Source organism: Podarcis liolepis (assembly GCF_965112155.1).
Source record: "Podarcis liolepis genome assembly, chromosome: 4".
Lineage (NCBI taxonomy): Eukaryota > Metazoa > Chordata > Lepidosauria > Squamata > Lacertidae > Podarcis > Podarcis liolepis.
The window spans coordinates 89,041,487-89,325,966 of NC_139558.1; the positions used below are offsets into that span (position 1 = coordinate 89,041,487).

Below are 284,480 nucleotides of genomic sequence, written 5' to 3' on the forward strand. Positions count from 1 at the left end.
GAAATCAGCTGCCTGGGGCGGAGGCGGGAAAGGATTCTACTAAGGAAGCTGCCTTAAACCGAGTTAGCTGTCTAAGTCCATCAAGCTTTGTATTGTCTGCACCAGGGGTAGGCAACCTACGGCCCGTGGGCCGGATGCGGCCCAATCGCCTTCTCAATCCGGCTCACGGACGGTCTGGGAATCAGTGTGTTTTTACATGAGTAGAACTTTACTTACAAAGCAAAACCACAGTATATTAGTTTAACCAGAATATATTTTGAATTCCCAAGCCATATTACAACTTTTCAGCACCCGGCCTTTTCGGAATTCAAAAGTTGATAAATTTAACACGCCCCAAATTTAATTCATTGCTTGTAAGCCTCACCGTGAGGCTTTTGGGCTGAAAAGTGGGGTCAAGTGCTCGAAATCAGCATTTCCCAAAGTGGTCAGGCTTGACCCCCTGTGGTCAGTGGAGCTGCTGAGGGGTGAAGAAAGACCTAGAGGTTGAAGGGGGGCCAAAAAGGGGAAGATGTTTATGGTGTATAGTGTGAATAATTTAATTAGGAACTAAGTATCTCAGGAACAGTGCTGGCCCAACCATAAGGTCTGGTAAGTTGACTGCCTCAGGCAGCAGATCCTAATGTATATTTTTATCCCTCCCTCATTCCTGACGTAGATCTTTCCCCACCCCTTCTTCCCTGGTGAGAGGAAGGTGCAATTCTGTGGTTCACCACAGGTGCCAAAATGTTTTGTCAGGAATAAAGAGCATAGGCATGTACAGAATGCACTTCTATTGCCAATGAGAACTGCCTATATTTAATAGGATGGTTCCACAATACAACTGCTTTGTTTATTTGTTCTATACTATGATTCCTACTTATGTTGGTCGGTGATTAATCAATGTTGATTAGATAGTGATACTTCTTGGCTTTTCATTCCTAAGAATTTGGGTTGGGGTCAACAACAAATTTATCAGCTCATTAAGGGGTTAATAATAATAATAATAATAATAATAATAATAATAATAATAAATTTTATTTATATCCCGCCCTCCCCAGCCGAAGCCGGGCTCAGGGCGGCTAACAACACTAAAATAGTGCAACATTATAAAAACATCATAAGAATTAATTAAAATCAAAATTGATGGCAACCATAAACTAAAGTATTGTAAAGATTGCCAAAGGAGGGAGTCAGGCTGCGCCCTGACCAAAGGCCTGGTGGAACAGCTCTGTCTTGCAGGCCCTGCGGAAAGATGTCAAGTCCTGCAGGGCCCTTGTCTCTTGTGACAGAGCGTTCCACCAGGTTGGAGCCGCAGCTGAAAAAGCCCTGGCTCTAGTTGAGGCCAGCCTAACCTCTCTGTGGCCTGGGACCTTCAAGATGTTTTTATTTGAAGACCGTAAGTTCCTCTGTGGGGCATACCAGGAGAGGCGGTCCCGTAGATACGAGGGTCCTAGGCCGTATAGGGCTTTGAAGGTTAAAACCAGCACCTTAAACCTGATCCTGTACTCCACCGGGAGCCAGTGCAGCTGGTATAGCACCGGATGAATGTGATCCCGCAGCGAAGACCCCGTAAGGAGTCTCGCTGCGGCATACTGCACCCGCTGGAGTTTCTGGGTCAGTCTCAGGGGCAGCCCCACGTAGAGCGAGTTACAATAATCCAGTCTGGAGGTGACCGTCGTGTGGATCACAGTGGCTAGGTCAGGGCGAGAGAGGTAAGGAGCCAACTGCTTAGCTTGGCGGAGATGAAAAAATGCCGCCTTTGTTATAGCTGCAATCTGCGCCTCCATGGAGAGGGAGGTATCGAAGATTACACCCAAACTCTTAACGGACGGTGCTGGCACTAATTGCACCCCCGCAAGAGATGGGAGTTGCCCCCTCAATCCCATATCGTCCCGTCCCAGCCAGATGACCTCTGTCTTCGAAGGATTTAACTTCAACCAGCTCCCACGTAACCATCCAGCCACAGCTTCCAAGCATGATGAACTCAGAAGGTTGGGAAAGGTAAAGGGACCCCTGACCATTAGGTCCAGTCGTGACCGACTCTGGGGTTGCTGCGCTCATCTCGCTTTATTGGCCGAGGGAGCCGGCGTACAGCTTCCAGGTCATGTGGCCAGCATGACTAAGCCGCTTCTGGCAAACCAGAGCAGCGCACGGAAATGCCATTTACCTTCCCGCTGGAGGTATTTATCTACTTGCACTTTGACGTGCTTTCGAACTGCTAGGTTGGCAGGAGCAGGGACTGAGCAACGGGAGCTCACCCCGTCGCGGGGATTCGAACCGCCGACCTTCTGATTGGCAAGTCCTAGGCTCTGTGGTTTAACCCACAGCGCCACCCACGTCCCTCCTTGATGTAAATGAATTAAACAAAGTACTATATGCCAAGCATCTGCCGGGGCTTTTAAAAAATAATGATTCTTTTGTTCACAGAGAATCTTGCACTGTGGTAGGGCCCATGACAGCAGAGAAAGTGTGAATGGTTTATGTCTAGTTCTGGATTCGTTCTGGATCCAACCTCTAGACTAAGTACTTCCTTGCTCATTTCACTGGTTGCTGGGTCAATCTTGGCACTTTGGATGTTGGCACTAATTGCATTCCTCATCAAAGCAAGTGGGGAAGAAAGAATGAAGCATTAATTACGGTGCAATTAATGAGTAACCTGCGCTGAGTGACAGCACAACACAGCCGATTCAGGCATGCATGTGTGTTGCACAGCATCCCATAACTCAGTGACTTTTCCTCTGGTGACTTGGTCCCAGCTGTGTTGAGTAGCCTCCATCAAATGGTTGGAATTTTGAAGTGGATGTCAGATGATGTTTGGTTCATGATGACCGCTTCAGATATGGAAATCATCAACATCAAATGTGGCCCTCTCTGGCCCTCTCACCAGAACATACTCCTTGGACTCCAGAGTATTTTCAAAAAAAATGTGTGTGGTTCCGCTTCCAGCAAGTCTCTCCTCTAGCTTAAGTTCGAAATGTATTGAATGCAACATGGAGGAAAATCCTGCTATTATTTCTTGCTTGCTTTTTGTGATTTTTCAGTAAATTTCTAAAACGTAAAGTTTGGACTCTATGAAATGGGGTAGAGAGCCAATTGTGTCCTTCACCTAGGGCAGGAAAATGCCTTGGTCCTGCCCTGCATGCACCCAAACTATCAATTTAGCGGCAGCCTTCCATCCATTGCAAACTTAAAACAGCACCATATAATTAACTTTGATCTCTACCTGTGCATCTGTGCCTGACTTTTTAAGGAGGTCATATGCAGATATACATCATCAGCTCACCTGAATGAGATGTTACCTGATGAACATCTGTGAATGATCTCCTGAGAAAGGCAGGCAGTGATATAGAAGAGGAGGTCAAATTTATTTACACGGCGCTGTTTAAGAATTGTAATAGAAAGCCTATTTGACAAGAAGTGGTATGGGAACAATGGGGGGGGGGGCGCTATGGCCTTTCAGCTGTTGTTATAGAATCCAGCTCCCGTCAGTTCAAGCCAGCATGACCAATAGTCAGAGTCAGGGATGATGGGAGCAGAGCCATAGCTAGGTGATCTTGCGCCCCTGGCAGAACTGTCTGTTGTTGTTTAGTCGTGTCCAAGTCTTCGTGACCTCATGGACCAGAGCACGCCAGGCACTCATGTCTTCCACTGCCTCCTGCAGTTTAGTCAAACTCATGCTGGTAGCTTTGAGAACACTGTCCAACCATCTCGTCCTCTGTCGTCCCCTTCTCCTTGTGCCCTCCATCTTTCCCAACATCAGGGTCTTTTCCAGGAATCTTCTCTTCTCATGAGGTGGCCAAAGTATTGGAGCCTCAGCTTCAGGATCTGTCCTTCCAGTGAGCACTCAGGGCTGATTTCCTTCAGAATGTGTCCCCTAGCCACCGACAAATTAGCTCTTCTTTCCGCCTCTCCTCCACCCCAACCCCCACCCATTCAATTCACCCTCTATTTAAAACCATTTCTTATTAGGCAATAATCGATATTTATATTTATGGACATATTTTTAAGCCAATTTTGCACCTCCCCCATCGCCTGTGCCCCTGGCGGGGGCCCACCCCCTATCTACAGCCCTGGATGGGAGTCATAGTACAGGCAACCTCCAATTTGCATGGGGGTTGCTTTCCGGATCAATGTGCTTGATGGCAGAGGCTGCATAAGCCCCCTCCACCCCATTACTTCCCCTTTCCCAGTCACTTCCAGGTCCCTGCAATGCACACAGGCAGGATCACGCATCAGTTGGACCTGTTTGTTGCCTGTACAGCATACGGAGGGCTAAAGGTTAACCACAGCTCTGCTCTAAGCCATCTTTGTCTGCCAATCTCCAGCTGTTTAATCAGCTTCAAACAGATCTAGTGTTTTCTGGACTGCACCTCATATTATCATGCTATGCCTGCCTGCTGTGAGATTCCGAACACCTCCAGCACCATTTTGTACCATCAGGTCGTGAGCAGAGGGCTACAGCAGTTAATAACGCAAACCTGTTTCATATGATGTCCTCTGTACAGTACTAAGGAACCAAATGATTGAGCAAAAAGCACATTATGCCTTATTCGAAGCATACTCTTACCCTCAAATAATTCTGGACACTGTAGTTTACCCCCCACAGAGTTACAATTCCCAGCAACTCTTAACAAACTACAGTGCCCAAAATTATTTGGGGGGGGAATGTGCTTTGATTGTGTGTTGATGGCAGAGTGTGTACACAGCCAGAATAGGTTTAACATCAGCAGGTGCCTGGCAACTTATTACATAAAAGACTTCAGATGACTTACAAACCGATACTGGATAGGATACACTCTTGTGGTATGCAGTTTAAATGGAGCTGCTGTGTCATTTTGGCTTCTCATATACATGCCAGTCATACGTGTTCGCAGCCCATGAAATCGATTTAATGAGATCCCTCGTGGCATTGCTGTCATACAGAGCTCAGTGTAATTTTGAACTCCATTTAGGTACCATTGGCTGCCTATCTAGGAAGATCAGGCATGCCAGCCAATGTCTTGGCTTGACTACAGCTTGCTAATGTTCACCACTGACAGATTATTCAGTCACGAAGCAAACACGAAATTTGCAAAGCCCTTTGGGCTAGTGTGAGGTAAGGAGCTGTATTTTCCACCAGTTATGAGAATGAACAATGAGCTTGTGATCTTCACTGATGTGGTTGGTTGGAGAGCACCTGATACTTCAGCAATGGTGACGTTGAGGAGGAGTAGAGCTTGTCAGGTGGGAAGCCAGATGGAGCTCCATGTAAGATGAGACACCACCTGGAACACCATGTAACACCATAATTTCCAGGGTCCAGACCTGGAGCCTGTGGTTTCCTTGGAAGAAGAGCAGGCCTCCCCAGCTGACCATCACACAATCAGAATAGAAATGCCAAGTTCAGAAGCATGGTCCATGTGGTTCAGTATTATCAGCACCAACTGGAAGTGACTTTCCAGAATTTCAGACAGGGATCTCTCGCATACCTCTCTGGGTTTGAAACTGGGTTCTTCTGCCTGCAAAGCAGATGCTCTTATAATTGAGCTATAGCCCTTTCCTCTAACACTGAGGAGCAACCTTGAGGAGCTATTGGAGGTCTCCATAGGAGTTGCCTGGAACCCTTGCTGGTTCTCGGATTTTGTCAAAACACACATACACACACACCCATGGCCACAAGGGCAGAGAAGATGGCAAGCCCAAGATGAGCTGCAGGGTACTGGCAGTGTGACCAGCTGGCAACACGTGAGTCTACTCAGGAGGAAGAAGAAGCACGTGTAAGCACCTGCCCTGATCAGGATCCGCCTGAGAAGCAGAAGGGCTTGAGAGTCCATCTTCTGTATAAGCTCTCATTCTGAGCTCTGAATCACTGGGGAAATTGGCAAAGATAACGAAATAATATAATAAGCGGAAGTGCAAATTGCTCAGCTCAGAAATGAACCAATTGGTTTTATAGGTGCCATTATCACTCACCCCTCCATCACAATCTGTAATCGGGTCAATATTATAATACTGGCCTGACTTGCAGGGTCATACAGATTGCTTTAGCTCGTAGGCGTGATGGCCTGGGATTGAATACCAGTGCAAAGATCAAACTGAGCACAAGGCCAAACTTTGAAGCTAGAGCAGGCCCTACCGTTGGGCAGAGTGAGGCGGCAGATATTATGGGGTGGGAAGAAGCGGTGAGTTCTTGGAGTACAGAGCTGTGTATGCCCTGCAGCACCTAGACAAGCCTACTGCCCTCTAGTGCAATAGGACAGTGTTATTCAACCTTGGGTCCATGGATCCTGTTGTACGACAACGTCCATCATCTCCTGCCAGCTTAGCCAATAGTCAGGGATGATGGAAATCATAGTCCAACAACATCTGGTGAAGAGCACTGCAGTTGGGGGCACCACCCTGTTGCCTGTTTTTAACTGAGATTCAGCTCCTAATCCATTGGGCGCCTGCGGAATGGAGGGTGGCATCGCCTTGTCCTTGTCCAGCAAAATTTATTGAGCTGGCCTCGGTGTTTAACTTGCTGTTTTTGGCAGAGGGATACGCACCAGATGGGCAATCGCAATGTCAAATATTATTGCTGGGTAAAGAATCTGCTCGGAGGTTTGTTTTCTGACATTGCATTCCAGTTGGTTTAGCAGAACGGCGAACAGGAGAAGAGAAGAATGTGCAATTCAACACTCTTTGCAGCGGTGCCATCAGGGCAGGAATTTAGGGCACGCGTCCAGGGCCCCACTCAGCAGAATGAGCTGGAGGGGCCCCCAATTTAGCCAGGGTGGCATATCCTGAAGTTAGCCCACTGCAGCCCAAAGGAAATTTCCCTGTAAGACCATTAATTCCAGAGTCTAAAATAACTTAAAAGTGCAATAGTTACAAATGGGGTTTGTGGTCTGCTCAGCTTCTGATGGTCCTGGAATATTCAGCGCCTGCTATGTTTTGTTTCTGCCCTAAAGCTTTGCTGTGCTTCCTGATCAAAGAGAGCTTTATGCTGTTTCTCTGCACAAGAAAACAGTTTCCAGTCCAGCATCTGAGCACATTGCCTTCCCTTGTACGCCTGGGGACTGAAAAAAAGGGCCAACTGCAGCCCTCTTATCTGCAGAGGCCAGAGCTCTTGAAAAATTGTACTCAATGGTAAGGCATCTGTTCTGCATACGGAAGGCCCAACTAATATCCATGCAGAAAGGAACAGTGTGAGCAGGTGGTAAACAAGCAAGTTTTTTCTCTCCTGCATTAAAAAATAATGCCCACTGCATTCAGTGGGACTTGTTCTCAGGGAAGCATGTATATTAGACGTGCAGCCTCAGTATCATTATGGATTTTCTCAGCAGCCTGCTACAACAAAATCAGCCACTGGCGGACTGAATTTTTTGTTCCACATAGAAAAGGAGATATTTCAACTGTTGCAGGAGAAGTCAGTTGGCCCTTGCAGGGCTTGAACAGGCAAGAGGTGGGAAGGGTTTATAGCTTGCTTTCATTTGTTGCCAGCTGTAGGCTTGGTGGAACAAGAATGGGAGGAGGCGGGTGATGAAGCTCAACAGGGAACAACGAGAATGCATGGAGCCTTGCCAAGAGTCAGGCTAGTAAAGTTTGCAATAGTTTTTGAACCCTCTTTCATCTTGACCACTTGGAACCAGTTTGATAGGCTGGCTACAAATATTCACCCAACCCCACCCTCAAACAACTCCTTGCACTTATTCCTTAGGTGAAAGGAAACACAGAAGTGTAACCAGACCAGAAGAAACAGAATTGGCAATTGACTTTTAATCCTGCAAAGGGTACTGAACCCAACAATATTGCATTGCATTCCCCATGAACTGGAAGTGCTCTATGGCAGCTTCGGGATTACAAAATACCTAACGTTTCCATGATCAGTGGAGAACATGGAAACTTTATGGCATTTTGTGTAATATTTCGGTAGAAATGTACAGGATAATCAGGTGGCAACCAAGTAGGGTATATCTGTTTCTATTGGTCAGGGGGACAGAATGAGGGAATATATGGTGTGTGTGTGTGTGTGTGTGTGTGTGTGTGTTTTCTTATCTCAGGATCAGTGGCTCTTCAGCAAGCCCAGTATCTTATGCAATCCTATTTTGCCAGTAACTCAGAACACGCCATTTCCCAGAGGATACACACAACCAGACACCAGGCCCCAGCTGTAAAAAAACATGTTTCTCCTATATCGGTCCCTACAGCCACAGCAGGCACTGCAACCTTCCAAAAGTTTGACTTCCCCTCCTCCATTGTCTCCCGAGACAACACACACCAGCAGGTGGAATATCATCTGGACTCTCACACATCAACTGTTCAAATGGTTGCATCTTTGTATCTTATTCTTTAGAAAAAAACCAAAATCTACTGCATTAGAATCCAAGGGAGAGGGGCCTTGGGTGCAGACTTTCTCCAATTTGAATCTCAGTTGCGTGCTCCTTGCTGTTGACGCTAAACGCAGAGCACCATGTCTGTAGTGCTAGAATATCATTGCAACCATCCCTTGTGATCTTAAGCCTATTAAATAAATGGTTTTGTTATAGATCACACCCTCTGTGCAAGCCCTAACGTGGAATGAGGTGTTACTTTGATTCTCTTTGCCAGAAGTAAATACCTGGCAACAAATGGGAGATTTAGTATTTTGACATAGCTTTCATATTTACTGTTGCCGAAACAAGCGTCAAATCCCTTCCAAGTTTCCGCAGAAGGCAAGACTGGGCTTGCATCTTTTGTATCACACACACGTGTTCAATTCTGGGACAGGTCTGGAAGAGAGACATTGCTGAAAGGGTGGGACTCAAGTTGCAGGTTATGAACTGGACGGACAGCTTCTTTCCTTACCACTCCTCCTCAGAAACATTTCTGCCTGCTCCGTCTACAAGTGGCAAATCTGGAGGAAAAAAGGAAACCTTGATAAGGTCCCCACCTTCCACTTAGCTATTCACAGTTGCATATTTTTGCTGGGTGGAAGCATTTGAGAGATGTCAATGTAAAACATGAACTTCAGTAAGTTGGCTGCAGCAAAAACGATACCCACACCTTGATAGACTTGTGGCCCCTTAATTAACAGAGTAATGTGGCATAAACCTTGGTAGTGAATATTCTAGTCACTTTATCAGAAGCATAACATAAGCTGGTAAATATAGGTATACATGAGAACTAAACGGAGCCCAAAGAAATGGAAGAGCTGATAGTAGGAGCATCACGATTCTATGAAGACCCTCAATGCATTGAAATGAAAAACTTGGATTTTTAATCTAGGGAGCAACCGCAGACTTGCTCTACTAAAGAAAAGTCAAAATAAGTAGGAACATCTTGCAAACTATTGTCTACCCTGACTGGTAGCAGCTGTCTAGGGCCACATTCACACCATCTATTTAAAATACTATGACACTACTTTAAACACAAATGGCTTGTTGTTAGTAGACCCCTGTTCCCCTCACAGAGCTGCAAGTAACAGATTTCCCTTTAAAGAGGGATTTTTTGTTAAACCACTGTTTATTTTTTTTTTTGCATTTTCTTTTTTTTTTTTTAATAAATTTTTATTCATTTTCCATAAATAAAGAATAAAACAAAACAAAAACATAAATAAACACAAAAATGACTTCCCCATACCACCCCTTTTCTGCATTCTTGTTTCAAGATTTTCCAGCAACCCTTTTGTATTACACTTATTTCTATTTCGTGAATTTAACTTCCAAAATATATTTAAAACAACTGTAGTTCTTTATCTCTTATAACCCTGATCCTCTAATTTTCCAAATTACAACAATTTTTAAGGTAAACTTTAAACTTGTTCCAGTCTTCATCCACCGCCTCTTTCCCTCGGTCTCGTATTCTGCCAGTCATCTCTGCCAGTCCCATATAGTCAATCACCTTCGTCTGCCATTCTTCCAACGTGGGTAGATCTTGTGTCTTCCAATACTTTGCTAGAAGAATTCTTGCTGCTGTTGTGGCATACATAAAGAATGTCCTATCCTTCTTTGGCACCATTTGGCCCACCATACCCAGGAGAAAGGCTTCTGGCTTTTTATTAAAGGTTCTCTTCAGAACTTTTTTAATTTCATTATAGATCATTTCCCAGAAAGCCTTAATCCTCGGGCAGGTCCACCAAAGGTGGTAGAAGGTTCCCTCCGTTTCGTTACACTTCCAACATTTGTTATTGGGCAAATGATAAATCTTTGCTAACTTAGCCGGAGATCATTTTCATAATGTTTTCTCTTAAGGCATTACATGCCGTAAATTTAACACCAGTGGTCCATAACTGCTCCCAGTCAGCAAACTCAATGTCATGCCCTATATCCTGTGCCCATTTAATCATACTAGATTTCATCATTTCATCTTGGGTATTCCATTTCAACAGCAAATTGTACATTCTTGACAAATTTTTAGTATTGGGTTCTAACAGTTCTGTTTCTAGTTTCGACTTCTCCAATTGGAAGCCTTTCTTTCTGTCCTGTTTGAATAGCTCATTTATCTGACGATAATGTAACCAATCTCTCACTTTAAACTTCAATTTCTCGAAACTCTGCAATTTTACTTTTTCGCCATCTTGTTCTATCATTTCAAAATATTTAGGCCAATTAGAATCCATATTCAATTTTTTCACCTCTTTTGCCTCCATTGGTGACAGCCACCTGGGGGTTCTACTTTCAAGCAAGTCTTTATACCTTATCCAGACATTGTACAAAGCTTTCCTTACCATATGGTTCTTAAAGCCTTTATGCGCTTTTACCTTGTCATACCATATATATGCATGCCAACCATGTCTATTATCAAACCCTTCAAGATCCAAAATGTCTGTATTCTCGAGGAGCAGCCAGTCTTTCAGCCAGCAAAATGCTGCTGATTCATAGTAAAGTCTTAAGTCCGGCAGGGCAAACCCTCCTCTATCTTTTGCATCTGTTAATGTCTTAAATTTTATTCTTGGCTTTTTGCCCTGCCAAACAAATTTCGATATATCTTTCTGCCACCTCTTGAAACAGTCCATCTTGTCTATTATTTGCAGTGTCTGAAACAGGAATAACATTCTAGGCAATACATTCATTTTGATAACAGCAATTCTGCCTAACAAGGAAAGTTTCAGCCTTGACCATATGTCTAGATCTTTCTTAACTTCTGTCCAACATTTATCGTAATTGTCTTTAAATAAGTTCATATTTTTAGCTGTCAAGTTCACCCCCAAGTACTTCACTTTTTTTACTATCTCCAAACCTGTTTCCTTCTGAAATGTCTCTTTTTCCTCATTTGTTAAGTTTTTCTCCAGCACTTTAGTTTTTTGTTTATTCAATTTAAATCCTGCAACTTGACCAAATATCTCAATCAGTTCTAAAACTCTTTTTGTACTGGTGCTTGGCTGCTGTAAGGTCAAAACTAGGTCATCTGCAAATGCCCTCAGTTTATACTCTTTCACTCCGAGCTGGATTCCTTTAACCAACTGGTCCTTTCTAATCATATTTAACAAGACCTCCAGGACCAGTATAAAAAGTAGAGGGGAGATAGGGCATCCCTGTCGTGTTCCTTTCTCTATAGCTATCTCTTCCGTTACCACATTGTTCACAATTAGCTTTGCCTTCTGCTCAGAGTATATTGCCCCTATACCATTTTCAAAACCTTGGCCTACCCCCATCCCATGGAGATTCTTTTTCATAAAACTCCAGCAAATATTATCAAAGGCTTTCTCCGCGTCCACAAAAATTAAAACTGCCTTTCTGTTGATGTTTATTTCCAGCAATTCCACAATGTCTATTATGTTTCTCACGTTGTCAGACATGTGTCTTCCCGGGAGAAAGCCAGCTTGGTCCTTATGAATCTCACCTATCAGTACTTTCTTCAATCTTTTTGCTAAAATATCTGCAAATATTTTGTAATCCACATTTAGTAATGATATCGGGCGGTAGTTCTTAACCTGGTTCTTTTCAGTCTCAGTTTTTGGTATAAGCGAAATAAAAGCCTCTTTCCACGTTTCAGGTGCCTTTTTCCCCTCCAGTATTTCATTGCAAACTTCTTTCAATGGTTGCACTAAACATTCTTTCAAAGCTTTATAGTATCTGGCCGTCAGACCATCTGGTCCTGGAGACTTTCCCAATTGCGCTTTTTGAATGGCCTCCTCTATTTCTTGTTCTGTTATTTTCTCATTCAAAGTCAATTTGCTTTGTTCTGAAATTTTAGGTAGTCCATGATTTTTAAGAAATTCATCTATTTCTTGTTCATTCACTGGCCCTTGTGTATATAGCTTCCTAAAAAAGCTTTGGAAACAATTACTTATCTCATTTGGCTTATGGATATTCTTTCCCTCTACCTCCAAACAAGTAACTGTATTCAATTTTTGCCTCTTTTTCAATTGCCATGCAAGAAGCTTCCCACATTTGTCTGCTGACTCGAAAGTCCTTTGTCTCATTTGTTTAATTTTCCATTCTATCTCTTGGTTTGTCAATTCCATATATTGCGTCTGGTGGTACTTTATTTCTCTCAAAATTTCTTGAGACTTTGGATTAGATCTCAATTTCTTTTCTCCTTCCTTCATTTTCTCTAAAAATTTTTCTTTCCTTTCATTTTGCTTTTTCCTCTTAATTGAATTCTGTTGTATCAGGAAGCCTCGCATTACGGCTTTACTCGCGTCCCAAATTGTTCTTTTTTCCACTTCTGTTCTGAGGTTTATCTCAAAGTAATCTTTCAATGTTTTTAGGGCCTTTTTGCAGAATTGTTCGTCTCTAAATAGGGAGTCATTCATTCTCCATCTAAAGGATCCAGTTGTTGTCATTTTCATTTCCATCTTTACTGCATTGTGGTCGGAGCAGGTTTTTGGGCAGATTTCTACTTTCTTTATCTTCGTAGCCATCACGCTAGATACCCAGATTTGGTCGATTCTTGTCCATGTCATTTTAGATTCTGAAAAAAAGGTTCCCTCTCTCTCCAGAGGGTTCTTTGTCCTCCAGATGTCAATCAAGTCCATGTTTTCCGTCATTTCAAAGAAAGTTTTTGGTAATCTTCCTTCTTTAGAAATTATCTGTCTTTGTGCCTTGTCCATGTTTGTGGAGACCACTCCGTTCATGTCCCCCATCAATATTATTTTGCAGTCGAGGTAGTCCAGTAGGGTTTCATGCAACTTCTTAAAGAATTCGGCCTTCCCATCATTAGGTGCATATATTCCAATTATCAAATACTTTTCTCCCTGAATCTGTACTTCAATTGCCACATATCTTCCTTCTTCATCCTTAAATTTCATTTTTGGGTCCAATTTTTCTTTTGCATAAATCACTACTCCTCTCTTTTTTACTTTATCGGAAGATATAAATTCTTGTCCTAATCTTTTGTTCACCAACAGTTTCCTGTGTGCTCTGGTTATATGAGTTTCTTGTAGACATATCAGGTCCAATTGTTCCCTTTTCAAAATATGAAAAACTTGTCGTTTTTTCCTGGGATGGTTCAAACCATTGCAGTTCCAACTAAGAAGTTGCAGCGACATTTTGTTTATTAGATATTTGACCCTCCGACTGCTCCAAGCTTTTCTTCCTCTTCAGTTGGCGGTTGTGGTAATCCAAATGATAGATTTGCAATGTCTGTTAGCCCTCCTCCTTCTGGTGTTGATTCTTGTCCTCCTCTTACTAGGCCCACCGTACCTTTCTGTAGGTCCTCTAGATTCCTTTCCAAGAAGTTTTCTTTTTCCTGTACTGATCTTATTCTTCTTTTCTTCCCTTTGTAGTTGAAGGACAACCCCTGTGGAAATTCCCACCTGAAAGGAATAAAGTTCTTCCTCAACAAATTGGCTAAGTCTCTATAAAAAGTCCTCACTTCCAGGATATATTTGGGAATGTCCTTAAAGATTTGGACTTGAGTGTTTCCAATTACCAAAGCTTTTTGATAGTGAAGGTCCAATATCTTGTCTCTTTCCTCTTTGGTTCTAAAAGTAATCAGGCAATCCCTTGGCTTCACACTTTGCTTCCTACCAAGTCTGAAAGCAGTTGTTATCTCTAGTTCATCCTCCTCGAGATCTCCTTGCCAATTTTCTAAGATTGCCTCTGTGAGAAATTCCTTCAGGTTGTCCTTTTCATTCTCTGGAACCTGTCTTAATTTCAAATTCCGTTCTTTCCGTTGTAGCTCCAGTAAGGAGAGGGCCGCTTCATGCTCATTCACCTTTTTCTCTATCGGTGCAAATTTTCCCTGTGTCTCCTCGGCAATGGATCTTGCACTCTCTGCGATTTTCTTAGTTTCTGTAGATTCCTGAATCAACCTATTTATAGATTCTGTATTAGTTGCCACTGACGTGGTATTCAAGTCCAGTCTTGCTGTGAGTTCTGTCAATTTCTTTGAATTTTCTGTAGATTGCTTTGTTAAGGCCTCTAGGGATTGATTTATTTTAAGCAGTGCCTGTGTCATAGATTCCATTGATGCTGTTGTCACACTTTCCGGCGCAGGCACTGTACTGCCAGAGATTGAGCCTCTTTTCTTTTGTGTCACTTTAGCTTTAGATCTGGTTCTTATCTCCTCTGCCGTGCCACTCATATCCCAAGGCCGTTCTCACAGGAAAAGCTTCTAATGGAAAATTCCACTGTCAGCCAGTTACTTCACAGTTTTTCCCTCTTGGTCCTCCAGAGGGAGCAATTAATAGTGTCCAGATTAAGGGAGACAAAGAAACAGAAAGCCGGATGTAAAGAATCAAAAGTCCGCCATTAAAGTTCTTTAAAACTTTTTCTCCAGGTAGAATCAAAATATCAAGATATCTGTAACAAAGTCCCGTTAAGTCTTAAAATTCGTTCACCATTTAAGGTATAATCTATTTCCACTTCATACCTATTTTAAAGGACAATTTTCCGGTGTTAATTCCTGGCAGATCGTCACCAAGGGATCAGGGCAGTGGAAAGCTTTGTTTCCTTTAAGTTTAAAGTATCTTCACCAAATTGTCTTTTTCCCCCCCCTTCTCCTCCGATCAGGGGGAAGGAGATACTTTTGACAGCTCAGGGTTGACAGTTCGCAACTAAGTTTCTTGTAACTGCAGCGAGATCTTTCGTTGCTTTAAATTTCTGCAGTCCGGGGGGGGCAGACTTCCTTATTTTATTCCCTCCCGTTTTCAGCCAAATTTTCAAGTTTAAAGGGTCCCGATTCTTTTTCTGCTCTTACTCACGGGAATCCAGTCCAGATTTTCCTTTCAGGAAGAAATCGGCGCTCTCCGCTTATGGCGACGCGGCTTCACTCCGCAGGCTGGGTAACGACTCTCAGCACCGCGCTCACTCCCGATGCCGCTCCGGAGCCTTTAAAAAGGCTCTTTCACAGTACCGGGGGGCGCAAAGGTGCCCACCGAATCTCCTTGCTCTCAGGCTTCCGCGCCTGAGATTTTAGGGGTCCCCCGCTCGCCGTAGCGGGTAAGACCCGAACTTGCGGAGCAGTCCTTCTCCGGAGCTCGGAGAAAGGACCGCCATTAAGCGCTGGCACCGACCGGAAGTCTAAACCACTGTTTAAAATGGTATCATGGTGCTTTAGAAGTATATCGTGAATTTGGCCAAGGATTCCAGACCAAGTCTTGGAAATGGCAGGAGCTGAACTTGGGGGGTTTTGTATGCAAAGCACATGCTCTACTAGCCCCATCTAAGCCTTTTGCTCCTTCCCAGTTGGGTCATAGAAACAGAGAACTGTAGAGCTGGAAGGAACCCCAGGGTTGCCCAAACTTTTTCAAAGAGGGCCAGGTTTGATGAAGTGAACATGCATGAGGGCCGGCCAAAGGTGTTGAGCTTTTTTTAGGAGTGACGTTGTTGACCTTTCCAACCCCCTGTGATGTAGGAATCTCAACTAGAGCATCCCTGACAGATGGACACCCAACCTCTGCTTAAAAGCCTCCAATGAAATAAACCTGCCCTCCACCTTCTGAGGGAGTCCATTCCACTGCTGAACAGATCTTACCTTCAGAAAGTTATTCCTGATGTTTAGCCAGAATCTCCTTTCTTGTCATCAGTTGGTTTGGGAGCTGCCTGAAGGGACCCCAAATGAAGACTGAAGTTGCTTCCCAGAATATATACAAATTCAAATACATGCAGATGTGGACTACTCCAGTCTAATCTGAATGGGGGCTGTGAATTCAGCCATGAATTTAAAGTGTTGCAAAATGCTCTGTGATCTTTGGATGAGGGGTGGTATATAAATTTAATTTAATAGTAATAATAATAATAATAATAATAATAATAATAATAATAATAATAAATAGCTAAATAATACTCAAATGTGGACAAGCCCCTGGTCCCCAGACAGACCTCGTGGTTTGTCTTTACAGTGGTACCTCTGGTTACATACTTAATTGGTTCCGGAGGTCCGTTCCTAACCTGAAACTGTTCTTAATTCTGAAGCACCACTTTAGCTAATGGGGCCTCCCGTTGCTGCCGCGCCACCACCATGCGATTTCTGTTCTCATCCTGAAGCAAAGTTCTTAACCCAAGGTACTATTTCTGGGTTAGTGGAGTTTGTAAACTGAAGCGTCTGTAACCCGAGGTACCACTGTAACGCCTTACAGCACCTCAGTGATTCTGGCGAGTTCTGCAGCTCCCTGAGGACCTCTCGTGGCTTAACATGACTTTTAGCATTTCGGATATAGATTTTTAAAGCTTTCTTTGAACCACTGAACAGGGAAAAAGTGGGATAAAACTTGTTGATTTTTACTGTAAAAAGAAGCTGCTGAGTCACGAAGGTTTCTTGGAAGTGGAAGCCACTGTCCCCGTAGCTCAAGGAAAGCTGTCGAGCCCCTCGAGGAGCCCTGACTGGTGGGACCAGCACAGCTATCCTTCAATCCCGTAAAAAAGAGAAGAATAAAGTTAAGTGGTTTATGAAGCGATGGCCCGCAAGTCCAAGCACGTGACGGCAGATTATCTTTACGGAACGGGGTGGGGAAAGCACTCTGCATACACTCAGAAGCACTTTGCTCTGCTCCAGAAACTGTTCTCTTTCGAGCCTTTGCAGCCTCTCTCCATCACCATGGTAACAGAAACTCTTGGGGAGCAATCATCTCACTTCCGACCAGGCGCCGCCCCTTTGTGGGCGGGGCATCCTAAACCGCGTGACGTAACCGGACCGTTGCTTTCCCCGACTCCCGCCATTGCCTTGTCCTCGAGGGCGGAAGTCTACGAGAAGCGTAGCAAAGCGCGCCTCTCCGGAACTTCCGGTTTCCAACTGGCCGCCGCCATTTTGCGCAACGGAAAGGGGAAAAAAGGGGGGAGCGGAGACGTTCTATCTCCATCTCTATGGTATCCTCTATGGCGTTTGCTCATTACAGCCTCCCTGAGTCTTGTCTCCAGCCCCACCTCCCTCTTGGATTGCTCTCCATTTCTTCCCACGACAGATGAGGCGAAAGTTGAAGCCGCGCGCAGCCTAGCCATCGCACGACCATAGACGTGCTTATGCCCAGAGCGACGCGATTTAAACCGGAAACTAGAGCGGCGCGTCCTTCTAGCCTGTGGATTTTCTATGGCTTCGGGGTCTGCGCGCGCACCTGCGGCCTTGGGCGCGGTGGCTCCCGGGAGTGCGGAGGTTGCGACGGATCTGCCGGCCTAGTGGCCGCGCCGCCCTGGTGCCCGTGAGGAGGGAGCAGCCGGTGAGCCTTTCGGGCGGGGGAAGGGGCGCCTTCGGAGGCCGGAAGCTGCTCGTGGCTCCCCTGTCGCGGCTTCCCTGCCTCCGAGCGCCCTTTGGCGGGGGTCGCATGAGCGGGAGGCCTCAGGTCCTGACTCCTGGGCAGCCCACGGGTGAGAACAGGGGGACACAGGGGGCTCGGGCGGGCCTTTGACGTAGCAGGAGACGCCGGTGGTTTAGGTCGGTTGCCGCGCAGGGAGACCCTGGCTTCGTGTTTTTTTTAAGAATCAGAATTTGTTTTTCAGTAGCAAAGCCGCCTCAGGACAGCCATTACCGTTTCTTTGTACAAAGATAAGCGGGGGAAAGGCGGGTCGCACTAAACTAAAGGTTCAGGGGGTTAAAATGCCAAGCATGTCCTTTTGCAGTACATGACAACGAGGTGCATAGCTGTCAACGTTTCCCTTTTCTTGCGAGGAATCCTATTCGGAATAAGGGCATTCCCCTTAAAAAAGGGGGAAAGTTGACAGCTATGACGAGGGGATCGTAGCAAATCAATTTAATGGATTATTTGGTGAATCAATGCAGAATAGTAGGAGTGAATGGAAGAGTATTGCCTCTGTTCCTGTGCCATAATGTAAGGGTAAAGGTAAAGGACTCCTGCACGGTTAAGTCCAGTCAAAGGCGACTATGGCATTGCGGCGCTCATATCGTTTTTCAGGCCAGTGGAGCCGTTTGTCCACAGACAGCTTTCTGGCTCATGACTAAACCGCTTCTGGTGCAATGGGACACCGTGACGGAAACCAGAGTGCATGGAATGTAAGGGTAAGGAGGTGGTGCTTAATGCCCACCTAGCGTTTTCAAGCGCTCCAAGCAGTGCCCATGGATTATCCAGTTGAATGCCGTACAGCAGCCCTGTAAGGTAAGGGCAGCCAACATGGCGCCCTCCAACTGTAGTTCAGTTCTGTGGACTACAATTCCCATCACCTTTGGCTATGTTGGGTAGGGCTGATGGGAGTCCATCAATATCTGGAGGGCACCCAGTTTGCTAACTCAGGTATGTCAGTACTATCGCCATCATTACTACAAAAGTGTGGTGTTGAGGTTTATTACAGAATGGCTTGCTAAAGTCCAAGTAGTGAGGTTATGGTAGAGGTGAGAATTAAGGCAGGGCCTTCCTGATTTGCTGCCTAGGCTCGTAGGACCAAATTGTGCATGGTACTCAATGCGTCATAAGCAGCTACCTTGCTTTTTGAAAAAAATGTAATAGCTGCCACAGAGGAGTGATTTTATGTGGGACTGCAGTGTGTGGTAATAAGGCTTGCTATGCATGTTGATTTAGATTTTTTGCTTTTTTTTGCTCTGGCAGGCTCTAGCATCCATCCATGATGTGCATTTGATCTCACAGTATTAAAGATGACTACTGCAGCTAGACCAACATTTGAACCTGCAAGAGGAGGGAGAGGGAAAGGAGAAGGTGACTTAAGTCAGCTCTCCAAACAATATTCCAGCCGAGATCTTCCCTCTCATACTAAAATCAAATACAGGTAACAGTTTACGTTTCTTGTGGGGGCTGTTTTCTGCAGTGTTTATTTTGTCTTTAGCAGGGAATAGTTTTTTCTGTCCCTTTGGCAGGTAGAATTTGCTACAGGAAAACATTTACAAACTAAAAGTGATTTCATTATTTGTTTTATTTCTGGCTATCAGTATAGCACAAATGCTGTGCGGGTGGGCAGACAAACTCTTTGTAATTTGTGTGAGCGATTAACTTTTGTGGATGTCTTCGCAAAACTAACTCTGTTGGAAGGTTGGAGAATTGGATACAGATCCATGCCACCCCTACCCTTGCAGACCAGTTTTGACAGGAGGGTGTCAAATGGCTTGTCAATCACTTGACCGCCAGTGACCCATTTTTCTTTATCTGAGCAGTTTGAAGAACTGCACGGGTAGAGGAACAGCACTTTGCAAGACACAGCAATCAGCTGCTCGATGGTTCCTATAAATTCTGCTTTCAGCCAAACCATATCTTCACCTGCCCTGCACTTGATGTCATATATGGCACCAGGTATATGGGAGGTGGGTTTTGGCTGACCAAAATGGCCCCATGAGCCAAATGGGTCAGCATGGTGAGTCTAATTAGGCTTGCAGTCCAGAGGTTTTCCACCACTGTTTTACGGCCATCTCAGAATTCTTGTAGAACTTCACAAATGGGCAATAAGGGCAAAGCATCTTCCACAACCAGATGAGTACAAGCATGCAGTTTAAACTGGATCTAATAACAGGCTCATCATAAGGACCAGTAAAAGATCAGACTGATTTTGGCTGCTGTGCTTTTTGCGACCCTTTCCTCAGCTTCCCTATCCCTCATGTGTACTGTGGGGTTATAATAGCCCCTGTAATTTGAAGGGATCTGCTTCCAAATCAGTGCTGAAAGCTTGCAGTTACTGATAATGTTGGGCAGTATCATTATCTCCATATTGTAGAAGTGGGTTGAAGCTGCAAGAATAATAGCTTGCCTAGTACCACTTTGCTAGTTCTGGTACTGGTCCTTAACCTCAAAAGCCAGTGGTGGCTGTTGCCCATTGGAAGTGGTAGAGCATAAAGAATGGAGACCAGCAGTGAACAGGGTCGGAGCCGGAGGCAGCCAGAGCTAGCTAAATCTAGAGTTGTCCCCATCTTCCTCCCTGTTGAGCAACACTGGGACTGAGGAGGAGGAAGCTGACAGGCATTGCCCCTGGGCTGGTTATAAGCAATAAAGGGGGCAGGTGGGGATTGGCTAAGGGCACCCTGAAGGTGGTGGGGCAGTGACCCATTTGCCATAAAACAGCAGCTTTCAAAGCCCAATTCAGCTTGGCATATGGGGTACTTGAAATGCTATGCTTTCCTTCATTCTCTTAGGCTCTTCTCCAGGTCCCCTTGCCTCTTTGCTGTGGTGGCTCCTAGCCCTTAAATGCCTTTGCCAGGGAGACTCAACTGCCACCAGTTTTTATTTCTTTTTAAAAGCTTATTCTCTGTTGTTTTAAGCATCCGATTATTCCTTTTAAATGTGTTGAGGTGCTATAGAAGTCTTCAGAGTGGGTTAGTGATTTGTAATAAGTAAAATGATGAGCATTCGGCCGAGGTGATATTTGTTACGAATGTTTCACCTCTCATAGTCACAGCAACTGTAATGCGTCAGCTGTATGTGGCTAATTCCTTCCCTTCAGCTTCTGCGCTTGCTTCTTGTTTTCAGACAAACCACCCAGGATGCCCCTGAAGAGGTACGCAACCGTGACTTCAGGAGAGAACTGGAGGAGAGGGAGAGAGTTGTCGTGAGGGAGAAGAACAGAGACAGGCCTGCGCGAGGTCTGTGTTGTTTTGGCAGATTATTTTCCCTTTCAGAGGGGAGGTCAGGCTGTGACTTGCAGGCTGCTGGGGAATCACGTTGTGTCTCAAGGACAGTTCCAGGTCATTCAACAAAAGTTAATCCAAGTAATCCAAGTAGAATTAAGCATTTAAGCACTTGCTGGGTACCCATAGGCAACAAGGAATTGTATGTAGGCAATAAGAATATTTTCAAAGTATTTTTTTTTAAAAAAAAATTCTAAAATATTTAAAAAATTCAAATGAAAATTTTTTATAATTCTTATTATGAGGAAGGTCTGGAAGCAGTTCACATCATTAAAACCTGCATTAAACCCATTTTTAAAAGTGCAAGATCAGGAGAGTTCCCCTCATCACATAGATCCCTGCCTGGCAAATTTGCTCCTCAGGTGGGGTAATGTTAAAGTTAAAGGGACCCCTGACCATTAGGTCCAGTCGTGACCGACTCTGGGGTTGCGGCGCTCATCTCGCTTTATTGGCCGAGGGAGCCGGCGTACAACTTCCGGGTCATGTGGCCAGCATGACGAAGCCGCTTCTGGCGAACCAGAGCAGCGCACGGAAACGCTGTACCTTCCCGCTAAAGAAGGTACTTTGATCTACTATTTATCTTCTTGCACTTTGACGTGCTTTCAAACTGGTAGGTGGGCAGGAGCAGGGACCGAGCAACGGGAGCTCACCCCGTCATGGGGATTCAAACCGCCGACCTTCTGATCAGCAAGTCCTAGGCTCTGGTTTAACCCACAGCGCCACCCGCGTCCCTAATGTTAAGGGTACCATGAGCTTAATAGGAGAAACCAGCTGAGAGTGAATTGTAAAACAAAGCAGTAGAAGAGAGAAGTATTATACCCTCCTCGGATTTTGAGACCTTCTTCCAAAAAGCAAGGATCAAGCCAAGTCTGTCTCCTTAATGTGGGTTTCCCCAGACATCTGAAGGTGTTTGATCCGAGAGTGAGATGATGCCAGGAAGGGTTGTACATGCAACAAATGATTTAACACTGGTTTGTGTTGGCAAAAGATTCATATGGTTCTAGTAATTCTATTTTATTTTTGCATTTGGGTTCACAGTAAGCTTAGTGTTCTCTATGTTTCGGTCATGCTTTCCTTTTATTGCTGTTGGTCACCCAAGTTCTTACGGTTTTTTGTGCGTTTGCTCCCCAGAGCACACAACGTCCTCTTCTGTGTCTAAGAAACCCCGGCTAGATCAGATCCCTGCAGCTAACCTGGATGCAGATGATCCTTTGACTGACGTATGTATTCTTGGATGTTACTGGACAGAAAAACAGATGCCTTAAAAATCAATAGTGAGGTTCTTTTTGGGGCAGCAACAAAAACTTCATCAAAAGAAGTGAAAACAAGTTTTTGCCACTTTAATATTTCCACTCAGCTACATTGGGTGGCTGGTTGCATCCTTTTTTGCTTTGACAGAGGTTTCCATCAGCAGAACAGGCAGGAAGGTGATTTTTGTTGATTTTCCCCAAGCCCCAGGTGCAGATAGAGTGGGAAAGGGGAGTTGGTGAAAATCACATCCCTGATCTATTGATGGAAGCTGACAGTGGCTCAAGGTGCTTTCCATCTGCAGAGGAACCCTGATGAGTGCAACCCTGCTATCAGAATAGTAGTCCATTAGCGGAACTGTGACACACAATCTTTCTAATATCAGAGTCTGAAGTGTTGACAAAATTCATTCATTCATCCTTTATTGGCATAATCCTTCTCTCTGCTTAAACGTCAGAAACACGGGGTGCCTCTCTAGGGCAATAGAGGGGAACCTGTTGCCCAGCTGCAGCATGTGTCAGCCTCGTCCACTGGCCATGCTGGCCGGGGCTGATGGGAATTGGAGCCCAATGACATCTGAGGGCCACAGGTTCCCCACGCCTGCTGCAGGGCCTCTTTGGAGTAGGCATGTGCAACTTGCGATCAGCTACAGCAAACACAGCCCGGCAGCTGTGCATTGCAAGCCACCTGGGGCTGCATAAGTCTTCTGACCTGTCTGCCTGTCTAGGACTGTGGAATTCTATGATATAGGGGCTGTCAGGCACCTGTTTTGCCCACAGTACTTAACTGATGGGCCACACACTGTGCGGTGGGTTGTGCCTGGCGCAGGCCTGAATTTTAGAGGAACAGTCATTTCATTTTAAAATGGTAGAGTCATATGGATGTAGAGAAGAGAGGATGATTTTTATACTGTCAATTTTGAGGAAACTGACAAGATGCGCTGAACCCAAGTTGATTTGATGGAGCATTTTGTCATACTGAGATTGGCTAGTAAGCTTAGGCAACACGGGCCAGTCTTGAAGCACTGCGGTTGGTGTGCTTAAACTTAAAACCTTGCCTGCAGGACACATGGCAGTATATTGGCACATCACGTGGGCCTATGGAAATTGCAAAGTGCAAAAATGTCTGTGTAGGACATTCATGTGGAGGTTCACCTGATCCGTTGTGTTGGAAATAGGATGCCGTTGTCTGTAATGCTACGCATAAAGTTCTGCCTAAGTTTCTACGGTGGGTAGGAGATGGGACAGTGTTTGCTAAAACTTTGCTGCATCTGTAGGAGGAGGATGAAGATGAGGACTATGACGAAGAGAGTGACGATGACACAGCTGCTCTTTTAGCTGAGCTAGAAAAGATCAAGAAGGAGCGGGCTGAGGAGCAGGCCCGAAAGGTAAGCATCTTTTAATTCTTATTATAAAAGCTGCCATAGGCAGGCCATTGGCCCATTTAACCTGTAGAGGTCTCCTCTGCTAGCTCCAATGCCTGAATCCTTTGAAGCAGACACAATGTAGGGGCTTCATCTGGAGCTTTCTGCAAGCCAGGTGTTTCTGCAACCATTACGCTGCTAATGACTTGTATAGCTTTCAAAGTGTATGTGTGTGTTAAATCCCTGCCTGAAGACTTCAAAGCAATTAGCCTTTCAAGCAACAAACAACATTAATGGACACGCGCTGTACGTGATTTTGTTATGTCAGAAATAGTTCCGTCCCCTTTTTGGGTAATCCACTGATCTCCAAAGTGAAGTCTTAGCCCTGGTTACTTTACATCAGAGCAGAATGGTGCTGCTGTGTAGCTTCAGGTGAGAACCTCCAGCCCTCAGACCAAATGGATTGGAAGCCATAGAGTGAAGATTCTGTTGTTTCTTGCCAAGCCTGGCTTGTGGCAACTAGGGGCTCCATACTATAGCTGATTCTTCCGCAAAGCAGGTCTTGCTCTGTTCTTGCAGCAAGCCCTGCAGGGAAACACTTCCTTTCCCTGTGCAGTTTAAACCACATTGGCAAAGGGAACGTTCTGTTCCTTTGCAAACTGGTTTTAATTCAAGCCAAGGGATGAAAGGAAAACTCTTCACCTGATGTCATGGTGACACCAGGTGATTGACAGATGGGCAGCTCCCACCCACCTTCCCAAGTGCCCCGTGAGGGCTGGGGGATGTCAGGATCCAGTTTTCCACCCCCGCTGTATAAAAATGCTACAGAAAACAGTTTCCAGAAATGACTGTTTGATGCCACTAGAGGCCAGCAGAAGCTGTTTAAGATGGAGAACCTTATGCGGCTGCCTTTTGGTTTTCATTATGGTATTAATTGTTCTGTTTCCCTTGCCAGCTCTAGCTATCCCTTTCAATGTTTCAAGCTGCCTTAAACATTGCTCTCCAATATTCTTTTAAGTAGGAGTTGAACCTGGTACCCTTCTGCATGTGGCCCCTCTAGAATGTCCTGCTGGTCCTGAATCTGTTAATGCAGAAGATCTGCCATATATATTTAAGCCCTGGCTTGGCTGCCATGGGCAACAAGGAACTGCATGTAGGAAGATGCACAGGTTTCCATACAGACAGACAAACCAGGCTTGTGGGTGAGAGATTTCTAGCTTTCTGGACTCAGTGCCCTCTTTGATGTACAGAGTGATACCACCTCCATTACAGCCTTCCCTGCCCTTCCTAGAGAATTCATATCAAGAGATAACCATGCCCTGCTGTGGGGAAATCTGAAGATCAGCCCTCCATTGTTTTGACTTTATTGTTCCAAGCTCAGGGGGATACATAAAGCCAAAACCCCAGAGCAGTTTCGTGCTGCACACCAAGCCAATATTTGCCGTGTGTTTGTTTTCAGCACTGTAATGGTGACAGCTGCCTTTAATTTAAAACCTGGTACTGCAAGACGGAAAAACAGAAAAGACTGGGCAAAATAGACTGGGCAAAATGGTTGGGAGTTTTATGTGGCCAAGTCCCCAGCTTCCTCAAAATCAGCTGGAACAGAAAAAAGGGTCTATGTTATAGCTCATGGGCCATCTTTTTCTTACCTTGCCAGGAACTAGAGCAGAAAGCCGAAGAGGAGAGGATACGGATGGAGAACATCCTGAGTGGGAACCCTTTGTTGAACCTCACTGGTCCAGTTCAGCCTCAGGCAAACTTCAAAGTGAAGAGGAGGTAGGGAGGTGCTTGCTTTACATAGGGATGGCCACCTAAATTACCTGTTCCCAGCTTCTCCACAATTTCACAGTTCCAGAATATTTTAAATGAATCTTAATTGTATGCTTAAGTTTATTTTTTGGTTGCTGTTTTGTTAATGTTGTTAATATTGTCTTAGAGATTATGAATGCTGTAGTACTTTGTGAATCCTATAATGTGATATATATATATATTTTTTGCAATTGTGCGGTTTTCCTCATTTGTTTCAATAGTGTTTTATGAATTGTAATGGTTTTACTGATGATTTGTTAATTGAACTATATGATTTGTGATGTTCTATTACGTTGTTATTTATTGTTTGCAGGCCACTTAAAAATCAGCATAGATATATAATGAATCACATCAAGTCCAGTGCACAGCCCCACAAATCACTGCTGGCTGTGGCTGGTGGATATTGCACTATAGCATGGATTAATGCTCCTTACCTTTTGTCTTGTTATGATGTCACACATTTTCTCTTTAATTCTTACGGTTAACATATTTTGCTTCTTCCTGGATTTAGATGGGACGATGACGTGGTCTTCAAGAACTGTGCGAAGGGAGTCGATGAGATGAAGAAGGACAAAAGATTCGTCAATGACACGCTGCGGTCTGAATTTCACAAAAAGTTCATGGAGAAATACATCAAGTAGTACTTTTCCTTTTTTTTCATTTTGAATATGCTATGTCACTGATGGACTAAATGGAGCAAGCCTTTTCCTTCCTTCTGAAAAACGTGGTTAAAGTGAAAATCTGGCAACGAGTAGCAGTTCTCCAAGGTCGCCACTACCCTTTTAACATAAAATGACCCTGTCTCTGGAATACTTCCTTGTTTACTTTGTTTTAGCTCGGGCAGCTAATTCCCCAGAAATGTTTCATTTTGTTGCTATGAAATTACATGTAATGGCCTTTCTGTAAATGTTTTGAAAATGGTGTACAATAAACCCTTCGCTCTAAGTGCTGTGTCTTATATTCAACCTGCCATAGCAGCTTACCTGTTCTGGATGAGGCCGCACACCCGCCTTAGGCAAGGTGGCTGACCTCTGGCTCTCCAGGTGTTGTGCAGTGCCCGTCATCCCCAAATAATTGAACCCAATTCGAGGCCTTTTTTCATGCCTAATTGGATTGGGTCGGGGGGGGGCAGCAAAGACCTCTGGCTACATGTGCACCCATGGGTGCCGTGTCGCTGGCCCATGTTGTAAAGTATAGCATACCTGAAGTGCTTTAAGCATTCCAAACCTGCTAAGATGTGTGCTAGATGTGATCAGATTAGGTAACACGTCAATGTAAGTCCGCTTACTTTTAATGGTGGGTGGTGTTGATGGCTTGGCAACGGCCACGTCAGCGGAATTGCAGGCCTGGCTGCAGATTGGCCAATTGCAGACAGGCATAGGTGTGGGAGTTCCCCAGGGGGCAGTTCCAACTTGGGTCCGCTCTCAGGGGGGAAATATGTGGCCTACCCAGCTCTGCTCCTAAGTTTTTTAACGGATCGCTAGGTGTGATCAGATTAGTGTTGATAAAAATAATGGGTGTCAGTGGAGGCCCCCTCCTTTGCAGCCAGTGTTGAAACACCAGCTTGAAGCTGTTTTGGGATAGGTTTTTAATTTAATAATAGGCTAATGCCTTGATATGAAGAAGATATAATAAACAATTGGAGCTCAGTATTTTGGTATATTAAGCAGCAAAGAATCCGCCTTGCTCTATCCCCCAAGAAATCTGATGGGGATTCAGTGAATCTTCAGATGAAGGGTGATATATAAATAATAATAACAATAAACAATAATAATATGTATCTCATAAGTGTATCTTCATTCACATGGTCTTCCCTTACCTCTTTCAGCCTGTTATGTATTTTAGTGCATGAAACCTGTTCTGTAAACATTAATGTGAAGCTGAGAAAGTATTTTTTGCTCCAGATAGGAAAATTTGATTTTAAAAATCCCTATTGAGGAAAACTTGATGAAGAAAATAACTCAGCAATAGATGCGAACGCTGTTCTTACAATATGTATTCCAGTGGGACTTTGGACAGATACTCCAGCATCCTTTTCGTGCATTATCTAATAGTGTCTTCGGCAAGCCCAGCTCTAAGCTCCTATTGCAATTAATGTAATGCACTATAATCCTCTCTTTCCAATGTTTTCCATTCCTAATCCGTGTGCTCCCACTTTGTGCTTCACTGGGTTAGAAAAAAGTGGTGGTCTCAGTTTAGCAGCAGAGCCCATAATCTTCCTTCACTGCCTACAAACCACATTGCAAGTCCCCTGCTACTTCATGCACTGTGTAATTCTCTACCCCAGCTCTATGTGCAGGTGGAAGAGCCATCAGAACAGTCTGAAGCTACTCAGAAGAGAAGTAACATGCCAAGCACTAGCTTATGTATTTGTAGAGAAGAGAGTCATTGAGACATAGGAGCTGTGAGCCAGGCAACAGTCCCAGATTTAAATCCCATATTCTACAGTAATTCCAAAGTTTATGTAAGTAAGGAGGAGATATTAGCAGACTCAAAATAAGCCAAATGTTGCAGAAGTACAAAAGACTTTAGGGAGGCGGAATTAAGTGGGGGAGACGCCCCAAAAACAGCTAAACGAAGATGTCTGTTGCCCTTTGAATGTCAGCTGACTGCAGAGAGGAAGCAAATTCAAAACCAGGGTGGGGCAGGGAAAAGTAATGGAATGCGGGGTGGGAGGGGGATGTCCAGAGGAAGAGAGAGACCAAGGATTATAAAATCCATATCAAGGCAATGCCTGTATTAGGCCAGCACAACATCACAAAAAACCCCTGCAAGGTGTTGAGTTCTCCAGAACTCTTCCTCAGACTCAAGATGGTAAAAGAACTCAGCCATTCACTCGTTCTGTGAACAAGTCGCCAGCATCCTTTGCATGGCAAGGTATCAGATGCTAGCATGTCTCTCCTACTCCAGTGTGGTGTAGTGGTTAAGAGCAGTAGTCACGTAATCTGGGAAACCGGGTTCGCTTCCCCGCTCCTCCACATGCAGCTGCTGGGTGATCTTGGGCCAGTCACACTTCTGTGAAATCTCTCAGCCCCACTCACCTCACAGAGTGTTTGTTGGGGAGGAAGGGAAAGGGGATTGTTAGCCGCTTTGAGACTCCTGAAGGGGAGTGAAAGGCGGGATATCAAATCCAAACTCTTCTTAAAGTGGTCTTGGCTAGTGACCGGCTAGGACAAGGGTCAGCAAACTTTTTCAGCAGGGGGCCAGTCCACTGTCCCTCAGACCTTGGGGGGGGGGTGGAATATATTGGGGGGGGGGAAATGATACAAGAGCACCACATTCCCCTGGTGGCCGCTTACCTGTGTCTTGCGAGCAGCAGGGGCTGGCGGCAGCAGAGGGAGATGAGCGACGTGCGAAAGGGCTCCGGAGAGGGGCTGCTTAAAATGGTGGGCGCTCAATCAACAAAGCCCAGCCCCCTTCCTCCTCTAGGCAGGGCGGAGAGAAGCCAGGAGGAGGGAGGGAGGAGGCGGCGCCGCTGCCATGTGAGGGAGAGGGAGACGGAGACGACACGTGCGCTGGCCAGAAGGCAATTGGGCCTGATCCGGCCCGCGGGCCTTAGTTTTCCGACCAATGGGCACAACCAAAGTCCGTTTTGGGGGCCTAATTTGGCCCGCCAGTCGATTTAATCTGGCCCTGGGGCATAATCCTAAAAAAAGCTCAGCAACTTCAATCCTAAAAAAAGGTCAACAACACATGTTCGGCCCTCACACATGTTCACTTCATCAAATCTGGCCCTCTTTGAAAAAAGTTTGGGCACCCCTGGGCTAGAACCAGTGGGGCAGAGGACATGGGGCCAGCCAAAGGTGAAGCTTGAGCCAATGACAGGCAGAGCCAACAAACTATAGTTTTGTCCTCATCTTCCTCCCTGCAAGGGGAAACATTGAAATGGAGGAAGTTAGCCGACAGACCCTGCAGCTGCCCCCTTGGACTGGTTGCAAGGAAGGAAGTGGGAGGCAGGGCTGGCTGAGAGCAGGGCCCCATTCTGCCTCCACTCGCCTCTTAAAAATAAGTCCCACTGATTCCAATAGAATCTTCCATGGAAAGCTGCTTAGATTTAAGGCAAGGGAAAATGGCTCTCTGCGACTGCTCAACCATAAACTGTTTGGCCAAGAGAGAAGAAGGTTAATAACACACTTAAAACCTCAAGAAAAACAGCCTTCTGGATGCTTTTTCCATCTCTCTTCTTTCCTCCACCCCCACCCCTCTCTCTTTTGGCAACCCAACCCTCCCATTCATCACTTGGGCTGCTGGCGTGAGTCCTGTTTGGGAAATTCCAGAGGAATAGCACTTTCTCAAACTCGCTATAAGGCGAGAGGGATTGTGCATTTTCCCTCTGGAATGCCGGCTGCCTCTCTTTCTCATGGTCATTTGGCTCTGAATAGCAAATCCCGGAGAGCTTCCATCCTGACCCCTGTCATTATTTGCACAGGCCAGAGGAAGAGACACTGAAACAAAATCCCTATAGAAGAGCAGAAAACCGGGACTTCTGGCAGTTTCTCACACATTTTTATTAGCTCGGGGAAGGGGGAGGGAGAAGTGCTCTTTGCTATAACCTCAGCAAGCAGGAATAACACTCAGCAAGAACTCAACAATGTCCCAGGTCATAAGTTCCATTAGAGTTGCAATATATCAGAAACTTGCTAAGGTATTAGTACTTGCTAAGGTATTAATACCTTAGCAAGAAACTTGCTAAGGTATTTTGCTAAGGTATTAAACTAAACCAGTGCTACTCAAAAGTGGAGGACCGTGGACCAATTGATGCCAGTCTGCGAGGTGTTGGCTGCTGGTTCCCAGTAACTCCACCACAAGCCATGTTGGGTGGGACGCTTCAGGGGCCAAATCTGGTCCTGATCCCTGGCACAATGGGAGAAGAAACTGTCACTCCACCGCTTCAGATAGTTTGAGAAGCACTGGCCTCAGCCTGATGGACTACAACTCCCATCAGTCAGCGCGGTCAGGGACAGTGGGAGCTGTAATCCAACAACTTCTGGGTGGCCTCAGAGTTACCTACACTTACAAATGTCCCTCCCAGCCATCCCTGTTTCTGAGTGGATCCCGGAAAGCCCCGCTTTTCCTTAGGACGGTCCTATTTTCATTGGAGAAATGTTGGAGTTTATGGAGTTTTGCGACCCCCCTGAGCCAAGGAGATAAATAACTATGCAACCTTTAGACAAACTATCAACCTTTAGACAACTCTGCAAGAAATCTGAAGGCAGCCTGTTTAGGGAAGTTTTCTTTAAAATGTTTTGTTATGTTTTTATATATGTTGGAAGCTGACCAGAGTGGCTCGGGCAACCCAATCAGATGGGCAGGGTCTAAATAATAATAATAAAATTATTATTATTATTATTATTATTATTATTATTATTATTATTATTATTATTATTACTACTACTACTACTACTACTACTACTACTACTACTACTACTGAATAGGACATCCCTATTTTCATTGGAGAAATATTGGAGGGTATGCACCTCCTGCCTTAAGACTGGAAAAATAAGAAAATGAGAAAAACCAAAATTAACAGAGTGCCTCAGCTTTATCCTTCAATCAGGCTGATTTCTCTGAGTGGCTCCGGCCTTGTAGTGGATAAGGGGCCGGGGTTCTAATTCACACTTCAGCCACAAAGCCTATTAATGGATAAACTATAGATTACACTGGGACGCGGGTGGCGCTGTGGGTTAAACCACAGAGCCTAGGACTTGCCGATCAGAAGGTCGGCGGTTCGAATCCCCGCGATGGTGTGAGCTCCCGTTGCTCTGTCCCAGCTCCTGCCAACCTAGCAGTTTGAAAGCACGTCAAAGTGCAAGTAGATAAATAGGTACCGCTCCGGCGGGAAGGCAAACGGCGTTTCTGTGCGCTGCTCTGGTTCGCCAGAAGCGGCTTAGTCATGCTGGCCACATGACCCGGAAGCTGTACGCCAGCTCTCTCGGCCAATAAAGCGAGATGAGTGCTGCAACCCCAGATTCGTCCATGACTGGACCTAATGGTCAGGGGTCCCTTTACCTTTACCTATAGATTACACCAACCATTTCCGGTCCCATGGTTGCTGAATACCATTAATGTGTGGGTCGGTTGGGGGGCTGTTCCAGGGGCAGTAGTAGCAGGTGTGGGGTGCTTAACCATTTCTCTGCCTGCTGCCACTTTCCCCTTCTCACAACTCCTCCTTCACCTTGGCTGTCCCCTCACAACAGACCCTGAGAGCAGAAATCAGCTCAGCTGAGGAGAAAACAGCTGTGGGAAGCATTAGGGGGTGGAGAAGGGAGAGTTATGCAACCCCTTTGTGCTGATTTTGACATCTCCTGTGGAAGGGTCTCCACTCTTCTCGGAAGTAAGAATGAATGCATCTGTCCATTTCAATTCATGGGCGTTTCTCATTCATTACATTCAGTTCTCCAAATTCCTGCAACAATTTGTGGAATTTTCCAAGTACGCATTAAAATTTTAGTGCAAATTTCCCCTAGTATATACACATTTTTGTGTGGTACTTTGTCTAATTTGCATATTATTGAGGTTTTAAACACTGTATGCACACACACACACACACACACACACACACACACCACTGCATGCATAGATATATAGATATAGATATATATAGATATATATAGATATATAGATATAGATATAGATATAGATATAGATATAGATATAGATATAGATATATAGTGAAATAAATGTTTTTGCATTTGCATTAAAAAAATAAAATGCATTTTATATGTTATTTTCTATAATGTATTTTTCCTATGCATTTTTGTAAACATCTTTGCATCACAAGTTTTGGAGAAGCGCAATTTTCAAAGGACAGTTGGTTCTTTTGGTTCTCATGTGTGGGAAATGGCAAATTAGGTAGGTTTGCACTAAAATCCCTTGCTAAACTGAGTTTCTCCCCCACCCCCACCCTGAAGTAACACGTAGTTCTCCTTGAGTGGCTTAAATTTTCATCTTTTAAAACATCTATAAGTGACTACAACCCCACTCTAAATTGGGGCGGGGCTGTTGTGTGTGGGGCACAGCTGCTTTTACAAAAAAAGAGGAACTACAGTGGCAGCTCCTGACACAGAACTCCAAAACCGCATGAAATTTAGCCCAAAATTTCACCTCAAAGAGAGTTGCGAATATAAAGTGAGCTAATCTAGTTTCGCTCCTGGAGATCTTGGAGGAAAGCCATGAAATAAGCGAACAGGGTGGACAAAAATTGTTTTAGAGCAGGAGTGGCTAACCTGTGGCCCTCCAGATGTTGTCAAATAACAACTCGCACCAGCCCCTGCCAGAAGCGCCCGTGGTCAGGGATGATGGGATTTGTGGTTCAATAACATCTTGAGGGTCAGTGGGTCAGGCAACCACTGTCTTGGAGGGAACAGGGAGATGATACACTTCAATTCAGGCCGCTTGAGTTTGCCTTATTTTCTCACAGCTGAAGACTGGGGTGTGGGGTCAAAGATAAATTTCAGATGAGTGACATCTGGTGTGTTTCTCCTACTGAGGCAATTTCTTTGCTGAGTAGACAGTCGAGTTGATCTTTCTCAAGTTTGCTCCAAACACATGGTTCTCATAAAGCACAGTTGATCCAGGGCCCAAACAAACATTAGCTTCACTCAAGAGTCATTTATCGTGCTTTTTTAAAAAAGCCATTTTTCAAAAAAGATTTCATCTGAAGGCCAGAATAACGTTGTGTGAAGGGGTGAAGTACCGTGGGAAAGGGTTGGTGTGCAAGAATCAGTAGTATTTCTGGTTTCCTATCCGAGGCCCCTTGACACCTTGCATGTTTACTTAAAAATGAATGTTATTTCATACTCTCATTTTATACGCTTTTTGTTTTTCGCTAAAAAAACCACCCTTCTCTGAATCGCTCCTCCATTCACACCCCGGTAACTGTCTTTCGTCCGGCATCCCTCACAGCGATTCCAAATTCACACATGCAGTTTTTCACAAATGAGTTTTCCCTCCATTGTTGTCTCTCCCACAAAGGGCTTGGCATCATTCGGACACACGTTGCCTTGCAGGCTTGAGCCTTGACCGTTTTGGAAGCTAACTGCTAGTTATCCTATATCTTGTCATGCGTGGTGGGTGCCAGGGTTTGTGGGTGCCAGATTTCCCTCAGTTTCCGGATTTATATCCTGCCTTTCTTCCAACATGGAGCTCACGTTGGTGTCGATGGAAAACCCAGAACAAATCTAGGAAGGACAGGCGCGCACACACATGTTCATCTCTGGGGAGTCATAAATGGCCACCTGAAGTGCTCACCAGCATAGGGGACACGGAGTCCCTTCCACTTACTTGTTTTCTTCATCTCCTTGTTCTTCCATATTTCGTTTCTATGGCAACATAATACTGGGCTTTTATTTATAGCCTTGAATTCCATTTTGTGCTGCGTGTCTCTGTGAGTGTGCGCTGATTTACCTCAGCTTATTCTTCCCCTTTCGCCAACCTGCCAGTCTCGTTTTATTCTTTTGCCTTCAGCTGCCTAGCTTTTGTAACACGAACGTCCTCTTGCCGTCTACTGGAAGGGGACCAAGGGCCCCATATCCACTGGGACTGTCACCCACGTGCTCCTAGCTCAGCCTTTCTCAACCTGTGGGTCCCCAGATGTTGTTGAGCTACAACTCCCATCACCCCTAGCTAGCAAAGGCCAGAGCTCAGGGATGATGGGAGTTGTAGTCCAACAACATCTGGGGACCCACAGGTTGAGAACCGCAGTTAGCTGAAATGAAGTGAGGTCTTCATAAGACAGCGTAAGGTTTCTGCTCTTCTGTGAATGCCTGCATGGAGCCATCTCTTTTTTCTTTCACAGCTTGTCACAAAGATCACTCTTTTTGGGGGGACCCCTTGCTTATTTTCCCAAAAATTATAGCTCTACAGTTCCCAGGATTCTTGGTGGGGAGGAGGAGCCAAGTGCTTAAAAATTTCAACATGTGGAGAACCACAGATTCCCCATCCTTCCTGTCTGGAAACAGAACCAGCAGTGAACTACGGCAGGGTGTCCCAAATTTGGGTCTCCAGTTGTTTTTGGACTACAACTCCCATCATCCCTAGCTAGCAGGACCCGTGGTCAAGGATGATGGGAGTTGTAGTAAAAAAAAAAAACAGCTGAAGACTACAGTTTGGGAAAACGCTGTACTAAGCAGCCCAATAATCATACAAAATCCCTAAGGATACTCCTGGTTGAAGCTGAATTTAGTAATACCACTAAACAGCTGTGCATCAAGCTCAGCTCCTATAGCCTGAGGAAGGCTCATTAAGTGGTTGATTAAATATATATATTAGTATTTGGTGCTCTTTTAAATTCTTTCTCTGTGGGGACAGGGCAAAGAAGAAGGAGGTGAGGAGGGAATTTTGCTTATTGACTGGAAACCTCATACTGGACTTGAATATTGTGGTATGGTACATTTAAAAATAATATATGCAAGATTTGTTCACTCTGAAGCATCATTGCCGAACCTGTTTTATTTTTCAGCCAAGCACTTGAGGACTATAAGTTCCATGCAGTGGATGTACCTCAGAAAAAGCAGCTGGACTATGAAGCATGGAGCATCAGTCTGCTGTGCCCTCCTCGCGATTCATACAGCACTGCCAACATCCCTGCTGGTATTTGTGGCATCCTGCTGACAAATGTTCCCTCTGAAAAACAGTGGAAGAGGAAGGAAGGGAAAGGAGTTGGGACCCAACAGGTGCAGAACTGCCAGGCAAGAATGTTGCAGGGCTGTTGGAAAAATGTGCTCTGTGGGTTGCCATGCCTTACAAAGAAGATGTCCTCCTGGCTTAGCGCCAACATTTTTCTGATTCATATAGGAGCATGTAATAGCCAGTTGCTAAATCCATTTTATTTATCGTGTTTCTCACCTCCACCCAGCTTAATTACATTTTTAGTCACAGTAAGATGGCCACCTAGGCTCTGCTTAAAAAACTCTTAACAGACTCTGCCACAAAGTCTGCTCCGCTCATACCACCAGGGTGTATGGGGTGTTAGGCAAGAGGTAAGACCTCTGGTGGGGGATACGTTGTGCTCCTTCTGTAGTAAGTTGCCCACCTTTGGTCCTCACCTTGCACTCAGCTCTCACCTGTGACTCCTAGAAGATATCAGCATGTGACAGCGGCCACACCCTGGGAAACAGCTTCAAGTGGCTGGATAACCCGGTGAGGGTAGCTGATGGGTCTCAAATGCTCATTGAATCAATAACTTTCCGTGCATGCAAAGACTGGCTCTGGTAGATTGAGCAGATGAACAGTGGCGTAGCGTGGGGGGTGCAGGGGGGGCCGGCCACACCGGGCGCAACATCTGGGGGTTAGGGTTAGGGGGCGCAAATCCACGGATTAGGGGGCGCAAATCCACGGGTTAGGGGGTGCAAATCCACGGGTTAGGGGGTGCAAATCCACGGGTTAGGGGGTGCAAATCCACGGGTTAGGGGGCGCAAATCCACGGGTTAGGGGGTGCAAATTACTTGCCTTGCCCCGGGTGCTGACAACCCACGCTACGCCACTGCAGATGAAGACCAGTAATGGGTCCAGTGGTCAAGAAGGCAGTTTCTGCACATGCTGTAGAGCAGCGGTTCTCAACCTGTGGGTCCCCAGATGTTGTTGAACCACAACTCCCATCATCCCTGAGCTCTGGCCTTGATAGCTAGGGGTGATGGGAGTTGTAGTTCAACAACATCTGGGGACCCACAGGTTGAGAAAGGCTGCTGTAGAGGGACATGAGGGGCAGGTGGGTCTCGTCAACCTGGGAATGTACCCCAGGAAAATCCTAAACCTTGGCTGCCTTTCAGGACTTCTTTGGGAGAAGAAAAGGCTCAGCAATAAACAGTACACAAATCCAGAGAGGAGTTGGATGGCACCTTGTACATCTCCTTCTGGCGACTCCTGCAGCCAAGCTGGTGCCAAACGTATTGCTCTGCTTTCTTTTGGACCACATCAGCGAGGCCAAGAGTGGGGTCTTGTTGTCTGGGCAGCCCAGCACCTTCATACACACTGCTGAGGCTTGCGCCCTGGGGAGGTCACTTCGATGCTGTTAATGTAGGGGTTTGCCATGGAACCACTGGTAGGGTGGCCAACAGCAATGGAAGATGGATGTGTGGGCAGGAATACGATAATCAGGAAACAGCAACTTCCACCCAGAAGCTACCTGCTTAGGCCCACAAGTGAGTTCGCGGAAGTGGTGAGATAAGGTTTTGTACTTGAGGATTTCTCAGCTCACACGTCAAACTCTTGACTTGGAGAACAATGCGAAGAAAGCATCAAGATGGCACACGCACTGGCTGGATGCCAAGGAGTGGTGGGAGGCACCAACTGGGGAGCCCCCAAGGGAAGAAGGCTCAGAGCCAGGGGATTGGTGGTGGGACGATGATGAGTGGTCAGAGGAGGAAGAGGGAGCAGACTGGGAAGAGGAAGTGGAAGAAGCTGAAGGGGTAACAGGGTTTAGTGAGTAGGAAGAGACTGTGGCAGGGAGCTGTCCAGAAGTGGAGGCTAGAGAGGAGGAGGGCCAAGAGGCAGAGATGAGGCAGGCTGCTGAAGAGTCCAGAGGGTCTCCTCCTCCTGCTGTGACCAGATCTCCTTCCTCCTGTTCTCCCAGGACCAGAAGAGGCATGAAGAGGGAGAAGCAAAGACAGGCACAGCGATGGAGTCTCCCTTGGGAAGGACCCAAGAGAAGAGGAAACTTAGGGACCTTCAGTCTTCACAACTGACACATTAGGGCAGAGTTGCTGGGCTCGCTAGGCCTGGCTTCCTGTGCTGTTTTGTTTCTTTGAAGAGAGAGAGATGATTTCACCGACACAGTGTGTGTTCTTGCTGACCAGCTCCAGCCAACTGCCCTGAAACAAGACAATATGCTTCCCTCCAACCCATTTAAAACCAAGAAAGTCAAAGGGGGCGCACCACTGTATACGTTTATTATATACAATATTAAGGCACAAATTTAAGCAGCAGAGGAGAAAAATCTTTGGCAGGCCCAAGGCCATCAGTATTTCTCGTGAGAGGTGTATAAACGCCTCGATTCTTCCCTGCCCCATGTATGTACAAACACACTCCAGCTGAACGATGCTCTACACCAGCCATTCTGTACAACAGAAGGACAACTGGGGGAAGGGGGAGGGAAGCGATCTGACGTTATCTTACAACCCGTTTACCTGTAATATTAATACAACACAAATGTCGCACAGCACAATACTGTAACACACAAGCCAAGGTGTTCAAGGAGGGGCAGAAACGTTTTTGCTAAAGGTTAAGCCACCACTTTAGTCATAACAGCAGTATTCCACATACACTCTGCTCTAACATGGGGTGCTCTAGAGAAACCTCTCTTTTTTGCATTAAAACATCAAGCACAACTAGAGAAGCAAGCATAGACTTTCCTGATCCTTTGGGCTGTAAATTTTCAAATATATATATGGAGTTCGTCTGCAGAAAGTTGCCTGCCAAATGCAAGCATCATTTACACTGTAAATTTACCCTTGGGGTGTTGGTGCTTAACTGAATGCTACAAGTACAAAGGCACATCAATATAGATATACAGGAGGAGGAAACTGCAGGAGAATTCTCCTAAAACTGCACCTCGGGACCAGCACAACGGGCAAACTATGTCACATACAGCCCTGGTTCCTGCGTTTGCTCCATAATAATGAGAAGCTGAAGTAGCCTCCAAGTGACTGTAGTAGGTCTTAGTTAGCTGAACTTCGGGTCCCATTGAAATCCAACGTGGAAAGTTGTCCCACTGATTTCCAACAGGAACTAAGTGAAACTTACGTTTGGATCCCACTTGCTAAGTGTTGCTGAGCCAAGCATGTATGACATAGGAGGCTGAGCTTGTCCATGTCTTCTTGCTGCAAGTCTATCCGTGGTTACTAGGCATGATGGCTATTGCTGTGCCCTCCATTTGCCAGGAATCACACATGGGAAGAGTATGTGTATTATGCTCAGTTTCCACTTGGCCTTTCAACAAAGACAACAGGGCAACCTGGGTGGCTTCCTGCAGTCACCCTTGCTGGTTGGGATAAATGCACAAAGCAGATGGCATGCCACTGTTTGAATCTCTAAGAGTTAGGGTTAAGAGCTTGGTGGTTGGTTTAAAAGACAAAGCACTGCTAAACGGCTCAGCATTTTCACAGAACCTGCACGAGACGGAAGAGCAAAGCTTATAGCCCTTGCAAAACATGCACGGCCACACATCGAACAGTTTTGGAAAACTAGCAGAAAACCTAGGAAAAGGGACACTGAAACGAACCTGTTTATAGCAGCAGTGGGCAGACCTCAGGGCTGTGGGACTGACTTTGTTTTTATACAAGAATCCTGAGAACCGCCAACCGCAATTGGTGCAAAAGGCGTACATTTACACTTAAAGGTTTCCGAGTCTGGGAATTCTGTTCTGAGAACTGAACTCACACACCCCAAGCACATTCTGCTGGTTACCTTTTGCTCCCCCTTGCCCAGTTTTCTTAATTTCAGCAGTATAATGGGGGAGGGGGCATTTTCTGCTGCCGTTCTTAAACAAGCGGGAATGAAAAATCCTTGCTGATCTACTTGAAACCACCCAGACATCTAGGCAGCTTCCTATGCTGTTGTTACATAGGATTCCATGCCTGTATTTGACAAGGGAGAGCCATAGTTCAGCGATAAAGCAGAAAGTTCCCAAGGTCAATTCCTCAATATCTCCAGGCAGAGCTGGGAACATCCCCTGCTCAAAACTCTTAAGCCCATGAAAGTTAATGAGACCACAAATCAGGTTTTAAGGTGCACTTTAATGACTATTTTTGTTTGTTTGGTAGGTTTCTTGCCCCAGCAGAACCACCCAGCCGCCCAGAGTGGCTGGGGAAACCCAGTCATAGGGGCGGGGTATAAATAACAAAATTATTATTACTACTACTACTACTGGAAAGAGGTAACTAAGTCTCACCTGTAATGCGTGAGATAACATTAGATTTGAAGCCAGTGGCAGCCAACGTTGTGCTCTCCAGATGTTACAGGGCTACAGCTCACTCCTGGCTCTCAGCTGGGGCGAAAGAGAGCTCTAATCCAAGCACATCTGAAGAGCCCCCCCCCCCATCAGCTACCCATGTTCTAAGCCCTCTTAGCAAGGAAGGACCCTGCTGCTTCTGTGATGGCAACTGCATGCTGTTGTTGCTCAATAAATATTAAATAGAGGCGAAGAGTTGCGAAAATTTATCAAAAGGGCACATTGTTCTGCACCCTGTTTTTAACCATGTCTCCCTCTCTATATAAAGGTGGGTGGGAGGGAGATTAAAACAAAAGCAGCAGGAAGAAGGAGGTGGGATGATGTCTAAATATAGGGAAGTCCTGCTCCCTCGTCCCAGGGGTGCACGTTGCACAAAACATTTCACAGAGGGAATGTGGCTGCTCTGGTTAGCTAGCAGGTGATTAAAAAAGCAACCACCACTAACTTGGTGGTTGCAGAATTGTCCTTGGCATGCTGACTGTGCCTTCCAAAGTTCCTTCCCCCACCCCCCGACAGAAAATGCAGTTGCCCATGTCTTGCTTTTGCCGTTGCTCTTTCAAATCCACATCTCATTAGCCAATGTAATTTTTTTTATGATTGTACGTAGCAGGTATCCCAAATGTCCCATCTCCAACGTCTCACATGCTCTGTGCTTTGCGTTTGCCGTCTAGATTTAAACTTCTTTGGTCCGGTTTTGTACCATTCTCCAGAGCTCTTGAGTTTTGCACGGCAGCAGCAGCAACAGTGCCAACGACGGCAGCACCCTCCTTCAGGGGGCTATGTGCACCAGCAGGGGAAACGGCAGCACCTGAGACCTGTAGCTTCAGATAAGGACTTCCATCATGTCTGGATCTGGGAATTCAGGTTTGTGAAGCAGGCTGCTGACCCTGCCGCCTTTGCTGCTGTCCGGTAGCTTGCCATGGCTGGGAGAGTTCTCTGCGGAGAAAGAGGGCGAAAGCTGATCTTGGGGCCAAAGTGCACATTGCGATACCACAATTCCCAATTGTTTGGGTGTGGCTTGGCCACCAAATTTAAAGTACAGTGGTACCTTGGGTTACATACGCTTCAGGTTACAGACTCAGCTAACCCAGAAATAGTACCTTGGGTTAAGAACTTTGCTTCAGGATGAGAACAGAAATCGCGCGGCGGCAGCAGGAGGCCCCATTAGCTAAAGTGGTGCTTCAGGTTAAGAACAGTTTCAGGTTAAGAACAGACCTCCAGAACGAATTAAGTACTTAACCCGAGGTACCACTGTACTCTTATTCCACTTTAAGAATCGTGGCTTCCTCCAAAGAATCCTGGGAACTGTAGTTTGGCGAGGGAACTGTAGCCCTGTGGGGGGAGGGTCACCTGACAATTCTCAGCACCCTTAACAAACTACAGTTCCCAGGACTCTTTGGTCAAAGTGATATAAAAGCATTTTAATTGCACAGCTGTGAGTGGCGTTAAAGTGAAAACTGATAGCGGAAGAAGGGAAGTTGGGGGTGGTGAGAGTCTACTTAACCGTTTTCTTCCTACCAGCTGGCTGCTGATTGCTTAAAACTGTGCTGCTTTCCATGGGGGGGGGGGAATATGGGAAGCATGTGTCTCACCCCCGTCCCCCAGATATGGGAAAGCAGATCCTATTGGAGCAATTCTGAGCAAGCAAACCAGCTGGCAGTGAAAGGGTGCAGCAGATTCTCTTCCCCTGCCAGACACCCACTCAACCTTGCAGCCACCTACAGCTGCTCTGCATAAAAATAAATGGGGGGGGGAAAGAATAATGGAATTTATATAATGCAACATGCAGTTTGACCTTCAGGGGTAAGTGACGGTCTCCTGGAGTTAATCTGAGATATTTTGGGGGTTGGGTACAGCACTCTGTGATGCTATAAATCAGATTTAAGGCGCTGCCTGCGGAAGGAGCAATAACTTGCGCCTTTAGAACTGATGCGCAATCCTAAACAAAAAGACACATTCTCATGTTGACGCCCTACAGATCTCTGGAGGAGGAAGCACACCAGAGCCTCAGATAATTGGAAGGTCCTGGTCGGTTCGTATGGGGAAAGGTGGTCCTTGAGGTATTGTGGTCCTTGGCCATTTAAGGCTTTATAGGTCAAGAACCAGCACTTTGAATTGGGCCTGGGAACTGATAGGCAGCCAGTGGAGTCGAATCAGGATTGGTGTGGACGTGCTCAAACCACCTTGCCGCTGAATTCTGCACCAAGTGAAGTTTCTGAACAGTCTTCAGAGGCAGCCCTATGTATAACGTGTTGCAGTAACCTAACGTCGAGGTTACCAGAGCATGGACAACAGAAGTTAGGCTATCTCTGTCCAGATAGGGTCACCAGCTGAAGCTAAGAAAAGACACTCTGGGCCACCAAGGCCACCTGAGCCTCAAGCAACAGCAAAGGGTCCAGAAGTAGCCCCCAAGCTAGGTGCCTGCTCCTTCAGAGGGAATATAACCCCACCAAGAGCAGGCAAACTCCCAGCCATCCAGTCTAGGGAACCTCCTACCAACAGTGCCTCAGCCTTATCTGAATTGAGCATCAGTTCATCTCTCGTCCAGTCTATTACGGAGGCAAGGCAACGGTCTATTTAAAGCTTTCTTTTCTGGAGACAGAATTTCATAATTCTAGGTTCTGCACACTGCAGTTCAAAACACCCTTCCTGCCCTGCTCCTGTTCCCAGGCCCATGGCGTTCAAATTTACTCACCCGGTCTCTCTCCAACGCCTCTGCCTGCAGTGTGCCTGAGGGCTGGGCTGCCACCCGGGGTGTTAGTCAACTTCCCTCTGCCCGGAAAAGAGGCAGAGTTTGGCCAGAAAAGTTCAGAGGCTTTGTCCGTCTGAGTGCTGCTGTCTTTGCTCCCCGTCTTAGTGTGGCAGACAGTCACCGGCCACGAGGACATTCCAGAAGACAGTGTGGCAGGAGGTGGAGGTGGCAACAAAGGGATGGGCGACTGGTCCTGGGTCTCCTTCCCTAAGAGCAATCCTAGAGTAGGAGAAACAAGAGAGGGAAAGCACCTCTGTGGCGTTAACATATGAGAGAGTGCTGGAGGTGAAATAGTTAAACAGGTTGCCCAGTCAGGACCCAGGGGGGTGGAGTCAGTGGGACTATAAAAGCAGCTCTGGGAGGGGCAAAGGGGGGAGCTTGTTGAGGAGTTGGGTGGTTGGTTGGAGTGGGAGTGAATTAGGATAGAGTCTGTGGGTAGGTTGAGTTAGTGTAGCAAAATAGGCTGAGTCAGGAACAGTTAGGGACTAGGAAGACAAGTAAGTATCGGAGAGGTGGTTTAGTGAGTGAGAGCAGGTAGCGGACGTTATAGGACTGGATAGGCACCCCATGAATGTAATTGACTGATACTGTTTATGAAACCACACGCTTGTTAAACTGTAATAAATAAACAAAAGTTTATGTTTCATTTTAACCCTGACTGGACTCAGTATTGTCCCAGGTAGGGCCTGGGTGGTGTTAGCGGGAAAGAAAGTGGTGACACAGGGATCGCATAGGTGAAACGTCCGGGGACCCTGTGTGATCGCCACAACTCCATTGGTTTAATTAAAGTTCTGCTCTATTTCCCCCAAGGCTCAAATTGGTTTAAATTAACCACACAGCATGTTAAAACAAAGTGGGTGGGGTGGGAGATACAACACACAATGCAAAATACCAGATATGCCCCATCTCCGCTATTTTGTCTTTCCCATCCAAGCAATTTAGATTAAAAATGCCAATACCATGGAACCAACAAGAAGAAAGTGAACAACTGCAAGCAATGACTAGGAAATGGACTGGTCTGCGTGGCTGGCTGTACAATACCCTGCTTGCCACAGTGAAGCTTTTTGATAACATACTAGCTGAAGATGGCGTGGTGGCACAGAATGTCCACAAACATTCCAACTGCTTAGAGAACAAAGCAGGCAGGACGTTTGCAGTAAAAGTCCTGTGAGGGAAGGGTAAGTTGCCAATCTGGCCAAGAGTGTCCTGGGGAAAGAAAGGGAATAAGCAGCTTTACTGGGAAGGCTGCAAAGAACTTTCACAAAGCTGAGAAGTAAGGGATAAAGCGATAGGTAGCCTGAGACTGAAGGAGGAAGGCAGGAAAAAAAGGCCCCCAAAGTAGTGGAATGTGGGAGCTGAACATCAGATCTAGATTTCAACTAACTAATACTCTGTGTCAATTGCAAAGAATAATAATAATTTAAACGTGAATACACCACTGACATTTAAACTTTGCCACTTAATGGAAACAAATGTGATTATTTGACTCAACAAATACCCAAGACATATGCTTGCTCTTGTTGTGCTCTTGTATGAATTAAAAATTCATATTGCTTATTTTAAATTAATTGTATGTGTGCGCGCGTGCCACATATATTTCAGCATTGTTATTATTTTTGCACAAGTTCAAAGTGCTATAAAGTGTGAATCCCCAACTGCCAAGAGCTTTTGTTTGACCAAGTGCACAGATCAAGCATTTTTAATTGGCTGATCTCCTCCTTTCGTGCTATTTTATATATTGTCATTTTCACCCTGCATCTTTGGCCACAGGGTCCCCATAAAAATCCATAAAAACTGCAACACAATAAAACACCAATCAATATAGAGTAAGAAAAACCAGCAACGAATTTTACAATATATATACTGTAAGTATGAATTGGGTGATTCTGCCTTGTAATGGTGTATCTATGTAAATTTTATACACACACACACACACACACACACACACACACACACACACACTTCTTTTTTTAGTGATGGTTGAAATGAGCATGATGTTTGTAACAACAAATAAATTCATCCACTCACTCAGTAAGCAAAAGCAACAAAAATCCACTTTCATAAAACGCAACAGCCAGAAAAGCAACAAGAATCAGCGGAAGCAGACTTCCACAACCTGGGTGCCTTCCCTATGTTTTGGACTGCAATGGGTGGGGCCAACGCATAAGGTGGCAGGGGCTGATGGGAGTTGTAGTCCAAAGCTGTTTCACTAAGAGATGGGGAGAGCTGAATCTCTTTGCCAGGGCCCAACTAACACCGAAGCTCACCTATGCTCCCTTTCCAAGTCTTGTCTTCTTTCTTCTCCTCGGTCACCTGGTTGCTGGTGAGGGACGTCTGGCGGGAATGAGTTCCAGTGGCTGCAGCGATGGACGGGACCGACCGAGCAGGTCGCAAGCTTGAAGCATCAGTTTTGCCCAGGTCCTTCCTGGACCGCTGCTGAAGCACTTTGATCATGGCATCTTTCTCTATGATTTTTGCATGCAGGTTCTTTATCCTGTTAAAATATGCAGATAAACATGTTCCAGAGATGAGAAGAGGCTTGAAAGGAGGTGGTCTGGTCCCACAACGCTGGTATGACAAATTGAGTTTTAGTACTGGTATCTGTTAAAAGAAGTGCCCAGACTGCAACTGTAGGAGTTTGCAAAGTGTTGTTTATTAATGGATGTGGTGTATATTTAGTTTCCTGTGTCTGACAGTGAGTGTTTATCGCAGAGGGAGAATATCTGTGGAATCAACCTGACTGCAACATTATAAAATTTGCAGAAATCCGCTCAATTTTCACAGGTTGCAGAAAGCAGGCTTTCCAGTTTCAGAACCTTTAAATTCCTTAGCACAAAGAATGCACAATTAAAACTCTAATTTCAATTTGAAATGAATCAAAATGCAATTTCCCCCAAGTGCTTAATAAGGTAAGAGGAATGCTCTATGTACTGTTTTGAATAACCAAACAGTAGAATGTCTGAAACTCAAAACTGCTCCTTCATGCACATTGATGGCACCTGTCTGTCTCCAGAGACAATGGAGTGCACCTTCAAACTGCTACCTTAGCAGCACCAAAGTGACCTCCCCAGGGCGCAAGCCTGAGCAGCATGTATGAAAGTCCTGGGCTGCCCAGACAACAAGACCCCCCTCTTGGCCTCACTGATGTGGTCCAAAGGAAAGCAGAGCAGTATGTTTGGCATCAGGAGTTGCTAGAAGGAGGCATAGAAGGCACCATCCAACCGCCTTAGGGACTCCCCTCTGGATTGGTGTAGGGCAGGGGTCAGCAACCTTTATCAGCAGGGGGCCGGTCCACTGTCCCTCAGACCTTGTGGAGGGCCGGACTATATTTTGAAAAAAAAAAATATGAACGAATTCCTATGCCCCACAAATAACCCAGAGATGCATTTTAAATAATAGCACACATTCCACTCATGTGAAAACACCAGGCAGGCCCCACAAATAACCCAGAGATGCATTTTAAATAAAAGGACACATTCTACTCATGTGAAAACACAGATTCCCGGACCATCTGTGGGCCGGATTGAGAAGGCGATTGGGCCACATCCGGCTCCCAGGCCTTAGGTTGCCTACCCCTGGTGTAGGGTTTACTCCTTAGCCTTTTCTTCTCCTGAAGATATCCCAAAGGCAGTAGAGTTTTCCTTCTCCTAGATGGGCTACCTTCCCAGGTTGCTGAGTCCCACCTGCCCCTCACTTCCCTCTACACTATGGGAGTTGGAACTTAACAGGTTAAGTTGTTCCCATGATGCCTCAGCATTCTGACGTCAGCTTTGGAAGCTGGGAGGAGTTTTCCTGTCTGTTCCTCTCCGGTCGTTGAGAGAGAGAGACGCAGTTCGTAATGGCTGCGAGGAGTCCTGGAAATTTCTGAGAAAATGATGCAATAAAGAGCTGTAAATGGACATTACTGTGCTCTGTGTGTTTGTCTGAAACTAAGTGAAGCTACGTGACAGCTTTTACCGCTGTGAGTCACTCTGCTGAGGCTTGACTGGAAGAAGGAGCAGATCGCGCAGAGGAAGTGTGCCGGACCTGCCGAAGCTGCCATAAAGAGCTAATTGCGGATTATAAATCAATTAGCACGTCAAGGACTGACCGATATATCTACAGGTTATGGACCCTAAATCACCGATCGTAAAACTGTCACTGGAGGTTGCCGGAATGTTTGAAGTCTGCGTTCTGTGCTTGTGAAGCTGACCGGGAGCAGAGGCCTGTATTTGAGGCAAGCAGCTAGCTGAAAGACGCAAAGGTTTGCCTGTGCTGAATGCTGTGGAGCCAAGAGCTGAGAGCAGCAGGAAATCGTTTCTCCACGGAGCAGGAGCCAGAAGAGCTGGTGTTTTGTGAGTACAGCTTGGGGCACCTGGGGAGAAAGGGAGAAACATGGTAGATGGCCAGGAGGTGTTTCAAGCTCCGTTTGAACAGCTTGAAGAGCTCACCACCCAGTCGTGGGAAATCTGGGTCAGAAGGGTGAGAGCCTGGTTTTGGGCAACTGGCTTGTGGGACGTAAGCAAGAAAGAGCCGTCCACAAGCGAAGCGGCTGCTGCTGAAAGTGCAGGGCTGGTGGACAGAGATGCAGAGACACTGAAGTCTGTTTCTCTGGAGGAGAAGATGCAGAGAGAGAAAGCTGTGAGAGCTGAGATCTGCATGTTGCGGGCAGGTGTGCATGCTAATTTGCAACATCACCTGGGAAGCGTTAAATCTGCATGTGAGGCCTGGCGAGTGCTGAAACGTCTGTGTGAAGACTCAGCAGGAGGCCAAGGGCAGATGAAAGCCTAGAGATGGCTGGAGCCCCTGTTCCTGATGATTTAGCCTCAAGGAGTGCTAGTGAGCAAGTCGGGGGGGCGGAAAATTCCAAAGGCAAGTTTGAAAAGTTTTCCACTGTGCCTGCTGGAGTGGAATTCAGAGGGGGCGGATTTGGCAAGGAGTGCTTTTCCGGAAGAAGGAGGGCCAGGCCAGCTGGGAGGAGCCCCAGGCAGTATTTTTCCACTGAAGTTCGTCGTTGCTACATTTGCAAGTCAGCTGACCACGTACGTCGAGACTGCCCACAGAGAGCGAGGGCAGCTGCACAGGAAGGCTTCAAGGACAACTCCCATGGGAATCAGTCGGGTTTCCATGGCAACCAGCCTGGGAGAGCAGCCAGGCGTGGGGCTGAGTCAGGTGGACGTGACAGAAATCAGGAGGAAATTTACCAAATAACAGCCAGCATGGCGCTGTTTGAAAACAGTTGTGAGAAAGGCTCAGAGTTTCGTTTTGTTATTGACTCTGCAGCTAATCGCAACTTGATTCCAGAGACCCCTGCTGTCAAGATGTGGAACTGCAAGGCAATTCCTGCTTTGCAAATGGACAGAAAAGAAATGTGACTAACGTTGCAAATCTCTTTATGTCTATTTTACAGGAGACGTTGGAGTGTTGTACCGTTCCTGGGATGCACCACTGTCTTTTATCTGTGCCTTATTTGTTAAAAAAGGGATTTAAGGTTTCTTTTGAGGATGACGTCTGCACAATCTCCAAAGGAGGGAGGATGCTTGCCAAGGTTAAAAAGGGGCAGAATGATCTTTTCATTCTTAAAACGTCTCTGGAGGGTGAGGGGAAGGTTGAGAAAGCACAAGCACTGCGTGCTACAATTCCCAATCATGCAATAATGATGTGAGTCATTCTGCTGAGGCTTGACTGGAAGAAGGAGCAGATCGCGCAGAGGAAGTGTGCCGGACCTGCCGAAGCTGCCATAAAGAGCTAATTGTGGATTATAAATCAATTAGCACGTCAAGGACTGACCGATATATCTACATACACATCATCTGCAGTAACTGCCTTCTTGACTGTTGAACCCACTATTGGTTTTGTCCGGTCAATCTGCCGGAGCCTGTCTTTGCTTGCAGGGGAAGTAGATAACCCACCGAAGGTTTGAGAGCCATCGGCTACTCTCACCTGGTTTAACCGGCCACTCGAAGCTGGGTGTGGCTGCTGTCGCATGCTGACAGTTTCTAGGAGCCACAGGTGAGAGCTGAGTGCAGGAAGGGTGGGGACCAAAGGTGGACAAAGTACCCTGGAAGGAGCATGACGTGTCCCCCACCAGAGGTACTACCCCTTCCATAACACCCCATACAACCCATCACACACACACACACACACACACACACACACACACCCCTGGACTCCATAGTGTTTGATAAAGCATGCTTTTACTAGAGTCTTATTTGGGTGCTCAGGGGGTCAGAGGGAGAGTCGAGCTGCGCATTCACGCTGTGCCTGCCCCTATGTTCACACCGCCATGCCTTGGCATAGGGCTAACGCGCTGGGGTTGAATTGGTGTGCCTGCCAGAAAGTCAAGAGGCTTCAGCACTGCGGGTGCTCATGTAAATCCCACGGTAGCTACTTGACAGCTGCTCCTTACGTGTATTCCATGTCCTGACACCGTCGGTTGGCTTGCAAAATCTCTTCTTCCTCCTGCCACATGCGGACCTCCAGGGAGCTTTCACTGTAGCTCCCGTTCCGTGAGTGATTAATGGCTGAGGCATCCCTGGCAACGAGAGAGGGAAAGACAGGGGGGGGGGGAGACCTTCAGTTTTGATTTGGTCAAAAGATAAGGAGCATAAATAACCTTCCTTATACTAGGTCAGAATATTTGCATCTCCAGCCCAATGTTTTCTATTCTGACTGGCAGTTGCTCTCCAGGGGTCTCTGGCAAAGGGGGATCTGTCTCTTGGTCCTTTTAACTGTAGAGGCGTGGGATTGAACACGGAGCTAGGGATGGGCAGAGCTGTCAAAATACAGTTTTCATAGCTCCACATTTATGTTCTGCTCTCCATATTTCCACATCGGTTTGTGAGTCTTTTTTTTTCTTTTTAAGTCCCCATGAAAATTCATCCGCTTGGTGTGCATTTCTCCTATATTGTGAACAACCCTGAGATCTACAGGTGAAGGGTGGTATACTAATTAATTCGTTCATTCACATTTGTGTATGCAATTTTGCCTTACTTAGTTATCTACTTAATACCACCTACCATTCACCAGCAAGACCTAGGCAGAGGCGCCCAACCTGTGGAACACCCTCCCATCATATGTCAAGGAAATAAACAACTATCTGACTTTTAGAAGACATCTGAAAGTAGCCTTGTTTAGGGAAGTTTTGTATGTTTGATATTTTATCATGTTTTTAATATTCTGTTGTGAGCCACCCACAGTGGGCAGGGTATAAATAATAAAAATTATTATTATTATTATTATGGTCACAAAAAATTTAAAATTCAGTATTAAACATAAACAAGTTACATTCACAAGATACAGAAATACACATTTTTGCAAAGCAATTTCCCCTAATATAATGCATTGACTACTGTTAGCACTCCTGTGCACACTTTACCTTTGAACACAGTTTTGGAACACAAAATACTCGGCTGAAGAACTGTACTGCAAGAAATGGAGAAGGCTGGCTATGTTTCGGTTCGTGTCAACATTTCAGAAAGTGTGTGCTGGGTAAAGGTAAAGGTAAAGGGACCCCTGACCATTAGGTCCAGTCGTGGCCGACTCTGGGGTTTCGGCGCTCATCTCGCTTTATTGGCCGAGGGATCCGGCGTACAGCTTCCGGGTCATGTGGCCAGCATGACTAAGCTGCTTCTGGCGAACCAGAGCAGCGCACGGAAATGCCGTTTACCTTCCCGCCGGAGTGGTACCTATTTATCTACTTGCACTTTGACGTGCTTTCGAACTGCTAGGTTGGCAGGAGCAGGGACCAAGGCAACAGGAGCTCACCCCGTTGCGGGGATTCGAACCACCGACCTTCTGATCGGCAATCCCTAGGCTCAGTGGTTTAACCCACAGCGCCACCCGCATCCCTAGTGCTGGGTGGGTTTGCCTTTAAATGTAAACTAAATTTAATTACTCTCTCATTACTCTACCTGGAACTTTCTGTATGCTAAGCAGGTACTTGAACACTGAGCTATGTTCTTTCTCCCCACAGTGAGTCATCTGCAACATGAAGCCACAGCAGATTTTTTTGAAAACCAAAATCTGCACCCAACCCAAAATAAAAGCAGTAGAAAAGCAGTAAAGTTTTCCACTAGACAGGACGCGACAGACAGAGGCTATATGCCCACTATAGCTATTTACCACCTGCTTTGCCATGCAGGGCCACCCAAGACGGACAGGTCATAGCCAAGAGTTTAGACTAAATGTGATCCGCCTGGAGAAGGAACTTGCAATGCTCTCCAGTATTTTGCCAAGAAAACTCCACAGACATAAAAAAGGAGAAGTTTTGAGAAGAAAGTGATAGTTTCCAAGGCATGCTCTGGTTCATGGAGTCACGGAAAGTCAAACACGACTAAGATGACTAAACAACAACAAACAACAAATGGTCATCTATATTCGCCCAAAAAGTCACCCACTACTGGAGAACACCCACAGACAAGTCTTTATCCACAGCACCGACTCATCTTCCTGCAGAATTATGCAGAATTCAAAGACTATTTGAATAGTTTTTCACTATAAAACCTTTCCTTCTCTTTCTGAAGTTCAGGGGCAAATGTGGATCCGTTTGTGACTAAAATGCCACCACTCACACACAAAACAAGAGGTATCAGCAGGCATGGGAGAAGTTTGCAGGAGCACAAGGCATATTTCAAGGAGGGAAAGTCCCCAGGTGGGTGTGGGAGCCTTTGAAGTATCCCAGTCAGGGCCAAACTTGCTTAAGTGGCCACAAAATGCTGGCTGACTGTTGGAGGAGAAAATGGACATTGTGCGGGTGGCATGGGGTGAAGAGGCAGTGACTAGCTATAACACAGAAAAGAGCCTCCATATGACGGCCTTTTGCTGCATAAACATTATAATTTTAAGGCACATTCCTTCTCTCGAAGAACTCTGGGCATTGTACCCATCACAGAGTTACAATTCCCAGAAACCCTTCAGAATTCTTTCCAGTAGGGAAATATATTTCTGTTGTGCTTTATAGTGTGTACACAGTTTTTGTTGCAAGTTCCAGTTGCTTATTGTCTACATCAGGGTCCCCCAAACTGTTGTTGGACTACAACTCCCATCATCCCTGACCACTGGTCCTGCCAGCTGGGGATGATGGGAGTTGTAGTTCAAGAACAGCTGGCAGACCCAGGTTTGGGAAACCCTGATCTATATACTGATTTGAGTTTTGAGCCCAATGTACGTTTTCATTTTCTTCTTTTTAAGAAGGCAAACGCAACCAATGCTGACAGACTCTTTCTTCCATTAGCCGTTTCCCTACTTTTCTGTGGAAGTTGCCGCCGCGGCGTTCATGGTAAAATGCCGAATGGCGCTCTCTTCGAGGTACTTCTGCTCCCACTTGGTCATGTCGGCTTCCAGAGCCAGAATCCTCTCCTCTTTCTCGCGCACCAGCTCCATTAACGCAGGGACGTTGTACTCTGGCAGCGGGGCTGCCTGGTAGCTCCCTTGCCGCTAGAGAAAAGCAAACGAAAACACAGTTAGCAGCGCCCACCAGAAATAAAGCAAAAACAAGAGCCCTGCTGGAGCCAATCAGAGTTTCATCTTGCCCAACATCATAACTACTATAACACAGATGCCACATTCTTATACCATGTGTAACAATCACGGCTTCCTCCAAGGAATTCTGGGTACTGTAGTCTGTTATAAAGGTAAAGGGACCCCTGACCATTAGATGCAGTCGCAGATGACTCTGGGGTTGCGGCGCTCACCTTGCTTTATTGACCGAGGGAGCCGGTGTACAGCTTCCAGGTCATGTGGCCAGCATGACTAAGCCGCTTCTGGCAAACCAGAGCAGCGCCTGGCAAACCTTCCTGCCAGAGCGGTACCTATTTATCTACTTGCACTTTGACGTGCTTTCGAACTGCTAGGTTGGCAGGAGCAGGGAGCGAGCAACGGGAGCTCACCCTGTCGCGGGGATTCGAACCTCCGACCTTCTGATCAGCAAGTCCTAGGCTCTGTGGTTTAACCCACAGCACCACCCTCGTCCCATTGTCTGTTATAGGTGCTGGGAATTGTAGCTCTGTGAGGGGGGGGGTGTCTCCGAACAATTCTTAGCGCCCTTAACCATTTTTTGCCATCGCCATCCACCCCTGAACAGGAAACCTCAGAGGGGTGGTTACGACAATTTAAAATTGTGTATTAAACAAATCAGTGTCACAGGAATAGGGCGGGTGCTGAAAACACAAATCTCAGGTGTCAGAGGCCAGGGTACAGAGGTGCACCTTCAGCATTCACCAAAAGCTGTATAATGAAGATGCTAGATGCATTTGCGCTGCTGAAACAACTGCTAAAGCAGTTTAACAGGGCTTTAAATGTATAGTGTGAATGTGATCAGCAGCACCTTGAAGACTAACCTGTTTATTGCTTATTATACATTTCAATATTTCTCCTGCCTTTCTATATATAGCACCTAAAAGCTCAGTTTACAGGTTTTGTGTGTGTGTGTGTGTATAAGATGGACAAATCAGTCTGTCTATGGCATGTGCCATTTTCAAACGTGTTCATTGATAGACTGGTTCTGTCACTTTTTTTGCATTAATCTGTGATTACTTTTTTTAAAAAGAAAGTAATCTAAACAAAAACACGTAGTTAAATTTGCATTTTATCACAAAATACATCTCAAAATACCTATTTTATCTCAGTGTATTGTATGCACTTCTAGATCCATTTTATCCTAAAATTCATTTCTTTACACGTGGTGATATTTTATTTGAGGAGAGAACTGTTTTCCTAAATCTGGAGAAGTGTGAAAACCAAAAAAGATGGTTGTTTTTTCCAGTGTGCATTGCAGTGCTTCCAGAAAGGGCGCTTAATATTGCAAGCAAGTTGGTTCAGATGTTGGCTGATTCGCATGTGCCATTGGCATGCGAGTGCCCGCATGTTTCTCATAGGAATTCTGCCATTTCCCATCCACACCAGTGGGTGGTGCTTAGTGGAATATTTCCATGCTGTGTCGCTTCCCATCACCACTAAAAGAGTCCTTGATGGTTTAGGTTGTCGTTGTCCTCACTTATATATCGTTTAGGTTGTCGTTGTCCTCACATTATATATGCCCTTGTTTTGACAGTTCAGCCACTGATCAGGAAAAGGTGTGTGTGTGTGTGTCCCCCCCCCCCAAGGATTGAGGAAGAGATGAGGAAACCAGACTTGGGGACTGAAGAATCCCCACAAGTGAAACTGAACTGATACTATAAAGAAGAAAAGTAGCTGCTGGACTTCTGTGATGTGCACTTGCAAGCAATGTGTCATGATTTGGATCAGTGTAACACTGTTCTGTAAGGGTGGTGCTGTGGGTTAAACCACAGAGCCTAGGACTTGCCAATCAGAAAGTCGGCGGTTTGAATCCCCGCGATGGGGTGAGCTCCCGTTGCTCGGTCCCAGCTCCTGCCAACCTAGCAGTTCGAAAGCATGTCAAAGTGCAAGTAGATAAATAGGTACCACTCCGGCGGGAAGGTAATGTGCTGCGTTTCCAGCGTTTCCATGTGCTGTTCTGGTTCTCCAGAAGCGGCTTAGTCATGCTGGCCACATGACCCAGAAGCTGTACGCCGGCTCCCTCAGCCAATAAAGCGAGATGAGCGCCGCAACCCCAGAGTCGGCCACGACTGGACCTAATGGTCAGGGGTGCCTTTACCTTTAACCCTGTTCTGTGTCTTTTGTTTGCTGACACTCGGGTCCTACGTCTTATTTGTCCTGGTTTGTGGACATTCCAAAAGAATGCACCAAAACATCCTTATGTAAAATTTATGCATTCTGTACTCGCTTTCACTGTAAAATATGCATTTCTGTTGCTTTGTTGCTTTTATTCCCCGCCCCCATGCACGTTGAATGCATTTTTGTGCAAAATGTGGGTTTTTGTGCATACTTTGGGGGATCAAAACTAAACGGCAAAAGCTGAGAACTGTATAATCCGATAGCTGAATTCCAACCCGGGAAGCAAGTTTGGGAACATTGAATCAGGTCAGTTTGCTGCAAAAAGTGGACCAAAGGAATTCTGTTCCGTGATAACAAAAAGGATTTAAATGATTTCCAGACCTTCCTTCTGATATGGGTGGTCAGAATTGGGGTCAGAGAGAGCAAGCATTCAGTACAGTAGTACAGTAGTTTTCTTCCTCATTCCACCCCAGTTGCTGAACCACTGTGGTTACTTGAACGAAAGGACATTTCACAGGACTCATTCTCCTGTAAATGTACTTTCTTTGTGCTCCCCTGGCCCAGTAACCCCCCACCCTGTTCTAAGAGTAGTACATAGTAAAATGTTAAGTTAGTTCCCATTTCCTTCAATATTTGAAAGTGGCATCTATATGGAACTTGATTTTATTTATATAACACAACAGCGTGCATGCCACTTTACAAAAAACCACACAAAAAAACCACAAGAGGACAGACCCCTGCCCTGTGGAACTTACAATCTGAAATCTTACATAGCGGTAACAGCAGAGAAGGAAGAGAAGCAGAGACACAGCTAAGTGGAGAAATAAGATGCTGTTTCAGCTGCATGTACTTAGGGCTTGGCTGCAGGCTGAATTTTTGGTGATATGCACGTTAAGCCAACTAAAATTCTTTAAAATCGGCAGACAAACCAGATCAAAGAAATGCCTTTCTGTGCACCTGATTTGGCCATCACAATAAGGGCGATTCCAGACGGTGGCTATTTCTGGGTGGGATTCAATCACAAACTGGCAATTTCGGGTTGCGAATTATAGTTGACTGGGAGGGATTCTTGCACCACAGACCCACTTCCCTAAAAGATCAAACTGCTTGCGGGAAGGAAAGTGATGGGGAAATGGACTGGGCAGAATGGGGCAGTGCTTGCTTTTATGCAATGACATCCAATTGCCTGCAAACAAATCAGGGTGAATGCTCATTGAGCAGGCAAATCAGGATGGGCACTAGATAAACTGGTCGCCTGCTCCCTAAGCCAAAACATATCTAAGATACAGGATTCCAGCTGCTCACACAAGGCATATTTCAATTGGCAAGCATGGGTATCTTTCACTGCATGTAGGTCAGTGTCCCAGCTAAACTACACCAGGAAGAGAAAGTATGTTACGTATAATCTAAAAAGCCAGGAGCGGGGCGGGACACATGGGAAAGTATTTATGGCTTATGGGGCAAGGCTTGTCCAGGACCTGACAGTCCATAAATAGAAGAGTGTTTAAATAGCTGTTTCAGAATTTGTCTCTTTTGAGTTAATAGGTATCCCGTAATCAGAAGATCAGATGCAGTCTCTTTCCTGCACTCAGCACATTTAACGGCATTTTACAAAACAAGGCAAGCTCCTCCTCTAGTCTCCAGGGCAATTTGGGCCACAGGCTCTGATCCAGCTACCGTCAGTCATTCCAAAGTCCCACAGAAATTGATGGGAAAAGTTCCGCCACACCTCGCTCCACGTCCTATAACTCTCAGTGGGTTTTTAGTGATGACTAACTTGAGCTGGGTCAATGCCTTTATCAGAAAATGAATTTTTAAAGGGGGGATAAGTGTCCTGGAAATTATCCCCCACCCAATCTTGCAGAGGAAATGATATTCCCCTGTGGCTTCACACCATCCACCCAGAATAGTTGAGGGCATTTGTTGGGGGTTCTCAGTGAAGTTGAAAGCTCTCCTTAGAGCAAACGTCAACAAAACCCAACGTATTAATTTTCCAAACTGGCTTGAAATTTACCAGGGCGTGCCAGGGTGCTGTTTTTACACTAGTTCATCTGTGCATGAAAATATCCAGAAGGCATCCTCTAAATTCCAATTTGGCAGCTACAACGAGGTCCCCATCAAGTCATTCACAGAAAAGCCGTGTAATTGAATCAAAGGAGCCGTTTCCCGCAGCCAAGTCATTAAATTGGTAGAATTTAGTTGAATTTGCTCCCACTAAACGAGTCTTGTGAGCTTGTCCTCTGGCAAATGGATTAGTATAAGCCAATGATTGAATAAACACAGGTGGACTCTCATCTCAAGTGGGAGTTTTCCAGTTTCGGCTTTTAACTGAGAGAGTGCCCCTGGGGACTCTTAATGTGGACTTTTAAAAAAAATTGATCTCAGAAAACTGCAACTGCTCAATCCTGGAAAGCTTCATATTTGCAGGAATTTGTGAATAAAACATACCTTCTAAGATTTGCAAGACTGTGCAAACCACAAGAATCCACCAGATTTTTAATATACCAGAAAGCGACTTCCCACATTTCAAAAGGAACTTGAGCCAAACGACTTTTCCAGATGTCCCTGTGCAAGGACTGGCTCACAGTAGATTTTAACTTGCTGGATGTTTATGCAAGTTCAAGATGTCATGTTTGCTTCACAGGCCTATGGCTAACAACACGATGACATGGCTGGTTGTTGTTTTAAATTTGTAATTTACGTTCAAAAGTCTTTTCTGCTCAACCAATGAACGATGTGAAAATTGTAGATACACAGAAATTCTTTTGCCTGCATGGTACCAGAACTCAAGATCACATGCTACTGATCTGACTGTAGTAGCATTTTGAAGTCCACAGCACTCCCTGAGTTGGATTATTAATATTAAACATGAGCAAAGGACCAAAAAAAATATATTCTAGGCACTGCAGAGATTGTAAAAAGTAAGGCAGCCCTGCCTACTGGCTCACAACTTACTAGGCATGATACAAGAGGAAAAAGGAACAGGGAGGGAAGAGGAAAGCAAGTATTGGAGCAACAGGGTGGCTAGGGAAATCCAGCCTGATGGGCAGGGTATGTATGTATGTATGTATGTATGTATAAATAAATAAATAAATATTATTAGCCAAAATATTAGGTCAGACTGGTCTCTCCCTTGCTGTCATGTCATTCCTGGGAGGCAGGAGATGTATAGTGGTACCTCGGGTTACATATGCTTCAGGTTACACACACTTCAGGTTACAGACTCCACTAACCCTGAAACAGTACCTCGGGTTAAGAACTTTGCTTCAGGATGAGAACAGAAATCGCGCGGCGGCAGCAGGAGGCCCCATTAGCTAAAGTGGTCTTCAGGTTAAGAACAATTTCAGGTTAAGTACAGACCTCCGGAACGAATTAAGTACTTAACCCAAGGTACCACTGTAGTCTCCCAGTGGTCCTTGAGCTGCCTGCAAAGCACACATTTAAAACATATTTGAAGCATGCCCCCCAAAGAATCATGGGAACTATAGCTTACACCTCACATAACTACAATTTCCAGCATCCTTAGCAACCTATGGTTCCCAGGGTTCTCTGCGGCTAGTGATGAAAGCCAAATTGTGTCTTCCTTCAGATCCACACTCCCCAGGTAATGGGCTGCCAGCTGAACCTGGCTCCTACTAAACCAACGGGAACTACAGCCAACTGATTTTGGCTACAACCCCTATACCCATGAAGAGTAACACTCGCTGAATTCAACGGGATTTCCTTCTGAGTAGGTCAGCAGAGGACTGCGTGGCTGGTCTGGATCTAACTGTATGGGATCAAATCCAAAGTGTAACACCAGTAATGAAAGGTAAAGGTAAAGGGACCCCTGACCATTAGGTCCTGTTGTGGCAGACTCTGGGGTTGTGGCGCTCATCTCGCTTTATTGGCCGAGGGAGCCGGCGTACAGCTTCCGGGTCATGTGGCCAGCATGACTAAGCCGCTTCTGGCGAACCAGAGCAGCACACGGAAATGCCGTTTACCTTCCCGCCGGAGCGGTACCTATTTATCTACTTGCACTTTGAGGTGCTTTCGAACTGCTAGGTTGGCAGGAGCTGGGACCAAGCAACAGGAGCTCACCCTGTCGCGGGGATTTGAACCGCTGACCTTCTGATCGGCAAGTCCTAGGCTCTGTGGTTTAACCCACAGCGCCACCCGCGTCCCTACCTGTAATGATACTAACAAACCAGCAGCCCAGCAATGGTGTGGTACCTGCGCGCTACATTTATGGGAGGGACCCCAGCTTGAACTGTGGGCTTTGACACATAACAGGTGTGGTGCAGCAGAGCTTGGGAGAAGAGGAGGTTAAGGGGTGATATGATAGCCATGTTCAAATATATAAAAGGATGTCACATAGAGTAGGGAGAAAGGTTGTTTTCTGCTGCTCCGGAGAAGCGGACACGGAGCAATGGATCCAAACTACAAGAAAGAAGATTCCACCTAAACATTAGGAAGAACTTCCTGACAGTAAGAGCTGTTCGACAGTGGAATTTGCTGCCAAGGAGTGTGGTGGAGTCTCCTACTTTGGAGGTCTTTAAGCAGAGGCTTGACAACCATATGTCAGGAGTGCTCTGATGGTGTTTCCTGCTTGGCAGGGGGTTGGACTCGAAGGCCCTTGTGGTCTCTTCCAACTCTATGATTCTATGATTCTATGATTCTATGATTCTAGGTATATTTCTGCAGGCACCTTCAGCAATGCCAGACTGGCTCTGCCAGCGTGTCCACAGAGCCCCCAACCGACTGCTCCCGACCCCGTAAGGTGCAGCGACCGTCGTGTTGGAGGGGAACAGCACCAACACAACGGCCCCCGCAGCTGATCTTCATGGCAGGTTGCCATAGGTTTGAAACGAGAGGCGCTTTTGGGAGACTCAACACCCCAAGTTCTGTCTCACCTGCTGCATCCTCAGGGATTCCAGCTCTCTCTCCAGCCTGGTGCGCAGGCGGCGCTCCATCTGCTCCCGTTTCTCGTAGGCTGCCTGCAGCTGGGTCAAGGCCTGCTGAAGCTTCTCCACCTTCTCGACGTGAGCTTGCTTCTTGCACAGCTGGAGGGCAGCAGGGTTGCCACAGGGGGAACACAGAAACATTAGACGGAAGTGGAGGGTGACAGCACAGAGCTCGCGCATGGCGGAAAACAGTGTAAGCTTTATGGAGGTTAAGTCCCTGCACCTGGTCACCTCCAGATCTCAGACACCAACGTGATCCATCTGTCACGGATGCTTTAGCTGAGATTCCTGCATTGCAGGTAAAAGGTAAAGGTAAAGGGACCCCTGACCATTAGGTCCAGTCGTGGCTGACTCTGGGGTTGCGGCGCTCATCTCACTTTATTGGCCGAGGGAGCCGGCGTTCAGCTTCCGGGTCATGTGGCCAGCATGACTAAGCCGCTTCTGGCGAACCAGAGCAGCGCACAGAAACGCCGTTTACCTTCCCGCCAGAGCGGTACCTATTTATCTACTTGCACTTTGGCGTGCTTTCAAACTGCTATGTTGGCAGGAGCAGCGACCGAGCAACGGGAGCTCACCCCGTCATGGGGATTCGAACCACCGACCTTCTGATCGGCAAGTCCTAGGCTCTGTGGTTTAACCCACAGCGCCACCCACGTCCCTCCTGCATTGCAGGAGGTTGGACTAAATGATCCTTGGGACCCCTTCCAACTCTACAATTGTATGTTTTGAAGCAAATCCCAAGCGTTGACGTGCTGCTGCCAGTCAAAGCTTTCAGTCCCAAACTAAAGAGGCTGTTTGTTTGACTCTGTTGTTTACTGCTCTCTCAATATGATAGGAGGCAAGATCCTAAGACTCTAAGCTTTCGTTTTAAAAAAACCAAGTTGCCAGACCTCATGACCATGGTGGAAAGATTGACCACTATTCTGGGGGGGGGTAGGGGTTCAGTGGCCAGAGAAGGGGGCCTCAGTACTCTAGAGATCCCTACCTCTAATCTGACAAAGTTGTTTAACCTTAACAAATGCCACGAACCTTATTTCTAGTGAACCTCCCAACTTGATGCCCTTAGAATGGTAGTGGACCGCATAATATACCAAAAATTAAATGCAAAGTACCTTGTTATATAATCCATAAATTGACATAAACCTTTCAGACTAATATTTGGTCTATTTGTGTAGCTAATGGTCCCACCGTTCTCCTGCAAAAATGTCCGTTGAGTTTTGCTCCTCTAAGTAATTTCAGATTTTGTGCTGATTTGTCAATAACGGTGGCTTGTCACTCTCTCTTATATTAGGATGTTTAGGGAGGAGTTTCATATTTCCTTGGTTTCTAGCAACCAAGCATATCATGTGCTGGAAAATATCCAGCAGCTTCTGTAAGACAGCAACCCTAAATATACTTACTTGGAAGTAAGCCCCGCTGAGCTCTGCAGCATTGCTTAGAAAACACAGTTAGGATCAGGCTGCAGATGTGAATGCTAACAGTAAAATGTCTTTGGGCAAAACTGCACCATACATTTAAAGCACTCTTAAACCAGTTTAAACAGCCATGCCTTCTCCCAACAAATCATGGGGACTTTAGTGAGTTCGCCTTCATCAATCCCTCTTCACAGGAAACTCTGGAGATTATAGCTCTGTGAAGCTCTCCTAGCAACTCTCAGGACCCTTATCAAACTACAGCTCCCAGAATTCTTAGGGTGAAGCCATGAATGTTTAAAGTGGTGTCATAGAGATTTAAATGTAGAGTGCAGATAGTGCATGTCTGGGAGAGAGAGGGAGAGAGAAAGAAAAGTGTAGGTGGTGAATGAACTGAAGGACGGTCTGGTGTTACCTCCTCTTCTAGCTTGATGACTTTGGCTTGTGCGCCGTTGAGCGCCTGGTCCAGGATTTCGATGTGCCTTCGCTGCTCCTCGCTGGTCAAGCGCAGGGCTGCCAAGTCCATTTCCAGCTTCTCTTTCTCTTTCAAATGTTCTTTGTCTGGAAAGGGAGGCAACGGCCAGCTGCATCAGAAGCTCTCACAGACCCAGGAGGGACACTGAACAGAAATAAACTCAAAAAGAGGCAACATGGTGCATTGGTCATGGCAGGGCTGCAGGACCCTTTTCAGCTAGAGGGCCAGGTTCCAGCCAGATGTGCGGGGTATATAAATAATAATTATTATTAAAGATGTAACACAGTGTTTCCCAAACTTGGACCTCCAGTTGTTTTGGGACTACAATTCCCATAATCCCTGATGGTCTTGCTAGCTAGGGATGTTGGGAGTTGTAGTCCAAAAACAGCTGGAGACCCAAGTTTGGGAAACACTGACGTAACACATTCTACACACCAGCCACACAAAAGCCAACACAAAGCTCCCTACCAAGCTCTCAATCCAGGCAAGAGAGAGGCATTATCACAGTTCAAGGACACGTTTCAGCCAGAAGAAACCACGCAAGGAAGGCACGAAGCAGGGCATGGACTCAGGCCAGGGTGTCGTTTGCAGAGCCTTTAGGGCCAGGCAAGTAGGCCACATCCGGCCTCCAGGTCTAGGGATTCCCTGTCCCTGGGTTAGGGTGTCAGACTAGGAACAGAGAGACCCACATTCAAATCTCTGCTGGGTCACTGGGTCAAACCCACCTCACAGGGCTCTTGTGAGAGGGAGGGAAGAACCACTTCTGCTACTACCGTGAGCTCCTTAAAAGAAAGACGAGATATACCGTATTTTTCGCTCTATAAGACGCACCAGACCACAAGACGCACCTAGTTTTTGGAGGAGGAAAACAAGAAAAAAAAAATCTGAATTTTCAGAAGCCAGAACAGCAAGAGGGATCGCTGCGCAGTGAAAGCAGCAATCCCTCTTACTGTTCTGGCTTCTGGGATAGCTGCGCAGCCTCCAATCACTCCACAAGATGCACACACATTTCCCCTTACTTTTTAGTAGGGAAAAAGTGAGTCTTATAGAGCAAAAAATACGGTAAATACATAAAGACTTTCACAGTTTCATTGGGCAGGCTGCAGAGGTGTAGCAAGGCTTCCTTGCCCCCATGGCAAGGAGTGTATCAGTGCTCCGACCTCCAACCCTTGCCAAGGCTCCCCCAGAAGTGGAGGCGCAGGCCAGGCAAACTCCTAGCTATTCCGAGCCAGAGTGAAGACCCGCAATTTTGCATCTCCCTGGGTCTGTGTCCTAGGTAGGGGCCAACCTGGTCAACCCCTAGACATGCCCCTGGCAGGCTGTCTTACTCCCCGTCATTCATTATGGAACTTATTTGAACTAAGGACCACCACTGCTGTGCACTTGTTCTTTCAGACACCATTTCACACTTCTTACTTTAGAGCTAGCCGGGTGAGACTTAGATAAAAGCCCAGCTGCTACATTTGCCCATATCGCTGTGAAACTACATGTGCTTTTCAATCACCTTAACTGCAGCCTCTTCCACTGCTGGAAAGCAAGCTATTTCGCAGCTAGAACTTTAAAATGTATATTTGCTTGATTATTCAGCATGTAAAGCCCAGGTCTCTCCTTCCATTTTATTATCACAACTACCCAGCAAAATAGGTGAGCACTAAGGCAAGGGAGTGGGATGCGGGTGGCACTGTGGGTTAAACCACAGAGCCTAGGACTTGCCGATCAGAAGGTCAGCGGTTCGAATCCCTGCGACGGGGTGAGCTCCCGTTGCTCGGTCCCTGCTCCTGCCAACCTAGCAGTTCAAAAGCACGTCAAAGTGCAAGTAGATAAATAGGTACCGCTCCATCGGGAAGGTAAACGGCGTTTCCGTGCGCTGCTCTGGTTCGCCAGAAGCGGCTTAGTCATGCTGGCCACATGACACAGAAGCTGTACGCCGGCTCTCTCGGCCAATAAAGCAAGATGAGCGCCGCAACCCCAGAGTCAACCACGACTGGACCTAATGGTCAAGGGTCCCTTTACCTTTAATGCAAGGGAGCTGGCTAGCGGCTGCGGAGAGTCCAACAACAACTGGAGGGTCAAAGGTTCCTCATCCCTGGGCTAAGAGAGAACAACTGGGTCCAAAGTGATCCAATGAGATTCATGGAGAAGTTGCCAAACTGATGCTTCCCTGGTTCAGTCCTGACACACCATTCATTAGATCCCACTGACTCTTAAAAATGTAAGTATCGGTGGGGTATACTGCTACTCTTTTATGCCAGCTGTTGATTCTGAAGATGCTTCGCTAGTACCAACATCCTTTCCCAGTGGGTGTTGCTGTGCTTTATTTAGCCGTGCGCCATTCAAGTGAGCTTTGCTGCGAGTCACTTAAATGCACAGGAATCCACATCACTTCAGCTGCTGCCAAACATTCCAGAATAGCTGTCATGCCCTGGGACGGGCTGCGGGTTACCAGATAGCCTTTCGCCTGCTCATTCAGCAGTAGACATTTACCCAGAGGCCTCTCGACCTTGACGAAGGGAAAGAACCCTCAATAGGATCACGGCGACACAGCACAGATCCTTAAGATTTTAGAGGCCTGTTCCTTGACAGCCCAGGTTCTGTATGCAGACCACGCAGTCTCTTCCTCCATCACCACTGCCTTTAGAGCTTTGTTTTGGACTCTAAAGCGGATGAGCTAAATCCAATGGCACTGTTTCCTTAGGATACAAGACCTAAATGTTCACCCAAGTATGGGTGTTCCTTAGTTTTCATTCTCCCTTTCGAAGACACAACAAACCAAACATAATCTGTGGATCGTTTACCAGCCACTCTAGCAAACCAGGGTTCCCTTCCACCTCAGGGGCTACGGCTTACATGATACACCCTCAACTCTGGCTAGAGGGATGAGAGTATATAAATAAATTTGACCTGTTTGAGGAGGTCCTGTATACAACCTTTCTTTCTATTCTTGGAAATACTTCTCTCTCCTATTTGTAGCATCTAGCTGTCTGGCCCAGATGAACTAGGCATGCTAAACATCCCTGCCGTTTTATATGACCCTGTCTCAAGGAACTATCACTGCACACAGGTCGTGAACTGACAGGGCAGTGAAAGTGTCCGCACCAATATTTATAGCGATGCGTGAACAGAAGCGTTGTTCAGGGAATGCTGTGTTACAAGGAGAAATGGTGGGACTTTATGAGACCCAAGCTGGATGCCCAGGACTGTCACAGATACTGACTGACTGACTGACTGATAGATGGATAGAGGAATATATATTCCTTTATTTATTTAAAAGAATATATTTATATATCTGCCAACAAAGGCCCATATAGTTAAAGCTATGGTTTTCCCAGTAGTGATGTATGGAAGTGAGAGCTGGACCATAAAGAAGGTTGATCGCCGAAGAATCAATGCTTTTGAATTCTGGTGCTGGAGGAGACTCTTGAGAGTCCCATGGACTGCAAGAAGATCAAACCTATCCATTCTGAAGGAAATCAGCCCTGAGTGCTCACTGGAAGGACAGATCCTGAAGCTGAGGCTCCAATACTTTGGCCACCTCATGAGAAGAGAAGACTCCCTGGAAAAGACCCTGATGTTGGGAAAGATGGAGGGCACAAGGAGAACGGGACGACAGAGGACGAGATGGTTGGACAGTGTTCTCGAAGCTACCAGCATGAGTCTGACCAAACTGCAGGAGGCAGTGGAAGACAGGAGTGCCTGGCATGCTCTGCTCCATGGGGTTACGAAGAGTCGGACACGACTAAACAACAACAACAACATTTATATATTTAAAGGAATATATATATATGTTCTCTCTCTCTCTCTCTCTCTCTCTCTCTCTCTCTCTCTCTCTCTCTCTGTGTGTGTGTGTGTGTGTATATGAAAGAATTTAAAAGTTTTGGATCCTGTGTCCATTTCATTTCTAGCCACCAGCGGCACCCTTCTGCTGGCAAGGGAGGGCCCAATCAGTGCCCGTCTTCTCCTGGGGTGATTCCCTTTGCAGAGCTCTCTGTTGGGCCCCTGCCCACTTCCCTCACACCAGTCACCAGAGAGGTTGGGTCGCGCCGGGTTTGGTTTGGGCTGCGGGCTTCTATGCGGCCTCCCTAGTTCTCCCGGTCCCCTCCTACCTCTCTCTCTCGATGGCTGCAGCAGCAGCAGTGGCCATAGCGGTGGAGGCTGCTGAGTGTTTGGCTGGGGTGGGGGTGGGGGTGGCTCCGCTGTGTTCTGTTCAGCTCCAGAGGCCAGTGGACCTCCTGTTGGACTGCCACCAGGGCAATCCCAGTCCCGGTGAACCTGAGGTCATCAGGGAGGGGGTTGGGGGCTCTGCTCAGCCCTTTTAATTTTTGCATTGGGCGCCCCGGCTCCCCCTTGTTTACAGTAACAGCAGCGTTGGCAGTGCAGGGACCGGCCAAAGAACCCTGTTGGTGCTGGTGGTCCCTATGAGCTTAGTGCGGCCATGGCTAGTCATCTGTCATGGATGCTTTAGTTGAGATTCCTGAATTGCAGTGGGGTTGGACTAGATGACCCTTGGGGTCCCTTCCAACTCTATGATTTCATATAGGGTGCAGGGGGGGGACAATGGGGAAATGGGTAGCAGAATGAGGCAGAGAGACAGACAAAGGGAGCGCCCAGTCCACTTTTGGTTCTGGAACAGCCCCAACTACCTCCGGCTCTGGCCCTGCCCACCCTAAGAATATGGCCCTTGACAGACTGTCCTCAAGGTTAAGAAGAAGAAGAAGAAGAAGAGTTTGGATTTGATATCCCGCTTTATCACTACCTGAAGGAGTCTCGGAGCAGCTAACATTCTCCTTTCCCTTCCTCCCCCACAACAAACACTCTGTGAGGTGAGTGGGGCTGAGAGACTTCAGAGAAGTGTGACTGGCTCAAGGTCACCCAGCAGCTGCATGTGGAGGAGGGAGGAAGTGAACCCGGTTCACCAGAGACTACCGCTCTTAACCACTACACCACACTGGCCCTCAATGTAGCCCTTGGCAGAAAAGGGGGCTACATGGACCTGCTTTTTTACAGTCTGCCCTGGACAGCAAAAGGAGGCTTGTTATGCACTTGAAATGCCAGTTTAGGTGACTCTGAGCTGTGCTCCACAGGGTAGCTGATGGAGGGGTGTACTCTAGAGTTATGTGAGGGTGTTATCAAGGCTGCACACGTGGTGCCTGAACCCCTGGCACAGACCTACCAATAGAGGCATGGGCCCCTGTTGTAACTAGCCATCGGTCTTTCCTAGCCCTGAAACCTGAGCTCCTTTCACGGAAAAGAACCAGGATTAGTCATAGTCACATTCAGTTTATTTATAAACTGCATTTTCTGAAATGTATTTGTGCTCAAAGAGGCTCACGGATAACAAACAATCTAAACACAATGGTGCAATAACTATAATGCACAACAAGAATTGCTGCCAATACGACATTTATATTTTTAGGACCCACCTCATTTTTGTGATTGTGAGTTGCTTTCAATTGTTTTTAACACTGTGTTTTAATTGCCCCACCGCCTTCAGTGGTGCTGGAGGAGACTCTTGAGAGTCCCATGAAGATCAAACCTCTCCATTCTTAAGGAAATCAGCCCTGAGTGCTCATTGGAAGGACAGATCCTGAAGCTGGGGCTCCAATAATTTGGCCACCTCATGAGAAGAGAAGACTCCCTGGAAAAGACCCTGGTGTTGGGAAAGATGGAGGGCACAAGGAGAAGGGGATGACGGAGGACGATATGTTTGGACAGTGTTCTTGAAGCTACCAGCATGAGTTTGACCAAACTGCGGGAGGCAGTGGAAGACAGGAGTGCCTGGCATGCTCTGGTCCATGGGGTCACGAAGAGTCGGACACGACTAAACAACAACCGCCTTCAGGTGAAGGACAGGTAATTTATAACCACAGCAACCTAACAGGGGTGGGCAGACTTCGGGATGCTTAAATCTACTTGTTTGTTGACCAGAACACCAAGATCTAACAACCAGAGCTGGGCACAAGAGACATAGAGATATAATTACAGAACAAGAGTGCCTCTGGGCATATTCTTAGCCTGAAGGTTTGTTTTCAATATCAGAACTAACTGAACTGAACTCACAGTCATTTAAATTCCATTCCTAGTTAGGTCTCTCTCCCCCCCCCCCCCCAATTTCAGCAGCTTAATTTAGGTAGGCAAAGACATTTTGCTGTGACTGTTAAGCTATTTCTTCTAATATAATGCATTTTCAGGTGTTATTCTCACTAATATATGCATTTCCATGCACATTTTCTTCTAATAGTACGAAATGGTTGCAGAACAGCATTGCAAAATTCAAAAAAGTGTGAATTTCAAAGACTAGCCATGCTTCAGTTCATGTATTACTTCAAGATGCGCGAATTATGGAGTTTCTCAATTTAAATGCAAACAAAACTAAGTTTCTTCTCCATCCCCTAGACATGTGAACAAATCCCTGAGAAATGGTTCCCTCAGAAATATCCCTTTGAAGGCCTGTTCAAAACTCATGAAACAAAGGGCCTTCTTCTCCTTTTATTTGTACCTGTGTGAATTCAGAATTATCCCAAAAGGAGAGAAGAATTCCATTTCACTATGAAGCATATTTCTCTTGAGACTTTGCCCTGACATCAACATATTTATTTAAATTCCCCCCTTGCCTACCACCTACCACTAACTCCAACTAAGCAATACGGTAAAACAAGTCTGCTAGAAAGAAACCAGTCTCCAACTTTTAAAAAAACTGCTAAAAACATAGCACAAACAAACACCTCTTCCATTCTCTGACAAACCACACATAGTGAACATGCATATCTTCGCTATATATCAATGTGGTACTCACTCTGAGAGGCATAAAGACCCTCTGTTGCCTTATCTTCGTTCCCATCAAACTCTCTGCTGGCTAGCTGCCTGTTGGCAGCCTCCAATCGCTCTACACAGAGAAGGGGAAACAGCTTAAGAATAAACATATACATATGGCCAGCCTCAGAGAATAAAGAGACCTGCCACATGCACCGTGATATAAAAAGAATCTTGGGAAAGGGAAGCCAGCTATACAATATTGAAAGACATGTAGATCGTCCTGAAAAACAGGGAAGGCCAGCCTGCATTTCTAACCCCCCCCCCCAAAGGAGGGACTCTGTTCTGTAGGGTCTCTGTCTGAAGGCAGAAAGTATATTTCTCTACACAAACTTCCCTATGGATGCTCATGTTCCTTCACAGAGTTGGTGCTCTCCAGCAGTCCCGGTTATGAAACACCATGCAAAATCCAAACAATTTCAATATTAAAATATGGACTTCTCGCTCTTTCGCTTTTTTAAAACTTTGGTGTTTTTTATTCTTTTACTTGTAACTGAAGCTGTTAAAATTTGGTAGCAACACCTGAGGACAGATGAAATTGATCTGCAGGGGGAGTTGGACTTCTATCAAAAAGAACAGCCCTTGTATTCGAGCAGGGACATTGTTATAACATAATTCCAAAGTGAATTGTCTACAAAGCCAAGGAGGACCAACAGGAGGTCCAGAAACATCTGGCTTGATTCCCTAATCTGTATTTCCCCACTCTGTTGCCCACCAGATGTTCTTCGAGAATGACAGCCCATCACTGCTCAGCACCGGCATGCTAGCTGAGGCTGAGGTGCGTAAGAAGGGGGTGGGGCAGTTCTCAGTTTCAATAAAGCAGCAGACAACTGAAGTCAACTGAAAACGAGAGCAAAGATTTTCAATCTCATGGCTGTACAAAGAGTCCAAGGCTTGCTTAGCCTTGTTCCTGTAGTGTGGCAGTAAACTGTGGGTTAGGTATTGTGTCTGAAGCAAGGCTGCGGCAGCCACTGAGGGCACCCCATTCCACATAATTTAAGGTGGGCAGGGAGAGAGGGGGGGAGAGACTTAAGTACAATTTTTCAACCAGGTCCAGGAATATATATATATTTAATGGCTCTACCAACAATAACCCCTAAACGTTGTTACAGGAAAACAGTTTGCTCGGTCAGAATCTTTGACGTGGCCATCTGGAATATGATAGTTCAGGAACGAAACAGAAATGCAATGGGAGGGGAATGAAAATACCTTTCGTAAAAAGAACATACCACGTAAGGCCCGGTTGAAATCATGGAGACGCCTGATTTCGCTTTCCAGCTTGTTACGCATCGCCTTGTCCAGCGATTCCCTCTTGGTGGTGGTCTTCACCAAGTCCTCATAGGCTTCTGAAATCCTCTGGATTTCTATTTCAAACTGAAATGTTTGTGTGTATGAGGAAGAGGAGAGAGAGAGAGAGAGAGAGAATAAGGGAGAGCATACAACTTTCCATTAAAAGCTGGGCAGGGATGCATGTCAATCATTGACTTGAAACTTTTGAAAGAGAGGTTTGTGCAGTGGCCAGAAGCGTGTGCCAACTTTCACACTAGCACTGTGCGGCAGGAAGAATTCTCCTACAATGATGCCAAAAATACAACTCCTCCACAGGCATTAATAATCCTACTGCTGCTGAAGGAAACCAGCTCCCCAGCCATGACAGAAGAAAGCGACTCCAGCAATGGAAGAGGACGCAGCTCAGTGGTGCAGCTCATGCTATCCAGCAGGCAGACCCAGGTTTAATTCTCAGCAGCTCTATGGAGAGCCACTGCTGGTCATGGGAATTCTACCAAGTCAAGCAGTTCCCCCAACTTACATCACATCATATTATCCAGTATTTATATACCACTATTCACTTTTTAGGGACGCGGGTGGCGCTGTGGGTAAAAGCCTCAGCGCCTAGGGCTTGCCGATCGAAAGGTCGGCGGTTCGAATCCCCGCGGCGGGGTGCGCTCCCGCCTCTCGGTCCCAGCGCCTGCCAACCTAGCAGTTCGAAAGCACCCCCGGGTGCAAGTAGATAAATAGGTACCGCTTACCAGCGGGAAGGTAAACGGCGTTCCGTGTGCTGCGCTGGCTCGCCAGATGCAGCTTTGTCACGCTGGCCACGTGACCCGGAAGTGTCTCCGGACAGCGCTGGCCCCCGGCCTATAGATGTGAGATGGGCGCACAAACCCCAGAGTCTGGCAAGACTGGCCCGTTCGGGCAGGGGTACCCTTACCTTTACCTTTATTCACTTTTTGGGGAAGCGGGTGGCGCTGTGAGTTAAACCACAGAGCCTAGGACTTGCCAATCAGAATGTCGGCGGTTCGAATCCCCGTGACGGGGTGAGCTCCTGTTGCTCGGTCCCTGCTCCTGCCAACCTAGCAGTTCAAAAGCACGTCAAAGTGCAAGTGGATAAATAGGGGGGGGAAGGTAAACGGCATTTCTGTGCACTGCTCTGGTTCGCCAGAAGCGGTTTAGTCATGCTGGCCACATGACCCAGAAGCTGTACACTGGCTCCCTCAGGCAATAAAGCAAGATGAGCGCCACAACCCCATAGTCAGCCACGACTGGACCTAATGGTCAGGGGTCCCTCTACCTTTACCTATTCACTTTCTGTTGTTGCTAGGCATGCAAATACCTATTGGTGTTATGGGCTGCACCGAAATAACCTCTCTGGGCTGCAAGCCTGGGCAGTGTGTCTAGAGGTCCTGGGCTGCCCAGACAACAAGACCCCTTCCCGGCTTCGCTGTTGTGGTCTAAAGGAAATCAGAGCAATCCGTTTGGCACCAGCTTGGCTGCAGGAGCTGTACAAGACACCACCCAACCGCCTTAAGTGCTCCTTAGCCTTTTCTTCTCCCAAGGATGCCCTGCAAAGGACATCAAAGCAGTATATGCAGTGAAATATCCCACTTTCCTTCCATCATGGAATGCAAAGCAGCACTCACATGGTTCCCATGCAGTCTCCCATCCAAGCACTGACCAGACCTGGACCTGCTTAGGTAGCAGCCTCATGTGCCTTCAAACCAAGCTATTGAATTGGACCTTTACTGGGTCCCACATTGCTGCACTATATAAGTTCCAAATTAGCCGTGTCCCTAAATTGATCATATTCTGGGCCAAACCAGGCAGTGCTGTTCATCCCCATCAGCAAGTGGCGCAGGACACTTTTCTTCTGTCACCCTAGAGGATCAAGACGCAAAGCCCAGTCCCACTCAACCACACCACGCACCTTCTGGAGTTTATCTGCTTTCTCATAGTAGCCCTCCAGCTCCTTCTGCAGGGCCTCGTTGTCGTCGGAGAGCATCTCCACCATCTGCTGGGCTCGCTGGACTATAGTGAAGGCATCTGGTGGGAGCGGCTGCTCCTGCTGCTGGCTCGGCGGAGTTGCAGGCAGGGACTGAGACGCCATGGCCATCGAGAGGGGCGGCAAAGAGGCAGAGTGCAATGGGCCAGTGAGAGAGGAGGCCTGTGAGGACATCGGGCTGTGCTGCTGTTGCAGGGATGGAAAAGATGACTGGCACTGACGGCTGCATGGGAGGGGGAAACAGATGAGTGGTGGGAACAGATTAATCGGATCATCGGCAGTGTGAGCAGTCAGTCTGCCAGAAGTGACTGCTTATTGGTGCTTAGTATCCCATACATGAATGGGACACAGGTGGCGCTGTGGGTTAAACCAAAGAGCCTAGGGCTTGCAGATCAGAAGGTCGGCGGTTCAGATCCCCGCGACGGGATGAGCTCCCGTAGCTCGGTCCCTGCTCCTGCCAACCTAGCAGTTCGAAAGCACGTCAAAGTGCAAGTAGATAAATAGGCACCGCTCCAGTGGGAAGGTAAATGGCGTTTCCGTGCGCTGCTCTGGTTCGCCAGAAGCGGCTTAGTCATGCTGACCACACGACCCAGAAGCTGTACGCCGGCTCCCTCGGCCAGTAAAGCGAGATGAGCGCCGCAACCCCAGAGTCGGCCACAACTGGACCTAAAGGTCAGGGGTCCCTTTACCTTTACCTCTACCCCATACATGAACAGTGAAACACTTTCCCCAAGTGTGTATTTTTATGTAGCCAAAACAGTACCACCTGAACACAAGAGGGAGGTATCAGCAGACTTTTTAAGAAGTTCAAAAGGAATCCTGAGGGGCAGGGAGGAGAGAACAGCCGAATGAAAACTGAGCATGCTGTGTGGCCACAGGATTCTGTTGGGGGCAAGGGATGGGAAAGGATGGAAGTAGTGGATGGGAGCACGCCATGCGGCAACATTTTGTTGCAGGTCCCACCAGTTATAATAATATTAGTTACCGATATAACTCGACACCTATATAGCACTATGTATGTACAGAGTAACTTTGTTTTTTTAAGGAAAAGTCTCTGCCCCAAGGACTTTACAATCCAACTTCCAGTAGTTGGAGAGACAACAAAGCAGAGGGTAAGGAAAGGGAGAGGTCAGCATGGGACAAATATGGGGAAAGGTGTTAGTTGCAGACAAGGGAGGGAACGCAAAAGAGCAGGAGGCGACTTTCTCTCAAGTTCTCTATCCAGAAATACTGAATTCTGGGAAATCTTACTGACCACTAGGTAAGCTTATTCAGCAAAATTTGTCTGGCAGCTGAAATTTCAGTGGGAATTTGCCAAACTATTTTCAAGCTTGTCTCTGCAACAACAGGCAGCAATTGGTGGGGTTTTTTTGGGGTGGGTTTTTTTTAAGAACGCTGAGGGAACTAAATTCCACAACATGTGGTTGAGTACACAGTATACCTTTAAAACACATCTGAAGGACATTCTTTGCCTCAAAGGATTCTGGGCACTGTAGTTTACACCTCATAGAGTTACAATTCCCAGCAAGCCTTAACAAACCAAAGTGCCCATAATTCTCTGATGGGGATATGTGCTTTGAATATATTTTAAAAGTATAACTGCGCATACAGCCACTTTATCTGCAATCATGTGGAAACACAAGCAAGCACAGTCCTGCTCCTAGCTAGAAGAACAGAACCAGGCCTTGTGCTCTGCACTAAATAGGGGACTGTGTTCTGCATAGGTTGGGCTGGAATAGTCATGGCCTCATGCGAACATGCCAGCAAACCTTTCTTTGAGGTTTGTATTGCTCCTTTAGATGTGCAGCTGTTAAACATGTTACTCTTCGGGATGAATAGTGCCTCTTCCCCTGTTTACAAACCACATTTGTCCCAGATCTGCCTTTGAAGCCTTTCCCTCAGATTGTATATATAAACTGCTAAGTGCAGAGTCTCAGCCTGTCCGCACAAGGCGACTGACACACCTCACTGTAGCAAGCCAACCCGTTTTAGAAAGAACTAACTCTCCCCACCAGCAAATAGCCAGTCTCTCTCGACAGCTTATTTTTAAACAACTAACCCTGAACCAAATAAGAAGCAGCATTTCCATCGTAAAGGTTTTCTTTTTTTTATAAACCTCCACTGCCATTTGCTGCTTGCCTAGGGTGAGTTGCCAGTTCACCTAGGTGAGCAGATGAATGGAAATCAAGCAAGGTTCAGTGTCATACTGCTTTCCCCCACGTTGACTGGCACCCCTTGCAGGTCAAAACAGCTGTGGAGGTCCTTGAATCAGATTGCAGCTGCAGAGACAGGCTAGTGGTGATTTGATATAAATCACCTGATATAAATTTCCTGATATAAATCACCTCCGCATGCTACTAATAGACCTACCCCCCTCCCACCAAAAATATAGGAAGTTGTTTTATTCTAGGTCAGATAATTTTTCCCACTAGCCCAGTATTGACTTCTCTGACAAACAGAGACTCTCTAGGAAGTCAGGCAGAGAAGACTACACACAGTGCTATTTTTCTGGGGGGGAAAGAGGTGCCGGAACTGACCATGAACACCTCCCTCATTCTCTCAGAGGTGCCAGAACTGAGTTCCAGCTGAAGAAAAAAAGAGCCCTGGATCTACTACCATCTGGTGTGAGGAACCTTTGGCCCTCCAGATTTTGCTGAACTACAACTCCCATCATCCCTGTCCATGCTTGTTGAGGCTGATTGGACTTCCAAGCCAGCAATATTTTGTGGGCCAAAGCGTCCCACACCTGACCCAGCTACAGTGGTACCTCGGGTTACATACGCTTCAGGTTACATACGCTTCAGGTTACAGACTCTGCTAACCCAGAAATAGTACCTCGGGTTAAGAACTTTGCTTCAGGATGAGAACAGAAATCATGCTCCAGCGGCGCAGCAGCAGCAGGAGGCCCCATTAGCTAAAGTGGTGCTTCAGGCTAAGAACAGTTTCAGGTTAAGTACAGACCTCCAGAACGAATTAAGTACTTAACCCAAGGTACCAATGTACTTTATCCTTCTAACTGGGGGTGCCATGGAGATATGTGCATGAAGAGCATGTGCTTGACCACTGGGCTATGGCACTTTTATCTCAAAAGCACACACATTCAGGAAATCTGATTACAGATTTCCTGACGTCGTGTCTGGTTTGGTCTTTACACAACCGGAGGAGATGTCCCATTCAGCACACATGGCTTGAGACTGGAGCGTGAGGCGCACAGAATCCATGTGCCTGACACCTGGAAAATCCTCCGTCTGAAAGGAGACTTGCAGACGGAATCCTCTTACAACTTCCTGAGACTGTAACCCGAAGCTGACCCTGTTTTTCCTTTCCTTCTCCTCATTTCCTTGTTGCTACCTCGCTTACATAAAGAGGGCTTTTCGCATTTCTCTTGAAAGCCGTGCTTTTGTGGCTGGAAAAACACACACCCAACTCTCTGTATGTTGTTGCCTGAGACTCAAAACATGTGCTGATCAGATGGAATGCAAATGCTTCAGGAACACAACACCAGCAGCCAAGGAGCCATGAGGGGCTGTGTCCCAGGTTGCCATTTCAGGAAACGTATTGCTGCAAAGCACCATGGACCTGATCCAAAAACTCAGCGCACAGAGCTTACTGCCCATTGCCCCCACTTGAACCTGGGAGTGTGGCCTACAAATATACCCAACGCTTTTCCCATTAGAAAGACAGCAGGAGGAAGGCATCGTGTTGCAGAGGTAAAACAGCAGGGAGAAGCAATTCCCACACCTTTGCCCACTGCTTCTCTCCTGGGATTCTAACTCCTCTGGGTCCCAGCTGCATGTTCACCACATCAAGTAGAGGGAAGTTACTCAGCGATAGGATTGTGGTGGTGCGGAGGAGGAGGGAAGGAAATCATGCAAGAAGAGGAATAAGCACCACACTCCTGCTGCACGTCTACAAAGTACACAAGCAGTACACAAAAGGTTTGTTTTGCCCTTTGGGGCGGTATTATTCTAGAACCAATGGCTTTGAGCTGGACAATGTAACTTGCCCAAGCGCTCCTCTCCCTGCAACCTGCCTAAATCTGCTCCAAAAGGTGGAGGGAATGCCTGGAGCACATTTAGGGTTCATGTGGGGAGAGAAGTAGGTGAGGAGATTATGTTATGTACAGTAGTTAGGAGTTATTGCACTACTGCATAACTGAATACCAGGGCTGGGCAGCGGCGTAGCGTGGGTTGTCAGCACCCGGGGCAAGGCAAGTAATTTGCGCCCCCTAACCCGGGGCAAGGCAAGTAATTTGCGCCCCTAACCCCTAACCTGCCGCCGCTGCCAGCTTCTTGCTGCTGCCTGGGCCGGGTATTCACAGTTCTACAAATCTTTGGCGCTGGCTTGCTCCATTAGTTTAACTTGGGGGGGGGGGGAGAGAGAGATTGCAATCGTGCTATGTGCACCGAGAGGGGGGGCACGGTTGTAACGCAGTGGGGGGGGGGAAGAGAAGAAGAGAAACTAGCAGGAGAACCTTGATTTCCCTCTGCAGCTCTGTGGGGAAGGAGGGCGCAGACTGGGCTCCTTCCTCGCCACAAGATCCCTCGGCTGGCCGGGGCCGCGCTCCCCTCTCCCGGCCGGCAGCGCCTGCAAAGGCTGCGGGTTCCGCTGCTCCTCCGTCTCTCTTTCCACTGGTAGCGAGAGCGGGTGGGAGGGGGCCACCCGGGAGCCGGAAATGGGTGCCAAATAAGGAGAGCGGGGGCCTGGATCCTGGCCTTGTTTGGCGCTTCCCCTCAGCCGGTCGCCCAGCCAAGCCCGCGGCGGCGGCGAGGCGATGCCCGCGCAGGGGGGCGCCCACCCCTCGGCCCCCGCCCGGCACTGCCGCCCCAGCACCTGCCCGCTCCTCCCAAGGGGCCTCCTCTCCCTCCCGCCTCTTCGCAGCAGTCCTCGCGGGGCGGACAGGCTCGACTCTCCCCTCCCTCTTGCGCCCCATCCCGCGCCCGATCCTGGCCAGGCTCCGGCTCCGGACCTCCTTGCTAGCGCCTGCTACTCCCCCTGGTCACCCAGCCCGACCCCTCCTCCCAAAGGAGCTGAGCCCCGAGGCTCTTCGGCGACTCTGGAGGTGGCGAGTGCGCCCCCCCAGATGTTGCGCCCGGTGCGGCTGGCACCCCTGGCACCCCCCACGCTACGCCACTGGGGCTGGGCGACATTTGGTTTTCAACATCGCAGTATATCACCAGCTAAACATTGTGATATACAGTTGTACCTTGGAAGTTGAATGGAATCCATTCCGGAAGTCCGTTTGACTTCCAAAACATTTGGAAACCAAAGAGCGGCTTCTGATTGGCTGCAGGAACCTCCTGCAGCCAATCGAAAGCCGCAGAAGCCCCATCAGACGTTCGGCTTCCAAAAATAGTTCACAAACCGGAAGAGTCACTTCCAGGTTTGCGGCGTTCGGGAGCCAAAACGTTCGAGAACTAAGCTGTTCAAAAACTAAGGTACAATTGTACCGAAATATCACGACGTCTGAAATAAAGATGGAGCTATGTAAAAGCATTGGCTGGCTTCACAGGTTTTCCTGCATCACGATTTTTGCATTGCATGCACACACGCGCATGATTTGCAATATATTGCCAGGTCAAAAATTATGAAACTGCTATCATGGTTTGGATTTCAAACTAGTTTTGGATGATATGCCACCCAGCCCTAACACACATCATGATTTGCAACATATTGCCAGGTCCAAAATTATGAAACCACTGTCATGATATGGATGATATATCAATATATCTCCCAGCCCTACTGAAAACCACCCTGAGTCTGGAGTCTTACTTAACTTTAGAAAAAAAGCAAAACCTCTGCCAAAAGATTGAAAGGAAGGCAATAAGATGGCAAGGAGTTCAACATTACCTAGTCAGGCTATACTCTGGGGGAGGCTGATAACGGACAACAGCTACTTCGCTCCTCGCTGCCTGGGGCGCTGAATAGGAGGGCATCACCACTTCCTGGATGACTCCAGAATGCTGGTCGTTAAAAAACATCCCGTGCTCCTGAGCTTTGCTCACCGGAGAGACCACCTGCTTGCTTTTGTACGGGTAGTCCGGCGGCGGGCCCCTTGGATCCACACCTTTGCTGGTGGACTGAGGAGGGGACGGCCCTCCCGCTTTGAACCCTTTGCTTCTCCCCAAGGCAGGCGGATGCTGTTTCGTGCCGTTCCTCTCCAGCGACAACTGCATGATCCTCTCGCTAAGGTATCGCACGTGGCCTTGCTTCAGTTCTTTGAGCGCCTCGTCTTTGTGCGCCTGCCCGCTGTTGGCACGAGCCAACGTCGGCCTCCCTTCCGTTCTGGATTTCGGGCAGGAGGTTCCAGCCATGTAAAAACCTGCCCCAGCGGTGCTGCTGGGCTGCTGGCCCCTGAAAAACTGAGACTGGGCTTTGGCCTCTTCGTAAGTTGGCAGCTCTTCATTGTTCTGCTGAGGCTGGGCGCCCCTGGGCTGCTTCTCCATCGCAGTGCTGTCCCCTTGATGCTCCTGGCCCTGTGGTTCCTGCCGGGCCGACTGCTGGACCATTTGTGGGTCTTCGGGCACCAGGTTTTCCGTGGAAGAAGAAAGCAGCGTGCTGGCAGTGGGGTTGGATGGTCCCGCGCTCCCTGTGGCCTGGTGCTGGATGGCCAGCAGGTTCATGTTCTCGCTCGGGTTGCCATAGCGCAGCTCCTGGATCAACCGCTGTAACACAGTGCCAGGGGCAACGTCCTCCGAACCTCTCATTTCCACCTCTGAAACCTGGAGGAAGCTCGGGGGGTAGAAGTTGCAAGGGGGGTCTTCAGCTGAAGCAAGAGAAAAGATGGCCGACAGAGAAAGAAAGAGACACACACAAAAAAGGAAAGGTTGGATTATTTTGAATTAGGAAGATGGAGAAATCCTACATGGCCTTTTCCTCCATCAATTGTCCTACCGCCAACCTGAGTTCATAACTCAGCCAAATGTCAGGTGCAGCGTTAGAAATTCAGATATACAGTGGTACCTCGGGATGCGAACGGGATCCGTTCCAGAGCCCCGTTTGCATCCAGAAGCAAACGTAACTAGCGATGGCACGTCTGCGCACATGCATGTCGCTTTTCACTGCTTCTGCGCATGCGTGTGACGTAATTTTCAGCGTCTGCGTATGTGCAAGCGGCGAAACCCAGAAGTAACGCGCTCTATTACTTCCGGGTTGCCGCAGAGCGCAACTCAACCGCGCTCAACATGAAGCATATTCAACCCGAGGTATGACTGTATAAGCTACGGTAAGTGCCAAATGGCTCCTTAAACCAGGGTTACAGTTGCCAAAATAGAATGCCTCATTGTCATTTTGGGGCCAAACAGCTCTAAAGTCATATTTTTCAATACAACCTCTGGGCTCCTGAAATTCAGATGAAATCGAACGGATAGAATGCTACAGGATGTGTTGCAAGTGTGTGAAAACAGATCCAATGATCCCCAGTCATGCACCTCCAGATGGTGGAGACGTCAAGCGCCGTCCTGGCGCCTGGGCATCTTCACTTGCTCTCAAGTAGACGATAGCCAGCTGCAAAATGCGCCTGGTGAATTTCAATTGTTGATCAGGGGGTAAGGCCAGTACAAAATAGGGAGGTACAAGGGAAGAAGGATGCAAGAGCATCATTTGACGGCCGTGTGGACTGATGAGACCTCTGTCCAGATGCTGCGGCTTGGTGGTTTAAATTTGGACTGTGGTCTGGGGACTCCCCACCTCTGCTCTTCAGGGACCAAATTGCTTCTGATTAAACCTAAGTGCCCTCTCTGTCCTGCACCTGGGTCCCATTTCCCTTGTATAATGATCCACTTGCAAGGCTCAACGTCAACAAGGATCTGAAGAAAGTCATTTGTAAAAAACAAAACAAAAAACCAGTGTGAAACTCAATTGACGAAAGCAGCTAGAAAGCAGGGTTTTTTACAAGCACCAAGAACCTACCTTCAGTATCGCTGACAAAGTCTATCATTAACGGTGAACCATCCCGCCTGCTGCCAAACAGCTGAGGATCGGTGTAAAGGCAGCCAGTTTCTTCCAGTATCTGGGCAGGAGTACTGGAAGTGTAGCAAATGGATGGGAGGCCTTTGAGAAAAGCAAAAAGAAAAAGAAGAAAATGTTTATCCATGAACTAGTCACGTTTTTTTTAAAAAAATACCCCAACTCTTTTCCTAAAGTGATTCACACTTGTGGCTTCTGAATTATGTTTAAGCGCTGTTTCACAGCCCCCAACAAAGACATCCGTTGTATACATGCTTCTCAGTGAATCATTTCAGATGTCTGTCTACATAAAAGGCTGCATGCAGAAACACATTTTACTGCAAACAACACAACCTTGCCGTAGAACTGTAAGAGGGAAGTCACGGACAGGGTAAGCGCCCAGGCCATATTGGCAAGCGTTCAAAGACTTAATAGATGATAGAGAAATGGTCATTCATTTATTGGCAGCTCCCAGTATTTTCCAATTCTAAATTTTCAAGGAAAACTCACATCGCTGGTCAGTGGTTGAGCTGCTCTAGAATTACAATGGAGTTTTTGAAGCCAAGTGACTCACCGCTCTTCTGATTGCTAATGGCTTAGTTCCCAAGCTATCGCAGCCTTGGATTAGGACTTGGGTGGGCTTAGAATTTGAACTTTACGTCCACAAGCAACATATTAAAACTACATCATTATTACTGCAAGCAAGCAAAGTGCTTTTGGTTGGTTTCATAGTTTTTTGATCAAAACAGACATAGTGTCAATTCAGATGCAGTAGGAAAGCAGGGTTTCCCATTACATGAACAAGTCTCAGGCTTATCCACAGCCTCCAACCGTACCCTCTTTTGTGCCCACAAGGAGATCAGCAACTTCTGTTTTTAAACAATCCAGAGTATCTCAGTCTGGGGATCTGAGGAACCTGCGGCCCTTCAGTGTTGTTGGACTACAATTACCATAATCTCTTATCATTGGCCATGCTGGATGAGGCTGATGGGAGTTGGAGTTCAACATAACTCCAATCCCTTGTTTAAAATATGGTTCAGGACAAGCCAAGATGCAAAACCGTGATTAAATCTGGGTTTTGTCCACAAACCATAGCTCCCTGTTACATTTGACCTCAAGGAACTGTGGTTTGCTTCAATGGAGAAGTGGAAGCTCCTGATCTCCTCACAGTAAGGTAAGAAGAGAGGACGGAGGAGCATTCAAGTTTCCTATTATGTCCAAAATACCACACAGACATATATGATGCACATACACCTCTTACTGCAGTACAAGGTATGTTCTTGTCCATAAACTTTAAATCTGGACAAGAGCCTGTAAAATAACATGCTGGACATTTATACTATCCAGAGGCCACTGTCACAAGAATAACTAATTATATGGATATATTGCCTGCATCTGCACAAGGAAATTTAATTTCCAGAAACTATTGTTTTGAATTAATAGTGCCCATTCCCTGTTTTACATACTAATTTAACACTTTTAAAAAAGCATTAGTGGGAAAAGCCATTCACAGTGCCATTCATGAATGTGCTCTTTGCTTATTTTTTGGATATAAACTCTCTATTACAGCAAGTTGACAATTTATACAAGAGAAAACACGCCTGATTTGTCTTACGACACCTTAATATTTAAATTCAGACTGCTGAATTTATGGCAGTCCCAGTGGAATATGTCCCTCTCTTGATTTCATTATCTACTGCAGTAACCATATAAGTTTAGAACCGTAGAATGAAATTGCACAGACAACATTCCTTGGTTTGTATGAAAGAGATAACAATGGCTTTGAAAGAGAGTTTTTAGCTGGGTGTTCTGGGAAGAAGGAATAAGAAAGACTGGAATCCATCTTGAGCAGGCTGGCTGAAGGCTGGCTGCACTGCTGTGGGGGACAAACCCCCCCTGAAATGAACATGCTGTAAGATCTGGACTCCCTGCAGGCAGACTGAAGGTATAAATAGGTGAATAAACCATATTTTTTAAAGCTATGACATTATCCGCCATGTCTCAGTTCTCCAAAGGACCCTGTAGTGAGTGCCTGGAACCCCAAGGAATCTTGCAGAACATGGGGGCATCACATTACTTTTGTAACAATACGTTTCGCTGAGAGTCAAAAAGCAATCAAGCCATGTAATCCAGTAGTCAAGTGAGCGATCAACTGATCACGGATTAAGCGAGTACAGCAAGCAAATCAGCCTGGAAACCCCTCACAAATCTGATTCTACTGACCAAAAAAAAAAATTGCAGCAGGAAAGCAGCTTATCTCAGTGGAGTCTGGGTGCGCAAACTATTGAAGTGGCACATTACATCTCAAGAAAATGTATGTGTGCGTGATCATGCACAGAATTTGGGATTCTTGTATCAGACGCAGAGTAGGAAATGAATACAAATGAATTTCTTGCCTTCTAAAACTGCTTCCCTCTCCCTTCTCCCCAGTCTCTCAAATTGCAAAACCCCTCCCTTTTATTCTTTAATCATTTGATGAAAGGGGGCAAGAGTTTTATTATAGCATTGTTTTTTAAGCTGGGAATTATGGGGAAGGAGGCCAGCCTTAGCATCTGGAGAGACAGCCGTAAATCCAGCTCAAGCTGACTCACATCCTTTTAATCAGAATTGCACCCTGGATAGGAGAAGAAGGCTCTCCCATGGCCTCGGGGCAGCTAACGTTAACACGCCTTACTCTCCTAGACACAATGTAGGTCAGGGGTCAGCAACCCGTGGCTCCGGAGCCGCATGTGGCTCTTTTACACCTTTGCCGTGGCTCCGGGGCGGATACTAGCGAGGGGAGAAGGCGCATTGTGCGCCCCAACACTCCCCACTGTGGCGGGCGCTGTACTGGCTGTGACGTCACATGGGGGCGGTGCGTGCGTTAGTCACGCACCGTCCCGACGTCACCTTCCCGCCCGCCTACCTGCTACATTGTAAGGGGCATGTTCGCTGGTCACTGCATTGAAAGGGGGCATGTACGCTGGTCACTGTTTTGAAGGGGAGTGAAGAACACACACACACAAAAAAAGGTAACTTGTTAATTTAATGTTTATTTCTATGAGGAGGAGTAATTCTGAGGGGTCAAACAAAGAAATAATTTAAAAAAGTGACAAAAAAGTTATTTTTATAATGACGAGTTTTGCGGCTCCCAGTTTTTTTTTCTTCGGAAACGGGTCCAAGTGGCTCTTTTTGTCTTAAAGGTTGCAGACCCCTGATGTAGGTGTTAGCTGGTTTGGAAACACACCACAGCTGAACAAAGGGGCAAGTTGGTTTGATGCAGCTGATCTCAGTATCTCATCCCTATGTATTCAGCCAAATCAACCAACTTCATCAGATAAGCATGCTGGAAATATCTTACAAAAGCTATGTAGGCTTGTAATGTAGGAATCATGGGCGAAGCCAGGATTTAGGTTGGGGGTGGGACCAAGCTATCTGGAATAATACGATATGGAATTAATACAACAATTAAAACAGTTAAAACAATAAGGCCACAAGTTCACTTCAGGGGAATGCTTGCCTAAACAGGTGAGTCTTCAGGAGCCGGCAGAATGCCAACACAGATGGGCCTCTCCTGTTTCAAGAGAGAAAGCATTCCACAACACTGGTGTCACCAGTGAAAATCCTGCCTCTATGATACCGCAAGACAATAATCATCAAGTCATGGTAAAACTAGCTGGGTTACATTGGCTGATCATGGTGCCCTTAAGAAAAATTTCCCATCCCTTTGTAGCTGACTGCATCTTCCTAAGATCTCTCTGGAGCAGGGGTAGGCAACCTAAGGCCTGTGGGCCGGATGCGGCCCAATTGCCTTCTCAATCCTGCCAGCAGACGGTCCGGGAATCAGCGTGTTTTTACATGAGTAGGATGTGTACTTTTATTTCAAATGCATCTCTGGGTTATTTGTGGGGCATAGGAATTTGTTCATTCCCCCCCCCAAAAAAAATATAGTCCGGCCCACCACATGATCTGAGGGACAGTGGACCGGCCCACAGCTGAAAAAGGTTGCTGACTCCTGCTCTGGAGGGTTACTTGGCCCTGAACAAAGTCGAATGTAGTGATGGAGAGAGGAGGACATGGAAACTTTATTTCCATGAGCTTCCTTATGCTAGCTTACCTTAGACCCCAAGCCACAATAAGGCACACATACAGACAACTAATTGTCCAAGCCATTTAGTGAGCCACTGCACCTAAGTAACCTGCCATGTGTCCACCCCAGGTATGCCAAGTCTCCAGATGTGTCCCAGCCATAATCATAATCATAATTGTCAGGGGCTCAGGGACAGAGGCACAGGGGAGAGAGGAGATGGAGAGCGAAGGGGAAGGATCTGAGGGCAGCATAGGGGAGTATGACAGTGACCCGAGAGATTCCATGAGCTTCTCCAGCGAATCAGAAGATTCACAGAAGGAGGCGCCCATGGTCAGGGCAAGGGGGGCCAGCGGGGACTCCCAAAGCAGCAGCTGGAGATCAGGGCCAGCTTCCCCACCAGAGCGTAGTGGGGGGGGAGGAGTCCCAAGTGTCAGGACCAGCGGCTCCTCCAGCAGGGAGAGAAGATGAGTCGAGACTGACCACGCCTCTATCGGAGAGTGGGGGAACGGAGGGGAGGTCAAGTCCAGCTAGCCTTCCTGAAGGGGGAAGCAGTGACAGGAGCAGTGTAACGGTCAGGAGGAAGGTTACCGGCTGGGCGCGTGCGCCAAGTTCAAATGTACAGGCGCGCGGGACAGCAGAAAGCCCGGATCGGGAACCAGGTCCTAAAGCCCGCCGGAAGCAGGGAGAAGACTCAGGGGAATCAGCGTCAGAAGAGTCTAGGAAGGGCGAGACCCCAGCTGACAGGCGGACCCAGAGGAGGAAAGAGCAGAGGAAGAGGTGGAGCAAGGCTAGGGTCTTAAACTGGGGTCTGGGGGGAGGAGACTCAGACGGAGCTTCAGCGGTCTAGAGTTTCAGACGTAGAGCTGCACGCTGCTGATGTGAAAGACAAACTGAACTTCAATAAAGACTTTTGTATATAACAACGAACTGGCGTTGGTCCTTTGTGAGCTGGGACCTTGGGCAGCTCTGACAATAATAATTTATAATTTATACCCTGCCCATCTGGCTGGGCTTCCCCAGCCACTCTGAGCGGCTTCCAACCAAATATTAAAATACACTAATACATCAAACATTAAAAGCTTCCCTAAACAGGGATGCCTTCAGATGTCTTCTAAAAGTCTGGTAGTAGTTGTTCTCTTTGACATCTGGTGGGAGGGCGTTCCACAGGGCGGGCGCCACTAACAAGAAGGCCTTCTGTCTGGTTCCCTGTAACTTGGCTTCTCGCAGTGAGGGAACCACCAGAGGGCCCTCAGTTCTGGACCTCAGTGTCCAGGTAGAACGATGGGAGTGGAGACGCTCCTTCAGATATACTGGACCGAGGCCATTTAGGGCTTTAAAGGTCAGCACCAACACTTTGAATTGTGCTCGGAAATGTACTGGGAGCCAATGTAGGTCTTTCAAGACCGGTATTATGTGGTCTTGGTGGCCTCTCCCAGTCACCAGTCTAGCTGCCACATTCTGGATTAGTTGTAGTTTCCGGGTCACCTTCAAAGGTAGCCCCACGTAGAGCGCATTGCAGTAGTCCAAGCGGGAGATAACCAGAGCATGCACTACTCTGGCAAGGCAGTCCGTGGGCAGACAAGGTCTCAGCCTGCGTACCAGATGGAGCTAGTAGACAGCTGCCCTGGACACAGAATTGACCTATGCCTCCATGGACAGCTGTGAGTCCAAAATGACTCCCAGGCTGTGCACCAGGTCCTTAAGGTGCACAGTTACCCAATTCAGGACCAGGGAGTCCTCTACACCCGCCCTCCTCCTGTCCCCCAATAACAGAACTTCCGTCTTGCCAGTATTCAACCTCAATCTGTTAGCTGCCATCCATCCTCCAACCACCTCCAGACACTCACACAGGACCTTCACCACCTTCACTGGTTCTGATTTAAAAGAGAGGTAGAGCTGGGTATCATCTGCATATTGATGGACACCCAGTCCAAACCCCCTGATGATCTCTCCCAGCGGCTGCATGTAGATGTTGAAAAGCATGGGGGGGGGAGGACAGAGCCCTGAGGCACCCCACAAGTGAGAGCCCAGGGGTCTGAACACTCATCCCCCCCCACCACTTTCTAAACACGGCCCAGGAGGAAGGAGCGGAACCACTGCCCCCAGCTCCCAGCCCCTCTAGACGGTCCAGAAGGCTGTTATGGTCGATGGTATCAAACGCCGCTGAGAGATCCAGCAGAACTAGGAAACAGCTCTCACCTTTGTCCCTAGCCTGCCGGAGATCATCGACCAAGGCAGTTTCAGTCCCATGATGAGGCCTGAATCCCAACTGGGAAATATAGAAGGCTTGTCTCCCAAGGGCAGTAAGGCTGAAACGTTCCTGGACTTTGCAGTGCCAGAATTCAATATACAGTGGTACCTCGGGTTACATACACTTCAGGTTACAGACTCCGCTAACCCAGAAATAGTACCTTGGGTTAAGAACTTTGCTTCAGGATGAGAACAGAAATCGTGCAGTGGCAGCGGGAGGCCCCATTAGCTAAAGTGGTGTTTCAGGTTAAGAACAGTTTCTGGAACAAATTATGTACTTAACCCGAGGTACCACTGTATTTATGACTGTGTTTTCCAATAAAAGGGGGGGAAATGGGGTTGGGGAAAGACTTTGAAATTGCATGTTAGAATCCACATACATATCACTAGGGAACAAGTGCTCAGGGACATCTCACCAACATAATACAATATTTTATACACCCAACAGATATCAGCAAACATTATCTTACACAAGCAAGGTACTCATCATCCATATTAAGCAATTTGGTGACTGTATCTGAATGCTGACGATCCTGATTTGCTTTGTAGACATTCATAAGCGAATGCTGAATATAATATTTATGCAACTGTCAACATTTATGTTGCACTTTTTCACACAAAAAAATTTACACTGTCAACAATTTACATGTGAAATACTGATTGCTATAGATTTTCAGCTGAGGCAGGTCAGAAAGCCGATTTCTGGTCTCCTGGCTCTTTGTCATGCCAGAAAATGACCAAGAGATGAGAGAGGGTAATTTACCACATTGGAGCCGTTAAAAGGGCTGTGGAGAAGGATCCCCAGCACTCAGACAAAGCCTGCAAGAAGTTGGGCAGACTAGGCCTTAGGTTGGGATAAACCTCGGCCCTCCAGATGCGTTGGGACTACAACTCCCATCATCCCTAGCTAACAGGACCAGTGGTCAGGGATGATGGGAATTGTAGTCCCAAAATATCTGGAGGGCCGAGTTTGGGGATGCCTGGGATAAATGGATGCCGTCTAGGCTGCAATTCAAGCCTGAAGAGAGTCAGCTGACATTAAAAGGCATCAAGACACAACAAGCCGAACTTGAACAACTGGTCTTGAGTTCAAAGACTCTCCCCTATTTCTCCTGCTTCCTGACTGCTACCTCAGATGGTGGATCCTGGGCTGTCCACTTTGCCTTTGACCTGACAGCAGTATTGGCCTCTCCAACCCTCTGCTGATACCCCAGAGCCTTCTGCATGGCTCTCTGCGCCTGCCCCGTGACCTTCTGCTCCATAACTGCTTGATCTGGTGCCTGACTCCCAAGTCCCTCCCCATACCCATGTTCCTGGACTTTCCAGTCCTTGTCCACACCTAAACCAAACCTGCCTCACAGCTAGGCCAAGGCTGCAGAGCTAGGTCAGCTACAACCAACCCACTCTGAATTTTGGGCTCATTCTACACTTTTCTGTGTCAAAATCACACAGCTATGTGGTGAAATAAAAATAATTAAGGTCTTTTATATATATAATAAATGTTCATAACTGCATATATAGTCCACATGTCTGGAACCCCACAGAAAAAGTCCTGAAACCATTTTGTCCCTCCCAAATTGACCTCAAATATTTCTCTGCAAGGTCGATGGAAAATGGAAAAGCCTTCCCATTGTCTTTTTGTTCACAAATCCTGTCTTAAGGGTATGTCTGTGTATGAATAGGGTGAGCCTGTGACCTGGCTCAGGAACTAAGTATTTATCATTACAAAAGACTGGCCAGGCTCCCCAAGTAATCCAATCAAGGGTAATCTGCCAGACAGGAGATAAACAACGCACTCAGATTTCTGTTGTAGACCACCCTTTCTGTGATGTAGGTATGATGTATCTGGGGGGTGGTCTTGAGGTAAACCCTTTCTGTGATGTATGTATGATGTTTCTGGGGGTGGTCTTGGACTCCAGAGCGGGCAATTTAAAATGTCTATATAAGGGCGGGCACACCTTTGTTCTGGGTCCTCCTCCTTTCCTGTGTGTGAGGGGAGCACCCTGTTGCAACAGTTCAATAAAGATCAGGCTTACAAGCTGCTTTGCTTCTCAATATTCTCTGGTTGGCCTCTGTTATTTTCTCCAACCGGTGGAGAACCTACAAAGGACTCTATAAGGGCTCTTGTGTCCCCCATAAGAAAATAAGGGCTGATTTATGTTTATTACAGAGGAATAACCTAGTTATGAGTAGTTACAGATAGGTAGCTAGTTATGAGTAGCACGACACAAACAAGATTATAAATTACTATTCTGAATGTGTCCTTGTTCATTTCAGGAGCTAATTTTACTTTTTAAACAAACCCATTGTAGCATAAAACACAGAACGCTAACACGGAATCTACACTTTTTAAACCATACTCACAGCTGGCTCATGTTCCAAGAAACAAGTATAAAAGCAATCTTTTGTAGTATTTCATTTCATCCACCCACACATCGGCTCAGATGGGCTTTTTGAGCACGTTCCCCTGCATAGTCTGGTGCAACATCACAACTACCAAATTAATCTTCTGAAGAAAGAAGAAGTGGCCAGTGGCCACCAGCTTAGATGGATCTGAAAGGGGATTAGACAAATTAATGAAGGGAAAAGCTTCTGCGGCATGATTGAGATCCCCCCCCCTTAAAAATAAAAAAACCGTATAGAAATGCTAATACTAATACTAATACAGTGGTACCTCGGTTTACATACGCTTCAGGTTACATACGCTTCAGGTTACAGACTCCGCTAACCCAGAAACAGTGCTTCAGGTTAAGAACTTTGCTTCAGGATAAGAACAGAAATCGTGCGGCAGCAGCGGGAGGCCCCATTAGCTAAAGTGGTACCTCAGGTTAAGAACAGTTTCAGGTTAAGAACGGACCTACAGAACATATTAAGTCCTCAACCCGAGGTACCACTGTAATACTAACAATAATAATGTACTATTTTTAGGATCAGGGAGGGCATGCCTCTGAATATACCAACAACAGAGGAAATACAGCAAAAAAAATATATGAAGTATTCGTGTTAAAACAACATGAGGGCAATGGCTAACTGCCGCATGATCTTGACAGATGAAGAGCAGCCCAGAAATATACCAGTAGTAAATAAATATCCCACACTGAACTGAATAGAACTTAGATTGCACTGTTAGTCAGGACCCAGCCCACCCATTTAAATAAACCCACCCTGCTTATTAATAAGGACGAATACTATAATCACTGTAGTCACCACTGCCAATCATTTCCATATCACTTTAGTGTGCAAAGTGTGCTAAAATGCTCTCTGCCTCATTCATCTGCACCAAACTAGATTTCTCTGTACTGAGCTGCAGCCTGAATCCTTTTAACCTCAGTTGCAGTTTCCAACGAGAAAGAACCCTGGAAGTAAATAATGGAAGATAATCCCTCTTGTATGTTTGGCATTTAGAGCAGTCAACACAGAGTCTGCCTGCTCTTTTCTCTCTCTTTTTTCAGGCTGTTTGCCAAGGAAAGACCTTTTTAGGATCATTTACTTAGAATTGTTCCTGCAATTAGCCAGCCCATTGTTAACACCAGTGTGTGGTTTTTCTTATGCAAACCACACCGTTCCCGCTTGCAAGAGTTTGTTTTTTTTAGAAAAAGCAATCCTAGCCATTCATATCTAACTCTTTGAAAGGGATTTGGTACCCGCTATTACAAAGCACATAGAAGCAACCTAAAATGTAGTGTGTTTTACACAGAATGGTAATTACTGTAAGTATCGTTGTTATTTCTTCTTATTATTATCTTGAGCTGGGAGAGTGGTTAAAATTCTGCTCTAAGAATATCAAGATCAGCGATGGGAGAAAGATATAGAACAAATATTTCCCTTTTTACATGGCTCTGCTTGCTGAATAACAAAATTTTGCAGAATTTGGAGGTGGGTTGGCTAGATGCAGAAGAGATTTAGGGTACATACAGCAGTCTGAGTTGTAGGGATAATAACGGTGTAAAAGCAGAAATGCCCGTATGGTAGAAGCATAGAGCCGAAAAGTTACCAGAGGGTAATCTAGACCAACCCCAGCGATGCAGGAATCTCATGACAGATGGCCAGCACATACTATAAACTTCATTTTTAAACTGAGCACAGTGCTATATGTTTTTAGTTAATGGCCTGATTTGTGATATACAATTCCTGTACACTCCCCTGCCCCTCTTAATTTTATTTATTTGGAAATAACAAAACTGCCTAAGTAAATAAACTTAACTGAATTCACAGAAACCACATGGAGCCAGATGCCCTGTTGTTAGGATAAACATTACTATCTGATTGTATTATTATTTATTCAGAATAACCTGTTAGCCACCTTCACACAAACTCAGTGTACAAAAACATCCTAATTACTCCCCACGCCTAAAAACAAAAAAACAAAACCTGTAGACAGGGAACAACAGAAACAGCACCAACCAACCAAGCTAGCTAGCTAGCTGTACTGAAGGCCAAATGACCGGAAACTTTATTTTCAACCCTTGCTGGAAAGTCAATAGAGAGGGAGAGCTATAACCTACAGAGGGAAGTTTGTTCCACAGCCTTGGAGCTACTGATATAAAGACCCTGCTCTTTGCCGCTATTGTGTCTCAGTTTCTCTCTCGCCCAAGTTGACTCTAGAGGGGGAGGGATTCAATTCCACACCAGAAATTTAAGTTTACACAACTGAAGCGAATTAAGGGGCTCTATCACTTTGGTGCAACAAGGCGCGATATTCATTTATTTTCGGTGTTGATTGTGAAATGCACTGAAAAGCATGGAATCAATGATTAACAGAAAGGATGAAATCAGAATAAACTAGCATTGTTGTGTAACCTCACCACAAACAAATCAGAATAAGGACTCAGTAAAGACTAGGCACTGTGTACGTTTTGTGCAAGCAAACCAGGATGTATGCTCAGAAAACAGATCCCTGTCCCCAGCCTCTCTCTCATGAGCACACATACCTAACCAATCCTGGAGTCGTAGAATTGTCCAGGATTGGTGCAAATGAATAAGGCAGAGTCTTCTGCCCAACATGGGGCTTGAACCCATAACCCTGAGATTAAGAGTAAGGTAAAGGTAAAGGGACCCCTGACCATTAGGTCCAGTCGCGGACAACTCTGGGGTTGTGGTGCTCATCTTGCTTTATTGGCCGAGGGAGCCGGCGTACAGCTTCCGGGTCATGTGGCCAGCATGACTAAGCTGCTTCTGGCGAACCAGAGCAGTGCACGGAAACGCTGCTTACCTTCCCGCCAGAGCGGTACCTATTTATCTACTTGCACTCTGATGTGCTTTCGAACTGCTAGGTTGGCAGGAGCAGGAACCGAGCAACGGGAGCTCACCCCATTGTGGGGGTTTGAACCGCCAACCTTCTGATCGGCAAGTCCTAGGCTCTGTGGTTTAACCCACAGCGCCTCCCGGTATAAATAATAAATTATTATTACTATTATTATCTTTGCTATCCCAGCTTGGTCACAGCCATTGTATATCAGGCAAGATATTAAATAAAAGGCTGGATTATAGTCTCCACTTCCTCCAGGGAGCACAGGTCCTCTTCCTTACAGCAACCCTGTGATGTAGATTAAGCTGAGTGATAGTGACTGGCCAAGGAAGGCCACCCAGTAATCTTAGAATCATAGAGTTGGAAGAGACCACAAGGGCCATCGAGTCCAACCCCCTGCCAAGCAGGAAACACCATCAGAGCACTCCTGACATATGGTTGTCAAGCCTCCGCTTAAAGACCTCCAAAGAAGGAGACTCCACCACACTCCTTGGCAGCAAATTCCACTGTCGAACAGCTCTTACTGTCAGGAAGTCTTTGCTGCTAACTAGAGATTTGGACCCGGGCCAAAGTCCTATGCTCTAACGCAATCCCACCCCCACAACCTGTTGCCTTTCAGATGTTGCTGGACCATAACTCCCAGCATTCCTCACCATGAGCCATGCTGTCAGGGGCTGATGGGAGCAGGAGACTGACATAATCTGCGGGGCATGAGGTTGGAGGAGACTGATCTAGCCACTATACCAACTTGGTCTACCAACGGGCTCTTCTACAGAATCAGCGGTTTGAGGAGCACAGTGTCACGGATGGTACAATGTACAAACCTTGTCCAAGAGCTGTTTTTTTTTAATCTCAGCTGTCAATATGTTTTGGAAATTTACCAAATGACACACACATACACTTACATTACCGCAATATGGAGAAGATTATGATACCATTTTGGGACCAGTCCAGGGTCCACACAAAAGACATGTTTCGTTTTTGTAGCAATGTTTGTTGACTGAAAACTATGCGGTATTGGAAATATTTCCTGCTCTCTTCATACACTAAAAACAAACAAGTCAACGGAACTGGTAGAATCACATACCACCCTACAGGCAGAGTTGCTTCCTTGCCGGAATTGTACAGGCTCAGAAAGAAGTTTATCTTTTTAAACTTTTTGTCAGTATTGGGGCATCAGAATATTTATTTGGAGTATTTATATACTACCCTTGTTATGAGCCATAGGGCAGTTTACAACAAAACTAGACAAGATAAAAACTAAGGGTAACATCCACAAAATAACACAACCCTCAAATACATAACAAATCAACAACCATTTGCTAATAGCAGCAGCAACAAATCGATTAATTTATCCAGCTAGGTCTCTCCTCCTCCACCTGGCCGCCCAAAAAAGTGCACCTTAACCAATCGCCTAAAGTTATATTAGGGTTGAGGCCGGGTGCACCTCAATACAAAAGGCTTTCTCCTGAACCCTCAACACCACACACTTCATCCCATACAGGAATTACCAAGAGGGCATCATCTATTGATCTTAAGGCCAGGAGTAGGTCAGCATGTAAGATGGCATGCTTGCAGAGAATTTGGGTCACAGGTGTTTTAGGATTTTAAGTGCCAAACTTCCACCACAGCCAATTTTGTAGTCAAGGCTCCCTAGCTGTTGCACAGACAGCAGCAGGAGCAGCATTTGCAGTGTGATGTGAATGAATGTGTTACTAGCCTAGATCTATCTAGCCTAGATTACTAGCCTAGATCTATCTAGCCTAGATCTATCTAGGCTAGTAATTTTTTTCTACTCTGCCCAGCAGGACCTCTATATGGTTTCAGGTAGAGGGTCTTTCCCCGCCATCGACTTGTACCTGATTGTTTTATAAGTGGAGATGCCCAGGATCGAACCTGGGAATTTCTGCAAGCCAAGCAAGTGCTCTGCCACAGAGCTATGGATCCTGCAATACTCCCCCTCCCATCCCCAGGTATTTCCCAGATCTGCCAACTGAACTCCTTTTTAAACTAAAGGTAAACAGACCATTAGGTCCAGTTGTGAATGACTCTGGGGTTGTGGCGCTCATCTCCCTTTATTGGCCGAGGGAGCCGGCATACAGCTTCCGGGTCATGTGACAAAGCCGCTTCTGGCGAACCAGAGCAGTGCACAGAAACACCGTTTACCTTCCTGCCGGAGTGGTACCTATTTATCTACTTGCGCTTTGACGTGCTTTCGAACTGCTAGGTTGGCAGGACCTGGGACCGAGCAATGGGAACTCACCCCGCCGTGGGGATTCGAACTGCTGACCTTCTGATTGGCAAGTCTAGGAAGGTCTGCATGTGAGGGATAGATCTTTCCCACTGAATCAAAGGCGCCTCCAGATTTTTCTCATAACTGAGCAAGCACACCCAGCCTCCACAGTGGCAAAGAAGAGCATCTAGAAAACATGGTGCAAGACTCAGGTCCCGCTTTGAAGCTTCCCACAGACATCTGGTTGGACACTGCGAAGACAGGAAGTGGACTAGATGGGCCTTGGCCTCATTCAGTAGCATTCACAGGTTCTTTTCAGGCTTGTGGATCGCCGACATGGTTCGTTTCAGAAACCAGGCACGCCACACAGTCATACATTTATAACTGCGTCCCTTGGAAAGGGTTGCCAACTTTTTTTAACAGACAGACAACATGATAGGGTGCCCAAGAAAATCCCAACCGTGGAGGCACAAACATGGAAAACGCTTCTGCAGTGTGGATGGATGCCTGCTTGTTGGAAACCTCTTTGGGGGCCAAGAGCCTCTCCAGAGAAACAAAAGGTGGCAACCCCCTGACCTTGGATTCCCCCAACCCTCCAATCTGACAAGCCACCAGCTTTTCTTGAGCCTCAAAAGAGCGCTAAACCTGGCAATGATGGATCATCTCCCTAAAGGCAGAGCAAAACCCCACCATATGACAGACCTATTTTGGAAACCACACATTGATATGCGCTGTAACCGAGGGGGAAAGCTAAAGCAGCCTCCCAATGCTACAGCAGCCTCCTGTCAAGCAATGAAAAACAGCCTGGCACGCTATGCCCTGCTTTTTCAAGAACACTCTCAATGCACTATATGTCCTTCCTTCTTGCTATTTTCCTCCTGGCATGTACACGCACCCCTGCTCTGCTGTAGGAAAATATCACGCTTCTCGAAATCAGGTCTTTATTTTATGCAGGATATTTACAGGGCACTTGATCGAAAAGCTCCCCAAGCAGGATACAAATAATTACTATATACTTTTAAATTAGAGGCAGCTCCTCTGCTCTGCTCATGCTCTCTCTCTCTCCGTGCTCTACTTTTTTCAATGCAGTCAGCTGAACTATGGAGCAGCCCGGATTCAACTTTACAAAAATCAGGACTTTCCCCCGGCCCTCTTCGCGGGTCAACAACTTAAAAATAAGCTAAACGAAAAGCTTTCCTACCATATGTCCAAAAAGTTTCCCAGAGTACAACTAGCCCCTCTGGCTTTCCAGATCGCTATGAACATCCATGCCTAGGGAGTGGAGGGGGGGTGGGGAGTCCTAAAATTGGCAGGCAACTCCGCACTTTCCCCTCTCCATCATCCCTGCAGAGGATGACGCGGTGGCTGCCCCGGGCTTTTCCTCTCTCTCTCTCTCTCTCCCGCACCGCGCACAGTTCCGTCATTACCTCTTTGGCTCCGAAGTTTCCCCGCAAGAGACCCCGCGAAGCGAGCGCGGCTCAGCTTCCCACTTCCAGCCCAGCCCAGGAAAAAGAAAAGAGAAGGGAGGGGAGGAGAGGAGAGAAGCAATGGGGAGAGGAGGGGTGTCTCTCCCCCCCTCCCCAAGCGCGCAAATGACAGGCTGCGTCCTTGCAAAGCGCCGTTTGCAGGCGCTCCGAAAAAGCAGCAAACAAACACGCACGAAATACTCCAAACAGCCCCTATTTCCCCGCGCCGGAATGCCAGGAATGTCAGCGGAGCTTTTTTACCTACTGCCCAAATCATCGCCGGCTTCTCTGGGTCCTAATGTTGGCCCATGTATTCGCCCCGCCGAGCGCTCTCTCTTGTCTGCTTCTTGCTTTCTCCGTCTCTCTCTCTCTCTCTCTGGGCAGATCTTCCTTCTTTTCCTTCGCCAAGCAAGAGCGGTCCCTTGGAAAGGCGGCCAAGGGGCTGGGATTGCCAGCGTAATTCTACCCGCTCCGCCGCCGCCAACCCACACGCTCCAGCAGGGAAGTCGCACATCGCCGCCGCGCGGCGCTTGCCAGGTCCTAGCGCGCGGAAACTGCAACTTTCCGCCCGGGGAAAGTTCCTTTCTCGCCGGGTGGTGGGAAGGACATACCCGCCAGCATTTCTCTGATGCAAACAGGGGCGTCCAATCAATCAATCAATAATAATAATAATAATGATAATAATAATAATTATTATTATTATTATTATTATTATTTTACTCTTTATACCCCTGCCCATCTGACTGGGTTGCCCCCAGCCACTCTGGGAAGCTTCCAACATATATAAAAAACATAATAAAACATGGGTGCAGCTAGGGGGCAGGGGGGCAGCTGGCTCCGCTAATCAACCAACCAACCAACCAAATAAATAAATAAATAATTGTAGAAATTGTAGAAAGACGTTGATAGTTTTTTTCTGAGCACTTGGGAGTCAAAATGTAGCAATAACTTAAAACAACTGTTGAGACATTTCATTCCAAATCTGCTAGACAGAGCCAGGCAGCGGATGATGATAGGTGGGCGTCCTGCCCTCCCCACCCCCCCAAAATTCCTGCCTACACCCATGACCAGGGTCATCTAGTCCAACCCGCTGCAAGGCAGTAATCTTTTGCCCCAACACAGGGCTTGAATACACAACCCTGAGATTCAGGGTCTCATGCTCTATTCCAGCAATGAGCAGAGGAAAAATGACTGCTGGGAGGACCGCAGAAAGAAGAAATCCCATTGTACACCCCCAGCAGCATAACAGGATGCCTTCATCTGCCTCAGCTGCAACAAAACACGTCTCTCCTGTATGAGTCTCTGCAGCCACAGCAGGCGCTGAAACCTTCCAACAGTTGGACTTTTGCCCCAAAGGTGTACTTCTCCAGCGTCTCCAGAGACAGACAGATGTCCCAACCAACTCTACCACAGCCATATATTTAAAGCCAAAAAGAATCTTGGGAGCTGTAGTTGACCCCTTGCAGAACTACAATTCCCAGCACCCTTAACCATCTCTAGTTCCCAGAATTCTTGGTGGGCGGAGGGAAGCCAAATGTTTAAAATTTGCTTTAAATGTGTGATGTGAGTGTAAGGTTACCCCTCACAGAACTACAATTCCTAGCACCCTTAACAGACTACAGTTCCCAATATTACTTTTTCTTGTGGGGGTGGGATGTGCTTTAAACCCAGCAGTATGCTCAGGCTCAGTCCGTATTAGGCTGTTTTAGGTTTGGTCATTGGAGGTTTTCAAGCAGAGGTTGCAATGCAGAAATCAAACATTGCTTTGACTCTTTCCAGATTCCCAGTCTCTCCAGCTTCCCGGTCTGCAGCTTTTCTTCTAGTTTCTAGCTCACAACCCTTCACTCTCAGCTCTCAACTCTGCCTTCTAACTACCTGCAAGTTGAGGCAGGGGCCTCTGTTGTTGTTTAGTCGAGTCCGACTCCTCATGACCCCATGGACCAGAGCACGCCAGGCACTCCTGTCTTCCACTGCCTCCCGCAGTTGGGTCAAACTCATGCTGGTCGCTTCGAGAACACTGTCCAACCATCTTGTCCTCTGTCATCCCCTTCTCCTTGTGCCCCCCATCTTTCCCAGCATCAGGGTCTTTTCCAGGGAGTTTTCTCTTCTCATGAGGTGGCCAAAGTATTGGAGCCTCAGCTTCAGGATCTGTCCTTTCAGTGAGCACTCAGGGATGATTTCCTTCAGAATGGATAGGTTTGATCTTCTTGCAGTCCATGGGACTCTCAAGAGTCTCCTTCAGCACCATAATTCAAAAGCATCAATTCTTCGGCTATCGGCCTTCTTTATGGTCCAGCTCTCACTTCCATACATCACTACTAGGAAAACCATAGCTTTAACTATACGGACCTTTGTTGGCAAGGTGATGTCTCTACTTTTTAAGATGCTGTCTAGGTTTGTCATTGCTTTTCTCCCAAGAAGCGGGCATCTTTTAATTTTGTGACTGCTCTCACCATCTGCAGTGATCATGGAGCCCAAGAAAGTAAAATCTCTCACTGCCTCCATTTCTTCCCCTTCTATTTGCCAAGAGGTGCTCTTGCACAGAGCCCTTTCCTTCGTTCCCTTAATGGCCCATCACCCAGGCTATTACCTCAACAAAGAAGCTAGCCTGGCTATTACAAGAATTAGAAGAGGGCCCAAGCATTCAGGATAACCTCCCCCCACGCATGACAATACTTTCAAGAATATATTTGAAAAAAGAGTGGTGTTTTGTAACTTTATTTGTTACAGGATTTTTTTCATTCATTCATTCATTCATTCATTCATTCAAATGAATGGAAACAGCACTGCTGTTCCAAAAACTCAAAAACAGTTTGAAACACCATCTTCTGCCCAAGCACTACCTAATGATAGGACTGGCTTTGCACATTGCATCTTCAGAGGAGCCCTTGCAATATAAAATCTCTCCATCAGTACATTCCCTCCCTACCCTAATTAATGGTGAACATTTTGCTAGCTACATTTATAGTTAGAGGGTGGCATCAAGAGAGTCACTTACCATCCTTTTCACCCCATCACGGGTCTAGCGAAAGAGTGCTGCTTATTCCCAACTCATCACAAACCTCATTTCCCCGTCCCCCAGAAACACAGCTCGCCGCAGCACGTCTCGCGGCAAAAGTAATCTGCCGGCTGAAATTGCGTCAGGTTAAAGAGTCAAAGGAGCTCCTCACTGCATGCCTTGTCCCACAGTAGCTCCAAAGTTCCGTCTGCAAGAAGTGTTTAAAGCGAGCCTTGCTACCACATGGCCCATTGGCACCCGAATCCGGTAGGCACTGAAAGAGACCTTGTATTCCACCCCTAAAATTAATAGCCGCCACGAGATCTTTTGCCATGGTGATGAATGTACATATTTATGACATATCCGCCTAATACGCCTTCTCCTAACGTACAGGGCTGCTGCTGGAAAGAGCACCGAAAAAAGTCACCGCACATCTGTTTTCTCTATTTGGATGTGAAGAGCGCCCCTTTCTTACTTTCTTTTAATAATTTGACCTCTTTTGTTTCTGACAGAGGATGCTGTCAGCCACAGCACTGGCTCTTTGGATTCATTCCAAGATCAGATGAGGTCAGAATGTGAGAGGGGAGGGGGGGGGAAAGCCAATTCTCACAGCTGGGTGGCCACTAAATAATCTGAGCAAACAGCTTGAGGGAGATTTTTGTTTTTTGTTTTTTAAAGAACATCAAATGGAATTGGATTTCTAGTTGTGCTGCAATGAAAATCACAAAGGCTTTCGCTTCCGTCTCTTTTTTGTGCACGTCCACACTGGCATCTGGCTCTGTTCTGCATCTGCTGCAGAGGACCTCTACAGGCTACTGACTGGAGGGATCATTACTGCAACTGCTCTGCCTCTGTTGGGTTAGGAGAGAAGCTGAGAATTCAGACTCTCACCTGTAAGAATGGCTCAGTTTGCATTTCAATGCAAACCTACCTATTTTGTACTTTATGGACCAATAGGCAAACCAGGTGGCGCTGTGGTCTAAACCACAGAGCCTAGGACTTGCTGATCAGAAGGTCGGCAGTTCAAATCCCCGCGACGGGGTGAGCTCCCGTTGCTCGGTCCCTGCTCCTGCGAACCTAGCAGTTCGAAAGCACGTCAAAGTGCAAGTAGATAAACAGGTACCACTCTGGCAGGAAGGTAAACAGCGTTTCCGTGCACTGCTCTGGTTCGCCAGAAGCGGCTTAGTCATGCTGGCCACATGGCCCGGAAGCTGTACGCCGGCTCCCTGGGCCAATAAAGCGAGATGAGCGCCGCAACCCCAGAGTCGTCTACGACTGGACCTAATGGTCAGGGGTTTCTTTACCTTTAGGCAAACCAAAACACAGTTATTCTTCGAAATCCAGACTTCTCAAAATTCTGCTATGCAGTTATCCAAATAATGTGCCCCAAAATGCACATATTAGTGAAAAATGGCATACAAAAATGTGCTTTTGCTTGTGGAAATGGGCACTGCATTAAAAAATGTGCATATTCAGATAAATTTGCACTGAAAAGCTGAAGAATGTTCATGAGTCCTTAAAAAGAAATCACAGACTGCTGAAATGTGGAGAAACGAACTTAATATATGAAAAGCAGAATGCAAAATTGACAGATTCCTCCATATGTACTTGGCAGCCTCTATGCTTAAAGGGGGGGACACTAGGATTCCATAAGATGTGAGGAACCATGTGTGTAGATGGGCTAGTTCATACAACTGGTGCTGCCACAGGACCTGGCTAGATTGCAAACCCATCTGTAGACCCATGCAAGGATTTGAATGGGGCTGGCAAGCATGTGAACTTGAATAGGGTGCTAAACCTAGAAAGGGGGAGCTTCTAGCCCACCACATATTTACATACAATATATGCTGCATTTCCAAGCGAAGTCCATTCAAAGCAACTTGCAGCAATAAAAAACTACAAGTGTGAAAGAAGCCCAATATTACTAATACCAAGAATAATATACCTGTATAATCACGGTTCCAAACTGGCTTTAAAATTAGTCCAGGGCCATTTGGGAGCAATTGCGTCTATGACCCAAGACATTCCCTCATTCCAAATGGAGACCAGGAGTTCTGGCTGAATCTGTAAGAATCTCTCCACCACCACCAACCCACAGCAGGGAATTCAGAGATCCATCTGGATTCATTAGTTTATTGGAGCCGGTCATAACAATCACAAGTTTGTAATCCCCATAGACACTTTGTGCAGCTCTAAAATTAACTGGTCAGATAACGTCATGGCCAATGGTCAGGGATGATGGGAATTGTAGTCCAACAACATCTGGGGCCCACAGATCCCCCATCCCTGTGCTAGACAATACCTCAGTTGTAGATAATCAGCTCTAAGTTTCCTCCACCAAGGTGCCTAATCTTTGATCCAAAGAAGAATAACTCCTAGCCTTATCTCCAGTGATTGCAAGCACCCTTGCACCCAGAGTTGGGTGTGGCTGAGGAGAGCCAGCCACTCCCTTGACCACCCCCCTGCTAATGCAGGAAATCTGATGATATAGGACCCCTGACAGATAACAATCCAACCTATCAGGAACACTTGTAGCAATCGAAAAATATATATATATATAAATTAAATTGTCCAGTAGCACCTTAGAGATCAATTAAGTTTGTTCTTGGTATAAGCTTTTGTGTGCATGCATAATTCCTCAGATACACTGAAACAGAAGTCACCAGATCCTTATATATAGCGGGAGGGTGGGGTGGGGTTTTTCTCCGGAGGGTAGTAGGAGATGGATGATTGACTCAATGGGTATGGTAAACCCGTTAACGACTGCAATTAGTCCTACAGGAAAAAGCCAGGGATAGTATGCAGATGATTAGCATATGTAATGAGACAGGCATCCAATATCTCTATTCAGACCAGGTCTCTCCATAGTTTTCAGTTTAGTGATAAGTTGCAATTCAGCAACTTCTCTTTCAAGTCTATTTATTTTGTAATAGGAGAGCTGCTTTGAGATCCTGTATTGAATGTCCGGGGAGACTGAAGTGTTCTCCTACTGGCTTCTCTGTCTTGTGATTCCTGATGTCAGATTTATGTCCATTTATCCTTTGGCGTAGGGTTTGGCCTGTTCGTCCAGTATAGAGAGCTGAAGGGCACTGCTGGCATTTGATGGCATACACAATGTATGCCATCAAATCACTTGTAGCAATGTTTTTCTTGCACGGGCAGGGTTGGACTTGATCCCTTCTAACGTGATCATTCTATGTATCAAAGGCAGTGCCACATAGCATATTGACTATGTCAGTACGCTCTGACATTGTAAAATTTCAATCTAACTTGACCTCTCTTCCTAGGAATATTTTCCAGTCAGTGGGAGTGCAGTTGCAGAATAGGCAGAATCTGCCCCAAATGTAGGATTCATCTGCAGCTAATACCAAAAGGATCCATCACATACCGAGACTGATTTAGCAAATGATAATTGAGAAAATCATGTGGGTGCCATTGTCACAGGCTACCCACTCAACACCTGAAACAAACAATACAGATTTGCTTGCAAAGACAGCACTGACCCACACGGATAACATTACGTTGATATTATGGTACCGATTATAACTATTCACAGAAAGATGTACAACAGCTTGATTAAATTGTGCATCAAAGTTGTGCAGGAGGCTACGAAAGCAAACAAAAAAATAACAAGATATCCAAAACCTAGAAAAAGGAAAAGGAGCACCAAACATTCTCATTTTTTGCCTGGGGTGCCATTTGGTTAAGGGCTAGCATTGATTAGAGGTCAAGGGCTAGTATGGATTAGAGGTCAATTGCCACCACACTTGGAGCAAGGAACAGTTCTGCAAGTACAACCTCTTTGGTCAAGCTAGCTTCACAATAAACCTCCAACACAGGTGACTAAAGCTTCCAAGCAGCAGAAATCTCACATTGCAAGACAGAGCGGAGCCAAAATTTCTCAGGAAATAATTTTCTGACAATTTTTTTTTTGAGAAATGTTCTTTCTTCAAGCTGTTCTTGTTAGACGACTGCAGTCCTCCCCTGAGAACATTCAGCAAGATATCACCCCCTATGTTGCCCCCCATGAGTTTTGAGTGCATCTGTGGATCCAGTTTTTAATATTTCTCAATATTAGTGAAGGAAGCAATACGCTTTGGCTCCTGTCTTTTTCAGCCTGGCTCTCCTAGCTCATTCATCCACGAGTATGAAGTAACCATGGAGTTTCAACGTTAAGGGAGCTGGAATCCCTCAGAATTTTCTGTTGCGGAATTTTGCTTCCGCCTGCCAAGAATATTCAGCAAAATGTCACCCACAATTTCACCACACACAAACAGAGTGAATACTTCCGTGAAGCCATTTTTGCTCAGCCCTTAAAAACTCGCCAAAAAACCCCACAGGAAAATATAGCCATCCTATATTTTCAGTATTTAACAGTGAATCCTGTACACATCTACTCAGAAGTAAATCCCACAGAGTTCATGTACATGTATACAGGACTGCAGCCTAAAACATCTCAAAACTGTACTGCAAAAGATGCGAATAATTCCAGATATATTTACTTACCTATCTGATGGGCACCAAAGATCACTGGATCACTTTTGGAAGCCTCGGTGTCTGGTGGGGGAGAAAACAAACAAACCTTTTGAAGGCATTTGTCATAATTGATGCAGAGTGGCAGTTGCGAAGGTCTTCTCTCTAAGCTACTTAGTTAGGACCACCCCTCATACCGTGCCTAAATTCAGCACTGCCTGATTTGATTGATGACGACAATAAACTTTGGACACGGGAAAAAGCATCTCCATCGCAGAACGATGCTATTCGGTCTCATCAGCCCACAAACTTTGCACTGGCCAAATACTCTGATAGATGGTCGCGCAGCCCCTTTGTCGACTCTCACCTCCTTATTTTGGCAACGCCTCCCTGGTGCCATCTTCTTCCTTTGGGGGAACCCAAAGTTTGTTCTGAAAAAGCCATCTGTGGCTTTCAGATGTGAGGAGTGAATGGAGCATTCCTTTCTCTTACCCACCTGAATTGACACAGCTACCTCCTCTCAGTCAACGCAGCCCCCTTTCTGCCAACTGAGCCTGCCTCGCATTGGTTGCTAGGCAACCAAAGCAGGCATATTCTGCAAACGTAATAGGCATTAACTCTCCATCCTTTTTTTAGGTTGTGTTTTAGAAATTGTATCCCCCTCCCACAAAAATAAATAAAAATAAAAATAGTAATGACCAGATCCAAATTGAATAAATCGACAAAATGCCACAGTCTTCTGAATGTAGAGTAAGTACCGGTAATCACAGAAGCAGCCCACATAGTCCATAGGTATTTGTGGAGCCAGAGTACTTCTCATTTGGTAGGATAAAGTGGGGTGCAGGGGGAATGTTAATCTTCACTTCTTCCCTGCACCTGTTTGCAGCTTTTTCACCCCCTTTTTCATCAGGCCTGCAACATTTTTATCAGCCTATGGTGTCATGGAGAAAACAATGGTCTCCCTGCCTGCTTTCTTTCTTTATATTAGCCTCCCTCCCCCCCCCCCCGAAAAAAACCCCTCAGTGCCTTAGAAGTGGATTTAGCCTATATTTTTCTCTCAGCCACTCTGAGGCAAATTAGGCCGAGAAAGAGCAACGAAGCCTAGATCACCCACTGAGCCTCATGGCTGAATGAGGATTCGAAGCCAGTGGCCCCATGCAGACATTTGTCTACTGCATGGGTAGGCAACCTAAGGCCTAGGGGCCGGATCCAGCCCAATCACCTTCTAAATCCGGCCCGTGGACGGCCCGGGAATCAGCGTGTTTTTACATGAGTAGAATGTGCCCTTTAATTTAAAATGCATCTCTGGATTATTTGTGGGGCCTGTCTGTTTTTTTTTTACATGAGTAGAATGTGTCCTTTTATTTAAAATGCATCTCTGGGTTATTTGTGGGGCATAAGAATTCGTTCATTTATTTATTTTTCCAAAATATAGCCCAGCCCCCTAATAAGGTCTGAGGGACAGTGGACTGGCCCCCTGCTGAAAAAGTTTGCTGACCCCTGGTCTACTGCTTCATAAACCGTTATTATAAAGCCATGGATGAAAGAGTCAGAGGACCAGACTACTGGTTGCCTGTGTGTACACTTGGATAAGAGGCTGTATTCCCCTGTAGATATTTTTGGCAGCGCCAGCCAGCATAGCCAATGGTCAATGATGATGGCAGTCGTAGTCCCACAAATATCTGCCATAGGTTCACCACCCCTGGTTAACGAAAAGGTGCAATGTCTTCTGCTGCAGAGTATTGAAATGGGGTTAACAGTGGAGACAGGGATCCTAAGAAACAAATCCACTCTTAACATAGGACAACTCTTAACTCTTAATAATAAATAGGGCTACCAAAGGTTGCTACCATATTTTTCACCCTATAGGACACACTTTTTCCCCTCCAAAAATGAAGGGGAAATCTGGGTGCGTCCTATGGGGCGAATGCAGGCTTTCGCTGAAGCTTGGAGAGCGAGAGGGGTCGGAGAGCAGCCTGCCGCCCGGCGCGAGGAGCGCCCTGAAGCAGAGTGCCCCTCGCGCTGGGCAGACATCCGCAGCGTCGGGAACTCTGCAGGAGATCCCTGTAGGGCTCCCTACGCTGCGGATAGCAGCCTGCTGCACAGGGCACCCTGGAGCAGAGCGCCCCGCGCGCCGGGCAGATATCGGCCAGCCCTACAAGCTCGGGGGACAGCAGGGAAGTGCAGCGCCGCCAGCCCGCTGTTCCTCGACCTGGTTCGGTTTCCCCGACCTGGTTTTGGGGGGAAATAAAGGGAATTTTCCCCCTTTATTTCCCCCCCAAAAAACTAGGTGCGTCCTATGGGACGAAAAATATGGTAATTATCTCTGTGTGCCTTTAGAATCCTTCCTTCAAGGCAACACAGTGCAAACACTTTGGTTCCCATCCTAGATCACCCTCACTACAAAAAGCCCCTTACACATGTAGAAAGCAAACGGTTATTTGCTATTTTTATTATTATTGGGTATACAGTCAGCCTGAATGCCAACCTAAATGTAATGCAGCAAGAGATCTGTGATTAGGATCTCCAACTTATTTTAACAGACATGTAGGGAACACTAGGAAAGCAGGTATCTAGGAGAGAGTGTTTAACTGTTTCGTTATTTCTCCTTTCCTCTGATCTCCACTATTGGCCTGGGAGGAAAAAGTAAATTCAGTATAACCTAGGAAATGCAAAGAGCTATCCTTTCAAAGTTGCACTTGTCCAAAAAAATAAAGAAAATAAAAATCCAACTGAACAATGTTTGCAAAAATGCATATATTAGGGGGAAATATGCATAAAAATGAAAATATTAGTGAAAAGAACATGCCTTACATTAGGGAATATTGTTTGCAAAATGTGTAGATTAGTCAAAACCACATGTAAAAATGTAGTTATTGGGGGGAGGGATGGAATAAAATGCTGAAATTTTTTCATTAGGACTTTAAAAAAAAAACCCCACACATTGCTGCAAAATATGGTGAACTGCATTTAAGATTGGAAAAATGAGAAACCGAGAGAATCAAAACTGGCAAATCCTTCCATCCTTAGAAGTGGGTAAGATCTAACAGCCATCTGGAATACCATACCTCTTAAAGCATTGAGAAAATGAAGAATTCCACTGTGAGTCAGCCAGTTGGCATCATCCAAGTCCCAGTTTTCACTCAAGTCCATCTTTTGGTGCAAGGTCAAAGGAACCACTACTTTGAACGATCTGTGCAAAGTAAAGGCAAGCTTTGCAAGATGACAAGAGGTGGCAGCTCTTTCTGAAAGAAAAATGTGCAACATATAGTTAATTATGTTAATTGCCAGCGACTTCAGGATATGAAAGAATGGAAGGTTGCCAGTGAAGCAGAAATGCTGCAACGCATTTAAGATTTCCTCCCCACTTCATCTCTAAGCCCCATCACAGTATGGCTATGTACACACAACACACCCTTAAAACACAGCCGAAGCACATTTCTTCACTCAAAGAATTCTGGGCATTGTAGTTTGTTTAAGGTTGCTGCGCATTGCAACTCTGTGAGGGTACACTACAGAACCCAGAATTCTTTGAGGAGAAAAATGTGCTCTGAATATGCTTTAAAGGTATAATGTGCGCATAGCATAACATCCAACATTTATCCAATGAAAATAGGGACTGTTCAGTTGTGGGTGAACATATCAGATGACACAGCAATTCTTCAAACAGCTCTTGTTTATTCAGAGGCCAGAACTGAACTGAACTGAAGGGCTCAGTCAGCCTGCTTATATAGAGCTCCAGTACAACATTACTGTAGCAACTTTCTAAAACTATCCAATCACTGAACGTCACTTTCGATCCTTCATTTGCATAACTATCTACAGTATCCCCCTGCTGGCCCAGGATGAGAACTTCAGTACATAACAGGGACGTCCCATTCCATAATAATAATTTTACTATTTATACCCCACACATCTTACTGGGTTGCCCCAGTCACTCTAGGCAGCTTCCAACATATATAAGAACATAATAAAACATTAAACAGTTTGGGGGGAAAACCCTTCCCTGTACAGGATTGCCTTCAGACGGCTTTAGGGTCGGATAACTCCATATCCTCCAACATTTCTCTAATGAAAATAGGGACATCCTAAGGAAAAGTGGGACATTCCAGGATCAAATCAGAAACTGGGACAGCTTCTCTAAATCAGGGATGTCCCTGGAAAATAGGGACACTTGAAGGGTCTGTATCAGTGAAGGTGAATGAAATCTCTTGAGGGTGCAGTTAATATTGGTCTTGTAACTCTACCCATCCTCCATCAATCATACCCATTTAACTGCCTCTCCAATCTTTGGTTGTGTTGCTTTCTGTAGGAAACTCACTAAGGCCCCATTTGCACTATACATTTTAGACAGTATCAAACCAAGAATTCTGGGACATTTTGTCAAGGGTGCTGAGCGTTGTTCAGAGGACCCTGTTCCCAGGGCCGTCTTAAGCATATCCAGCATCGTGGTGCAAAGATCCCTACGGAGCCCCTTCCCTGGCAACTCCAAAACAAGGGAGGGGGCGGTGGAAAATGTCCTCTGCCTCCTCCACTGCCCTGAACCCTGGTGTGGTGGCGGCGATCAAGCAGGAAAACGCTGGTGGACGTGCTCTCCGGCGTCGGGGGCCCCGAGAAGGCTGCGCACAGAAGCAGGAGGAGGACAACGACCGGGAGCAGGAACGTCTTTAGCAGAGGCTTGGGAGGGGCTTCCAGCCTAAGCCTCTGCGGGGATCGCTCTCCTGCTGCGGAGGCTTGGGAAGGAAGCTGCATGCCCGCCAGCCATATAGTTGGCGGGGCGCAGCTGGCGGGCGTGCAAGGAAAGGGGAGGCTGCTGGCAAAGCCACGCAGCTCCCCCACTTGCTAGGGCGCCCCTGAGAGACCGGCGCCCTGGCGCAACGAACCACTAACACCAATGGGGAAGACGGCATTCCTTTCACAGAGCTCCAATTCCCAGAGTTCCCTGGGAAGAGGAACTGCCTAGTGTCCAGCAGCCCCGAAAATGTCAGGACCTTAAGCCATCACGGCTTCTCACTTTGTAGCACAGAGTCCCTGTTTCCCATCTTTGTTGAGGTACACTAATCGGAATGGCTTCACATTGGAGGAAGCAGAGGGAAGAGAGCTGCGGACTGTGGCCACCTATTCCTCCCCCTCCTCTGTCGCCGTTCCTGGGAGCCAGAGAAGGCCTGGTGCAGGGAAGAGTCTTGTGCCAGGTCCATCATCCCCCATAATTCTTTGGGGGAAGCCATTACCGTTTATAGTAGTATGATACTGCGTTTAAATGCATAGTGCAGATGGGGTCCAACTCCAGTTCAATGCAGTTTTATTATCTATATTTGTACAGGGCTGGCATCCGCACCTGACATCCTTGGGCAGCTGGCAGAGCCTCAGTGCCTTGGCAGGGCTTACTGCAGCTGCCTGCCTTAGAGCAGCCTTTAGTGTATATATTTATTTTTCCTGGCCTAGCACCCAGAGCAGCACAGGGAGCCTGAGCCTAGCTGACATTTTAATGGCGTTTGTGTCATTTCAATCAGCACCCAATGGGCTTCATTATAATTTTTATGCGCTCCCCACTTATTTTGAGTCATGAAAACGTTTCAGGTGCCGTGCAGCAGGGTTTCGTTCCCTTTGGAAGGTGGATGATGTGTTTGTGATTCTCAGCCATTGGTATTCAGAGGCATGCTGTCTCTGACTGGAAATTTACCACAGACATTATGGCTCGTGGCTACGGAGAGCCTCATCCTCCATGAAGTGTTCTAATCCATCAAAGCTGATGTCTCTCCAGGGTTTAAGAACATTACGTTATGAGTCAGAGGGGGTGTCAAGTGTATGGGCTTGGGGGGCAGTCCAGTCCAGATGATTTCCTTGGCTCCCCTCCAGGCCTATGATCCTGTATCTAATAAGGGATATAATCTAGTAGGAGAGGCTGTGGAACCTGTTAAACAAGGCACTGGGCTTTGGCTGACTAGTTAAGTACCACGATTTAGCATATACAAAGAAGTCGTGGGGTGCCATTCATTGAAGCAAATGGGTGGGCCTTTCCCTCATCCCACTCACCTAGCTGGTATGTAGGAGGAACAACAGCCAGAGTTATAAGGTTAAAAGCAGGTGAGAAACTGTGGAGAGACAGGTTTTTGCTCTGTTGGATCTAGAGTTGTAACTAATGGAAACGCTAGCTCTTTGGGAGTGTTGATGCTGCAAGAGCCTCTATCCTATGTTCAGGTTGTAAATAAAACCATACATTCTAAAAACACTACAGTTTCTGCTGACCTTCATTCCAAGGAAACAGAACACTGAGTAAGTGCTGAAACCCCTGGGGTCTCTCACGGCTTGAAGGGGGAAGTGTCTGGCCCTGTTGGATCAGACCAGTAGTAGGCCATGTCATCTAGCATCCTGCTCTCACAGTGGCTAACCTCATGCCAATGGGAAGCGCAAACGCAGGACGTAAACACAGCAGAGTCTCCTCACTTGTGATTCCCAGAAACTAGCATTCAGAGGCATACTGCCACGGATAGTTTCGGACTGGAACCACAGCATGAGCAAAATACTGATAGGCGATATCATGTTGTTGTTGTTTAGTCGTGTCCGACTCTTCGTGACCCCATGGACCAGAGCACGCCAGGCACTTCTGTCTTCCACTGCCTCCCGCAGTTGGGTCAAACTCATGCTGGTAGCTTCGAGAACACTATCCAACCATCTTGTCTTCTGTCGTCCCCTTCTCCTTGTGCCCTCCATCTTTCCCAACATCAGGGTCTTTTCCAGGGAGTCTTCTCTTCTCATGAGGTGGCCAAAGTATTGGAGCCTCAGCTTCAGGATCTGTCCTTCCAGTGAGCACTCAGGGCTGATTTCCTTCAGAATGGATAGGTTTGATCTTCTTGCAGTCCATGGGACTCTCAAGAGTCTCCTCCAACACCATAATTCAAAAGCATCACTTCTTCGGCGATCAGCCTTCTTTATGGTGCAGCTCTCACTTCCAGACATCACTACTGGGAAAACCATAGCTTTTACTATATGGACGTTTGTTGGAGATATCATAGCCATTGCTAAATATCTCAAGAGATGTTGCATGAAAGATGCAATAGGAAACAAGCTTGTTTTCTCCTGCTCTGGAGGATAGGACTCGAACCAAGAAAGGAGATTCCTACTAAACAGGAAAAGCTTTCTGACAGTAAGAGCTGTTCAACAGCGGAACAGACTTCCTCGGGAGGTTGTGAACTCAACTTACTTGGAGGTTTTTATGCAGTGACTGGATGGCCATCTGTCAAGGATGCTCTAGCTGTGATTCTGGCATTGCAGAGGGTTGGACTAGATGACCCTTGGGGTCCCTTGCAACACTATTACTCTATGATTTGGCTTCCCTCATGCCACCCCACACTTTAAATTTTAATTCTTAAATCAACTGTACAAGAACAAACTTCATGACATGCAGCACTGATTCGGCCTTGGTAGCAGAATTAAACAGTAGGCTGATATATAGACAACTCAGTAGAATTGAGTCTATTGAGTTATATATACAACTATACAGCTCAACAGGGTCAATTCTATGCTACCAACGATTCAGGACCTGCTCTTGGACAGGAATAATCAAATTACTTTAATAGTGGCTGCATTTTTGAGTGCTGTCCATGTAGATAGACTGGGCCATTATAAAGAGCTTTAGTGGTTCTTAATTGATCGGTGATGTGGTAGTGTTGTATTGTATTATTTATGCAAATTGATTCTCTCTGGAGTTAAAGATCTGACTGGAACAAACCTTGTTATGTTGAGCTCGTATTTTGCACAATTTGTATATGGTGTCTGATAATATGTGGTTTGCTATGCCTAATAAAGGATAGTTGTTGTTGTTTAGTCGTGTCCGACTCTTCGTGACCCCATGGACCAGAGCACGCCAGGCACTCCTGTCTTCCACTGCCTTCCGCAGTTTGGTCAAACTCATGCTGGTAGCTTCAAGAACACTGCCCAACCATCTTGTCCTCTGTCGTCCCCTTCTCCTTGTGCCCTCCATCTTTCCCAACATCAGGGTCTTTTCCAGGGAGTCTTCTCTTCTCATGAGGTGGCCAAAGTATTGGAGTCTCAGCTTCAGGATCTGTCCTTCCAGTGAGCACTCAGGGCTGATTTCCTTAAGAATGGATCGGTTTGATCTTCTTGCAGTGCATGGGACTCTCAAGAGTTGCCTTAATTCAAAATCATCAATTCATCAGCCTTCTTTATGGTCCAGCTCTCACTTCCATACATCACTACTGGGAAAACCAGTATGCATTCACCGGCCTAGAAGCATAGCTGTCAACTTACAGATTTGAAAATAAGGGACCAAGAGCCTTGAAAATAAGGGACCAGCAGCCAAAATAAGGGATCTGCAGCCTCACCTGTTCCAGGCACTCCAGTCTTCCTGTCCTCCTGCAGTCTGGTCAAACTCATGCTGGTAGCGTCGAGAACTGTCCAACCAACTTTGTAACCAGAGGTTCAACTGAATAGAATCTGAATCACATGCACAAGGCCTATGCAGCCTCAACTTAAGATGGCTCCCCGGCCTGGCTTTGCACTGCAAAGTTTGCAGCAGCACGTGCAACAAAATGGCGTCCAGCATTCAAAAAAACCCCTCAGCTTGCATTAACTAGCCACACACAAGGCATGCAAGCTCCACCCTCCAGTCGTTCTTAGACTTCTTATTGGGTGAGCAACACAGTCAAGCAACACAGTTGGAGCCTCCCTCCTCCCTGGCCGGCAGGGAGGGAGGGAGAGGAGCTGCTTCCTTTGAAATTTAAGGGACATAATTTAAGGGACATTTAAGGGACATCCATCAATAAGGGACAGCAGTGGGACATGGCGCTGGAATAAGGGACTGTCCCTTCAAATAAGGGACACTTGACAGCTATGCCTAGAAGCAGAAAACTCTGACAAACTGGAGCATGCAAACAATAGCTGGGTCAGGGAGAAAAGGTTAATGGAAGCCTCTTACACTTCACGCACAAACACCCACACAATGTAGGCATTCTGTGGCACGCGGATTTGAACAATGAAAGAAAAAACAAAGCCTTGTTTTATTTAAGGGCGGCACCCAATTGAGAAACCACAATTAATTTAATTAATTAATATCTGCACAAGGTTTCCTACGGCTAAAACAAACAGCTGTCCAATCACCACCGCATGTTCTGAAGAAAAATATTCTTCAGAGAGGGCTTGCACAATATCACAGCAAGCACATAGAATCATTGAATTGTAGAGTTGGAAGGGACCCAAGGGTCATCTAGTCCAACCCCCGGCAATGCAGGAATCTCAGTTAAAGCATCCATGAGAGATGGTCACCCAACCTCTGCTTAAAAACATCCAAAGAAAGATTCCACAACCTCCAGAGGGAGTCCATTCCACGATCGGAACAGCTCTCACTGTCAGAAAAATCTTCCTGATGTTTAGTCACCATTTCCTTTCTTTTAACTTGAAGCCATTGGCTCGAGTCCTAGCCTCCAGAGCAGGAGAAAATAAGCTTGTTCCCTCTTCCATGTAACAGCCCTTGAGATATCTGAAGATGGCTATCATATCTCCTCTTAGTCTCATCCTTTCCGGGCTAAACATACCCAGCTCCTTCAACTGTTCCTCATACAGGTTTGTTTCTATCTCAAAAGAGGATTTCCTTTCTGTGTTTTTGAGAAGAAAAGTCTCTTCTAAAATGGTATTGGTACTTGCTGTCACTGGTGGATCTTTAACTGTTTACATTTGAAATAATACTTTTAAAAACTGGTTTAAAAATTTAAAAATTTAAACCATTTAAAAACCATTTTAAAATGGTTTAAATTTTTTAAAATACTTTAAAATACTTTAAAAAACTGTCATTGGTGGATCTTTAACTGTTTACATTTGAAATAATACTTTAAAAAACCTAGCTGTCCAATTAATTGGAGACATTTTTTAAATTGATAAAAAATAGTTGCTTAACCTAATTTCTGTCAATTCAAAGTTTAGTTGACTAAACACCAAAATTCCTTCCTTCCTTTGTATCAAAGTTACAGTAGTCTGTGGATTATTTTTCTAGTTGCATTTTTCAAAAACCACTAATCTTTAAGAACTGGATGCTGGGGAACAAAGGTCAGCTAAGCTCTTAGCCTGGAATGTCTCCAGTTTAAAATAATCTTCTGCTGCATGTATTTCCCTGGACAGGAACAGCTGTGCCAGAATTGTTTTAGCCTTTATGCACCCCACTAGATTTGCACATTGTCCAGAGGAAAAATAAATAAAAGGAATAGGCAAAGACCAACTTACACAAGCAAGAAAATTTATGGGGCTGGAACACAACCTCACACACCTCTTATTTTGCGCAAAAGTTATGGACTCTCAGTTACTTATTGTGATCCACATTGGCATTTGATCCTTTTGGAAGAACCTGGCAGCTGTGCTCTTTAAATTCATCTCCAACATCCTATTCCTTGCAGTCTGCTTTGATCCTTAATTCTCATTGAAAATGTGCCACCATGGTGCTTTTTTAAGAGTTTTCCAAGGTCTGAAATACCCCAGATTTAGAGTTGGCACACACACACAAAAATACATTTTTCAAAACCTGTCTAAAATATGTACTCTAAAAATACCTCAGAACTTTTATTTGAGCATAAATATCAATTTTCCGGCCTATAAACTCCAGCAGTGGTTTGAAAATATACCAACCACCTATGTTTTGTGTGTAGTGCAAAGTGGTTTGTATTCTATCAGGGGACTAAACTGGATGCTTACTTCTTGGGCCAGTTTCCCACCTCCTGAGTTTCTTTCTTTGTCTGCTTGCTGAATTTTAACAAGGCTGGATATTTTTCTCATTTTAATTAAGGTACCATGGCTGGCTGGGTCTAGTTAAAGTAGTGTTGCCTGGGAGTTGTAGTCCGAAACATCTGGAGGGCACCAAGTTGGGGAAGGCTGACCGACAGCTACAGGACACATGTACACTAAAGGGACTGGATGGGGGTTTGATTTCTGCTCCATTCTTGGAAACCACCATGCAATACTTGGTACAAGGCAAGGCGCAAAGGCAACTGGCTCCATTTTGTTCCGTTCCATTGAACAAGTCTGTTTCTTGTTCCAGACAGAACATGAAATGTTGAACTGCTAGTCATTCAGTCAAATAGGGATTCTGAGATGGTGTCTTAATTTTTTGGTGTGGCCATGTGTTTTACTTTATAGAGGATAAATAAAAAAATTCCTTCCAGTAGCACCTTAAAGACCAACTAAGTTAGTTCTTGGTATGAGCTTTCGTGTGCATGCACACTTCTTCAGATACTTCTGAAGAAGTGTATCTGAAGAAGTGTGCATGTACACGAAAGCTCATACCAAGAACTAACTTAGTTGGTCTTTAAGGTGCTACTGGAAGGAATTTTTTTATTTTGACTATGGCAGACCAACACGGCTACCTATCTGTAACTGTGTTTATAGAGGTTAGTCTTCTGTTTAAAGGTGTTCTTTATTTGAACAGCTGTCCAAGTCCTGTTTACAGATAAAGAACCCTAAGAAGAAAAAGCAGATTATCCATCTTTGGTTAGCAAATAAATAAATAAATAAATAAATAAATAAATAAATACATACATACATACTTACTTACTTACTCCCAAGCCACTCTGGGCGGCTTCCAACAGGATATTAAAAACACAATAAAACATCAAACATTTAAAACTTCCCTAAACAGAGCTGCCTTCAGATGTCTAAAAGTCACATAGTTGTTGATTTCCTTGACATCTGGTGGGAGGGTGTTCCACAGGGCGGGTGCCGCTACCAAGAAGGCCCTCTGTCTGGTTCCATGTAACCTCACTTCTCGCAGCGAGGGAACTGCCAGAAGGCCCTTAGCGCTGGACCTCAGTGTCCAGGCTGAATGATGGGGGTGGAGACGCTCCTACAGGTATACTGGGCCGAGGCGTTTGGACAACAGACAGAGCAGATGTACAAGCCACCTAGTCACAGTGGGTAGTATTTAACTAAATGATTCCACTAGTGCAAGTAGTTTTTGCTGCACTGTGGAACATTCCCGCTTCCTCTCCCAGTGTGCCTCCTGCACACTCCACAGATCTGCTCCAGAGGGTTTAGGGGAAATGCCACAACAGAATTAGGGAGCGCTGGCTTCCGCCGCTAGGCCAATTGGCAGACCAACTCAGTGTTACAAAGATGTCTGCAAATGTGACATGAAGGCTGGCGACATCCACCCTGTCCTGTGGGAAAACCTTGCAGACAACTGCAGTGCCTGGAGACAGGCAGTCAAGAGGTGCATCCACAGGAAGGACCAGAGGAGGAATGACGGCTGGGAGGAGTGCAGACAGAAGAAACGCCATGGTGCATCTGCAGCGGCACATCCGGACACCTTCATCTGCCCCAGATGCAACAAAACATGTCTCTGCCATATCAGTCTCTACAGCCGCTGCAACCGTTCAACAGCTTGACCTCAACGCAAAAGGCACACTCCTCTATTGTCTCCCAAGACAGACTGATGCCAACACAACAGGAAGAAGAGAAGGCAGTTAAAACTCCTTGTGTTCGCAGTACTGTTTAGTTGGATACCACCCAATATTCCGCAGTATGGTGAAATGTCTTATAGCTGTGTTGTTAGAATAGTTGGGTGCCTCTCCCTCTCTCTGCCAAGCAGTAGTAAGTCCATGGGGTTCCAGGCACTCACCTAGGGTCTGTGTTCCTTTGGAGGATTGAGTCACAGCAGAGACTGTTGTAGCTTTAAGAAATATGGTTTATTCACCTATTTATAGCTTCAGTCTGCATGGAGGAATACAGCAGTCATTTCAAGAGGGGCTTGTCCCCCACAGCAGTGCAGTCAGCCTTCAGCCAGCCTGCCCAAGATGGATCTAAGTCTTCCTTCTTCTTCTTCTTCTTCTTCTTCTTCTTCTTCTTCTTCTTCTTCTTCTTCTTCTTCTTCTTCCTCTTCTTCTTCTTCCTCCTCCTCCTCCTCCTCCTCCCCCTTGCTAAAAGACTCCCTTTTCCTGTCACCTCTCACCCAGTTACCTCGGCACCATCTGTCTCCCCAGGTCAAAGGATTCCTCTCCAATGGCCCATCAACCCCTTTTGTCATGTTAACAGATTTGCTCTTCACTAAGCCAGCCAGACTGGTTTGTAAAACCAGCCCAGGGATTCTCTGCAGCTTGTAGTTCCATCCATATCCCAACTAATCAAAATCCTACCATTTATTAATTTCTAGGGTTTAGGTGGGTTCTCCCCAAAATCTATAACAGTATTTATATTACACTTTTTCTAAATTTGCATTTGGAAGTTTTTGTTTGCATGTGCACACTTTATGTCAATCTGTGGCCTCTTTTGTTCTTTTTGGAGAAGTGCATTTCTTCATTACTTTTCTCTCTCTCTGTGTCCCTGTGGCCTCTCTCTATGCAGACTGTCAGGAGCTCGTCCTATACTTGAGTAGGATCCTGGTAGAGTCACATGCCCGACTGGCATGTTCTCTGCCTCCTGGTCATTCTTCCGGGAGCTTCAATAGCTTTCTTCAGCCTGAACATCACAGCTACCGATGCCAACAGACATCGGCACACTTAGGGATCCGCAGAGTCTTCGCAGCTTGCATAACAGACCTCAGCAACTCAGCATTTTGGCTAATCTACTTTATTTACATATAAACACACACGGAGCACTGCAACATGGCTCCCTCTCTCTCTAGCATCAGACAGCAAAGAGAATGAACAAAGGACAATAGTCCAACTTCATGGAACACAGTAACACAAACAGAACACAGTAACACAAACATTCTATCTCCATCACTTCCCACTCTGTGGAGTCAAAACATACACTGTCAAGTGATAGACAAAAATCCCATGACTTCAGACATGGGGAATGAATCTTTAACATAGACATCCTCTGTGCTAAGCCATGCAAGTTTCAGTTAAGCACCAGTGATGTGCTCTTTTTGTTACTGTTTTTAAAAATGGCACTGTTGGAAACCATGGATGATTTCTGCTATGTAGAAATAAAGCCGATATGGGAAAGATGGTATGTATAATGCACAGGGTGGATTTGATTTAAATCATTAATTCAAATCATGATTTAAATCAATAGTCAGTAAGACTTGATTTAAATCAATTTTATTACAGAAACTCATTCTTGCTGGTATAATCTTAATATTTGCATCCAGATGTAGATTTCATTATTGGAATAATAAATTTTCAGAGTAGTTTTTACCGTTATTATCAAAATTTACTGATTTGGTTATACTATTAGAAATACATAGACAGATAATTATGAGATTATTGTGAGGTTTAATAAGTTAACTGTTTATATTTGGACAACTTTTCTGCTGTACTTTATTGGAAGGAGAAAAATAATCATTTCCTTAATAACCATTTAAACAATTTATTTAACTAAAACAATAACATTATAGCATATGTATCCATGTTTGTTAACATTTTTTAACAAACAAGTGCTACTGTGGCATGTGATTAATTTCATTGTAAGCGGCAGCTTGCGAGGATGATTGGGGGGGGGGATGACGTCGTGTGCATGATATCCTGATGTTATGCATGTGAGCATCATGCCTCCCTCCCTAAGCTAGGCAGAAGCTTCCTGGGCTTTGGGAAGGAGGCCCAAACTAATTTGCAGGAACATTTAAGGGATCAGTCTAGTTCCCCTAGTCCACTGATCGCATGCCACTGATGTGCTACCTTTCATCTTCACAGACACACTACAGACCACCTGCATGAAGCTTGCAACTCCTGGTGGTCTGCAAACTGAAGATTCAAAACCCCCGACATTGTCCATATGATTTGTTCTGAGAAAGGCTGAGAGAGGTAAATCTTCCAAAAGCTCCTCACTGATTCCAAACTTGACCCATGGAGACCTTCACTCTCAACCAACCTTGTGCCCTGATGCTTCCTCTAGCTGATTCCATCAGAGGGGAATGGATGTCCCATGATCTCCGTGGAACTTCTAGATGGGGTAAGCAGTGCCGAACAGCAAGCATAATCTTAGAAGAGGCATGCATTCCCCCTTTCTCTCACAGAGGTAGGGAAGCATCTGCTAAGATGACACTTGTCTTTTGCAGCTTGTAACATGTACTTATATTCCAAAGAAGTGGCTCTCCAATTAATTGGGGGAACCTTTTTCCTCGATTGAAATGCTTTGAAGGGTTTAATCAAACTGATTCATCAACCAAACATTGTAGCCCTAATTATAATGTTCCACAGCTAAGTCTCCGCATTAAAGACAGATTCACTGGTAAGCCCTGGCTCAAACGATCCGCACACTGCATGTGTCTTTTTCTTGCAATGGACAATTTGAAACTAAAAAAGCAACCATAACAACATCCTAAGACTCAATCTCCAGCACAGTCAAGGGTATTTCAAGATGCCAATCTGATTTTCATATGCGGAATTGCACAAAATAATTTCTTTGTGGCTTTTCTTCCCAAACTGCCTTCTGAAAAGCAAAGCTAAGACTCTTGTGTTTTGCCTTGCAACAACCCTAAACACATTGACCTCAATCAGCACTAGAAACACTTGTAATAAATGCAAAACGACAAAGAGCAAAATCTTACCTGTACACTGTCGACTCTCCTTTGACGCTTTACGAAGCACAAGGCTTGCCCCCTTGCAAATTGCGTGTTTCTTTATCCGGTGATGACTCTCTCGAAAGTATGTGGCTGTTGTCTGGACTTGCTTAAGGTTTGTATAGGGAAATGACTGGAATTCTACTGTTCTTGCATTTTCAAAGAGCTTCAAAAGGCTTCTCCAAGCCTCCCAACCAGCACAATAAATACTGGGAGTATCTAAAGCGCATATTCATTGTCCTCCAGAATATATAATTAACTTTGGAAAATTAAACAATTGCAATGCAGCTGGAAAGATGGAGGAGACAAAAACACCAATTGTTTAAATCCCTGTATATCAGCTTTTCAGGGACATCTACTTTGCCCACGTTGGAGGCGCTTTGGCCCCATCCAGAAATTCCCGACTGTGCAAATCAAGTTAGAGCTTGAGTTGTACAACACACTGGCCTCTCCCTAGCGAAAATGCAGCCTTGCCCCAGGGATTCGACAATTGTCTGTGATATATTAATACAGGCAGAGGCAAACTTGGCCCTCCAGATGTTTTGGGACTCCCATCATCCCTAGCTAACAGGACCAGTGGTCAAGGATGATGGGAGTTGTAGTCCCAAAACATCTGGAGGGCCGAGTTTGCCTATGCCTACATTAGTATTTCCCATCCCAGTGACCAGTGGGTGAGATGCAGGCTTCTAAGTGTACCAGTTAGTAGTCCAGTATAGTAAGAGAAGCTGGCTGTTTCTATTTCAAGCATTCAGTGAGGAATAATTATGCTTCGCTCCCTCACTTTTTTATGGAGCATCTGCTCAAATTCATAAGCAAAGCATCTTACACTCAATTGGGTGCTTCTCTTTCCAAATAGAGGACGCGGGTGGCGCTGTGGTCTAAACCACTGAGCCTAGGGCTTGCCAATCGGAAGGTCAGCAGTTTGAATCCCCGCAACGGGGTGAGCTCCCATTGTTTGGTTCTAGCTTCTGCCCACCTAGCAGTTTGAAAGCACGTCAAAGTGCAAGTAGATTAATAGGTACTGCTCTGGCGGGAAGGTAAAGGGCGTTTCCGTGCGCTGCTCTGGTTCGCCAGAAGCAGCTTAGTCATGCTGGCCACATGACCCGGAAGCTGCCTGCGGACAAACATCAGCTCCCTCGGCCAGTAAAGCGAGATGAGCACTGCAACCCACAGTTGTCCGCGAATAGACCTAATGTCAGGGGTACCTTTGCCTTTCCAAATAGCATTGCCTTCTATCTGTTTCTTTTCTCTCCCTCCACTTAAATTGCAGCCAGAGGAGCAATCATAATCAGCAGTGCAGTGAGAAAGTTGGGAGTATTTAACACTTAAAATCTCCACAACACTTGGTGTTGGGGAAAGGGGACTGCCTACTTGGCTACAGAGTGTGAGACTTTGGAAGCAGAATTGCTATTCAGAACAGCAGTGATTGTGTACTACCAAATCTCCCACTTCTAGAAGCACCTGCTAAGTCTTACAAAGTTCTTGCTAAGCCCTTAAGAGGCAACACTGGTAGACTGGGGTTGCATTGATGCTCTTTTAAGCCCTGACCCCCGAGATCATGCGAACTCTTCAGTGTGTATGCATGCTCTTGTGTGATTAAAGTACGCTTCTGCAGCAGGGAGTCTTGTGTATCCGTGGAGACTCCTTGCACAATTGAGAACCCTGATCTTCCAGGGTGCTCAATCATTCGGGGAGCTTCATTCATCTACAAGTCTTCCTGTTGCAGTTGAATTATGCATGGGGCTGGAAAGAGGGCTTCCAAACTATCTCTATTTTCGAGTAGGATTCAATTACATACTGGCAGGTTCAGGTTATGAAATTAGCTGATTGGGAGATATTGTGCGACAAACCTACTTCATTGCAAAAGATCAGACTTTTGTGATAAGGAATTTTAGGGGGAAATGCTGTGGATAGTATGGGACAACACTTGCTCCCCCTCCCCAAAAACAATTCAGGGTGGATGCTCATTAAACAGTCAATGAAGTCTAATTGCCCTGCTCAATTAACAGGTCACCTAGAAGTGTCCTCACTAAACCTGTGTCACCTCTAAGGGCAATAATGACTAAGGAGGAAAATGATTTTGCTGTTACTGCCCCCATAGTGCTGCTTGCCATTTTCGCAGCAGCACCACTACCAAATCCCTCCATGCAAGTCATAATAGTAATTGTGAAGAGTAGACAACCTTGAAAATATGGAAATGTTCCTGTTCCACCTTGGCTTCTTCCCTCTGGGCTTGCAAGTTATTATCCACGTAAGCTTCCCTCCTCCTACGCAGTAATGATGACTCCCTGGATCATTTGGTTGGGACATCAGTTACAATGCAGAATGGGTTGCAACACCTTACACAGAGCTTCTTCACACCAGCAAAGCAAAGTTTTCCTTAGTGTGAAAGGGTTTCTTTTATGAACTTGTACCCCTGTCATTTCAAAGAAGCTGACTCTTATTCAGCTTCTTTGTCTCCATCCAGCCCATCACTGCTTCCAAGCACTGATCTAACACCTCAACCACCTCTTCCAATTCAGCTGAAACAGACAGATAGAGCTGGGTGTCACCTACATATTTATTGCACATCACTCCAAAACTCTGATGACTGCTGCTGGAGGCTTCATAAGGAGCAGGGACACTGTGGGACACTGCAGGGCAACTTTCATGGTGCTAAACAGTAGCCTTCCACAACAACTTTCTGGAAATGTTCCTGCAAGGAGGAGCAGAACCACTGAAGTAAATTTTCACCTCTGAGATACTCCAGGACACTGTGGTCATCAAAAGCCACTGATAGGTTGAGGAGGAAGAGCAGGGGCACACACCCCTGACAAATGTCATCAACCAGGGTGACCAAGGCAGCTTCAATGCCACGACTGAAGCCAGACTGGTATAGATCCAAGTAATCAGTTTTCTCCAAGCATGCCTAAAGGTGGATTGCCACCTGTTTCTCAAGGACCTTGCCCCCAAAGAGGATATTTGCCACTAGGCAATAGTTGCTTAGCACTTTTGGGTCCAGGGAGGTCTTCTTAAAGGAGGGGCTGAGCCATCCTCTCCTTCAAGGAAGACTGGCAGCAGGAAGCCAACGAGGCATGTCTTAATTTGAAAAGAAACTTGACCTTTTAAAGGACTTTTCAGAGCTTCTGAAGAATAAATGTTACATCTATATATAAACCAACAAGTATATCAGTTCCATTTGAAACGTAGAATTCAAACACATCTTTCAGCAGGGTCTTCTTTGTATTCAAGCCTTTCTGCTACCTTGTCTTTGCAAATACTGAACTATATTTGTTAGATAAAATGTCCTGCTCTTAATCACCAGGGTTTAAGGCAAGGTGAAATACTGCTATCAAAAGACAGCCATCTAGGCTCCAACTAGAAACAGATAAAAACAACAGTAAACTGGGCCCAAATAATTTTATGTCAATAAGGGGAGGGGGAGACAAGTTTTACATACAAACAGAATATAACTTTAATTTTAAAACCAACCATTCAGCTTTATACAAACAGCCCTCTTCTAAAGTATCTCCAAACTTGAACTCAAACATCTATGTGCAAAAATAATCAACTTGAAAGAATACAGATACATGCTCAAAGGCATCTCACAGACATATATATAAAACCTTAAACATGACTAAAACACTTGCTCCATGATCACCAGTAGGAATCGAGGTTTGTTGCTTCAATTCGAACAGAAACTTCTTTTTTAAACAAAGACAAAACCTCTTGACAGTTGCCATTTCAACACCATTCACAGATAGAAAAGTTTGTCAGCGAGCGCCAGGTTTGGCTCTCTGTGGATGCTCTGTCCCACCAAGAAAGTCAGCTTGCTGGCATACTGGCATGGCGCTGGGACTCTTATTAGGCCCTAGAAAGCAAAGAGTATATCAGAGGTTTTGCTCCATCACCTTCTGCTGAAACTGGCTAGCTGCTTCCAGTGTCTTTAAAATAGATGAAACAAGACTCTGTGACTTCTTCAGCCAGCAGTATCCAACATAAAAAATTGCGTACATGACATTTAACCGAGAAATAGGTTTGTACAATCAAAATGCAGCCTATCCAAGTATTAGTTTGTTGGAGTTTGTTTTCTCCTTTAATACAATTATACACATTGATTGGTTTGCTCATTTTTATTTATGTATAGAAAAGCAGTGCATTCAACCATGTGAACCCCCCACCCTTCCATTAAAAAGAAAACCCATACACCTTCAACTACTGCTTGCACGAACTAGTTTACTGTGTGTGCTGCCTGAATTTCCCACGGTTGGATGGGTACTAGATTTGAGATGGCAACAAGGCTCAACTGGATTATGGACAGGTACTGTTGCCTAAATGCCATATTCTGTGGCAGCTAATATTCATCCTCAACCCCAAACAGGGTACTGAGCGAGAAGATGGTGGCCGCCAATCATTAAAGCTGGGCTGTGAATTTTTTTGTGCGCAGAAGGAAGCATTTTGGCCCAGCCCTAAAGAGACATAAACTTTGCAAGTGTTTTTCTCTTATCTGCATAGTTCTGTCTATTGCTTCTCTTAAAAATAAGAAGAAAACAATAGCTCACTTGCGGATCTTCCTCACTCACCAGCTGAAAGCTGGTATTCTGTAACAACTACCCAGTACACTGGACAAAAGGAAGTTTGCACCAATGTACAGAGCACAATGCTGCACAATTTGTGACTCAGCTGACCAGTTGCGTATGCAACTGCCAGGTGCCTGATAATTTGCTTGTTCTCTCAATTCCGGGGGCAACAAAAACAGGTAGACTGCATTTTTTACATCGATAGCTGCAAGTTGGACAGGGCTGATCCTATGTAAGAGGAAGAGGGTACTGGCACTACTTGAAAAGGAGGCCAATCCTTTCCTAACTTCGGGTGGGAGGAAAAGGAAGGCAATTAACTATCTGGATGCAACTGTGTTACTTACCGGCCAGTTGTAGTACAGGTGACACATCTTATATGTAAAACGCTGCATATGGTCTGGCTTGAATCCATTCTCATCATAAACCACATTGTAGTATGTGGGATTGACAGTGCCCTGACGGGCAAGTTGGCTAATTAAGAAGAAGTCGTACCTGTTGGGGAATATTAGAATTAGCAGAAGGAAGCAGTCTATGTAATATGTTCTAACTACTACTACTATTATGATAATAAAAACTATATTGATAAAAGCAATTATTAATATGATTAATATGAATATTAGTTGCTACCCACGGCTCCTTTGGGAAGGGTGGAATATAAATGCAATTAATAATAATCACCATATACTAAATTAGTGAGCTTGCTTATGTTTTTTGGATGCATATAAAGCAGCAGAAATCTTATTTTCCAAGGGCATCTGACTGCCAACTTTATGCACCCATACATGGTCATCCTGGCCCTACCACTATAAAGTATTTAATCATTAGAGCAATCCTGTGAAGAAGGGTAGGCAGAGAGAAAGTGACTGGCCACCCAGTGAATGTCACAGCTTAGTGGGGAATTCAAATGAGGTCTCCTCAGTTTAAAACCAAAACTGTTATACTGCACTGGCTATCAGTTTTGACCATCCAAATAATAATAATAATAATAATAATAATAATAATAATAATAATAGCAGCAACAATTTGGTGTTTCTTTCCCTAATCCAGGAATGAGGAACCTGTGGCCCTCGGGATCTGCTGGGTTACAATTTCCATCATCCCTGACCACTGATCACGCTGACCAGAGCTGATGCGAGTTGAAGTCCAAGAACATGTGGAGGTTCCTGCAGGCTTCCCACACCTACCCTAATGTGAAGCTTTCCGTGTTCTGCCCTGAGTACTGCCAAGCTCCTGTGCATTTGTTTTAATGGAGAGGCAGTTCTGCACATGCAGGAGGGTGGGTGCAGAGCTACACCTTTCACCAGTTAGTCTTCAAGCGAGGTGTCAGCCTGTGCCCATAACTAATCAATGGGACGACCATAGGGAGCACCATTAAGCTTCCTGTCTAAATTAGGTCTGCTAACATTTTATTTGTTCCACACATGCAGTTGTAAATGGCTCCTGGTTACCACAACCATCTCACCAATATCTCTGCAACAATCCTGAGAGTTAGGTTAGGCTGAGTTTTGAGTGACTGGCCTAAGGAGACCCAGAGAATTGGGATTTGAGTCCAGCTCTCCCCAGTCAAAGTCCATCACTCTAACCACTGTAGTATCATATTGGCTCTCAATTATAAGCTATCTTGCTATATTCATAAAAAGATAAAATACTTGCACAGCACATGATTTGGGAGTTTCAATATCTACTAGTGACTGCAAGTATGGGGCTGGGTCGGGGTAGCCAATGTGGTACCTTCCAGATACTGCTGGACTTTAACTCCTATCAGTGTGACTAAAGGTGATGGCTGGTGTGATTTGTCCATCTGGAGGGCACTACATTGTCTACCCCTGGTCCAGAATGTGATACTGCATTAATGCAGAATATAAAGGTATGATCTTGTGGTGAAAGCCAAAAAGATTGGGGACCAGAAAAGATACTATTTTGGGGCATCACTGATATGGAGACCTGTGCTCTTCTTTATTAAACCAAGACTACGGGTGGTGACCATTTTAGGCACATCCAATGGACATGCAAATGCACGGGTCCTTTTGGACCTGGAACAAGGCAGAATGGGGGGAGGGCAGAACGGAGTGGAACGGGGCAGGCTTATACACACTCCAGAGAGGTGAATGGGGGCCAGAAACAGAACTCCTGCACGAAATGGTCACCGCCTGTAGTTTGAAGGTGAAATTTTAAAGACGAAATTGGGCAACTAACTGACTTGGCTTGCTTCCACAAGGCATTGAGGCACAAGACTCAGAGGGTGACTGTTTACTCACCCTACTCTCTGCCCACATTGCTGGTTGAGGGGACAGATCCTGCTGCTTGGAGCCCTTCAGATTCATTGAACATGAACCTTCGTAACATCATGTAAAAAGAATTCCCATTTAACGCAGCATCTGGTTATCCAATTGTCCAGTCTGTTAGAACATTCTGGAATAGCTATTACTTTGAACAACCAAGCAAAGAAATAGGGCAAAAGTATTCAAGAGAGGGAGCCTTCCTGGTTTGGAGCTGATAGAAACTGCTTAATAAGCTCATCTTACTTAGCCAATCACCTCGCTTTCGTAGTTGTGCCAATATCTATACTTGCCATTCAGGTCGAGTAGCCTCTGTGTCAATAATTGTCCCAACAGGAGGGTTTTGCAGGCTTCTGTTGGTCTCGATGAAGAAACGCTGAAGGCATTTCTTCCTGACCACAATCAGCGATAGTTTGGCTCTTCTGATGTAAAAAGAAAGACATTTTAAAAGGTGAATCAGTGATGCAGGGCTAACCATGCGTTCTTTGCCACCACTGCTAAATGAGAGATGATGATAAAGAACAAGTCTTGCTTCCAGCAACCATGATTGTTTCAAACTACCTGCCTGGTAAAGACAAAAGGCAGGACAGGATCAGTTTACCTGCAGCCACCACTGGACTCATCGAGGGCACTTAGTATCTGTGGGACTTCAAAGTCTACCACCATCTTCAGCTGCCCATCTCCAACGCCGTCACGGTACACTATTATGCGTGCAGGCAGCTGCCCATTACATGTCTGCCAATTACTTAAAGCATCTACAGAACCACAAGGAGGAAATAAAGAATGGAGTTACATAACTGCTCCCATGTGGGAACAAGCTGATCATATGTAAGCTTCCCTTCACATTGACACTACAGATGAAACAAAAATGAATGAACTTTTATCTTTAGGCACAAAGGCTTTTAGTTGTTGTTTTAAAAGGCTGGTGTTACTTGCTCAAGAATGAATGGCACTAGAGATGGGCAACAGATCAGCCTTCTCCAGTCCGATACCCTCCCAATGTTATGGACTACAACTTCCATCAGCTGTGCTGCCTGGGGTTGATAGAAGTTGTGGTCCAAAGCTTCTGGTGAGCACCTGCTCAGGACAGGCTGCAACAGATACCTGCCTATTGCATGGTGTATACCAGGGGTAGGCAACCTAAGGTCTGGGGGCCGGATGCGGCCCAATCGCCTTCTAAATCCGGCCTGCAGACGGTCCGGGAATCAGTGTGTAGAATGAGTAGAATGTGTGCTTTTATTTAAAATGCACCTCTGGGTTATTTGTGGGGCACAGGAATGTGTTCATTTTTTTTCAAAATATAGTCCGGCCCACCACATGGTCTGAGGGACAGTGGACCGGCCCACGGCTGAAAAAGGCTGTTGACCCCTGGTGTATACAAATGATACTTGTGACTCTCCATCATCCTTAGCCGATCATCCCTAACTATTCATCATGACCAAGGCAGATGGGAGATGGAGTTCAGCATTATTTCGAGGGTCACATATTCCACCATTCCTGATATGTACAATAATCCCATTATCTCCTCTGGTAAACACATTTTGCAGACTGATGTAGTATTTAAAAATCCTATTTGACAGTATGCAACAGTGGGAACAAAATAAATAAAATGCAGGAAAGTCTTGTAAGCTACCATGATAAACACAGTATACCATAGGAAGCTGCCTTATACAGTCAGATCATTTTATATCCAGCTCAATATTGTATGTGCTGATTGGCAGCGACTTTCCAGGCTTTAAAGATGGGGGATCTCTCCCAGCCCTGCCTGAAGATGCTGGCAACTGAACCTATGACCTTTGCATGTGAAGTATGTTCTGTTTACTAGGAGTCATCCATAGTCCTTCCCCAAATAGTCACAGCAACCTAGCAGAACCTCCAAACCCTATTTTTGCTGCCTAATAAAGTATCTGGTAGGCCACATAGCAAAGGGCCCTAATCTCTTGTGATGTGGCATGACTTATGGTTGGCTGGATAGAGCCACCTGTCAGTCAAGACCCACTTGAGTCAGGCACTCTTTAAAATATTAGTGTTGTGATGCAGTTTTTGTCCCTGCAACTGATGCCTGATACAATCAACACCAAAGATGACCACTGAGAATAAGTTTTGTAGTGATTGGCCTACCATAGAAACAGTGAGACCAATATCCTGGTATGATGTTTTATTTTGATCTGCATACTTGCTCTTTCATTCCCTCAATTTGAATAAACTGCTGAAACAGGAGGAGAGCCAGGCTGAAGTTGCCAAGCAGGAGACTTAGAATCCAGCTGGCTATTTCCCTACTCCTGAGAAGGCCACTGTTAGGCAGTGGGAATCCTGTGCCCCTTGCCATAGGTGACTCCTAAGAGGGTCGTGGCAGCAGAGAGACAGAAGAATAGGACAGGACTCCCTGGAGCTATTAGGCAACCTTGCAGGGTTGGTGCTGGAGCAGGGTTCAGCCTACTGTTACAGGCCTTCATGTACAGCCCAAGGACTGTGCATAATTTGGCAGACCACACAAATTGTATGGGCTTGGTGTACAAGTACAGTGCCTTCCAGTCAGTTTCTGAACCCAGTTCAAGGTGCTGCTGCTGTTTACTTTTAGCTTGGGACCCAGATACATGAAGGATCATCTACACCCCACTTCAAGAAATAAATGTTCAACCATTAAGTATATTTCACTAATTTATACAGCAGCACCCCTACCTTTCATGCAGACCTTTAAACAATCTGCAATGTTTGATCCTGAATTTTGCAGCATGCAACGAGAATACCACCTGGACATAAAAGGAAATAAAATTTGTTTTGAGGTTATAGCAGTACACGCTTATTAAACTCTAAGTCTATTTGGAGTCCTCTATTGCCTTCACGGAGGTTCTGTACACTCCTACATCACCAAGAGAAACCACAGATAGGTGGGGGGGGGCATCAGCTGCTGAACCCTATCATGTTTACTTGTCTTACAGGAAATTGATTTGAGAGATGTGGCTCCAGATACTTGTGATACAAATGCCTATGCTTTGTTCCCATTTCCCATGGGAAATACTGAAATATCCGAAAGATCAGCATTCATGCCCACACAGTGCATCAACCAAACAGCTTACAAGTTCATGGGAACTGCACCTTCACATTACATAGTTACTGAGCTTCCACTGCAGTGACAATCTCCTGAGAAGTGTCGAAATAGTGAATCAAGAATCTTACCTAGTCAGTTGTAAATTAGAGCTGGTCACAAATCCAATAACTGAGCTTCCTTTGGTCAAAGCATCTTTGTTGACATCAATGCCGACCACCATGACGGACTTCAGCTGTTGAGTAAACAGCAGATAGAATAAGAGGCTGCATACATTAGAACCACCATGCCAGATCAGACCAAAGGCCCATTGACTCCTGTATCCTGTTTTCATAGTGGCCAACCAGATGCCAGCACGGAAGGACTGCAAGCAGGACTTGAGTGCAACAACATTTTCCTCACTTGTGATCCCCACACAACTGGTACTCAGTGGCATACAACCCTTGATTCTGGAGGAGGTAGTACATCAGCATGATAAAGGCCTGCTTTGTTTGGAAGTGGCAGTGTGGGGGTGGATGTAAACAAAACTACTTACTGGTATCTCAACTGCCCATGGTGACCCTCCAAGCTTACAGGTGATCTGCATTGCAATTTTTGTGGCTACGCTCATCATCATCCCTTGCTTGCTCAGGGTGCGAGCAAGCACACACTGGCTAGGGATGGGCCGCTCAAGACTTAAGAACTTCTTCACAGCATCGTAACAGTCCTTCTTGTTGGAAGGCAACACACACAGCACCTAAAAGTGGCACAACAGACAAGCAGATTCAGTCCCTGAGGTTTGCTCACAAGCCAGGCTTGCTCAATCCTTGATTCAGCATTACACAGCTGGAACTCTCCTGAAGGAGCAGAGAAAGTGGCAATCGAAGCAGAAAAGGTTGATGAAAGAAAGGCGTGACTCCCTGCTTTCCAGCTGCCAATTGCACCACCCCAAGGATGCCTTTAAGCCACCAGAAGTAGGTTGTCAGGATTTTCTTACATGTAACATGTAGTACAAATTTAAGATTAATTGAAAATGAGTTTCCAAATCAGGAAAAGCTGCCAAAAGCAGAGTGGTTAGAGCCATCCAAAATTTCTAATTGTTTAATTGAATTTTATACCTGCAAAAAAATAAAAAAACTTTTGAGTTACATTTTGAAAATAGAAAAATTACAAACTAAACACCCCACTCCCCCAGTTTACTGAATCTGAAGGCATAGTTAAGAGCTAAATAATAATAGTAAAGTTGCACTAATAGTAACCCTTTAAATTTGATGCAGTATGGAGTGGCAAGAATCCTGAAAATTAGATTTCCCCACTGCAATTTTGTGGATTACAAATGCAGTGGATTGCAAACTATAGTCCTTGATAACTTTGGTATAATTTGCAAAGTTGTGGTTAAGAACTGGGGCAGAGGGTGAGGAGGAAGCTTACTCAATACCAGGATACCAGGACAAATGCTGACAAAGTCTGCATACACACCATAAACTTAAAGCACAAGACTTCCTCCACCCCCGGATCCCGAGAGCTGTAGTTTGTTAAGGGTGTTGGGAATTGTAGCTCTGTGAGGGATAAATTACGGATTTCAAGATTATCTGGGAGAAGTAATGTATCACATATATGCAGTCAAGGTTAATAGGAAAAGAAATTGTACCATACAAAAATCATCATCATACAAAGCAGCCTATTGCGCTGCCTTCTCTAGAAGGACCAATTTCCAATAGCTTCCTTCCAGCCACCTTGAACATCAGCAGGCAACATACACACCTCTCTTCAAACACATTTGAAAAGCAACTCAAATATGCATACGCACCAGCTGTAACTCAGGATTCACATACTGTTGCAGAGCTCGAATAAATGCTGAGGGGTTCTCCTGCACTGGTATGCTGCAGACAAAGATCAGAAAGCAATGGGGAATATTAGAAACGCTAACACTGTAATTGGCAGTCTAAAGGACATCTCTCAGAACACAGCATTCCACCGGCTTCTTGGGAAAATGATATCAAACGCAGGATAGAATTCATCAGCAGTTCAGGAGAGATTAATAATGCACAAAATTACTGTGGTGGGAAGAGGAAGGATGATCCATGAAAATAGAATTACGTTTTATATATGGGCCCAAGTAAAACATCATGAAGTTATGATACATACACATACACCCCCCAGGACAGTAATACAGGCAACTCCCCATTTATGCATACTTACATGAAATGGTGTATAATTGGAATACCCAATGAAAAAGCCTGAAAACACCCCGTTCCATCCCTACCCCTTTTCTGACGTCCAGTATAGGGTTGATTCAGCAAATACTTTTCTCCACTACTCTGTGATGTTTGCAAACAAAATATGGTAAGGGAGGAATCCTCCTTAAGACTATTGCCCCCAACACAATTACAAGAGGAAGCCTAGCTGAATTCAGTGGAACTTATTTCAGAGACACCATGCTTTCAATTATACTGTTATAAGCATGCATATTTCAGTCTAAAACCACTTCATTCATGGTCAGTCATTACTTTCCCACTTCAGTAAGAAAATCAGACATGAAGCCAATGCAAGGGATATCTGTTCCAATCCTCTTGCCCCCAATGAAGTCTGCCAAGAGCAGGAGAAAGCCTGACTATAGAGATACTGCCAGAGCATAATTACAGACCGACCCCTCGCAGCTGGTGGAGCTTTGGTACTGTTGCCAGCTCGTGCTGGCTAGATTACCCTGCCAGGATTCTGACATATTCTAGGACTGGAGCCACTCAATAAAAAGGAGAGGCTGGGAGAGACAAAGCATATTACCGTATTTTTCACTCCATTGGACGCACCAGACCATAGGAGGGAATTTTTTTTTCCTTGTTCTCCCCCTCTAAAACAAGGTGCGTTCAAGGTACATTCACCAGAGCTTGTGGGGCTGGCGGTGGAGGGAAGTGCTGCTTTCCCCCACCGCCAGCCTCAAAAATCCCTGAAGCCTTTGGAGCGCAGCGCCCCGCTGCCCTGCAGAGGTTTGTGCGCAGCCGTCCCCAAGCTAGAGCAGAGAGACGGAGCCCTCCGTCTCGCTGTTCTGGCTTGGGAACAGCCTTGCTAGCTTCTGTAGGACAGCGGGGTGAAGGCACCCCACTGCCCTGCAGAGGTTTGCGCGCAGCTGTCCCCAAGCTAGAGCAGCGAGACGGAGCGCTCCGCAGTGCTCCGTCTTCCTGTTCTGGCTTTGGGCTTAGCGGCGCAGCCTGCATTCGCTCTATAGGACACACACACATTTCCCCTTAATTTTTGGAGAAATGTGCATCCTATAGAACGAAAAATACGGTAAGTTATGGAGTTGCAAAGATCAATACAAGCCCTGTGTGAATGCTTGTCTTTAAAGTTTCAGAGCAAACCATACAAAATCTGTTCACGGACAGAAGGTTTTATCTGGACTAAAGAACATATGAGCCCCTACCAACAAAGGAAAGTAGGATATGCTGATTAAAGATAAACCATCGCATCAAATCAAAACTATACAATCCTTGGATTTTTCTCTACAGCAAAGTCAACATAAAGTGGGTATGTAAATGTGGAATGCTTCAAAAAGTTAATATTTGCAAAACCCATCTGTGTGTGAATTTCTACTGGAAAATCAACTTGGGTTGACTTCACTAGTTATAAATTGCATGAATCAGCTACTACTCATGGCCTGCATTGATGTAATATGCACAGGCAGAAAAGTAGTGAAGTGGGGATTTAGTTTTATGACTTGAAAGTCCTCATTTGCCTGAAATTCCACTATTTAACATGGACCATCAAACCATGGCCAGAGTTAGAGATATCTGAGATATGGGCAATCAAGGTTGATTAAATTAGCACACAAATATTGAAGAACATAAATAATTAGCAAGGAGGAAGGTGATACAAAAGCCAGTGGTTTTCAATGTCTCCCACCAAGTTCTATACTCATGCTGACTACTAGCTGGCATCCAGCCAGCCTTGCAGAGAATGAAGCTGTCCATATACCACAAATAATGTGGTTCTGTGCTACCCGGTGCGATAAGCTCAATCCTGCATGTGCTGGCAGTAGCACGTGACTGAACTGCTACTTGTTTTTGTTGTTTTATCTTTTTGTACACTGCTTTGAGGTGTTTGTTAAAAAAGCAAACCAATTAAACAGTGTCTACATTTTATGAAATAAAAAAAATAGTAAGGAACCACCATACATGGCAATTTCAAACTGCCACCACATACTCAAAGGTTGCCCGCTATCCATCCTTAGTGTGCTTGATATACACAGGACAAAAGAGAAGCACACTGCTGTTTGTTGCACACACCTTATGCAGCAGCAAACTTGGGGGCCTGCCTCCAAGAGTTCCTAAGATCAGTGATTTTTCTTCCTTCCCTCTTCTGATGCCCTCTCATAATTCTGCCTCCCAAAAGCTGTTTGTTGCAGCAACCCTGGCTACAAGCTCCCCAGGCAAATGGTGCCTCTGGGGCTGGCTGGGGTGCTGGTTGCCAGGAGTTGAGGCGGCCTTGGAGTAAGCAAGCAAGCAGGCGAGGGAGTCCAGCTAGCCAGTCCACCAGCCCTTGTTGTTGGGAATGGACAGACAAGTGGGAGGCCTGGCAGGCAGTCACTGTGCTGGCTTTTCTTGTGCTTGCTGCTTGCAAGGCCTACCTGGGAGCTGAGGGCCCAGTGCTGATGGCTAGCCTTTCCTCCATGCAGGCCTGCTGCCATTGCTGCCTCCCAAAGTAAGGTGCTGGCCTCACATTCAACTTTGGCCAGTCTCCGTTGGGCCCGTTGGGGGCATCCTCTTCCCAGGCCCTTGTGGGGCAGTATGAGGAGACACCTGTCTTTGGGATGGGGTGGGGCAGCCCAAGAGACCAAGGAGTGGACCTCAGAGTGGTGAGGAGAGGATACAGAGGGAACACTCCACAAGGGAGGGTGTTTGAAAAAGGGTGAGGGGCTGCCAGCTCTGCAGGCAAGGGGTGACATAACTGGCTCTTCAGTTCCACAGGGGTGCTGCAGAAAGAATGTAGTTGCTCAAGGGAGCCGTGGACTCAAAAAGGTTGAAAACCTCTGCCTTAGATAGTGAACAAAAAGTCAACGCTCGTTCCCCCATGAGTTTGTAAATGCATCACTGTCACATTTACACACTTTGCATTTTTAGATATGCACACTTAAAAATTTCTTATACACGCACCCATTTAAAAACCCCAAACCCACAATGTATGAAAAGGAGTGAGGTAAAGAAGAAAACAAGGTTTGTTATCTGAATCTCTCTCACACTTTTGGATATTCAATGTGGAATCCCATGGGTCCTCCCACTCGTCTCAAACAGTTCATGAGACTATGTGCAAGCTCCGAGTTTCTGCTACTGCACAACAGTATCCAGCTCTGCAGATGTGCCACTCCTATCATCTTCATATTACGCATATCTCTGAACCAGTCATTGGCATTCATTGGCATGCACTGCAAGAAGAAAAAGAGATGCAAATGACCCCAGTAATTTGAGGGAGAAAGCTTATGTATAAACTGTCAACTAACAGGAACTTCAAATGACCTCAAATAGTACAGAAGTTCAGAATCTCCCTCCAAGGACTCACACCCATAGACAAATGCCGCTGTGCACAGGAACTATTCTAATAGCCAAAGGCAACGTTTGGAATCATGTTTGAGTCTCTCTAACATTCAATTCCAGGACATAAAACGGAATGGAGTCTCTATAATACTTACGACTTCATTCTGCATGAGGATTTTTTCTGAGGTGACCACACGGCCAGTCAAGGAAGCCTGACACCCAAGCTTCAGCCCCCAGCTCTCCAATTCTAAACGCGCATCTTTGTTTCTGCAATAAAATGTGACCCCCAATGTTATGTATGCTTGTATATAGTTTTTACAGTGTAAATAAAGGCAAAGCAGAAATTTATATTGTTGCGTGCCACCCCAATTTCCAAGAGGTACAAGATTTCAGGGGTTCCGGGCACTGACCTAGGGTTCGTGTTTCTTTGGAACAAAGTACAACAGATACTGTGGTGACTTTAGGGTATACAGTTTATTTACATATATACAACCTGAGCCTATGATGAAGGGATTCACAGCAGTAACACCCCAAGACCAAGTTCATTGTCTCCCACCAGCACCACATTCTCTTCATCAAAACATACAGCTGAATGAACTTATTGGAGCTTAACCAAGCCAGTATTGTCATAACACAGCTAACAATATCAGTTGAAGGTGAAAGCAATGAATGAAAGAAAAAGCATAAATTATTTGATACAGAATAATTCTAAAAATGCAGGTTTTTTGTTTTTTGTAGTAAGTCTTTTCCACACAGAAGAGTGTACAGTGTCAATGACTTATTTGTAGAAACCATCCATGAATGTTTCAGGATGTTTAAAGGGGGAAATACTTAGTCTTTGTAATAACCAGCTATGGTACTTTAACTCCATCTAGGGGTTGTAGGCACAGAATAAACACCACAAACACCTAAGGCTGCAATCCTCTCTATATATGCATGCCTATGCAAACTGTGGGGTATATATGTGTTAGGGATTGATTAGCTGCTTGTGCGTAAAAACGTACTCCCTCAGAGTTTGTGCGACCCCACAAACCTCCGTGTGTGACGGAGCTCCTCAGACATGTCTGCTCTAGTCACTAGTAGAGTCCGACAGTGGCTGTCTGCGGAAGCGTTTCCAGCAAAGGAGCTCCTTAACGGAAACGCGTCTCCTGGACTCACGGCGTGACAGTTTCCGGCGAGGTGTGGGTCTCCCTATGGGAGACTCAGATACCTCCCCACTGTTCTCGCTGGAAGCTTCCCTGAGCCCTCCCTCCTGCTCGCATTCCCTCAGAGACCCACTCCTCCCCCTGCTGGTCCCTGCTTCAGCTGTTGAGTCTCTTTCTTCCTCCCTGAGTCCCTCCACCACCTGATGCTCCGATGGCAGTTCCCTGACATCCACCTCCCCTCCAGGGCCCCCCTCACCCCCTCCCATTTCCTCTCCCCTGGGAGGTGAAGGGCTAAAACCCCGAAACGAATCTTCCTCATCTTCCGACGTCTCGAACAATTCCCTCCATCGATCGTCGTCCTGGCTCGCTGAATCCTCTTCCTCTTCAGAATCTGGGAACCCCTCCAACTCCTCTTCCTCGTCGGTGGTGGCAAAGTATTCCCTTCGGAACCTCGCTACAGGCTGAGGTTTACGTGGGAACCTCTGATGAAAAGTCTCTATTAAAACTTCGTCATTGACATCCTCTGCCCTAACCCAGGTGTTTTCCGACTCCGGTTCCCCTTCCCACATTACCAAATACTCTACTTGATCTCCCTTCCACCTGGAATCGAGGATCTCCGCTACATGGTAGCTGTGTTCCTTCTCCTCCATTGCTGGTCCCCTAGTGACCCTCCCTTCACTGTCTCCTCTATACGGTGACAGCAACGACCTGTGAAAAACTGGGTGCAGCTTCATGTGGTTCGGTAACCGGAGCCTGAAAGCCACTGGATTGACCTGCTGCATGACTTCAAACGGACCCAGCCTTTTGGGTCTTAATTTCTTACAACCTCCTTTGAACGGCAACCCTTGGGTTGACAGCCACACCTGGTCCCCCACCCTGATGCTTTCACCTTCCCTTCGGTTTTTGTCTGCCTGCCTCTTATATTCCTCCTTAGCCCTGTTTAAGTTGAGTTGGAGCTGGCGATGGATCGCTTCCATTTCTTCAACGAACTGTTCTGCAGCTGGAACGCTCCAGTTCTCCCCCTCCCCCCCTGGGAAGGCTCTGGGATGGCACCCGTGATTAGCCAAAAAGGGGCTCATCCCCGTGGACACGTTCTCTGCATTGTTGTAGGCAAATTCTGCCAACGCCAGCTTCTCCACCCAATCATTCTCTCTGTCATTAACATAACACCTCAAATATTGTTGGAGAACCCCATTTGCTCTTTCCGCCTGCCCGTTGGTTTCTGGATGACGGGCCGTTGAAAAATTAACCTCTACATGCAGTAAGCTCATGAGCTTCCTCCAGAACCTGGAAGTAAATTGTTTCCCTCGGTCTGAAACCACCCTCAAGGGGGCGCCATGCAACCGAAACACATTCTCTACAAACAATTTGGCTGTTTCTTCTGCTGTGACCGCATGTGAGCAGGCTATAAAGTGGGCCATTTTAGTTAACAGGTCTACTACAACCATGATGGCTGTTTTCCCTCTAGACCTTGGCAGATCAGTCATGAAATCTATTGCCACTGCTTCCCACGGTCTTTCAGGTGTGGGCAGTGGTTCTAATAAACCAGCCGGCGCCCGCCTCTCCCCCTTGGCTCTTTGGCATTGTTCACACCCTCTCACATACTCCCGCACATCTTCCCTGACCTTGGGCCACCAAAATTCCCTGGTAACCAGCCACATGGTCTTGTGTTGCCCAAAATGCCCTGCTGTGGGGCTATCGTGCAGCTGCTTGAGTACCTTCTCCCTCAATTCCCCTTCAGGTATATATAACGCTCCCTTATAATACAATGCCCCGTTTCTCTCCTCAAAACCACCGGATTTGTCTTCCTCCCTCCTGAGATTCCTGAGTTTGTCCTGGGCGTATGCATCCTGCACCGTACCCTCTACCAATTCCCTTTGCCCCACCAAAGTCGCCCCACACACCCAGCGGTCCTCTGGAATGATATGGGTTTCTTCGGGTGCTCCCTCCCCCTCCAAATATTCAGGTTTGCGTGAGAGAGCGTCCGCCCTAACATTCTCTGGGCCTGGCACGTAACAAATCTCAAAGTTAAATTTGGAGAACTCCTGGGCCCATCTCAACTGCCTTTGGTTGAGCACTCGCGCAGTTCTCCAATACTCTAGATTTTTATGGTCCGTGCACACTTGCACCTTATGTTGTGCACCAACTAGCAGATGCCTCCATCTCCGGAACGCCTCATGAATAGCAAGAAGTTCTCGGTCGTACACCGTGTAGTTCCTCTCGGATTTGTTCAGCTTTCGCGAAAAGAAGGCACACGGTCGCCACTCTGACTCCTCCTTCCCCGGCTGCAGAAGAAGCACCGCCCCTATGGCTCTGTCAGATGCGTCTGTTTCAACCCTTAGCTTCTTTCGTAAATCCACATGCAGAAGTTGTTCTTCAGAGGCGAAGGCCCTTTTCAGCTCCTCAAACGCTCGCTCCGCCTCCGCCGTCCATACAAACTTCTTTTTACTGCTGAGACAGTCAGTGATGGGCGCCGTCAGATGGGCGAAGTTGCGGATGAACTTACGATAAAAGTTTCCAAACCCCAGGAACCTCTGCACATCCTTCTTGGTTTTGGGTGTTTTCCATTCCAGCACTGCCTGTACCTTGCCGGGATCCATGGCCAATCCCTTGTCTGACAGGCGGTACCCCAGGAATTCCACCTCCTTGGTATGGAACCGACACTTCTCCAGTTTGACCCACAGCCTGTTGGCTTGCAGTCTGCTCAACACTTCTCTGACGTCTCTCACATGTTGCTCCTCATTCTCCGAATACACCAACACATCATCTAGGAAAGCAACGCAATTCTTGCAGAGCAAAGGGCCCAGTACGTGGTTCATAAAAGATTGAAAACACGCTGAGCCGGCTTGTAATCCAAATGGCATAACGAGGTATTCAAATGCCCCCAAAGGGGTAAACATGGTGGTTTTCCATTCATCCCCTTTCCTTATGCGTATCAGGTTGTACGCCCCCCTTAGATCCAGCTTTGTAAAAATCTTTCCCTTCCTCACCCTGGTCAAAATATCATCAATTCTGGGCATAGGGAAAGCCACCGGTTCAGTCACTGCATTTAACCTCCTAAAATCACATACAAGTCTCGGCTTGTCCGCGTTTTTTTTGTCCACAAAAAACACTGGGCTACCCCCTGCTGCTTTGGACTCTCTGATGAAGCCTCTCTTTAGGTTCTTGTCAATAAACCCTCGCAACTCCCGCATTTCTCTGTCTGACATGGCATACAACTTGCCCACGGGAAGCTGTGCTCCAGGGAGTAAATTGATCTGGCAATCAAAGGGTCTATGAGGTGGTAGTTGGTCAGCTTCCTTCTCGCTGAACACGTCGCTGAGATCTGCATACTGTGGTGGTACCTTCACCTTCTCCATTACTTCAGTCCCTGCTAGGGTGGCTTGGGCCCCTGCTGAACCCTTTTCCCCTTTGCAGTGTTCTAAGCAATGTGCTGAACCAAAGGACACCACTCTTTGATGCCAGCCAACCAGCGGATCATGTAGAGCTAGCCAGCTCATTCCCAAAATAATGGGAGCGCCTCCCAGGGTGGCCACATTAAACGCTATCAGTTCTGTGTGCCTTGCCACCCTCATTATCATTGGGACAGTCTGCAAGCTGACTCCTCCTCCCAACAACTCCCTGCCATCAATCGTGGTCACCTGCAGGGGGTTGCTTAAAGGGATAGTCTGTATCTGGTGTTCAGCAGCAAACTCCTTGCTCATAAAATTGCAGGAGCTGCCTGAGTCCAATAGCGCCTTTATTTTTAGGGGGTGCCCATTTTGCAGCTCTAGCGACACTTCAATCACTAGAGCAGGTCGAGGAGCTTCTGGCACGGGCACTTTCACTGCTCTTTGGCCTGGCTGCAGTGCCCCGATTGTGGCAACCAGGCGTTGGCTTTTACCTGCTCCGTTCCCCCCTGCTCTCCCCCCTCAACAGCTCCCACCATCCCTTGCCATTCCTTCCTCTGGGGGCAGACTCTGGCAAAGTGGCCTGGCTGTTGGCAGAGATAGCATTTCCGGGGGCCCTTTCCCTCCTTCTTAGCCCCCTCGCTGGTTTTTGAAAATGCGCGCGCGCGCGCTGTTCCGATTTCCATCGGCTCTGCCGGCGGGAAAGCTGGCTCAGGAATGTCTGGAATGCGGAACTCCTTCCAACGTTCCCCTCTCCCTTCCCGCCTCTCCAAGGCTCTTGCCTCCTGCCGCGCTCCTATGGTCAGCGCAGATTTGGTCAGCTGATCCATAGACTCCGCCCTGGGGCTCCGTGACAGCTCGTCTTTCACCTCCGAAGAAAGACCTTCTTCAAATAGCATTTGAATGGGTGCCGCCGATAAATCCCAACTCAGTCTGTGAATCAGCATGGTAAACTCAGTCCAGTACTCACGGACAGATCGACTTCCCTGCTTACAAGCCATCAGCTGTCTGCGCACCGCCCCTTCCTCAATATCGCTGGAAAACATGATATCCATTGCACGAAAGAACTTCCTCGTGTCCTTTAGTATGTCATTGTGCGTTGCCATTAGGGGTCGAACCCAGTCTCTCGCCCCTTTCTCAAGATGCCCAATTACGAAAGCAACTCGCGATTCCTCATCAGGGAACTCATCGAACTGCACATTAATGGCATATTGCATCTCTGTCCTAAAGGCATGGTAATCCTTGGGGTCCCCCCCAAATTTTTGCACCAATCCTGGTACCTTTCTGGGGAATTGAGTGGCTCTCCCCTTCTTGTCTGCATCCTGAGCCCTTCTCTCCTCCAGCCTCGCCGTCTGCAGCGCCAGTTGGACCTCCAACGCTCGGTATCTATCTTCCAAGCTTGGACCAGCTCCAGCCCCCGCTCCTCCGGTTCCGGTTGGTTCGCTCATGATGCTTTCTCTTGCACAGGCAGCGTACAGAGACTGTCGGACTGCTGTTAGGGATTGATTAGCTGCTTGTGCGTAAAAACGTACTCCCTCAGAGTTTGTGCGACCCCACAAACCTCCGTGTGTGACGGAGCTCCTCAGACATGTCTGCTCTAGTCACTAGTAGAGTCCGACAGTGGCTGTCTGCGGAAGCGTTTCCAGCAAAGGAGCTCCTTAACGGAAACGCGTCTCCTGGACTCACGGCGTGACAGTTTCCGGCGAGGTGTGGGTCTCCCTATGGGAGACTCAGATACCTCCCCACTGTTCTCGCTGGAAGCTTCCCTGAGCCCTCCCTCCTGCTCGCATTCCCTCAGAGACCCACTCCTCCCCCTGCTGGTCCCTGCTTCAGCTGTTGAGTCTCTTTCTTCCTCCCTGAGTCCCTCCACCACCTGATGCTCCGATGGCAGTTCCCTGACAATATGTATATTCTGCCTTATGCCTTATAAATGGTCAAAGGTGCCATTTAACAGTAAGGGCTGAAGTACTATGGAACATATGTGCTCAGGCCTAGCATAACTAATAAATACATAAAAACACACACAAGTTGCATACAAAATCCAAAAAGAGAAATGTAATAAAGTGTAGAATATGTCCATTTTCTATAACTTGAAAGCATTATTTTTTGTCCTTAAGAGTGAAAAATATGGAACAGCTTCCAGCTTCAACACAAACCAGATCCAGTCCGTAAACAGGTCAATTTTCCTGTAGATCACATCACACAGAGATCACACACACAAATATTACACTGCCTGTATCACACTTTGGGCAGCTATACTTGAAGCAGTGTCCAAGTCTAAGCATGGCAGACGCAGCAAGAGTCATGAAACAGATCTTGTTGAAACCTGTTTAAGGTTTTGAAAAAGTTATCTATGCACCAAATTGGACGAAACTTATACAGTCCATCAGATCTAGTAGAATTACCTTTGAATGTTGTCGGCTAGTCTAGACAGCCGTTGGTGCCTGCGGTCTGGGGCCAAGTGAGTTTCTTGGGCTAAATCTTTCATCAAACGGAAGTCAGAAGTCGCACGGTTGCTCAAGCCTAACAAACAATTTGCATCAGGAAATCAATCTTGGGCCCATGGGGGGAAAGGTTGGTAACTAAAAGCAAGGCAGGTGGCATGACTGAAAGGCAGGTAAAGAAGTGCAAAAGTATCTCATATCTCACTTCATCCAGCAAGCCTTCAATCATGATGTACTAATATTTGCACTGCCTTGCAATGATGTGTAGATAGAACATCTATGAGCATTTCTATGCATTCAGAGTCAACACATGGTATCACTTCAGAGTGCAGTGGGAAAGAGGAAGTGCATGTTTTAATGCTTCTCAAATGCAAAACTAAAGTAAGCAACAACAAAAAAGCCACCCCACTCTGTACTTAGAATATGCACTGTCAAATGTTAACTGCTGGTGACTACACTTGTGTGTGTCAAATAAAGGACTGCCAAAGAAGTGGAGAAGGCTACACAGATAAATTATGTGTTTTGTTAATACTGCAAACAATGCTACTTCTCAACATCCCAGCCTACTCTCACAACACTCCACCATGCTTTATCTTCTTCATGCTTTTTAACATTTATGCCAGGAGTAAGGAAGATGTGGCCTTCCAGAGGACTCCAATTTTCACCAGCCCCAGTCAGCATGGCCAATGGTCAGGGATGATGGAAGCTGTAGATCAACAACAACTGATGGGCCTTCTCTGCTTTAGCTGCAGGTGCCAGGAATTAAACTTGGAGCTTTCTGCATGCAAAGAATGTACTGTCATTACAGTCCATCCTCATGCAATGGGTATTCCAGATTCAACTTGCCACAATTGAAAACATCCAATTTCTCCAAAGTCAATGTGACTATAAGCCAGATCTGTAAGCCCTGAATACTGGAGGACTGAATGAAGACAAGTTCAGACTGTTTTCTCTAAGTTCACAAAGTTGCTCTAATGGCCAGATCACCTGCTGTTTACCTGTCAAGTAGCAGAGTTCAGGGATAAGGTGGGCCACACGAGGTCCAACAGTGCTCCTGCCCTTACTCTTCAGCTGGCTTACGAGCATGGGTTGATTTAGGTCAGTCAGGACTGCATCATACTGCTGTTCAGGGAAATTTAAAATAAGAAGTAGGCAAATTGTTCTTATTCTGTGCCCATGGTACTTATTGGCAAGACATACACAGCACAAGGCAAAATGGGATGTCCAATTGAATTTGAGTATTTTGCATTCCTAATGACATTATCCCATATCCATTTTGCCTTATCCCATATCCATTTTGCCTCAACTCTTTCCTATATTTCACCAGTGAAATTCCACCCTTCACTTACAGCCATTTTGTATCAATGAAAAGAGTTTAGCCCTGCTGCATCAGCCTGCTTCTTATTTACCTGTTTGTAGTAATCTACATAAGAGATCTGAGTGCCGTCACTTTTCTGAAATACATCTGTTGGCTTCACAGTCCACTCAATATCATCGATTCTATAGGTCTTGTTGTTGTATCTGAAATGATTAAGTGCACATTATAATGCATTTCAAAATATTATAAATATTATAAAGTGCATTTCAAAATATTTTTCTGCTCTGTCATAGACCCAAAATGATCCAGCAGAATTCACTGCTTCCCTAAGATTCAGCACCAATGGCAGGCACACCAGAGATGACTTGCACTGAAAGAAAAGCTTGACCTACTCATAGGTGTAATGGTGTAACATGGGATCTGTGAATTCATGCAATATTGCAGTTGTCCTTCGGTGGGCCTGGGGACAAGTTGCAATTTTTCTTTTCACAGAAGGGAAGCAATGATTATGCATGAGGATTCCTCTGTTCCTTCCCCATCCAGGTGCCCTCATGATGTTTTGAACAAAACCTTCTACCAGCCCTAGCCAATGTAGCCAATGGTGACAACATAATCCAGATATCATCCAACAACATCCAGAGGGCCACAGGTTCGGGAAATCTACCCTATCTGACTAGAACCCAACAATCTGTTAACTTACAGGAAATAGGATTCATACAGGGAGCTCTTAAAAGTTCTGAGTGTATATCAACTGAATCTTTGCTAATTTTGCCAATTCAAATGTAGGCACCCACTTAAAATTTCCAAAAGAAGAAGCGACTTCCAAATAACAAACATTACCTTGTAAGGACAATAAGCCCCACCAGTTCCTTTTCACATGTTTCTGCGAAACGTGAGTTGTCCACACTTCCATAGAGGTTCATCATAAATTCCAAGACATTCTCATTGCGAAGGACTTTGTGGCTCACATCTGCACATAGCATCACTTTCTCCTCAAACTGTCCAATAGTCACAGCAAATCCTGGCCAAAGGGTCAATCTGAAAGAAAAGGATGGCAAAGACATATCTGGGTTGATCTAATAAATCCAGACTGCGAACACCCTCTGGTTCAAAGGCAGGGCATGTATATGCAGGAATGAAACTAGAATTACATTTTAAGCATGGTGGTATATAAAAGCAGAGTTCTATATTTGGACGTAGTTTAACAGCTGAAGCTTACATTTGCTGCAAAAAGATTAAGGCTGCAATTCTTACGCAGAAGCAAATCCAACTGAATCCAATGAGACTTACTTATCTGGAGTACATATGAATAGGATTGGGCTGCACATAAAACATATTGCCATACAATCAATCTACCAATAAGAGATTCAATTATGTAATTACAAGATGGGGGCAACAAACTCACTTGTGCTGGGGAATTTCCACTGGATCTGAAGGACTGTAGAAGTTTCGTCCAATCTGGTGCATAGACAACTTTTTCAAAACCCTAAATAGTAACATATGTTTAAATATGGCATGCAACAGAAGCATCATTTTCCTAATTTGTTAATTTGGCTTTCTGTGACTTGTGAACTAGGCCATTGGATGCACTGAATATATGGACCTCTTGCTAGAAAATTAAATATTTAGTTGCAGTTATAAATGTTAACAGTGAAAGTGGCTTCATTTACTTTTTTCAATAATAAAACTGCACCCAAAGAAGTCTGGAAAGAGAAACATGATAAACTGCCAGTGATGTTTAAGGTTTTTAATAGCTTGCTGTTTTATTGTTTTAGCAGTATATAAATATTATGAGCATCTTTTTATGACCAACTGATCTTGGACAATAAATTACCAAAAGGCTTACTTCTTAAAGACGATGTTTAAAAACTGAATGCACACAGGATTGCTGGGAAGTAGCTGGTGGGTTAGTGTAATAGTCATCTTCACAGTTTCATCTCTCCGGGTTACACAAGTCAGTTCTGTAACCTAACCAGGGGTCAGTGGAATATATGAGTTATGCGGTTTCTCTTCAGACTACATCTTCTCATCTCTATATACAGTGGTACCTCGGGTTACAGACACTTCAGGTTACAGTCGCTTCAGGTTACAGACTCCGCTAACCCAGAAATAGTACCTTGGGTTAAGAACTTTGCTTCAGGATGAGAACAGAAATTGTGCAGCGGCGGTTCAGCGGCAGCGGGAGGCCCCATTAGCTAAAGTGGTGCTCCAGCTTAAGAACAGTTTCATGTTAAGAACGGACCTCCAGAACGAATTAAGTTCTTAACCCGAGGTACCACTGTACTGCAAAAGGATTGTACTGAGAATATTGTAGACCCTGGGATGAGTTAGGAAACTAATGGCTGAAGTCTCATGCCTAGCTTGCTTTTCTTTGAAATGTGCATACGAAAGCCTCTGAGTTCTCTTCATAACTGAAAGGTAAGCAGATATCACACACCAGGCAGCTTCTACAACCAGCGAACAACAGGAAGTCTACAGATTGTCAAGGCCTGGTATAAATGTCCGGAGAGGATATGGCTATCAGTGGCTTCTAGGCATGAAGGCTATGCTACCTCCAGTATCAGAGATGCAAGTAGGGAGATTGCTCATGACCTGTTGGAGGCATCTGATTGGCCAATGTGAAAACACGATGATGGACTAAATGGGCCTTTGGCCTGATGTAACAGGGCACTTATGTTTTGTCATCGGGTAATTGCACCAATCAGGGAAATAAAATTGTTGAATTTCATTACTTGAAATAAATGAATCTCGGGACAGGCAGTTAATTTTACTAACAAAAGACTTTCTCAGTGTTTTATTGTTTTTGCAAGCCGTTCATGCTTGGGGGGGGGGTAATAAAAAGCTTCCAGGGTCTGGCATAAACCAGATTGGAAGTTATAAGCAAGTTTGGTTACTTTATACATTTTTTATGGGGGAATTCCAGAGCATCTATCTTTCACACAGCTTCTGCTTTTTTCACACACAAGCACCAACACACTAAATGAACAAACAAAATGAAGAGGAGGCATCTGGGAGGAGGAAAGCCCACCTAAGGCAACAGCACAGAGAAGGTCATTTTCCAACAGGCCATCTAGCAAGTCAGACCTTTCCTCTCAGCCCACCCATGGTTAAAACTACTGAGGAAGAAGAGGGCAAAAATGCTAACACTGGATCTGAATAGTATCAGAGAAGGTGAAAGGATGAAGAAGAGAAGACAGTAGGCAAGAGAGAGGGAATGCAAGTGAGAAGGGGAGATTGGATGACCAGCTGTCATATATTATCTAGTTGAGATTCCTGCATTTACTCTTCATTTTTCTGAGCAACCAGGGGTGAGGGAAGCTGGTCACAGCAGGAGGGGGAGACTCCCTGGCTTCTTCAGCAGCCAGCCTCCACTCTCTCTCTGGTTCTGCACTGCTCTCTGCCACAGACTCTTCCTGCTCTTTAGCTTCTGACACCTCCTCCTCCTCCCAGTCTTGTTCTTCTGACCGCTTATCACCGTTTCACCACCAATCCCCTGGCTCTGAGTCTTCTTCCCCTGGGGGTTTACTTGGGGGTTCACCAGCTGGTGCCTCTCACCAAGTCTCGGCGTTCAGCTAGTCCATGACACCCTTGTTAGTGCAGTACAGCCTCCCTAATAGCTGGGCATCCAACCACTGCTTAAGAATCTGTAAGCAATGGGAGTCCATCACCTTCTAAGGCAGTCTCTGTTCCATTGTCAGAGGAGCTCATACCATTAGGAGGTTCTTGTGATTTGAATCTACTGTTTTAGGGCCTATCCTCTGGAGCAACACAAAACAAATTTGTTCCATCATCATCAAGACAATTCTTACGATATTTGAAGGCTAACATATCGCCTCTTAAGCAACTCTTTCCCAAACAAAACATACCAGAATGTTGGCTCCTGCATATTTTAATGATGCACACGATCTTACCTTATTCTCCAGTTTCTCTGTTAGAAACAGAGATGCACCATCAAATACTTTGGTTTTCCCTTGAAATTCAGCATGGCTATACAACAGTGCAGTCCGCAAACGTCTCGACACCAGCTCTGGCATAAATTCTACATGATACTGGTAAAGCTGCCATTCCCTTGGCAAGCCTAAACTAAACAGGTTGGTAACAAGTTTCACAGGAATTCCACTTGAGCCTGAAATAGACAAACTTTATTAAAATTCACTTTGCATTAACAAATAAGTATTCTTGATTCTTTTCAATGTGCTGCTTGCCTTGGTTGGGTAAAACTTTTCTCCAGGCAAGGACAGACCTAAACTACAAATGACTCCTACTGTACCAATGGAGATATACTTGCAGCTGCCATAACAATGTGCAGTGTTTAGCATACAGAGCCACACAACAGGAGCTAAATATGTGACTGCCTTTATAGATAAATTTAACTTAAGACTATAGGCCTGATTCGCACATAACACTAAGACATGACCAAGTCAATACATAAGCATGCAGGTACACACAGTAAAAATTATAGCAACTTTGTTCTGCTCCACCCTCCAGTCCTGCTGCTGTCACCCTACTCAGAGAAGCCATGGTTTCTCTTTGCGTCACAGGCAAACCTTGGTTTCTCTCCCCTGAACAAACAACAAATCTTGGCTACAGCTTATGGCTTGTCTGGAGAGAGACAAATGACACACCATGGATGACTGTGGGTAGTGCAGCAGCAGCAGAGCGGGTAGGGGGAGTGAAATGGACATGATTTTTACTGTGTCTGCATGTTTACCCTTAGCCATGGTGTGGCTTAGTGCTATATGCAAACTGGGACAAACAGTATATACAATGCCTATGCTATGTATTTGGCATGCACTCAGTTGTGAAGACTGTATGAGATTGGCTCTGGTTCTCCTAAGTGTTGTGATGCCCTTTCCACTTTCTTCCATCTCCCCAGGCATGAATGTGCCAAATTAATTAACAACCCAAATCTTGATAGAATAACACAATATAAAAAGTAGACACATCTGAATAGGGATCAGAGAAATCCTCTGAAAATGGACTTATCAAGTAGATTTCCTTCTGTCTCCCTGTTTACACCCCAATTTGAGAGGGGCCATCTTTTGTATTTATGCTGCCACAAGACTGCTGCTTTTACTACAATTTTTTTTGTACATTCCTAATCTCAGTTTACTCAGCTGAATTTTAGCAATCATTTTGCCAAAGGTACAAATTCTCTGTTCAGGCTATTTTATAAATTGGTCTAGCGCATGGGTAGGCAACCAGTGGTCCACGTAACTGATGTGGTTAAAGTCCCCCCCCACACACACACCAGTGGCCTGCCAGCGCACAACACTTTTCTGGTGGCAGTGGCGGCGGCTGCAGCAGCATCACTGGGGGAAGATGTGTGCAGAGTCAAGCAGCCTTTGTCATGCCCTACAAATGAAGTGGCTTCAGTGTGGGTGCAACCAAGTTTGCTTGGAAGGAGCAATTCATATTTTTCAGTGTAAAGCAGACAAGAAGAGCCTGCGGCTAGACCATGAGACTTCACAAGAGAGAAAAAGAGAAAGAAAGAGAAAGCAAGAGATTGGTTATTTGGTGGCTTTGTGCCTTCTCTCTTTCTATAACTGAGCACACAACTCCAACATTTTCTTAAAACACACAAACACTTCCCAATGGCAAGGCTATGCACAGGCAACCCTACTCTCTCCCATAACACGGCAACTGGAATATTTGTTGCAGCTTGGCTGCTACAGTGCTAGTAAAGCTCAAGGCAAAGGCCATGTTGCTATAGTAGGATGGCTACTTCCAGATGAAAATCCCTTTCCAGACAAAGATTACTGTACCTGTTTTAGAATCTTTCACATGTTTTATTGTCTCCCTGGTATTTACTCCCATGTCTTGAAAGTTGCAACGGATCCTTCCCCCTCTGTCCATCACTTTATACCCAGAACTTCCAACAGAAAAGCCATCTAGAAGACAAAGCAAACATAAAATCAAAGAGAATGAGAAAAACTCACCATGAACATCATTTAACTATCAACAAAATGTAAAAAATGAAGAAGCATGGTGAGCTTTTCCAGCAACAGCATATCACAATACAGGGGTTCTGTTATGCACCCTAACATATTGTTATTAGGGATGCGGGTGGCGCTGTGGGTCAAACCACAGAGCCTAGGGCTTGCCAATCAGAAGGTCGGCAGTTCGAATCCCCATGAAGGGGTGAGCTCCCTTTGCTCGGTCCCTGCTCCTGCCAACCTAGCAGTTCGAAAGCACAAAGTGCAAGTAGATAAATAGGTACCGCTCCAGCGGGAAGGTAAACGGCATTTCCATGCGCTGCTCTGGTTCTCCAGAAGCGGCTTAGTCATGCTGGCCACATGACTCGGAAGCTGTATGCCGGCTCCCTCAGCCAATAAAGCGAGATGAGCGCTGCAACCCCAGAGTCGTCTGCGACTGGACCTAATGGTCAGGGGTTCCTTTACCTTTACCTATATTGTTATTGGATTGGGGGTGGGAGTTTAATGTCATATTTGGGTCCCCTGTGGTTTTATAACTGTGAGGTGTATTTTGTAATAGGGAACAATGGCTTCATGAACCTCTGTGTCAAATTAATGGCTCTGGCCAAGTCTGTTAAGTATGTCTTTGCATGACTAAAGAGTTGGCCAAACCCAGGTGTGTTACCATAAAACTACTAGTTAGCGATCTTTCCAGAAGAAGTGAGGTCTATCCACCCCTACCTGGTTGGAGGTGATGCCATCCTGGGTAAAAGAAAATAATAGGCTAGGGATTGTAAGGTGGGAGCTGGGAAGGCAGAGCAAGGCTTGACTTGCTCTCTGTTCTGAAACTAAAGTTACAGCTCTGGGAATCCCCCTAAAAAGCTAATGGGGGATTAAGGTATGTTAGAGTGTCAATGCAGAGCCCCCTTCCCTCTTATGTTCAGCCTCTACATCTATATGTGAATAAAACTTAGTAATAATAATAATAATAATAATTTATTATTTGTACCCCGCCCATCTGGCTGGGCCTCCCCAGCCACTCTGGGCGGCTTCCATAGAAACCAAAAAACACTAAAATATCATACATTAAAAACTTCCCTGAACAGGGCTGCCTTAAGATGTCTTCTGAATGTCAGGTAGTTGTTTATCGTTTTGACATCTGATGGGAGGCCGTTCCACAGGGCGGGCGCCACTACCGAAAAGGCCCTCTGCCTGGTTCCCTGTAGCTTTGCTTCTCGCAATGAGGGAACCGCCAGAAGGCCCTTGGCGCTGGACCTCAGCGTCCGGGCAGAATGATGGGGGTGGAGACGCTCCTTCAGGTATACTGGACCGAGGCCATTTAGGGCTTTAATGGTCAACACCAGCACTTTGAATTGTGCTCGGAAACGTACTAGGAGCCAATGTAGGTCTTTCAAGACCGGTGTTATGTGGTCTCGGAGGCCGCCCCCAGTCACCAGTCTAGCTGCCGCATTCTGGATTAGCTGTAGTTTCCGAGTCACCTTCAAAGGTAGCCCCACGTAGAGCGCATTGCAGTAGTCCAAGCGGGACATAACTAGAGCATGCACCACTCTGGCGAGACAGTCCGCGGGCAGGTAGGGTCTCAGCCTGCGTACCAAGTGGAGTTGGTAGACAGCTGCCCTGGATACAGAATTGACCTGCGCCTCCATGGACAGCTGTGAGTCCAAAATGACTCCCAGGCTACGCACCTGGTCCTTCAGGGGCACAGTTACCCTATTCAGGACCAGGGAGTCCTCCACACCCACCCTCCTCCTGTCTCCCAAAAACAGTACTTCTGTCTTGTCAGGATTCAACTTCAATCCATTAGCCACCATCCATCCTCCAACCGCCTCCAGGCACTCACACAGGACCTTCACCGGTTCTGATTTGAAAGAGAGGTAGAGCTGGGTATCATCTGCATATTGATGGACACCCAGTCCAAACCCCCTGATGATCTCTCCCAGCGGCTTCATATAGATGTTAAAAAGCATGGGGGAGAGGACGGAACCCTGAGGCACCCCACAAGTGAGGGCCCAAGGGTCTGAACACTTATCCCCCCCCCCACCACTTTCTGAACACAGCCCAGGAGGAAGGAGCAAAACCACTGTATAACAGTGCCCCCCAGCTCCCAACCCCTCTTGACGGTCCAGAAGGATGTTATGGTCGATTGTATCAAAGGCCGCTGAGAGATCCAGCAGAACTAGGAAACAACTCTCACCTTTATCCCTAGCTCACCGGAGATCATCAACCAGTGCGATCAAGGCAGTTTCAGTCCCATGATGAGGCCTGAACCCTGATTGGAAGGGATTCAAATGGTCCGCATCCTCCAGGCGTGCCTGGAGTTGTTCAGCAACCACTCGCTCAATCACCTTGCCCAAGAATGGAAGATTTGAGACTGGGCGATAGTTGGCCATACTGGCCGGGTCTAAAGATGTTTTTTAAGAAGCGGTTTAATGACCGCCTCTTTCAGCGGATCTGGGAATGTTCCCTCACAGAGGGAAGCATTCACCACCCTGCAGAGCCCATCGCCCAGCCCTTCCCGGCTTGCTTTTATTAGCCAGGATGGGCAAGGATCAAGGAGCCTGTCCACATCCTCGGGGGTAACGGATTGAAATTGATTCCATGCAACTTGACCAGACAGGGCTCTAGCACTCTCCCGCCCCAGCCCTGCTCCCACGGTGGTGTCTAGCTCCTTCCGAATATGAGTGATTTTATCTGCAAAAAACTTTGCAAAATCGTTGCAGGAGATCTTGGGGTCTTTACAAGGCCCCGGTGGTAAAGGTGGTTCCGTTAAATTGCGGACCACCTGAAAGAGTCTCCTGCTACTATTTTCCGCAGATGCAATAGAGGCGGTGAAGAAAGTCTTCTTCGCCGTCGCTATCGCCACTTGGTAGGCTCGACGTTGAGCTCTAACCTGTGTCCGGTCAGATTCGGAGTGAGTTTTCTGCCACCGACGCTCTAGCCGTCTCAGCGATTGTTTCATCGCCCTCAGCTCCGAAGAAAACCACAGGGCTGTCCAGGCTCCATGCAATCGGAGAGGGCGCTTCGGAGCCAGACAGTCGATAGCCCTGGTTAACTCCGCATTCCAGCGGGCCACCAGGGAATCAGCTGAAAGGCCATCAAGATGGGATAAAGCATCCCCTACCACTCTCTGGAAACCATTTGGATCCATTAAGTGGTGGGGGCAGACCATCCGAATTGGTCCCACCTCCCTGAAGAGGGGAAGGGTCGCGGAGAAGTCCAGTTGCACCAGGAAGTGATCTGACCATGGCACTTCTTTGGTTTCACTTTTACTTAGTGTCAAATCACCCAAGTCACTAGAGGTGAATACCAGGTCTAAGGCATGTCCATGACTATGAGTTGGGCCCAACTTATTCAGGGACAGCCCCATGGAGACCATGCTTTCCACGAAGTCCCGAGCGGCCCCTTGTAAGGTCGTGTCGGCGTGGATGTTAAAATCCCCTAGGACAACCAAACTAGGTGTCTCCAGGAGAACATCTGCCACGACCTGAAGCAGCTCAGACAGGGAATCCTTGGTGCAGCGGGGAGGTCGGTACACCAAAAGGAATCCTGTACTGCCCCTATTGCCCAACTTCCAGAACATGCACTCAGAAAACTGGGTCTTCCCAGTAGGACGCCTGATGCAAACTAATGACTTCCTAAAAATCACTGCAACCCCCCCTCCCCGCCCACATGACCTGGGTTGCTGTGCGTAAGAGAAACTTGGTGGGCAAGCGGCAGCAAGGACAGGCCCATCTGCTTCCTCCGACCAGGTCTCTGTCACTCATGCCAGGTCAAATCCTCCATCCACAATCAGATCGTGGATGGCAGTGGTTTTATTCATCATTGACCTGGCATTACACAGCAACACCTTCAGGTCATGTGGGTTTCCCCTGTTGATTCCAGTATCCATCCGGTCAAGGCCAGACCCGGAGGCAGGGATAGTCTTCAAACAACGACTAAACCTGCCTCCTCGGTAATGACATGGTCTGGTCTTAGCGTAACTCCGCCTCCTGCCCATGATCACCGAGATCGGATGTCCCAGTGCTTCCCCCCCTGTGGAACTTGTCCCAGCCATCGTGTTGGCTGGGGCCCCACTCCCAGGCAGCCCTGATCACGCCCCTTAAAAACAAAACACAAACTATAAAGAACCAATAAAACAACAGAAAACAAAAACAGAACAATTATACTAAAATTAATCCCCAACCAAATATCCATCCCACCTACCCACCCCCAACAAAGGAAAAAAGGAAAAAAAGAAATACAAATTTAAATTGCCACCGACTGCTTGAGGACATTTTAAAACACATTAACCACTTGTAACAGGGAAGCAATTGCAGAACACTTCCCAGCTTCCCCAAAAGTTTGTTCCAAATAAGGGCCTGGGCCACGCCCCCTGGGCCAGTTGGAGAAGGCCCTGGAAGGGAGCAGGCCCTGCAGTCCTCACCCAGCCGATGGCCCGAGGCTTCCATATTAATAATAATAATAATAATAATAATAATAATAATAATAATAATATATTATTATTAGTAGTAGTAGTAGTAGTAGTAATAATAATAATTTATTATTTATACCCCGCCCATCTGGCTGGGTTTCCCCAGCCACTCTGGGCGGCTTATCATGAAGGCACCACCATCTCCAGCAAACTTCATTCCAAGAAAACCAAACCATGAATATGTACCTACACCCCTAAAATCTCTACTTCAAAACTGTAGTGTGTGCAACAATATTTTCCTTTGGAAAAGGATTGATCTTAGAGCAAAGCCTCTTCAGATGACCTGAAGGGTGAAGTTGCCTGTGTGGAAGAGGGTGCTGTCTCAGATATGCCATGTAAAGTTTTAAAAGCAAAAGTTTTATGTTGTGAACTACCCTGTGATGTACAGATGGAGGGTGGTATACAAATTTAATTAAAAAACCCTCAAATAATTACCAGCATTTTGAACACCTTATCATGCTCTGGAGAGAAAGATGAGTTAACAATAGTTACTTATTAAATAGTGATTTAAGCCAAACACTTACATTTAGGGGGGCTTTTCCCAGAACTTGTATTATAATTTTCTTTCTGCAAAGCAAAAGAATCCCCACTCCCAGAGCAACTCTGTGAAGTAGAAATGGCAGAAGAGACAGTGGCACAAAGGTAGTAAATATCATTTTAAAATACTATGCACAAAAGTAATTTATTTTAAAGAAAAACAAACCATTCCCTATTGACATGTGGTAGAATAGAAGCGCAGAGATGTTTGTTCATCAAAACAATTGAATGCTTCAATGGGGACTACTTGTGGCCCGCCAGATATTGCTGTACCCCAACTCCCATCAGCCCCAGCCAGCATGGTCCATGGTCAGGCATGATGGGAGCTGTAGCCCAGCATCTAGAGAGGCAGATTCCCTACCCCGGGTTTAATGCAACCAACAAGTAAAGAACAGACCCCTTTAAATATATAGTATAATACAATTCATGTTATGAGGCTCTATATCCTGAGAAGTGGGCTGGAACAGACCTACAACAGACCTGTTAAGGCAGGTCTGGGTCACTTTCTGCATATTGCAGATGGGAGGCTGAGAGAATTGAACAGATTACCGAAGCCTTAAGGCTTCCTCTTGAGTTGACGGAACTTGATGACAGAAGCAACATTTGGAAGATTAGAAATAAATATACTGCACAAAATGTGGTTAGGTATTCTGGGGTGTACCTAATGGTGTATACCCCAGGCCCATCATCGGATTCATTTGTTTGTTTCACCTTGTAATCTTTATAGCGAGTTCTGTGTTTTAATTTGTATATTGTTTGCCTAACATTGGTTTCCCTGTTTAGCAATAACCATTGGTTACAAGGCGACAAATAATAGTGACTAAGGTTTGGGAGCAATAGCCCACCACTTTCCCTCAAAAGATTAGAATTTGTGGAGATGGTCCAAGACATTTTGGTACCTAAAACAGAAAGCTATATGGTTGTTGGCATCCATCTATCTCAGGAGACAATGGAGGAGTGTGCCTTTGGGGCAGTGGTTGCAGCACATGCTGTGGCTGCAGAGACTGACAGAGGAGAGGCAAGTTTTGTTGCAGCTGGGGCAGATGAAGGCATCCGGTTGTGCTGCTGCAGATGCACCATGGCGTTACTTCTCTCTGCGCTCCTCCCAGCCATCATTCCTCCTCTGGACACTGCTATGGATGCACAACCTGACTCTGTGGTTGTCTGCAAGGGATTCCCAAACGGTGGGGATGATGTTGCCGACCTTCACATGTGAAATAGCTGGCAACTTTGCTTGCATTAACTAGTACCCCAAAATCTGCTGCATGTGGTGAGCCTCCACACCCTGCTTAAGTAGGGACATCTCTGAGACTTGAGTGAATACTCCCCCCCCCATAAAAACAACAAATCAGTCACAGAATTCACCTACATACCGGTTGCAGGGAGCCAGGTTGTCCAAACGCAGGTTCTTCTTCAGAAAGGATTTGCCCTCTGGCTTTTACTCGAGCCCGCCCAGTCATCACTGCAGATTTAAGCTGCTGAAATAAAGAAAACGATACAGCAAAATCCAGACATTTGAAATGAATGCTATCCAACCAGGTCAAGTTTGAGCAATATAGGTACTACTGTAGAATGCACAAGAAAGAGGGGACTGTGAATCCTACAACAGCTGGAACATGTCTGGGAGGAGAGTGACCAAGATGATAAACGGTCTGGAAACCAAGCCTTATGAGGAATGGTTGAGGGAATCTGGTATGCTTAGCAGGGTAAAAAGTAGACTGAGAGGAGATAGAATAGCCATCTTAAAATATCTCAAGGGCTGTCACATTGAGGATGGAGCAAGCTTGTTTTCTCCTGCTCTGGAGGCTAGGACCCAAACCAATGGATTCAAGTTACAAGACAGGAGAATCTAACTAAACATCAGGAAGAACCTTCTGACAGTAAGAGCTATTTGGCAGTGAAACGGACTCCCTCAGGAAGTGGTGTACTTTCCTTTACTGAAGGTCTTTATGCAGAGGTTGGATGGCTACCTGTCATGTATGATCTAGTTGAGATTTCTGCATTGCCGGGAATTGGACTAGATGGCCCCCGGGATTCCTTCCAACTCTACAGTTCTATGATTCTAATTGACTTCCCCTGTATGAAACTACCTGTGCACTGAAGTCATTTAAAGAGGTTTCGCCCATATTCCCCAACTCTCAGGGGTGCTGTGAGTGGGTGGTTATATGGGACAGGGCTATTTCTTTATTTATTGCATTTATATCCCATATTTTTTTCCAAAGAGATCAAGGTACAGTGGTACCTTGGTTTTCAAACATAATCCTTTCCAGAAGACCGACTTCCGAAACATTAAAAAACTGAAGCATGCATTTCCAGAAGCATTTATGTCCTGAAAACTCAATACACAAGCCGCGTGGCACGTTTGGCTTCCAAAAGGCGTTTGAAAACTGAAGCAGTTACTTCCGGGTTTTCAGTGTTCAAAAGCTGAAACCTTCACCTTTTGAGACGTACAAAAACCAAGGTACCACTGTACATGGTTCTCCCTTTCTTTGTTTAATCCTCACAACAACCCTGTGAGAGTTCCACTGAGAGGCAACAACTGGCCCAAGGTGAGTTTCACGGCTAGGAGGATTTTAATCCTGGTCTCACAGGTTCTAGTCTCAGATAGGTAGCCGTGTTGGTCTGCCATAGTCAAAATAAAAAAAATCCTTCCTTCCAGTAGCACCTTAAAGACCAACTAAGTTAGTTCTTGGTATGAGCTTTCGTGTGCATGCACACTTCTTCAGATACACACTCTGACACTCTAACCAGTTATTCTCACTGGCTTTTGGTAATGGCATGATTTTAGAACCCCCTCCTAAGACCACAAAAATCCACTCCTAGTTCCTCCCCACAAAGCTTCTTTGTTTCAGCATAGAATCATAGAATCATAGAATCATAGAGTTGGAAGAGACCACAAGGGCCATCGAGTCCAACCCCCTGCCAAGCAGGAAACACCATCAGAGCACTCCTGACATATGGTTGTCAAGCCTCTGCTTAAAGACCTCCAAAGAAGGAGACTCCACCACACTCCTTGGCAGCAAATTCCACTGTCGAACAGCTCTTACTTGAACTGAACAGCTCTTCAGCATCTTAATTTAGTTGTTGGTATTTGTAGTAGTAGTAGTAGTAGTAGTAGTAATAATAATAATAATAATAATAATAATAATTTATTATTATTTATACCCTGCCCATCTGGCTGGGTTTCCCCAGCCACTCTCAGAGGCTCACAACATATCTAAAAACATCAGTGCTGAAAAACTTCCCTATTTCTGCACAGGAATTTTGTGGTGTGTACAGCAGTCCTTAAACCACGGTTCTGAGAGTTTGCAGATGTTCCTTATTTGAAAGACTGACCTCCTCCCTACTGTGGATTCAGACAAATTCAAATAATTTAACCTGTGCTTGCTGTTTTGGAGTGGCATTTTCCTATTGTTGCAAATTCTCATTTGGCAATTCTAAGTAATTTTAAGAAAATGTGGAGGAGGCGCCAGCATGGGATTTGCTGGAAGCAGTAGTGTACTTGTAAATTTTTAAAAGCTGGCGCTCATCAAAACAGCTCCCCTAGATGAATACAAAAAAAGCAGGCAGCAGGGCTTTCTCCATTATTATTATTATTATTATTATTATTATTGCTGTTGTTGTTGTATGTGTGTAAAAAACAGCAAAGAACAGCTACACAAATATAGTATAAATATTCTGTCTTAAAATCAGTGGAACTGCAATTCACTGTGTTTTCATGACAGTAATAATGAATGAATTCGAATTTGCTCTCCTTGATTTATGCGAACATATCACAAACATAAAAGCCTTGTTATCACCTCATTCACTTGCCAGAGCAAGGGAGATGTGTCAGTACCCCTGGGCTCCAGGAGATGGCATACTCACTCCTGGGTTCCCAGTCCACTGTACCACCATGCATCATATGAGCGGATTGCTTCTAGACACAGATTGTGCATGGATAAATATTATATTTGTAATGCATTTTTAACAATTATGACTTGTTAATTATTGTACACTTGTTGGAAAAGTAGCATTATTTATACCCTCATATGTAGGGATGCGGGTGGTGCTGTGGGTTAAACCACAGAGCCTTGGACTTGCTGATCAGAAGGTTGGCAGTTCGAATCCCCACGACAGGGTAAGCTCCCGTTGCTCGGTCCCTGCTCCTGCCAACCTAGCAATTCAAAAGCATGTCAAAGTGCAAGTAGATAAATAGGTATTGCTATGGCGGGAAGGTAAATGGCATTTCCGTGCGCTGCTCTGGTTCGCCAGAAGCAGCTTAGTCATGCTGGCCACATGACCCGGAAGCTGTACGCCAACTCCCTCGGCCAATAAAGCGAGATGAGCGCCGCAACCCGAGTCGGCCACGACTGGACCTAATGGTCAGGGGTCCCTTTACCTTTACCTATACTGAATTGTACTACAGTTTCAAGCACTTTTTCTCTGGGTCCCCCCCCCCCCATTTTGTTCACTTTATTTGCACAATGAAAAAAAAATCAAGTTTTTTTTTTTAAAAAAACAAACCAAAACATTGGGAGAGGAGAAATGTAGCAGGAGGTTTCTAGACAGCTGGAATATGTGTAATGCAAGTGTACAAGGGAAGTGAAGAGAAATGATGGAGGAATAGGCATGAGCAATGGATTAGAAATAAAAGACACAGGGGCAGAGGAAGGGGGCTGCGGTAGGGGCAGGCTGCCCCGGGTGTCACCACTGAGGGGCCCGCAGCGCGCCCGAGCCACAGGTCTCTCCATACATATGCTACATTACTGTTTTTGTTAAATAAATTGTTTAAATTGTTATTAAGGAAATGATTATTTTTCTCCTTCCAATAAAGCACAGCAGAAAAGTTGTCCAAATATAGAGTTAACTTATTAAACCTCACAATAATTTCATAATTATCTGTCTATGTATTTCTAATACTATTACCAAATCAGTAATTTTTGATATAACGGTAAAAACTACTCTGAAAATTTATTCTTCCAATAGTGAAACCTTCATCTGGTTGTAAATATTAAGATTATACCAGCAGGAATGTCTTTCCATAAAAAAACTGATTTACTGACTAGTGATTTAAATAGATTTGATTTAAATCAAATCCACCCTGGAGCACACTCGTCCCCATTTGTGGGCAGACTTTACACTAGAGAAGAATGTCCTAAAAGAGCCAGAGAAGTATACTATATTATACAATTTAAAAATAGATAAAATATACATAGTATAGTAGCGGTCAAATTGTCAGTGTTTCATCCAGCTCATTTGATGACCTTAGGCCAGTCAGTCTCTCATTCCAAACTGAAAGGGGTTGTTGCAAAGTTTAAAATTGGTCTGGATGATTGGTAAGAACCAAGGGTAATGTCGGGATCCACTTGGAGTCAGTAAAGGCAGGAGAAAAAGGCAGTAATACCTGGAGCAGTATCTTTATGAAATTGCAGCCATGGATTGGACAGGGAATGGATGTTGGGGAGACAGAAATGTGATCTCCCTCTCCCCATCCACCCTAATGGTTGGGCATGTAAAGAGGTTATAAAAGCTAAAGGGACCCCTGACCATTAGGTCCAGCCATGACTGACTCTGGGGTTGCGGCGCTCATCTTGCTTTATTGGCCGAGAGAGCCGGCGTACAGCTTCTGTGTCATGTGGCCAACATGACTAAGCCACTTTTGGCGAACCATAGCAGCGCACAGAAACACCGTTTACCTTCCTGCCAGAGTGGTATCTATTTATCTACTTGCACGTTTGCTTTCGAACTGCTAGGTTGGCAGGAGCAGGGACCGAGCAACGGGAGCTCACCCCGTTGCAGGGATTCGAACCGCTGACCTTCTGATCGGCAAGCCCTAGGCTCTGTGGTTTAACCCACAGCGCCACCCGCGTCCTCTAAAGAGGTTATAGCCCTTCCTTAAAATTTACTACGTTCTTATACCGCCCTTCATCCAGGACCGTGTAAAATACAGCATTATAGATAACGAAAGTAGCTAAAAAACACTGAATGCAACATCAGCAACAAAACTAAAAGACAAAACTAAAAATTACAAAGTAGACTGAGGGATTGCACAGATTAAAAATATCTGGATATTGTGGTTGTTGTTTTTTTAAAAAAACCAATTTAGCTGCTTGAAAACAAAGATTATGGCGGGGGGGGGGGAGGAAAAAAAGCCAAGATTTGGGGAAACCGAGCCTTGGAGCCAGCGGGACTCTGAATTAGGGTTGGGGGGGGAAAGCCGACGCAACGGCTTAGGAGACGCGGGTTCAAATCGCCCCTTTGCCAGCCGCACCCAACGCTCCTTAAATGAACGGCTTTCCCCCCCCCCCCAAAAAAAAAACACAACCACCCTAATATAAAATACGTGAGGGTATATTCTTCTTCTTCTTCTTATTTGCTTAAACCAGTACTGACCCCTGGGGGGGGGATGACACTTGGCAGCGGGAGCTCAAAGCCTCCTCTCGCCTCCCTTCCCGCCTCGCACTGAAAGCGGAGCTGCTTCGCCCCGCAACCCCCGCTCCCCTCCCTGCGCACGTGCCTCGGCGCGAAGCCTCGCGGCCGCCAACGACCCGCCAACGCCGAGCCCTCAACCGCTGCCAGAGATGCTCTGCTGCCGGCGTCCTCGCGCACGCGCCGCCGTTGACGCCCTCGGCGCGCCGCTCCTCTTCCTCGCCCGCCGTTGCAGTTCGTCGTTTCTGCCGGCAGGGGGCGGTGCGGGGAGGGGAAGGAAGCGAGCGTGCACCGTATATTCCGAATAATTTAATTTTCCGTGGCTGGAAATTGTGGGTAGGATATGCAGGGGGGGTGGGGTAGGAGATTTTATTTTATTTTATTTTATTTTATTTTATTTTATTTTGCAATCCGATGGTTTCTTCGGGTGATAAAAAGGTAATTTGCAATGAGCACAAGTGCGCGCAAAAATCCCGTTGTGTTTTTCCACCTCTGCCCGAGGCCGTCGCTGGGAGTAACGCGCGCAAATCCCGGACGGTTTGCAAATAAGTTTTTGCTCTGCTCCAGTTCATCTACGTCTGTTACATCCAGTTCATAAACCGTGTCACGCTTATGATAATCTTTTATTCTCTTGTTAATTATGCTGTTTTAAATGTGCATTTTATATTTGACTTCACTTAGCAATGTTTTCTTTTGAAATGTTTTAAGATTTTTTTGTTAACTTTATGTATTCCGTAGTTAACCTCCTTTGTGATGTTTTATTTTGAAATCTTTATGATAATATTTTAGTTTTAATTACATTGCTTTGACTGTTTATACAGTGGACGCTCTGGTTGTGAACGTGATCCGTGCGGGAGGCACGTTCGCAACCTGCAGCGCCGCATCTGTGCGCACGCAGGTCATGATTAGGCGCTTATGCGCAAAGCGCAGTTTAGCACCTCTGTGCATGTGCAAGCGCTGAAACCTGGAATTAACCCATTCCGGTACTTCCGGGTTTGGCGCAGTGCGCAACCTGAAAACACGGAACCTGAAGCGTCTGTAACATAGCTGTCAACATTTGCCTTTTTTAAAGAGAAATTCCCTTATTCCAAATAGGATTCCTCGCAAGAAAAGGGAAAAGTTGACAGCTAAGGTCTGTAACCCAAGGTATGACTGTATTTGACTTGCTTCGGATGGTTTTATTTAGATTTTATTGATTTACAGTGGTACCCCGCAAGACGAACGCCTCGCGAGACGAAAAACTCGCAAAACGAAAGGTTTTTTCGTTTTCGAGTTGCCTCGCAAGACGAATTTCCCTATGGGCTTGCTTCGCAAAATGAAGCTTGTCCCGCAAGCTCCGGGGACAGCGGGTCTTCCCCGCTGTCCCCGGACCTCTTTTGAAGCAAGGGGCGGCGGGGAGAAGCGATCTTCTCCCCGCAGCCCCAGGTCCGGGGACAGTGGGAAGCGCTTCCCACTGTCCCCGGACCTCTTTTGAAGCAAGGGGCTGCGGGGAGATCACTTCTCCCCACCGCCCCTTGCTTCAAAAGAGGTCCAGGGACAGCGGGAAGCGCAGCGCTATCTTCTCCCCGCAGCCCCTTGCTTCAAAAGAGGGGACAGAGCGGCGCTTCCCCTCTGTCCCCATTTTAAAAGCAGTCCGGGATAGCAGGGAAGCGCTTCCCGCTATCGCGGACGGCTTTTGAAGGCATGCGGGGGGGGGGGAGCAAAAGTCTTTGTCCCCCCTGCCTGCCTTCCCAGGGGCTTTTACATTGCCCCGGACAGCGGAGAAGTCCTTCGCTGTCCCGGGCGATTTTAAAATGCCGCCCGCCAGCATTTTAAGATCGCCCCGGACAGCGGAGAAGTCCTCCGCTGTCCCGGGGTTTTTTAAAATGCTGGGGGTGGGAAGAAAAGCCCTTGTCTCCCCCCCCCCCCAGCCTTCAGAAGAGGTCGGGGGACAGACTGTCCCCGGACCTGGTCTGAAAGGGGGTTTCCATAGGAACGCATTAATTGATTTTCAATGCATTCCTATGGGAAACCGTGCATCGCAAGATGAAAAACTCGCAAGAAGAAAAAACTTGCGGAACGAATTAATTTCGTCTTGCGAGGCACCACTGTAGTATGCTGTAAACCACTTTGAGATTTTTCTTAAAAATATAAAGTGGTATAGAAGTTAAATAAATAAAACAAAAATAAAATCTGGGTTTTGTGTGTGCAGGCTCCCCCCCATAAAATGTATATAAGACTTGATTTTTGTTTTGTTTTTAAAAGCACTTTAAAAGCCCTTGAAGCATTTGGAAAAGTATTTGGAAAATTCAAAAAAATAATTAAAACCCATGATAAACTTAAAACACATGTCCGTATTGCATGCGTCTGGTTAGGCTTGCCTAAGCAAGAGTGTTTTTAAGCAGCCACTGGAAAACACCTCAATAAAATAAACAGGAACAGTTGTGATAACAATTCATTCACATCCTTTGCAGGGCAGGATTTAGGTTTGATAAGGCCCCAACCTACTGAAGGTAATGGGGCCCTTTATATGTCTAGCTGTCCTTTGCCAACAACAAATGGCCACTGTTTTTTGTGTTGAACATATGCTATATCAGGGGTAGGCAACCTAAGGCCTGGGGACCAGATGCAGCCCAATCACTTCAATCCGGCCCGTGGACGGTCCAGGAATCAGCATGTTTTTACATGAGTAGAATGTGTCCTTTTATTTAAAATGCATCTGGGTTATTTGTGGGGCCTGCCTGGTGTTTTTGCATGAGTATTTTTTTTATTTTTATTTTTATTTTATTTTATTTCTGTACCGCTTTATATTTTTAAGAAAAATCTCAAAGCGGTTTACAGCATACTAAATCAATAAAACCTAAATAAAACCATCTGAAGAAAGTAGAATGTGTGCTTTTATTTAAAATGCATCTCTGGGCTATTTGTGGGGCATAGGAATATGCTCATTCCCCCCCCCCAAAAAATATAGTCTGGTCCACCACATGGTCTGAGGGACGGTGGACTGGCCCACGGCTGAAAAAAGGTTGCTGACCCCTGTGCTATATAGTAATTTATGTACCTAATAGGTATCTAAAGCCATTTGCACATAACAAAATATGTTTTTTTATCAAAGTAATTGTTGAACTTATCCTATATTTTGGAAATATACATCCATTTTCTTTTCCCTTTATTTTTTTGGGGGGCCCCCAAGAGAGTGGGCCCCAAGCTATAGCTTGTTTAGCTTATACGTAAATCTGGCACTGATCCTTTGCAGAGGCCAGTTGGAGCAGGCTGAGAGCTGGTTGATTCCTCCTCCCGGGTCATTTTATTGATGCACAATACTGAGCTCCCTTGTTTTCAGTGCAAATCTTCACTCACCCACTTCTTCCCTGGTGGGTGGGTGTGTAGATTTTGTGGTTCGCCTTGGGTGCCAGAATGTCTTGGGCCGACCCTTGGGCTAACCACAAGCTGTAACTGCACTCTCTCCTATGGTTTGCAGCTTGCAGTTTAGATATCACCCCATATAGGCAGATAGACAGACAGACAGATGATACATGATTCATTGAAACAGTGGCACTGTGCAGTTGAGATTCACTTTCCACATTCAGCTCAAACACAAAGCATCCACTCTTTTGCTTCATTTGTATTTTCCTATCGCATCTGTTATAATGTAGTGGATTTATCTGACTATTCTTGATCACTCCAGCAGGCAGCAGATGGGCACAACAGATCGCGTGGGTGTGATTTGTGAGGATTACAGAGGAACAAATGAACTGAAATGCCATCAGGCCTGATTCTGGAATATTGGCTAGCACCCAAGAACATCCCTCTGAAAGCGACACGTGGAGAATATCTTCCCAAGGTGAAGATAATGTGGCACATCGCTCCAGCAGTCAGAGGGCACAATACTCAGCCTGATTGTTGTTGTTGTTTAGTCGTTTAGTCATGTCCGACTCTTCGTGACCCCATGGACCAGAGCACGCCAGGCCCTCCTGTCCTCCACTGCCTCCCGCAGTTTGGTCAAACTCATGCTGGTAGCTTCGAGAACACTGTCCAACCATCTCGTCCTCTGTCGTCCCCTTCTCCTTGTGCCCTCCATCTTTCCCAACATCAGCGTCTTTTCCAGGGAGTCTTCTCTTCTCATGAGGTGGCCAAAGTATTGGAGCCTCAGCTTCATGATCTGTCCTTCCAGTGAGCACTCAGGGCTGATTTTCTTCAGAAGATAGGTTTGATCTTCTTGCAGTCCATGGGACCCTCAAGAGTCTCCTCCAGCACCTTAATTCAAAAGCATCAATTCTTCGGCAATCAGCCTTCTTTATGGTCCAGCTCTCACTTCCATACATCATTACTGGGAAAACCATAGCTTTAACTATACGGACTGTACTATCGCTTTACTGCGCCTGGGTGCTGATAATATTCAGGAGGTACTTGGTTCACAGGAACTTTTTTGTTGGGGGTCTCTGGCAGGTGCCTTTTTGTGCTATTTTTGTTGGAGGTCTCTGGCAGGTGGAATGCATTGGAGCATGAGGTAGCAGATAAGATAGGACTTGAATCGTAGAGATCAAGGTTTAAATCCCCACCTAACTATGAAACTCATTTTCGGCCAGATACTTTCACCACCAAAGATACTTAGACCTTCCAGGTCTCCTCTGGCTGAGGGACTCAAGGCTGTCAGCAATGCTCAGATTGAAGGCCAAAATGTTTACCTAGCACATGCAGGGGCGCCGACTTATAAAAAATATTGGGGGGGCCCATACCGGGGTCCTGCCGCTGGTTCGCTCGGGTAGCCGGGAGAATGCAGTTCGAGGTGGCGGTGTTGGGGAGAGACCCTCGCTCAGGGCGCCACTAGACTTGGCGGCCGGCGGCCTATCTGGGGGGTTTTGGAGCGTATTTCGGCGGAGCGATTGGGGAGGAGGGGGCTTGTTGCCAGATTCTTCAGCTGAGCCGGAGATCCACTGCTGGGGGTCCCTGGGCCGAGTTGTGAGCACGGCCTGCTGAAGGGAGATCCAGCCGATTGCGCGACGGGGACGGCCGGGGCTCTCCGGCTAGGGCGCGCGGCTGGCTGGCGAGGGAGCAGGTGGGGAGGAGGCGGGGGTCCTCACTCTCTTAGGAAACGCACCCGCGCGCCCGATTGCCACGAAGTCCGAAGGGTGCGTGTGTGGAATTAAAAAGCAAAAACGAGATACGGGCAGGGCAGGCAAAGAGTTTTCTGCAAGAGGATGGAGGGCAGGTTGAAGAGAAAATCACTCAGGATGAGACAGTCAAATCAGCCATGATAAAATGGGCTCAGGATATTGGGTATAACATCATGTTTGAGGACTGGGAAAGGTTATGGACCACCGGAATGAAATTCACGGCATGTAATGCCTTGAAGGAAAATATTATGGAAATGATTTATAGGTGGTACATGACCCCAGTCAAGCTTGCAAAAATATATCACCTGTCTGATAATAAATGTTGGAAATGTAAGGAGGCTGAAGGGACATTCTTTCACCTCTGGTGGACTTGTCCAAAAGTGAAGGCCTTCTGGGAAATGATCTATAATGAGTTAAAAAAGGTATTTAAGTATACCTTTCCCAAGAAACCAGAGGCCTTCCTCTTGGGCATTGTTGGCCAGAAAGTGTTAAAGAAGGATAGAACTTTCTTTATGTATGCAACTACAGCAGCAAGAATACTTATCGCAAAATATTGGAAGACACAAGATTTGCCCACACTGGAAGAGTGGCAGACGCAATTGATGGACTACATGGAACTGGCTGAAATGACTGGCAGAATCCGAGATTTGGGAGAAGAAACAACGGAAGAGGACTGGAAAAAATTTAAGGACTATTTACAAAAACAATATAAGTTGTATGAATGTTAAAAATTTACACAATTCGGAAACTATAGCTTCAGCAATTAGATTTGGGAAACAGGAAATTATATTTTAAGTAAGAAAAGGTCAAAATCTAAGGTAATACTATGTTTAATTTAAGATATAAGTAACTGATGAAAAGTATGTTAAATTTAGAGGTATAGTATTTGAAAAGTACAAAATAAGGTACGAAACAAGGTAATAATTTGCTGATATCTTTATTATAAAGAATGCAGGGTAAGGGAGATGCGAGGAAGTCCAGTTAGTTATATAAAAAATGTGTTGAATGGTTGGTTTTCTTTTCTTCTTTTTCTTTTTTTCTTTTTCTTGTTCTTTTACTTTTTTCTTCAGTGTATGTTTCTAACTTTGTATTTGAAAACTTAATAAAATATTTATAAAAAAAGAAGAAGAGAAAATCCTTTCGCTTTTCTGGGGCGCAGGGAAGTCTCAGAGCCGGAGGTTGGGGAAGGGACCCCCTTTGCTCTGCCCTCTTCTCCCGTCTTAGATTCGCATGGGGGTCCCCGCCCGAGCTTGCCTGGCCACCGGGCCACACAAGGGCCGCGCTCTACGCGGCGCACCTTGCTAGCCGCGCAGCTGTCCTCCGTGGCTGCGGAGCGGCCCTGCGCCGGTGCCCAGCCCCTCTGGGCGCCCGCTGCGCTGCCAATGACAAGCGGGCGACGTCGCGGGCGGGGAAGGCGTCGCTTTCTTTCCCAATCCTTCATCCTCCCAGTCTTCCAGCCCTTTTTTGGGTTGGAAGCTCGTCTCGTTCGCCCTTCTCCTTTCTTCACCCTGCGCGCAATTTTCCTCCCTCGTCTCCCTCCCCATTTCTCCTTCCTTCCTTCCTTCCTGACTGACTGACGGGCTCGGGTTCGGGCTTCGGCTCAGGCTCGGGCTTCGGCTCAGGCTCGGGCTCGGGCAGCCACAGCGTCGGCGGTGTTGGCGATCGGCGGCGCGGGGGGATGGCCCTCCCGGGGGAGCCGGCGCTGCTCAATGGGGTTGCCAAGGAGACAGGCCGGCCGCCCCCCTCCCCCGGCCCGGCGCCCCCCGCCGCGCCGGTGCCCGTTATCGAGCTGGTGCGCGCCGGGCGCCCTATAAAAGCCGCGGATGCGCCCACCGCCGCCCGAGATTATTGGGGGGGCTGAGCCCCCCCAAACGAATTTTTGAGGGGGCTCGAGCCCCCTCAGGCCCCATGGAGTCGGCGCCTATGAGCACATGGGTAGGCAAACTAAGGCCCGGGGGCCGAATCCGGCCCAATAGCCTTCTCAATCTGGCCCATGGACAGTCCAGGAATCAGCGTGTTTTTACATGAGTAGAGTGTGTCCTTTTATTTAAAATGCATCTCTGGGTTATTTGTGGGGCATAGGAATTCATTCATATATATTTTTTGAAAATATAGTCTGGCCGCCCACAAGGTCTGAGGGACAGTGGACCGGCCTCCTGCTGAAAAAGTTTGCTGACCCCTGATCTAGCATCAGGGTTTGCTCCAGAGGGTGGCGAGGTTGGGCATTTGCCAGGCCCCCAAATCGGCAGAGGGCCCGCCAACCTAACTCACTTTGCACAGAATATCCAATGAGACTGGATGCAGCTTCACATTTAAAGCAGTATCATACCACTGTCATGGCTTCCCCCCCAGTTATGGGAACTGTAGTTTGCTAAGGGTGCAGAGAGTTGTTAGGAGACCCCTATTCTCCTCACAGAGTTCCAGAGTGGTTTAACAATTAGTCCCTCTTCCCAGGGAACTCTGGGAATCGTAGTAGCTCTGTGAGGGGAAGAGGTGAGTCTCCTAACAACTCTCAGCAGCCTTAGCAAACTACAGTTCCCAGGATTATTTTGCAAGCTTCATTTGCAATATCCACGCTACATAATTGGCATTAAAGCGCCAGCCCAAGAAGGGAAGGGGGAAATAAAACAAAAGGAAAAAGAGACAGAACATGCAGAAAAACAATGATTCTATGGCACCCCTGCCACGACTGAAAACTTGGATGTTAGCATCCAAAATGCATACGTTAAAAGTGCATGAATTGCAAGAGCTGTAGAACTCTGATGTCATACACGCTGTGGCAGTTATGGCAGTTAGTTGAAGAGTCTTAACTGTTGTGCTGCTGTCTGCCTCAGGGAGGCTTAACAATTTAATCTGTGTAAGATGTATTAACAATTTTAAGAAAACACCCACCGGCATTGTATATTTAATCTGCAACTGCAAGTACAGCACACTTAAGTAAAAGTAATTTGTTCTTTAAACTTTAAACACAGAGTTTTTATAGGAGGGAACTAATTAACGGGTCCTGCAACCCAGGGCTCTCTTCCTCAAAGCTCTGCAAATGGGAACTAGAGTCTTAATTCCCACCAAAAAAAACAAAGCTGGAAAGTGAAAGTTTGATGTAGAGATCCTAGAAATTAAAAGAAAGACGACGAAAGAGGAAGAATAGAGCAATTTTAAAATACAATATTAAAACTAATTACAGTTGGTAGAATAGGGTGGGTCCTAAAATATCTGAGGTGTCAAATAATAATAATAATTTTATTATTTATACCCTGCCAGGATAAAGAGGTAGATCTTCAGCATATGCCAGGACCTATGTAATGAAGGTAACAGACACATCTCTGTGGGAAGGGAATTCCACAATTTAGGACTTGCCACAGAGAGTGCCTGCCTACACTTATAAAGACACCTGCTAAAAATGTGCTTTTATTGCAGCAAGCTTTCCCAGACATGGAATTGACTTGTACCGATTTCATCTCTGCTTTATTTATAGGGGCAAGTTTGCTGAGTGGGATTGCGGCTTGAAGTCTACCGATATCCGTGGTCCGAAGCTGGCTGAAGTCTATAGTGACGGACCTAATTGAAACTGTCAGGGGTTGGCGGGTGAAAGCTGGTGGAGCTTGCATTTGGAAGCTGGCAGATGTTTCAAGGCTGGTGTTTGTGGATGTCAGCTGGTTGAAACTCACCTTCGGAGGCCAGTCAACAGAAGCCGGTGGATACTTGTGGACTGAAGCAGGACGCAGACATAAACGAATGGAGAGTAAATTATGACCGATTGTATCTGCCAGTGTTCATCGTGGCTGCTGGCTGGCGTACGCTTGTGTGTGGGAATGGGAGGTCTCAAAAATGGTCAGGGTGAAATGGTACATGTATGTGAGCGAATGGGGTGGGATGTGTGGAAATGTTCATGATTAGATGGAAGCTGGAAGGCTGAAAGTTAGCATATAAAGTCCCTAGGCAGAAGTCGGTAGAAGTGCCTGGATGCTGCTGCCATATGGTAGCTGTCCCATTCGTGGTCCCATGGATGTCTGAAGCCAGTGAGGTTTCCTCAAGGCCACCCATGAAAGCAGTGAAGAGAACTGCAGGGCTTAAGCAAGGCAGCTTATATTTCATTTGAAGAAACGCCTTTCTAAACACATCCACCTGCAGTAGCTATTCTATCTTTTTATTCAAAGTCACCTAATGGGCTATCACACACCTGACTTGGTATCGTTACACAGGAAAGGTGTGCTGGGTGAGAAATAAATAAGAAATAAGCAAACCCCTGTGGAGGTGCCTCCAAAATCGTCAGGTCACGGGAGGTTGTGCTGATGCTATTGGCTGTGGGCTGCCTGTGATGTCACGAAAGAATATGGTGGCTGAGGGAGAAATGACAGTTATCAGAAGAGGGAAGAGGTTCAGGTGAAGGAGGCTCTGGAGAAGTTGGGTCAGGGCCAGCTGGAGGCAGAGAAGGGAAATCTGGTTTAGCTTCATCCTGTCTATTGGAGTTGCCTGTTGTCCTGTGCCTCACCTACGTAGCTGTCAAAAAAGTCACAACTGATTTTTGTCACAGAGAATCCAGCAGCCCACCATAAACTTTTAAGGATCCTCAGTGTTTGAAAAACTTCCTTTTAGCTTAAACATCACCGTTAGGTCTAGTAAGGATGCGGATTTTTAAGAGGAAAGAACCCCAGTCAAATGTAGGGGTTCAGAGTGTGAGCTATGATGAACCACAAAGACACGGAATTGAATCTCACTGCTGCCCTCAATAAAAAATCCCAAAGAGGGGGAAATGTGTGTGTCTCTCCCCCCCCCCCATCCTTCCTTCCTTCTTCCCTGCCCCACATATTTACAAGGTAGTCTTCCTGGGCCCTTTTTGTCTGAGATCATTTCAGCTGGCAATGCTGAGGATTAAGACTGGGCCCTTATGCACAAAATGTAGGATGCTGCCTTATACCCAATCAGCCCCTTGGTTCATCAACATGGTGCCCATCCCATAACCACTTTCTGCACCTCACTGGTTGTGGTCAGTGGATATCAGGTTTATATGCAAGAACCAAGTTGATCCCGGAAGCCTGAAGTCTACCCATGATTGTTAGAATGGATGCATTTCTTGCAGCCAAGGAAGGGGACCGGTGATTCTGCAGCTCACAGGGTGTATTTGAAAGATAATTATAAACACATTCAAATTGTTGGCATCAAACACTTAATCAGATGGAAATCTGATATCTCTTGGCAGTTGAGACAACTCTCTTAGCAAGAGATACTTTGGAGAACACAGCTAGAGGAATCGATACAGGTAAATCAGCACGAATGCAGTTAGCCTGTGGGTTTAAATTTTCTATAGCATTCTTTACAAAACACTTCCAGTGGAATATTGGTTATTCAGCTGAATGATGCACTAGAAAAGCTTAACCATCTATTTATGAAGTGTCTATTATTATTATTATTATTATTATTATTATTATTATTATTATTATTATTATACTGCCCTATACCCTATACTCATGAGATATAAGATATTTGCTTTCTCCTGTTGACTTATTATGCAGTGCTAAAAGGCGCATTTTGAAATATATTTGCAGAAAGGACAAATATTACACAGAAAACTCAACTCTCTTCCACCCCTCCACTGTTCTGGCGGGTGTGTGTGTGTTTGCCAACCCCACAAGAGTCAATGGAGTGGGGGGGCATGGGGCACTAGTGCAATTATTTCAATCCGAGACAGAAATTAGAAATATAATATATTGCAGTGTAAGAAAAAGATACAAGGGCAAGTTGCTGGTGTTGCATTCAGAGTTTTCTTGCCTCAAAAAAACTGTGTGCTAGAAATCTGATAATCCATAATCATTTCTAGAACCCATGCTATTTTTCAAAAATAATACCTATATCATGATGCCACATAATCTTGTAATCCTAATCTTATTCTATAATGTTAATATTTTGCCAGCAAAGAAAGGTAATCCAGTCAGCATGGTTTCAGACATCCATTTTTTTTTAAAAAAAAAAATTTGTTTAATTCTTAGCTAAGGAAAATCCTTATTTGAAGGGAACAGCTCACATCAGGAAACCTATTACACACGGGTTAACGCCAAAGTCTAGGGGTTGCGTTGTACAGGAGTGTCTTACAGGGAAATTCTCAGGCAGAGCCCAATTGTCACGGTCCGGTCTACGGGCGATCAAAGTCCCGGCTGAGGACGTCGGGACCAGGGGCAAGATGGTGGGGTGGGAGCAGGAACGAGAGTCAGGAAGCAGGGAATCACAGGTCCGAGGGTCGAGAAGCAAGGAGTCAAGAAGCTGAGGTCCGAGGGTCAGGAAGCAAGAAGCCAAACGCAGCAAGGCAGAAAACGTGTTGCTGTGGCAAAGAGCTGAAAGGAAATGCTGACCTTATATCCCTTCCTGGCTCTAGCCACCACGTGCAGTGAGCTACTATAATAATATAATAATAATTTATTATTTATACCCCGCCCATCTGGCTGAGTTTCCCCAGCCACTCTGGGCGGCTCTTAATCAGTGTTAAAAACAGTACAGCGTTACATATTAAAAACTTCCCTGAACAGGGCTGCCTTAAGATGTCTTCTGAATGTCAGGTAATTATTTATCTCTTTGACATCTGATGGGAGGGCGTACCACAGGGCGGGCGCCACTACCAAGAAGGTCCTCTGTCAGGTTCCCTGTAGCCTCACTTCTCGCAATGAGGGAACCGCCAGAAGGCCCTTGGCGCTGGATCTCAGTGTCCGGGCTGAACGATGGGGGTGGAGACGCTCCTTCAGGTATACAGGACCGAGGCCGTTTAGGGCTTTAAAGGTCAGCACCAACACTTTGAATCGTGCTTGGAAACGTACTGGGAGCCAATGTAGATCTCTCAGAACTGGTGTTATGTGGTCCCAGCGGCCACTCCCAGTCACCAGTCTAGCTGCCACATTCTGGATTAATTGCAGTTTCCGGGTCACCTTCAAAGGTAGCCCCACGTAGAGCGCATTGCAGTAGTCCAAGCGTGAGATAACTATAGCATGCACCACTCTGGCGAGACAGTTCGCGGGCAGGTAGGGTCTTAGCCTGCGTACCAGGTGGGGCTGGTAGACAGTTGCCCTGGACACAGAGTTAACCTGCGCCTCCATGGACAGCTGTGAGTCCAAAATGACTCCCAGGCTGCGCACCTGGTCCTTCAGGGGCACAGTTACCCCTACCAAGCGGCCTCACCTGTGCGGCCGCGCCTTGCCTCTCCAGAACAAACTTAGGAAGGCTCCAGTCCTGCGAAGCCCTACTGGTCACAGGGCCTGGCTCCTGCACACACTCCTGACACTAATCTGTCATGGTCTGCCATACACTCTGCAGATGGAAAACACCAGGGCCCTTGACTCCCCCTCCTTGGAATTTCTTAAACTCAACTTGGTCCAGGCATCACTTCAAATAGAAGACTCCTCTAAGTGCCTTTCAAACAGGTACTGTCAAGTAGGACACATAGTCACTCTCTTGACTTGGGTGAGAGAAAGTAGAGGTTGCTACTGGGGCGTAGTTGAAGTTGAAAGAAAGAAGAAGGAATTCTTTCTTTGCAGAGGTGGCTTGAATTTGGAGGCACAGCCTGGCTTGAGTTCAAGCCACGGCTGCAAAGGAACAACGAGAACATCCTTAAGGTGTGCTCTCAGTTCTATGACGTTGAGTCAGCTGGCATCATTGTAATGTCAGGAGACTGGCAGGTGGGTGGCCTGCAGGGAGGGAAGCAGCTGGTCAGATCCTGTTCCCTGTTCCCATTTAATCCAGTGATCCCAGCCACGTGCAACCTGTTTTGCAAAGAAATGCAAATATTGGAAAACGCCAATAATCCTTCAGTTTTCAAATAAAACCAACCCTTGGAAGCTGTCCACAGGTGGCAACGCCCTGGGTGCCCGAGCACCCACAAAATTCCCCATGAAGGAGATGGGCACCCACAGATTTCAGCACCAGGGCCATGCACCAACCCTGGGCAGCCACAGTCACAGTGCCAAGCTGGCACTCCTGAACCTGTCACCATTTGGAGAAGTGGGGGGAGCAAAACACTTTAGAACCCGTTTTTTTGTTGAAAGGCTTCAGTGGGAGTCTGTGGAAGCTTTTTTCCATGGATTCCATGCAAAATCTTCTGCTAAAAGCAGAGAATGAAGGACTTCGGATTTCTAATTTGCATCTACTGCCTGGTGGCATGGCTTTTTCTCAGGGGGGCCCCCGTGATGTTTTGCTGCTGTAGGGAAAATGCCATGCCCCACCCTTGATTCGGGCCCCTTTCCTGCCCCTGCTATCAGTCTGCGCTGACACCGGCTCCCTCACTGCAACTGCCATAATGCAGTGACAGCATCACAAGTGCAGTATTAGCAGTGAAGGCAGGGGCACTGTGGGCTGCAGTGATCTGGGCAAAGGCAGTGGGGCAACAGGGCAGATACAAGGGGGAGGAGAGTCGGACCTGCCACCTGAAGCAAATTGCTTCACCCTGCCTCATGCACGCACCAGTCTTAGTTTTTCTGGTGCCACGTAAGCTATGACTCGGCTGCCTATCGAATTTGCTAGGGAAAGTATTCGAGGTTAGAACAAACTTTTCCCCGTTTGATTTACTTTACTGCCCCTTTACTGCCCCATGTTTGCTCAGAAAGCAAACATTAAAGTACATTACCCAGATCGTAATGTGTAAATCCGGGTAGGTAATTAACAGTCTTATCTCACTCCAAATTACTGATTCCAAAACGAAAGGCAGAATGCAGGTGTTTCCAGGGCGGCAGGTGTGGAACAGTGCAAGTGCAGCCGCAAAGGAAAAATTGTGAACTCCAGGGCACGCACCCAATTGTTAGAATCAGAACTGTAAAGCTGGAAGGGACCCCAAGGGTCATCTAGTCCAACCTCCTGCAATGCAGGAATGTCAGGTAAAGCATCCCTGACGGACAGCCATACAACCTCTGCCTAAGAACCTTCAAGAACGGAGCATCCACAACCTCCTGAGGGAGATCGCTCCGCTGTCAAACAGCTCTTACTGTCAGAAGGTTCCAGTTACAGATAGGTAGCCGTGTTGGTCTGCCATAGTCAAAATAAAAAAATTCCTTCCAGTAGCACCTTAACGACCAACTAAGTTAGTTCTTGGTATGAGCTTTCATGTGCATGCACACTTCTTCAGATACACTGAAACAGAAGTTGCCAGATCCTTCTATATAGTGAGAAGGTGGGGAGGGGTATTACTCAGAAGGGTGATGGGAATGGGAGATTGGCAGATAGCTGAGATGAGCCTGTTGACGACTCTTAACGACTGCAATAGGTCTTACAGGAAAAGGCAAGGGGTGAGAAGGTGAAAAATGGCTTAGTCATGTATAATGAGATAAGAATCCAATGTCTTTGTTCAGACCAGGTCTCTCCATGGTTTTAAGTTTGGTAATGAGTTGCAATTCAGCAGCTTCTCTTTCCAATCTATTTCTGAAATTCCTTTGTAGTAAAACAGCTACTTTGAGATCTTGTATAGAATGTCCTGGGAGATTGAAGTGTTCTCCTACTGGTTTCTCTGTTTTGTGATTCTTGATGTCAGATTTATGTCCGTTTATTCTTTGGCATAGGGTTTGGCCTGTTTGTCCAATATAGAGAGCTGAAGGACACTGTTGGCATTTGATGGCATACACAGTGTCTCTGAAGAAGTGTGCATGCACACGAAAGCTCATACCAAGAACTAACTTAGTTGGTCTTTAAGGTGCTACTGGAAGGAATTTTTTTATTTTGTCAGAAGGTTCTTCCTGATTTTTAGTTGGAATCTCCTTTCTTGTAACTTGAAGCCATTGGTTCGGATCCTACCCTCCGGAGCAGGAGAGAACAAGTTTGCTCCATCTTCCATGTGACAGCCCTTGAGATATTGAAAGATGGCCAGCCCGTATACTCTCAGCCTCCTTTTTTCCAGGCTAAACATACCCAGCTCCTTCAACTGATCCTCATAGCAATGAACCACTTTTTAAAAAACCAAATGTGCAGCTATTTACTTTTGACACCCCCCCCCCACCGTCTATTCTCCATCTAGACCAGGGGTAGGCAACCTAAGGCCCGGGGGCCGGATGCGGCCCAATCGCCCTCTCAATACGGCCCGCGGACAGTCCGGGAATCAGCGTGTTTTTACATGAGTAGAATGTGTCCTTTTATTTAAAATGCATCTCTAGGTGTTTTGTGGGGCCTGCCTGGTGTTTTTACATGAGTAGAATGTGTGCTTTTACAGTGGTACCTCGGGTTACAGACGCTTCAGGTTACAGACACTTCAGGTTACAGACTCTGCTAACCCAGAAATACTACCTCAGGTTAAGAAATTTGCTTTGGATGAGAACAGAAATCGCGCGGCGGCAGTGGGAGGCCCCATTAGCCAAAGTGGTACCTCATGTTAAGAACAGTTTCAGGTTATGAATGGGCCTCCAGAACGAATTAAGTTCTTAACCCGAGGTACCACTGTATTTAAAGTGCATCTCTGGGTTATTTGTGGGGCATAGGAATTCGTTCATTTCACACACATACCCCCCCCCCAAAAAAAATATAGTCCGGCTCACCACATGGTCTGAGGGATGGTGGCTGAAAAGGTTGCTGACCCCTGATCTAGACAACCCAGAGCTATTGTCAGAGTTTAAGCACACAGTCCAGCGGGGAGGGGGGGAAATTATAGGGTGGGAAACAGGACGTGTGTGGTATGGATTGTAGAGACGGGCTGTGGCTTAAGAATTCCAACAATCAGATAAAGGGACTGAATTGGAAGGATTTCATGTGCAGCAGGAGCAGGTGGGAACATGGCAACAAACCTTTTATTGGCCCACGATTTCCCTTTTAAACCCACCTTTATGAGGCTGTATTTTCGGGGGCGCCCCCCCCTCTTCCCGGTGGAGCTCTCTAACCAAAGTCCTTCTCACTTCAGCTTTCTCTCTTCATTGCACACAGTCCTCATTCACGGATTAAATTTAAGGAGCGACAACGAAAGGAATTTATTAGAAGTCCAAAAATCGAGGGTGAGAACAGGCTTGCTTTTGATAAGGCAGGGGCAATCAAAAGTTGCCGCCACCGGTGTTGAGCAAAGACGTGGTGCTTCTCTCAGAACGGATGCTTAAATAATGCCACCTTCAAAGTTTCTGAAGTCTGGTTGATGAAAAAACCCATCACAGGCCATGACAGCTCAATGAAGCAGTATTCAAGCTGTATGCATTTGACAGAGGAAAGGGGCGTCAGAGAACACCCTTCCCACTCACCGGTTGAATAATAACTAAAAAAAAGGCTTCCAAACCCATCACAAATGTTTAAGGAAAAGGAACAAAAATGAGAGAAAGGGAACACACATCTTAATATGCTTCGTTTAACTTATTTTATTGTCACCTTATCAGAAATAGGTCTGCAAATATAAAAATAATCTGTTTTCAAATTGGGATCAGAATGACAGCAAATATAAAATTACCTGAGTTACATGCATCAGAAATGCATTTTTTTAAAAAAAAATACAGGACCATATAAATTTGTCTCTCAGTTGGTCCAGATAACTGAGACGCCTCACTTGATTTTTTAAATATTTTTTTTTAAAGAACTACTCCCATACTACTTTAAGACATACACGTCAGAAATAAACAAGAGGTCTTCCAAGTAGGTTATTTTGCAAGCAAGTCAGAACAGAAAGAAAGTTTTACACAAGGACACCGTACAGCAGAACTCTATGCACCTAATTATAACCACTTATAATTGCATCTCCTGATGTTGCATGGAATATATACTGATTCAGCAAAGGGAATCTGTGCACATAAGCAGACTTCCTTCAGGTACCAATGTACATTAGAATGCACTTTTCAACATGAATGCTAGGATGAAGCACTGAGTGTACAGTACATCACCATCCAACTTCCTGATGGCAAATAACATAATCACGAATAAATAGCACCTTCTTTATAGGCTGGCAGAGTCAACGACAACACGTCACATTGCAACACTTTGTTTTAGCTCTGGCTTATTTATCCTTAATTCAATGTGCCAGGGCGGGGGAATCTTAACAGACTGCACTAAATGCTTAGCCACTGGGATTTTGCCTCTCTTTAACCACTTAGAAAATTGGTCTGTAGCTGGTGAAATTCCTACAGATGATGCAAAACGTACTCCCTCATGACCTGATTGCATTTCTGGAGAAAATTATACCGGTAGGTCTTTTTAAATCCCATTGATTTCAGTGGAAAGAGATTTAAGCTTTTCCTATTGGAACCAAGCAACTTCCAAGTGATGGATTGAGGTTGGACTTTGTACAAGGTGGTGAAGCAACACTTTATTTTCTCTCTAAATAAATTATGTCTTCGGTCTGCTATTATCAAAACATTGCCCAAGTCTAATAGGTAGCAATATCGTTTTCATTTCCTTCTGTAAAGGTAAAGGGACCCCTGACCATTAGGTCCAGTCATGACCGACTCTGGAGTTGCGGCGCTTATCTCGCTTTATTGGCCGAGGGAGCCAGCGTACAGCTTCCAGGTCATGTGGCCAGCGTGACTAAGCCGCTTCTGGCGAACCAGAGCAGCGCACGGAAACGCAGTTTACCTTCCCGCCGGAGCGGTACCTATTTATCTACTTGCACTTTGCTGTGCTTTCGAACTGCTAGGTAGGCAGGAGCAGGGACCGAGCAACGGGAGCTCACCCCATCGTGGGGATTCAAACCGCCGACCTTCTGATCGGCAAGCCCTAGGCTCTGTGGTTTAACCCACAGCGCCACCCACGTCCCTTCTGTACAAACCACAAAAAAAATCATTCAAAACTGTTAATCTTCTGATAAGGACAGGGGTCAGCAAACGTTTTCAGCAGGGGGCCGGTCCACTGTCCCTCAGACCTTGTGAGGGGCCAGACTATATTTAATTTTAGACAGGAGTCTAAAGTAGAATCCAGCAACCAGAGAAAAAGCCCATGCTTCTGAGTCTGGTCACATTTACAATTACAAGCTTATTGAGAAGGGAAAAGTAAACACACATCTTCAGTTTCTGCTAAAACTGGCAGAAAAGAAGTATTTTGTTATTATGGGGTGTCTGTTGGTCAAGAGGGGGCAATTCTTCACTCGGCCTCTGGCTCCCTGCCTTTAAAAACAAAGATACATTCATACTTTTTTCTCTTCTCAGCCCCACAGAACAATTCCCCTAAAAATCCACATTCTCCATTTGCAGATAGGCAAAGTTCATCATGAATATAAATTGGGAACTTCCCTGACTTGCATAGCACCTGTCAATCACGGTATTTTGAGTTTTGCAGATTAATCATTGCACAATACAGGCTCATGATACTAAAATAAAAATATAAAAAGTTCTGATGAAGTCACAGATCAAGTCAAATTTTCCCCTCTTATGAGAACATGGGGAAAATTACACAAATGCCTGTAAACAAACACAAAACTCCCAACTCAGGCGCTGAAGACATTTTAAATCGTTTCTTCCTGTTTTGGCTCTCTTCGTTTTTCTCTCTGGGCACAACTAGTTATTTTTAGTGAAAGAAATACTTTATACTCTAAAGGGCTGGCTGTTTGTTTGTCCTGACACACACACCTTTTTGTGTGCTTGTGCGTGTGTCTGTGCAATTCTTGCCTGCTGGGATTTCTCTGAGGGTTCACAGAGAAAGTCTTATTGCTATTAAAACCATCTTTAGGAGTGTGATTCAAGTTTTAACACCTTGGAAAAAAGTTGCCAACACAGATTTGTCTGTGTGTGTAATAATCACAGCAGCTCAGACACGAATCCATGAAAACACAAACAAAGCTACCAAGTCAGATAGCTGGTTAATCTACCGGTAATTCATTATTGTCAACATATACTGTCAATCAGTATTATTGTCAACATATATTGTCAATATATACTGTCAATCACTGCCTTCCTGCTCCTTTCTAAAACTGGAGATATATCATGGATTGAACCTGAGATGTTCTGCATGTTCTGCATGTCAAAATAAAAAAATTCCTTCCAGTAGCACCTTAAAGACCAACTAAGTTAGTTCTTGGTATGAGCTTTCGTGGTATGAGCTTTCGTGTGCATGCACACTTCTTCAGATACACGAAAGCTCATACCAAGTACTAACTTAGTTGGTCTTTAAGGTGTTACTGGAAGGAATTTTTTTATTTTGACTATGGCAGACCAACACGGCTACCTATCTGTAAATGTTCTGCATGTGTTCAGTCACTAAGCTATGCCCTCCTCTCTCCAAACCTGCAGGACACAGCTGGGCTCCGCCAATGAACTAAATATGAAGACAGACATGATACTTGACTTGTAAACCAGCAGATCTACTTTGAAAGCACCCTTCCTTTCAGTACGCCATGTACCTTGTGCTCTCAAGGTCTTTGCGGTAGGAAGAAACAGCTCCACAAATTTGCAGAAGAAGGCACGCTGTGGTGCAATACACTTCTCCCATTTCAGAGCATGAATATATATATATATATAATGGATGAACATAGAAACATGAATTTGGCACTTAATATTTTTAAATTCAAAACATAGCCCTCCAAAAACTTGGGAATGGGGGGCTGGGGAAGGCTGATGGCTCAGCCAGTGTTTGATTCACAGGTATCGGAAAGTTGAAAAGCCAGGTGAGATTTCTGTATTATGATGTCTGTCTTCACCATAAGAGTGTGCCTGAACACACACTTACCACGCCAGCATATTGTAGAAGATCGGTAGTAGTGGATAAGCTGGTCCCCACCCCATAAACTGGCCCACTGTTGTTGAATTTCTCTCTAAGGAATCTCTCACAAGCTTCAAAGGAATCTGAATTCCCAGCAACACAAGATGAAAACAAATGCTATTGAGCCTGGATAGCTGTTGGTTAGACTGTGGTGCTGATAACACCAAAGTTGCAGGTTCGATCCCCATATAGGACAGCTGTATATTTCTGCATTGCAGGAGGGTTGTAGGCTCCCCATTCCAGGTTGAGGTAAGCCTTAAGTACAGTGGAGGCCATCAATCCAAAAGAGCTATCATGGCGGGAAAGGATGGTTACAGAAACAAATATTTAAGTCCTCGGCACAGTGTGCTTGGTCTGTGCAGCATCTATGGATTCAGCTACAGAAGACCACGATGGGATGGATTTAGGTGAACATTGGTTCTGAAGCAGCACTGGGTCTATCAGCACCCAATGATGCGATTTAATTTAGCTGCACTTATAAGACCATCTTTGAAAACCCATGTCAAGGTAAGTTCACATATTTCAATATCCTGAATCTGCAATTACCATTTGGTAATAGGTAAGATAGTATCACTGGTCTTCTGTTATGCAATCATTTACCTGCGGTGCATACATGGTGAGATTACATTCTGACATTACCGGGGAATTTAGTCACGATGGTTAGGCTCATGGAACCATCAATCAGCGATCGACCATCGTGGGGCACAGTGCAATGGAAAAGCTTAAAAATATGGGCAGAGCCTGGAGCTGGCAAGTCACCATCCCAAACTGGCTGGCCATGCTCAAAATCAGGCATCATCATGCCACAAGTCCACTTGTGAGAAGTCACCACCTCAAAAACACCCTGCAAAATCACTGTTGAGCTACATGTTTGGCAAAATTATTTGGCAGAGTCCTGGGGCTGTTAGTTTTGCAATTCAGGTGTGTGTGTCTAGATAGAGGAATTGCATTTATGGGTAACTATAATTAAACAATGATACAGTAATACATCAGCAAGAACTAAAGTGCTAGCTTTCAAAGTGCTGGGGGAATTACATACAGAATCATTAAAATGCTGTTCTCCTATCTAGACCTAACATCCTTTCCGACTCTCCATGAGGCAAGCAACCCAAACTTGCAAATTTGCCTTTAGACAAAACTCCAAGGATTTCCCTTTTTTTGGTGTAGACATCTGTACAAGAACCTGCCACCCCAGACCCTTAACCCGTCACATACTCCCCTTAATTACACCAAGAAGAAACCCCAGCTAACCCCACACGGGGTCAACTCTCAAACCAGTTGGCTAGATTCTCGATGGTCTTGGGTTGCTTGCCCGCAGCCCTGACTGCGTCGCAAACCCTGCAGCAGTGTTCCACCCAGAAGAACATCGTCTGCACGTCGTACTGCTTCCTCCAGGCAAAATACCTCCGGTACTGGCTCTTGTTTTCATCTAGGAATTTCAGGTAAAGGGCCAGCTGCCTGGGACTGGCAAAGTCGTCGATATGGATGAAAGAATCGGGGGGAATGAAACGCTCATAGTTGGACCTCGCGGGGCCAAGCACGACGGGCACTGCCCAGGATGTGAAGGCGTTCTTCCAGAGCTTCTCAGTGATGTAGTCTGGATGCTGGGAGTTCTCGAAGGCCAAGTAGAACTTGTACTCAGAGACCGTCTTGACCACACTGTTGTCCTTCAGCTTTAGGCCGTGGGCACCGTAGATGTCGATGGGGAGGTGGTCCTTCAGCTGGCGGTAATAGCGTACGCGGGCCTGCCGTTCCTTCCAGTTGCTGATGACCCAGGCCACCAGCTTGGTCTTCCTGGGCATGGCGAGGTGCGGGGCGGGTGTCTGGCTGGGGCGGAGATACCCGTAGGGCACGAAGATGTCCGAGTCCACCTTGTAGGACATGGTCCAGTTGAAGATGCCCGCCAGGTCCCGGAGGCGTCGGGTATGCGAGGGTGACTCCATGTTCATCCACACCCAGCGCTGCCCAGGGGGCCTAACCCGGGGCAGGTTCTTGAGGCCATTGCTCATGAGGTCCCAGTGGTGGAAGACGACAGCCTGCGCCTCCAGCTGGCGCCCCCGGTCGGTGATGAGGTTGCAATCGCGGATGCCGAAGCGGCGCTCGCAGCCATCCAAGGGCTGGTTGCGCCCGAAGGGCACCCACCACATGAGGACGGTCGTCGCCCCCGTCGCTGCCCGGAGCTCGTCGCCCCCGTCCCACACGGGCGGCCGATCCCGCAGGCTGCTGGCGGCGTACAAGACCAGCACGGTGCAGCAGCACAGCCCGGCCGCCAGCAGACGCCGCTTAAGCCCCGGCGCCCCGGGGCAGGAGAAGCCGTGGCACGGCCAGGGCGCAAGGCGCGCAAGCCGGCCTCGCAGTCGACACACCAAGCCCGGCTCCGGAGGTTCCATCGCGGGCCGCCGCCGACCGAGGGGATGAAGAAAGCGCCGAGGGCGCACCGTGGTCCTTGGGCGGCCTTTGCCACCGCCTCCTGCCCGGCCCCGCCTGCCAGGGCGCCGAGTGGCGCATCCCGATGGGTCCCGGGTTGCAGGCCCGCCTTCCCCAGAGGGGGCCGCGGCTCTCCGGCCTCCTCCAAGCCCTGCTTCAAAGCGGAAGGGTGGCCGCTCCAAGGATCCGAACTCCTTGGAGAGCCGCCGGACAGGACCCGGTTGCTCCTCGTCCCTTTGTTTGTCTGTTTGTTTGTCTATGCCGATTTCCTTGGGGCGGGCAGAGATTCAGCCGCGACAGCTTTCCCCTCCGCCATCACCGCGGGTGAAGGGATGGCAGAGCTGGACCTGTTGGATTTCTGCCTGCTGTAAGAGGTGGAAGGGGGTGTGAGCCCGCGCAATCGGATGGCTTCTGCTGTGGCGTTGCTCTCTGCCTGCTCGGAGATGCAGTGATTTAGTTGGGAGCTGGAACGGCTTTAGCTGGAGTTGTAACGGCGAGGGAGAGAAATGCCCAAAGCTTTAACAGCGCACTCCTAAGCAGAGCGTACTTAGAAGTTAGCCTCTGGTTGAGTTAACCTGCTGCGGTGTTGCAACCCGAAGCACGGAGAGGTGCGACGCATGTTGTGATCACGACGGAAGAACGAAATGCATGCTGCACATGGGAAACGGGTAAAAGGCGGATCCAGCTGATTTTAAACGGATCCTCATGAATTCATATGATTTTTTTCATTCAAATTAAATAAAACTGCCATGATACTGTAGACCATGTCTTAGTCTGTAGGCTGCATCAAAAAATCACGCTCCCACTGTTTCGTGGGGCCGCGCAATGGCGCAAAAACATGGTTAAAAAACACGGATCCTCATGGATCCTCATGATTTTTGCACTAGATCAGCCCGAAGTCACCATCAGATCAAACTTCATGGCCATGGGCACAGCATGCACCACAAAAATCACGGATCCACAGCTTCCTGGCGACACAGTGGCCCTAAAACGTAGTTTTGAAGCATAGATCCTCATGGATCCTCACACTTTTTGCATTGGACCAACGCTAACTCACTGTCAAATCACACATCATAGCCAGGGGAACAGCCTGCACCACAAAAAACTCGGACCCACGGCTTCCAGGTAATAAAGGTAAAGGTAAAGGTACCCCTGACCATTAGGACCAGTCATGACCAACTCTGGGGTTGTGGTGTTCAAACTTAGATTCACAAAATGTTTAGGGGTATGCGTCCCCCCAGAAAAAAGCACTGCTTGTTGGGCAAGGACAGTATTCGCCTTCACTTTGTCCGGGCAAATTGGACTGAACTGAGGAGACAGGCTAACTTTTCAAAGAAAAATGAGAAATTCCTTGCTAGAGAGAAAGGAGGGGGGGATGGGACTTGTTGTGCCCCTTCCTTTGCCTTCTCCCACCAACCCTGTGATCACTGTGTTTGTGTGTGTGTGTGTGTGTGTGTGTGTGTGTGTGCGCGCGCACACACACACACAAACACACACACACAAACACACATTCAAGCTCAATAAAGCCAGGCAGTCCCCAATCAATAAAGTGCTGACTGGCCACCTACCTCAGTGGGTGTTTGGAGCTCACAGGATTACTCACACTAAGCAGACCAAACTGCTATATCAGGAAAAATAAAGGAACAAACCCTCTTGCACCCAGCAAGCTGGAACATTAGGGCCATGTGTTCTGGCTTGCTGCAAGTCAGCAACTCACAGAAGATGAACATCATTGACCATGATCTGAAAACACGCAACATTGACATTGCTGCTCTACAGCCTGAACAAGAACGGACAAAGGCTACTTGAACTGTGCTCATACAACACCCTCAGCGTCATGAACATGGTGTGCTCTACCAAAGCAACACACTCAGTGTCCTGGAGACATCTTAGATCTCATCTTAGATCTGGCGCCAGTTGGACTGGATTGACACCAGCGATTGCACTGAACTGTGTTAATGCCACACGGAGCTACCACAGCACTGTCTACGACACGGTCACATCCTGAAGGCGGGCAAAGAGGACATCTAAGGTTCTGCACTTTGGCAGGAAGAACCAGCTGCATCAATATAAGATGAGGGACACTGGTTTGCTGCTGGGAAAAGGATCTAGGGATCTTAGGGGACCACAAGCTTAACATGGTCAACCTGAGAGTGATGCGGCAGCAGCAAAAAATGCTAATGCTATTTCAGGCTGCAGCAACAAAAGTGTCCAATGGAAGACAATAGGTAGAGGTAAAGGTAAAGGGACCCCTGACTATTAGGTCCAGTTGTGGCCCACTCTGGGGTTGCGGCGCTCATCTCGCTTTATTGGCCAAGGGAGCCGGCGTACAGCTTCCGGGTCATGTGGCCAGTATGACTAAGCCGCTTCTGGAGAACCAGAGCAGTGCACAGAAACGCCATTTACGTTCCTGCCAGAGCGCTACCTATTTATCTACTTGCACTTTGACGTGCTTTCAAACTGCTAGGTTGGCAGGAGCAGGGACCGAACTGCTGACTACACTTTTTGCATTGGGCCACCCCTAACTCACTGTCAAATCACACATCATGTCCAGGGACACAGCCTGCACCACAAAAAACTCGGATCCACGGCTCCCTGGAAACTCCATGCTTTTTGTCTCTACTTTCCAGGAAGAGTCCTGGATTTACAGAAGCCATTTTGGTTTCTGATCTGATCCCGGAAAGTCCTGCTTTTCCTTAGGACGCCCCTATTTCCATCAGAGAAATGTTGGAGGGTGTGGTATGATGTTCCTGAGATAAATGTTGTGAGGGCATGGAGTCATGCAATCCTGGAGCCAAGAAGATCAAGTAACTATGCAACCTTTAGACGGCAGCTGAAGGCAGCCCTGTATAGGGAAGTGCGCAATGTTTTCTTATGTTTTTATGAATGTTGGAAGCCTCCCAGAGTGGCTCCGGCAGCCTTAGTCAGATGGGTGGGGTATAAATAAAATAATAATTATCATTATCTTGAATCATTAATATTATAATATTATTATCAAATATTATTATTGTTATAAGAACTTTAAGGTCGTACATATATAAAATAAATGTTCATAGATGTACCAAGCACACACACAAACACAAACCACATGTCTGAAGCATGCAGAAAAAGTCCTGAAGCCATTTTGTCCCTCCCAAATTTACCTGTTCCGAACAGCACCTTGAAATGATGGTTAATGATAAAAGCTTGATGTTGTTGGAGTTTGCTAAGGCCAATGCTAGCTTGGAAGATTTGATTTCTACCCTTACAGAATTTAGGCTTGCATGTGGAAACTTGCAAAGCCAAAAGGGATATATTCTCTGGTAATTCTGATCTAGAATCTGGTGAGGATTCTAGAGTTGCTTCTGTAGTGCTAGGATGGGGAATCTGTGGCCCTCTGGATCTAGATCTTGTTCTACTCCCAATTCATCATGCTTCGTGGAAAGCGATTCACAAATGAAATGAATTAATAAAGAATAGCACCCACCCCAGACCATTGGCTCTGCTGGCTGGGGCTGACGGGGGTTTATAGTCTTAACATCTGGATGCTGCAGGCTCCCTGTCTGGGCTGGGTGATCTGTATCTCTCCAGATATTACTGCACCAAAACCCCCAGCAGCTTCTTTTGGACTCACTTGCTTGGTTGCCTTAAGAGAATGGTCTTTTGTCAGTTGATTTTGAGTGATTGATTCAATATCTGTGTAAAGAAGGTTCCTATGGCTGACATGCCCTTTAAATGAAGGACTTCATTAGCTTTCGTTGTTTTTTTTTAAGATATTTATTAAATTTTCACAAATTATAAAATCAAACACAATACAAACAAACACACACAAAGACAAACAAATATAATTTCAAATCCTTATTCTCTTAAAACTTACTTCACCGACCTCCTCATACCTCCCCTTTCTGCATTCCAATTTCAAATATTTAGTTCAGCAAATCCTCACCCTTAATTTAATCTAATTGTAATCCTTTCTTTTCCTTTAACCTAATCTTTACAGCTGTAATCCGCTTACTTCTATAGCCGCAACATTTTAACACTCATTAATTTTACAATGTCTCTTAAGATAGATCTTAAATTTCTTCCAATCTTCTTCCGTCGTCTCTTTTCCCTGATCTCGGATTCTGCCAGTCATTTCAGCCAGTCCCATGTAGTCTATCACCTTCATCTGCCATTCTTCTAGAGTGGGTAGATCTTGTGTCTTCCAATACTTTGCGATGAGTATTCTTGCTGCTGTTGTAGGACTTCATTAGCTTTCAGATGACCTCTTCTAGTACTTTGCAATGGCCGAGGAGTTGAGCACCGTGGCCGGCAAGCAAGCCAAGAGCTCCAGAGCAGCTGCAGCAACATAGAGGACGGAGCAGAAGAAGTTGGAAAGCAGGAGGAAAACGGGCATGAAATGAAACGGTTCAAGACCAGTGGGGAGGAGGTGGAGGACTGGGTGAAGAGGTTCCCCAAAAGGAAGGTTGTGCTGCTGATGGCATATTCAGGGAAAGGCTATCATGGGATGCACATAATAGGCAGAATATGTGGTTCTGGTCCACAGCATCTTAAAAAGTAGAGACATCACCTTGCCAACAAAGGTCCGTATAGTAAAAGCTATGGTTTCCCCAGTAGTGATGTATGGAAGTGAGAGCTGGACCATAAAGAAGGCTGATCGCCGAAGAATTGATGCTTTTGAATTATGGTGCTGGAGGAGACTCTTGAGAGTCCCATGGACTGCAAGAAGATCAAACCTCTCCATTCTGAAGGAAATCAGCCCTGAGTGCTCACTGGAAGGACAGATCCTGAAGCTGAGGCTCCAATACTTTGGCCACCTCATGAGAAGAAAAGATTCCTGGAAAAGACCCTGATGTTGGGAAAGATGGAGGGCACAAGGAGAAGGGGACGACAGAGGACGAGATGGTTGGACAGTGTTCGCAAAGCTACCAGCATGAGTTTGGCCAAACTGCGGGAGGCAGTGGAAGACAGAAGTGCCTGGCGTGCTCTGGTCCATGGGGTCACGAAGAGTCGGACACGACTAAACGACTAAACAACAACAACGTGGTCCTGGTCTAATAATAGGTGAGAACAGTGAACAGACCCTCCGTAGTTCTACACTTGAGGGCTTCAGCAGCAAAATGGATTTCAAAAATGTGTATTTTCAGCTGTGTTGCAGGTGTTTCTAAATTGATTGTGGACATTCCCTCCCACTTTTGGTGAGCCAGGGTGGCTCAGCAATGCAACTGGTTGTCTCCAGTGGAGGCGAGCTCCTCTTTCTCCTTCACGGAGCTGCCATCCCTCCAGGCAATGAGAGTCTGAGTCCAACCCTGGCAGGCATGTCCAAAGTCTGTTTTGCGGGCCTAATCTGGCCTGTCGGTTGGTTGAATCCACCCCCTGTCGCAATTTATTCCGTGGGGTTAAATCCTAAAAAACCCTCAGCTTCAACCCTGAAAAAAACTCCACAACTTCAATCCTAAAAAAAAAAGGTCAACAACTTTGGTTTTTGCTTGATTGGCCCTCACAGCCCTTCACCCTTCACTTCATCAAATCTGGTCCTCTTTGAAAAATGTTTGGGGGGGCACTAGGGGGCGCATTGGAAGATGGCTGACAATAACATCTCTCCGACCCACACGAGGTAATTTGGAGGCTATGATGGGGGTAATTAGCCTCCTTAACCCCCCCAGGATTGTGGGGGGGGGCGGCCCTTGCCTGCTGTGCCCTATACCACCCCCAAATTTGTGGGGGTGGGGGCACTAGGCACAAAGCCCTCCTGTGGGATTTCGGCACTCCTGAATGCCGTCCCTGATTCGCGCCACTAGATGCAGAACTTCAAAGGAAACAATTTGGATGAAAGGAATGCACATGTTTCAAGAAAGAAGGGGGAGTAAAGACTGTTAACAGAAGAGATCTCTGACAAAACAAGATAATAATAAAACATGAGAAGATACGCCAAGACAAGGTACGGCAAATGACTGATGGGGGAGAAAAAACTCTTCCTTCTTTCCCTATGTGATTAAACAAGAATCCCCTCCCCTCATGAGTCAGAAATGTCGTTTTAAGGACTTAAGCTGTGGATTTAAGGCTGTGTGGAGATAAACTTTCGAACCAAAGCACGTTTTAAGAAGAGCGTGGAATGTGTAAGAGCTTGGGAATGACGCAGTTAAAAATGCCGTTGCCATATTGGGAAGTTCTGTCGGAGGTTTTGAGTCTGGGAGGAGAAAGAGAGAAATAGAGCTGTTTATATATTGTGGGTTAAACTCCTCAGTGGGACTTAAGAGCGACAGTTTTACGAGACTATGATGGAAAGAGTGATGTTATCTATGAAGGAGACGATATATGGAAACCATCTCGATTTGAGGATTGGAAGAACGGAAAATTCACAGAGGACTATTATTACTATTGGTTTTTATCGGCTTAAGGAGACTATCAGAAGAGATCATAAAGAAAAAAGAGAAAATATATGAACAAGATGTGATGTGGAAACAGCAAGATAAGATGGGATAGAACTATGAACTTTGTTTCGACTGATTGGGACTGATTGGGACATTAACGCAGCAGCAAGAAGATGATCAGAATCCCCCATCGGATCTTGAAATATGGGTCCCCCCAACAAAATTTAAAATTCGGCTTTGTAATTCGGAATTTATGTGATATGATTTAATTTGATGTGATTGGCCAGTTAATAAAAATTATTTAAAAAAAGAGAAGAAAAATGTTTGGGATTCTCTGAAATGCTCTCAGCTTCGCCTCAATCCATGAACGTGGCTCGTTTCCCTCCCATTCTGCGTCCTGCAGCAGACAACTCTGATAGGATCAAGGATCTCTCTCTGTTGTTTCTTTTTCCTGTCGCCAGATCTAGCCTCACCAATGCCTCTCTGGAGAAGAGCGTTAAAAGCAAGGAGATCCATTCTGTAGTCTGTGTGATGGGAAGGTAAGCTGGATTCCAGGGTAGGAAGAGGAATCTGACCTGGAAAGGATCAGGGGAAGATTGGGTCAGGGAGGACCAGGAAGGGAAGGAGTCAGGAAGGAAGGAAACCCCATCCCCATGGGGTCAAGAGCTTCAAAGCAGACCAGCCTCCCTCAGAAAGCAAGGCTCCCAGGGATCAATCTGCATCCTTGTGGGCAGTGCTTTTTTCTAAAAATATGTGGAGGGGTACTCTCCTTTTCCTACTCATATTGAAATATGAGCCCCCTCAATGAGGCCAAACTTAGATTCACAAAATGTTTAGGGGTATGCGTCCCCCCAGAAAAAAGCACTGCTTGTTGGGCAAGGACAGTATTCGCCTTCAATTTGTCCGGCAAATTGGACTGAACTGAGGAGACAGGCTAACTTTTCAAAGAAAAATGAGAAATTCCTAGCTAGAGAGAAAGGAGGGGAGGGGTGGGACTTGTTGTGCCCCTTCCTTTGCCTTCCCCCACCAACCCTGTGATCACTGTGTTTGTGTGCGTGTGTGTGCGTGCGCTCACCCACACAAACACCCACCCACCCACCCACACACACACACACACTCAACCTCAATAAAGCCAGGCAGTCCCCAATCAATAAAGTGCTGACTGGCCACCTGCCAGTGGGTGTGTGGAGCTCACAGGATTACTCACACTAAGCAGACCAAACTGCTATATCAGGAAAAATAAAGGAACAAACCCTCTTGCACCCTGCAAGCTGTAAGATTAGGACCATGTGTTCTGGCTTGCTGCAAGTCAGCAACTCACAGAAGATGAACATCATTGACCATGAGCTGAAAACATGCAACATTGACATTGCTGCTCTACAGGGGACAAGACTTGCTTCGAATGGCAGCCTCAGAGAGAACTACACCCTTTGTGGCAAGGAGGGCATCCCGAAGATTCACGGTATAAGATTTTTGCAGGGAGGGACTCCCTTCTGTCTGTGATAGAACTGCCAGCTGAGGGCTCAGAATGCTTGCCTTCTCTCCATCTCTCATCTACCTCCATTCTGGTTAACATATTGAGTACACTCTGTGTGTGCTCTGATATGCAGATCAAGAACAAGTTCTGCAAGGAACTAGACCAGCATGTCAGCAGCCTTCTCGGTAGTGGCGCCTGCACTGTGGAACACCTTCCCAGCAGATGCCAAAGAAATAAACAACTCTCTCACTTTTAGTTTTTTTTTGTAAAGTTTTTTATTAAGTTTTAACAATGCACAGTATAAAAGAAAAAATACAAGGATAAAGACAATAAAAATATAAAAACACAAAATACATACTACAAAATACAACAATACAAACATTAAGCACAAAAATACAAAAATACATACATTAAAAACTAATAATAAAAAGAAAAAGCACATATAGGAAAAACACAAAAATTCCCTCTTTCTTAATTTTATATCTTAAATTCACATATTTTCCTGACTTCCTCGCGTCCCCCGTTCTTGTATCCCTTTTCAAAATTGGTTCAGCAAATTCATAGCCCATTAATTTACCTATTGTTGGTTTAATCTTAAATTTTATCTTGTTGCTAGAACCCCCACAATCCATTTCAATGTCATCAACATTCAGAAATTTTACAATGTTTCTGCAAATAGATTTTAAATTTCCCCCAGTCTTCTTCCACTTGCTCTTCTCCCTGGTCTCGAATTCTGCCAGTCATCTCCGCCATCTCCATGTAGTCAATTAGTTGCATCTGCCAGTCTTCCACGGTGGGTAGATCTTCTGTCTTCCAATGTTTTGCTATAAGAATTCTTGCTGCTGCTGTAGCGTACATAAAGAAAGTTCTATCCTTCTTTAACACCGATTGGTCGACTATGCCCAGGAGGAAGGCCTCTGGTTTCTTCAGGAAGGTATATTTAAATACCCTTTTCAGTTTATTATATATAATTTCCCAGAAAGCCTTAATCCTTGGGCACATCCACCAAAGGTGAAAGAAAGTACCTTCAATTTCTTTACACTTCCAACATTTATTATCGGGCAAATGATATATCTTTGCAAGCTTGACTGGGGTCATGTACCACCTATACATCATTTTCATAATATTCTCTCTTAAGGCATTACATGCCGTAAATTTAATCCCGGTGGTCCACAACTTTTCCCAGTCAGCGAACATAATGTTATGGCCTATGTCTTGTGCCCATTTTATCATTGCCGATTTTACTGTTTCTTCCTCAGTATTCCATTTCAACAGCAGATTATACATTCTCGAAAGTGTCTTTACATTGGGTTCTAACAATTCTGTTTCTAACTTTGATTTTTCCACCTGGAAACCAATTTTTTTGTCCGAATTATATACCTCTCTTATTTGAAAATAATGTAGCCAGTCTCGCACCTTCTCCTTAAGCTTGTCATAACTCTGCAATTTCAGTTTGTCACCTTCCTGTTCTAGAATTTCCCAGTATTTTGGCCATTTAGCCTCCATATTCAGTTTTTTCAAAGCTTTCGCTTCCATAGGTGATAACCACCTTGGTGTTTTACTCTCTAGAAAATCTTTATCAACTCTCTCACTTTTAGAAGACATCTGAAGGCAGCCCTGTTTGAAGTTCTATTCTGTTTTTAGTGTTCTGCTGGGAGCTGCCCAGAGCGGCACATTAGGACCATGTGTTCTGGCTTGCTGCAAGTCAGCAACTCACAGAAGATGAACATCATTGACCATGATCTGAAAACAGGCAACATTGACATTGCTGCTCTACAGGGGACAAGACTTGCTTCGAATGGCAGCCTCAGAGAGAACTACACCCTTTGTGGCAAGGAGGGCATCCCGAAGATTCACGGCATAAGATTTTTGCAGCAAGGGACCCCCTTCTGTCTGTGATAGAACTGCGAGCTGAGGGCTCAGAATGCTTGCCTTCTCTCCATCTCTCGTCTACCTCCATTCTGGTTAACATATTGAGTACACTCTGTGTGTGCTCTGATATGCAGATCAAGAACAAGTTCTGCAAGGAACTAGACCAGCATGTCAGCAGCCTTCTCGGTAGTGGCGCCTGCACTGTGGAACACCTTCCCAGCAGATGTCAAAGGAATAAACAACTCTCTCACTTTTAGAAGACATCTGAAGGCAGCCCTGTTTGAAGTTTTATTCTGTTTTTAGTGTTCTGCTGGGAGCTGCCCAGAGTGGCAGGGGTATAAATAATAAAATTATTATTACTATTACTATTCCTGCTGGGAGAGTTCATCACAGCTGGGATAACCGCAGAGGTAGGACAAAGGCTACCTGAACTGTGCTCATACCACAGCCTCAGCGTCATGAACATGGTGTGCTCTACCAAGGCAACACACTCAGTCTCCTGGAGACATCTTAGATCTCATCTTAGATCTGGCGCCAGTTGGACTGGATCGACACCAGCGATTGCACTGAACTGTGTTAATGCCACACGGAGCTACCACAGCACTGACTGTGACACGGTCACACCCTGAAGGCGGGCAAAGAGGACATCTAAGGTTCTGCACTTTGGCAGGAAGAACCAGCTGCACCAATATAAGATGAGGGACACTGGTTTGCTGGTAGGGAAAAGGATCTAGGGATCTTAGGGGACCACAAGCTTAACATGGTCAACCTGAGAGTGATGCGGCAGCAGCAAAAAATGCTAATGCTATTTCAGGCTGCAGCAACAAAAGTGTCCAATGGAAGACAATAGGTAGAGGTAAAGGTAAAGGGACCCCTGACCATTAGGTCCAGTCGTGACCGATTCTGGGCTTGCGGCGCTCATCTCACTTTATTGGCCAAGGGAGCTGGCATACAGCTTCCGGGTCATGTGGCCAGTATGACTAAGCCGCTTCTGGTGAACCAGAGCAGCGCACGGAAACGCCGTTTACCTTCTCGCCAGAGCACTACCTATTTATCTACTTGCACTTTGACGTGCTTTCAAACTGCTAGGTTGGCAGGAGCAGGGACCGATCTGATCGGCAAGCCCTAGGCTCTGTGGTTTAACCCACACCGCCACCAGCGTCCCGGAAGACAATAACACAATGAAATTCAAAACAGTAACAATTTATTGAGCATTTATTCAAAATCCATTAAAAAATATTTATTTTTATTCCATTCTTTTTCTTCTTGACATGTGGAGTTACACAGGGAGTAGATCATATATCCTAAGGAACGGAAAAACCCAAAATTCCGTGAGATCTTTTGGGGCAAAAGAATGTTAACCATTTTCAGATCTCTCTCTCTCTGTCCTCTCCCCTGCCCTGTCTTTTGCCAAAATGAAGGGGTCAGCCCTGTGCCCAGATCCGCCGCCCCCCTGGCCTCCCTGATGTGGTCCAGAGGAAAGAAGAGTAAGGCATAAGGCACCAGCTTGGCTGCAGGAGTTGTTCAGAAGGAGGCCTACAAAACGCCACCCAACCATCTTAGGGACTCCACTCTGCATCTGTGTAGGGTTTACTCTGGACCCCTTTCTTCTCCTGAAGCCATCCCATGAGGCAGCAGAGGTTTAGAATCAGAGTTCTCCTCAATGGGCTCCCTTCCGGAGGGAAGAGCTCCATTGGCCCCTCACTTCCCTCTACAGCACGTGCACAAACAGCTTCCTCTGGATCTCGTCCGCTCCATCTGCTGGAGCCTGTCTTCTGACACAGGGGAAAGTCCCTCACTCACTGAGGGTTTGAGACCCATTGGCTCCCCTCCCCTGGTTCCTCAGCCTCTTCTCCCTCTGACTGCTCCTCCTTGTCCCCCCTCCACTCCCTGGGCTCTGAGACGTCTTCCCTTCCTGGTTCCTGCTTCCTCCCACCATTCCTCTGTGCCCAACCAGTCCATGACATTGTTCCACCCTTGGCCTCTGTCCCCACAAGGCAGCTTCCCCCTACCTGATCTGGTCCCACAGCCACTGCTGCCCTTCTGCCGCCATGAAAAGATGGAGAAGGAGGTCTTGCTGGCATCGCTCTGTCACCTGCAAGAGAAAAAAGGTAAGCAGGATGCCAGGAGTGCCTGCTTCTCTCATAGATGAGACAGGGCATCTCTAACTACAGGTGGGCTTTTGAGACAGTCTTACCTGCTGAGTGCATTGAGATGTTGGCCTCTCTCTGGCGTCCAGTGGAGCCCGAGGTCCGCACTACCTATAAATCCTCAATGATGATGTCATCTGGATGGAAGAGAATGAGAATGAGAAGAGAATGAAAATGAAAATGAAAATGAAAATTAGATTTTCCCACAGGCCTTTAGTCAAAGGTCACTGTCTCCAAGGTGTGGGGGCTTACCTTCTTTCGGGTTCAGGCGGAAGCAAGCCAGGTCCAGCCGAACTACTGTCATCTGCAGAGGAAAGAAAAATCGGGGTCAGATGGGAGCAAGAGAGCACAGAAGCAGTGCCAAATCAGGAAGGATGGGTCTCCCTCTTTCTTGGGCCCAATCCCTTGTTCCGGAGGACCTCCCTGGGCCCTGTAGCCTCCTAGGCAGAGGTGGAAGGGCAGCAGCAGGAAAGGGGGCAGGAAAAGCCTCTGGCCTCACCCTGGCCCTCAGGGACACACCCCACATCACCTGCGCTAAAGATCACTTGGGGATGTGATCTTGGGGGGATGGAAGTAACCAAAGAAATGACTAGAAGAAGGCAAGGTACTTACTCTGAGGTTGGGGTATTTCCGGGTGTGGCGTTTGCCTCCTAGGATGGGTCAAGGAAAGGGTGAAAATGGGTGTGATGTGATTGGCCAGTGAGAATGCAAGGGGGGGTAAAAGATAGAGTGGGAGGTTTTGAAAGTCAGTTGAGGTTTGTCAGTTGGGAGTTGAGGCTTGGGTGTTGGAGAAGGAAGAGGGAGGATTAGGTGTGGGTTAGTAGAGTTGTATTGTGAGAAAGTGAGAGGAATTGTTAGGTTGAGTTAGACAGACAGTGGGGAATAATTCAGTTTGGAGTTGCTAGGAACTAAGATTAGGAAACTGACAAGAGAAAAATAAACTGCAACCATACGCTTGTTCCTGCATTTAAAAATAAACTTGATTATTTGTTTATGTTAACAACTGTCTGGACTCCGTGTGTCCCCGTGAGAAGCGGGGTGGTGGCAGCGAAGAAAGCTATCGCAGTGGTGGCACAGGGTCAATAGACCGTGAAACAGTTAAATTTGGTTAATGAAGAAGAATTTAGTTTTTTAAAAAATAATAATAAGGTAAAGGTGGGAGATAAGAACTTGCTGAGTTAACTATTGGAATTAGGATGTATGAGGGGGAGGTGTGGGGAAGTCAGGGAAAGTGGTTAAGAAAGTAAGGATTTGAAATTATGCATGTTTGTGTTTGTGGTTGTGTGTCTGTGTTGTGTTATATAAAATCTGAAAACCCAATAAAAATTTTATAAAAATAAAAATAAAAATAGACCATGAAACGTCCAGGGGCCCTGTGTGATCGCCACACCGGGCAACGGCCACCAGCAAGGAAATGAGCCTTGAGCCTCCCCACTTTCCCCCAGGGCGTATCCTTGGAAGTCCTGCAGGAGGAAAGAGCGTCTCAGAGTCAGGGGCCAGTCTGGGCCAAAGCAGCCCCCACTGCCCCCACCACGGAGTCCCTGGCACTTCTGGACCATGAGGGTTTGCCAGCTTTGGTCTTGGACCACATTGGGGGCCAAACAGGCTCTGTGCCCCAGAAATGGGGCAGTCCATTGGGTAAGGGATGGGGGGAGGGGACAACCTTAAAACCTCCCCTGATGCCATCGGGACACTTACACTGAGAAGGTGGAGGAGGGTGCCAGGGTTGGGGGCTTCCATAAGGAGACTCCCCAGCAGGAGCCGGAAGTGCCTCTTCAGTTCCTGCGGGAAAAGAGAGAAGAGAGTGCTGGGTTGGATTCTGCAAGTGCGTGACGAAAAAGAAGAGCCATGAAGCGAAGTCAAAACCAAGGACATACTTCTTCTCTCTCCTCCTCATCGGCCCCTTTCAGCACGGCCTCCGGCGTCCTGTGCAGGATGGCACTGATCATATCGCAGCTGAATTTGGGCCTCATCGTGCTGCAGAGATGAAAGGGAGAGGGTTAGAGTCTCCCTTGCCCCCTTCTCCCTCCCGCCTGCTCTTTCCCCCTAGAGCTCTGCCCCCCACCCACAACCCCATCCACGCCAAAGACCCCACTCACCTGAGCTGGAGGAGGGCCTCCAAGGCAAGGGCCAGGGTCAGGGGGCGATCCCTGAAGTGCTCCAAGGGCCCCAAGATGTCCCGGAAGAGAACAGAGGAGGAAAATCAGCTCCGACCCCAAACACCAGGCTTTGCTTTGCAGGGGAATGACAACCCCATGCCCTAAGCTGGCAGGGTCCTCCTCTCCGCAGATGCACAGCCCCTTCCCTCCCCACCCCCATCACTCACCAAAATGGCTTGGTCCGTCTCCTGCTTGGAGCACTTCAGGGATCGAAGCCCCCTGAGCTCAGCTGCCTGGCAGCTCTGGATGACCCCCAGGAGGTAGAGCTGTTCATCCTCCAGCAGCTGAAATGCAAAAGTCAGACTGTCAGTTCCTCATGAGGGGAGGGTTTCTCCGCATCTGAGAGTGCAGAGTGGGGGGCAGAGAGCCCGGGCAGTGGGGGGCAGGTCTGAGGGATCCAGTCCCTGCTCTTGTTTTCTCCAATACTTAACCCTGGGGCTGGGATGCGGAACCGCAGCAGAACTGCAAACAGAAGGACATGGAAAGAGGTGAGTCCTCTTTCGCATCCTTGGACTAGTTGCCCCCATGCCATTTCCTGCCCTCCTCTGTCCAAAAAAGAAGGGCCACTGGCTCACCTGGCGCCATGGGCTGGTCTGGGTCTTGCTGGGGGGCCACCCTGTGGCAGCGCCTGAACAGGCACCTTAAGCACCTGATCCTAGAAGAGATGAGCAGAGAGAGAGACTCAGATGCCGGCAGCCCCAATTTGTGTGTGAGGAGGGGCGTCTGGAGAAAACAGTGAACCACTGCCAAATTGGCAGAACAGAAATACATATGTGGAGCCTAATCGATCCTTGCCGGCCCATCATGACCAATTCCTTCCATCTCTCTGCAGTTCAGCGACCTGAAGGGACATCATCAGAGCCTGAAAGAGGCAGCCCAGAGCATGAAGGGCTGGCAGGGAGAGAAAGGAGGTCCCAAGTGCTCTGGGTTCAAGAGCTACGGCCATGTCAGGACCCAGAGAGCCTGGTCCCCTCATTCATGCAGTCAAGCAGTGTATAAATTTCATGAAGCAAATGAAATGAATAGGGAGAGGGGAGAGCTTTGGGTCATTCTTAACATGGTTACCGGATTTTTTTGGAAAGGGTGGCGGGGGTTTCCCCCTCCAGCAGGCACCATACCCCCCTCCAACTGTACCCCAAATCAACACCTTCACTTCTGCAAATTTCCCCACAAAACACATCCTGACACAATCTATCCCAAAGGCTCCCATAAATAAGGGTAGAACATTTGCCCTAATGAAGACTGAGCCTTTTGCTCACAAGGCGCTCAACCAATCCGCTCAGACTATCCAAAGAACTGTCCAAGAGCAACCAGTGAGCACTACGAAACAGCACCCTCTAGAACAAAGCACTGAGGGCACAAGGAGAAGGGGATGACAGAGGACGAGGTGGTTGGACAGTGTTCTCGATGCTACCAACATGAGTTGGACCAAACTGCAGGAGGCAGTGGAAGACAGGAGGGCCTGGCGTGCTCTGATCCATGGGGTCACGAAGAGTCGGACACGACTAAGCGACTAACAACAACAACAGAACAAAGCACACAGGCACTGCAGCTGCCGACCAGCCATGGCCTCTGCTCTACAAGTAGGAATTCCCACTGGGAAAAGGGGAAAGTCAGAACCCGCCATGAAAACCATTCTTGGTCCATTGAAACTAGTCTTTTAAGTTTCAATCTAGGCTCTTGCACTATCAACCCAGCTGTACACTTGTGAAACATGGACCACTTATAAACGCCATCTCCAACTCCTTGAAAGATTCCATCAATGGTGTCTCTGAAAATTTTTTACACATCACTTAGGAAGACAGGCAAACTAATGCCAGTGTACTGGAAGAAGCAAAGATCACCAGTGTGGGAGCAATGATTCTTCAACACCAACTTCGTTGGACTGGTCATGTCCAATGGCTGGGAAACACTGGCCTGCGAGGGCTCCAATAGAAGAACAGCCTTTACCCAAGGTGTCATGGGCTTTGAAGACACTTGAACTCAGGACGCAAGGAAGAAACAAGCTAAGAAGAAGGCACTCTTGGCAAACCCTCACTGTGATCAACTCCTGCCCAGAAAACTATGTCCGCACTGTGGAAGGACGTGTGGATCCAGAATTGGCCTCCACAATCACTTATGGACTCACGATTAAAACTCACTGTTCTTCTTCTTACTCGGCTATGAGTGATAGAAGAAGAAGAAGAAGAAGAAGAAGAAGAAGAAGAAGATATCTGGTCGTAGAACTCGCCTACTCTTGCAGCGGAAAAACCTTCAAATATTATATAAAAGCAATCCAACATCGGATTGACACCGTTCCAATGCTGTTCTGCTCAGAAGGAAGATGGCTACCAGAGGAGGCACTTGGGACATGGCTAGGGGCAGCCATCATCCCTGAAGCATGAGACCACGTACACAGCAACCCTTCCGCTTGGGTGATAATCACTGCCCTCCTGGTCTCCGAGTGCCAGACATGTAGCCATCTCAAGGACAAGAGTGGATCCAACCTACATGGATTGGGGATTCGGCCAGGACAACTTGGCTGGGAAACAGACTCACCCCACCCCCCGGAAATGAAGAGAAAGCGATGCTACTTACAGCCTGCCCATGTCGTCCACGAAAGATCCCACCCTCCTATCTAAGGTAACTAACTATCTGAAATGCCCACCCAAGCTTAAATCTGACCCCAACCCCTGCCCTAAGTCTATACCTAACCCCCACCCTAACCCTACACTTAACCCTAACTACTCCTCTATGTAAAAAATAAAAATATACAGACTATATACAGAATATGCACAGATGTGCACAAAAAACAAAAATATTAAAACAAAGAACAAAAGATAAAATAAATAAAAGTGTTAAAAGAAAAGAATAAAGGAAAATAAAAAGAAATCAAATCAAATAAATCAAATAAAAGTAATAAATGAAATCAAAATCAAAATAAGAACACGAAAAAAGAACAAGTCACAAATCCTCCGCCTACTCTCCACCAACCGCCACCACCTCCTCTCTCCTCTGACCTCTCCTCACTAACCCACAATGGCCGTCTGCAAGTCAGTGGCTTTTAAAGGAGAAGCAAGAGATGTCACAAAGGAGGGTGGGTCCTTGTTGTGGGATGTGAAACACAAGAGCAGTCAAGTACAACATTCCTAGAGTGAACATGTTTACACATGGGGAGGAATGTTTGTCCAGCCAGCTGGTAAACTTCCTGTTTCCTTCTGGGCTGGGACAGACTTCCTCTGCATGTGACTAGAGGTGGGCGTGGCCTCACCTGTGCAGGTAACGACAAAAGCACAGGGTAGGGCAGTCATCTTTGACTACATGCATCAAAGAAGCAACATCTGCTTAGCCAAAGATGCTCTCTTGGCTCCAGCCAAGAGAGGACAAAGGGACTGCCTTCTTATGGAATAGTTTCCAAGTGTATGTTACTTTTCTAAGCTAAGTCTGCCTTCTGGGATCTGGTTGTGAACAGAATGATATATGAATAAACCTTTTTATACTTTTGTAGAAGACTGTGTCGTGTCTTATATTTTATGAGGGAATAGCGGGGAAATACCAGAACAGTTATTTTAGAGGTTTTAGCGAGCCTGAGCAAACGCATCCGCTGTAGGTGTAAAAGGGGGGATGTTACTCTGCTAAAATTGTAAACTTGTTAACAGAAGTTGGAAAGGCTATTATCAGACACTATATCCTCTCCTGCATCCCTGAACATTCCCACACTCGTCACCGTGGCAACCCCCCCCCAAGGACCTGGCCACTCCTGAGTGGTGATGCTCCTCTGTCAGAACTCGGAGGCACCTGCTGTTCCGCCTGCAGCTGGGCTGCACCTTCACTTCACATCCCTCTTCCTGCAGGCCCATTCCCAAAGGGAGACCAGCCCCACACCCTTCCAGGCAGGCTAGGCAGGATTGGACCATCTGCTTGGCATACAGGTCTTCCGTCCTGGGCGGCATCTCGGGGGGGGGGGAGATTGGGAATGCCCCCCCCCCGAAACCCTGGAGAGCTGCTGCTGCTCAGTGCAGGTGAGTTGAAGAAAGAAGTTGAGCAGCTGGAAAGTGAGCAGAGGAGGATGACCAGGATGCTGAAAGGTCTGGAAACCAAGCCTTATGAGGAACGGTTGAGGCAGTTAGAAACCAAGGCTGGTCAATATTATAGATATGGAAGATAACATTAAACAGAACTGTGCGTGTAAAAAAAAAATGGAAAAGGGAGGGAAACACTATTTTGCAAAAGGTTTACGATGGAGACTTAGAGCTGACTCTTCCCCATCCTTTATTATTTATGGAGTGAATATTGCAGTTGTTATATAAGGGATTGTTTTTTTGACCGGAATGTAATTGAAATTTGTAAGATTTTGGAACGCAGAAATAAAATAACCAGCCATCAATTCTAGCACATGGGAGGCCACCTAAATTATATAATTTTGTATTTGAACAATAGATGTTAGTAATTGTATTACAGTTTGGTATCATTATAATGAGGCTATTATTGGATTGAAAACGAAAATTAATAAAAATATTATCGAATATGTTAGTCCCTTTTGGGGTGGCCCAATGCAAAAAGCGTGAGGATCCATGAGAGCCAGTGTGGTGTAGTGGTTAAGAGCTGTAGTCTCGTAATCTGGTGAACCGGGTTCGCGTCTCCGCTCCTCCACATGCAGCTGCTGGGTGACCTTGGGCTAGTCACCCTTCTCTGAAGTCTCTCAGCCCCACTCACCTCAAAGAGTGTTTGAAGTAGTGATAAAGTGGGGTATCAAATCCAAACTCCTCCTCCTCCTCTTCTTCTTCTTTGAAACCACGTTTTGGGGCCATGGAGTTGCCAGGAAGCTGTGGATCCATGATTTTTGTGGTGCAGGCTGTGTCGCTGGCTATGATGTGTGATTTGACAGTGAGTTTGAGTTGGCCCAATGCAAAAAGCTTCAGGATCCATGAGGATCCGTGCTTCGAAACCACATTTCTGGGCCATGGTGTTGCCATGAAGCCGTGAATCCGAGTTTTTTGTGGTGCAGGCTGTGCCCCTGGCTATGATGTGGGTTTGGGGTGGCCCAATACATAAAGCGTGAGGATCCATGCTTCAAAACCACTTTTTGGGCCACGGTGTCGCCAGGAAGCTGTGTATCCGTGATTTCTGTGGTGCAGGCTGTGCCCATGGCCATGATATTTGATCTGATGCTGACTTTGGGCCCATCTAGTGCAAAAATCGTGAGGATCCATGAGGATCCGGTTTTTTAACCATGTTTTTGTGCCATTGCAGTACCATGAAACGGTGGATGTGTGATTTTTTTGGTTCTGCCTACAGACAAATACGTAGTGTAGAGTATCATGGTGTTTTTATTTTGTTTCAATATAAAAATCATATGAATTCATGAGGATCTATGTTTTTGTAGTGCTGCAGCGTGGCTAAGTGTTGGATCCACGTTTTTTATAGTCCAGTCTGTATGTGTGCCTTCCAGATGTGATTTGACACTGGATTTGTTGGAGTTATTTTTTAAAAAGTGGAGGATCCATGAGGATCCTTGTAGATCCGCCTTTAACCCAGACCCCTGTACATGCTCTCTTTAAAAAAAAAAAAAAAAATTAAATTTCTGTTTTAAATTTTAGAATATTCGCCTTAAAATATCAGTGACTTCCCTTCCTCTCTTTCTATGGTTCATTTTGCACAACATAAATCCATGCATATTTTATAAAAACTAAACCGTTCAGCTTTCCATTATTACATCAATAAAAACCTATTTACTCTGTTGAATTTATCTTAATGCTGCCCACATTTTCAATTTTCCTCCATATAGTCAATAAACATTTTCCAATCTTTTTAAAATGTATGTTCTTCTTGTTCTCTTACTCCAGTCAATTCCAATTGCATACCAGACATGCTCAAAGGCATTGTATTGATCAGGCATAGGCAAACTCAGCCCTCCAGATGCTTTGGGACTACAACTCCCATCATCCCTAGCTAACAGGACTAGTGGTCAGGGATGATGGGAATTACAACAATCCAATAATAGCCTCATTATACTGTAATAATGCCAAATTATAATACAATTAACAATCCCAATCATTGAGATGCCAAATTATACAATTTAGTTGGCCTCTTGTGTGCTAGAATTGATGGTTTAACAATTTACTTTATTTCTGCGTTCCAAAATCTTATAAATTCCAATTTGTTGGTCTGATCTAGACCAAGTGCTTACATTCCTATTTGACTATTTTCTGGCCCATTAATTGTATTGGCAGGAGATAAGAATGCCAGAGTGTAGATATCTGTACGAGGTATTGCAACCCTAAGCACGGATAAGTGTGATGCAAGTTGTGATAATGATGCAAGAAGGAATTGCATACTGAACATGCTCAAAGGCAGAGCATGTCATTACCAAGGAAGCAGATTTAGTCACTGTTTGAGGACTATCCCTGCCTCCAGGTCTGGTCATGACCGGATGGATACTGGAATCAGCAAGGGAGACCCACATGTCCTGAAGGAGCAGCTGTGTAATGCCAGGTCAATAATTAATAAGACCACTGCCATCCATGACTTGATCGTGGACTGAGGATTTGACCTGGCATGTGTAACAGAGACTTGGTTGGACGAAGCAGATGGGCCTGTTCTTGCCGCTGCTTGTCCACCAGGTTTCTCTTACGCATAGCAACCCAGGTCATGTGGGCGGGGAGGGGTTGCAGTGATTTTTAGGACGTCATTAGCTTGCACCAGGCGTCCAATAGGGAAGACCCAGTTCTCTGAGTGCATGTTCTGGAAGTTGGGCAATAGGGGCAGTACAGGATTCCTTTTGGTGTACTCCCCGCTGCACTAAGGATTCCCTGCCCGAGCTGCTTCAGGTCATGGCGGATGTACTCCTGGAGACACCTAGTTTGGTTGTCTTGGGGGATTTTAACATCCACACCAACATGACCTTACAAGGGGCCACTCGGCACTTCGTGGAAAGCATGGCCTCCATGGGGCTGTCCCTGAATAAGTTTGGCCCAACTCATAGTCGTCGACATGCCTTAGACCTAGTGTTCACCTCTATGGATGTGGTGATCTGACACTAAATAAAAGTGAAACAAAGAAGTGCCAGGGTCTGATCACTTATTGGTGCAACTGGACTTCTCCGCTGGAAACCAGCTGGAAATCTTTCATTTACACAGACCTGTTCCTGTTTTTCCTCTTGCCACCCAAGCCACTGAGACGCCTTTTATTACAATCAATCAATCAAAGAAGTTTAATTAAATCAACAAAGAAGACACATAGGCAAAAGCCCTTTGCTTAATCACACCCCCAGCCTCTCCTCCTCTGTTTGGGATTTTCAACTTTTTCAGCAGGATATGCAGAATTCATCATGCGAAAGGCTGGGCTGGATGAATCCCTAGCTGGAATTAAGATTGCCGGAAGAAATATCAACAACCTCAGATATGCAGATGACACAACATTGATGGCAGAAAGTGAGGAGGAATTAAAGAACCTTTTAATAAGGGTGAAAGAGGAAAGCGCAAAATATGGTTTGAAGCTCAACATCAAAAAAATGAAGATCATGGCCACTGGTCCAATCACCTCCTGGCAAATAGAAGGGGAAGAAATGGAGGCAGTGAGAGGTTTTACTTTCTTGGGCTCCATGATCACTGCAGATAGTGACAGCGGCCATGAAATTAAAAGACCCCTGCTTCTTGGGAGAAAAGCAATGGCAAACCTAGACAGCATCTTAAAAAGCAGAGACATCACCTTGCCAACAAAGGTCCGTATAGTTAAAGCCATGGTTTTCCCAGTAGTGATGTATGGAAGTGAGAGCTGGACCATAAAGAAGGCTGATCGCTGAAGAATGGATGCTTTTGAATTATGGTGCTGGAGGAGACTCTTGAGAGTCCCATGGACTGCAAGAAGATCAAACCTATCCATTCTGAAGGAAGACCCTGATGTTGGGAAAGATTGGGGGCACAAGGAGAAGGAGACGACAGAGGATGAGATGGTTGGGCAGTGTTCTCGAGGCTACCAGCATGAGTTTGACCAAACTGCGGGAGGCAGTGGAAGACAGGAGTGCCTGGCGTGCTCTGGTCCATGGGTCACGAAGAGTCGGACACGACTAAACGACTAAACAACAACAACAACAACAGTTCCAGAAAAGCTTTTGCCCCCCCCTTAATTTTTAGAAACTGAGCTTTGCGCATACTTCCTCTCCCAAGGAAGACACCATCCTTTCTCCCCTGCACCCCAGTCAAATTAGGACATGGGATCACCGCCCTGTTCTGGGAACTTGCTGTTTGATTGCTTCATTAAACTGTACCGGTAAACAGTGAATATAGACTGCTGAGGTGGCTTGGGATGTGGGTGGCTGAGTGGCAAAGAGGGAATGTAGGCAAGCACACTGGTACAAGAAGTTGCAGGGCCGAGCTGTGCTGCAAACACATGTACCCCTGGAAAACATAAGGAGAGATTGCTGGATCAGGCCAATGGTCCATCTAATCCAGCATTCCTAGTGTCACAGTGGTTACTCAGATCATGGAATCAAAGAGTTGAAAGGGACCCCCAACTGTCATCTAGTCTAACCCCCTGCAATGCAGGAATCCTGCTCACAGCCATCCCTAAAGGTAAAGGTAAAGGGACCCCTGACAGTTAAGTCCAGTCATGAATGACTCTGGGGTTGCGGCACTCATCTCGCTTTACAGGCTGAGGGAGCAGGCGTTTGTCCGCTTCTGCAGACAGTTTTTCTGGGACATGTGGCCAGCATGACTAAGCCGCTTCTGGCGAACCAGAGCAGCGCACGGAAACGCTGTTTACCTTCCCGCCATAGTGGTACCTATGTATCTACTTGCACTTTGACGTGCTTTCAAACTGCTAGGTTGGCAGGAGCAGGGACCGAGCAACGGGAGCTAACCCCATCACAGGGATTTGAACCGCCGACCTTCTGATTGGCAAGCCCAAGGCTCAGTGGTTTAGACCACAGCGCTACCCGCTCAAACCAGCTCAACCTTCTGGTTAACAGCTACATGCACTGAGCCACTGTAATGACACTGAGAAGCACTCAGCCAGGATGCAAGCACAAGGGCAATCTCCCCACCTGTAGTTTCCAACAACTAGGATTCAGAAACATTTCTGCCTCCAGCTGTGAAGGTGGTTCCACCTACACTAGGGAATGGGATGGTGAGCTTGTGACCTTTCCAGATGTTGTTAGGCTCTGGTGATGGGAGTTGGCTTCCTGCAACATCTAGAGAACTCCCACCCTTTCCAAACCAGGTATTTTCCGTTCTCCTGCAAGAGTCTACAGATATATTCTCCACAGATGAAGGTCCATGACTCAGAGAGTGTTTGCAGCGCAGGGGAGCTTCACAGCTCTTTCTCCCCTGCTGCCATCAGCATGGCTTTTTTTGGTGTCAGATTCATCTCTATATGTGAGGGTTCTCTTGGGGTTAATAATAATAATAAATAATAATTTTTTTTTTTATATCCCGCCCTCCCCAGCCAAGGCCGGGCTCAGGGTGGCTAACAACAATAAAATAATACAACATTCTAAAATCATTTCATTAAAAAATTACTTCAAATCAAATTGATGGCAACCATTGGGCTAGAGTTCTGTGAAGATTGCCAAAGGAGGGAGTCAGGCTGTGCCCTGGACAAAGGCCTGGCGGAACAGCTCTGTCTTGCAGGCCCTGCGGAAAGATGTCAAGTCCCGCAGGGCCCTAATCTCTTGTGGCAGAGTGTTCCACCAGGTCGGAGTCACAGCCAAAAAAGCCCTGGCTCTGGTTGAGGCCAGCCTAACCTCCCTGTGGCCTGGGACCTCCAAGATGTTTTTGTTTGAAGATTGTAAGTTCCTCTGTGGGACATACCAGGAGAGGCGGTCCCTGAGCAGTGGTGCACCCAGAGAGCTTCAAGGCTGAGGGGAATTCAAACCCAAGCCCTACTCCAGCCCTCTAAGCACTATCCACACTTTCCTCAGACAACGTCGCCTTTCCCCCTCTCTTGTTCTGATCCGGTAGGACTCATGTTTTTCAACTCTAGAGGGCTGCTGCCAGTCAGTGTAGACAATGGCCAGTGGCCTCACTCGGTATCAGACACGTTCCAATAATTCTTTCTCCATACAATTTACGAAATATATATGCATATTATTTGTACACTACCCTACGTCCATAGATCTGAGGACGGTGTGTAACATAAAATACCATAATGGTTTCTGCAGCAGCACCGAGTCCTCTTCTTCCCGAACGCCATTCTCTCTTGCTTCCAGTGAGTTTTGCTGGTTGACGTGGCACTTAAGAGATGTGAGGGAGGGAGCGACCTTGTGATTTATAGTCAAGCTTTAGGCTTGACACGTTTGATTGCTTCATTAAGCTGTACCTGTAAATACTGGCTCTGCAGTCTGCAAACAGGTCCCACCTTTTCTTCCCAAACACATGAGGAAATCGTCACCCCTTGCAAATATCATTTCCCTTTTGCTTACTCTGGCAGCCTGTGTCATTCCTACTTCACAGGATAGTTGTGAAGATATAATGGAAGTATGGCGCAGGAGGCAACCATGAGCATTGATTTGATCTTTCGTTTCACAACACGGAAAGCAGAGGACAGACCGAGAAAAATAATGCAAGGATCAATTTCATCCAATAGCTTGTTGGAAGGCCCAGGATTTAGTCTGGCATTCTGCAACAATACAGTGGTACCTCAGGTTAAGTACTTAATTTGTTCCGGAGGTCCGTACTTAACCTGAAAGTGTTCTTAACCTGAAGCACCACTGAAATATACTCAGAGTCGCAAAGTGATTTCATGCTCTTTATTCAGCTCATAGTGGTGAGGAGGAATGAATGGAAGTCCCCTCAAAGTATCTGCTTTATATACATTATTTACACAATGGACTGCACATGATTGGCTAATTCTGGAATTCTACTGTAAGCCAATCAGGTTGTGGATTCACTTATATCTGGAGTATGATTGGGTGGTTCCTGCCAACCAATCATACTACTGCATTGTTCTAGGACCAATCAGACTGCTGCATTCTGAATCCTTTTGTTCTAGGACCAATCAGACTGCTGCAATTTGGATCCTATTGTTCTAGGACCAATCAGACTGCTGCAGTTTGGATCCTATTCAACTCAGTACATAACACCCCTCCCCTCTAAGTTCCAGTCCTGCCCGGGAGATCACATTCATAGTCCTCGAGGTACGCCGGCGGCCTACGTGTGCGTTGTGGCCTGTGGTTTTTCCCTGGTCTGGGGTTCAGGTTCTGGCTCGTGTTCCAAGGATGCTGGCTGTGATGGGCCTGTTTGGTCTGGCGCAACCGGCTCGCTGAGTCGTGGTTCTGGTTCCGGTGTCCTTTCGGCCTCGCGGGTCCTATCTGTATTTAGTGATTCTGCCTCTCCTGCTGGCCCCTCCTGCTCTATGGGCCTCACTGCCCCTCTGTTCCCTTGGGACTCCTCTGACCTTTCCTCCTCCTGGTTTTCTCCCGGGAATCGTCGCCGTATCTGGTCGCAGTGGCGGTGCCAGCATTGCCCCCCATCCGTTAGCACCTCGTACGACACAGGGCCAGTGACCCTGGTGACTGTGGCAGGTACCCATGCTGGGCCTGCCCCAAAATTCTTTGCGTACACTGGGTCCTGGGCCTCGAAGGTCCGGGGGTTCCTGCCTTCCCCCACCACTACCTCATCCTGAGCTCTATCAGGGTGAAGGCGGTCCAATCTGATTGCAAGGCGCCGACCCATTAGTAGTTCAGTGGGGCTCCAGCCAGTCGTTGAGCTGGGGGTGCTGTGCTAGGAGGAATGTGGCAAGGCGGTACTCCCAATCCCCTTGTGTCATGCGGCGAAGGGTGTCCTTGGTGGTCCGCACCATGCGTTCTGCTTGGCCATTGGTGGCAGGGTGGAATGGCGCCGAACGGATGTGGCGGATGGCGTTCTGCGCTGTGAAGGTTTGGAATTCTCCTGACGTAAATGCAGTCCCGTTGTCTGAGACGAGAGTGTCAGGGAGCCCATGGGTTGCAAACAGCCTGCGTAGTACCCGGATGGCTGCGGATGTAGAAGTGGACGGTACCAGTGCGACTTCCAGCCATTTGGTGTAGGAGTCCACCACTATGAAGAATGTTTTCCCCTGAAAGGGGCCAGCAAAGTCCACATGCAGGCGTGACCATGGTGCTCGGGCGGACTCCCAGGACTGGACTGGGGCCCTTAGGGGATCTGGGTGGGATTCTTGGCAGGCCTGGCAGTGTTTGACCCAGGCCTCTATCTCTCCGTCGATCCCTGGCCACCACACATAACTCCTGGCCAGGGCCTTCATTCTTACTACCCCTGGGTGTGTCTCGTGTAGGGCTGTGAGAGCTGGACCATAAAGAAGGCTGATCACCGAAGAATGGATGCTTTTGAATTATGGTGCTGGAGGAGACTCTTGAGAGTCCCATGGACTGCAAGAAGATCAAATCTATCCATTCTGAAGGAAATCAGCCCTGAGCGCTCACTGGAAGGACAGATCCTGAAGCTGAGGCTCCAGTACTTTGGCCACCTCGTGAGAAAAGACTTCTTGGAAAAGACCCTGATGTTGGGAAAGATGGAGGGCACAAGGAGAAGGGGACGACAGAGGACGAGATGGTTGGACAGTGTTCTCGAAGCTACCAGCATGAGTTTGACCAAACTACAGGAGGCAGTGGAAGACAGGAGTGCCTGGCATGGGGTCACGAAGAGTCGGACACGACTAAACGACTAAACAACATCATGGGGGACTTGATTTGGGGACTTAGCCCTGGGGCAAGGACAAAGGAGGAGCATGGTGCAACCATTTAAGAGTCTCCTATGCTCTTCAAAGGGACGCGGGTGGCGCTGTGGGCTAAACCACAGAGCCTAGGACTTGCCGATCAGAAGGTTGGCGGTTCGAATCCCCATGACGGGGTGAGCTCCCTTTGCTTGGTCCCTGCTCCTGCCAACCTAGCAGTTCGAAAGCACGTCAAAGTGCAAGTAGATAAATAGGTAGCACTCCAGCGGGAAGGTAAACGGCATTTCCGTGCGCTGCTCTGGTTCATCAGAAGCAGCTTAATCATGACCTGGAAGCTGTACGCCGGCTCCCTCGGCCAATAAAGCGAGATGAGTGCCGCAACCCCAGAGTCGGCCACGACTGGACCTAATGGTCAGGGGTCCCTTTACCTTTATCCTCTTCAAAATGGCACCACACCATTACAAACATGCAAACATTAGTAGAGATCTTACATACCTGCTGCTGTTTTTAAACATGAGTGGCATTAACAGTTGCACAAAAACAACAGGATTCCCACTTCTTCCTCCAGCTCGCACACCCTATATTGTTCCCAGATCTGCTCCGGGGAGTTAGGAGCACCCCAAGAACAGATTTACGAAGCTGCGGGCAGCGGGGGGAGGGGGAGAATATTCTGTTGTACATGGAAAAATCATGGCGCTGGTGGAATGTTTTGCTTAGCTCAGTGTTGAATACAGCTGTTCATCACTGCTTGTACAGTATATGAGCCCACTTTTACTAGCCTGCATTTCTGTGCTGTTTGCAGAAAAAGGGGCCAATGAACTAGTAAAAGAACAATCTTCTACCAAACAGGCAGGTGCTGTGCGGGTAATAAAAATTTAGAGAGGTGAAACATTTTTGCTCTGCAACATTTTATAGCTAAACAGAAGATCAACACAGATATACTGACTGATGCATGGTTGAAAAGTTTATTTTACATGCTATGATACAAGTTCTAGAATATAGTACTCAGCATTTGGATAAAAATAGCAGCTGTGAATTTGCCTAGTTCCTTCCATCAACACTGCTTTTCACAGGGGCTATCCTGCAGGAGTGGAAAAGAATGAAAACAGAGATTAGTAAATGTTTTATTGGTGAGGCATTTCTACTTATATGTACTTTTATGTATTCATTTTGTTAGCTACCTAACACAGGGCAGTCTCCAATCAAGTTTTCTTTTTTTTGTTTTGTTAAAAAAAAGGTGTCATGAACTATATATGTATTTTTTTTTTATAACATGACCTCACTGAGTGTGAGGAAACGGACAATTATTTTAAAAATGGGGCTGGAAACTTACCTGAGGTGCCTCTCAGCTACAGAGGTTGAATCCATTCAGTTAGAGAGGGGCACAAATTATTTAACATTTTTAATCGACAAGGGTAAAAACAGCTTGAAGTGTGCAAATGTGTGTGAAATCTTGTGCACTCAAACAAATGAAGCTTTAGGTTCACAAGTTTAAAGAAAATTGCAGATGTTTATGGAAGGTAGGATTCTTTGGCGGGGGGGGGGGAATGAGAAAGCTAATATAAAAACAACCTAAACTACCTCACAGGGTTGTTGTGAGGATATTAAATGTGGAAGATAATGAAGTGTGCTGGCCTGAGCTGCTTGGGAGAAGAGCAGAATATCTGGATTGCCGGTATGCTGCCTTGAGCGATAGAAGGAAGGTGGGATGTATATGTAAGGAAATAAATATGGCCATTTATTTTGGAGTAATCTCGTTGACTTTATTGGTGGCCCTGTTAAGTTATTCTTTTACATTTGAAAATTTTATTTGCCCTCAGGAGTATTTTAATTGTCCCTGCAAGAGTTTATAGGCTGCATTTTATTGGCTTGATACTGGGGACGGGTGCACTTTCTCCTGCTGCAGCAACAGCCATCTCTTCTGTGAGCCTGGACAGCTAGACTCCATCCCCCCTAACGCTCCGCAGTTGTGTGAGAACCAAAAACAAACCCCTGTGTTGCAGTAAGAACCAACCACAACAATACAAACGCAACACGTAGGCTAGCAGTTAGTAGAGAATATATAATAGAATGATGATATTATTCAAATTGTAAGAATAAGCCAATCAAAGTTCATATGTACAATATAAGAGTGGTAGCGAGGACTGTCAAGTCGTGTGTTCAAAACAGATGTCTAAGGACAGTCTCACAATAGTCTTTCAAAAGTTTCAACAGAATATGTCTCAAAAGTTTCAAAAGGACAGAGTCTCCGGAATGATACAGTGGTGCCCCGCAAGACGAATGCCTCGCAAGATGGAAAACTCGCTAGACGAAAGAGTTTTCCGTTTTGGAGGTGCTTCGCAAAACGAATCTCCTATGGGCTTGCTTCGCAAGACGACAATGCCTTGCGAGTTCCTGCGGGTTTTTCCCCCTCCCCCCCTTTCTAAGCCGCTAAGCCGCTTATCAGCTGATCCGATCAGCAAATAAGCCAATGAATGTTAAAATGTTGTGGTTTCCAGAAACAAAGGGGTACAGGGATATAAGGTTAGAATATAAAAGAGGACTAACATGATAGAGATTGGAAAGTAACAATTGGGAGTTGCTAGTTGAATTATGGACATTGGGATGCAGAGAGGGGGGTATGGGGAAGTCCAAGAAAAGAGGTTTATGAAAATAGGTTTGAAACTATACGTGTATGTTTGTCATTTTAAGTGTTTGTTTGTCTTTCTTAAAAAATTTGTAAAACCAATAAAAATTTTATATAAAAAAAAAAAAAGATCAGCAAATAAGCCGCTAAAAGCCGCTAATAGCGCTAATCCGCTAATCTGTCAATGGGCTTGCTTCGCAAGACGAAAAAACCGCTAGACGAAGAGAATCACAGAACGGATTCTTTTCGTCTTGCGAGGCACCACTGTACTACTGTTTCAGTAGTAGACATCTGTTTTGAACACACGGCTTGGCAGTCCTCGCTACCACTCTGTTATATTGTACATATGAACTTTGATTGGCTTATTCCTACAATCTGAATGATATCATTATTCTATTATATATTCTCTACTAACTATTAGCCTATGTGTTGTGTTTGTAGAGTTGTGCAAGAACCGGCAGCCCCACTTATACACTACGATAATTTTCCCTTGCAAAGTGCATGAATTGAACCAGCACCTCAGCAACTGCCCATCCCTGATCTCAAGGAGCAAAACCAGACTAAAAACACTGCAAGCCACATTGCAAGCCAGGAGCAGCAATCTTAAAGCAGAGTCGCAAATCTGAAGATCTAAAGAGCAATTAGTATCGTGTCTAACGGGCAGAGCGCTACCCTACCACAACCATACAATCCTAGGTTTCACGCAGACGTGAAGTTTTACAAGATAGCCTTGGGGGATGTTTTCTTGCTTTCGCTCTCTCTCAGCCTAGTCTGCTTCACAAGATTGCTCTGAGGATAAAATGGGGGAAAAACATACAGCGCCTTGAAGGAAAGGTGAAGAACAAACAGGGTGCTGGTATTTTTCTTTCCTTAAAAAAAATTTTATGTGACTTTTCAAAAGCTGATGGATGCTGGGATTCACACACCAAAACGGACAATCCCAGGTGAATGTTTTGAAAGTCAGAGTTGTTTACTGATGCACGATGCAGCCCCCAGATATTTCATTCTTACTTCTTATTACGGCATGTCTGGAGTAGTACTTGGGCTGTGAAAGCAAGCTACTTGGATTCTGTGATGCCGGCTTGAAGCCTCCCACTGGGAAATTCCTTTTCAAGCTCCAAATTCCTTCCAGAGCCGCTGTTCAAAATATATGAAGAGCATTATTGTCAGTTGGGTTCCAAGCTGACCTTCTATATTTTTAGGTAGGAGGGAAAGCAAATACCCGCGGACCGAAATATTTGTACAAACCACTGGCTGACGAAACATAATCGTGCAACTGTAGGTCTGGAAGGAACCTTGCATTATTGATTCGATTCCATTTATGGGTGGCTTGCCATAAAATATCTCCGAGCAGTTTCATAATAAAAGCAAGTCCATATGTAAAAAACAAGTTAATATACCCAAACAATTTAAAAAAACCACAACTCTGTATGTAAAAATGCTTACAAAGCATCCCATATATATAATAAATTTCCAATCCAATACAGATACACACTGGGATAAAAAACACACTTGTTGTAAAAGGAAGATCTTCAGTAGGTCCTGAAAAGACAACAGAGCTGACGCCTGTCTAGTGTGCAGTGGGAGATAGCTCCAAAGGGTAGCTGCCACCTTCCTAAATGCTGCTCCTATTTTGCGGGCATGTACAACAGGTTGATCGGGATCGACTGGTAGATCCTGGGCTAGATTATGGTCGATCGCAGGTCAACTGCTGCGCTCCTGGGGGGGACAGGACAGAGATGCTGCCCTGCCAGCTCTCAGGACAGCCGGCCTCTGTGTGTGTGTGTTTGCCTGTCCTCCTTCCCCTGGGGGGATGTGAATGGGATGCTGCCCTGGCGGCCTCCAAGGGAGAAACTGGCTGCTCTGCCAGCTCCCAGGAAGAGCTGGGCTGTGTTTGTGTGTACGTGTGTGCGAAGAGGAGGTGTGCGGGCTCTGCACGGGCTGCAGCTATGGAGGCACCCAGTCAGGGAGCTGAGGGAAGGGTAACACACGAGAGAGACAATGATGTCCCTCCTCCCTCTCCCCCCTCCTGCCAGTTCCCATGGAAAGAAAACGCCCTCTCCCTCCTAGTTCTGAATGGGTGCTGATACCCCGTCCATCTGGCTGGGTTTCCCCAGCCAAATATAATATGTTTAAGTTTAAGAATGACAATGGGAGAGTGTGGTAGATCACTTGCCAGTTTTTGATACTGGATGGTAGATTGCAACCTTATGGACGTTGGACGTTCCTGCTATATTGTATGGAATGGACCTCCTGATATAGATGGAATCTGCAGGAGACCCTCTGCAGCACAGCAGAGTGATCGATTGGGTATATTGCATATTATTGCAAGGCCTGTGATAGATGCAAATATTAAGCCACTCATCATGCATTTTTGCAGTGGTATGACATGGTGGATAACTCTAAGGACTTAAGAACTATAGGGCTTACACCAGTGGCTTTCAAACTGGCTTCCCAGGAACCTTGGGGTTCCTTTGAAGCTTCTCAAGGGTTCCTAAATGAAATTGGGAATGGCTGTGCAGCTCTTCAGAAAGACAGCTTGCTCAGTCTGCTAATGTTCTCCTGCAATGGGGAGCAGCAGGAATTGTGTTGTAAGGTTCATGCAGGGTGAATTGTGAGGCCAGTGTCCCACATATACCAAACTTGCCACAGGATCCTCTGCAATGTTCAAAGTTCCACCACAAGCCATACGGATTCCCAGCTACGGAAAACATTCCTTCAAGGCAACATCTTTGAAAACCACTGGCTAAGTCAAATTCATGGAGTAACAAAATACACATAGATGTCAATCAAAGTGGATGAGGGATGTCTTAACAGAGAATCAGTATGGAATAGTCAATTGCGTATTGGCCTTAGGCTTCGTTTCAACCCCTTAATCAGCCATAAAGTTTACTAGGTGGTCAAGTCCCACCCCACCCATCTTTCTCTCAGTTTAATCTACCTTGCAGGGTTATTGTGAGAATAAAAAGAATAAACTTGTGCGGTGCTTCCCCCCCCTAAAAAAACGTTTAGGGGTACTCTCATTTTGGCTCAAGAAAATCACCATTTTATAGTTAATATCGGGGAAAATAAATACAGTAAATGGACAAAAGAACGAAGATTCACAAAATGTTTAGGGGTATGCGTGTCCCTGTGAACCCCAGAAAAAGCACTACTGAACTTGTGTATTTTGATTTGAGTTTCTTGATAAAAAGGCTGAATACAAATGATGACATGCCAAGGTGACAGTATTTATAGGGTCTGGCCCTCTTCTTCTATAAGTTGTCCAAAGCCAGCTTGCAACTACCAACTGCTGTTTCGGATTTCTCTGTTGAGGCTTCCCTAAACTTTAAATGAGCTGTTGTGGAGAATGTGGTTAAAGAACTGCCATTCTGAAAGATAAATGAAATACTTAATATGAAAAGGGGGGGGAGAGAAGCCCACTCTGTGATTCTTACTTGGTTGGGTTACTAAATGAGTTCAATGGGGCAAGCCAATGTACTGGCTTTTGCTAGAGTTTGCTCTTGTCTTGAGCCTCTGAATTTATTGTATGTTGTAACCTACCCTGGGACCTTAAGGTGAAAGGCAGGTAAGATATATTGGGAGCTCTCCAATGAAGTGCTTCCGCTAGCACCACGACTTCTGATGTGCAACAGAAATTATTTCCTCTACCCGTGCATCCTCTAAATCTGCTCTGCCCCCCCCAACCCTCTGAAAAAGGATTGGTGGAGGACACAGAGTAGCATGAGGACAGGGAAAGGAACTTCCATTGTCCAAGCAGAAATCTTTGTGCTGGTGGATATCACACTTATATATAATATGACATGCATCATTCTGAATGCCTGGAAAAATTGTAAGATACAAATATGATAAATAAATAGAACTTTGTTTTACCCGTAACATCTGACTTTATATATTTCCTCAAGTTAAGAAGTATCTTCACAACTTATTATCCACTAAACATTTCAGATTTTTCTTCCCTAAATTATTTTATTTTTATTTTATACCTTTGCCAGCCACAGAGCTTACCTTCTGAAGGGTGTTTAATTCTGCATTCATCCCTCCGAAAATAAAGCTCTTCTTCCAGCACTTCCTTAACCCTTCTAGGTGGTTCGACATATACAAACTTCTTCCCTGTTTTGTTGAAGACAATTTACAGGGATAAGGAATCCCATATGATACACACCTTATTACACTTAACTGTGTATCAGAATTAACTAATTTGACATAATAAAATTTAAAATCATTCTCATTTGTAATATAAAGTTCAAAAATGCAAACAAAACGTTTAGAAAATGTGATATGAAAAATATCAATCATGTTTTACTTAAGTCACTGATGCACCCATAGCTTAAATATTCTTTTCTGGTACTCTGTTCTCAGGTGCAAGATATAGCAGATATGGAAATAATACTGAGAAGTGCAATAATCTTCCATGCAATCACTAACTATTTTATATTTTCCCATGACACACCAGTGAAGACAGTAACTCAGACCACTGGTTCATCTAGTTCAGTATTCTACATTGCCTCACTATGGTTTCAGACAGGTTTTTGCCAGTCCTACCTAGGGATATTGTGGGTTGAAAATGGAGCACTATGTACACAAATCATGAGCTCTGTCACTGAGCTATGGCCCTCTCTCAATGTGTGCATCGCCACACATTAAGTCCATAATTAAAGACTCAGAAGAATCCAAAGCCGTTACATTGACTGACTGATGAGGTTTCCCATTGCATGATTTACAACAAGCAGAAGGGATGCTTGTCTGAACTCTGGGGCATAGTAACAAATGTCGCAATCCTAACCCCACTTACTTGGGAGTAAGCCCAAATGAGTTCAGTGGGACTTACTTCTGAGTAGGCTGGTTAAGACTGTGGTGGAAGCATCATGCTTCCAATTTTAATTGAAGGTTGTTGTTCTTAGGTAACAGACAAAAGAGTCACTTATAAGGATTCATAACCATATAGGAATCAGTGGTATGGAGGTATGTAGTGGTACTGAAAAAAATATGTATAATATAGCTGTATAATATAGCGGTATAATACTGTACGTATAATATAGTGGATTGTTTTGGAAAGGGACCTTATCTTCCCTTTTTTGGGCACTAGAGGGCACTGTATAAAATTACCGTATATTATACAGTATATGCAACAGGTTTTTGAAACCTGTTTTTGAATACACTATTCATCTGAACTGCTACATGGAGCGATAATCAGGTAATATGCGTATACTGCCATTCTGTGGGAGTGGGGGAAAGTGCAGAATATGAAAATAGTCCCAGAATTCAGAGAACAGTGGCTCATAATTTGTTTCCCCAAAGCTTAGTGCCCCTTTAAGGTTGTGAAGTGATGCTTCACAAGGAAACAATTCCTCCTGAAATCTCAGGAGCCAAAGGGGTGCTTTAATAGTCTGTCCAATGTCTGGAGGAATGGGGGGGGCAGGGAAGGGCAGCTGCCTCCCCATCAAGTAAAATAATAGAAATACTTAACAAAACACATTGGTTCCCCCCCCCCAACTTGGCTACTCCCATGTTTGGAGGTGAAGTTTCAATTCCACTTGTAATGGGATGTCCAAGTGTGGCATGAAACTGCTTAAATGCAGTCAAACTTTGCAAATGCTAATCTATAGTTTTGTGAGCCATTTGGGCCCAATAGCTCACTGGCAGCTGTGATTTCAGGTGTAAAATTAACCCATCTCACTGCCCCACATATTGTATAGGCACCCCAGCCAGTTGCGGTTCAGTGACATTTTCACTATATTCTATACATGGTATACCCAAACTAAGGAACCAAAAGCAAATCACGACTATCAGGCATGTGTATGTATCTATAAAATGTCATACACATGCATGCAGCCCTTGAAGGTGATTACGTATAGATGGTTTTCTGTAAATCAAATGTTTGTTAAGCTGTCCTTTGGTGAGTTACCGTAAAATGCCTGCGTATGAATAATGCTTCCATAGCTGATGGATTGAAAGCTTGCTGGGTTAGGCAACTCTCCCAGTAGAAATGGCGGTCAGCGATACCGTAACAGATCTCAAAGTGGTCTGTGTTTATCACAGTGAGAAAATTTCCCCATGGGATAAACCAAACCTCCAGCATGTTTGGAAAAACTGCATTGAAGGAGATGGGGTGTATACCATTGGGATGGGATGTCCCCAATGGAATTGACTATAATTGGGAATTGAATGTCGATTCTTGGTGGTGAGCAGAGGAAAGGGGAGGAAACCAGCCCTTCTAGAATGGAACTGAAAAGAGTTCCTCATAGTGATGTATTTGTCAAGCGGAATAAACCCTTGTGGGGTGTGCAATGCCCCCATGGAAGGGAGACTGATATGTGCACAAGGCGAAAAAGGACAGTAAGCGAAAACCTTCCTCTTAACCCGGGCGTTTGATCGATTAACATCCTATGGCTTTTAAAATGTGTTTGTGAGAAGGGGGGGGGTTGGTTTGCTTTTGCTTTATTATTATTATCATTTATTCTTCATTTCATTTCTATACCATACCGCTTTGTATTTTTAAGAAAAATCTTAAAGTGGTTTACAGCACATTAAAAGGTCAATAGAACAATCCGAAATGAAACATGACTGAAGAAAGTCAAACGTAAAAGTACACAGCCAAAGCCACCTAATTAATGGGAAAACGAAAATATCATCTTAAAAGACTTCAGAACAAAACATTACAAAGGAGGTTGACTGCAGAATGTTATTATGCGTTTTGTACTCTCGTTTTTTGTATTTCTCTGCTGCGAACCGCCTTGGGACCTTCTTTTGGAAGACGGTATACAAATTAAATAAACAATCATAATAATACTGGAACAGGCAGGATCCTCTGTGCTGGGGGAAGAGGGTGGTCGGTCCCTTTGGGCGGCAAGGGAGGTGGGTTCTCTATGGGGCAATGAACAATGGCATCACATCATGGGCAAAGGGCATTGGAGAGGAGGGGGTCCAATGGTGCCAGGCAGTCCCTAATGCAAGAGGGTGGGTGCCCTTTCCCTCTAATGGGGGTGGGTGGAGGGGAGAGGGCAGCACCCCAACATTTTGCACAGGAGAGGGGTAGCAGCAGCGACAGCAATGCCCCCACTCACCCACCCCCCTTGGCTGGAGAGAGGTTGCCACGCTTTCCAGCCCTGGAGGGGACTACGCGGTTGTGTGTGTGTCCCCCTCGGCGACCCCTCCCCACTCACAGGGCTGCCCCGCTTCATTGTACTCCGCGTAGCTCCGGCTGCTCCCCGGCTCCCCGGGACTCGGCTCCAGTTGCTCCCCGGCCGCCGCTCTCATGCCTCGCCCCCCGCCGCCGCCGCCTCTTGCACCAGCCGCGCCCAGGCAAGTGGGAGACGCGCGGGCCCGTTGCCATAGGAGCCCGAGGAGGAGAAAGGAGGAGGAGGAAGAAGAAGGGGGAGCCCGGAGCTCACGACTCGCCTCCCCCGGGGGAGCTTAAGAAGGAGCCTGGGAGTTAAGTTTCCCGCTCCCCGGGGCCGGGGGAAAGCGCAGGAAGAGAGGCGGCCTAGAGTGAGACTAGGCCCGGGCCTCTTGGGCGTTGCCATGGCGACGGATGCTGCGCTAAGAAGCCCGGCGGGGATGGATGGTGGGTGAAGCGAGCAGAGGCGTCACAGTGCAAAAGCGCTGCTGTCGAAGGCTGTTGAGGCACCTGCAACTACTACTACTACTTCTTCGGCGATCACTCGTAGCCCAGTAAGATTGCCTTCCACAAACACGGTTTTAACAGTTACAAATAGGTAGCCGTGTTGGTCTGCCATAGTCAAAATAAAAAAATTCCTTCCAGTAGCACCTTAAAGACCAACTAAGTTAGTTCTTGGTATGAGCTTTCGTGTGCATGCACACTTCTTCAGATACACCTGAAGTATATCTGAAGAAGTGTATCTGAAGAAGTGTGCATGCACACGAAAGCTCATACCAATAACTAACTTAGTTGGTCTTTAAGGTGCTACTGGAAGGAATTTTTTTATTTTGACGGTTTTAACAGTGAGTCCTTAAGTTACTGTGGAGGCCAATTCTGGATCCACACGTCTTTCCACAGTGGGGACATAGGTTTCCGGGGAGAGTTGATTATGGTGAGGATTTGCCAATATGCCTTTCTCCTAGCACGTTTCTCCCTTGCGTTCTGAGTTCGAGTGTCTTCAAAGCCCATGACACCTTTGGTAAAGGCTGTTCTCCAGTTGGAGCGCTGGCAGGCAAGTGTTTCCCAGTTGTCAGTGTTTATACTACATTTTTAAAAATTTGCCTTGAGAGAGTCTTTAAGCCTCTTTTGTTGACCACCAGCATTACGCTTTCCATTTTTAAGTTCGGAATAGAGTAGTTGCTTTGGAAGACGATAATCAGGCATCAGCACAACATGACCTGTCCAACGAAGTTGATGTTGAAGAATCATTGCTTCGACACTGGTGATCTGTGCTTCTTCCAGTACACTGGTATTAGTTCGCCTGCCTTCCCAAGTGGTGTGTACATTTTTTCAGAAACACCGTTGAGGGAATCTTTCGAGGAGTTGGAGATGGCTTTTATAAGTGGTCCATGTTTCACAAGCATACAGTAAGGTTGGTAGTACAATAGCTTTGTAAACAAGCATTTTGGTTTTCCTGTGAATGTCTCAGACACTCTGCACTTCAATTGGGAGAAAGCCACACTTGCAGAGCTCAGAGCTCAGCTCTGCAACTTCTTGTACCAGTGTGCTTGCCTACATTCCCCCCCCCCTTCCCACTCAGCCACCCACATCCCAATCAGGGCTCCTGTGACCTGCCTTTCAGGCAGACATTCAACCGGAGCTCTCCCCCCCCCCCATGGAAATGGCCCCGCTGAAATCCATGCCTAGAACTAAATGGGATGTGGAGAACCTTTGGTCTATATGTTGCTAGACTCCCATCAGCCCCAAAGAGCACAGCCAGTGGCCAGGGAGTACATCTGGAGGACCAAAGATTCCCCCTCGTCTGGCCTGAATACAACATGCTAGGCATGCTTTAAGCCCGTGGATTTGAACCGGCGCAAGGACTATTGAGTTCGGGTCTTAGGCAAAGTGGAGCAGGTTATCTCTCAACTGTTGACTTCAAGGGGGGGGGGGAGCCCTTAAATGAAACACACAATTAAGAATATTGTAGCTCATGTAAACCCAACAAAACATGTCTTTCCCGTATCGCTCTCTACAGCTGCAACACGCGCTGTAACCTTCCTATACTTTGACTTCAGACCCCAAACGCTCACTCCTCCATTGACTCCTGAGGCAGATGGATGCCAACCATTCCACCTTTCCTCCAAGGTCAAGAATGGTCAAACATGGTTCTCTCCCCCTGCTCCATTTTTAACACCATAATCATGGGAGGCAAGTTAGGCTGAGACGGTGACAAGCCCAAGTTCACCCACTGAACTTCATGGCTGAGGGGGGACTTTAACCCAGCTCCAGTACTCTAACCACTATGCCACACTTACTTACTTCCAAGCAAACCTGCATTGGGTAGGATTGTAAAATCATTTTTTAATAGAGGTAGGTAAACACACTGCATAGGAATGTAAGCTATGGCTTTCTAGCTGAATGAACATTTTGAGGTTAAGGCTTCAGAAATGCTACTATGGGGAACGCCAGCTACCAGATTCTCCATGTCTTTGTTCATGCTGTGTGCTTTCCGTGTGCTGGACTAGGCCTGGGAAAAGCATAGTTAAAATATGTATGGTCCCTGTGTGCTGCTACTTGCTTCTGAAGTGACATCACATAGAAGACATCCAACTATAATGCAAAATACATCTGATAAACTAAAATGGTATGTGGATTTTTTCTAAGCATACTTACAATCTTGGATATTTTGAGAATCACATAGGATAAGGTACAAACGGCGCACTTTCCCACCAAACACACCGTGGTTTGGCAAATAGGCTTAGTTCCAGCAAAAACACAGCTTTCCAGATTTTGAAATTTGGCAGCTGGCCACATGGTATGAGAAGTCACAGTCCCACTGAGCATGAGAAAGGATCACAGCTCAGTTCCAATAACATGCTCTGAATGCAAAAGCTCCAGGCTCAATTTCTGGAATCTCTATTTAAAAGCATATTACTAATCAGCTGAGACAATGCTGAGCTAGACAGACTAGCAGTTCAACTCAGTAAAAAGCAGCTTCATATGATCATGTGCTGCTAATCACACAACACTCTGTATTGTGTTCCACCACAACCACAGGCAGTAGTGAGCCCCACACACTCTCTCAAAGAAATGCCAACATATGCATGCAATTAAATTTTAAAAAGGACAGTGTCAGTTTCCCTGAAAGTGCTCTAGCTTCTACACAATCCCTCAGTTACATACATACAATTACTCATTTCCCCTTAATACAGACCTTTAGATATTTAGCTGCACTGTATTTCTGAAAGCTGTTAGTATCCAGAGTGCTGTACTGCTCTTAATCAACCCACAAATCATTGCAATGAACCTTGCAGCTGAAGACCTGATCACGTTTCACTGTGTTAAATATTTTATTTTTAAATAAGACTCACAGCAGAATTACAGTATACTGTATTTCAAGTGTTACCTGTATTAAGTTCAGTTACATTCCATTTCACTTTTCATGCGGTTTTCAAACATTAACAAGTACCTCACAAAAAATAAAAAAATCTTTAAAGTGAACTTTGATATCATCTGTATTTGTCGTTTCATACAATAATAAATACTCCAGTTATCTCTGTTACAACATACTAGTGCTTTACAGCTTTCAGTTACAGTAGATCTTCGCAATTTTGCACTACTTAAAGACGTACTACAAAATGCCTTTTTCTACACTACACCTTTAAAATGGTTTCAGACCTGCTTATTAGTCACAGCTCCCAACCACAGAATGGCAGTTGCAGTTTGAGATAAAACTGGCAATCATTTTCCAGTGAAGCCTCAGCATTGACAAAACTACAAGTCACGGTGTTCTTTTGGGAGAAATTGTCACATTTAAACTGGTTCCCAAGCAGTCTAAATTTGTAGTGCAACCTTAAGATGGTGATCTGCTAGCCACTTTAATTAGCATACTACTAACTTAAAATGGCTTGGATGTCAAATCTTGAAACGTTTATTTAGAGGTGCCGTTAGAACAGCAGAATGTGTAGCCTAATGCTAAGCACCAGTAATCAGTTCAGAAAACTAAACCTGCCTATTACAATTACAATGAGGCTTACTTTCTAGTAAGTTAGGGAAATTATTTTACTGATTTTAGCAGGAACTATGTGATTATATGGAGCAAAGTCTGCTGATAAATGAACAGGATAACATACTAGTAATTTTCTGGTCAATTCAAGTAGTTTATAGACCACATTGGAGTGCTGCACACAGTGTCACATTTAGTCAAGAAGTTCAAGTTTGTAAGTAGTAATCAGAACTGGGTCTTTGGACTACAAAATTAAGGACTGTTGGCTTCAATACGCAAGCCACTTTGCTCCAGAGTTCCCTCGCTGATCTGCCACTGATGATTGTTTGTCTATTTCAGAGTTAAGTGGATTTTAGCTTACAAGTTTTGAATTGTAGCCTTTAGGCCACTTATTCAAGAACAGCCTCAGTGAATCGAGTTATGAGGTAACATCACATTACCACCCAATGTCAGTGGGTCTGACTTTTAATTTAGGGCTAATTCACACAAGACATTCAAAAGGAGCAAACACAGTGTTTACATGTATGTCAATTCATACATTACCCATTGACACTGTACATGAAATTGAGAACCTATTTGTACCAATTTCTATCTGCTACAAGCCAATAAGATTTATAGGGGGGGGATTACATGTAGCTGTAGAGAGACAACACCTACTGTTTACAGTGGTGCCCCTCAAGACGAATGCCTCGCAAGACGAAAAACTCACTAGATGAAAGAGTTTTCCGTTTTGGAGGTGCTTCGCAAAACGAATTTCCTATGGGCTTGCTTCGCAAGACGACAATGTCTTGCGAGTTCCTGCTGGTTTTTTCCCCTCCCCCCTTTTTCTAAGCCGCTAAGCCGCTTATCAGCTGATCCGATCAGCAGATAAGCCGCTAAAAGCCGCTAATCCGTCAATGGGTTTGCTTTGCAAGATGAAAAAACCGCTAGCCGAAGAGAATCACAGAACGGATTCTTTTCGTCTTGCGAGGCACCACTGTACATGAATTTTTTCAAACTTGTATTATAAAAGTATTATGTGAACCAGCCCCAAGTATCTTTGGAATGGATAAAACCTCTGTGTGTGACAACAGGCTACTTCTCGTTCATGAATGACATCCAGCTCATCCCTGTCCATTATATGAAAATGTAACAAAGAAAGAAAGTACATGAATTACCAAGTTCTGAAATCCATAGTGCCACTTCCAGGTAATGTTTTCTGCTCCCAGGTTTGATTTTGAAAAAAATCTATCGCTGTTAAGCAACAGTAAGCAAAGAATCCACGTAACTTTCAACAATTGAATCCATCAGTAGAATTGAATGAGGATTCAAATCTTGCTCACACAGCCATCAAATAAATAATGTCATCCCAGCATATTATTTCCATTCATTCATATTATTCCTTTAAAAAGCAAAATCTGAGCACATAAAATGTTATGGTTTGAAGGTAGGCAGACAAGGTATATTATATATTGCACCAGACACCGAAATCTGACCATCACATTGCACTTTTTGATTTCAGGGTAGCTCAGTTTTTAATAGCTGAGAAAATATTTTTCCTCTGTTGATGGGCAGCTGCTAACCTCATTATAACTGCCTGGAGGCTGTACGGGTTTCTTTCTGCTCAAGCACAGCCCCTGTAAGTCAGCAGAGAGGTCTCAGTAATTCTCAATGGTTTTAAAAGGAAAAAACAAAACACCCCAAATGTTTCAAACAATGCTGGTTCCCAACTCCTGTGTATTCCCATGCTTTGGGATATGAGATTGACGGATGGGAGTACTTCTGCCACGTTAAGTAGTCAATGTGGGAAACAGCCCCAAGATATTTAGGATTCCTCCAGAGCTTTTCAAGTAAAAGTGGAAATGTTTCACAAGTTTAAGGGTAGAGTGGTTTATAGTATAAAAATAACGACATCGTAACAAAACGAGACCTCATTTCAGCATCTCACAGAGTAAAGCTACACCAAAGAGGTGGGGTTGAAAGCACCGACTTTTGAGTGCAATTACAAAGAGAACTTCTTACAAAGGCGCTGGCAGTGTGTGTGTTTTGACATTCAAACGTATGCAACTTCTAAGAATCGGACGCAGAATTTGTGCAACTTTCGACAATCTCAAACAGGTAGTGATATATATCAGTCCTCCTGGCAATATCATACGCCGTCTCGTCCAAGTTGTTCTTGAGATTTGGCTTTAGGTAGCGATTCATGAGCAAGAGTTCGAGGGTTTCCTTGCTCTCCCGGTTCCCTGCGGCAAGGTGAAGTGGAGTCAGCAAGCCATTGGTCTGAGCATTGATATCTGCCCCATGCTGGAGCAAGAACGATGCTATCTTGGTGTTGTTCCACTTGCAGGCACTGTGCAGGGGAGTCCAGCTATCCACTGTCAAGGCATGGACATCCGCGCCGTGGGCAATCAGTTCCCGTACAACTTCCAAGTGCCCGTTATAGGCAGCCCGGTGGAGAGGGGTATAGAAATCTTCATCCTGGACATTTACTGGAGCAAGGTTTTGAGACAGGAGCCTTTGCACCGTGCTGAGCTGCGGGGGTGAAGAGACAAATAAGTTTCAGCAAGCCTGCAAGCTAGATGCATTGCGTTTACAGCAAGAGTAGTACTGAAGACATTGAACCAATACTTGTCTCAGCTATAAAGCTCACGGAACTTCAGTCAAATTTATTCTATCTCAGCCTAATGATGCGACCTGTCCTGGACCATGTGTGATCACCGCCTGAGACCCTTTTTCGTGTGCCTCCCCCATGAGAGGGCTGCAGCAAGGCAACACAGAAAAGGCCTTTTCTGCAGTGGCTCCCCAGTTTGTGGGATGTTCTCCCCCACAAGACTCACCTGGCTCCTTTGTTACATATCTTTAGGCGCCAGAATGAAACGTTTTCTCTTCAACCAGGCGTTTGGCTCGCTAACATTCTATGGCTTTTAAAATGTGTTTCTTGGGAGGGATGTTATTGATTTGTTTGCTTCAGTTTTTATTATGCATTTCGTGTTTTCGTTTTGTATTATTATGTTGTGAATTGCCCTGTCATCTTCGGATGAAGGGTGGTATACAAAATTATTAAATAAACAGTAATAATGTTTATAATAATAATTAATTGTTAATAATAGTTGACTTAGATATGATGTTTTTGCCCCATCTCTCCTGGAAGTGCTTTGGAGTGATATACAGTGGTACCTCTGGTTACAGACACTTCGGGTTACATATGCTTCAGGTTACAGACTCCACTAACCCAGAAATAGTACCTTGGGTTAAGAACTTTGCTTCAGGATGAGAACAGAAATTGCGCAGCAGCAGCGCAGCGGGGGGCCCCATTAGCTAAAGTGGTGCTTCAGGTTAAGAACAGTTTCAGGTTAAGAATGGACCTCCAGAACGAATTAAGTTCTTAACCTGAGGTACCACTGTACATGGGTCTTCCCTTCCTGTCCCCCCCCCCCTTACAACTGAATATACTGAGAGAAAGAGTGATTGGCCCGAGATCACTGAACAAGGTTTATGGCAGCGTGGGGATTTGAACCTGGGTCTCACTGTTCCTAGCCTGACACTCTATCCACCACATTCCACTGGATCTCTATTGTGCAAGAGCCGTTGCAGGGACAGAATGAAGTAACACTGAAACCTCTTAAGAGAACTGCTTTGATTATAGCACACAATAAACAAGGATGTTTATTGGCCTTGGCTTCTGTGCAAAACCGCTTAAGAAGCATGGAGATGAAACATCAAATCCCACTTCGCAACTACAGTTTTTCTGCATAGCAGGAAGCGTGTCACAGTGCCCCAAATCTGACAATAATCCAGGGCCTCACTAAACTTTATTTATGAAGCTAGGAATGGGCACCAGGTCTGAGCAACCCTCAGTTCCCTCACTGCACCCTGGTTTTGATTAGATGTTCCTGGTTGGTATTCAGCCAGAAAAAAAGTCTTCACTGCGGTACTGTGACATAGGGTTAACAAATCAGAAAAATAGCTTAAAAGAATCCAGTTCTTGGATAATATTTAAGTTAGCATCCACTGTGGTGCTCATCTTTTAGTTGGGTGGGGGCCGAGGCAGGGAGGTAGGCCTATTGTACTCTTAGATGAGCTTTTAAGGAATTTTGTAATGTATATTGTTTGCTAGATCTTTGCCTTCTAGTTTATTTTATCTCTTGGTATTGTATCCAATTAAAGCATTTTGAGACTTTTTTTTTTTGTACAAAGTGACTAACAAATGTAACGAATCATTCATTTGTGATAATAATAAATCCTCAACAACTTTGTGCCAAAGCCAGAACATGCTGAGAGGAGGGAGAACGGAAAGGAAGAGCGCTCATCTTTGGCACTCATTATCAGCTTCATAAATCATGAAGCCTGGAATGATTGTCCACATCAGGTTGAAGAAATTTAGGTTTCCGGCACGACACACACAGCCCCAGTATGAATTTCCCAAATGTGATTAAGAAATGGCTTACTCTATTTTTTTCTGCTGCCCAAAGCAGAAGCTTATCTGGGTTGTTTTCCAGCTTCTTCTCTTGAGCCTGGTACCATTCCTCGGTTTTTTCTTCCTGGTCTTCATCGTCAGAATCTCCAGACCAAAGGCTCTGTGTTCCTGTGGGGATCAGGTGCCGGTGGGTCTCCAACAATTCAAGCTGGTTAAAGCTCTCAGGAAAGTCTCTATAATCTTTTGCATCCTCCTCTATGTTCTTCTCTGAGGACTTCCCACTTTCATTCATTCTGCAGACTTGCGTTCTCAAGCCCCAATTTACACGTGAAATAGTTCCTCCTCCTCCCTCCTCTTCTAGCTCATTTCATTTCCTGATTGTTCATCAGCAGAATTTACAAGCACATAGAAACAGCTAGCAAAGGCTAGTGGCATAGATCGCATCAACATCATGGCAACCTTTAGAGAAAGAAAAATTAAGAAATGATTAATACAGTGACCAGTACACACAAAAAAGATATAAGTTCTTAGCATTTAACACTAAAAAAGAAGAAAAAAATTAAGAATTGTGGCAGTGCAGGAGCAAAAAAAGAGGAATCCTTCTGCTCTCAAATCCCGGCTTATATCAGACCTTACGCCTCCTATGAAAGGTCAGCTAAAGTGAATAGGTATTGTATAAGACGGCATTTTATGGCATCACACAAAGCTTAGCCATTTTGTTAGATATCTTCGAGAGCATTGTGTGGCGAGACTGTGGCAACTACCTTATTTTTCGCTCTATAAGACGCACCAGACCACAAGACGCATCTAGTTTTTGGAGGAGGAAAACAAGAAAAAAAATATTCTGAATCTCAGAAGCCAGAACAGCAAGAGGGATCGCTGCGCAGTGAAAGCAGCAATCCCTCTTGCTGTTCTGGCTTCTGTGATAGCTGCGCAGCCTGCATTCGCTCCATAAGACGCACACACATTTCCCTTTACTTTTTAGGAGGGAAAAAGTGAGTCGTATAGAGGAAAAAATACGGTATGTCCAAACTTAGGCCAGTAAGATTTCCTCCCTGTCCTTCCCAATCTTATTATTACTATTACTGATTAATTTACATGCCACTATCTATTTTTAAGTAAACCAAACAAGGAGGCTTACAAATATGAAGACAGTTATATAATAAAATCAAGGGAAAAACTATGGTTCAAGTTCACAACAAAATACAAACATACTTGCAAGGGCTGCAAAATACATAGTCAAAACATTCCAAAAGCAGTAAAAGTGTCTTGTGGCAGTGTAAAGGGTAACCAATTAATTAGGGAACAAGTCTTAGTGGAATACAGTGCACTTCATCCAATGATTTAGGCATTATCCTGTATTATCCACAACAAGTGCACTGTGAACAGCCAGTGTGATTAACAGTCTACTTGTTTTGCTCCCCTCCAATATCGCTGCAGACAAACTCATAATACCATAATGCATTTGATGAAATGGGACTGCGGCTCATGAAAACCTATGGCGGCCTTCCCCAACCTGCTGCCCTTCTTTTTTTGTACCAAGACTCCCATAATGCAATCAGCCATACAAGCTAATTGGAGGGGCGGGGGGATCTGACAGGCACCGATTGGGGGAAGGCTATCTCACATAATAGATCTGTCAGTCTTTACGATGCCACAAAGCTGTTTATTATAATAAAATCAGACTCCTACAGAAGATTGCTTGAATAGAATACAGTGGTACCTCGGGTTAAGTACTTAATTCGTTCCGGAGGTCCGTTCTTAACCTGAAACTGTTCTTAACCTGAAGCACCACTTTAGCTAATGGGGCCTCCTGCTGCCGCCGTGCTGCCAGAGCACGATTTCTGTTCTCATCCTGAAACAAAGTTCTTAACCTGAGGTACTATTTCTGGGTTAGCGGAGTCTGTAACCTGAAGCATATGTAACCTGAAGCGTATGTAACCCAAGGTACCACTGTAGTCACTGCCACCCGTTTAAGAAGCAGATCGTGAGGGGATCAGTTAAAATTCTCTTGGGATGTTGTTCCAAATCCTGGGCACCACAGCCAACAATGTCAGCTAGCTACCCATGTGCCTTGCCTCAGAGGCAGGTCTTGAAGGAAGGCCTCTCAAGTAGAGCAAATATACGATCTCAACTTGAAGAATGTCCGTAAAATCTTCCATTCCACTGGATCCCTTCCAGTTGGGATTCACTGAAACTGCCTTGGTCGCACTGTTTGATGATCTCCGGCAGGCTAGGGTTAGAAGTACTGTTTTGGGGGAACAGGAGGTGGGCAGGTGTGGAGGACTCCCTGGTCCTGAATGGGGTAACTGTGCCTCTGAAGGACCAGGTGCGCAGCCTGGGAGTCATTCTGGACTCACAGCTGTCCATGGAGGCGCAGGTCAATTCTGTGTCCAGGGCAACTGTCCACCAGCTCCATCTGGTATGCAGGCTGAGACCTTACCTGCCCGTGGACTGTCTTGCCAGAGTGGTGCACGCTCTAGTTATCTCCCGCTTGGACTACTGCAATGCGCTCTACGTGGGGCTACCTTTGAAGGTGACCTGGAAACTACAACAAATCTAGAATGTGGAAGCTAATAACACCAGTCTTGAAAGACCTACATTGGCTCCCAGTACGTTTCCAGGCACAATTCAAAGTGTTGCTATGACCTTAAAGCCCTAAACGGCCTCAGCCCAGTATACTTGAAGGAGCGCCTCCACCCTCATTGTTCCGCCCGGACACTGAGGTCCAGCGCCAAGGGCCTTCTGGTGGTTCCCTTGCTGTGAGAAGCGAAGTTACAGGGAAGCAGGCAGAGGGCCTTCTTGGTAGTGGCACCCGCCCTGTGGAACACCCTCCCATCAGATGTCAAAGAGAACAACAACTACCAGACTTTTAGAAGACATTTGAAGGCAGCCCTGTTTAGGGAAACCTTTAACGTTTGATGGACTATTGTATTGCATTATTTTTTGGAAGCCGCCCAGAGTGGCTGGGGAAACTCAGCCAGATGGGCAGGGTATAAATAATAAATTATTATTAATTTTATTATTAATTTATTATTATTATTATTATTAAAACCAATGCTGCAACGAAGAGATATAACAAAGGCATACAATACGATCAACTGGTAAGTGGAAATAATTGACCACATATTGGATTGGCACCAAATCATTGTTTTCAGTAGCTGGTCAGCAAATCAGGAACAGCAGAGGAGGAGTGGTACGGGAGCATGCAGACAGGCGGGCAGGCTCCTACTCACTCAAGAGTTACAGTGGAGAGGTGTGATTTTTGCACACACACACACACACACACACACTGTGCCTGCACTCATGGCAACTTCCCATGTGGGATAAGCTACTATCAGACTCAGTGGGAATCTCACTGAATGGGGTTTGCAACCTTATGTGTGAGTAGCTCCTACTGAACTCAGCGGGCCTTACATCCAAGTAAGCATGCATAGGATTAGGCAAGGGGGGTCAGATGCAAAAGGACAGGGCCCCCTCACCTTTGGCAATTGTGTAGAAGAGGGATTTCAGCAGGTACAGCTTGTCACTCAAACTTCAAGCACTAAAATACCCTCTGCGCTGTGTGCCGATCAGAAGGTCGGCGGTTTGAATCCCCGTGACGGGGTGAGCTCCCATTGTTCAGTCCCTGCTCCTGCCAACCTAGCAGTTCGAAAGCACATCAAAATGCAAGTAGATAAATAGGTACCGCTCTGGCGGGAAGGTAAACGGCGTTTCCGTGCGCTGCTCCGTGCGAAGACACTTCCGGGTCACGTGGCCAGCGTGACAAGCTGCATCTGGCGAGCCAGCGCAGCACACGGAAACGCCGTTTACCTTCCCGCTAGTAAGCGATCCCTATTTATCTACTTGCACCCGGGGGTGCTTTCGAACTGCTAGGTTGGCAGGCGCTGGGTACTTATGCCAGAGCTAAAAACTAAAGTGGTACCTCGGGTTAAGTACTTAATTCATTCTGGAGGTCTGTTCTTAACCTGAAACTGTTCTTAACCTGAAGCACCACTTTAGCTAATGGGGCCTCCTGCTGCCGCTGTGCTTCCGGAGCCCGATTTCTGTCCTTATCCTGAAGCAAAGTTCTTAACCTGAAACACTATTTCTGGCTTAGTGGAGTGTGTAACCTGAAGCGTATGTAACCTGAAGCGTAAGTAACCCAAGGTACCACTGTACACTCTGCTCTTTTCGGTGCCTGCTAAATACATTGTTTACACACGCCATCCCAGGTGCTTAGAAATGCTGACGTGAGTTTTGATCTGATTTAGCGTTCTAACTTTCTGCATGTTATAATGTACGGTAAACGTTCTTCTGATTTTACGCTTTCTGTAAACCACTTTGAGGTTTGTTACTTTGCTGGTAAAATCAAGCGGTGTATAAATTTTAGGAGGTAAAATAAAAAATACCCAGCTGCATCCTGGTTTCCAAGGAAACTGACATTTGCGCTCCTCCGCTTGCAAAATCCCACTACTCGCTGCAGCAACTTACCTTGAGCAAGAAGTCCCATTGAACTCAGCGTTGCTTAGCAGACACATGCCGTCATTCTCTCTCTCTCTCTCTCTCTCTTTTTGCAACAAGCTGCAGCGCTCCAGAAGCATCAGGTTTCCAAAGGCTGGCAAAATACAAAGGAATCCATTAACCCATCATATTTCAAAAATAATAATTAATATCCCTTGCCTTCCCCCTTTTTTTTGCAAGCGACGCCCGAAAGACGGAGCCCCTCGGCTGGAACCTCCGCAGGGCTTTCGCAGCAGCCCGCCTCGGACGCGCCGCGGGGAAAACTCACCCCCGCCTCCAGCCCGGGGGAAGGGGCGGGGCCAAGGAATGACCGGCAGCAACCCCAGGCGCCGGGGGACTTCCGGCCTTCCTCGGGCCTTTCGTGTCACTCTTTCACCCTTGCTGCGGCTGCGCAGTGGGGATTGCCTGCAGTGCTTGGGGAACGGGGTTTAGAAGAGGAGAGGGGGCGTGGCCTGAAGCGTGCATTGGGTACGAAGGAAAAAGGAGGAGCTAGCTCGGAGGCGGGGGGGGGGGCGGGGTTCAGGACGCTTGTCGCGAGATGGGCCTTGCCTTGCGCGTGCGCGCCCGGAAAGGGGCAGAGTTATTTCTCTCTCTCCCTCCCCGCTCCCAATAGCTGCGGCGCTATGGAAACTGGAGGCGTTGCGTCGTAGGCCGCGCGCCGGGAAGGAGGGTAAGAGCGCGGGAAGCGTGAGGCGCCGCGTGAGGCGGCATGAGGGGAGCTGGGTCTCCGGTAGAGGCTGCGGCCTAGTCCGCCCGTTCCCGCCCTCCGAGGGAGAAGTTTCGCTTTTGAAGTAGAATTCAGACATCTTCCCCATCCCCCACCCCCAAAATAGCCTGCGCCTCCAGGGAAAGAGAGGAAATAACTGGACCACAAAAAAGGGTCTCTTCCCACGCGCAGAAGGCTACGTGTCTTGCGTAACACGCTTGTTCCATTGATCCCTCCCTCACGTCGAGGCTGCAGTACATTCCATAGAAGTGTAAGGGCCCACGGAAGTCATCTAGTCGAGCCGCGAATCTTTTGCCCAATACAGGGCTCGAACTCATGGCCCTGACTGAGATTTAAGAGCAGGCATAAGCAAACTCGGCCCTCCAGATGTTTTTGGCCTACAACTCCCATCTGGCGGACTGTCTCGCCAGAGTGGTGCATGCTCTAGTTCAGTGTTTTTCAACCACTGTTCCGCGGCACACTAATGTGCCGCGAGATGTTGCCTGGTGTGCCATGGGAAAAATTAAAAAATTCGAAAGATTTTTTTTTAAAAAAAGTCAAATTTTCGATTGGGGCGCCGTCCCCGGAGGGAGGCGGGCGAGTTGGGCGGCGAGAGCCGAGGAGAGGCTGCCCAGCGTGGGGCTCTCGCCGTCTGCCTGCCTGGCTGCCTGCGAGCTCGGCGGGCAGCGCCTCCGTCCGCAGCGCCCGCCTCGCGGCTCTCATTCCCTGCCCCTGCCAAAGCTCACCCAGCCAAGCCGCGCTCTCCTTCCTGCCTCGCTTTGCTGCCTCCTCCCCCCCCCACCCCCAAAGCTTGGAGGTTCCCCAGCGCCGACCCGCAGGTTTGACCCCCTTCTCACACCTGTTCGCGCTCCTTGCACGGAATGGGGCGGATGGGGAGGAACGGGGCTCGCCGCTGCCTCCGCTCGCCCTCCCCCCCTCCGCCGGCGGTCCCGCGATTCTTGGCTTTTTGGCGGTTGGCACAGAAGGAAGGCAAGGGGGAGGGGGAAAAAATGAAACTTACACTTTCGTGCGTCCCTCCCGGCGTGACGCTGCGTGCTGACGTCACGGGGCTGTAACGTGCCCCACATGGTGGTGTGCCTCGAGATTTTTTTCATAAAACAAGTGTGCCTTTGCCCAAAAAAGGTTGGGAAACACTGCTCTAGTTATCTCCTGCTTGGACTACTGCACTGCGCTCTACGTGGGGCTACCTTTGAAGGTGACCTGGAAACTGCAATTAATCCAGAATGCGGCAGCTAGACTGGTGACTGGGAACGGCCACAGGGACCATATAACACCGGTCCTGAGAGATCTGCATTGGCTCCAAGTACGTTTCCCAGCACAATTCAAAGTGTTGCTGCTGACCTTTAAAGCCCTAAACGGCCTCGGCCCAGGATACCTGAAGGAGCGTCTCCACCCCATTGTTCAGCCCGGACACTGAGATCCAGCGCCGAGGGCCTTCTGGCGGTTCCCTCATTGTGAGAAGTGAGGTTACAGGGAACCAGGCAGAGGGCCTTCTCGGTAGTGGCGCCTGCCCTGTGGAATACCCTCCCTTCAGATGTGAAGGAAATAAGCAGCTATCCTATCTTTAAAAGACATCTGAAGGCAGCCCTGTTTAGGGAAGTTTTAAATATTTAATGCTGTATTGTTTTTAACACTCGATTGGGAGCCGCCCAGAGTGGCTGCGGAAACTCGGGGTATAAATAATAAAATTATTATTATTATTATTATTATTATTATTATTATTATTATTATCATCATCATCATCATTCCTAGCTAACAGGACCAGTGGTCAGGGATGATGGGAATTGTAGTCTCAAAACATCTGGAGGGCCAAGTTTGCCTATGCCTGTTTAAGAGCCTCACGCTCTAGTACCGATGGAGCTACCCCAGAGAGTAGCTTTCTGCCCATAGAGGATGTTGCTTGCCGTGTCTCTCCATGAGTCTGTGCTTTGGCAAGTGCCTCTTTTCCAGGGGAAAAGCAGCAGGTGTTTCTATTTGGGTGTGATCAATCTGTCACCCCGGGACTTAAGCAGAAGAAGTTTGTTTGTTGCCTTGGTTAGCTTCCTTCCTGCAGTGGCCCAAAGTGGCTTGCCTGAAGGTTGGTTAAGAACATTTGATGGAAATCTAAAAGCGCAGCTGAATAGATAAAAGGCAGTACTAGAAGAGGTCACAGAGTGTGTATGGAGGGAGAAGAAACCACCCAGAAGGCCTGATCTTGTATTTGCATTTTCCTCACCTCATGTGGTGGTTGCCCGCTGTGCCTCTTCATGATGCAGTGTTCTGGCTGTGCCGCTTCCTGAATAAGCCTCTGGCATCACATTGATCATTTGATCACCCTTCATGTTAAGATTAAAGTTGAATTAGCTGCCCATAGTGGAGGTTGCCTGCTGTGTATCTGCTAATCAAGTATCTGGAATTCCATAGGCTGTGGTCATTATCACGCCTCACGCCAACATCTCAGCAGAATCATCTACCTACAGGAGAAGTTGCTTGCTGTGTCCATGCATGAGTGGATTATCAGTGGTGTTATCCCAGTTTTGATGTGCTTATCTTTTAGGGCCTGCTTTGTTGTCCTTTTGGTGCCAGGCAAAATAATTTTTAAAAGAAACTAACAGGCCTTTTGGACTTAATTTTAGCCCTGATTGTTGTTATTAATCTGGATCTTACGATTTTGTTGCCTTTTTCGTCTGTGTTTTACAATCATTTTTTCATTTTTTGTTTTTTTTACCTATATTTTTTTGTTTCGGGGTTTTTTTATGTAAACTACTCTGGGAATTCCTATTGAATTATTATAATTTTTTTATAATAAACAAACAAATAATGTTTCATTTGTTGGAGCAAAACTCAAAAGATGTGCTTCCAAAATACTTAAACAACACTTCACTTGAATTAGGTGTTTGCAAAACACTCCAGCATCACTTGAATTCAGCATAAGGGAAAGAAGTTACCCAATTTGCTTCTTTCTCTTCATGTTGTGTTTTTGCAGGATACAGTAGCAAGACACTGCTCGCATTTGCTGCAAAAGCTTGACTCAGGAGAAATAAAACACTTGTCCTTTTTCCCTCTAGAAGGAAATGAAGTACAGTAGTACCTCGGGTTAAGAACTTAATTACCACATTTTTTGCTCTATAAGTCTCACTTTTTCCCTCCTAAAAAGTAAGGGGAAATGTGTGTGCGTCTTATGCAGCGAATGCAGGCTGCACAGCTATCCTAGAAGCCAGAACAGCAAGAGGGATTGCTGCTTTCACTGCGCAGTGATCCCTCTTGCTGTTCTGGCTTCTGGGATTCAGAATATTTTTTGTCTTGTTTTCCTCCTCCAAAAACTAGGTGCATCTTATGGTCTGGTGCATCTTATAGAGCGAAAAATACAGTAGTTCCGGAGGTCCATTCTTAACCTGAAACTGTTCTTAACCTGAGGTACCACTTTAGCTAATGGAGCATCCCGCTGCCGCCACGTGAGCTCTGTTCTCATCCTGAAGCAAAGTTCTTAACCCAAGGTACAATTTCTGGGTTAGCGGAGTCTGTAACCTGAAGCGTCTGTAACCCAAGTTACCACTGTAGTTTTTATTCAGCATGAGATTTTTTCTTCAAAAAAGACCAGTAGTGTTTAGCTGCTGCTTCCTGCAAAGGCCCAATGGAAAGGGAGAAAAACAAATCTTTACTTCCACCCCCAAAGTTCTCTGAGATAGAAAACAACAACAAAAAACAATCTTACTGCCACTGTCAACCTCCACAGAGGATGGAGAAGAAAATAATCAATGTTTTCTCAAAAAGCAAACATGATTTTTGGTGAATGCTTAGAGGTGCTTGTCATTGGTGAGGAGGCAGGTGCAGTTAAACTCTGCTTATGCATTGATCATTCCATTAGGTGTGATTGGATCATTCTGCCATTCTCTATGCCAGGATCCCAACATGGAGGAGGCTTCCCATTCTCACTGTATGATTCATAGTGCCTTTCAAATCTTTCTGGGGACAGGTAATTCTGCCTCAGTCTATTCCTGAGGATGTGTTTGGATAGATAAGTTACTATAGATACCAAGATTGCAGTAGAATTGCATGATTTCAAAAGAGGAACGCAGGTCAAATTTTGAGTCACCACGCCAGGCTCAAGCCTTAGCTTGTCTTCCTCCATAGGTGGGGCTGTCACTTTTCAAGGTGAGGCTTCAAAGAAATTAACAGAAAAACCAGTAATTTCTTTATGACCAACAGAAAACCAACATTGTCACAAAGACCAAGTTTATGTGTTCTTAGGGCTGCGAGTTTTCTAAAGGAAACTTAGAGGGACTTTTGTGTGTAGACAACATGCATAGGCCATGCTGATTATGACTTTATGCTGTTATTGTAAGAAATGTTAAAGAAGTTTCAATGCAAAGCAGTTGTATGCATGTTTACTCAGGAGAAAGTCCTACTGTTTCAGTGGAGCCACCGTATTTTTCACTCTATAAGACGCACCAGACCATAAGACGCACCTAGTTTTTGGAGGAGGAAAACAAGAAAAAAAATATTCTGAATCCCAGAAGCCAGAACAGCAAGAGGGATCTGGCTTCTGGGATAGCCTCTTGCTGTTCTGTCTTCTGGAACAGCTGCGCGAAGCCTCTTCAGGGCAGCAGGATGAAGGCTCCCCCTGCCCTCAAGAGGTTTCACATGGCTAAGCCAGAACAGCAAGCAGGATCACTGCACAGCGATCCCTCTTGCTGTCCTGGCTTATGGGAAAGCCGCACGCAGCCTCTCCCGGGCAGCGGGATGAAGGCTCCCCCAAGAGCCGCGCTCCCTTTAAAGAGTGCACGGAGCGTGTGTGCAGCTCTTGGCTTTTCCCCGAGGAGGGAGAAGGGCAGCCGTTCTCCCTCCTTGGGGAAAAGCCCCCAAGAGCCGCATACTCACTCCACGCGGCTCTTTAAAGGGAGCACTGAGCAGAGCCTCCCATCTGCATTCGCTCCATAACACGCACACACATTTCCCCTTACTTTTTGGAGGGGAAAAGTGCGTCTTATAGAGCGAAAAATACGGTAAGTGTCTTTAGAGCTGTAACCAGAGGTGTTTGTAACCTGAGGTACCACTGTATCAGTTTTATGCTTTGCCTATAGATTGTCATTGAGTATTTTCCTCTTTTGGATGTTACTCTTAGGTCCTGACTCTGAATCTTCTTTTTTCAGACTCTTAATGTTCAGTGGTACAGCTGCACTGTTGAACTGTAAGGAGCCCCGTGGGTTTGGGGCGCCGGTATGATTGCAGAGATGAGGTCTGCTACTTCCACGTAAGTCCCCTGCTAATATTTTGTTCCCCTTTGTGTGAATCCTTTTATAGAATTGAGTCTGTATGGTTGTAGAATTCAGGGAGTGCAACTTCTGAGTTTTGCAAAATGCTTCATTGCCGTATAATGTAACAGTGTTACGTTTCCCTCCCCATGTTTAGGGATGATGAAGAAAATGCTACATTTAAAATTTTGGTTGCTACCGACATTCATCTTGGGTACTTGGAGAAGGACGCGGCACGTGGAAATGATACGTTTGTAACATTTGATGAAATACTGAAACTTGCTCAAGATAATGAGGCAAGGCAGTTTTATAACACTTTGTAAGGTTAGCATCAAGGGACCAGTATTTTCTAGAAAGCAGTGTTTTAATGTGCCAACAGCTCTCTGTGTACCATGTAATCCATGACATTGTGTAGGCCAGGGATGGGGAACTTGTGTCCCTTAGATGGTTGCTGAATTGCAGCTTCCCTCATCCCTCTGGGCCACCTGACTGATGCTGAAGGGAGCTGGATTTAACACAGGTTCCTCATCCTGAGTGCCTTCAACCATAAGCAAGGATTGGAATAGTAATGAAGGGCTACATGTGGCAGGATATTTTACTTAAACGGCTTCAGAGATGTGACATGTTGCAGAAAAAATTGTTAAAATACAGATGGGGACATTATGGGAATAGTAATGTGGTTCTTCCAGTGCATCAGTTTCTTGAACTTTCACTGTAACATACGATGTATTATAGCTGATTTTAAAAAATGAATATATTTTACACAGTTACAAACTTAAATATTTATTAAAGACTCAGTATAAATTCCTGGATAAATTTGCCCTTTTATGTACTGTTCTCTGTTTAAGGCTAATCAGTGCTGAAAGAGCAAGATTTATTTTGATTATTTAGATTTTGTTTGCACTGTAAATTGCTTTTAGGTAACCAAAAACGGCTCAGAGAAATTTAGCTGTTTAATATGATGTATATAATGTTATTATGAATAATGAATACGATAATAATGTAATACTGCCAGTTTATTTATTTATTAATACTCTTTGCAAAGGTGTATGGTTTTATAAAACTGAAGTAAAAAATTATAAATGGAAATGGTTTTCAATATTTTAAAATAAACTTTTCCCTTTCCTTTTTATAGGTGGATTTTCTTTTATTAGGAGGCGATCTCTTTCATGAAAACAAACCTTCCAGAAAAACATTACATACTTGCTTAGAATTATTAAGGAAATATTGTATGGGTGACCGTCCTATACAGTTTGAAATTCTGAGTGACCAGTCAGTTAATTTTGGTTTTAGCAAGTAGGTATCTTTATGATAAAACTGACTATCATAGTTGTAATGTTTTCTAAATTGAGTTTAATAAATGATAATAATTATTTTGTGGCCATTCATTTATGGCATGTTTCAGTGTAAAAAGTGATGACTTGAGCAGTGATATTTCTGTTTATAAATAAACTTAAACTTTGCTCTCCTGTTCAGGTTTCCTTGGGTGAACTACCAAGATGACAATCTCAACATTTCTATTCCAGTTTTTAGTATTCATGGCAACCATGATGATCCAACAGGGGTAAGAATGTTATACAAAAGTTGATAACTAGTAGGGTTAATGAATTATTGGATATGACAAACCTTCAGAAGATTAGTAAAGAGTTTAAACATCAGAATCCAGCAAACATTTACACATTGATGTCCTTACAGTACAGCCCTAATAATGTCTACTTAGAAGTAAGTCCTATAGAGGTCATTGGGGCTTCCAGGTAATTTGGGTTAGGATTGTAGCCTTAGTGAGATTGCCTAGGTAAACTACTGTCTTAATTCTTGCATGAAATGGTTATGGTGGCTTACATTGTAATTTTGAAATAGTTGCATTGAGGTTTTTAAATGATTTATGCTTTTTAAGAAGGCATAAACTTGTTACATAAGGTGCTGAAAATGTGGTTGATGTGGCTCTCTGTTTCCTTTGTTGACCTTGGATAAAACATGCTTTTTAATGGCATAAACATGTACACTTACCATGTAATCAATTCTAGTTTATCCTCTTGAGGTCCACAAAGATATTAGTACTTAGCATTTTAAATATCTTTCATGTCTACATATATCTCTGTTCATTGTTTGTGGCCTATTGATGGCCGGAAGAAGGAGGGAAAAGAATCAATTCCACTTTACAAAAGCTTTCTTTCCCAGATGCCTAGCCCTAGAGGCTATTACAGGCACCAGGCTAGTAGCTATTTATAAGCCTAGTTTAGCTGATCTGGAAAAGAATACAAGATTTTCCTTCCTTAACTGCTTTACATTGGTTGGGAAACCTGTGTTCCTCTACTTGTTGCTGGACTACAACTATCATCCCTGGCTGGCTGTGGCTAATGGGAATTGTAGTCCAACATTTGCTGGACCACCTTTTCCTCATCTGTACTTCATGTGTTGCTGGCCTAAATGGTGACCAAGCCAACCTTTGGTAAACAAATGCTAATTGTAGATATTCCTTCATCTATCTTACAGGCAGATGCTCTTTGTGCTTTGGACATCTTAAGTTGTGCAGGACTTGTGAATCATTTTGGACGGTCACCATCTGTAGAGAAGATAGACATTAGTCCCGTTTTGCTTCAGAAGGGCAGTTCCAAAATTGCTCTTTATGGATTAGGTATGCTATTTTTTTTTTGAATGGTGGCAAGGCTTTAATGAAACCATAACATATTGGAGGAACATCAAGTCTGGCCTGAAGATGGTGAATTTTATTTATTAGAATTAGCTTTATGATCCTGGGGTGTAAGATCAGTGGAGTTTGATTTGGAAAACCTTAAGTCTGTTGACCAGCTTTTATGGTTTTCACCAAATGAGGGGAAACTAGGTTTGCCTGAAGATGGTGAATTTTATTTATTAGAATTAGCTTTATGATCCTGGGGTGTAAGATCAGTGGAGTTTGATTTGGAAAACCTTAAGTCTGTTGACCAGCTTTTATGGTTTTCACCAAATGAGGGGAACCTAGGTTTGATGTCTCTAACGTTTGTAGTAGAGTAAATAGCTCTTTCCATTATACCTGTCAGTAAATCAAAGGGGGAAAAGATGGTAAGCAATGAGTGCATGAAAAGTGCTTTGCATTTAATAATTAAATTATTTGTGGATAATTGAAAACCCTATCCATTATTATTATTATTTAATTAAATACTGACTTTCCCCCTCTGTCTTCCTGGTTCATTAGTGCTGGTCTGCTTGCTGGCTCCTTCACCACATTTTCCTATTTCTTTCATTCTCCTACTTTTCTACAGAAACCTGAGTGCCCTTGCCATACTACTATGTGGAAGTCACACAAACACCTGTTTTTTTTTTAAAATCAAGTGATGTATTTAAATTTTACTAAACAAATACAGTGGTACCTTGGTTTTCGAACATCTCCATTAACAAACGTTTCGGTTTTCGAACACCGTAAACCCGGAAGTAAATGCTTCAGTTTTTGAACACGCCTTGGGAGTCAAACATGCCACGCAGCTTCCACTGAGTGCAAGATCCTGAGCCTAGCTGTTGGCTATTGAGTTTTCAGTTTCTGAAAGTTTCAGAACTCGAACGGTCTTCTGGAACAGATTGTGTCTGAAAAATGAGGTACCACTGTAAAAGGAAGTTCATGTAGATTGTAGATGTGAGGCAAGTTGGCCTGAGCTGGTAGATAGCACAGTGTAGGAATACAGCAAGCTGGCTTATACTGAGATGGAACCATTGTTCCATCTAGAGCAGTATTGTCTACATTGACTGGCAGCAGCGGTTGAAGAATTCAGATAGGATTCTCTCGAACCAAGGACCGTCTGTGTGCAAAACAAATGCCTCACTTCCGAGCTACAGCACTTCCCCGAAACAGAACAATAAACTCTCGAGCACATGGTTCCGGAACCTATTTCCCCCAGATTTCTCTGCTGTTGCTTTGGCCTGCCAATTTCTCGTTAGCATGTTTTCCCTGCTTTGCTTCCATCCAGCACTTGTATTTCTTTTAGAAACTGTTCTGGGGGGGGATCAGGTTTTAAATATTCTAGAAACCTAAACAATTGAGATTGCGGCTCTCCTTTTAGTCAGGCTTGATAATAAATACTTTGGCAGTAGGCAGCCACTTCCTGCCCAACTCACCAAGCTCAGGGCTCCCTCCTTCACTGGATGCCATAGCTCATGGGTGGGCAAATTAAGGCCCAGGGGCCTTATCCGGCCCAATCGCCTTCTAAATCCAGCCCACGGACGGTCCGGGAATCAGTCTGAGTAGAATGTGTCCTTTTATTTAAAATGCATCTCTTGGTTATTTGTGGGGCCTGCCTGGTGTTATTTACATGAGTAGAATGTGTCCTTTTATTTAAAATGCATCTCAGGGTTATTTGTGGGGCATAGGAATTCGTACATTTTTTCCCCCAGAATATAGTCCGGCCCCCCACAAGGTCTGAGGAACAGTGGACCGGCCCCCTGCTGAAAAAGTTTGCTGACGCCTGCCATAGCTCCTTACTGCGTTTCTTTGACTAGGACACACAGCACTGGTCTGGGGGCTGCCAGCCTTTACTTTGTCGTGAGTGCATCCTCGGCAGTTCTGCTCTGTGTCATTTTTAGACAGGGAACTCAGTGCAGCAGCTTGGGGGGCAGTGATGACTGTGTAGGAGAGTGTCGGATGCCGCTTGGCTGCTGACCCAGGACATGCTACTTGCTGAAAGTGAATATGTAAGTGGCAAGTTGCAAGGCAGTTTTAGACCTTTTCTAAACATTGGCAACTTTAATACAAACCATTGGGCTGGCAAGGATAATTTAGTTCAACCACTTGCCAATGAAGGAAGTTTTTACTGCAGTACAGTATGTCATTTTCACGGTATTTCATTACAAACAACTCACTACAAGGTAATTATTATGTCTGTTCCAGGATCTATTCCAGATGAGAGACTTCACAGAATGTTTGTGAACAAGCAAGTAACTATGCTGAGACCAAAGGAAGATGAAGATAGTTGGTTTAATCTGTTTGTAATTCACCAGAACAGGTACTGCTGTTGTGTTTTTGTATATTCTATTGGTCCAGAGGGGATGGGGCAACCCAGTCACACGGGTGAGGTACAAATGTTGATGATGAAATTTGTACCTTTCTCTCCCCCCTCCACTCTGCTCAGCCTTGCTTTAAAGTTGTCATTTTGCTTGTTCTTTGATGACAGAAAAAAGATGGTGGACTACGATACCAGCTCTGCACAGCTGATGTGAATATAGAGTACTTTTCTGCTTTTAGAGGGACATAATAATAATAATAATAATAATAATAATAATAATAATAATAATAATAAATTTTATTTATATCCCGCCCTCCCCAGCTGAAGCCGGGCTCAGGGCAGCTAACAACAATAAAACAGTACAAAAGCACAGCACAAACAACACTCTAAAATCATTCATTATAAAATTAATTAATATAATAACCTTAATAATAACCTTAGGCAACAGGTTTTAACTCTTTAATAGGGAAGGGACGCGGGTGGTGCTGCGGGTTAAACCACAGAGCCTAGGGCTTGCTGATCAGAAGGTCGGCAGTTCAAATCCCCGCGACGGGGTGAGTTCCCGTTGCTCGGTCCCTGCTCCTGCCAACCTAGCAGTTCGAAAGCACGTCATAGTGCAAGTAGATAAATAGGTACCGCTCTGCCGGGAAGGTAAACGGCGTTTCCGTGTGCTGCTCTGGTTCGCCAGAAGCGGCATTGTCATGCTGGCCACATGACCTGGAGGCTGTACGCCGGCTCCCTCGGCCAGTAAAGCGGGATGAGCGCCGCAACCCCAGAGTCGTCCACGACTGGACCTAATGGTCGGGGGTCCCTTTACCTTTAAAATACCGTAATCCTTAGGGTAAGGAATAGTTGCTCTTAGCAATTTGAAAAATAAACAACTTTTATTTATGTGGGACCCAAAGTTCTCATTTGAATGATGGCTTGCTCTTGTCAAGTGAGTAACCTTTTCTGTTACCTGTGTTTATAAATAACAATGGATAAATTTTGCTTTTCATTCTGGCTCCTCCTTGGTGTGGATGGGTCACTTTTGATTATGCAAAAAACGAGGTTTAGTGGTGGTAGGATTGCATAAGGCTATGGGCGACTTGATCTGGGGACTTAGCAATAGGACCCAAGTGTCCTACTCTCTGAGTCAACAAAGCAGCTTGCAGGTGGAAGGAGTTGCTGGGCTATTTCCCTGTGCTTCAGTGCTACCCTTATAATGGCCTCTTACATTTGACCGTTGCTGATCTGTCTGCAACCTGAACTTCTGTCTGTCCTACAGCTTTAATTCAATTCGCCTTTCCTTACCTTTTGAAAATTGTACATGTTTTTGCAGTTGTTAAAGTGGAATTAAATATTTTATAAACACTTACTTTAACTGGAATATTTTAGTTTAATATCAGTGTAAAACCACCTCCTCAGTTTTGCAATTATGTTTGTATGTTTCCTTTTGTACAGGAGCAAACATGGTGCCACAAATTATATTCCGGAACAGTTTCTAGATGATTTTATTGATCTCGTAATTTGGGGTCATGAGCATGAATGTAAAATAGCTCCTGCCCGAAATGAACGACAACTTTTCTATGTGTCTCAGCCAGGAAGTTCAGTGGTCACATCTTTGTCACCAGGCGAAGCTGCCAAAAAGTATGTACTTAAGTTTTATTTGTTATTTCGTCTGGTTTACTAAATGAGATCTTGCAAATTACTGTATTTTTCCGTCTATAAGATGCCCCCATGTATAAGACGCCCCCTATTTTTGTGGCAACAACCAATCACCAGTCCACCCTCAGCACTATCCGTGTATAAGATGCCCCCTAATTTTTGACATTTTTAAAAGGAAAAAAACCTAGTCTTATACATGGCAAAATATGTTATTCTTTGCTTGCTCTCACCCTTTCGGCTTGTTTATAAGGTGAAAGCAGGGGACTCTAATTTCTATTCCTGGTATTAAGGGGAAACTGGTGAGGAATTAGAAGATCTCCCCATCCCTTAAGCCCTGCCCCTTAGTTTTAGCTGCTTGCTCCTACCTGAGTCCCCTAATCTGCTCAACCTCAAAAACGCTGTTCTAGAGAAGGCTTCAGGGCTCTCTCACTGTGACAGATGGCAATTCCTGTTGTCACAGTACTAGGACTGTCTTGCGCCTCCCTTCCTACAATTTCAGTGATTTACCAAAGGGTGCAGGACCTAACTTGACTTGTGGGTGCTGACTCCCCAGTTGCACTATCTGTTCTTGGTACAAGCATGCCATATACCATTCAGCTGAAATGTCTACAAGAAGGGAGAAGGCACTGAGCCTCTTGTCTGTGTCCCCTGTTTCCCCCCAGTGGTGGAACTGGACTGACATAAAGTGGCAGGTAGAGAGGGCTGGGCTAAGGAGAACAAGCTCTGCATTGTTCCAGTCCTGGCCAGGGAGGGTGGGGTATAAATATTATTATTATTATTATTATTATTATTATTGGACCCTCCCCTAATAGTGATCTTGTAAACTAGCAAATTGAACCATAACTGATTTCTTTGCTATGCTCCTTTGAAACAAACAAACAAACAAACAAACACACATTCAGAATCTTAGTAGCAGAATAGTCTCCATGGGCACCAGCAACCTTTAATCCAAATGGCTATGGAGCAATTCACCCAGAGACATGGAGAACTGCACAGGAAATTTTTGCCATGCAAGGTGCAGAGTGGGAGAATCTGGCATTTCTTTCCTTAAGTAAAGGAAGGAAAGATGGGGGGGGGCAGTTATTATTGGAGGAGGCCCTGTTCTCTAGGGCTAAGAGGCAGTCTCTGGTATAACTTCTGGAGGAGACTGGACTGCCTTTGGCTCAAGTCCCCGTTCAACTTCCTACCTTCTGACGGAAGACAGACCTCGAGGAGCTCATGCACTGGCATGAGAACCAAATAATAATTAAAAAGAGAGAGAGAGAGAAAAGGAAAGAGGTCTGTGCCATCCAAGATGCAGAGTGCAAGAATCTGCCATTGTTGTTCTCTTCTCAGAAGAAGATAATACAAGTAAATAGATTTCTGTAGCTTAGGTAATGTAGCCTTGTTAAGACAGAATTGCGATTGTAGATTTACTGACTACATTTTAGACTAAAAACTGCTTGCCTGGTGCCCATGAGTTCCCAAACTATTTGCTGAGCTGCTGGCATACTTGACGAGGAAGGACAGATTCTATAATGTTGTTGATAGTGAATGCAAAGAAAATGGATGTTTAGCTGGTCTTGGTGAAAGAAACCTGTGAAGGCAGAATAGGGTTCATGATGGGGTAGAGATTACAGATGGCAGGTTATTTCTGTCAAAAATGTAAGTCAGATCTTTAGCTGCAATGGTCTGCATTAAGCTTAGTATGAGAAGGGGATTCTTGCCCATCTCCATTCACTGCACATTGGTATAAGGACCCAGATCCATTTTGATTATTCCCAGTGTGAACTTCTCCTAGCCATGGCCCTTGAACTTCCTGTCCACCTGTTAAGGCTCCTATAACAAGTAGCAGCTTTCCATCATGTTGACAACTCTGTGAGCCTAACAGTGATCATGGCTGAAATAAATTCTCAGGGTATGTGCCACACTCGATTTACCCGGCTTTGCTCAATGCATTCCAGACATGTTGGCTTGCTGCGCATCAAAGGCAAAAAAATGAATATGCAAAAGATTCCTCTCCAAACAGTACGGCCTTTCTACATTGAGGACATTGTTCTTGCTGACCATCCTGACATCTTTAATCCTGACAATCCTAAAGTAACACAAGCGATACAAGCTTTCTGCATGGAAAAGGTAGGAGCTGGAAAAGATAGGAGTGGGGCACGAGTCCACTATGGTTTTGGATATTAGGAGTGCTGTCTCATTTTGTACGTGGACACTTTGTATGTGGGTTGTAATATTGTGGAATATGAATGGTTCATAGAGTTAATGTTTGAGGCTGTGAATCTACTATTCACAGTGTTGTCAAATGGATGGTGAGTGATACTGGATGAATGATTGCATGTTATGGGGTTTGAAATATTTATGTCATACTGCCTTGTAGTTCTTTCAGCCAGATGGGCAGGGTAAATGTAATAAAAATATTATTATTATATTGTATTGTATTGTATTATTAGGATATTGCCTTTGTATTCTGTTATGTGAATAATTTGATGTGGTTTTTTGCACTTAATTCTGCATGTAAACTGATTTGAGATCTTTTAGATGGTTGATAAATGGAAATAATAAACAAATAGCCAGGTATGTTTTTTTTCCCCTTCTCATTTTTAAAGGTTGAAGCCATGTTGGACAATTCAGAAAGAGACCGTCTTGACAACCCCAGACAACCAGATAAGCCTCTAATAAGATTACGAGTAAGATGGGGCTCCTAATATGGTTTTTTTAAAAATTAAAAAGCAAATGTATGTTCTTGTTCAGCATACATTTTAGGGCCTCCCTCCCCCTTTGTGGAGTGGTAGTACGTGGCTATCTTGTCTGCATTCCTTGAAGCAGAGGAACTTGAGGCACTTGTGGGAAATAATAAGGGGTTTAAAAGCCATCTAGCTATTTAAAAAAGAGAGAACAAATGCGGTTTTTAATGTTTGAAATAATTTCTGTTTGCTTGTAAAAGCCTGCTGTTGAGATGAATTATTAAAGATGGGTATCTTGAATGTTGTGCTGTATTGTAAACACCAGGATGGTTAGTTAGATATTCGCAAGGGCATTAGACTAAACTGATGAAAATTGGATCATTTTAGATGTTTGGTTGCAGAGCCTATACCTTTAACGCTTATTTTCTTCTCTCTTTTTTTGAAGGTAGATTACAGCGGAGGCTTTGAACCATTCAACATTGTGCGTTTCAGCCAAAAGTTCATGGATAGGATAGCTAATCCCAAAGATATCATACATTTTTTCAGGCACCGGGAGCAAAAAGAGAAAAATGGTAAAAGAATGAACAATAATGTAGCTTCTACAGAGGATTGTAGCAAATATTGTTGATGGGGAAAACAACATTATTCATGGAAGTACTTTGGTGTGGCAACAATGTATTTGAAGCATTGCAGTGCTTCTATACAACAATAATGTAGCATTGTTCTATACGCAGGAATCCTTTGTTGACAGGATGTGTTAGTTTAATATCTCTCTGAGTATGATTTAAACATTGGGAACCAACCAATATATATCATAAAATATTAGTTACCACAGGTTAGGAATTGTTCTGTGTTAAGGTCAGGTATTGTCACACACACACACACACACACACACACACACACACACACAGACTGTTCTTTTGAATTATTTCACCCTGCAGATCTGCATTTTGCCTTATTGTAATGATAATTTGGGGTAGCAAACCATTTCTCTACATGGGCTAAAAATTGCATCATTTTTCCTTTTTTAAAAGATGAGATTAACTTTGGAAAACTGGTCCACAAGCCTGCATCAGAGACAACAACTTTGAGGGTAGAGGATCTTGTTAAACAATACTTCCAGACAGCTGAGAAGGTAAACTTAGTATTCAGAATAATAATGTCCAATAATAATGTCTGTTAAAATACACAAAATAAGTAATTGATCCACAAAACCAAGTCTAGGTCTTGCAGCAATCATTCCAATAGACCTGAGAAGGCACTGCAAAAACAGTTGGTGAGCTTCTTTTGTAAGTTTGCTGAGCTGTTTTTTAAAAGAAATATTTTTATTAAAGCTTTCTTAATTTGTTGAGCTGCCTTTTGAGTCCTCGCTCCAGTCCTCGCTTACTTACCGTATTAACCTGTGTATAAGATGACCCCCAATTTATCACTAAAAAAAAATCCAGAAAAAAGGTCGCCTTATACATGGAAAAATATGGTATATTTTAATCTGAGGTCTGAAAACAAAATAAGGAGCAATTGCACCTCTGTTGGGAGGGAGTTGTACGTATGACATTCCACAATGGAGAAGGTCCTGTTCTGCGTTGCTACACCACAAACTAACTGGAACAATGAGCAGGGCCTCTGCAATTCTTAACACAAAGGTGGAGAACCTTTTTCTGCGGGTCAGATAGAAAAGCCTGGAGGACTGCATAGTACAAACCATGGTTTGGTGTTACACCTGAACCAGCGCAGGCTGATTTATTACACTATGTGCTTTTGTAGTCAAGAACCATAAAGCTTAGGGCGGCATTCAACTAAATAATTGTGTGAGCACAATGACTTCACCCTGTGCATCCCTGCCTTTAGCCAATAATTTTCAATCACTTGCATTTCGGCTCATCTTAAGTCCCCCCTCCCCAGCAGGTTACATAGTTTCACCACCCAAGAACACCAGCTTTAAATAAATCGGGGGTATTCAATGCAGTATCTTGTTTGTCTTTTGGCAAGAAAGTGCAGCTTTCCCTCCTGACTGAAAGAGGCATGGGAGAGGCAGTGCAAGAGTTTGTGGATAAGGAGGAGAAGGATGCGATTGAGGAGCTGGTGAAATTCCAGCTAGAGAAGACGCAGCGGTTTCTGAAGGAACGCCATACAGATGCAGAGGAAGCCAAAATTGATGAAGAGGTTAGTAGGGAGCATGGGTAGGCAAACTAAGGCCTGGGGGCCGGATGCGGCCCAATCACCTTCTAAATCCGTCCCGCGGATGGTCCAGGAATCAGCATGTTTTGACATGAGTAGAATCATAGAATCATAGAATCCTAGAGTTGGAAGAGACCACAAGGGCCATCGAGTCCAACCCCCTGCCAAGCAGGAAACACCATCAGAGCACTCCTGACATATGGTTGTCAAGCCTCTGCTTAAAGACCTCCAAAGCAGGAGACTCCACCACATTCCTTGGCAGCAAATTCCACTGTCGAACAGCTCTTACTGTCAGGAAGTTCTTCCTAATGTTTAGGTGGAATCTTCTTTCTTGTAGTTTGGATCCATTGCTCCGTGTCCGCTTCTCTGGAGCAACAGAAAACAACCTTTCTCCCTCCTCTATGTGACATCCTTTTATATATTTGAACATGGCTATCATATCACCCCTTAACCTCCTCTTCTCCAGGCTAAACATGCCCAGCTCCCTTAACCGTTCCTCATAAGGCATCGTTTCCAGGCCTTTGACCATTTTGGTTGCCCTCCTCTGGACACGTTCCAGTTTGTCAGTGTCCTTCTTGAATTGTGGTGCCCAGAACTGGACACAGTACTCCAGGTGAGGTCTGACCAGAGCAGAATACAGTGGCACTATTACTTCCCTTGATCTAGATGCTATACTCCTATTGATGCAGCCCAGAATTGCATTGGCTTTTTTAGCTGCCGCGTCACACTGTTGGCTCATGTCAAGTTTGTGGTCAACCAAGACTCCTAGATCCTTTTCACATGTACTGCTCTCAAGCCAGGTGTAGAGTAGAGTAGAATGTGTCCTTTTATTTAAAATGCATCTCTGGGTTATTTGTGGGGCATAGGAATGTGTTCATTTTTTTCCTTCAAAATATAGTCCGGCCCCCCACAAGGTCTGAGGGACAGTTGACCGGCCCCCTGCTGAAAAAGTTTGCTGACCCCTGTATGGAGGGACTTACCTTTCTTGAAATGACAGTGGGTAGCAATATTTGGGAGAAAGAAAGGTGTTGGAACTTCACAATTATTTTCTGTAAACCTCCCAACGTCCCCGCCCCACCCCCAATTCACCGTTCTGACAAGCCGATCCTTGTTACTAGCGTGTTCTGAAGATTGGAGTATTAAAAGATAACCCACCCCCTTATATTATGAGACATCTTATTAAAGGGACTGAGTTGCATTGCCATTTTAAGCCACAAGATGGCAGCAAAATAGTATAAACTGGCTTTACACAGCTGGATGCCCTCCAGTTGATTCAGACCCAACAACCTTAATCTGAATGACTTAATAGCTGTTGGATGCATTTACCAATGTAAGTCATGAAGGTCAAGCTCTACCTATCAGCATCTCAGGATGCCCCCCATTATTTGTTGTTTTAATAATGGAAAGAGCAAAACAGTCCCATTCTTTTTTGCCTATCTTTTTTACCCTGAAAGTGTAAAAATACATAGTTACCGTAGTTACCTTTTACCACTTCAACACAGGTGCAACGCTTTAGAGAGTCGAGAAGAAAAAACACCATGGAGGAGGACGAGGAAGTTCGAGAGGTAATTAAGCTGAAAAAACTGAAAGGATCTAAGGTGACTTGGGCCGTCATAGCTGTCAACTTTTCCCTTTTCTTGTGAGGAATCCTATTCGGAATAAGGGAATTTCCCTTTTAAAAAAGGGAAACGTTGACAGCTAGTTGATTGGCTTGAATAACATTTCTTTAGAGAGAGAGAGAGAGAACTTCTGTATGCAAGCAGTAGCTTCCATTGTGTCCAAAATGTGTATCGCAATGTGTTGATATTCATTTCAATTTTTTCCCCGTGTCATATTTCTTTGGTAATAAACCTGTTCCCCAAACTTTGCCCTGATCACATGGTGTTTCAAGCTGTGTTTAATTAAAACTGGAAGCAGAAGCTTCCAGACTCCGACTCCTCAACCAGCACTGAGCCCCAGTGGGAGTCTAGGCTCATTCTTGTGAAGCACAAAACTCCGACTTAGCTGCTAATACAAGTTGGCTCCAGCAAAATAGATACTTTTGAGTTCTCCCCTCTCATCTACATTCAAATCACAAATTGTATCTGTCTACATTGGCAAACCCAAAGATCCAGAGTTTTCCATCACTGCTGGATGCCTAAACATGGCTCGTAAGAGGCACACTCTATGGGTTCTAATAGTTTTTACAAGGCATTGCCTAAAATTTGCCATCAAATCAAAGATCACCAGATTTGTTAAGCGATTTGTTGACGGGTTCTTTTTTTGTCATCCTTTGTAAAAAGCATGTCTTGAATCAATGTTTCATTGTGGCAAGGAATGGATCTGTGATTCTTTACTGTGTGGTCTACCAATGTAAGCTCAAGATTTTATGGTGGTGATGGGAACCCTGTGTAAAATCATGCAAATTCAAGAATATCTGTTTTAATTTTTCTGAACCTGGCAGCTGTGTCTGTGTGTGGGATGGTGGTGGTCACTTGTTCTTCCTTGCTTCCAAGAGAGAAAGAACCTTTTAAAAAGGGAACCTTTTTAAAAGGGAAGCTTTTAATGTTCAATAGGCTATTGCATTTTAATATTGTGTTGAAAGCTGCCCAGAGTGGCTGGGGAAACCCAGCCAGATGGGCGGGGTATAAATAAAGTATCATGAATAATAATAATAATAATAATAATAATAATAATAATAATAATAATATTACCAGAGAGGGTGGTGCCCATGGTGCACACTTAAAAGTTCTTGGGCTCAAAAAGGTTTTTCAGCATTGATTTAGTATTATGCCTGAACCAACCCCCTGGGGAAAGCAAATGAAACTTCGATTTTTGTTCCAGTAAGGCCGTTAATATGCTTCAACATTGGTTAATACTTTTCTCTCAGGCTTTAAACAGGGCCAAAGCTCATAGATCTCAGGGAGCCTATCATGCTTCCGCCAGTAGTGATGATGACCTCATGGATGTGGCTACCTCTGGTCAAAGGGCTAATGATGATTCAGATGATGATGATTTGCCACCCAGCAGAGGAAGAGGGAGAGGTCGGGCAAGAGGCGGTAAAGGGCAGAACGCAACAGCAAGAGGAGCATCTCGACGAGGAAGAGGAGGCCAGTAGCCTTATTGTCCTTTGCAATTGCAATCCCAAAATTCTGGGATTATGATGGTGATGATAGTCATAATATGCATATATACATAAAGCTCTGAAGGGATGCTGGTGGCGCTGTGCTCTAAACCACTGAGCCTCTTGGGCTTGCTGATCAGAAGGTCAGCGGCTCGAATCCCCATGACGGGGTGAGCTCCTGTTGTTCGGTCCCAGCTCCTGCCCACCTAGCAGTTCAAAAGCATGCCAGTGCAAGTAGATAAATAGGTACCACTCTGGTGGGAAGGTAAACGGCGTTTCCGTGCGCTGCTCTGGCTGGCCACAAAGCGAGATGAGCGCCGCAACCCCAGAGTCGTTCACTACTGGACCTAGCGGTCAGGGGTCCCTTTACCTTTATACATAAAGCTCAGTTTGCAAATGTGCACAGTTTGCTAGGGGGGAAAAAGGGCTATATGTTACCCATGTGCCCCGTTACCTCCAGACTGGTGGAATCCTTTCCTTGTGTGAGGACGTTGTTGTTTGGTCGTTTAGTCGTATCCGACTCTTCATGACCCCATGGACCAGAGCACACCAGGCACTCCTGTGAGGAGGATACTTATGATTACACAGGCATAGGCAAACTCCAGCCCTCCAGATGTTTGGGACTACAATTCCCACTATCCCTAGCTAACAGGACCAGTGGTCAGGGATGATGGGAATTGTAGTCCCAAACATCTGAAGGGCCGGAGCTTGCCTATGCCTGATTAAACAGATCAAAGAGGGAATTAGAGGTATTTCTTAAGCACACATCCATTCTATGATGATTTGCATTGGTGATTCATGGTCAATTTCCAGTTTTAAGGAAGCATTTGCATATCTTTCATCTTAGATCATTTTCTCTGCCCTAGCTCTTCTCTGTCAACCCTTTTCATGCTGGGGTGATACAGACACCTGCCCAAAACACCAAACACTTGTGGCTCTTATGATTGCAGGAAACCTCTCCCTGGCCACTACTTTTTCCTTAGAGGAATTCTATCTGCACATTCATTCATGGAAATGGTAGAGACTATCTCACATCTGCATGCACATGCTTTCTTGAGCATGCACTACTCTATAGTTGCTACAATGCAGACCCTCTTCTTACTTCTCCAGGCCAAAATAGAGCTTCCTTTCTCAGGTACAGGCTACCATTCTTAGAGCTGAGTGTGTCGTAACAGGCATGCATAGCGAAACACAGAGAAAAGGGTTGGATCACTCTATCTGCTGCACCGTAGTGGCTCAGTTAAAAATTGGAGAAATGTAAACATCTGAATATTTACTTTTCTGTTACTGCAGGAGGCACTGGCCAGGACCAGATGATTAGCAGCAGAACATATAAATCTGCACCCGTTCCTACAAAGAATATGTCCATCATGGATGGTACGTTCAGAATGCAAGTGAACCCCTATATCATACTGACATGCATGTCCGAATTTATTACTCTCTTTAAAGATACCTTAAGAAAATAATCCACTTGATGTTTTTGATGTGTCATAGTATCGTACATGTGTCATTTTCAGAGGTTTAGTTTTCTTAGGGAGCAATCCTATGCACAAGAAGCTGGTATAAAGCTCGCCAATGTAATTTAAGCCAGTGTAAAGTTACTCCAGATCCAAATCTGGTCCAGCGGTAGGACTGCTGCTGTTGTTTTGCCTAAGCCTGGTAGATGGAAAACAGGCCTTTAATATAGTGTTCTTTGCCATGTTACCGAGATAAATGGGCTGAGGATCCAGCCTCATTTGCCAGCCTTTCTGATTCTGCCCCTGCCACACCCCTATTTGGGGACTGACACTAGCCTCAACTCAGATGGATGAGCAAGTTATTTGATGCATCTTCGACTGAGCTAGCGCTGGGAACTTAACACCAGCTGAGCTGATGATCCACTGTATCCTAAGCTGTTGATCCTGATGGATCTTTCCATAGGATTGCTCCCCTAGTCTGTGGCAGCAAGAGTCTTGTGGCACATTAAAGACTCACAAATGTATTCTGGCATAAACCTTTGTAGATTAGAGTCTACCTAATCAGATGCATGAAATGCTATTCTCAGTTGGCATGGGATGGAGGAAAAACGGGTAACAGTGATGTTACAGGTAGTTGGAAATTTAATACAAATGCATACTGTCTAATAATTATGTTAAACTTAAATGTATGTAAAATAAGCACAGTCACCAGTCACAAAAGCAGTATTGGTGATGAGAATTCAAATATCTGGCGTTGCCAAGTGAATTAACACATATAGTGAAATAGAAGCCCACTGTCTTGCATTAGACCACAAGTGATAGAACTTTTTGACATGTTTTCATCCAGCAATTTCACACTGGAGTTTTCCTTTTGAAGTTCCTTTGCACTTTCACATAAGCAGTTGAGTATCCTTAGAAGTTGATGTGTTCTCTGGTTGGATTCTGCACATTTCTCTCTGATATCAGACCTGTGTCTATTTATTACCTTTTGTGTAGAGACTGACTTGGTTGTTGTGTTACAGCTCTGAAGGGCATTGTTGGCAGATGATAGTGCATGTAAGGTTGGAAGATAAGCAGGGGAATGTGCTCTTGATGTTGCTGCTAGTTTTATTAGGTCCTTTATTTTTTATATTCTTTTCTTTTCTTTTTCACCACCTGTCTTTATGATAGGGAAGTATTGTGTCCAGGATGGGCATGTTTGATAATACCTAGCTGCTACTATATATAACATGTGCGTCAGCCTATAGATGTACCTGCTTGCTTGCGGGTTAATTTGCCATTTCTCAGTAAAAAGCAATCTGATGCACAGCAGCTACTTCTAGATATGCCTTCATAGCAATTCCAGTTGTTCATGCTCCACAGGTACTAATGGTGAATGACGTTTTCAGGCAGCTAAGAAAATAAAGCGCTGTAGAGAGCTGACCTTGCACAGGATTGTGTATTGTGATCACAATGGTAACCTGTGAAATGTAGGCTTCCTATGGAATGATCTTGGGTTGTAAGCCAGTGTGATTTTCACATTTTATATTTTATGTTTAACTCTTCTGTTTTATGTTGGTTTGCTTTCTAGCAAGAGAAGTGAATAACCCACTGCTTTTTGTATCTTCTCAAGGTTGAATACTAGCATTCTGTATTCTGTATTCCTCTTGGCACAAGAGGATAGAGCAGCTGTTCAGGTTTTTTAAAACTTACTTGTACCAGTAGCGTGTCTCATTCTTATTAAGTTAATTCACCAGTAACTTGTTTTGGTGTTTTTCACCGGTGTTAATTATAAATTCTCTTGAGACAGTTGTTTGGAAGGCAATTAATAAATTGATGATGGGGAAAATAATAATAATGATGGGAATAACAGTCAATAATTCATGTTACTTGCAGTAAGTGTGTTTTCAAAGCTTGCATGTTTTTTGTTGCATTTTGTGTACTTAAAAACCATGATTTTTTTGTTGTGATGCTACAAATTTCCACTAAGCTCCTTTGATTAATTTATAACACCCTACAGTAAAACTTCTCACTTATAATTTATTCTAGCTTTTAAGTCATCAAGACAGCAACCTCCCCGGAATATGCCAGTCAAGAGTTATTCAGAGGTGAGTAGTTATTTCATGGATATTAAAGCAGAAGATTTCCTTTTGCCTGTTAGCAGCTTCTTTGTATATATGTATTCTTGCTTGCATGCACTTAAAACACACACACACACACACACACACACACACCTCCTTTCCACTAAAATGCAGCTCAAAATGCAAAATAAACGATTGAGTGGATTTTACTTGATATTTTGTCTAGCAAAAGGAGAGAGGATCTTACCTGTAGGCTTGTGTTTGTTTATTTCATAAAATTTATACTCTGTAAAAAAACAACACACTCTTAAAATGGTATGCAAAAAGAGAATAAAACTGATGAAATAATAAATCACAACCATACTTTAAAACTTTAAAACATACAACACTGATTAAAATTACCAAAACTTTCCAAGCTTGTCCGAACAAGAATGTTTTTAGCAGGGGCTGAAAAAGAGTACAGTGAAGGTCCCTGCTTGATCTTAATATGCAGGGAATTCCAAAGTGCAGGTGCTGCTACACTAACTGCATCGGTGCTTACAAATACGGAACAGGTATTATGTGGCATTTCTGGTAATGTCAATTCCTCTGAGCAAAGCGGTTGAGTGAGCACATGAGGCATAAGGCGATCTCGTAGGTAGGCTGGTCCCAAGTTGTTCAGTTTTTATCTGTGTTAGAATTACCATTAGATACTATTGTTCTTTGTCTTTCTCTTCTAGGTAATTGAAGATGATGACTCTGATTTGGAAGAAGTATCTTTTACTCCATCCTCCACTGCAAATCAAAGGTTAGTTAGTACATTCATTTCCATGATTTTTTAGGTTGCTTGATAAATATGTACAAAGAAAGGAAAAGTAGAAAGGCAACAAGTACAGGAGAAGGTTGCTGAACCCCCTGTTTTTTCAAACAATCTTTTTGTGTCGTCTGATTGCAAAAGATTCTGGGCACCTTGAAGCTTGCTCTACTTTCTTCCCCTGAAAAATGTTTTCCTGTAATGAATTGTAAATTGGGTGGCGTTCCATCTGCCCACATTTTGCATGAGCTTCTTTATAGACAAATGAATTTTTAACCTGTGAGTATTTACCGTATTTTTCTGTGTATAACATGCCCCCCATGTATAAGACGGTATGGGACTTCAACTAGAGAAAATGGGGGGAGATTGCCCCCGTGTGTAAGACACCCCCCACTTTTTACAATTAATTTTAAATTAAAAAACCTAGTCTTAAACACGGGAAAATGTGGTATTTATTTAGGCTACTTTCAGCTCACCCTTCATTCCAAAGGATACTAGGGAACAGACAAAACTGAAATGTATCACATAATGAATAATAAAACAAAGAAGCAGACACATACAGAGACATTTGAGGCAGTGTGTGTGTTTGGGTAAATGCCTGAATATGGCTTACGATTTGTGTTTATCAAAGTTTGCTGAGTTCAGATGAAATGGTAAAGTGTGGTTTGCCACTAAACCAGGATCAAACGCTTCTAACTGCTGTGTTTAAAAGCAGGGACATGCTCTAAGGTGCATGCTAATGATGCTAAACTATGATTAGGGTTTTGAACAGCCCTCTTATCTTAGCTTCTCTGTTTTTATTTTACCAAAAGTGTTTATCTGGGTGTTTACAAAGAACTACTTCCAAGCATTCCCAGTAGAGGTTTCAACTTTCCCCCTTTGGTTGGAAAGTTATTTCCCCTCCTTCCCCCAATCTCTGCCATATTGCACACTGCTTGGGCATAATGAGTTTGTTACACAAATTTAGTGGCTCAGCACAAAGTGGAAAACGGGTTTACCTTTTAGCCATAATATCACTAATTTTAAAAAGCGACCTTGCTATGAAAATATTTTCATATGGTTGTTGTTGTTTAGTCGTTTAGTCGTGTCTGACTCTTCGTGACCCCATGGACCAGAGCACGCCAGGCACTCCTGTCTTCCACTGCCTCCCGCAGCTTGGTCAAACTCATGCTGGTAGCTTCGAGAACACTGTCCAACCATCTTGTCCTCTGTCGTGCCCTCTATCTTTCCCAACATCAGGGTCTTTTCCAGGGAATCTTCTCTTCTCATGAGGTGGCCAAAGTATTGGAGCCTCAGCTTCAGGATCTGTCCTTCCAGTGAGCACTCAGGGCTAATTTCCTTCAGAATGGATAGCTTTGATCTTCCTGCAGTCCATGGGACTCTCAAGAGTCTACTCCAGCACCATAATTCAAAATTTCATATGGTAACCATCTTCAAATATCTGAAGGGCTATCACATGGAAGATGGAGTAAGCTAGTTTTCAGCTGCTCCAGAAGGTAGGACCCAAACCAATGGATTCAAGTTACAAGAAAGGAGATTCTGACTAAACATTAGGAGGAACTTTCTGGAAAAGACCATATCGGAAGCTAGCAATTTTTAAGCAGAGGTTGGATGGCCATCTGTCACAGATTCAATAGCTGTGATTCCTTCATTTTGGGCGTTGGACCACATGGCTCTTAGCGGGCCCTCCCAGCTCTATAATTATATAATAATAATAATAATAATAATAATAATAATAATAATAATAATAATTTATTTATATCCCGCCCATCTGGCTGAGTTTCCCCAGCCACTCTGGGCGGCTCCCAATCAAGTGTTAAAAACAGTACAGCGTTACATATTAAAAACTTCCCTGAACAGGGCTGCCTTAAGATGTCTTCTGAATGTCAGGTAATTGTTTATCTCTTTGACATCTGATGGGAGGGCGTTCCATAGGGCAGGCGCCACTACTGAGAAGGCCCTCTGTCTGGTTCCCTGTAGCTTCACTTCTTGCAGTGAGGGGACCGCCAGAAGGCCCTCGGCGCTGGATCTCAGTGTCCGGGCTGAACGATGGGGGCGGAGACGCTCCTTCAGGTATACAGGACAGAGGCCGTTTAGGCCTTTAAAGGTCAGCACCAACACTTTGAATCGTGCTTGGAAACGTATATGATTCTGTGGGTAATCTCTTATTTATTTCAAATGTGATATTGATGATGTGTGACTTTCAGTGTTATGCTTTGTGATTTTTAGTGCTGTGCTTTCATTGATGGTGACCAGTATCTCCTATTTATAATGTTTAGATCGTTTGGAGCATCTGCATCTAGCAAAAGGAGCTCACAGAGCCAGGCATCAAAAGGAGTAGACTTTGAATCCGATGAGGTACAAAAATATTTTCTCTTCAGTGTACTTCCTTTAATTTGTATATAAAATAGTACTGGACGATGCCACGTATGTGTGTTTTTAAAGTTCCTTAATATGCGTTTAGTAATAAACTTGCTTGTTCCTAACTTTATCACCAAAACCTGTGTATTGGCTCCCTGTTCCATTATGTCCATTAGCTTGTCTCGCTGAAAAAGGGTAGTGTTCGTTTATTTATTTCATAAAATTTACATACCGCTTGTAGGAAAAACCCTCCAAGCAGTTTACAGAAAAGATAAAACGGTAAAATAATCAGAAAAAATATTTGCAACCACAATTTAAAATATACAGAAAGTTAAAACTGCAAAAAAATTGACTAAGACAAATTAAAATGCCTACAGGCTTTCTGAATATCTGGGTAGGCTTGTCTAAATAAGAATGTCTTCAGCAGGTGCCAAAAGGAATATAATAGGTACCTGCCTGATCTCAATGGGCAGGGAGTTCCAAAGTGTCAGTGCTGCCACATTTAAGTCATCAAGTTCCTACAGATGCAGTGCAGGTACTGTTTGGCACTTGTAAAAGTGCCAGTTCTGCCGATCAAAGCAGTCAGTCATTAGGTGATGGTGAGAAAACCCTGTTAAAAACGACAAGCTTAAATTGTATGCTTCAGTTTTGACAGGCGAGCAAATTCCTCCTAATTAATGCCTGTCATGACTCAAATAACTGGTGTACCCTCTACCCTAACAACTAGGAAACAGGTTCTTCGAATAAACATTTCGCCGCTGGTTGAACAAGGAGACATATTTCTCCTCCCTAAAGTCATTCTTCCTCCGTGAATGGTTTCAGACAACCATTCCCTCACCTGCTTCCTGACAGAGCTGGCCCATATTTGGCAACTCCCTTGAGGGTCAAAATGTGCTGGGTTTCAGTCACAATCTTGGGAAGAAAGCCCCTTTCTGCACTTTTTTAGTTCTTATTTTTCTTGGTGGAATAAGAACTAATGGGGTTTCCTGCTTGGCAGGGGGTTGGACTCGATGGCCCTTGTGGTCTCTTCCAACTCTATGATTCTATGATTCTATGATTCTATGAATAGGGATTCTAAACAGTGCTAGCGATGCAGTACACGCCTTCAGGAATCTAGCGATTTAGTGCAGTTAACTAATGTGGGACACAGTGGTGTGACAGTCACTGAGGTCTGGGAAGGCCACTTTCCTCTTGCCCAATTGTGGTGACTCATGCACTCTTAGGCTGGACTCCCACAGTATGGAGCATGGCAGCAAGCGTGGATTTTGCAGGCAGCTCTAATAACAGAAGAACCTGCTTTGCAACCGAGGGCAGGACCACTGAGTCTGACATGTTGCATCATACAGGTCATGTGCACTCATGCCAGGAGGAATGTAACTGATAAATTTGAGGAAGTCTGGCACGGGTTCTTAGAATTATTTTGAAGGCTGATAACAATGAGAAATAATTGACTGGATGCTCTGGTTGGTTTTGATTGAAGTATATTTGCAGAAAGAACATGGATGTTTTCCCTTCGTCTCCTTGTTGGTCAAACCTCGCAGATCCCTCTACAAAGTGCTGTATCCTAATACTTACATTCCATCTTTCCTTTTATTTTTAGTTTGACTCGGTAGTTTTGTCCAATTTCAAAATGATAACAAATTTTCTGTACTATAGCCAAAACTGTCTGTCACGTTTTTCACATGCTTTTTTGTGTTCTTGTGAAAAAGGTTCAATAAAAAATTAAAATGTACAAAATGAGATTGCTCTCCTTGGGAATGTGGCCTTCTTGATGTCTTAAAATGAAATTCTCTTATTATTTTACAGGATGATTCTGAGTTATTCAAGAGCACTTCAAGAAGAAGCAGACGATAATTTCAGAGCCCGCTGTATGGAAGGAGAATACAGGGGAAAGAAAAAAACCCTCTGGAAATTCTGTAAAGGAATCTTACGATCTATGCAGCTTTTCTCCAATAATTTCACAGTTAATTACATGTTGCCTTGAAATGTTTTGCTTCCTTGATGGGGGAGTAATTGTTACTTATTCTCCATATGTAGTATCACTTAATTCAAATGGCATTTCTAATAGCTGAACCATATTCCTCCCCGCCCTTGTTTAAGATAGAATAACTACTCAAAAAAGATGATGAGGCAGTGGGCCCATTGCCCAGGCCATAGCTGAGGAACAGCCAGTGATTTTTAAAATTCCATTGCCTTTTTTATATTACAGAGGAATAAATGAGACCTGTTCTGTAAGTGAATCGACAGTGCTCTTGCTTGCTTTCTTTGTTTCTTAAACCTTATACTTCAGTCATAGAGGGAATGCTGACAGTGTTAAGTATTAAAACCATCTTGGTTGCTTCCTGTAAGCAGGAGGCAGTAAGCAGGGCTTGCCAAGTCCTTGGATATAAAATGTGACTCTCATTCCGAAACTGTTTATAAGATTAAAAGTACAGTTCAGCATGAAGAATCTCAGAAAGCATAAATAGCTTTAGGGTCATGCCTTATTCTGAATGCTTTGCAACACTTTCTTAGCAATTCCACCAGCTGGCTACGTTGAGCTGGTGCTGGTTGGATGCCTGTAATTGTAAGAAAAATTGGCAGGGATTTAATTGATATGGATAGAAAGTAGTAAATTGAGATGGTACATGGATAAAAGGCCATAGCCCCACCTGGCGTTTCTTATTTTTCAGTTCTTCCTCTGTTTTGTATCTGCCCAAATTATGGCCATAGTTTCATTGACTTCGGAAACATCAGTCCGAAAGAAGGGTACCTGAAGATAATTTCCAACATAAGGAGCCGTGTTGGATTTGGTAAATGTTTGAGTGGAGCAGTATATTTTTACATGGAAAGTCCATTGGCAACGGTGATGATATTTTTATAGACATTTTAACTGCCTTAGAAAAACACATAGGAGAACAAATAATGTTATTTATTTGTTATGGAACTGTTAAATACTGGGGTTTTCTTAAAATTCTATGTTTTGCCTTCTCATATTATCAAGATTTTGGGTGGGTTCATAATGTCTGCTTAGAATACTTCAGAATTTTGGTTTGGTCTTATCAAACATAGAATCAGAAAAGAGGCTCTTGATTATACTGCAATAAGGAGAAAGGTACAGTGAATAGTGACTGCATTGAAGTACTTATTTTCTTTGATTTCTCTGTGGAGTGCCTTCTGACCTGAAGCCCCAGAACCTCCCCATGCTTCATCCACAACCTGTTTCCGTCTCCTTGTTGATCATACCTACCAGCTAGAATAGAGATGTGTTTCAGAAACTAATATTCTGTATACAACCATTTTGCAAATAAATTTTAAAAAAGCAAGGTGGGTTTAACTTTAATTGCCTATTACCCATTTTTTATAATTGTGATTACCCTGCCTGACATAAAATAAACGGCGTATGTACAGTTAATACTGAAATGGCAGAAGAAAAAAGCTGCAGATGCAAACCCACCGTTGGGGGTGGAGACTGGAAGCCTTGTGAACCGTGAACCGAGTGCTCCCCAACCGAGCAGAAGACCAAGAAACAATATTTACAACCAGTAGCGAAGCTACATGCCCCACTACCAGGGGCGGAGAGCAGGCGGGGCGTGTGGCTGGCACTCCCCGGGGGGGCGTGGTACACTGCCTGCAAGGGCGTTCTGGGGGTGTGATGCGCCGCCTGTGGGGTGTGGCGCCCGGTGCGGGGGGGGGAGATGCTCGGTGCATGTCCAGGGGGGCCGCCACGATGGCACCGTACCGGAATAGTGGTGCCGGGGACGGTCCACTCCCTCTGTTCTTCCGCCAGTGTTTAAAACATATCCCTAGCAGGCTGTATTTATCAGGATCAAGTACAGTGGTACCTCTGGTTACGAACTTAATGTCGGAAATCAAGCCTTTATCAGGAGAAACTGGCAACTCTCCCAGGCACCCGGCTTGGTCTCCTGTTGACCTCCCTGTCTGCTTCCCCAGCAAGATCCAGGCAGAGGTCGCGATAGGCGATCCTTCTCAGCGTGAAAAGAACACACCCCTCTTTCCTGCCCCCCCCCCCCGGCAGGGGAAAGAGATAGACAGAAACGTATTTACATGCCTTTATTTCTGTCTTTGCAGCGTTACAGAAAACATGACTGCTCTTTTCAAACTCCAACAGCCGAGAGACAAACTCCTCCTGTGCTTCCTGTACAGCTCATATTACACTCTGAGCTAATTCTGGTGCCCTCTGCACTGTGAATTGACTGTCCCTCTGTTTCCCACGGAACAGTCCCAACATTCCCATTATGTTTTGCTTTCAAGCTAGCAGCAGCTCGCGGCTGCATTGCTTCAATATCGTAACACTTAATTCGTTCCCGAGGTCCGTTCTTAACCTGAAACTGTTCTTAACCTGAGGTACCACTTTAGCTAATGGGGCCTCCTGCTGCTGCCGCCGCACGATTTCTGTTCTCATCCTGAAGCAAAGTTCTTAACTCGTGGTACTATTTCTGGGTTAGCGGAGTCTGTAACCTGAAGAGTCTGTAACCCGAAGTACCGCTGCAAATTAAAAGAATACAACCTACCAATGTATTTTGAACCTCATGAGAAGAGGGGAATTCTGAAGCCTACTTCCTCCAAGACTGATTCCAGGTTGTTACCTGTGACAACCAAGAACAGCAAAGGGAGGTCAAATGGGAGTGACACTACTAACACCAATAGCATTCAGGAATGTAACAAGAGAAGAAATGTTCTAGTAACTTAAAATTTTTAAACCAGAACTTATGGAATGCTGTGGGACTTTACATACTTGTAGTGAATCAACAGAAATGACCCTCCATGATGAAAAGCTAAAAAACCTGAATTTTGAAAATAAACTGAAAATTGATTTTGATCTGCATTTCCTGTTTAATAACAATAATAGTAATTTATTTATACCCCGCCCATCTGGCTGGGTTTCCCCAGCCACTCTGGGCGGCTCCCAACCGAATATTAAAAACACAATACAGCACAATACAGTTTTCCGTTTCCACAGAGGAAACATTACAAGAAGCAGTGAAGATAGTTAATAAAGGGAATATGCATAAAAGAAATGAGCTTCATTAAGAAGCAGAACAAAATCAAATTCTGGAAAAGAAACTGGAAGAATTCACAAGGCTATATAGGAAAACAGGTTTTGACAAAAATTAGGCAGAAAATAGAGGGGAAGACCACTTCCGGTTCAGCGCGACTCTAGTGCGGGCGGGGATCTCTTCCTCGCGGAGGATCCTGAGCTTTTCGGAGAAAATAGGGGTTCCACAGGGCGCCGTGGTCCCCTGAAAAGTGTCTGGAGGGTGTTCAGACACACAGGTTCCCGCAGAGCCCAAACGCGGACCTCCCGGCCGTCAGGTAACTCCGGTAACTTCGGTTTCGGAGCGAAGAGTACGGCGGGGGGGAGAAGCGGGCGAGGGAAGCCATAGCTGTCTCCGGGAAAGCGAAGCCCCGAGCCTGCATGAGAAGGGCTGGATTCTCAAAAAAAAGAAACTCGAGCCCGACAAGAAGATAAATAATTTGGACATTATAAAAGGAAAGGCTCGAAAAAAAGGCAGTGAAAAAAAGGGCTCAACTCTTATCTGGAGTCGTTACAAACGCAAGGAGCTAGACAAAGCGGAGAGAAATGTGAGTGACGCTGGCGGTTAAAGTTCTTTTCTCCTTTCCAACTTTCTTTGTTTGCACGGGAGGATACTAAATAACCAATAGAAGAGGAACTTGGAAGGGGAACAAAGAGATAACTTTTCGTTACTTTTGGCTACCCTTTAGCCCTCCCGGTGAAGGGGGAAAGAGGCGAAACCAAACCTATCTTTCTTTTTGAAATTCTGCGCAGCTGGAGATTCCATTTTGTAAGGTTTGGGCTCCATTACAAACTTTTTGAATTGCTTCTGGAAGAGAGGAAGAAGAAGGCACTCTTTCTTAAGTGCCAACTTACACCTCCGAGAGCCTATGTTTAATTAATTTTAAAAAAACTTTAGCTAAGTTTAGAAACTTGATACACGCTACTGCTTTTTGTGAGCAAAATTAAAAGAGAAGCTGGATAGTTTTTTTCCCCTCCCTCCTCCCTTTTTTCGCGCTCTCTTTTCCTGGCTCCCTCCCCATTCGTCAGGCATCAGACCTCTGGTGGACGGGGGAGAAACTACAACCTGTTTTCCCTTCCTGCCCCTTTTCTTTTGTCTTTTTATATATATTTTGTGGATGGTTTGAAGCTTTTGTTACCTTCTTCGCGGTTGGGATTTAGCCCAATTGAGGGCAAGAAGAATAAGAAACGGCTTTTTTTTTAAAAAAAGAAAACAACTTATGGAATAAACAGCTTTATGAGGATTAGCCCGTTTGGGGGCAGGAAGAACTGAGAGTTGTCTACTTGTTGGAGTACAGTTCACCATCCCTTAGTATTGGTAAAGCTGTCTGGAGCTGTTGGGAGAGCTGTCTACTTATTAGTTAAAATAGTTGAAGACTTTGGGAGGTCGATAAACTATATTTTTCTTCTTTTTTCTTTTTCCTTTCTCACGGTTATCCCCTGGGCCTCTCTTCCTGTTTGTTGGAATACCCTACTTGGTGGACTAGCCTAAGTGGTGGCATTAAGAAGTGAACACCAGACCCCTATCCAACCATAACCAAGACTATTTAATACACTCTATTACATAACCAACCACAAACCTAACAGAACTGAGTGCATGGAACTTTAGTGGACTTGAAAGAACCAATAGGACTCCTGTTAAATACTGTTAAACTGATGGTTACGCCCTGACTGGGAAAGGGCAATTAGGATACTGCAAATAGGTTTATTATTTTACTCAGCCAGTGTATTAAGTCATACTTATACAAAATGTCTCATGTATCAAAGAAAGGCGGGAATGGGGGGACACCAGTAGAAAGAAAGGGATCTAAACAAGAGACAGATTTCAGATCGGAAATATTAAAGATGTTCGCAGAGATCAGGCAAAGTGAAAAAAATCTGGAAACAAAAATAGAACAGGTAGATGCTAAAATTGGGAAAATGGATAAAAAAATAGATGAAACAGTGAATGAGCTGAAGGGGCAGATCAAAGAGGTATCCAAAAGAACCCATGTGCTAGAAGAAGGGATGAAAAGGACAAAATTGGAAATGAAGGACTTAAAACGGGAAGATGACAAATTTAGGATAGGACTCTTGGAAACCAATAAGATACAAGAGGAAATGTGGGATGCGATCTCCATGGGTGAACTCCGGCAACGGGAAGTAAATTTAAGGTTGAGGGGGATACCAGAAAACCAAGGTGAAAATATTAGACAAAAACTAACAATAGAATTGGCACAATGGCTGGGGTTACAAGCTGAGGAGGTGGCGAGTACTATACAAAATGCCTTTAGACTAAAAGTGAAGACGATCAAGGCGAAGAAATTTCCAGGGGACTGTCTTATAACTTTTAAGGATAGAGATATGAGGAACTTGGTACTTCAAAAAAACAGAGAAAAAAGATTATATATTGATGGTAGTTACATAATTGTTTTCAAAGATATACCAATTAGACTGTTGAAACGGAGAGATCCCTACAAGCCACAGGCGCAAATTCTCAAAAAGAACAATATAGAATTCAAATGGGAATTCCCAGAGGGAATCTCATTTACTTATAAAAATAAGAGGCACAAATTAACTAGCCCAGAAGAAATAGGGAAATTCCAAAGAAAATATAAAGAGTTGTTAACGGAAGAGGAAGAAGAGGTCAGGGGAGCAGTAGGAGGGGTAGAGGTAAAGGGTCTGAAAGACGCGGGGGAGAGGAGGAAGGTTGAGGAGGGGCTGGAGGAGGAGGAGGGGGAGGAGGGGGAGGAGGAGGGAGAGGAGGAAGAGGAGAGATTATAAGGAATTTAAGCTGAGGAAAAAATACTTTTGTCAATGGAGAATAAAATGGCATTAAAATTATGGAACTGGAATATAAATGGACTAAATGAAAGGAAAAAAAGGAATAAAGTGGAACAATTCTTAAAGAAAAAAAACTTAGATATCATCTGTTTGCAAGAAACGCATGTAGCAAAAAGGCACAGGAGAATTTTGATAAATAAAAGACTTGGAAACGAATTTATATCTTCGGATAAAGGGAAGAAAAGAGGAGTAATTTTGTATATCAAAAATAATATAGAAGCTCACCAAATCTTCAAGGATGAAGAAGGGAGAATTATTGCTGTTCAAATTAATTGGCAAGGCGAAAAAATAATAATTGTCGGAATCTATGCCCCTAATGGAAATAAAACTGACTTTTACAAAAACTTGGAGGAAAGATTAATGGAATATGTGGACCAAAAAATAATTATGATGGGAGATATGAATGGGGTAGTTTCAATTGACATGGATAGACTGAGAGAGAGTGGTTCAAAAGAAGGTAAACTACCCAAATCATTTTTCGAAATGATCAAAAACTGTAACTTAATAGATATTTGGAGGTTAAAACACCCATTGGAAAAACAATACACATATTATTCAGAACCAAACCAATCGTGGTCGAGAATCGATCAAATTTGGATGTCGAACGAGCTGACTTTAAGAACCCTCCAGGTAGAAATAGAACCAAGAGTAATTTCAGACCATAATCCGATTAAGTTAGAGATTAAAAGTTTTGAAGAACGAACGTATAGATGGAAGATGAACGATTACCTTTTCGATGATCAAAAATTTGTACAACAGGCACAGAAGAAAATGAAGGAATACTTTGTGGACAACTGTAATAAAGGGACAAAAATGAATATAGTGTGGGATGCAAGCAAGGCAGTGATGCGTGGACTTTATATACAACAAAATTCAATTAAAAGAAAGAATAGAGAGAAAGAAAAGAAAGGAATTCTAAAACAAATTATGGAATACGAGCAAAAGTTAACTAAAAAACCAAATAATATGAAAATCAAACAAAGCATTAAGGCCTTGCAAACCCAATTTGCTATGATAATAAATAAGGAGGTGGAATGGAACATTAAAAGAATAAGACAAAAGAACTTCGAATTTGCGAATAAATCAGGAAAATGGTTAGCCTGGCAGATCAAGAAGAGAAAAGAGCAAAGTACAATAAGCAAAATTAGAATGAAGGAAGAAGAGATTACCAACCCTAAAGGTATTAGGAAAGGATTTTTGGACTTCTACAGTCAATTGTATAGGAAAAAAGAGAAGAACAATATAAGGAAAATAGAGAGATACCTAAAAGAGAAAAAGGTGCAAAAGATTCCGACAGAGGCAAGAGATAGATTGAATGCCCCGATAGAAGAAGAAGAAATTAAGGTGGTTATATCAGAATTGAAAAATGGGAAGGCCCCAGGACCAGATGGTTTTACAGCAAGGTACTATAAAGAACTGAAAACAATTCTGGTAACACCGTTGAAAGAAACAATGAATAATATATTAAAAGAAAGAGATATTCCAGAGACTTGGAAGGAAGCATATATAACTTTTATTCCGAAAGAAGGTGCGGATTTAACACAAGTAAAGAATTATAGGCCAATCTCTCTGCTTAATACTGACTATAAAATTTTCGCAGGAATAATAGCAAAGAGATTAAAAAAAGTGCTGCAAGAAATTATCCATGAAGACCAAACGGGTTTCCTTCCTCGAAGACAGATAAGAGACAATGTGAGGAATATAATAAACATTTTGGAGTACCTGACAGCGAGTAATGAGAGAAGAGCTATGTTAATGTTTGTAGATGCCGAAAAGGCATTCGACAATATATCATGGGACTTTATGTTAAAAAATATGGAATATATGGAGATGGGGAATGAGTTTTTCAATGGAATTAAGGCAATATATACAGAACAAAGGGCAAAGCTGATAGTAAATAACGTAACAACAGAAGAAATTAAAATATCAAAAGGAACTAGGCAGGGCTGCCCGCTCTCGCCATTGCTATTTATTATGGTTTTGGAGATCCTCCTGAATTCGATCAGAGAAAATAAAAAGATAAAGGGGGTGACAATAGGAAAAAATGAATACAAGGTGAGAGCTTTTGCGGACGATTTGGTTATAATGGTGGAGGAACCGATGAACAATGCAACTGAAGTCTTAGAGGAAATTGAAAAATTTGGTGAGGTGGCTGGCTTTATATTGAATAGGGGGAAGACAAAAATTTTGACAAAAAATATCGATCAAACAATGATAGAGGTGCTACAACAACAAATAGGTATTGAAATTGTTAAAAAGGTTAAATACTTGGGCATATGGTTAACAACTAAAAATATTGACCTATTCCAAAATAATTATGTACCGGTATGGCACGGAATTAAGAAAGATTTGGAGAGATGGGGAAGGTTAAAATTATCCTTTTGGGGCAGGATAGCAATGATTAAGATGAACGTGTTGCCAAAGATGATATTTTTGTTTCAGATGATCCCAGTATTAAGAGGAGTTAAGATCTTTAAGGAATGGCAAAGAATGATATCAAGATATATCTGGCAGGGCAAAAAACCAAGAATTAAATATAAACTGTTAACGGATGTAAAGGAAAGAGGAGGTTTTGCCCTGCCAGACTTGAAGTTATACTATGAGGCATCATGTCTTTGCTGGGTAAAAGAATGGATAAGATTAAAAGACACAAAATTGTTGGATTTGGAGGGATTCGATAATCGATTCGGGTGGCATGTTTATCTATGGAGAGAAAAGAAAAAAGGCCACAAATCGTTTGAAAATCATATCTTCCGGAAATCTTTAATTGAAGTTTGGGACAGATATAAAAATATATTGGAAAGGGGAGTGCCACACTGGTTATCTCCACTAGAGACCATAGCAATTAAGAAAATTAATATGAGGAGTAATTGGATTACATATGGTGACTTGGTCATGAAAGAGGGGGATAAATGGAAAATAAAACCATATGAGCAAGTAAAAGAACAAGTATATGACTGGTTGCAATACCTTCAGATAAGGGACATGTTTAATAAGGAGGTCAAAGAAAGAAGATACAATGAAAAAGAATCGAGATTCCAATTAGAAATTATTAATAATGACTGTAAGATAATATCCAAAATGTATAAAATCCTATTGGAATGGCAAACAATGGATGAAGAGGTGAAAGAGGTAATGATCCATTGGGCCAGGGACTTGGGATATAGTATAGAACTGGAGGAGTGGCAAAAAATATGGACTGAAAATCTGAAATTCACGGCATGTATAACGTTGAAAGAAAACACTATGAAGATGGTGTACAGATGGTATATGACACCGGCTAGGCTTGCTAAAATGTATAAAGTTTGTAACAAATGTTGGAGGTGTAAGGAGAAGGAGGGCACATTTATGCACATGTGGTGGGAATGTAAAAGGGTGAAGGGGTTCTGGGAAACAATATATATTGAGTTAAAGAAAATATTGAAGTATAACTTTGTAAAGAGACCAGAGACTTTTTTACTGGGAGTAACTAGAAATGAAATAAATAAGAGGGATAAAAAGCTTTTTCAATATGCAATAACAGCTGCGAGAACCCTATTGGCTCAGAGATGGAAAAACGAAGAAACACCGACTTTGGAAGAATGGAGAGCAAAATTAACAGATTACGCAGAATTGGACAAATTAACCGGGAAAATCAGATTTCAAAGAGACCACAAGTTCCTGGAGGACTGGGTAAAATTTAGGGAATATTTGAAAACTGTATGTGAGGACCATACAACGCTAGTGTGTTTTAAAGAAGCTTTGTGAAAAAATAAGGAATATTGCAAGAAAGAAAATGAAGGTAGGAAAATGTATTTAAAGGTGATATCATAATGAAGGAATGCGTAGGTAGAGGAACAACTATGGAAGACTACTAGAGGAATTGAGGGAGGTCCAATAAGTGTAACTATGTGATGTGGAAATTGATTTTTTTGAAGATATTAAGAAAACTTTCAATAAAAAATATATCTGAAAAAAAAAAGAAAATAGAGGGGAAAATGCACACAATTAAATTTACCCGGTACTTGAAAGTGATAAAAGCGGTGGATTTATTAAATCTACCTGCATGCCCTCCCTATTAGAGTAGGGTGCTGCCCACTTTATGCGATTTCACTTACGCATGAGGGCCGCCAGAACAGAACCCCCACGAAAGTTGGGGGACGCCTCTATTACACGTACAATTTTATTTAATGAAATTATGAACAATGGCAAAACAGAAGTCAAATATTGTAAGTATGGTAACAATATTTGGGAAGAAGGTTTTAATGAAATCTCAGCCATAATTGGATGGGGGGTGGGATCAGAAAAAAAGCTTATTTGACTCTATTATATATATTTACAGGGGAAAATCTGGATAGTTTACATTAAAGCTTGGTGGGCCACTTTGGTGGATATAGAAACCTTACCCATAAGCTGAAATCACGACTTGCAGTTAAGTAGCCTTGTCGGTGCTTTTCCATTATCCTTGCAGTAGGAAAAATTTAATTTTTCACTATTTGCAAAAGAACTTCAATCCTTTCACGTAACCAAGAAGGATGGATAGTGAAGCATTTTCTTTCCCCGAGCAATAAATATTTACTGTCCTCTGTTGCCTAGCAGCAAATGGCTCTATAAGAATCAACATCTTTCTGCTTTGACTGCTAGCTGTGATTCTGAAAAGGTGTTTTGCCCCCAGAGATGAAAGCCTGTGGTCAACGCATGTCAGTTGTGTGCGTTTGTTTATTTGTTGTTGTTTAGTCGTGTCCGACTCTTCGTGACCCCATGGACCAGCGCACGCCAGGCACTCCTGTCTTCCACTGCCTCCCGCAGTGTTTATTTAGCAGTCCTAAATAAAGCTGCTAAGTTATTAAAAACCCCAACATTGGTTACGAATAAAAATTAAATACATTGTTGAAAATATATTCTCTCAAATATATTTTCACCAATGTATTTCATAGTGAAATGTATTTCAGAGGGAAGAATGTGAGAGAATGTATTATTAACAACATAATTTCATAGAGTAATCTATTCTCTCACATTTTTCTATTTAAACATGGCCACATTGTAATGCGGCATCCCAGTTGCAAAGATTTTAATAACGAGGCAGCTCACATATGATAGGGTCATCTGAATGTGTGTTAAGGTATATTTGTCAGGATCCAAGGGACTATATTACGGGCATGCAAGAGCTTGCATGTCTCTGTTAGATATCACCAGGGGGCGCCACACACCCAGTTTCAAAAGTGGTGTCTATGGGCCATGTGAGGTTGCTGCTCTAGAAACATATGACCAACTCATTGGACATCCTGAAATGATGGCGTCCTGGCAATTTCTCAGCACCATGCACAGGTATATATTGGAATCTGCCCTATACGGAGTCAGATCGTTGATTTATTTAGCTAGGTATTGTCCACCCTGACTGGCAACAGCTCTCCAGGGTTTCAGACCAGAAGTCTTCTCCAGCCCTACCTGGAGATCTCTGGCATTGAACCAGAGACCTCCTTCATGGAAGGCAGATGGTCTACCACCCAACTAGAGAGCCAGTGTGGTGTAGTGGTTAAGAGCGGTAGTCTCGTAATCTGGGGAACCGGGTTCATGTCTCCGCTCCTCCACATGCAGCTGCTGGGTGACCTTGGGTCAGTCACACTTCTTTGAAGTCTCTCAGCCCCACTCACCTCACAGAGTGTTTGTTGTGGGGGAGGAAGGGAAAGGAGATTGTTAGCCGCTTTGAGACTCCTTAAAGGGAGTGAAAGGTGGGATAGCAAATCCAAACGCTTCTTCTTCCTTCCCCAGCATATTTTTGCCGATAGCTTATGAAGACTTGTCCACAGCCCAGGGTCCATATATTTGCAAGGAAATTGAAAGCAATGGAGGGATGCACCTTAAATGGAAAAGCGTCAGTCAAAATGGTGGGAATTAACTTTAATTGTGTTTATCTAAGGACAACTACTTTATCCTCAAAGTGCTACCTCTCTAGGGAGGCGGGCGGAGAAAGCAATAATGGAGCAATCATTGTTGGGAGTGTTTTTCACAAATGCCTCATCAGTACCCTAGGTATAAACCATGCCACTTGGCTCCTGAAGAATGCTGCCAAAGTGTTTGCATGTGTTCATATTTTACCTTTTCAGCTAGATAGATAACGGTGAAAGCTTGTGGGGTTCTGCACAAGGCGGAAACTAGCCTACAATTTACTTGAATAGAAGATACTTTTCAATTGGACCACCTTCCTGAACACAACGACGCGGACACTGACCAAACTAGGAGTTACTGCCGTGACATAAGAAGCCAGCATTGCGGTAACTGGTGGATAATTTCCACTCCCCCACCCTGTTCCTATTTTTCAGAAAGAGTGGAAGCAGAAAATTGAACCCAGAGGGGAGTGTGTGCAGACAAAACAGGCGCTTCGGAATAGGAACAATACTGTAAACCAATAGGCTGGGTTCTTAGTCAGCTTTCTATCAGGTAATGTGCTGAGAAACTCCTGAGTGCCTTGATTACGGGAGAGACTTGCAAGGGCACAGCAGTTTTGCCAATACATTTCTGCACCTTGTTCACAGTCCTAAAGACTGCCTCCTAAAAAAAGCTGAGCATGCCTGGTTCTATGTCCTATCGATTGAACACATAGAGGGAGCTGCTTTGGAAGACGGACGTTGATCCTTTCCAGCCCCATGGGAACGATTACTTGCTATATGTGGCTTTACCTCACTCACTTTTCTAACTCCCTCGTGAGATCCGAAAAGTTTGCAGTCAATGGAAGCTTGGGGGCGTTATTTGAAATACCGAACATCTCTCACTTTTTATCTTGGACAAACTATACACTTGCTGACTGGCAGAGCTTTCTGGAAGGGAAAAGGTATGGGTCAGGTTCCCAAAACCTTCTTGTGAAAATCCTCCTCGTCGTGGCGTACTCGGTTATCATAGTGTTCTCCCTCTTCGGCAACGCCTTGGTGTGTCACGTCATGGTCAAAAACAAACGGATGCATTTTGCCACCAGTCTGTTCATTGTGAATCTTGCTGTGGCAGACTTGATGATCACCTTTCTCAACACTCCCTTTACTTTGGTAAGAGCATGGGGATAATGTTTATATTTATTGAGATTATTGTTTAAATAGCATAATACTTGCATGTGGATTTAGCTCCCTTGTGTCTGCTAAAATTATTAGGGGGGCAGAGGGCAGGAGCAGCACAGTTTATTTAAAACTAGTAATTGATAGTGATTGCCTGCAGAATGGTTGTTCTGTGTTTGCGTGTGTTTAAGAAGAGAGCTGTGTTATCCTAGCTACTTATACTAAGCTAGTAATGTGTTTAAGGTATCACTGTACTTTTTTAAAGCACCTCAAAGATCCATTAGTAAAAGTCTCTTGCACAAGCTCTTGCAAACCGAAAGGGGATGCAGAGTGCTGGGTGAAAATTACTATCAATGTATGCATAGTCCTTTCCTAATCTATTAGGAAAAGCACTGCATCAAGGATTTATTGTGTTATCTATGGAGGCAACAGGCATATATTCATAACAAATGGGATTCGTTGGCAGCTAAGTTGCTTCCCCATTTGCAAGAAAGCTAGCCGAAGGCATTGCTCTCCGCAATCAGATCTTAATAGCTAAATTAGTTAGCATCTGCTGGACGCAGCTTCACGTAGCTCAATCAGCTCTCGGGGCCCTGAAGCCTTGATTGTGCTCTGCGGGGTGTACTTCACAATTTCTATAGCACTAGGGAGCCACAATAGCTTGGATTGTGTGACTGGTGGTCATCTTCCTGGCACAGATTCAGCTAGATTCCCTTATCTCTGTTATGCCTGTAGACAGACAAACCAAACCAAAGGCAACAGAACAACCCACAGCAAAGTCTCTGTCAAACCGAAACCAGAGTGATTTATTGGACGCAGAGCTTTGCTTCTAGTAAGTGATGAATTATTGTAATAAGTACCTGCGTATTGTAACAAGTATCTGCATAGTATCGTTATCAAATTCGTTAGCTGCTTTATCTTGCCCAAGGCAACCCAAAGCAAATTACAACCAAACAAAGAAACATTAAAAACATCCCACCCACTTGTAAAAGACCATAGATAAAGGCCAAAGGCCTGGCTACAGAGGGATGTTTTCATCTGGTACCTAAAGAAATGTAACAAAGGTGCCAGGCAAGTGTCCCTGGGGAGAGCATTCCTCAAACAGGGAGCCACCACGGAAAAGGCCCTGTCCTATTGCTGCCCTCTGGACCTCTTGTGGAGGACACAGACAAAGAAGGGCCTCGGATGATGATCGCAGGGTTCGGGGCAGTTCATATGGGGAGAGTTGGTCCTAGAGGTATTGCAGTCCTGAGGCATTTTCAAGCCCTATGGCATTTTTCAAGTGTTTAAAGCAGATCACATGCATTGTTTTACTGTAATTCTTGCAGAAATCCTGCAAGATAGGAAAGTGCTGCTTTCTCCATCTTGCAGATGATGGGCTGATAGGGATGGGGGAGGGTTTCAATTCAGTTCACATTTAGAGTCCAATCTTTCACACTATCCGAAACACTATGTGAACATGAGTTATGCCTAGAAATTCACACTTCTATTTATTTTGCAATGTGGTTTCCCAACCAAGCAGGTTTTTTTTTTAAAAAAATTATTTATTATTATTAAAGCATATATTCAGGGACAGTGTACATAAAAATGAACGTGTCAGTGAAAATAATGTAAACAAGTGTACTGCATTGGGAAATTACTTGCAGAAATGTGCACATTAATAAGAAGCTGCATAGAACAATGTGCCAGAGAAGTTTGCATTAAAACACTGATGAATTTTCATGAGTTTTTTTTGGGGGGTGGGGTGGAGAATCTCAACAGAAATGCGATGAACTGAATTTAAGGTTGGAAAAATGAGAAACGAGATTGACAGAATCTTTTCTCCTTAGCTGAGCATGTGTGGCTTGCTCAGTCAGGTCTCAGAAATACTGCAGAGAAAAGCAGGTTAAAAGACAGTTCTTCTGAACTGTCTGGGGTGTGTGTGTGTGTGTGTGTGTGTGAGAGAGAGAGAGAGAGAGAGAGAGAGAGAGAGAATGCATTTGTGCTGGAAATAGAAGCAAGTCCTATCAAGGAGGATATTGGCCGACCACAACCCCAAGCCCTACTGTGATGGTAAAAAGTGAAAATTGTCTTGTTCCTGCCAGGCTCGCTTCGTGAACAGTACGTGGATATTTGGGAAAGAGATGTGCCACATCAGTCGATTTGCCCAGTACTGTTCCCTCCATGTCTCTGCCTTGACCCTGACGGCTATTGCCATAGACAGACGCCAGGTGAGGAACTTTTTATTCCAAATGGCAATCAATAACATTTGGCGCATGCTTTATTTTACTTCTAAAAGCCTTTTTAAGGGGATAGCCAGCTGGCAGGCCTCACCCAATATCCCGCAACATCTCCCACGAGGAATATTAACCCCTTTTCTTGGTGACAAAACCTCCTTCCAGAGCGTTGCTATTTTGCAGGTGGGATTTAACTGCATACAGGCAAAGTCGGGTTGCGCAATTAAAGTGAATTTTGTGCTTGAAGAAGCTCTCCCGCACCAAATCAGACCTTTTCCCCATAAGGGAAGTGATTGGGGAAATTCACTGAAAAGTGTAGGAGATAAATTTTGTGATGTGACATCATATAATCTCCCCTCAGACAAACAAGAACGAATGCTCAATAAGTAGCAGCAGCAGATGACATAGGATGCTCCTGCAAACTTTACCTTTACATTTCTAAAATAAAGCTTTTCCCCCCAAAATGCTCTGCAAACAGGTGATACTGCATCCTCTGAAGCCTCGGATTTCGACTGCAAAGGGTCTTGTTTGCATCTCCATCATCTGGCTAATGGCCACATGCTTCTCCCTCCCACATGCAATCTACCAGAAATTATTCACTTTTGAATACAGGTAAGGGGGACTTTTTGGCAGGGCAGTCGTGGTGTGCTGGTCCTGGGTGGTTACCATGCAGCGTGGTCCGAGTCCAGTCCGAGGTCAAGGGTGTGGTATGGGGGCTGTCTGTCAAGGCAGAAGCAGGGTCCAAGGCAAGGAGTCAGGTGAGGTCAGGAACTCTGGCAGAAGAGCAGGACAGGTTGCTGGCAGGAACAGGTTACCAACAATGTTGCTCCCACAACCTGGGACTGGGCTGGCTGCCTTTTATCTCCTTTGAGGCATAGGGCGGCCCCGGTCCACAGGTGACTCGCCTCCCCTGGCCTTAAGGCGAGCACTCCTCCTGCGAGAACTTAGTTCCCTCCGCCTCTCTGCCCTGAGCCTCTGCAGCTCAGGTGAGGATGGAGGGTTACCGGACCCAGAGGCAACCTCACCTTCCCCTGACGGGGCTGAGAGTGGAGCACCTGCAGGCAATGGGTCCTCCATCACCTCCAGAGCCAGAGCAGATTCAGCTGGTGTCTGCTCCTGAGGATCCGGCACAGGTGAGGGCCCTTCAGGTTCAAGCCCCAGCCCTGGCTCAGCCAGTCCTGGAGGCGGGGACTCCTGTGCAGGCTGGGATTCCTCAGGTTCAGCCTCTGAATCCAATTCCCAGGCCATCACACTTGGGCTTCTCTCAGGTAATGGCATCCTTGAGTCAGTGGCGGACTTGGGTACGATGGTGCCGTATGTAAGACCAACATTTGGAACCCACCCCTTCCCTTGTTGGGATACTGCTGGGAGACGGGGGCATCAGGCAGGCCCCCAGCTGGCTCCAGCCACTGGCCAGCAGCCAGGCGAAACTCCGGTTCTTGGTATAGCGTCAATCAGTGACACAAGCCTCAGATACCCTTAGAGACTTGGCACGCTCATATCAGCAGAGTGAGTAACTTCTCACAACAGAAGAGGCGGACAGAGACATGTGTAAGCATTATTTACAGGTGTTTATTCAGCATAGTTCAGGAGCAAAGGAAAAAACATGTCTGCTTCCCTTTGTGTCCAAGCACACAGCCGCAAAGCAAACGCAACATAGAACGGAAGTTCCCAGCAGACTGTGCTGGAAGTAAACAGGCATGTGACACACAACAGTCATACCCGTTCCCTTTTAAGGTGGAACAGAACTATATCCTAACACCCCTGTCCTTTTGCTTCCTTCCCAAAGATGGGTGAGGAGGGGCTCAACTTTGGGAAGGAGGCACGCGGGAAGGAGGCAGGGTCCTAGAGCCCTCTCACCTCTTTCCCAAAGCTGGGAAAGCACTAACTCGAATTTGGGAAGGAGGCGGGAGGACTCTAGAACCCTGTCAGAGTCCTCATGTCTTCTTCCCAAAGTCCATTGGGGGTGGGGAACATTCTACAGAGAAAGGACCACATTCCCAGCTGGGCAGTCTTTCTGGGGCCACATGCTGGTGGTGGGTGGAGCCAGAGACAAAAGTGGGTGGAGCAGAAAAATGTAATGTTTTTACTGTTGTGCTAGTTCCTGTACAGGAGGACGCAGGTGGCGCTGTGGGTTAAACCACAGAGCCTAGGACTTGCCCATCAGAAGGTCGGTGGTTCGAATCCCCGCGACGGGGTGAGCTCCCATTGCTTGGTCCCTGCTCCTGCCAACCTAGCAGTTCAAAAGCACGTCAAAGTGCAAGTAGATAAATAGGTACCACTCCAGCAGGAAGGTAAACGACGTTTCCGTGCGCTGCTCTGGTTCGCCAGAAGCGGCTTAGTCATGCTGGCCACATGACCCGGAAGCTGTACACTGGCTCCCTCAGCCAATAAAGCGAGATGAGCGCCGCAACCCCAGAGTCGGCCACGACTGGACCTAATGGTCAGGGGTCCCTTTACCTTTACTTTAGTTCCTGTACACACCCCTCTATCTTTAGCAAGCAAGGGATGCTCTTTCCATTCCAGGACACATCCTAGCTAGGCAAAAACATTCCAGGTCTGTATGAAACATGGCCAGTGAGGGATGTAGGCTTGGAGAGGGTGTGTGAGGATGAGTCCCAAGGGCCAGATAGAGAGGCCGGGAAGCTGGGCCTGCGGTTCCCCACTCCTGATCCAGAAGATTCTATGTTGAGATTAATGACCCTCAGGGGTCAAACTCCACAATTCTATGATTCTAAGTGAGGGCTACCCAAAAGTACCCCAGGAGCCAGTTTATAGTGCCGTCAATGGGACGCTGGTGGCTCTGTGGTCTAAACCACTGAGCCTTATGGGCTTGCCAATTGGAAGGTTAGCGGTTCGAATCCCTGCAATGCAGTGAGCTCCCATTGCTCTATCCCATGTCCTGCCAACCTAGCAGTTTGAAAGCACGCCAGCGCAAGTAGATAAGTAGGTACCGCTGTGGCGGGAAGATAAACGGCGTTTCTGTGCGCTCTGGTTTCCATCACAGTGTCCTGTTGCACCAGAAGCGGTTTAGTCATGCTGGCCACATGACCCGGAAAGCTGTGGACAAACGCCGGCTCCCTTGGCCTGAAAGCAAGATGAGCACCGCAACCCCATAGTCGCCTTTGACTGGACTTAACTGTCCAGGGGTCTTTTTTTTTTAAAGTGCCATCTGATGAACAACCTAGTGTTTCCTCACTGCTGAAGCCAAGCCAGACGCAATAGAGAACATCTAGCGGTCCCCTGGCGTAGCATATTAACGGAATATCTGCCCTTGATTTTCAGGGAGGAGATCACCCGATCCTTGTGCCTCCCCAATTTTCCCGAGCCAGCTGATTTGTTCTGGAAGTACCTGGACTTGACAACTTTCGTTCTGCTCTACGTGCTGCCCCTTCTCATTATCTCCATCACCTACGTGACCATCGCCAAGAAGCTCTGGTTCCGCACTGCCATCGGGGTCGTGATGGTCGAGCAGTACTTTGCCCTCCAGAGGAAGAAGATTATGACCATTAAGATGCTGATGCTGGTGGTGGTGATCTTTGCTGTCTGCTGGTTCCCTTTGAACTGCTACGTCCTCCTCCTCTCCAGCCAAGTCATCCACACCAACAACGGCCTGTATTTTGCTTTCCACTGGCTGGCCACAAGCAGCACCTGTTACAACCCCTTTATTTACTGCTGGCTCAATGAGAATTTCAGGGCAGAGCTGAAGACCTTTCTTAAGGTCTGCCGGAAATCCCCAGATCCAAGGGAGCAAAGGCTTCCGTCTCCTGCTGGTCTGCCGTGCAGGGCAGCCTGGCCACAGAGAGATCACCACAGGGGTTTACAGGTCTCCCTTGACCTCCCATCCACCTCCAATTTTCAGCTGAGAAAGAATGACATCACTGCTGTGCAGCCTATAGTTGCTGTGACTTGAGCATCGAAGCAGACTAATTGGGTGGTCTATGGCAGCACTGCAAGGAGGCCTTCTCCAGGTCTGATGGACTGGGCACCTGCGCAAAAAGCTCTGCCTTGTCCTTTAGTGTGTGTGGCTTTGCTCACTCGCTTGAGTCTTTCGAAGCTCTGAAGAACCATGTGTTTGCTCCCGTGTTGTGCTCCTGTGAGATTCAGTGATATTGCAATGGATGGATAGGTGGCAAGAGGTTGATGTCAAGGATATTCCTTTGGGGCAGAGAGTTAGCCCTTCTAAATCCTCCCAGCTCCATGGTTCTGGGTCCACCACACTGCCAATGATTGGCAGGAACCAATCTGGCAGCTGCTAATGACATCAAGGCTAGGTTTTCACATGTGATGGAGGGGTTGGCATTATTCTCTAAAGAGATAAGAGCCAAATAGGGGTCAGGAGCCAAGTTTTGTTGAGTGATACTTGACATTAAAGAAAGCATCCCGGACTAAGATTGGTTAACCACTTTGTGTTCCCATCACACACGCAGGAACGAGTCTCAGTGCCCACATTTTATCCAGCAATAGGCACACATAGACTTTGCTGTTTGGGAAAGGCATCTTCAACAATTTTGAGAGTGGCATCCCGAATCCTGGCCAAAATAGATTTTAGGGGACGCTTTGTCCAGAGACTTATCTCAGAGTGTTTCACCCCTGAAGAAAGCCTTTATTTGCCTTTGCAGTTGAGTTAAGCAACACAATAACCTTAAACCCACTTCAAGGCTGAGAAACTAGATGGAGAAAATGAAGCGAGAACACAGTTCAGTTGACATGTATTTTAGTTGCAATGGCTCTTATTGATTAGTTGGCAGTGCTACTTTCTGAGCAAAGTCATGGAGTCTGCAGAATAGGCTTCTTGCTGTGACTAAATTATTTTTTGCAATGACTAAGTATTGTCCAGCCTTTGTTTTCCAATGTGTGATGGTGTGACATTTGAAAATAATCACCAGGGTTTTAATGCATTTTTTAGCCCTAGTTTGTTACACTAGGGTTCCTGTAAAAGCTTGCTTTATGAAACAGCAAACCAACTTGCTTTATGAAACAGCAAACCAACTGTGACTAAATAATAAAGACTATTTCTGTTACCAGCTGCCTGGGTCCTCTGATTCCATCATACTACACGTGGGTCTCCAGATGTTGCTCTACTATAACCCCCATGATCTCTGGCCGCCAGCTGAGCTGGCTGGCAGTGATGGGAGTTGTAGTCCAACATTATCTGTGGGCCCAAACTTGAAGAATTCTGGAGTAAATCATTAGTGCAGCTGGATAAGCATAGGTCATACATGAACTATGCTGCTATAGATGGAGGTAACAGGACATTAAAAAACAACAATTAGCACATCGCAATGTTCAAGAGCAGTGATGTGACCAGGGCAGAAGGGCCTCAAATTCAGCAGGGCTGCACAGTGGCGTAGCGTGGGGGGTACAGGGGGGGCCAGCCGCACCGGGCGCAACATCTGGGGGAGGCGCGCTCGCACTCTCAGCTCTCTGCCCCTACCTGGCTCACTCACTCTCTCTCACTGCAGTGCTGGCTGTGCGAATCCGATCCGAGCCGCCGGGTCGCCGCCCACTGTGGAGGGGGTGGGTGCTAGGCGTGCGGTGCGGAGAGAGAGAGCGAGGGACTATCTGGGGGAGGGACAGTGCAGCGGCCGCCCAGCGCAGCGCTGAGCGCGGGAGAGAACCACACCAGACCAGACCAGGCAGCAGCAAGAAGAAGCTGGCAGCGGCGGCAGGTTAGGGGTGCAAATTACTTGCCTTGCCCCGGGTGCTGACAACCCACGCTACGCCACTGGGGCTGCATACCCTCCAAGTATCCCGATTTTTCAGGGACAGTCCCAGAATTACAGAAGCCGTCCTGGTTTCTGATTTAATCCCGGAATGTCCCAGTTTTCCTTTTCCCTCCCCTTTGGAGTGTGTGTGTGTGTGTGTGTGTGTGTGTGTGTGTAGGTGCAAAAACTGAGTACTGTTTATGCTGAAAATAAAATACTTGCACCAAATTTGAATTATTTTGTCCGAAATACTTTATTGTCACTTGTACAACTTGTATACAGTGAGATTACACGAGCACCCCCACTCAGCTCTCTTAGTCTTAATTCCCCTCATTTACTGACACACACACACACCAAACCTGAAAGTCAGTTGCCCTGTTGTTATCTTTTCATTCAGCAGCCTAACAGCCCAGGGATAGAAGCTGTTCTTTGCTCTGTTGGTGCGACTAATCATGCTTCTATATCTTCTGCCTGAGGGCAGGAGATCAAGAAAGTGCCGGCCAGGGTGTGAATCATCCCTGAGAATTTCCCTCACTCTCCTGAGGCAATGTTCTTCTGCTATTTCATCCAGCGGATTCACAGGACAGCCCATAATATCTTGTGAAGGAATGAAGGAAATGGTGATGAATTGGGCGTGGGGAGACCTGGTAAATGTATTATATTTCTATTTAAATGATAAATCATCCTTTCTAGATTTGCATGTCCACACTCTGTAGCTCAGTGGTAGAGAGCAAAAGGTCCCAGTTTCAATCGCTCATCTCCAGGCAGGACTTGTCTGAAAAGTCCCTTGTATGAATACTTGGCTGTCAGTCAGAATAGACAACGCCGAGCTAACTGAGACAGTGGTCTGTCTTGGGATAAAGGTGGCTTCCTATTAATTGGTACAAGTGAATTATATGCAGGTCTGCATATTTTTTGATAAGCATTTTAATCTCTCCCCTCTCCCCTGTCTCTTTCTGTCTTTCTCTGTACAGAGAAAGAGAGAGATGGACGGATGGCTTTTAATCATGATGGATATATGTTACTGCCAGGATCAGGCAGATTGCATCTGAGTTCTTAAGCATGTCAGACTAGTACCTGGGAGTCCAGGGTTCCTCCCCTCCACACTCGTCCATTCAGTCACTTCCTCTCAGCCTAACCTACCTCACAGGGGGGTTGTGAGGATTAAATGGGGAAAGGAAGAACCATACACACCACCTTGAGTTCCCTGGAGGAAAATGTGGGATATAAATGCAATAAATAAATTAATACATATATATAAAAGGTAAAGGGACCCCTGACCATGAGGTCCAGTCGCGGCCGACTCTGGGGTTGCAGCGCTCATCTCACTTTATTGGCCGAGGGAGCCGGCGTCCAGCTTCCGGGTCATGTGGCCAGCATGACTTAAATCGCTTCTGGTGAACCAGAGCAGCGCACGGAAATGCCGTTTACCTTCCCGCCAGAGCGGTACCTATTTATCTACTTGCACTTTGACGTGCTTTTGAACTGCTAGGTTGGCAGGAGCAGGGACCGAGCAACGGGAGCTCACCCCGTTGCGGGGATTTGAACCGCCGACCTGATCGGCAAGCCCTAGGCTCTGTGGTTTAACCCACAGCACCACCCACGTCCCATATAAGGGACGATTTAAGTCATGCTGGCCACATGGACACATATATATAGTCGTTTAGTCGTGTCCGACTCTTCGTGACCCCATGGACCAGAACATGCAAGGCACTCCTGACTTCATTCTCATTCATATATATATATATATATATATATATATATATATATATATATGCTTTCGTAGGTTCTTGAAGATTACTGGAACAGAGCAGGATCTCAGTGTTTGAGTTCCTATAAATACTGTTGAGGGGGTGTGGTGTATAGCCTCCAACGTTCTGGGCAGAGAGGAAGTTCCCAGGTTAGTGTGCCTTTTCTTCTTTTGTTCCTTAATTACTTGAGGGATATCTTGAGTGATTTCTTGAGTGATATTCTGAGTACCACTTAGGTGGGTCATTAAGTGTGGATTAGTTGCTAAAGCTTTCGTGTCTTGACCTCTTGAGCTTGTGAAGAGTTTTTCTGAGAAGATGGCTGTACTGCACTTAGTTGTGCTCTGGCTTGAAAATCCCAGGCAGGAGATGGGCATCTGACTGACCAATGTGAGAACAGGGCATTGGACTAGATGGGCCTTTGTGCCTATCAGGCAAAGCACTTATGTTCAAAAAATGAGAGTTGGACAAATGGCATTGGCATAATTCATTCCAATCAAATGTTAGGCCCTATGTGATGCTATTTCTGCACCCAGTTGTCTTGAAGAATAGTGGATCTGTCAGTTGGCCCCAAACTCCCACTCTGAAGTAGAATAATAATAATAATAATAATAATAATAATAATAATAATAATAATAATTTATTTATACTCCACCCATCTGGCTGAGTTTCCTGGCAACTCTGGGCGCCTCCCAATCGAGTGTTAAAAACAATACAGCATTAAATATTAAAAACTTCCCTAAACAGGGCTGCCTTCAGATGTCTTTTGAAGATAGGATAGCTGCTTATTTCCTTCACATCTGAATGGAGGGTGTTCCACAGGGTGGGCGCCACTACCGAGAAGGCCCTCTGTCTGGTTCCCTGTAACCTCACTTCTCGCAATGAGGGAACCGCCAGAAGGCCCTCAGCGCTGGATCTCAGTGTCCGGGCTGAACGATGGGGGTGGAGATGCTCCTTCAGGTATACAGGACCGAGGTCGTTTAGGGCTTTATAGTATAGTTCCAAGCCTTAGTTTGGTAGTTAACCTGTAGGAGAGAGAGAATGGGCATGCCATATGGTAGAATGTGATAGTATACTATTTCTGTAATAAAGCCCAACGAGCTGATTTGCATGTGGGTGGAGCTGTAGTATGTGTTTATACCCATCTTACGCCAGGCTGGAATCATCAGACGAAAGACACTTTGTAGACATAAATAAATGTGCAAACTCAGGCCACAACAACTGTTTTCTTGGAAAACTGCATCTTTTCCCCCACAAGAAGGAAAAAAAAAAGTTGGCGTGTGTTGCGATTTTGGGCAGGCAGGTGACAGGAAGGGGAAGGAGGAATCAACCCTTCTCCTGCCTCTGAAACTGTCAGCCTGTCAGTTGTGGTTTTCAACTTAAAAATAACTAAACAAAATGACGGAGAAAAGATTCATATGGATGTGTGATTCGGTCAGTGGGAAGAAGATGCAAAAGGAAAAGGTTCTTCCCAAATATTCTGCCGTGGTATTAAAATAAAAACAAAAACCACTCAATTCCTTCCCACGCAGGGACCTAAGTACAGTAAATGTGACAGTCATAGAATTACTTCCAAACCACATCCTCTTCGCAAGTCGCACAGTTGCAATCATACACCCTATAATTGCTCTTGAGTGAACGCGTTCTAAGTGAACAGAGGCAGAAGCTGAAAAGTTTCTTTTCAAATTGCGTGGGAGTTATCCTCATCTAGCCAAGACTCCTGATAACCCATGTGGAAGGGGAACACTAGTATTAGGCACATTTACATGTCCACCTTTGGAAAAGAAAGCAAGAACCCTGCCCCCCCAAAATTAACCCCACCATTCATTGTTGTTGTTGTTGTTTAGTCATTTAGTTGTGTCCGACTCTTCATGACCCCATGGACCAGAGCACGCCAGGCACTCCTATCTTCCACTGCCTCCCGCAGTTTGGTCAAACTCATGCTGGTAGCTTCGAGAACACTGTCCAACCATCTCGTCCTCTGCTGTCCCCTTCTCCTTGTGCCCTCAATCTTTCCCAACATCAGGGTCTTTTCCAGGGAGTCGTCTCTTCTCATGAGGTGGCCAAAGTATTGGAGCCTCAGCTTCAGGATCTGTCCTTCCAGTGAGCACTCAGGGCTGATTTCCTTCAGAATGGAGAGGTTTGATCTTCTTGCAGTCCATGGGACTCTCAAGAGTCTCCTCCAGCACCATAATTCAAAAGCATCAATTCTTCGGCGATCAGCCTTCTTTATGGTCCAGCTCCCAAGCTTGTTCTCTGCTGTCCCAGAGGGCAGGACCCGAGTAAACAGATTCGAATGACAAGAAAGGAGAATTCAGATAAACACCAGGAAGAACTGTTAGACAGTGGAACGGACACCCTCGGAAGCTGGTGGACTTTTCTTCCTTGGAGGTTTTCAAGCTGAGATTGGATGGCCATCTGTCATGGATGCTTGCGCTGAGATTCCTGAATTGCAAGGGGTTGGACTAGATAACCACTGGGGTACTTTTCTACTCCACACTGCTATGATTTATCAGCCTGCGTAGACCAGCTCTGAATCTTGATTACACGTGCCAAGGATTAGCACCTGGCTTTGCAGGAGTCTCCTGTGGATGGTCATTTGATCCTTAGTTGTCTTTGGCAGATTGCTTGTGTTGAGAGCCAGAAATTCCCATGTTTTATGTGAATACACAGCATTCTCAGGGCTGTAATCACCCTCATTTTCATTATTTTCCTTCCTATGCTCAGTATGAACGATTCCACCCCACCCACCGCGCACCTTCTCTGTGCCTGCAGGATGTCAGACAGTTTCCCCCCACCTCTGGCATCATAGGAAAGGAAAAGAATGATTTAGTTAATGCTGCATAATTAATATCCTAGCAGCAGAAGCAGAAATTGCAACGACTACAAAAGACACAATTTGAAGATCAGTGGCTTAATATAGCCTATTCCTTTTATACTTTAAAATCTACAAAGAGCTGCATTATTTTCCTGTGGTTTTGGCACATTCAATGCAAGAAGAGCTGCTGTGAACTGCCTTATGAGGAACGGCTAAGGGAGCTGGGCATGTTTAGCCTGGAGAAGAGGAGGTTAAGGAGTGATATGATAGCCATGTTCAAATATATAAAAGGATGTCACATAGAGGAGGGAGAAAGGTTGCTTTCTGCTGCTCCAGAGAAGCGGACACGGAGCAATGGATCCAAACTACAAGAAAGAAGATTCCACCTAAACATTAGGAAGAACTTCCTGACAGTAAGAGCTGTTCGACAGTGGAATTTGCTGCCAAGGAGTGTGGTGGCGTCTCCTTCTTTGGAGGTCTTTAAGCAGAGGCTTGACAACCATATGTCAGGAGTGCTCTGATGGTGTTTCCTGCTTGGCAGGGGGTTGGACTGGATGGCCCTTGTGGTCTCTTCCAACTCTATGATTCTATGATTCTATAAACAATGTGCAGCTCTGGCCCCAAAATGGAAAACGAGCGAGGTCCCAACTAAAGCAGCATGGCAACTTAAGTTG

General features: G+C 45.4%; 9 protein-coding genes and 5 long non-coding RNA genes across 45 annotated transcripts; 6 read left to right on the forward strand and 8 right to left on the reverse strand.

Annotated features, from left to right (window-relative positions):
• Positions 1 to 8,120: 8,120 nt before the first annotated feature.
• LOC310705418 lies at positions 8,121 to 16,927 on the reverse strand. Of its 2 annotated transcripts, XR_014525258.1 has the most exons (4): positions 16,443 to 16,927; positions 16,188 to 16,213; positions 15,841 to 15,908; positions 8,121 to 8,818 (listed from the first exon to the last, which is right to left on the reverse strand). It is a non-coding gene; the product is annotated as an uncharacterized lncRNA (long non-coding RNA). The 2 variants fall into 2 exon arrangements; XR_014525259.1 differs by lacking the exon at positions 16,188 to 16,213 and having other exon boundaries at positions 8,122 to 8,818; positions 16,448 to 16,927.
• A 108-nt stretch (positions 16,928 to 17,035) lies between these two features.
• CWC15 (CWC15 spliceosome associated protein homolog) lies at positions 17,036 to 26,245 on the forward strand. Of its 2 annotated transcripts, none has more exons than XM_083500029.1 (7): positions 17,036 to 17,518; positions 18,860 to 19,037; positions 20,723 to 20,835; positions 22,012 to 22,100; positions 23,405 to 23,515; positions 25,149 to 25,267; positions 25,812 to 26,245. In XM_083500029.1, the coding sequence occupies exons 2-7, from the start codon at positions 18,907 to 18,909 to the stop codon at positions 25,939 to 25,941; spliced, it is 693 nt and encodes a 230-aa protein (XP_083356155.1). In that variant the 5' UTR covers positions 17,036 to 17,518; positions 18,860 to 18,906; the 3' UTR covers positions 25,942 to 26,245. The 2 variants fall into 2 exon arrangements, with proteins under 2 accessions (XP_083356155.1, XP_083356156.1); XM_083500030.1 differs by lacking the exon at positions 17,036 to 17,518 and adding an exon at positions 17,553 to 17,666.
• Positions 26,246 to 37,171: 10,926 nt separating this feature from the next.
• AMOTL1 (angiomotin like 1) lies at positions 37,172 to 116,903 on the reverse strand. Of its 6 annotated transcripts, XM_083499344.1 has the most exons (15): positions 116,711 to 116,903; positions 104,289 to 104,465; positions 101,254 to 101,304; positions 78,448 to 78,588; positions 76,387 to 77,302; positions 70,462 to 70,759; positions 68,486 to 68,630; positions 67,240 to 67,329; positions 60,387 to 60,532; positions 58,509 to 58,658; positions 51,227 to 51,417; positions 48,389 to 48,514; positions 44,268 to 44,494; positions 41,944 to 42,219; positions 37,172 to 40,184 (listed from the first exon to the last, which is right to left on the reverse strand). In XM_083499344.1, exons 2-15 carry the CDS (start codon positions 104,371 to 104,373, stop codon positions 40,072 to 40,074), a joined length of 2,955 nt encoding a protein of 984 aa, XP_083355470.1. In that variant the 5' UTR covers positions 104,374 to 104,465; positions 116,711 to 116,903; the 3' UTR covers positions 37,172 to 40,071. The 6 variants fall into 6 exon arrangements, with proteins under 6 accessions (XP_083355470.1, XP_083355473.1, XP_083355472.1 ...); XM_083499347.1 differs by lacking the exons at positions 104,289 to 104,465; positions 116,711 to 116,903 and adding an exon at positions 101,717 to 102,518; XM_083499346.1 differs by lacking the exons at positions 104,289 to 104,465; positions 116,711 to 116,903 and adding an exon at positions 101,588 to 101,710.
• LOC310705435 lies at positions 114,897 to 116,709 on the forward strand. Its single transcript, XR_014525279.1, has 2 exons — positions 114,897 to 115,170; positions 115,854 to 116,709. It is a non-coding gene; the product is annotated as an uncharacterized lncRNA (long non-coding RNA).
• A 3,248-nt stretch (positions 116,904 to 120,151) lies between the features above and the next one.
• On the reverse strand, positions 120,152 to 165,553 carry PIWIL4 (piwi like RNA-mediated gene silencing 4). 8 transcript variants are annotated; one of them, XM_083499369.1, is made up of 22 exons: positions 157,856 to 157,951; positions 155,170 to 155,275; positions 152,730 to 152,834; positions 151,344 to 151,422; positions 146,178 to 146,303; positions 144,324 to 144,538; positions 142,259 to 142,380; positions 141,818 to 141,898; positions 141,253 to 141,450; positions 140,504 to 140,615; positions 140,093 to 140,216; positions 139,056 to 139,173; positions 132,272 to 132,383; positions 131,823 to 132,007; positions 128,399 to 128,471; positions 127,145 to 127,345; positions 126,741 to 126,844; positions 126,243 to 126,313; positions 124,162 to 124,315; positions 123,854 to 123,982; positions 121,626 to 121,773; positions 120,152 to 120,572 (listed from the first exon to the last, which is right to left on the reverse strand). In XM_083499369.1, the coding sequence occupies exons 3-22, from the start codon at positions 152,814 to 152,816 to the stop codon at positions 120,456 to 120,458; spliced, it is 2,556 nt and encodes an 851-aa protein (XP_083355495.1). In that variant the 5' UTR covers positions 152,817 to 152,834; positions 155,170 to 155,275; positions 157,856 to 157,951; the 3' UTR covers positions 120,152 to 120,455. The 8 variants fall into 8 exon arrangements, with proteins under 8 accessions (XP_083355495.1, XP_083355489.1, XP_083355494.1 ...); XM_083499363.1 differs by lacking the exons at positions 155,170 to 155,275; positions 157,856 to 157,951 and adding an exon at positions 165,444 to 165,553; XM_083499368.1 differs by lacking the exon at positions 155,170 to 155,275 and having other exon boundaries at positions 152,730 to 152,831; positions 157,856 to 158,012.
• Positions 128,467 to 132,849, forward strand: LOC310705436. The gene is made up of 2 exons (XR_014525280.1): positions 128,467 to 129,373; positions 129,882 to 132,849. It is a non-coding gene; the product is annotated as an uncharacterized lncRNA (long non-coding RNA).
• Positions 165,554 to 165,645: 92 nt separating the features above from the next.
• LOC310705485 lies at positions 165,646 to 167,611 on the forward strand. The gene is made up of 2 exons (XR_014525331.1): positions 165,646 to 165,785; positions 166,339 to 167,611. It is a non-coding gene; the product is annotated as an uncharacterized lncRNA (long non-coding RNA).
• A 6,525-nt stretch (positions 167,612 to 174,136) lies between these two features.
• Positions 174,137 to 176,739, reverse strand: LOC310705471. Its single transcript, XR_014525316.1, has 2 exons — positions 175,878 to 176,739; positions 174,137 to 174,598 (listed from the first exon to the last, which is right to left on the reverse strand). It is a non-coding gene; the product is annotated as an uncharacterized lncRNA (long non-coding RNA).
• Positions 176,740 to 176,917: 178 nt separating this feature from the next.
• On the reverse strand, positions 176,918 to 180,193 carry FUT4 (fucosyltransferase 4; the record flags this gene model as incomplete). Its single annotated transcript, XM_083500600.1, has 1 exon — positions 176,918 to 180,193. A coding segment is annotated over one exon (1,449 nt), but the record flags the coding sequence as incomplete, so codon positions are not given.
• A 10,608-nt stretch (positions 180,194 to 190,801) lies between these two features.
• On the reverse strand, positions 190,802 to 197,388 carry LOC310705553 (uncharacterized protein). Of its 9 annotated transcripts, XM_083500149.1 has the most exons (11): positions 196,498 to 197,388; positions 194,496 to 194,575; positions 194,351 to 194,382; positions 194,088 to 194,204; positions 193,639 to 193,738; positions 193,460 to 193,543; positions 192,374 to 192,411; positions 192,014 to 192,065; positions 191,809 to 191,898; positions 191,624 to 191,706; positions 190,802 to 190,915 (listed from the first exon to the last, which is right to left on the reverse strand). In XM_083500149.1, the coding sequence occupies exons 1-5, from the start codon at positions 196,506 to 196,508 to the stop codon at positions 193,655 to 193,657; spliced, it is 324 nt and encodes a 107-aa protein (XP_083356275.1). In that variant the 5' UTR covers positions 196,509 to 197,388; the 3' UTR covers positions 190,802 to 190,915; positions 191,624 to 191,706; positions 191,809 to 191,898; positions 192,014 to 192,065; positions 192,374 to 192,411; positions 193,460 to 193,543; positions 193,639 to 193,654. The 9 variants fall into 9 exon arrangements, with proteins under 9 accessions (XP_083356275.1, XP_083356276.1, XP_083356274.1 ...); XM_083500150.1 differs by lacking the exon at positions 192,374 to 192,411; XM_083500148.1 differs by having other exon boundaries at positions 192,014 to 192,411.
• Positions 197,389 to 207,514: 10,126 nt separating this feature from the next.
• Positions 207,515 to 216,693, reverse strand: LOC310705389 (uncharacterized protein C11orf97 homolog). Its single transcript, XM_083500087.1, has 4 exons — positions 216,361 to 216,693; positions 213,203 to 213,307; positions 210,206 to 210,331; positions 207,515 to 207,649 (listed from the first exon to the last, which is right to left on the reverse strand). Exons 1-4 carry the CDS (start codon positions 216,452 to 216,454, stop codon positions 207,645 to 207,647), a joined length of 330 nt encoding a protein of 109 aa, XP_083356213.1. The 5' UTR covers positions 216,455 to 216,693; the 3' UTR covers positions 207,515 to 207,644.
• Positions 216,694 to 219,625: 2,932 nt separating this feature from the next.
• ANKRD49 (ankyrin repeat domain 49) lies at positions 219,626 to 229,598 on the reverse strand. 2 transcript variants are annotated; one of them, XM_083500015.1, is made up of 5 exons: positions 229,473 to 229,598; positions 229,175 to 229,298; positions 224,733 to 225,075; positions 221,280 to 222,816; positions 219,626 to 220,961 (listed from the first exon to the last, which is right to left on the reverse strand). In XM_083500015.1, the coding sequence occupies exons 3-4, from the start codon at positions 224,991 to 224,993 to the stop codon at positions 222,355 to 222,357; spliced, it is 723 nt and encodes a 240-aa protein (XP_083356141.1). In that variant the 5' UTR covers positions 224,994 to 225,075; positions 229,175 to 229,298; positions 229,473 to 229,598; the 3' UTR covers positions 219,626 to 220,961; positions 221,280 to 222,354. The 2 variants fall into 2 exon arrangements, with proteins under 2 accessions (XP_083356141.1, XP_083356140.1); XM_083500014.1 differs by having other exon boundaries at positions 224,733 to 225,160.
• A 72-nt stretch (positions 229,599 to 229,670) lies between these two features.
• MRE11 (MRE11 homolog, double strand break repair nuclease) lies at positions 229,671 to 259,735 on the forward strand. 7 transcript variants are annotated; one of them, XM_083499590.1, is made up of 21 exons: positions 229,740 to 229,874; positions 233,779 to 233,886; positions 235,064 to 235,164; positions 235,323 to 235,461; positions 236,301 to 236,461; positions 236,642 to 236,729; positions 237,662 to 237,803; positions 240,045 to 240,159; positions 241,603 to 241,788; positions 243,750 to 243,921; positions 244,401 to 244,481; positions 244,924 to 245,050; positions 245,513 to 245,613; positions 246,468 to 246,641; positions 248,159 to 248,221; positions 249,526 to 249,745; positions 251,053 to 251,136; positions 253,245 to 253,303; positions 253,996 to 254,063; positions 256,349 to 256,427; positions 258,237 to 259,735. In XM_083499590.1, the coding sequence occupies exons 3-21, from the start codon at positions 235,133 to 235,135 to the stop codon at positions 258,282 to 258,284; spliced, it is 2,139 nt and encodes a 712-aa protein (XP_083355716.1). In that variant the 5' UTR covers positions 229,740 to 229,874; positions 233,779 to 233,886; positions 235,064 to 235,132; the 3' UTR covers positions 258,285 to 259,735. The 7 variants fall into 7 exon arrangements, with proteins under 7 accessions (XP_083355715.1, XP_083355721.1, XP_083355716.1 ...); XM_083499593.1 differs by having other exon boundaries at positions 235,079 to 235,164; XM_083499594.1 differs by having other exon boundaries at positions 229,742 to 229,874; positions 235,323 to 235,489.
• A 10,311-nt stretch (positions 259,736 to 270,046) lies between these two features.
• GPR83 (G protein-coupled receptor 83) lies at positions 270,047 to 278,556 on the forward strand. 3 transcript variants are annotated; one of them, XM_083499812.1, is made up of 5 exons: positions 270,047 to 270,711; positions 270,807 to 271,310; positions 273,401 to 273,526; positions 274,011 to 274,144; positions 276,818 to 278,556. In XM_083499812.1, the coding sequence occupies exons 2-5, from the start codon at positions 270,918 to 270,920 to the stop codon at positions 277,443 to 277,445; spliced, it is 1,281 nt and encodes a 426-aa protein (XP_083355938.1). In that variant the 5' UTR covers positions 270,047 to 270,711; positions 270,807 to 270,917; the 3' UTR covers positions 277,446 to 278,556. The 3 variants fall into 3 exon arrangements, with proteins under 3 accessions (XP_083355938.1, XP_083355936.1, XP_083355937.1); XM_083499811.1 differs by having other exon boundaries at positions 270,088 to 270,158; positions 270,594 to 271,310; XM_083499810.1 differs by having other exon boundaries at positions 270,047 to 271,310.
• The last annotated feature ends 5,924 nt before the right edge of the window (positions 278,557 to 284,480 follow it).

What these genes read in the sequence shown, in the direction of transcription:
- CWC15 (XM_083500029.1), top strand. Translation starts at nt 18,907, where the DNA reads ATGACTACTGCAGCTAGACCAACATTTGAACCTGCAAGAGGAGGGAGA. An exon ending in CAGAGACAGGCCTGCGCGAG is followed by an intron (nt 20,836 to 22,011) that starts GTCTGTGTTGTT and finishes TTTGCTCCCCAG; the next exon opens with AGCACACAACGTCCTCTTCT. An exon ending in CTGAGGAGCAGGCCCGAAAG is followed by an intron (nt 23,516 to 25,148) that starts GTAAGCATCTTT and finishes TTACCTTGCCAG; the next exon opens with GAACTAGAGCAGAAAGCCGA.
- AMOTL1 (XM_083499344.1), bottom strand. Translation starts at nt 104,373, where the DNA reads ATGGACTTGAGTGAAAACTGGGACTTGGATGATGCCAACTGGCTGACT. An exon ending in TTTTCTCAATGCTTTAAGAG is followed by an intron (nt 101,305 to 104,288) that starts GTATGGTATTCC and finishes CTCCCCCACCAG; the next exon opens with ACACCGAGGCTTCCAAAAGT. An exon ending in AGGCGTTGGAGAGAGACCGG is followed by an intron (nt 40,185 to 41,943) that starts GTGAGTAAATTT and finishes CTTTCTCCGCAG; the next exon opens with AGAACTCTCCCAGCCATGGC.
- PIWIL4 (XM_083499363.1), bottom strand. Translation starts at nt 165,515, where the DNA reads ATGTTCTGTCTCTTTTTCCTTTTGTTTTATTTCCCCCTTCCCTTCTTG. An exon ending in GGCGCTTTAATGCCAATTAT is followed by an intron (nt 152,835 to 165,443) that starts GTAGCGTGGATA and finishes TCTTTATTTCAG; the next exon opens with CAGCTTAAATCTGCAGTGAT. An exon ending in ATGTAGATTACTACAAACAG is followed by an intron (nt 140,217 to 140,503) that starts GTAAATAAGAAG and finishes TTCCCTGAACAG; the next exon opens with CAGTATGATGCAGTCCTGAC.
- LOC310705553 (XM_083500147.1), bottom strand. Translation starts at nt 193,734, where the DNA reads ATGAGGCCCAAATTCAGCTGCGATATGATCAGTGCCATCCTGCACAGG. An exon ending in CCCTCCTCCACCTTCTCAGT is followed by an intron (nt 193,225 to 193,459) that starts GTAAGTGTCCCG and finishes TTCCTCCTGCAG; the next exon opens with GACTTCCAAGGATACGCCCT. An exon ending in CAGGGCCCCTGGACGTTTCA is followed by an intron (nt 192,852 to 193,117) that starts TGGTCTATTTTT and finishes TTAACTGTTTCA; the next exon opens with CGGTCTATTGACCCTGTGCC.
- LOC310705389 (XM_083500087.1), bottom strand. Translation starts at nt 216,454, where the DNA reads ATGAGAGCGGCGGCCGGGGAGCAACTGGAGCCGAGTCCCGGGGAGCCG. An exon ending in CAATGAAGCGGGGCAGCCCT is followed by an intron (nt 213,308 to 216,360) that starts GTGAGTGGGGAG and finishes TCAACAAAACAG; the next exon opens with GGAAGAAGTTTGTATATGTC. An exon ending in AATTAAACACCCTTCAGAAG is followed by an intron (nt 210,332 to 213,202) that starts GTAAGCTCTGTG and finishes TATTTTGAACAG; the next exon opens with CGGCTCTGGAAGGAATTTGG.
- ANKRD49 (XM_083500015.1), bottom strand. Translation starts at nt 224,993, where the DNA reads ATGAATGAAAGTGGGAAGTCCTCAGAGAAGAACATAGAGGAGGATGCA. An exon ending in GGGCAGCAGAAAAAAATAGA is followed by an intron (nt 222,817 to 224,732) that starts GTAAGCCATTTC and finishes TCACCCCCGCAG; the next exon opens with CTCAGCACGGTGCAAAGGCT.
- MRE11 (XM_083499589.1), top strand. Translation starts at nt 235,133, where the DNA reads ATGATTGCAGAGATGAGGTCTGCTACTTCCAC. An exon ending in ACCATGATGATCCAACAGGG is followed by an intron (nt 236,730 to 237,661) that starts GTAAGAATGTTA and finishes TCTATCTTACAG; the next exon opens with GCAGATGCTCTTTGTGCTTT. An exon ending in AGGACGAGGAAGTTCGAGAG is followed by an intron (nt 248,222 to 249,525) that starts GTAATTAAGCTG and finishes CTTTTCTCTCAG; the next exon opens with GCTTTAAACAGGGCCAAAGC.
- GPR83 (XM_083499810.1), top strand. Translation starts at nt 270,918, where the DNA reads ATGGGAACGATTACTTGCTATATGTGGCTTTACCTCACTCACTTTTCT. An exon ending in TTGCCATAGACAGACGCCAG is followed by an intron (nt 273,527 to 274,010) that starts GTGAGGAACTTT and finishes CTCTGCAAACAG; the next exon opens with GTGATACTGCATCCTCTGAA. An exon ending in TTATTCACTTTTGAATACAG is followed by an intron (nt 274,145 to 276,817) that starts GTAAGGGGGACT and finishes CTTGATTTTCAG; the next exon opens with GGAGGAGATCACCCGATCCT.